Raw genomic sequence first — 246,095 nt, 5'->3', positions numbered from 1 at the left:
TCATTTCAGTAGAAATAAGTTAACATTCCTTAACTGCTTGCTAGGCACTATGCTAGGCTCTTTATGGACATTGTGCTTTTTAAAAATTAATTTTTATTAGAGTGTAGTTGCTTTTGGACATTGTGCTTTATTTTACATATTCCTTCAACAATCTATGAAGTAGGTACTGTTAGAATTCTCATTTTATGTTTAAGAACCTGGGGCTTAGAAAGAAGTTAAAAACTTGCTTAGGGTCACACAATGGGTGTGTGACTCAGTGAGTGACTGAGCAGGATTAAACCTAAGACTAACTGTGCTCTTAACTACTGCACATATTTAAAAGTTCACATTCTGTGGTACTTGTAAAAAATTTTTTAAAGGGTAAAAATGAGCATAAAACCTACTCTTCCTTTAAGCAAGTATTTTAAGGAAACACATAGAGTTTTGTTTATAATTTTTCTAACAGAAACCAATGCTGAAATTCTTTTGTATAACTAAACAAACAAGCAAAAAGAGAAAAAAACAGAAAAAAGAGCAAATGCTTTCAGAAACATTCCATCTGCAATATTTTAGCTGAGAACATGAATTGATACCTAGAGCAAAACATGAGGCATTAATGCTGAAAGATAGGACATTGGAAGTCAGTCTGAATGCTTTGACAGACCTATTTTTTTTCTATTTATGATAATCATTTTGCTCAGACAATTTAAAAGCTATGTTCTTTTGAAAGTAAGTTTGAATGCTTTGTGTTGTTTCTCAGCACATCAACATGGGTCAGTAATTTTTTTTACAAATTAAGGGTAGAAAAATAACAGTTGAAATATTTTCTCTTTGTAACAGTATCACAGAATATCTTAAATGCCAGTGTGCTAGGCTCTGGGGGATTCCACTCAGATTCTATTTTTGGGCAGTTTGGACATCTCAGAAAGCTGAAACCAGAGTTCACTGTTCTTATGCATGACCCGAATAATTGCGCTAACACTAGTTACCTGAAGGAAAGGAAATGGGAATGAACTTTTCATCCTGGTGTACTCTGACAGGAGCAGCCTTTATCTCTTATTCAACATTCACAGCAACCCTGAAAAGGTATTGTCATTTCCATGTTATAAGAAGGAAGTGTGTTGTTAGTCGAGCTCAGTCGTGCCCAACTCTGTGACCCCATGGACTATAGTCTGCCAGGCTCCTCAGTCCATGGAATTCTCCAGGCAGGAGTACTGGAGTGTGTAGCCATTCCCTTCTCCAGGGGAATCTTCCCGACCCAGGGATCTAATCCTCCCACATTGCAGGCAGATTCTTTACTGTCTGAGCCACCAGGGACGCCCACAAGGAGGAAACTAATACTTAAAGAAGTTTAGCTTTCCCAAAGTTACCCAACCGGTGAGCTACACAGCTGGTTGAATTCAAACGTAGGCCTCTTAGTTTTAAATGTATTCGTTTTTCATTGGCCTCCATTGCCTTCTAATGAAGAATAATTATACAGGCTAATTTAAAAATCAGAAATCACCCAAAGAAGGAAACTCACTATTATTTTCATATGTATTGATGGACAAAGGATTATTAAAATTATCACTTTGATTTTAGGGGCATGGTGTTTATTTAACAGAATCTAGAAGAGAACAGAAAAATAGCATATGACTAAGACTTGGACTGTTTTCACAAAGACGACTCAATAAAATTGGTTGACTAAAATAGCAAGGACTAATACACATTTCTGAGAAGTTATCTTATTACATGAAGTCTATCAAAATGAATTTGTATTTTATATCCCTATTCAAGTTCACATTTTTATTTGCATAAATGGACCTACTCATTTGGTGTGTCTTGTGTTAACAAACTTCCTATCAAATAAAGGCAGTGTACTTTAATAGAGAAAAATCTGGAAAACCTTTTTTATTTTGCCTGTTCACCCAATTGTTTTTCATTCCAAACTGAGAATGGATTAGTTAAAACCTAGTCTAATCAAGAGGTCTCCCATTACTATCCTTGAAATCCTCTTCTTTCATCTTCTAACCCAGACAATAAACTTTAATTAAAAATATGGGTGAGGGAAGTCCCTGGTGATCCAGTGGTTAGGACTTGGCCCTTTTATTGCCATGGGTCTGGACTTGATCCCTGGTCAAGTAACTAAGATCCTGCAAGCCACATGGTGCAGTAAAAAAAAAAAAAAAAAAGTGGGTGATAATGTCAATAAAAGGAATAAGCAAATATATAATGTCAAAGGGGAATTAAACACAAAGATTTACCACAGAGTAAACTGAGCTGGGGCTAAATCTTTTTGTAGTCAGCCCACTGGCCAGACAGTATTGTGCAAATTTCAACTTGGAATAAGAAAAATCTTAGTATAATCAGAAATGTGATCATCTTGATCCTATAAAATATTAATAGTCTTTCTGGTCTGATCTGCCACTCTTCTACACAAATCCTTGTCTCCAAAAATTTCAGGAATATTTCCTTGCTTTATCTTTCCTTCTTTCTTATCTTCCCTTCCAAATATTATGTAATTAAACAACTAGTGATCATAACATTTCTTACACTGCTGAATTAAATTGAGTTTGCATTTATGCATTTATGCTTTATTTATTTAACTAGACCAGCCCTTGAGAATTGAAGCCATAAAAAATTTTATGTAGGCCACACAATTTCAATCTCAAGGCACGGCACAAAATAGTCACTTAAACCTATTTGTCTATAGCATGCTATAAAAATAATGTATTAATTGTTGAGTTGTCCTAAATTATTCACACAATTCAATAAATATTTAATGAATGTTTATTATGTGCCGGGAAAGATTGAATGACCAAACTCTCAGCAATGTTAACTGATTTAGTTGTCATTAACAATTACATTAGTTTAACACAGAAATATGATTAAGCATCAATTCAAATGAGAAAAGGAGCTAAAAATATTTGATGCTCTTTGTGTACCAGTCATTGAGTAAGGAACTGTATGTGATTTGGCTTAGTGGTTGCTCACAATTCCTGAGCTAATTGATATGGGGGACTTTTGCTTCTGGAAAAGGATTGGGGCTGTTGACAACGCCCACCTTGCCCTACTGCTGCTAGAGTTCTTCTATAGGTGCGCCATAAGAGGCACTGTCACACTTTTGCATCCTCCTGAACTGGCTTACCACTATTTTTCCTGCCCACCTTGGAACAACCTTGTTTTACATCAGGTCTTTACTTTCTGTCCAATCCTTTAGAATCAAACTCTTTTCTGCTTCTATAGACTTCTCTTTTCTGTTTTGAACTTTAAAACCCTTCTACTCATAGCTAAAAGGCAATTTTGTCTGTTCTTATGCCCTGGTTTTTGAGATTCCAGCTCAAGTCACAGACTGAGTTGCCTGTGAAATAGAGTACAATATATTTAAAACACACATTTATTCTCTAACATAGATCAAGATTTCAATTATTTGTGACTGACTGCAAATTAGACTTATTAAAATGCAGATAAACCAGAATGAATTACTCAGCTCTCTAAGTGATCCTAGCTGACCCAGCCCAGTATCCACACCAACCAAGCTTTATCATTCATATTTAATACATAATTTAATGCAACAACCCAGGAAGTATGAATCATTATCTCCATTTTATGGAGAATGAAACTGAAAAAACTGTATGCTACTGTGGGTTTTGTAAATTCAAGGATCTGAAAAAGTCTCAAGAGGTATACTTTGAGATTGTCCAAGGTGTTCTATATCATCATCCTCTTTTTATAGAGGAGGAAACCGAAGATCAGAGTAAAAATTTGCTCAAGGCCCCGCAGAGCTGTGATTCACACCCAAGTCTGTGTGTGCTGTCGCTTCAGTCGTGTCCGACTCTTTGTGACCCTATGGATTGTAGCCTGCCAGGCTCCTCTGTCCATGGGATTCTCCAGGCAAGGATACTGGAGTGGGCTGCTATTTCCTTCTCCAGGGGATCTTCCCCAACTAAGGATCGAGCTAGTCCTGCATTGGCTGGCGGGTTTTTTACCACTAGTGCCACCCTGGTCAGAGAAATACATTGAGCACTTCCTTGACGGTACAGTGGATAAGAATCCACCTCCCATTGGAGACGACTTGGTTTTGATCCCTGGTCTAGGAAGATCCCACGTGCCCATGAGCCACAACTACTGAGCCCGAGTGCCTAGAGCCTGTGCTCTGCAACAAGAGAAGCCACCACAATGAGAAACCCTCACTCTCTGCAACTAGAGAAAGCCTGCACATAGCAACGAAGACCCAGCGCAGCCAAAATTTTTACAAAAAGAAAAGAAATCGAAGTAACCATAAATGAACAATTCTCTTGGTGCATCTCTATCTGCAGATTACTAGACATAGTGAAATTAGGCACAAGAGACTGTATCTTAAGGAGATATTTACCTACCATTTTATCTTTTTGAAGTTATTTACAATCATGCTTTGGTTATTATGTTCTAATAACAACATAAAGCAACACCCCTTTCCTTGAAGTTCATCTTTATTATGATTATTTTGCATATTAGAAAATGAAACACTAGAATGTGGAAAATGAAACACTAGAATGGCCATTTAAATATAAATCTGCAATAAAACCCAGATTGCTAAGTTTACATTATTAACTGAGTTTAACAAGAGCCTTTTTGGGGGGAAATACCCCAAAGTTTATCTTTTAAAAAAATTTTTTTAATTTTTTTACTTTACAATACTGTATTGGTTTGACATGAATCCACCACAGGTGTACATGAGTTCTCAACCCTGAACCCCCCTCCCACTACCCTCTCCATATCATCTCATTGGGTCATCCCAGTGTACCAGCCCCAAGCATCCTGTATAAAGTTTATCTTTTAGCAAAATTGGGAGCAATAAATATGTGTTAAATGAGTCTTCAAACATACTTTTAATGACTGAGTATGGATGGTGACTGAAAGAAGCATAAAAAGTGATTCTTTTCTATTTCTAGCTGGTGATTATGGCAAACAATATTTTACTGTCTTAAAACTTTCTGTGGAAAAAAAAAAAGCTTTCTGTGAGAACCAGATTAATTTCTTTCATTCATTAAAATAATCAAATTGCTCATTAACTTTATTTTTAAGTTCATTTATCTCAGTATAGTTAAATGTTCCTTCCTAGCTACTATGCGAAGTCTCATGAAATGGAGCCTCAGATTTGAAAAAAAATTCTTATCTGCTTTTTAATTTTGCATGAAGAGTAGGTGGAAGAAACTCAATTACTATGCTAACAAAAAGAGGCAGCTGGATTGCCTATTTGGTGATCACTCACTGTGTTTATATTGGGATGGAGTAGTAGACAGGCTTTTATTGAGCTTAATTCTCTCTTCTCTATTAATTTAGAAACGTTAAGGTCAGAGGATGTTTCCAAGTTCAGGTAATGTTTTGCTCAAACAACAACAAAAAATAGGTGAACATTTAACCATTGTAAAATCAAGGTCCTTTTTATTTTTTTCTTGGCTGCACCTCACAACATGTGGGATATATTAATTCCCCAACCAGGGATCCAGTCCGTGCCCCCTGCATTCTTAACCACTGGACTGCCAGGAAAGTCCAAATCAAGGTCTTCAAGTATCTTAACAGAATAAGGATGCATGTGAATCAAATTTAAGAGCGATCCATGGCCTCTTTTCAGAAACAAAGAATAAACATAACTAGCACAGAAAAGTGAGCAGTTTTTAAACTGAGACATTGATGTGTGCCCTGTTTGATTTGAACATAGACTGTTTAAACTTTATATCACTGGTATGGTAAGATATTAAAAGCAGTCAAATAAATGCTATAATTAGGCAGAGATTGTATTTAGAGCTAGATTCTACCTCCACTTATTATCTGAGAAGCCTTAGGCAAGTTATTTAAGTTCTTTGTGCCTCAGTTTCCTTATCTCTAAAAATGAGGGAAATAATAGTACCAATCTCATGGGATTGCTGTGAGAGTTAAGTAAATACTCTTAGAAGGATACCTGGCTCCTAGCAAGTGGCCAATATATGTCAGCTATCATTATTACCATTCTTATCAAAAAAAGATGTATTTTAAGTAAACATCTTTTAATCTGGCTTGTGAAGTCAAGCACAATTGCGCTGAGCTGTAAACTCTAAGGAAAGGCCAAAGGCTGAATGGGCCACCTAGACTGATGACTCAGACACAGCCGCAGTTCAGGTTTCCAGACGGATTCAGTCCTTGGCTTCTGTCCTGACGCTGACAACAAGAATGCCAATTAGTGCCAAGAGTGATGAGTTTTTTTTTTTTTTTAACATGGGTGTTATTCATTAGAGATTCAAATCAGATCACTTACATCTTGTATAGGACACCAATAGTGATCAACCAAGTTCAGCTTTAAACCAATGACATGAAGGTAAATGCTTCCCGTCTAGTTACTGTGCTCCTGAACCATCTGCTTCTGAATTCTAAATTCTCAACTCAGCTACTGCCAAGGGGCTAAACATAGCTAAAGGGTTTCAATTATAATTTGATCTGACAACCAGGTATCAAACAAGCCTTCTTTAGCCAAATAAGTAGAGTGGTGACAAATATCAGAGCAGTCTATCCACTCTGTGGTATGTGCTTTAGGACAGGAGATAATTGAGTTTATTGGTAAATATCTTATTTTTCATCTGATCTAGGAAAGGATATTAGCATAAGATTAGTACAAAACTTTAAGTTGACAAAACTATTGTTAAGGTCAAGTGATTTAGAGAGGAGAAATCTAGGGAAGTGAGGGACATTTTAGTATTCCCATGATCCTGAATTGTCTAATAGATTAATGTTGAATGTATATAAACACCACATGGAATAAAATAAAGAAGATTTAGATCTACTAAATAAATGCTGCTAATGATAACGATGATGAACTGGGGTAGATATCAAATACAAAGAGCAATGATGTTTTTAATACTTTTATTTAAATGATCTTTTGCACTAACACTACATTTGAAAAGTGTTTTATTATTTTTTATTAGCTATTTCTCATCAGAGTCCTATAAGTAGATCTGCTTTAATACTCACATTTTATATGTGAGGAAGCTAACATAAAGAATAATTAACTAGCTAGAGTTACATAGCATCTCAATACTAAAAAAAAAAAAAAAACCCAAACAACCTGAGTGTTGAGTTTTTATTTGGATAGATCACTATTTATTGCATTTATCTTTAAGTTTTAGTGAATTGTGTCCACATACATAGGATAATATGATTTAAGAATTATTAGAAATATTATTAGAAATATTAGAAATTATTAGAAATATCTTTTACCCATTTGTGGATCAACTTCATACCAATAAATGACTTGTCTTAGCATAATTCTATTCTATTTTGACATTGTGAGGAAAGGTCTTCATTAAAAATTTATTTTGAACTTTGATCTCCAGGTACCTATTCTTTTTCAAAAAATTATTTATTTTTAATTGCAATGACCATCCAGTTCTGTAGCATTAAGTTCATTCATATTGTGCAACCATCACCACCTTCCATCTCCAGAACTTTTTTCATTTTGTAAAACTGAAACTTTGCACTAATTAAATAATAACTCCCCATCGCACTTTACCTCCAGACCCTGGCAACCACCATTCTACTTCCTGTCCCTATGAAGTTGATTATTTAACAGTGCAATAGGGAAACTACTTAATAGGGAAACCTATTATGAACATTCAAACTTGTTTCGTGTTCTTAAAGGAAGGTTGAGGGGAAATTCCTTACATTGTCCATTTCTGATTGGACTTGGAAATAAGATTTGAGAAGGTTCCTGCCTTGAGGGTCTATGTTAAGCTTGTTCTAGGTACTCTGAGTTTGTAGAGTATGAAATGGCTGGTGTGTCAGAAGTGAGGCGGGGGCCTCCATTCTGCATTCTGACTTATGGTTGGTTCTCCAACCATGCCAGTGCCCAAGATACTTCTGCACACTATGGTAAGAAAGTTATTTGCATGTACTGCATTTCATGTCTCATGTCTTACATCTTTACACAGTTACAACCACCTTTTTTTATTTTTTTCATTTGTTTTCTTTGTAAGTTCTAATGAACAGGACTTAGTAAAATTATTTTAGGGCAGCATAATTCACATATCACAAGGGAAATTTTATTTGTGATAAAATACTGCTGGCTGTATTTCTATAGCATAGTTTTGTAAAGAGGTTTAAGTCATTTTATAATACTGAATATTCACTGGAAGGACTGATGCTGAAGCTGAAACTCCAATCCTTTGACCATATGATGTGAAGAGTCGACTCATTGGAAAAGACCCAGATGCTAGGAAAGATTGAGGGCAGGAGGAGAAGGGAGCAACAGAGGATGAGATGGTTGGGTGGCATCACCGACTTAATGGTCATGAGTTTGAGCCAACTGTGGGAGATAGTGAAGGACAGGAAGCCTGGCGTGCTATAGTCCATGGGGTTGCAAAGAGTTACACATGCTGCAGTGACTGAACAACAAAAATAATACTTAAGAGCAAATACAGTGAACCCTAGCAAAGATGAAAGCACTGGTGTCCAAGTCCTACTGTGACTCTTTTTCCTCTGAGGTTTTTAATTAAAGAGTAAAATTTTAACTAGTTAAAAAAAAATTAGTTCAATGAGAGAGAATTGGTTCAGTTCGCTGGTGGCTCAGAGGTTAAAGCGTCTGCCTCCATTGAGGGAGACCTGGGTTCAATCCCTGGGTGGGGAAGATCCCCTGGAGAAGGAAATGGCAATCCACGCCAGTATTCTTGCCTGGAGAATCCCATGGATGGAGAAGCCTAGTAGGTTACAGTCCACAGGGTCGCAAAGAGTCGGACACGACTGAGCGGCTTCACCTGAGACTTTGAAGCCCATACTTGTATATACCTCTTTAAACTTTAAAGTTACTCATTTTTAAAGAGCAATAATGTTTGTATAAGATTTTAAAAAACCCAAAATAGTCTTCAAAATAGTATTTGTAATATGACCCTGTTTTATTTTATTTTGATTCTGGAGTACAGTATTCTAAAATGTCAGTTGGTTATAACCAGGTGGTAGAACTGTGGAAGATTTTTTTCTCATATTTTTCTTAGCTGTACTTAAAAAAAAAAAACTTCTAATAAGGGTGTATGATATTTATAAAAAGAAAAAAAATTATAAAAATTGCCCCCAAGGTACACTCACAAAAAAAAGCATCAAGGCCGTCAGTAGAAAAAAGAAGTATAATTTGATTGTAGCCTAACTGATAGTATCTACCTACCTACCTATCTATCAAATATGTGTGTATATAAATATTTATATCTATATCTCAGAAGATACTCTGGAGGAGGGTATGGCAACCCACTCCAGTATTCTTGCCTGGAGAATCCCATGGACAGAGGAGCCTGGTGGGCTATGGTCCATAGGATCCCAGAGAGTTGGACACAGCTGAAAGGACTAGCACATATCTGCATCTATATCTGAAGAGATAATTGGAATGACAAGTAGGAAAGGGAAGTCAAAGAGGAAAGAATCAGCAATGTTCATCCAAGAGAGTCTTTTCTGCTCCTGATGGTGGTGTTGGCAACTCAAAACAATACTGCTAGGTGCCATGATTTACTTACCTTGGTGCAACAGCATTATCATGCAACAGCATTCTAATTTCAATTGAATTTTTTTAAAATAGACTTCTTTTAAATAAGAAGTTGATAGGAGACTATGACATTTAGTTTGCTCTGAAGTCATCTTCTCATTGTAAATTAACAAATTGGAATTTTGGATGCCACAGCATTCTAATTTCAATTGAGTTTTTTTTTTTTAATAGACTTCTTTTAAATAATAAGTTGATAGGAAAATATGACATTTAGTTTGCTCTCAAGCCATCTTTCTCACTGTAAATTTACAAATAGGAATTTTGGATGCTGCATGACTTGGGAGTTTGGTTAATGTAAATAACCTTGCAAAAGGACTGCATCACTATAAGAATTTCTGAAAAACAAATTAAGTTTCTGACCTTGGATACCTGAGGACCAGACAATGGAACCTGGTGATTTCATCAAGGTAATTATAAGCAGCAAGATCTAATGACAGTCAACCAACTGAACCTCCCTAAGAAGGAGTCCTATAATCCAGTGTGGGACCTTTAGTATGAAATATACAAAAAGTAGGTGTATCTTGGAGACCCTGCCATAAGATATTTCCACAATATGAACGATGGGGACAGCATTTTAGCTATGATCCAGCCTATTTTTCTCGGGCTGGAGTTTGTAGATAAATTGAGGACCAAAAAAGTAAGTCAGTTATTTAAGATTGCAGTTGATATCAGCTCAGACTTGGAATTATAATTGGTGCCTCCTAGTCCAGCAAATAAAGCTATTCTCCATAGCCTTTATAAAATAATATCAAAGCTGTAAAATGCACACATCCTTGACTATACCTGCCTTTCTTATTTTAAAAGGTATTTATTGAGTGACTAGTATGTTCAAAGTAGTCTGCTAAGTTTAAGATTTTCTTCAAATCTGCTCTATATGTTTTATAATATGAGTAAATGTTTAACACTGGGAGTAGGATAGAGGAAAACATATGATTGTTTACCAAGAATCTAATATCTGCCAGGCACTGTTCACCTGACATCTCATTTTCATTTATTATATGATTAAATTCTTTTCAGTAATGACAATTTTTATTTAATAATAATATTGGATATAGCCTGATGCAGTGAAGTATGTTCATTTAGGGATCGTTAGAGAACTAAAACAGAAGAGGTTCTTTTCTCTCTTGCTACACACCGAGCTCCCCGGCTGCCCCCAAAATAGCTCACAAAAGACCACTATGCCCAATCCCATTTTTATGAAATATCCAGAACAGGCAAATCTGCAGAAACAGTAAACTTGGGGTTGCCTAGGGTTGTGAGTCGGAGAAGGTGATGGCACCCCACTCCAGTACTCTTGTCTGGAAAATCCCATGGATGGAGGAGCCTGGTGGGCTGCAGTTCATGGGGTCGCTAAGAGTCGGGCACGACTGAGTGACTTCACTTTCACTTTCCACTTTCCTGCACTGGAGAAGGAAATGGCAACCCACTCCAGTGTTCTTGCCTGGAGAATCCCAGGGACAGGGGAGCGTGGTGGGCTGCCATCTATGGGGTCGCACAGAGTCGGACACGACTGAGGTGACTTAGCAGCAGCAGCAGCAAGGTTGTGGGTAAGGGGAGTGTTGGAAGAAAAGAGGAGGTGACAGCTGTTGAGTATGGGTTTTGTTGGAGAAGATGATAAAGTATCCTAAATTGATTGTGGAAATGGTTGTACAAGTCTGTAGATATGGTAAAAACCACTGAATTGTATACTTTAAATAGATGAATTGTATGGTATGTGAATTATATCTCAATATAGCTATAATTATTTTTAAAGTTCTGCATTTCTGCTGTCCCTTCAGATCAATCCTGAGATACCCTCTTAAGAGAATGGAGGGTTTTACAATTAATGAGTAGTAAGAGTCCCTTGGACTGCAAGGTGATCCAACCAGTCCATTCTAAAGGAGATCAGTCCTGGTTGTTCATTGGAAGGACTGATGTTGAAGCTGAAACACCAATACTTTGGCCACCTGATGCAAAGAGCTGACTCATTTGAAAAGACCCTGATGCTGGGAAAGACTGAGGGCAGGAGGAGAAGGAGACGACAGAGGATGAGATGGTTGGATGGCATCACCCACTCGATGGACATGGATTTGGGTGGACTCCGGGAGTTGGTGATGGACAGGGAGGGCTGGCGTCGTGCGGTTCATGGGGTCATAAAGAGTCAGACACGACTGAGCGACTGAACTGACTGAACTGAACTTCAGAAAAATAGGTAATGTAAAAATGAATTCCAGCACAGAAAATGGGAACTTACAGAAAATATGATGAGTGATAGATAAATACCATAATTGGGAATAATTCACATGCAACATAAAGCAAATCACTGATCTAGTTCTTTGTGAAACAACAACACAGAAAATCTTGGCCTCCTCCAGGATTCTGTTGTCTGTCTTTGACCAGTTCAACGACTCTACGTCACCTATGATCAAAGAATACTGTTGCCCACTGAGTCCTATTTTGGTATCTCTAATCTTTCTCTAATCTTTCCTTTTCGGCTCTGCTCTTATCCAGTGTTTAAATATCACTTGGAAATACTCTTTCCTTATTGTTCTTCCACTTGGTTTTACAGATTTCCTAGGACAGGCTCCTCCCTTTATTCCAACAAGGGAGGACGTAAGGAAAAAAAAAAACAGCAACAAGGCGAGAAAAAAACAGCACCTACATACCCCAGAAAGCCCTAATTTAACAAGGTAAAAATGGGTGGTTCAGATGAATAGTTTGGATGAGGATGGATAAAAGAATAGGTTTATCGCTCTCTTAATCATTAGATTCCTGGAGGTATCGCTTTACTAGGCAGTATTAAATCATTCGATTTCTGCACATTCCCTTAAGAAATCACTTGCTTTACCTCCCAAGGTGAGTTCTGAAGAAGCGCCTTACCTGGCACAAACTGTAGCAGATCTCCACAGGCTAAGGAGGGTTCCACCGGGGCTCCTGGTCCTTCACCTCACTTGGTGAGTGCGGGGAAATCTGCTGTGGCTTTCCCTCCGTGGGCTTGCCCATCCTGCTAATTTTAGGCTGCTTCCTCATGCGCTGCCTTGGGTATCAGAGCATGTTGCTCCCCTCAGAGGAGCTATTTTCTCCTCCAAGTCTCATTTGTTTGTTACAACTTCTCTCTCTGCTCCTCCCCAACCCATCTCTGTATAACTGAGCTATTTTTTAGTAGTCAGTAAAATATCTCCCAGATTTATGCTTACTCTAATCTGAATTTACCTGAATTCTAGGGACTAAGGAAAACTTTTTATGTTAGTGGTACTTCCTGGTAGCCAGATTTCCACATCATGTTTATCTAACAAACATTCATTAAGTTTCTACTGTGAATAAGGTGTTAAGTCATGGATACAGTGATGAGCAAAGCACGTCTGGATTTCATTTATGTAATTTTGATAACAGATCTATCAAACTTCCACTGTGTTCCATGATCTCTGTTAAGATGTGAGAATAAAAAATTAATAAAGCAGAGTCCCTGTCCTCAAGAGCTAATAAGATATTTCAATATATAGACAGATTCAAAGAGGAGGGCTTAGTTTTTATGTAATGAATAAAAATTATATCTTCATATATATTATAGGTATAATCAAACAAATTGTTCGTTAAGAATAAATATACAAATGCAGTGGACAAAATAGATATGCTAAACAGCATCTCAAGTTTCTCCTTTCTATATCCTGAGCATTTTCTATACCCCTCTGAGTAAGTTTCCTGGTGGCCGACGGTAAAGAATCTGCCTGCAGTGTGGGAGAACTCAGTTCAATCCCTGGGTTGGGAAGTTTTCCTGGAGAAGGGAATGGCAACCCACTCCAGTATTCTTGCCTGGAGAATTCCATGGACAGAGGAACCTGGTGGACTATAGCCCATGGGATTGGAAAGAGTCGGACACTGCTGAGCGACTAACAAGTCACAAGTCAAGTGGGAGCATTTTGCTACTTTGTGGAGCCAGAGAGATTGAAGAACCTGGAGAAATCATTTTAGGCAATCAAGGCACAGATGACGCTCATCAATATAATAAGACACACCTAAATACATGCAACTTAAGATTTGATTCTACTTGAACAGAGTAAGAATGAACATATCCATTATTTATTTATATATGTGGATAATTGGCCCTGTAGAAGTTCATGGTCTTTACATGTCACCTATATGAACATAACTAAGCTCCCCATATTTGGAAAGAGGTCCTTAGCATGTTGTTGAATAAAAATAGTTTATAAAGGTCCAAGATCCTTAAGTTAACATACCAATTTCTATGTCTGTGCAACATACTTAGGAGGATGAAAAAACATCACAGTGATGTTCAATAAATATTATCAGTGTCTATCTCCTGAGGTGGTATTTCTGATATTGTCTTCTTTTTATTTTACCAAATTGTTTAAATTATTAACAATAATCATTAATATTCAAAAATCTATTTTAATTTTTCTTATTTAAAAATTTTATTAATTGAATTTATTTTTAAAAATTTTATTTTAAAATTTTATCTTTAAATTGAAAGATAATTGCTTTATAGTATTGTGTTGGTGTCTGCCATACACCAACATGAATCAGCCATAGGTGTACATATGTCCCTTCCCTCTCAACCACCCTCCCACCTCCCACCCCATCCCATCCCTCAAGGTTGTCATGGAGGACCTGTTTGAGCTCTCTGAGTCACACAGTTAATTCCTACTGGCTATCTATTTTCCATATGGTAGTGTGTATGTTTCCATGCTACTCTCTCCATTCATCTCACCCTCTCCTTCCCCAACCCCTGTGTCCACAAGTCTGTTCTCTGTGTCTGCATCTCCACTGCTCCCTGCAAATAGGTTCATCAGTACCATATTTCTAGATTCCACATATATGTGTTAATATATGATATTTGTTTTTCTCTTTCTGACTTACTTCACTCTGTATAATAGACCCTAAGTTCATCCACCTCATTAGAACTGACTCAAATGTGTTTCTTTTTATGGCTGAGTAATACTCCATTGTATATGTGTACCACAACTTCTTTATCCATTTATCTGTTGATCAACCTCTGGGTTATTTCCATGTCCTAGCTATTGTAAATAGTGCTGCAAAGAACACTGGGGTACACGTGTCTTTTTCAGTTATGGTTTCCTCAAGGGTATATGCCCAGTAGTGGGACTGCTGGGTCAAATGGTAGATTTATTTCTAGTTTTTTAAGAAATCTCCATACTATTCTCCATAGTGACCATGTCAATTGACATTCTCAACAACAGTGCAAGAGGGTATCTATTTATCCACATCCTCTCCAGCGTTTATTGTTTGTAGATTTTTTTGATGATGGCCATTCTGACCAGAGTGAGGTGATATCTCATTGTAGTTTTGATTTGCATTTCTAAGGTCTTCCCTTGTAGTTCAGACAGTAAAGCATCTGCCTACAATGCGGGAGACCCAGGTTCGATCATTCCCTCTGGAGAGGGAAATGGCAACCCAGTCCACTGCTCTTGCCTGGAAAATCCCATGGATGGAAGAGCCTGGTAGGCTACAGTCCATGGGGTTGCAAAGAGTCTTACATGACTGAGTGACTTCACTTCACTTCAATTATGAGCAATGTCAAGCATCTTTTCATGTTCTTTTAGCCATCTATATGTCTTCTTTGGATAAATGTCTGTTTAGGTCTTCTGCTCACTTCTTGATTAGGTTGTTTTTCTGGTATTGATTTGCATGAACTGCTTGTATATTTTGAAAATTAATCCTTTGTCAGTTGTTTCATTTGCTATTGTTTTCTTCCATTCTGAGGTTTGTTGTTTCACCTTGCTTATAGTTTCCTTTGCTGTGCAAAAGCTTCTAACTTTAGCTAAGTCTCACTTGATTATTTTTGTTTTTATTTCCATTACTCTAGGAGGTGGGTCATAGAGGATCTTGCTGTGATAAAATCTATTACTTTTTTAAATGAGAATTTCCCATACAAAACACATTTAATTTTAAACAGAATAGTTTTATGTTAAATGAAAGAAACCATCTTATTCAGTCTCCCTATTTGTAACTAGGAAAAGGATGATAAGGTATTTCATCCTTACTGTAGATTCAGTGTATAATTTTATTCTCTGATGATGCAATACTTTAAAAAAATGCTTTCCAAACTAGGAATAAATTCTAACATTTACCAGCTCATACTATTTCTATTTTATGGTCAACACTCTGAGTGCTTGCAAATAGGAGCAGTTTGAAAGACGCTCTTTGGAAGTTGGCTTGCTGGGTAAAACTTCCTTTTAAAGATTGAACAGATGAAGTTTGTTGAAAGTGAGCAGCACAGAATCCTTCAGTTCACCTCTTAACATCCCTATGTTGACAAAGAGTAATTTTTCTTCTCTCTCTCTCTCTTTTAAAGTAAAATAGCAGCTTGAACTGCATGGCATTTTTCTTGGGCAGACATTTCTGTCATTTTAATGCGGTTAAACTGTATTCAGGCAATGTGGAGGTGGCAACTATAATTTGTCTTCTAGGAACACTCTGTCCTTCCTAGTCACTACTGCTCAACTGTTCCTTCAGGCTATCAGATCTTACACTGAGCATATAAAAATATATTTTCAAACCCTAATGAAAACCTGTCCATAAAAATGTCTCTGTGCTATCTATTTCTAAATGCCAGTTATTTTGGCAATGTATTTCATTTTTTCAAAACAAGCATGAGTAGCAGTATACATTAAAAAAAATTTGCAATCAATATGTATAAAAGTTATCTGTATGTTGGTACCAACAGTTGGTTCTAGAGCACAGGAGTTCCGGGAGGTAGGGGAAGAGGGAATGGAGTTTAAAAAGCTTTTCTATCTCCTTACTTTTGTGGCCAGGTGTTGTCGGGAATCCCCTGGCAGTCCAGTGGTTAGGACTCTGTGTTTCCATTGTAGGAGCTGCTGGTTGATTCCTGGACAGGGACCTAAGATCTTGCATGCCATGAGGCACCATCCCCCCCCCCCCCAAAAAAACCAAACACATTGTCAATTTCCCATGTAAAAAGTGATAATTGAATAAGATGCACAGCAAGTTTGTTTCCTTTATATCCTTAGTTCACAAGTTATTAATAAAGGATTCTATAGATGAGGATACTCATACTGCGGTTGATGTCTAAAAAAGAATTAGTACTATTAATTTGACTAAAACCTGTAGTTACCATTAGTTTTAGTCCTGATCCTATTTGAAGGCTGTAAAGCATTCCACTTAAAAATATACATATATATGTGTGTGTGCATACATTTATGTTCGTGTATGCAGAGTACATCATGAGAAATGCTGGGCTGGAAGAAGCACAAGCTTCTTGGAATCAAGATTGCCGGGAGAAATATCAATCACCTCAGATACGCAGATGACACCACCCTTATGGCAGAAAGTGAAGAGGAACTAAAAGCCTCTTGATGAAAGTGAAAGTGGAGAGTGAAAAAGTTGGCTTAAAGCTCAACATTCAGAAAAGGAATATCATGGCATCTGGTCCCATCACTTCATGGGGAAACAGTGGAAACAGTGTTAGACTTTATCTTTTTGGGCTCCAAAATCACTGCAGATGATGACTGCAGCCATGAAATTAAAAGACGCTTACTCCTTGGAAGAAAAGTTATGACCAACCTAGATAGCATGTTGAAAAGCAGAGACATTACTTTGCCAACAAAGATCCATCTAGTCAAGGCTATGGTTTTTCCAGTGGTCATGTATGGATGTGAGAGTTGGACTGTGAAGAAAGCTGAGCGCCGAAGAATTGATGCTTTTGAACTGTGGTGTTGGAGAAGATTCTTGAGAGTCCCTTGGACTGCAAGGAGATCCAATCAGTCCTTTCTGAAGGAGATCAGTCCTGGGATTTCTTTGGAAGGACTGATGCTAAAGCTGAAACCCCAGTACTTTGGCCACCTCATGCGAAGAGTTGACTCATTGGAAAAGACTCTGATGCTGGGAGGGATTGGGGGCAGGAGGAGAAGGGGACGACCGAGGATGAGATGGCTGGATGGCATCACTGACTCGATGGACATGAGTCTGAGTGAATTCCAGGAGTTGGTGATGGATGGGGAGGCCTGGCGTGCTGCAATTCATGGGTTTGCAAGGAATCGGACACGACTGAATGACTGAACTGAACTGAACTGATACAAAGATGAGGGTTATATTGCTGATTTACTTTGGTATGGAACCTGGCACAAGGAAGAAAATAAAGCAAATTTTCCAGATTTCGTATTTCTGACAGCTGAATTAGAACTTTTCAACCTCAAATATCTTTATAAGACCCTTTGAAATCAGTAGCAGCAAAATAGCTTGATTTGCAACCCAAAGTTCGACCATTAAGCTCTAGTAGTTGAGATTTCTTCTCTTTGTTGCTATTTTAATTGTTTCCTTTGAAAGAAAAACAGATAGACTTAAAAGATTCATATATGTATAGATTCTATACTTAATACCGTAATTCTTTTGTGATGCTCATTATTACAACTTACAGAATTCTCATCTTTTGATTGCTGTGGGATAAAATTAATTTAAAAGCATAGTTTATCATACAACAATAAAAAGTTTTTATTTTTTACTGCCCACACTGCAAAAAAGAAAAAAAAAAACAACCCCCAAATCAGTACAGTCATTTTGAGCACTCTCTGTTTAGAAAGTATAGTAACTGGAATAATCATGCTGTAATTTCAAAGGCATGGACACATCCCCACATACTGGTCAATAGCCACATTACATGTGATTTTTTTCAGGCTTATGCCTGTTTGAATGCCAGCTGAATTCTTGTAATAAGGGATAGAAAACAGAAATTATAGAGAATTATAAAAGAAAGCATTTAAAAAATGTTTCAGGTCATTATAATATGATCATTACTACTGTTTCACTCTGGGATACTGAGAAGGAAATTGGAGTCAGAATGTAAATTTAGAGCAGGAGATGAGATTAGTATAAATGTGAGAGTGAAAGTTGAGAAGGATTCTATAATAAATATCTAGAATTATTATTCTTCATGTTGTTGATTAAGTGGCATATAACATATAATATTATCAAGAAAACTGTTTTGCTTGCATCTATTAAAAAGAGAAAATTTCTCTGTGCTTTCTCACTTATGTGGCAGAAGAGAATTCTTTCTTTCATCTCACTCATTACAGGGCTAGGTCCATACCCAGTAAGACAACATTAAAAGGAATTTTAAAATGCAATTCAGAAGGAAGAAAAAAATTGATGGGCTGAATTCTGTCCCCCTTTTCCCCCTGATTCATATGTTGAAATCCTAATCTCCAGTAAGTCAGAATGTGACTGTATTTGGAGATAGGGCTTTAAAGAGGTAGTTAAGGTAAAACGAGTGGGTCCCAGCCCATTACACCTGGTGCTTCTGTAAGAAGAGTCTAGGACAGAGAGAATGCGCAGAGGGAGGAATGGCCTTGTGTACACCCAGGGAGAAGGTAGCCATCTGTAAGTCAAGAAGAGAGACCTCAGAAGAAACCTGCCAGGACCTTGATATCTAACTTCTAGCCTCAAGAATTGTGAGAAAATAAATTTTTGTTGTTTAAGCCACCCAGTCTGTGGGATTTTTGTTATGGCAGCCCTAGGAAACTAATATAGAAATACACTCTTGATTTTTCAGACTTAAGGCCAAAACAGACCACTTCATTTTTCCTAGTCAAAATTTGTTCTTCCCTCATCAGCCATCCTCTTTGTGGTAAATGTCCTCAAGTCAGAAAGCTCCTAGTGGCCCAGTACTCCTCCCATTCTCTGATCCCCTACAAACCATCCATCCCAACTCTGTTAATTCTATTCTTAAAGTATGTTTTAATTTATTAATTAATTTTTATTTTTGGTGGTGAGCTAAGGCTACTCCTTGTTGTGGTGCATGGGCCTCTTTTTGTGGTGGCTTCTCTTGTTACAGAGTACAGGCTATACATGACATATATAATAAATATAATATTATACATTTATGTATTATACACATAAATATCAGGTAGTGATAATAGACATAAATAAGGCAGGGTAAGTTATAGAAAGTGAGGGGCTGGTTTTTTGGGTAGGGTGATCAGGGAAGACTGAGGAGGTAACTTACTCCTTGGAAGGAAAGTTATGACCAACCTAGATAGCATATTCAAAAGCAGAAATATTACTTTGCCAACTAAGGTCCATCTAGTCAAGGCTATGGTTTTCCAGTGGTCATGTATGGATGTGAGAGTTGGACTGTGAAGAAAGCTGAGCACTGAAGAATTGATGCTTTTGAATTGTGGTGTTGGAGAAGACTCTTGAGAGTCCCTTGGACTGCAGGGAGATCCAACCAGTCCATTCTAAAGGAGATAAGCCCTGGGTGTTCTTTGGAAGGAATGATGCTAAAGCTGAAAGTCTAGTATTTTGGCCACCTCATGCGAAGAGTTGACTCCTTGGAAAAGACCCTGATGCTGGGAGGGATTGGGGGCAGAAGGAGAAGGGAACGACAGAGGACGAGATGGCTGGATGGCATCACTGACTTGATGGATGTGAGTCTGAGTGAATTCCAGGAGTTGGTGATGGACAGGGAGGCCTGGAATGCTGTGATTCATGGGGTCACAAAGAGTCGGACACTACTGAGAGACTGAACTGAACTGAACATGACTGCAGAATTGAATGAAGGAGGTCAGGTGGTATACAGCACAAGCAATATGGCTAGATGGAAGGCAGCAAGGGAAAGAGTGGGACAGAATGAACACCTATTTCTCAATAGTCTGAGCATTTTTTTAAGTGAAAAATAACACATGAGGTAAAACATATTTTACTTTTGTTCTATATTAAAATTATATCATTGTGATATGGAATGGTTTCCCAAATGTTCTCTTACTACTGGTAGTTCAGGAGAGGTAATGTTAGTAATAGTTAAGCTGACATTTACAAAACACTGGCCAAGTTCAAGGTATTGTACATGTTATCTTATTAAATTCCCACAACCTAGTAGTGAGGAGGATTATTAATTTCCCCCATTCATAGAAATGTGACCGAGAAGTAATTTTCTGTGAAACAGACCATTAGTAAATGTCTGTAGGTATCTTTGGGAGGATAGAAGAACGGAGGTCTGAGTAGCTTGTAGGTTCAGGCTCTGAATCCAGACAAACCAGCACCACAGGCCATACTTACTCATGATCAGTTACTCATGCTGCTTTTATACAACAAATTTATATTATCCTAATAACCTTCTGACCCTACGCTTATTTCACTTGAAAGGTAATCATAGCCTTTTTTCTGATATCTTACCTCACAGTTTCATAAACTTATAAGGTTAAAAGGGATATCTACAAAAGTCTATTCCACTTTCTACAAGCAAGATCTATATTGTAAAATATTGAAGAGATGCATCCACGTAGCAGAGATAGCTGTCCACCAATTCGTGCTCTCTTCTCTGGTATAAAGCAGTACCTGAAACTCAGCAGAGGTTATGTTTCCTAGTCCCCTTGCATCTAGGTGTGTAGTTCTTCCTAACATTATGTGTGCAGATGTGAAGTGGTATGTGGCACTTCCCCAGACAACAAAAAAAAATTTTCCCCTCCAGTTTGAACTTCTTATTTGGTGTTGGGGGTAGGTATAGCCAATTAACAATTTTGTGGTAGTTTCAGGTGAACAAGGAAGAAACTGGCCATACATACACACGTATCCCATACATATATCCATTCTCCCCCAAACCCCACTTCCATCCAAGCTGCCACATAACCTTGAGCAGAGTTCCATGTGGTATACAATAGGTCCTTGTTGGTTATCCATTTTAAATACAGCAGTGTGTACATGATCATCCCAAACTCCCTAACTATCCCTCCCCCCTCCATACGTTCCTTTTCTAATTTTGTGACCAGACAAAACTTTGAAGAAGCTCCTGGTGCCCTCATCTCCTGGAGCTCCTGGAAATTAGTTTTCACTCATTAGGAATACTCACTGAAATGTTTAAAAGGTAAAAAAACACTCTTATCACATTAACACTCATATTTAGTGTCTATTTGTTGCACCATCTGTTACATACCTTGAAGACTCAAATCCCACAACTTCCCCTTTAATGATACATTCCGAGACATAAAGTCCTGAAGGTTAAAAGACAACAAAAGCCCTACAAGGGCAATGAAGCTGTCAGAATAAGAATTAAGTATGTTTCATGAGCATCATCACCACTCCCAACATTGAAATTATGCTTTAAGTACCTTATAATTTTTACTCTTATTTCGCAGAAATAAGGTTGTGGGTTGAATTGGGTTGCCCAGAGACAGTTGAAGTTCTCACTTCCAGTACCTGAGGATGTGACCTTATTTGGAAATAGGGTCATTGCAGATGCAATGCACTTAAAAAAGAGGTCACAATCGATTAAGGTGGGAGTTAATCCAATGACTGATTTCCTTATAAGAGGGAAGGACACAGAGGCACAGAGAAGAAAATCATGTGGAGATGGAGGCAGGAATTAGTATTATCTCTACAAGCCAAAAAATGCCAAGAACTGTCAGCAACCATCTCTAGGAGATAAGTGTGGAGAGAATTCCCTGAGATCCCAGGAGACAGCCAGCCCTGCTGCCACTTTGATTTCAGACTTATGGCTTCCACAACTGTGAGACAATACATTTGTTTTTTTAAGCAAGCAGAAATCCAGTTTGTGGTATTGTGTTATGGCAGCCCTAAGGAACTAATAATAGACGTACGTGTCTAGCACAGACACTTTCCAATCTGTGATACATTTTTCAATGCGATAAAGAAATAATGGCTTACTGCGAAATTTTTTCTAGGTTCTCAACATTCTGAAGTCAAGGTACTACAGAAGCGTGACATAAAGTTTCAATAGAGCCTTGTTTTAAGTTTCCCCCCTTGAGTGGTCTAGGAAATGCAGTTTGCTTATGTGAGGCTGTAACTCCAGCCACACACATTGCTTAATTTTCTCTGAATGAAAGAGGCATAATATGTTTATCTCCAAGAAAGAGTGCAGAAAGTGATGGCAGCCAACATTTTATCGGGAGCATGAACTTGTGTTGATATTTTATGCCAATAGGCTCCATCATTGCTGTGAATACATCTGGTATGCTCAGATTAGCTCCATGTGAGGCTAAGGGATAAAATAAAAGACTTTATCAGCCTTTAATTACAAGTTTGCGATGTTTTTTCTGCGACTTCAAATTCTCCTTGGATAAAGGTGGAATTAAATAGACTGGAACCAATAGGGAAAAAGACAATCTAGCCAAAAATCGAAGAAATTTCTTCACTAAAAGGACCTTGTGCACGCTGAAACGCTGTTACAAGACACATCAAACGCCTCCGCTCGTCTGGCAAACCCCAACTATCTGCATTTGGCATTTTCCTCTAAAGGCAACGCAAAACAGCACACGACGCAGGCGCCTGGGTCGGTGTGCCCTGGGAGGATTCCGGCGCAGGCGCGCGGGCCGGGAAGTGGGCGGGCTCGCGCGCGTGCTCCGCGATTCACTTCCGGCCAGCCCCTCCCCCTCCCCCGCGTTACCACCTCCCCCCTCTCCCTTCTCCTCCCCAGTCTCTCCCCCAGGTCTCCCCACCCCTAGTGCTCTCCGCTTCTCTCTCCTCCCGTCCTTCCCCTCCCGCTCCATCCGGGTAGCTGACGGCTGGCTCTGGACTGGACAGCAGTGGCGGCTGCTTTTCTCTGAGGAGCCTGGTAAAGTTTCACAGGAGCCGAAGAGAGGAGCAGAGGAGCACCTTCACCGACGCCGGAGGAGCGCTGGTGTTCGCTGCCACTGGCTGAAGGAGGAGGGTCCAGGAGCTGGAGACCAGCCTCAGCTGCCTCGCTCTCGGGGGAGGCGCCGCCCCCCAGCCGCCCTGGGCTTCCCCTGCCTTGAGGGGTCCGGTGAGTCGTTGCCCCGGCGGGTTCGGGGGCGTGTGACGGCGTTAGGGAGGGGGCAGGCCGGGCTGGGCGGATACAGGCCAGCCTGGCGCTGGGTGCTTTCTCAGCGTTTCCTCGGGGTGGGGGGTGGGGTGGGGGACGAGGGCAGTGCCGGGCCCCTTGGCCCGGGGGCTGGAATGTCGCACCTCCCTGGGGAAGGGCTTCCTTGGGACTAGGGCCGCCGAGGTGCGGAGCCTCGTCCACTGGCCTCTGCTGCTGCTGCGAGCGAGCGGCTGCCGTAGTTGACTGGTCTGCCCGTGAGGTTGGGTGTGTGCATATGATTTCTCTCCCGCGGCTCCCCGGAGCTGTTCTGAGTGCACGTTCAGGGAATGCTGGGAATAAAGTGCTTCTCTTTCCCCTACCTGTTGCTGGCGAGAGGACGTCTTTCTCATTACCCCTCTGACTTTTTAAAGAAAAGGATGGATAAACCTCGTGCACTGAAATTAGGGTGTTTTCCTGTCCTCTCCTTGAAAAAACAGCAAAAACCGATCAGACAATGCATAACTCGCGGGAACTATCGGGTTCAGATGCCCCAAAAGAATGAAATGAAACTTTTCTTAATGGGTGGGTCATGGATGGAATGAGACAGCTTCAGCACTTGTGCTAGCCTGAACGTAGGAAAGTTGGGTTTGGAAACGTCTCAGGTTCTGTATAAGGAACGTGGGTGACTACAACGGGAATAAGACGGGCTTCCTGTAATTGTGTTATTTAGTACGCGATGTGTCTAAAAATCTGTATAGGTTTAGATGAAGTGAGCTCTTTGTTACCGTGTCTATGTAAGCGAAGAAATATTCAGTGTACTGGAAAGTTCTACAGATTTCGCCATCAGACTATCAGTGTCCCAGTCCCCATTTCTGTTCTTGAAAAATCGACAGTGCCAATGGTATTTGCAGTTTTTTTCCCCCCATCTTCAAATAATTGTGTCAGGGGTATAGATAGACATAGATTGCCTTGGGGAAATATTTTTCAGTCATGGTTACCACTCGTAATAGAAAATGCTGAGTTTTGGCGGAGAGTCTTGATCTTTAAGCTGCATACTTTTGTATTGTAATTAGGTACCCTGGTTTAGTTTTTAAATATAATTGTGAGGTCAGAGTGTTAATATTTTGATTTGTAAGGTATGATCTTTGGAGGTGTTTTTCTTAAGATAAGTGTTTAACTAGAGAACTATAATTTTCCTTGGGACCTCTAACTGAATAGTTGGAAGAGTCTTTTTAAATTGTGGGAAACTCAAAGTTTCCATTATTGTTTTTTTCCTAGTACAGATAAGAACTTCAGTTTTCTGTTAATGTGGAGGTAGGTATTATGAGAAAGTCTAATTATTCACTTATTCTGTGACTCGAGGGAGATTGCAAGTGTTTATGTTTCTGTAGTGTTATGTTTTTCACTGAGTATATATCTGATTTTGGGGGCAGTGGACGGATGTCTTATATCTTACTCCCACTGAAATTATCCAAAGCAAAAAGCAAAAAAAGATTAACTTCGTCAAGATACTTAATATTTCAGTTAGTCTATCAGAAGATAACAAAAAGTCAAAGCTAATTAATAATGAAGTCTTGTAGTCACGGGAAGTGATATATTTTTCCTGAACGTTTCTATGTAATAATTTTAAGAATATACCACTGATTGGTTTTGGAAACTGAATGATACTTACGTAGCACCTTATAGATTTCGTGTTTAATACAAAGTGAGTATTGTAGCCTAGCACTTGAAAGAGCAATTATACATTGTTTTCTTTGAAGTCATACTAACTCTTTTCTGTCTTCTCAGACATAGGGACACCACCAACTTGCCAGTGTTTCAGAAGGGAGTTTATTATTGAAGCTGGAAGACCAGAAGAATCACAAACATGTTGTGCTGGGGAAATGCTTCTTTTGGACAGCTAGGTTTGGGTGGAATTGATGAAGAAATTGTACTAGAGCCCAGAAAAAGTGACTTTTTTGTAAATAAAAAGGTTCGAGATGTAGGATGTGGACTCAGACATACTGTATTTGTTCTGGATGATGGAACAGTGTACACGTGTGGATGTAATGATCTAGGGCAGCTAGGTCATGAAAAATCCAGAAAGAAACCAGGTAAGTTGAAAATTTTTTTGTCTGCTCTTCTAATAGTTAATATTAAGTTGGAAATGTCAAACAATTTTGCTAAACTCAAGGTTTTTTTGACGAAGCTTTAAAAGCAAACTAGGCATTAAATATATCCTTTACAGTTTGCATGCTTCTAAGAACTTATTTTGTTTCTTTTTTTAACTGCTGCTATTATAATGTATGGAGCTGTGGTTTCAGAAATTAATTTTGGTGATATAAAACAATAGAAAACTACCTTGCAGTATATAGATCTTCTTTGATACTGAGTATATTGATAAAGAATATACAGTATGTAGGTCCTTTTTTATAAGTACTGTTCAGCCACACTGAGCAGGTTTTAAATGTATAATTTACTGTGTGCTTTCCGTATATCAGAAAGGGGGGAAATTTAAGATGAAACCTTTTTACTTGACTAAAACATAATCCTAGTTATTCTGTTGTTCTCTCTGTTGTATTTTAAATACATGGTTTTATTTAGTTTGACATGTTTTTTATTTCCCTAGTCTCCTGCTTTCAAGTAGTAACACTAGCTATTGAAAGTTTTGTGTCTGTGAGATGTCCTGATAATGTAGTAGCCATACAAACCAAATTTAAAATAATTTGTAGGATAATGAGAATTTTGAGGAATTTGGTCACATTTCATGTTCTTTTTTCTTTGTTATACGTATTTTAAAGTCAAATATTACCACACTTAGAAATTTGTGAATTTTTTTTTCAATTGTGTTAACTAAAAGTTAATTCTTAAGATGGTAAATTCAGATAAGATTACAGCTGTACTGATTGACAATTTATTTTAACTTTAACAATAATGGCATCTAAGTGTTTTCTATGGCAGTTATTTTTCTTTACCACATCATTATTTAAGTGGTTTTTTTCTTGTTAGTCTTTTAAGAGGTTAATGAAGGTATAAGATATTAAAGGTGTTAAAGCATGTTACTCATTTTTCATAATCATTTCACCACCATGCCCAACCTCATTCTTCTGACTTGTAAATTACTGTGTAGTTTTCATCTTTTTTTTGTTGATAGTTTTAATCTCTTTTCTTCTGCTTTAATTTGTAATTTAATTTTTTTTGGATGAATGGTAGTGATGCTTAATACAAGAGGTTTAATTATTGCAAAACAAGGTAAATGGTAGTTTTCTTCTACTCTGCCTTGTGAAGAATATTCTATGGAATCATCAGATTTTCATAATCTTAGACATTGAGATTGTCATGTTGTTAAACATGAGTGGTAATTTGTTGATACCTATTTGTAATCACTGCTTCAGAGGCAGATGAGTCCTTTACCTTTTTTATTTAGCTTGGAATACTGCCTCAGGTTGAGATTTTCGTGGTAATGGGGCTGTTACTATTCTTACACTTAACATGCCCCACAAATGTATCTGAACATATCTCTGTTTTGCTTTAGTAATTTCTGAGAGGCTACAGGGCAAGTAGAAAGTACAAAGCTAGCACATAGAAATTACCAATATTGTTACTAAAATTTACTAAGATTTAAATTCTTTAAATGTTATTTAACATCTCTTCTGTGTCCAAGACAAGGGTGGTAGACACCATGTGCTAAAGTATAATGACTTGGTACCTGAACAGCTTTTAACCCTATAGGTGAGGTTCTGAGAAACTTCACTCGCCAGAAGAGGCTTCTTTGTGGTCATGTTGACATTGTGATGATTGCATTGTGACCTTTATATCACTGTTGCTTCATCCTGGAACCATTATTTGGCAATATAAAGTTGGGAGGGTGGGTTTACCTAAGTTTTGATACCTCTTTAGGATTCCCTTCTTATTCAGAGTACGGCACAGTCTATGGGATAGAAAAATGAAAGGCATACATAAACTTTATCTTCGAAAAATTCAGAGCCTTGGTTGGGCATTAAGGTATACGTAAATGAAATAACTAGAGAGAATTGAAATTCTACGTGACGTGGCATGTATTTTGAGACTAGGAAGTTTAAATGATGAGAAATGTCATTGGATGGAATTGAAGATTTCTGGGAAAAATGAAGTCTTAAGTTTAATTCGATGATTGATCACATAAATAGCCAGAAAGTAAATCTGGAGCTAAAATAGCTAGCTTTATAGGAGAGAGTCTTTATCCTGAGAAAAACTTTTTATTACTAGAAGGTCAAATTAAATGATGTATTGAAGTGTACCGAGTTACATAGGTAGGAAAAGTAAAATGTCAAACGGAGGTAGTTGCTCCGATAGGGACTTAATCTTAAATCAGTTTTGATTAAAGGGGATTGGGTGGAAACTGTAATAATGCTTTTAACTAAAATTATTTCCCTTTGGAATAATTCCTTAATGATTTAAATGTGCTTCTTCCTAACCATTTTTAAAACAATTATGAGTTTGAGAAATGAATGAAAAGATTTGGAATTTATTTAATTTGTTTTAAAGTCTCCTGGGAAGAGAATGAGTCTGGTTGAATTTTAGGACCGTATAATAAACATCATTCACTTCGTCAGAGCCTTAAACTTGAGTCATGAAGAAAGCAAACAGAGCTAAGAATTGTTTTCTTACAGAAATTCACTTTATAAGCATACTAAATATTAAGGAGTAAAAGAGGAAGAGATGGCCTTATTCGTAGATAAGCTATTCTTGAGAGGCATGATAACCTCCTGGAGGACTCTACCCTTACAGTGTAGTAAATAGATTTGTCCTATGGCCTGTTGGGAGAAGTTTCCATTCTGGACATTCTAGTAACCACCTGGGGAGAGTTCACTGATTTCCTTTATTATACTAAGAATGCAGATTAAGTCCATGTTCATCTTCCTTCTCTTGTATACGCATATTCCTTGCTATCACTACTACTTCTTTCTGAACTATTTGCACAGAAGTGTGTGTATATCTATTTCACTTTCTTGTATATATTTTTCCTTCATAGGAATTTTTTTAAACCTTTTAAAATTTAGAACCTCTCAATTTCCTCCTTAATTCATAGCTAACAGGTAGATAGTATATTTAATCTTCAAAGTGTTAGGTCAGTCCACCTAAGTAAAATTGTTTTATTTTTGTACTTCTAAATTTGCTTCTGAAATTTTAAGATAACATTTAGGAAGTGTACTTTTCTTATTAAGATTATTTACTCACTATCTAGCCATAGATAAGATTTAGTGTCCATGGTCCTAAATACGTTTTACACATCTGTTTTTGTTTTCTGTGAGACATAGTGCTAAAGTTTTATATCCATAATTTGCAAATAATGTGATAGTTATGTTAAAATGACTGTTTTAATAACTTTTTATGATGTACAAAGTTATTTCAAATGGATTACGTATCTCTTTTAACCCTCACAGCAGTCTTGCATATCAGCTGACATGTGTTATGGTCCTCCTTTTTCAGATGAGGAAATTGATGTTAAAAGTTTAATCACTAGAGTAGCAAATACTAGACCACTCTAAATTCTGTGGTTTTTATCTTTATCCCACAAAGTTTTGCCCCTGCCATGTTACAATGTAGAGGAATATTTATTCATCTAGGAGGAAGCTAGTTTCCATCATTGTTTTAATGTAATTCTGAGAGCTTTAAAAAAATCTCTCAAAAATTACTATTTTATAACTAAGGTTATACAGTGAAGACATCATGTTTGATTATACCTCCCTGGTCCCTTCCCTGTGCGTAAATTCAAAGTGAAGCCATTTTAGGAACCCTGTAAGAAGGGTGAGAATTCTGTTTCAGATATAATACTCCTATCAACACAAACTAAAAATTCAAATATGTATATTTTATTCTTGAACCAAAGACTGACTTCATTGCAAAGCCACCAGTAGATAAAATTTTGAATAGTATGAGAAAATTTATTACAGCTTGTGCTCAACTCTTCTACAGAAGATAAAAAGATTATGAGCATTGATTCTGTTTTTTTGTGTCCCTAAATGGTAATTTCTGCTGTTGATCATTGCAGTGAAAACGCTTTGGGTCATATAGCAGTAATTTGCTTGCCTCTCTTGCTTCTTCATTTCCTGACTTGTTTTCTCTGTTCATAAAACATAAATCTATAAATGACTTCCTTTAAAAAAAAAGTTGAAATTTGAAAAATAATATAGGAAAATAGATATATAAACATGGGAAATACAATTATCCACATTATAGTAGATTAAAAATTCCAAATTATACCATATATTGCTTAAGGAATCAAGGCATATAATACCAAAGAAGCTGTTTTATAACTCCCAATTTTCACAATACCTTCTAAGGAAGAGAATGATGTGGATGATATGAAGACTTGAAAAAATGATTACTTGGGTCAGGAATGGAGGCTTGCTTTGGACGCTTTACTATGAGAAAGGTTAGTGTCCAAGAGTCACAGTGTCGAGAGTAGGGAAAAAATCATAATGCAAACAGTTGACTACTGTTAGAGAGATGTATAATAATACTTTACTTTGTGTAGGACCCTACATCTGAGGAATTTCAAGAGCATTACACAATAACTCATGGTTCCTTTCAAAATGCTTGTGACACAGTTTGCAAGAATTATCCTCATCTTAGGGGATAAATTTACGGAGAAATGGCAGCACAAGTTGGTAAGTAACTTGTCAAAACAGCAGGTGACTGGTGAAAAGCTATAAATGGAATCTGAAAATTTAAGTCTCCCAGTCTCCTACCTTATTCACTAAATTGTGCTTATGTTTAAAATTATTTACAATAGTATATTCTATTTGAGGCAGATCAAATTCTAATGCACATTTTTTTTTTTTTTTTTTTTTGCCATTCTGCTGATGGCTTATTGAAATGAATCATTATTTTACCGAGATGCTTGCATTGTGATACCACTTTGGTACTTCATTATAACCGTGTGTGGTATGAAGAATATTTAAACCAAGGAACAAAAACTTAACTGTGGTAACACCCAGTTCTTTCTCTTTATTCTGTTATATATCATATTCTGTATCCCTTTGTGCTAATGCTATGCTGTGCTACTATCCAAGGTCCATAGTAACTGCCTGGCACAACAGACTTGGTGGTTAACATTGGAACTTTGGGTTAATTATATTGTATCAAGTCTGCCATGGTATCTCTCTGTAGGATGCATTGGCTTGGAGAATGCTTTATAAATCCATTAACCAGAAGAGAAGCAGTAATAGTAGATGCCTAATCTGAGCAGTCTAACAAATAGAAGCTTTTTAAAATGATTTGGAACCAATGATTTTGTCTTTGTGTTTGATATGTTAGTGTTTTTATCTGGTTGGAAATGGAGCCACATATTTTTCTTGAAAGAACAGGAGTATGAAAGATTTCAGTTTCACAATTTGAGCAGTTACTAAGGATTCTTGTTACAGATGGCAGCCTAGGTGGTCTAGTTTCCATTGCCTTTGAATAAGTACAGTCTGTGTCTCAGTATCCGTGGAGGATTGGTTCCAGCACCCTTGCAGATAGCAAAATCCACGGATGCTCGAGTCCCTTATATAAAATGGCATGCTGGTGCTGCTGTTTGCATATAACCTTTGCATATATTTTAAATCATTTTTGGATTATAGTATCTAGTACAATGTAAATAGTTATAAATACAATGTAAATGATACGTAAATAACTGTTGGCATGGCAAATTCAAGTTTTGCTTTTTGGAAATTTCCCGAATTTCCCCCCCCCAAATGTAGTTGACCCTTGAACAACTTCAGTGTTAGGTATACTGATTTTCTATGCAGTTGAAAATCCCCATACTGTTAACTCTACCTTAAAAACAGAAACTGAATAGACTTACCCAAGGGCAAGAAGCAGAAACAATTTGGATAGAATTAGAACTCAAACCCTAGTTTTATGATTCCACATATTGTGATCTCTAATCGAACATAAACTTTTCCCTACACTTAAAGATCTGTAAAATGAAAATCCAAGTATTTATTGAAGTAAACTCATTTGTAAGTGGGTCTGTGCAGTTCAAACACATGTTGTTTAAGGGTCGGCTGTATTTTCCATCCACATGTTGGTTGAATGCTGAGATAAGGAACTCATGGAAAAGGAGGGCCAACTGTATTCTTTGGGTTCTGTGTCCCCAATATGTCTTATGAATGTAGCACTGTTGTAAAAGGTCATTTTTCACAAACCTCATGTATTTTTAAAATTGTTTTGAAGAAATAAAGTCTCACTTCATAGATACTAAATTTTCCTAGGCAAAAGGTGTATCAGATATGTGAGATACATATTAAAACAATGGAGGAAATGTATTCAGCCATTGTTATAGAGTTTCTTTGGACTAGGATTGTGTTAGTTAAGTAGAAAAGTGGAAATCATTAATAAATAAACCATATTAAAGTGCCCATGGTTTTCTCCTTTCAGTTTCTATGGATGTTTTTTCCATGCTGATGGAATTTAAAAGGCAATAATTATTTTTATATCTTGATGAATCGTTATGGTTACTTTACATGCAAGAAAAATCTATGCTGAATATAATTGTATTATTGGAGTTAATTTGGTTAAAAGGAAAATTTCTTGAATTTTATGGCATTCTTTAAGCCATAATATTTTGTTTACATAATTACTCATTTTTCTTCAGTTCTAGCACTGCAGAATTTTATTTCAGCTTTTCTAGGCCATGAAGAAAACATTCTGTAATCCTTTAGTAATGTGTTTTTCACTTTACTTTAAAATACCTTGCTGCTGCTGCTAAGTTGCTTCGGTCGTGTCTGACTCTGTGCGACTCCATAGACGGCAGCCCACCAGTCTCCTCTGTCCCTGGGATTCTCCAGGCAAGAACACTAGAGTGGATTGCCATTTCCTTCTGCAGGAAAGTGAAAAGTGAAAGTGAAGTAGCTCAGTTGTGTCTGACTGTTCGTGACCCCATGGACTGCAGCTTACCGGGCTCCTGTGTCCATGGGATTTTCCAGGCAAGAGTATTGGAGTGGGGTGCCATTGCCTTATTTCTTTAAAAATACCTTATTTCTTTATTAATATCTAAGTTTAGTCTCATTTTATTCTTTTGCTGGGTGTCACTGTTTTGAAATAACACATTTTTAGTTTTTGATGGTTTTATTACATATTCTTGGTAGTGAAATCAGAAAATATAGGGAAAATAAAAATCAACCATAATGCTGTCATGCACAGATAAATACTGCCGTCATTTGACAGTTTTTCTGTATTCATATATTAACATATTTCTGATTATGGACTGGGAATATGTTCTTGTTTCTCAACTACTTTTCAGTAATAATTGAGTAACAATTTAGTAATTATATCTCTATAGTTTTAAAATACCATTTTAAAATGATATTATGGTGGGGATGTTGTTAATGATTATTTAACATTTTATTATTTAAATATACCAAAATTTGTGTTCTTTTATTTTCTGGAATTTGTTTCCAGATTTTTGTTGTAAGTAATGCCACCACAAACATATACATCAGTTTATTCTTTATTTCCTCCCCGTTTATTTCTTAAGGAGAAAGAACATCTTTAATTTTAGCATATCTAAAAGGAACAATAACAATTTATTTTTAAAAATTAACACAGTTTTGTCTCACTTTACAAAGTTGATAAACTCACTAGAAAATACTTACGAGACTTTAAAAACATATATTATTTGATAAGCTTCTAAGTGTAGTGTGATCATTATCATTTGAAGATCTAGAAGGGAAGAAATATTTTAAGTACATAGATAGAAATGCGTATAAAATATGCTGTTATAAATGCATAAACAGAGTGCTGTGTTGAGATGAATAGTATAACCATTTGGGATGGAGTGGATTGTAGATGAGTTTCTAAAGGGATGATAGCATATGAACTGGAAGAATATATAGTATTTCAAGGAGGAAAGAATGAAGAAGAGTGCTTTATAGGTGAAGCACCTCAAATGGAAATAGGCAGATATGAGGCCTATTGAGAAAATAGTAGTTCAGTTAACTGAAATGTCTGCAAATAGTGAGCTAGAAGGTTAGAAAAGTAAAATTGAGGTCAGATTATAGAGTTAATGAAGTTAGGAAGCCTGAATTTAATTTGGTAGATGATCTTTTGATATCTGTAGTTTGCAATAGGTCATATCTGGCTTTTATAGAAGGGAGAGAATTTGGAGGTAGAGAAATTAATTAGACTATGAGAGTAGCTCTTTAAAACAAGAAGGAAGCATGAGATTAGGGAGACAAAGAATGGATGGGCTTTGGTAACCAGATGGAAGTGAATGGTCAGTAAAGGGAAGAGCCAGGTGGAAAGAGCCAGGTGTGATCCTTGGTTGAATCGTGAATAGAAATAGGGAATCCTGGAAGAGGAGGAATGTTAACTTTTATTTTAGGAGGAGAGAGAAAAGGTTTGGTGAGGTGAATTGTGTTTTGAACTTGGTAACAATATTTAATCAGTAAATTCAGTACTGTAAGTGAGGAGAAAGAATAGAACTCACGGCATGAAGTGTTTTATTTAAAATTTTTGTTTACTCTTCGGTTCATAGCAGTTTAACATTCTCCTTGGTTCCAGCCTTTGAAGAAATTAATAATCCACTAATGATACTTAATTTTGTGCTTTTGGAAGACTGTTTTAAAGTACCTAGCAATATAACACCTTTGTAAATTTGAAGTAATCTAAATGGTTGCCTACTCTGTTTCATCTGTTTTGTAAACTTGAATTTTTTTATATAGATAGAACATTTGAGGTACCATTTGATAGAATGCTTATTTGAGTTTTATTAATAGGTTCATTTGCTTCATCTAACTGACAAAAACCTATTAGTTAATTATGTCTGACTTTATGATTTCCAGGTTTTATTGGAAACAAAGGTTTTGAAGTCACAAGATGTCACATAGAAGTTGTGAAATAGTTGAAAGCTGAAATAGTTTTAACTATTAATTGTGTGTGCGCTGGCATGTAGAGCCCCTGAGAAATGTGCCTTCTGAAATAATGATCTTGCTTTTGTGAAAGGGAAATGAAAGTGAGAAAAGGAATAAAGTAAGGCTAAAAGAGACCCTAAGCAGAATTTGGTTGTTCCAGGTCTTAGTTGTGGCATGTAGGATCTAGTTCCCTGCCTAGAAATTGAACTCAGGCCCACTGCATTGGGAGCCCAGAGTATCAGCCACTGGACCACCAGGGAACTCGCTACCAGGTTTTAATTTCAGAAGGAGAGCTTCTGAAAACAGTGGGAGGAAATTTTTTTCTTTACCTATAAATTCTTTGAAGGAGTTTGTGATGGCTTCTCATAGTTGATCCCAAGTGTTTATGAATCAGCACATGTATACTTCCTGATTTTTGATCAAGGTATTCCTCAGCTATAGGTGACATAACTAGACTATCCAACAAGAATGAACTTTATGGACCTGCACTTATTTTTTGAAGAATAATTAGGTAAAATTCTGAAAGGTTGCTGTTACTTCTGCCTGAACCTAAGAGTATTTCTGCACTCAGCTGGGGAGCTGAGTAAGCCTCTGCTACTAGGAGTAAGGGGAGAAGGAAATACTTAGAAGTTAATATGACAGTGTAAGGGGGAGATGAAAGATACCCACCTTGTAGTTGGAGAAACTTACTAGTGAGAAATATTATTTAGAATATATTAGGTACTAGGATGCGGACATTTGAAAATAACAGTAACCACCATTATGTGCCAGGCACTGTGCTGAATCCTTTATACATTATCCAAAAGCATTAAATCCATCCTGCAGAGTACAGTTAGCTCAGTTTTCTAGGTGAGGGAAATAGAACTTCAGGAGGTTAAATAACTTGCCCAAAGTCAAAATTAAAACCATAGGGACTTCCCTGGTGGTCCAGTGGCTAAGACTGTGCTCCCAAGGCAGGGGGCCTGGGTTCAGTTACTAGTCAGGGAACTAGATCCCATATGCCACAACTAAGACCTCAAACAACCAAATAAAAAAAAAAAAATTCACCTGGTGAATACCGTAAAGGAAGTCTTTGACAAAATGGAGATAACCTACTGAACGGGAGAAAATATTTGCAAATGACATGGCCCATGAGGAATTAATACTCAAAATATATAAATAGCTCATACATTTCAATATCAAAAAGCAAACAACTTGATTTAAAAATGGGCAGAAGACCTGAATAGACATTTTCCAAAGAAAACATCCAGATGGCCATCAGGCCTGTCTGATGTAGAGAAAAGATTCTCTACATCACTAATCATCAGAGAAATGCAGATGAGAACCACAATGAGTTATCACCTCACACTTGTCAGAATGGCTACCATCAAAAACACCACAGATGATGTGTTGGCAAGTATGTGGAGAAAACGGAAGCTTTGTACATTGTTGATGGGAATGTAAATTGATGCAGTCATTGTGGAAAGCAGTATGGGGGTTCTTCAAAGAAAGAAAAAAGGACTACTGATTCTACTCCTGACCATATATTCAAAGAAAAGAAAACACTAGTTTGAAGAGGTATATGTAATCCACTGTTCACAGCAGCATGATTTATGGTCACCAATATATAGAAGCAATCTAAGTGTCTATCAACAGATGAATGGATAAAGATGTGTGTGTGTATACACAGACATGCAATGGAATACTACTCAGCCATGAAAAGAATGAAATTTTGTCATTTGCAATGACATGGATATACTTGGATGTTATGCTTAGTGAAATAAGTCAGATAGATAAAAAGTACAATATTACTTGTATGTGGAATGTAAAAAATAGTGAATAAGAAAGAAACAGACTTACAGATACAGAAAACAAACTAGTGACTACCAGTGGGGAGAGGGAAGAGGGGGAAGGCAAATAGGGTTAGAGGCACTACTATATATGACATAAGCTATAAGGCTGTATGTGCAGGATAGGGAATATAGCCAATAATATATTTACGTATATTTGTATGAATAGACATTAATATAATTTATAATAACCATAAATGGAATATAATCTTTAAAATTGTGAATCCTTATGTTGTAAAGTTGAAATGAAACATAATATTATAAATCAGCTATACCTCAATTAAAAAACAAAACCAAACCTAGTGGAAAGAAAGTCCAATTAGATGGCAGCAATCAAAAGTCGGTACTTAACAATAGCAAAAAAAGATACAATGACTTAGGAACTAAGAAATGTGCAACACCTTGAATATAAAGAAGACTTGAAAGCACTTATGAGGGATACAGAAAGCCTCAGTAAATGGTAACCACATTTGTGGACAGGCATGCCTAGCCTACATAAACCTATCAGTTTCTCTAAAATTAATGTCAGTTTAATGTGATCCTAATAAAAATACCAAATGATTTTTTTCCCCAGGAACCGGACAAATTATTCTCTAGTTCATATGGAAAAAATAAACCAGAGTAGTTAGGAAAATTGAAAAATATGAGCAGAAAAAAAGAAAAATATAGTTAATAGCATGTTTTAATTTTAAAACCTTGGTAGTTAAAACTGCCCTACATGTGGACATTTAAAACCAATAAAACAATATAGAGCCCAGACATAAGCATGGAGAAAAAAATTCAAGTGAGAGAGATTCAATAAATGACCTTGATATAAGTAGGAGTATCATCTAGGAATTTAAAAAGTTGGATTTACCTCATGCCATATATATATTGGATAAATTCCAGATGAATCAAATATTTAAATGTAAAAGCTATAATAAAAATGTGCTTGAAGAAAATGGACTGATTTTTAAAAAATTATTTTGGAAATTTGTGAGGAGGTCCTTTTGGCAAATTAAGCACTCATCTTGTGTACTGTCCCTCTCCTTGCCCTTCAGAAATTGCAGTTTTCCCTGTAGGCCACATGGGAGCCTTGATTGAAGACATTGTGTTCTGTCTGAAGAGTATTTAAGGTTTCCAATAAAATGTACATCCCTCAAAAAAAATTGTTTTGTTGGAGTCAGGAAATACATTCTGAATTGTGAATAGGCATAGAAAATATAAGTTGCATGGAAGTAAAGATAATTTTGTGCTAGGTGGAAGTCACTGTAAACAAAGGTAAAAGACAAACAGGAAAATATATAGAGTTTATTAAAATCAAAGTGTAAATCTCAGATACAAAGCACTTCTAAAAATTGATGAGATAAAAACAGCAGAATGGGCAAAGGATAGGAACAGGCACTTCACAGAAAAGGATGTACAAATGACTTTTAAACCATGAGTACTCTTCAGCCTCATTCATACTAAGAGAAGTGCAGAAGACCCGTGTTTGACTGGAGTACCATCTCTGCAGTGAGGCTGTCAGTAAATAAGGTTCATAGGTTTTTATAATGGCTATTTTGTTGTCATATATCAGAATTACAAATGTACATACCCTTTCTTCGAGAAATCCAAGAGTATAGCTGTTGATTTGATAGCTACATTTGTATATATACAAAGTGAGTGTTACTGCAGGATTGTTTATAACAGCAAAACATTAGAAACAACATTGTGGGGAAAAAAACAACAACATTGTGACAGTGTGTGTGTACTGAGTTGCTTCAGTCGTGGCTGGCTGTGCGGCCCTATGGACTGTAGCCTGCCTGACTCCTCTGTCCATGGGATTCTCTAGGCAAGAATACTTCAGTGAGTTTCTATGCCTGTCTCCAGGGGATCTTGCCAACCCAAGAATCAAACCCACATCTCTTAGGTCTCCTGCATTGGCAGGCGGGTTCTTTGCCACTAGCGCCACCTAGGAAGCCCCAACAGTGTTGTGTGTTAGTCACTCGTTCATGCCCAGCTCTGCATGGAATTCTTCAGGCAAGAATACTGGTGTGGGTTGCCATTCCCCTCTCCAAGGGGTCTTCCTGACTCAGGAATCGAACCCAGGTCTCCTGCATTACAGGCAGATTCTTTACCATCTGAGCTACCAGGGAAGCCCCCGTGACAGTCTGTTGGGAACTGGTAAAATAATTTAGTCAATGTAATGTAAATACTATGTAGTTAAGAGAATGAGGGAGGATTTTGCACATTATTATAAGATAAATTGAGTGAAAAGAACAAGGTGTAGAACATTGTGTATAAAGCTATATTTTGGATTAGAAAAAAGATACTTGTAATTGCTTATAGATACTCTTGCCTGCGTACTAGAGTGGGCTGCCATTTCCTTCTCCAGGGGATCTTCCCGACCCAGGGATTAAATCCAGGTCTCTTGCATTGCAGGCAGATTCTTTACCGTTTGAGCTACCAGGGAAACCCAAATAAAAGGATAGGCTCTGAAATTAGAATGCTTTGGTACAAACCCTGTACCCTTTTGGCTATGTTATCTTGGGCACTTATCTTTTATTTTTTAGCTGTTATCTTGGGCACATAGCTTAGTCTTTTTGTGTTAAGTATTCTCCTCTAAAATGAGGATAATCATGCCAAGGGTAGTTGTAGGGATTAAGTGAGCTATCACACTGAAGTGCAAAGAACGATGCCTGGCATGTGGACAATGCTCAGTAAATGTTTTCTTAAAAGAAAAGTAAGTGTTACACTGAAGTAGCTAATATGCTGTTTCTGTATTTGCTTTGAGATAGACAATATCTTTTTATTTATAACTAAAACTCAGGCATTTATTCAACAGATTATCTACTTTGTCCTAGACATTGTGCTCATCATAAAAGTATATACTTCTTTATGCTTAGTTCTCATTTACCTTGTTGAAACTCATATTAAAAAGTTATACTCAAATTTCCCCAAAATGTATGTTTATTTCAGTTAAAGGTAGTGTATTGGAGCAAGAAATAAATTCCTTTACTGTTAGAATTTAAAGATCCATAGTAATAACAGAAAAAAGAGATTATTTTTTGTTGTTCTTGTGAGAATTACATAAATGATAGAAGTTAGATTCATTGTTTATTTTCAGAAGTTTATTGAATACTTAATTTGAAGATTTCTTAGTCTATTCAGGCTGCTACAACATAAATAATGTAGTCTGGGTGACTTACACAACAAACACATTTCTCTTGGTGGTTGAGTCTGGGTAATCCAGGATCAGGGTGCTGAGATTTGTTATCTTTTGAGAGCTTGCTTCTTGGTTCAAAGGTGGCCATCTTTTCATTGTGTCCTCATATGGCAGAAGGGTGAGGGAGCTAACAAAGGACACTAATCTCGTCAATGAGGGCTTCACCCTTAGGATCTAATTACCTCCCAAAGGCCTACCTCCTAGTACTGTCACATGGGAAGATAGAGTTTCAATGTGCATTTGGGAAGTGGGGGCAGGACACAGGTACTCCGTCTATAACAGAAGGTATAGTTTGTGTACTGGTAGTTTGGGGAACAGACTCTTAAATCATTTTTTTTTTCCTTCCCTGCTTATCCACCCTTTCAAACCTGCCCTTCCCAAAGTGATAAGCAGTCTTTTAAATTGAAAATAAATGCATTTGGCTGCAGCTTTCTACTCTAACTTTTGCATACATAATTATTTTAATACAAGTATGCCTAAATTTATTTGCTTAGTATGTAAAAAGGCTGTTAATAAAAAAATGGGACATTTGCTTATATTGTGCTTGACTGTGGGAAAAATTTATACATTAAGAAAATCAAGAAAGATAAATAGGCATTTCTGAGATTATAAAATACGAAGATATAATGTGGAGTTTTAAAATGATAAGATAAAATGTGGAGAACAAAAAAGGAACAGTTTAAATGGAGACCACTGTACTGTGAGTTAGCTGTCTCCAGCTCTCTACAACAAACTGCTGAAATAGCCTCTCTTCCTTATTTATTGATGCTTCTTCAATTCACTTAGCTTTAAACCTTAGATTCACCTTAGAGTCAGCTTCCTAACCTGTAGCAAGTGTTGACTCAGTTGCCAAAATCTTACTCTCAGTAACTTTCTTGTGTCTTCATTGCATTTGCAAGTGGCTAAATATGTTATCTTGAGCTAATTATCTTACACCCTGGGGCCCGTAGTTCCTGCTATCTCAATTAAAATTCTTTGCTTTAGTTTAGATCATTACTAGTCTATGCAAGAATTGTGGCAGTAGCGTTCTACCTGATCTCCCCATTCCAATTTATCCATCTTTAATCTTTCTAAGGCATATTTCTGTTTCTGTCTTGAATATTGCCCAGATCAAGTGCCATCTCATGCATCTCTCTGGTGTGTCATAAGAGAACTTAAGTGATATATTTTGCACAGTATCTAGTACAGTTCTCTGTCATTCAGTAAATTAGTAGGTTGCATTGCTAACTTCGTGTTATGTAATTATTTGGGTAAAAGTCTTCTCTACCATGTCAGTTACTGCCGGTTAAACACCTTGTCTTACATATCTTTATCACAGAAGAAACACAAGGTGTTGATGAACACAATGACCATTTTGGTGGATGTGCCATAGAAAGGGAGGAAAGTTACAGTTAAGACTCTTTTGTTTGGGTAAGTTTGTGGTCATCAGCTACTTTATAATGAAAAGTGTAAAGTTTATACCTGTTCTAAGAATGTACATATTGGAAGTGGTAAGGTAAAATCATTGTGGCTGTAAGGGGTAATGAGAATGAAGCTTGGAGGAAGTTGGTTATGCTCACTGATTCTAGAGAGAGGAGGTCAGTGCATGCCACACGTAGCTGAGGAGGAAGATACCAAGGTAATGAGAAGGCAGAACTCAGGGGAGATCTTAAGACTGTAGCCTTTATTGAGGTTTTCCAGGGAGAGGCAAACTGGACAGAATAAACAGTTAAGAACTGACGAATTTGGTTAATTCTTCCAGGCTTTGTTCTATAGGATAGGTTTCTTATTTCCTGGTACCTGGTTCTGGGATGATTTAAGGTAAGGGAAATTCTGGTTTGGTGTGTGAGAATTAGATAAAGATATAGTTGGTCGAATAATCTCTGGTTTGGTCAGTTTTTGTATGAAAGGCATGTTGGTAGGCAAGTTATCTTTAGGGATTTGCCAGTTCTGAGAGGGTTTAACTCTTCTGGTGTCTGTAAACCCCTCCCCCCACCTTTCCTATGTCATCAACTAGAATAAAGTAAGTAAGAAAATACAGTTAATTGCCTCTGAAATGAATGAATTCCAAATATACAAGAAAGAATGTAAGAAAACACAGAACAAAAAAAAAAGTTTTCATGACGATGAGTTGTACCATTCCAAATTCCTATTGATAATTATTGGTAATGATTTTAGAGAATAAGCATTTTCATTAAATGTTTTATGTTTAGGCTTTATTTTACTCTTAATTTTTCATATTTTATGATCATTATATGATTATATTAGTGATCCTTTAAAAAGTGTCAGTAAACAGTTTACTTTAGGAGTAGGGAAATAACATGGGCGGAGGAGCCTGGTAGGCTGCAGTCCATGGGGTCATGAAGAGTCAGACACGACTGAGAGACTTCACTTTCACTTTTCACTTTCATGCATTGGAGAGGGAAATGGCAACCCACTCCAGTGTTCTTGCCTGGAGAATCCCAGGGATGGGGGAGCCTGGTGGGCTGCCGTCTATGGGGTTGCACAGAGTCGGACACGACTGAAGCGACTTAGCAGCAGCAGCAGGAAAATAACATGCCTCGAGTGAAGTAGCCATTTGGTAATTTGTTAGCTCTGTCACATAATTAGCAATATCTTTATTTATTAAAGTAAAAAAAGCATTCTGAATTATTGATTGGTGTTATTCACTAATCCCAAGTAGTTAACGTCTTCATGTTTTAAAAAAATCAGACTCATAAAATACATCAACTCACTTTTGCTTGTTCAGTTAAACAGTTGAAGAACCATGAAAGAAAGAAAACCACTGGTAGATAATCAGTGTTGACAATTTAGTATTTCTTTACGCAGTCTTTTTTATTTTAAATATTCTTGATTTATCTTGCTGTGCTAAGTGTTGATGCTTGGGCTTTTCTGTAGTTGAGGTGAGCAGGGGGCTACTCTCTAGTTTTGGTACACAGGCTTCTCATTGCGGTGGCTGCTCTTGTTGCAGAGCCTGGGCTCTAGAGTATTCTGGATTCAGTTGTTTTGACACGTGGGCTCAGTAGTTACAGCTCCTGGGCTTTGTAGCCACTTGCTCAGTTGCTGTGGCACACGGGCCCAGTTGTCCTCTGGCCCAAGTTGTCCTCTGAAATCTTCCGAGACCAGGGATTGAATCTTTGTCTCTTGCATTGGCAGGTGGATTCTTTACCACTGAGCCACCAGGGAAACCCTATTTTCACAGTCTTTTCTCTGCACATATACTGGGTTGTGTGTGACATATTTTTATACACGAATGGAATTATGCATTACCTTTTAAATTTCATAGTATAGCATTTTGTGAACATTAAATTTCTAGAGATAGATATTAAGTGTGCTTTGCATTGGTTTAGTTGGAGTTTTGTGTTATTCAGGAGGGAAGGGGAAAATCTATATAGTAACTAGTGAAGCATGGTAGGCGGAGGCTTTTGAAACTTAAGCTCTGACTGAATTAAACATTTACTGAGTAACTGAAATGGAGGTTCTTAAAATTAGCTTTTTACCAAGTATATCCTTCTGACCTCCAGTTTCGTAATTGCAATTAATGTGACTGTGCTTGTTGCTATTCATAACTATTGTTTTTTAGACCCTGATAACTTGAGCATTAAACATCAACCAAGATTTTTGTTCTGTGTATAAAACATTGACAGCTTTGCAAATTCAGTTGAATTCGTTTTTTTTTTCTTTTAAATTAAAAATATACATAGGACTTCATTCAATTTATATACCATATTAAGAGTTGAGATTAATTGTGGCCTTTGGTCATGCTTGGTAATTGTACTTTTTATACCAGATAGTTTCTGATTTATGAATGAATTGTTTTTAAAAGCTAAATTTTTCTTTACTCATTGAAGTACTGCTGCATGTCATAAATAGGTTTTCAAACCAGTCTTTAAAACACATTATACCTAAGTATAATATTCTGTCAATAATTATATTTAACCTTTGTAACATTTTCTATAGAAAAATTCATACATTTGTGTATTAGAATTTATTTCCACCCATCATCTATCCTGGGTTGTTTGGCTCTCTTGCTTTATTGGTTCCACAAAGCTTAGGATAAATTTTTGTGAGTAACATTTAACTTAACTGTATATCACATTTTAAATATAAATAATACTTGACTACTACTGTCTCTTAGGGAAGAAAATTTATCAGTCTGTGTTAGTTATTACCCTAGTATTTTGATTTTGGGAAACAGAGGACATTTGTTCCTATGGGATTTGGGTCATTTATAATTTGGGGACTTCAGATAACTTATGGAGAAGGCAATGGCACCCCACTCCAGTACTCTTGCCTGGAAAATCCCATGGATGGAGGAGCCTGGTAGGCTGCAGTCCATGGGGTCGCTAAGAGTTGGACAGGACTGAGCGACTTCAGTTTCACTTTTCACTTTCATGCATTGGAGAAGGAAATGGCAACCCACTCCAGTATTCTTGCCTGGAGAATCCCAGGGACAGGGGAGCCTGGCAGGCTGCTGTCTATGGGGTCGCACAGAGTCGGACACGACTGAAGCGACTTAGCAGCAGCAGCGGCAAATATCTTAAAAAATTCTTTTTTTCTAATTACTAACTACTTTTTTTCTAATATATTTCTATAAGTTTTTAGAAGTTACAGGAATGTTGTAAAAAGTAGAAGCCACTTTTCCCCCTACATCCTAAAACTGACTACTGCTGTTTTTTATATTTTCATAACTTTATACCTGTATTAAAATACATAGTCCTGTACACATTACATAAAATGCTGTGGTTTGCGTTTTCATTTACTATGTTTTTATCTTTTCATGTTGTATTATATAGACATTTATTTTAATAGAAGCACCAGTTTCTGTTACATGGGTATTCCATATTTATGTACCTGTTACTGGAAATCACATTATTTCCTGTTGTTTCCCAAAAGGAAAGTTTGGGGGTCAGAGGGCATGCGTGTTTAGAATTGTAATACATATTGCCAACTTGCTCTCTCAAAAGCTTTTTTCCCCCCCTTGCACTTGTATTTAAAGATTGCTTACAGAAGTATGTCTTTTGCCAACTTTGAGAAATTGTTTGGCATGAAAATAATGTAATTTGAACTATTAATAGAGACTTTAAATTTCAAAATCAAATTTTTCTGTGATTGAATTATTCAGAATAAGTTGTTTATTTCTGTGGACCACTTTTAAAATACAGATGGTCCTACTTGGCTAACTTGACAGGAATGTTTTGAACCCAAAAATATTTAGGTAAGTATATTTGTTTGTTTGGGCTGCGAAACAAAATATCACAACCTGGGTGGCTTAAGTAACAAATATATTAGCACAGTTCTGGAGGCTGGAAATCGAATATCAAGGTGTCAAGTAGGGTTGGTTCCTCTTTTGTTAGGACACAAGTCAGATTAGGGGCCTACCCTGCTGCCATCAGACCTCATCTTAACTGATTACAGCCTTGATGACCACTTTCCCAAGTAAGGTCACGTTCTTGGGTACTGTGGATTATGACTTTCAGCATATGAATTTTGGGGTAACCCAGTTTATCCCATGGCAAAATTTTGAAATCTGTAGATGAAAGAGGATACAGAGTAACATGATAATGTATTTTCCTTCAAATAGCTGTTTTAAAATTTTGAGTAAGATGCAGCTTTTAAGAGAAGTTTGTTGTGAATATGTTACTAATGGGTTTTCCATAGTATTACCTTTATAACCAAAACACAACTCATTTTTTGCTTACTGTTTGCACGGTTTCAAGGTTCTCAGAGCATGGTATTGGTGATTATATCTTGAAAGTGAAAGTCCCTCAGTGGTGTCTGACTCTGTCCAGGATTCTCCAGGCCAGAATCCTGGAGTGGGTAGGGTTTTCCTTCTCCACGGGATTTTACCAACCCAGGGATGGAACCCAGGTCTCCCTTGTTGCAGGCAGATTCTTTACCACCTGAGCCACAAGAGAAGCCCAAGAATACTGGAGTAGGTAGCCTATCCCTTCTCCAGCTGATCTTCCTGACCCAGGATTCTTTACCAGCTGAGCTATCGGGCGAGCTGCTATTATCAGGTTAAAACCCATTTAGCAAAAGACTCTTAATAGACCATCTTGTATATCTTGTGATTGGTTGTCTAGGAAGAAGTGTTTATGTATATTGTGTTTAAATCAGAATGGATCACGGTCAGTCAATACTCACGGAGCTTTTCATGGTGATTCCTGGACATGCACATGCAGAGCTGCAAAATAAAAGTAGCTTCCCAGCCGAGGTTCAACGAAGCAGTGCTTTGCCTTCCTGTTACAATATGTCCTTTTTGCAGTATATTTAGTGCCACATTTTTTGCATTTTTGTACCTTTTCTTGGGCAATTTTACTGTTTAAAATGGCCCCTGTGCATACTGCTGAGGTTTTGTCTAGTGTTCCTGGGCACAAGAAGCCTGGAAAAAATTCATTGAGGCATGAGTGTACGGTGTTTTGGCAGTGAATTCAGTGTTAATGAATTACAATGTATATTAATTAAGATGTCTTTAAATGGAAACACAAAAGGTTATGAATGATTGATAAAGTGTTGTGATAAGAGACTTGGAGACTTGTAACACAGTAATCTTATATTTTCCCTAGGGGCAGTGATTCAGTATTGACTAAATAAGGATTTGTGGTAACTTTATGAAACATAACTACTGTGAATAATGAGAATCTCTATTCCCAACTAGACTAAAGAAAATTACAAGCGGAATAGTGGTGGGGTTTCTTAAAAGGGTGGTGCAGTGGTGAAATAAACCATCATATTTAGCATTTTTTTTTGGATATTGTGCAGAGTTTTAAAATATCTTTGAAGAAAATGTGAAAGAAGTTTAGAGTCGTTTTTTGTCATTTTTATTTTTCTCTTTTTGTACCTTTCGTTAGCCACAGTTGAGAATGAAAAAAAAAAATTTTTTTTTTTTTCTGTCCATAATGGCAAAGAGAAGAAAACTGACAGAGGAACATGTACATAATTATAGGACAGATCAGAAGGTAAATGTAGATATGCCACTGTATGAATATGGTGAAGTCGATCCTTTAAATGAACTCTTAAAAGAGTGAATCCTGGAGATGAGATTCTACATGGATTTTCACAAACTCAGGGATTGAGGAACATGTTTGTTAGATCCCAAAGGAAATAGGTTGTTCTTAGTTACTTGCTCAAATGGAAGGATTTTGTCACGTAACGTTTTACAGTAAGAACCTGAACCTTTTGCTAAAAGGATGTGCAACCATATTCTTTCTTCTTTTATGACGTTTGTGCAGCAAAATGATGTACAAATGAAAACTGGCATTAGGTTAAACATTTTAATTAGTTTTTATAAATCTAAGAATGACAGTGTTTTGGATTTATGGGGCAAAGATGGCCTTTTTCTCCTTAGTGGAATGATGCACCATCAGTTTTCAGAAATACTGCATTTTAACAGTGCAAGTGTAAGAAGAACCAGAAGTAGCAATGAGCTAGGACTTGTTAGATTTGTATTTGGAGTATATCTGCCTGACAGTATTTACAGGATGGAAATGTTACTTCTCTCTAGTGCTTTATCTTTTTTGTTTTTGCTCCTGTCTCTGAAAATGTTTTTTTTCTGCTTTTCTCGAGACAGTCTCCTATTGTTTTAAGTTTTCTTTGCCTTTTTCTGCCTCCTCAAACTAAATGGTCATTTTTTTCTTTTCTTAAAGAGAAATATTGTGAACTCTAAATACTGATATGAGCAGTGTTACATTTCTCAAATTTTTCTGTGAACATTTTGAAACATAAAAGTTGAAGGAATAGCACAGTGGCAACAGTTAGCATTTTGCCATGTATTTTTATCTGTATGTATTTGTATTTTTTTAAAAAATGCCTTATTTCTGAATTATAGTCAATTGTAATAATCCTGTGCTACTTTAAACCTTTCCCAGCAAGTTTAGCATCATATGTTCATAATTCTAACATCTTCCTGTAGCTCCCATTTATCAAAGGAATAATAGTTTTTTTTTTAATGGGCTTGCTTGACAGGTTTTTCTTTTGTTTTCTGTCCTCTTATATTTCCTCCTTATATTTCCATACTCAGCCTAAATTAAAGTGAATTTAATTCTCACTTCTTCCTCCCTTTTCTGTTTCTTTGGCCTTGAAAGGCAAATGTATTCAATAGCTTGGTGATTAAAACTTGAATAGAGTTAGCATAGTACCTAGTATATAATAAACACAACAAAGGGTAACTGTTTAGGGTTCGTCTGAGTTGTTTTTCTCATACAAGACATCAAGCCAGATTTTCTAGTGAACTTTTTGGTTTGTTTTGCTGGATTTATTTATTCTCCCTTTATTTTTGCTTATCACTGATTCTCTTTGCAGGCCATCTTGTTTCAAGCGTTCAACCAGAATTTGTCCTGAATGTGAATGTCTCAATTTAACATTGATCTGACTTTTCTAGCATACAGGGGAAAAATGGTTGAGCCTTTTAATATTGATTGGCCATTTGGGGAAAAAAAATAATTTAAAAAAATTGTACAGAGAACTTATTAGTTTGTATATTTGTTGTCTGAAAAGCCTGTGTTAAGTACTTCTTCCAAGGTATATAATAGTTATTTATACTCCAAATAGGTATCTTAGTAATTTGATGGGGCTCAAATTCTAAGAGAACCAAAGTTATTTATCTTGAGTTTTTAGTATGTAGAGGAATCTTAAAGAGCTCAGTTAAGTTTTAGTGAAAACATTGGTCTTGATACATTGCTTTAATTATTTTCTTTAATGTTTAATTTTTAAAATTATTCAAATTTGAATAGAGAGTATATTCATGTGGTTCAGAAATCAAAATAAATACACATTGAGAAGCTTTGCTCTTATATTTGACCACCCTATTTCCCTCTGCATCCACATCCCTTGTAGCTATAATAAACATAGGTAACTGTGGCAGAAAATAACAAATCATGTATGTTATTTCACATCTTGATTTTTTCCCTCCTTTGATAATATACCCTTGAGATCTTTCCACACCAGCTTGCAGCATTTCCTCTTTATTTTTCAGAGCATAGAATCCCAATGTGTGAACAAAATCCTTTATTGATGGATCTCTAGACTATTCCCAGTCTTTCGTTATTTTATACAGTACTGCAGATATATGTAAAAACACACATTCACACACATGCATATTTGTATATTTGTATGCTTCCCAGGTGGCACTAGTGGTAAAAAAAACAAAAACCAAAAACCCGCCTGCCAATGTGGGAGACATGAGAGACTCATTTTCGATCCCTGGGTCAGGAAGATCCCCTGGAGGAGGACATGGTGATCCATTCCAGTTGAAGAATCTGTACCTTGCCTGGAGAATTCCATGGACAGAGGAGCCTGGCAGGCTACAGTCCATAGGGTCGCAAAGAATTGGACACAACTGAAGCGACGTAGCACATATGTACACCTAGATTCTCCAACTTTGCCTATGTAGACAAAGGACAAATCAACAGGGAGAAAAGCAGAATAAGTGTATTGCCTTGTGTTCACAGGCGTTAGCACTCAGTAATGAGTAACTCAAGGGGATGGTGGAACATGGGCTTATATAGCATCTTAAAAGGACAATAAATAGAGAAGTAACAAGATGAAAACGGCTTTTTGAGTTTCTGGCTTGGCAGTTTGGGGGGAGGTAAATGTGTGGGGAAACTTAAGAAAGATAAGGGCTATTGAGTAAAGTTTGTTACATAGTTTGTACTGGTGCTGTCTCTCAGCTGATAAGGGTCTAGAGTTGTCTCCAGTGATTAACTCCTATCCTTCCTGGTAGAGAGGAAAGAGGACACCTCTACAGATTCATGTCCTGCTTTTAGGCACATTGAAGGAGAGCAGAGAGCTTTTCTTCTTAGTGGCCTTTAGTTCAAAATAATCCTTATGCCAAAATGGCATATTTTGAGTTGGCAATTCTGCTGCCCTTTAGTACACAGATGTATCTGTAGGCTAGATCTGGAACCAAAAGGTAATTGTGTATGTTTTGTTAGGTCTTGACACATTTTTTTTCCATAAAGGTGTCTATTTTGTGCTTCCACTATAAATATACAAGAGTGCCTTTCTTCCCAACAGATTGTTAATCTGACTTTTGAATTTTATGAGATGAAAAATGTTATCTTGGTATATGTGTTTTTATACTTTATAAGAGCAGTTTTAAGTTCACAGCAAAACTGAGTAGTAAGTACAGAGAGTTCCCATGTACTCTATACTACACATATACAACCCCCCCCCCCCCACTATCCAGTCTGTACCACAGGGGTATATTTCTTACCATTAATGTACCTACATTGACACATCATATCATCCACACTCATAGTTCACTGTAACATTGTCTGTGTTGTACATTTGATGGGTTTGATGACTATATAATGAAATGAGCCCGCCAGGCTCCTCTGACCATGGAATTCTCCAAGCAAGAACACTGGGGTGGGTTGCCATGCCCTCTTCCAGGGGATCTTCCCGACCCAGGGATTGAACCTGGGTCTCCTGCATTGCAGCCGGATTCTTTACTGTCTAAACCATCAGGGAAGCTCACTTAGTATTATACAGAATAGTAATAGTACCATATGGTACTATTCTGTACCATACAGAATAGTTTCAGTACCCTAAAAATTCCCTCTGCTTTACCTGTTCATCCCTCCCTCCCTTTAAACCCAAGCAACCAGTAATGTTTTTACTGTCTCCAGTAAAAGCACTTTCCAGAATGTCATATGGTTGGAGCATACATTTTGTAGCCTTTTCAGATTGGCTTCTTTCACTTAGTAATATGCGTTTAAGTCTCCTCCATGTGTTTTTATGGCTTGATAACTCATTTCTTTAGCACTGAAAAATATTCCACTCTCTGGATATACCACAGTTTATTCATTCACTTACTGAAGGACATTTTGGTTACTTCCAAGTTTTGGAAAGAATAAAGATGCTATAAACATCCATGTGCAGAGTTTTGTGTGGACATAAGTTTTAAGCTCCTTTGGGTAAATGTGAAAGAACACAATTGCTGGATCATATAACGGTATGGTTTGTTTTATAAGAAACTGCCAAACTGTTTTCCAGAGTATCTGTACCATTTTATACGTCCATCATCAGTGATGGAGAGCTATTGTTGCTCTATATCCTCACCAGCATTTGGTATTGTCAGTGTTTTGGGTTTTGACCATTTTAATAGGCTTATAATGGTAGTTCATTTAAATTTGCAATTCTCTGTTGCTATATGACTTGCCATCTTTATGTCTTCTTGGTGTGGTGTTATTTCAGGTCATTTGCATTATTTTTAACTGGGTTGTTTATTTTCTTATTGTTGAGTTCTAAGAACGTTTACTGTATAGATCTGTTTTGGGGGAAGGAGTGATAGGTCTTTTATTAGGTGTGTGTTTTGCAGATAATTTCTCCAGTCAGTGGCTTGCCTTCTCATTCTTTTGATAAATGTAAACTTTTGTAATCAAATAGAGAAGTGTACAAATTAAAAGTTTATGGCTTTATGAATTTTCCAAGTTGAGTGTATTGTTGACTTCTCAGCGTAGTTTGAATTTTCATTTCTCTCATCAATGGATTTGATATTTTTTCATAGGATTAAGAGCCATTTCTGTTCCTTTTCTGAATGGACAGTCAGTTCACATCTTCTGCGTATTTTTTTCACTGAGCTTCTGCTCCCCCCTCCTCCTGTTTAGTCTTTAAATATTAGGGAGGTTATGTTTTTATTGACATATCAACTACTTTTTCCCTCTTTTTTTTTTTAAATCAGTTGCTTCAGTTTGCTTTTAGTTTGTTTTACTATATTTGAAGAAGTAATTTGAATTTTCTCTGACAGATACATGGCATCTCTTTCTCTTTCCTCACATACTTAACTTAGTGTTAGTGTCTTCCAAAATTCTTCCTAGTATCTTTTAAAAGTATTTCATGTTCCCGTGGTGCCTTTTGTATAGCTTTACCTTTGCCTTTAATAAGACTCCTTATCTCGCTTGTTTTTCTATAGACTGGAAACTCCTTGAGGAGTAGAACTCTGTTTTATTTATCTTTCTCTAGTACTTAGAGCACAAGAAGTATACAGTAAATATTAATATTTGGCATGAATGATTGTGTCTTCTTTCTTTCTTGGATTTTTGGTGTCTTTGATTTTATAGCAATTGATATCAAATTTAAGTGTTCTTCCTATATCATTGTTGAACCAACCAGTCTTACTCATCCTTCTCATCCTCTCATTTTTTGCTCTTTATTCCATCTCCTTTGAAGATTGTTCTGGAGAGACATTGATTCATTTAGGGGTCCTCTGTGAAAGATTAACAGATCTTTTGCATTTTGCTTCTTTCTTCATAATTAAGATTTATGGGAGTGTTTTGATGTAAATAAATGATACCATACTTTTAAGTCCTTTTATTTTTTTGGGAGGAGGGATAGTATGTTATATATGTTATGTTTTGTTTTCATATGTTTCTACAATATAATTTTATAAAAACATGTACATATATAAAATATACACAAAAAAGTGAGAGATTCACATAGTGAATTTCCATGTACTATTTATCAACGTCATGAATAATGAACTCATAGTATTTTAAGGTAAGTACTTTAAAAGACATATCATTAGAGTTATACAAATTCTTAAGGCTATCTGAGGGCTAACTTCCCACCCCAAGATGCAGAATAAGTAATTCAGATGCAATCTGTATTTTCTCTGTTACTTAGGGATTCAAACCTCTGTGACATAATCTGTCTTATTACTGAACAGCTGTATTTGTACACTGAGCTAGAATATGCTTCCGAGGAAACTCTTATTGGTTCAGTTTTAGCAGCTCTGCAATAAGACACTTTCAGTTTATAGAAGACATAGCTTTATTATGAGGCTAAAGAAGGTTAATTTTTTTTAGAGGTTAATTTTAAATGATGTCTTTTAAAAAAATGTGTGTACTAGTAAAAAACTGATAGTGCACATCTTAAAGAGACTAAGGAAGCAATTTCATTTTCTTTACTGATTTGTCAGTGGGTATTGACAGTCTTATGAGGGCCAATATTTTAAATTAATTTCTGATTTAAAACTTGAACGTATTTTAACCACATGTGGAGTTTTTATATCTTTCACATTAAAATAGCAGCCCATAAACTGAATCCGTTTGTTATAGTCACATTGCCTTTCAGTTCTCTCCTCAGCATAACTAGTACATACTTTATGAGATCTGTAAAGAATTTGTTTCCTATCAGAAATTGCTAATTCAGATTATTTCATTTGTTTCAGAATCACTCCATAGTAGTATCACATATGGTAATACATATGTTGGTTATGATGTTATTGTTAAAAAACAGCCTATTTGTTCAAATGATTCCTTTTCAGCTGGACTCCTTTTATTGGTAATGGTTTTGAATGAAGAGCAGTTCCCAAGAAAATTTTTATATACCTTTAATTTCTTCCCCCAAATATTCAAGTTACTTAATAATCTGAGTTGATTATGCCCTGTGACATATATCTGTATTTACTACAGTGAGAATTTTGTGTGGAATGTATTTGTTAGGTTTTGTAGAATAACTAAATTACAGTCTGTATTTCAGCATTTCCTTAGCTTTTTTGTACAAGATGAAGACTGTATTCTTACTAGGAGTTTAAAACTAGAACATAATGTCTCTGTTTCTGATTTCTGTAGAGCAGGTTGTTGCCCTGGATGCCCAAAATATTGTAGCTGTTTCATGTGGAGAAGCTCATACATTAGCACTAAATGACAAGGGCCAGGTGTATGCTTGGGGTCTCGATTCTGATGGACAACTTGGCCTGCTAGGATCAGAGGAATGTATCAGAGTACCCAGGTAACAAAGGTGACCGACAAAGGGGTCTTTAACAATCTTTTATACTAAATTTGTTATCTAAATCATTCTGCTTACTACTGGGCATTTAAGAGTTGATATACAATTACTCCTCCCCTTTAAGCCCTAAAGGCAAGTTATTGGGTAGGTGCTTGCCTTCAGTTTGGATTGAATGCTGTTTCTTGTATATTTCATATTTTCTCCCAGATTATGTATGTTTGTAAAGATAAGGGGTAGAGAATGCACACTTTTATTATAAATTTTCTCTCACTGAAATCTTTAAGTGGATTAAGACTAAACCATTAAATATTGGTTGATTGTATGTTTCTTTCTCTTTGTTTTTTAGTCTATTGTTTTTATTGAATTTCAAAGTCCCACATGCTTAGAGTAAAAAGAATAATTCACTTTCTACATTTTTACATAGCATTGACCACAGTTTAATTTATGCTAACCACTGATTGATCATAGAATTATTTCAGTTTAAAAATAAGCAATGCTTCATCAATATTGTAGTCAGTATTGTAGTTTTACAGAGTTTCATAGGGCATAACCATTGCTTTAATATTAAAAACTGTAATCCTGAACATAAAGGTTTAAAGAAGAATATCCAGTTCTTTTGGGTACATAATTAATACACTAACTTGTCCTTACTGTTTAAAATTATACAAATTCCTGTCTCCTTAAACTCTCTTTATTTATGTTTTTTCCCTTGGTAATAGTTAATAGGGATAAAGGAGAACTCTCTAGGGAACCAAGGTATTACACTAATTTTACATTTATTCCAGGTAGCATTTTTATAGTATACACATTTAGATATTTTGTTTTTAATTTACCAATATTAATGTTTGCCCTGGCTTAAGAAATAGATAACTACTAGGATAAGAAATTGGAGCACAAGAAATAATACATTTCAGAACAGGAGGGAATTCCAGTGAGGACTCCATGCTTTCATTGCTAAGGTCACAGGTTCAATCCCTGGTCAGGGAACTAAGATCCCATAAGTTGCATGGTGCAAAAAAACAAAAACAACCACAAAACAAAAAAAACAGAACAGAGCTCTTATCATTAGAAATGACTTTTTTTTATATAAGTAGGGATGGTAGCTAGTTCCTTCAGCAAGCCCATATCTTTTTATTAAATGTGTGTGTGTGTGTGTGTGTGTCTGTTGAAAAACTTAAAGTATACATTTAAAGTATTTGTTTTGTTTTAGCATATTCAAATATTTTTTCATCTTTAGTTTGATGCTTTATATTTGTTCTAATAATGAGCTGTCTGTTTTGGCATATGTCTCATTAATGTGTTTTCTTTAACCTGTAATCAAATTCTGCAAAACTCCCCAAATTTCTTCCCTTTTGTTTCTTCTGTAATAACAATTAAATAGCAAACACATTTCCCGTTATGCTTTTAGTGCCTCTTTAATGATGGTGCTGTTGGGAGAGAGAATTTTTTCCTTAAGCTAAGTAAATTGAATTTTTTTAGTCATTTCAATTTTGATTTCTTTTAGAAAATGTTAATTTGCAGCCAAATGGCTGTTGGCTACAAAATGCAAAGCATTCATAGGAACAGAGTGATCTCACATTTGTCACGTTCTCTCTGCCTTTATTTCCTTCCATAAGTAATAATTGTAGAATGGGATTTTTTTTATTTAAGATTTTTAAGAACTTTGTTTTTAGTATTGAAAAGAGAGTTAGATGTTAGATTTTCTAAGTCCTTATTTTCAAAACCATGATTCACAGCAAGGCTGTCTAGTTTCCCATATTTTTCACTCCACTGAATTTTCCTTTTTTTTTTTTTGTTCAGTTCTGGTCTAAGAGTAATCCATAGATGCTTAGTAAAGAGAGAAAGATGAGAAAATTTTATTATGTGACAGTTTATTTGAAGGTTGCCCAATAATCCTGTAACTTTGCTCTTTTAATGAACCTGAATGGGGACCTGTAAGAGATCTTAATTGAGTCCTTTGGCTTAAACTTCTCTGTTTATGTATTTACTGAACATCTTACTAGTTTTAATCTGTGTATAAGGGCGTCCTTCCTGTTGAACTTTCTCAGTTTTTCATTGGGCTAATCTGATTTGGATCTGTTCTGACACACACATATGTATACATATATATAAATTTTTACTGGTACTTCATATTTTAAAGGGCAATTTAGTATTTCAGTACAGTAGGAGTATGTTTTTATGAAAGACCACTAGTGATTTTTTTTTCCTTTTTAAGTCTCAACACCAAATCATTTTTTAGATCCAAACCTTTTTCTAGGTGCTTAGAAATGTCAGCCAGCTTTGTAACTTTCACATACGTTTTGAATAAAACATATGATAGGAGGCAACTTAGACATATGAATAGATTTTCTTGATTTAACTCAGTTTTGAAAGCATATTGTAGAGTGTTCCCAGGCGGTCCAGGGGTTAGGACTCTGCTTTCACCTGTCGGCCATGTTGGATCTCTGGTACGGGAACTAAGATCCTGCAAGCTGCATGGCATGGCCAAAAAGTATGTTACAGTTTCTGCCTAATATTAGTATCAGCATATGAAAGTACAGAGTATTTCAGATTAAAAAGAAAATTAAAGAATATTTAATGGTAGAGACTAGATCAGTTGTTAGCCTAAATTTTTCCAAATCAGCTGCGACTTTTCTCAGATGAATAAGGAAGTTGTGGCTTAATTGGGAAATGAAAAATTGTTGATTATGTTTTACTGGGAAATTTATTTTTAAAACCACTTTCTTTTGAGGTACATTTGGCATACAGAAAGCTTTATTTAGTGTATACACCTTGATGATTTTCGAATTGGCAGAATATTTAATGCTTTAGTTCTTCAAATTCTTGATTTCATACTAAGTTCTTGATTTCATACTAAGTTCTTGATTATATTCACACTTTTCGGTGTTTCTTGTTAATGGTTGGTAAAGCATTTTACCTTTGCAGACAAATTGGAAATGCTTGGTTTCTGCCCATATTGCCCCTGTACATTAAGTTGGAAAAATGTAAAATGTAACAATACAACAGTATGCATATTCAGCAATTTATGTTTTGATTTCAAGGCTTCTCAAGGGAGGGGTGTATAAATCTTATTTCCAGGTTTATGCACTGTTTTCTTAAAGTTTCAAACATCTTTCAAAATTCAGTGAAGAAATAATTATTTTCTTTACAATGAATAATTTTAGTGATGTCATAGCCATTTAAAAATGTTTGACAAGAACTCTAAACTTTATGGTTAAATTTATAAGTATTTATAGAATATTTACCCTAGACATCTGAAATTTTGATTTTCTTTTCATAGTTCTTATTAATTAGGAATCTTCATATACATGTGTAAATATATTTTTATTTACAAAATTTCTTTTGTTTTGACTTTCCTATTAACTTGATTTGAATCCTCTTAAAAATTGAAAACTGTAAAACATTTACATTATCTTTTTTACTCATTGGGGATTATTTTTGATGAATTCTGTAAAACTTCGTTTCATTAAGAATTTTCGGACTTGTCTCTTCAGGAAAAATGCACCAACACTATTCATATATAGAACAGTATTTTTGTTTCTTTTTTAAATTCCTGAAAGCTTAAAAAAAAAACAAAAACCCTCTTCTCTTTCCCACTTCCACTCCCTCATCTTCAGTGTATTACATCTCCATAGAGACAAAAACAGATTTCTTTCTTTTGAAACAGTAATGCCACAGAAGAACATCCTCACTTCTCTCGAGCAGACACAACTAAAAAATTCATTCTATATTCTAAGCTGCATGATAATATTTTGGTAATGAGAATCACTGAGTGTAAATTGCTGTGCAAATTTAGAAGTTTTGGGGTCAAACTTTATGAATAGTTTAATACTAAAGCCTCAAAGAAGTTACAGATTGACTTATTCTCAAACAGTGGACACTTGACATACTTTTTGTTTCCCTGTACATTTTGCCAGGCATTGTGGTAGGTGCTCGGGATTCCATGAGTATAAGATAATATTCCACTCTTAAAGAGCTATTGTTTAGCAGAGTATACTAGTAATAATTAAATGAATAAGTATTCCAGTAATTTATAGAGATAAATGCTGTGAAGGTAAAAACAGTGCTGTTAGAAAGTAGAATTTGAAAAGATTTTACTTAGTCTTGCAAATTGGGCTTGATACCAGGAACAGTTGTTTTTTTAAAATGATTTAATACCGTTCACTAGTCAATGTATGATATACCTAATATGCATAAGCAGTAACAGTAAATGTTTAATAACTTCACAGTTGTACATATCCATGTATTTTTTTATTCCTGTTTTTGCTTTGCCAGTGTATATATAGCCTTTTGCTATATTTGAAAATCTGAAAATATGTTGGACCCTGTTAACTTGTTGGATTCTGCTAAATGGTAGCAGTACAACTCTCAAGTTTTGTAGTTAACATAAATCCACTAAATAAATTATTTTTAATACAACAATATGGAATTAGAGTAACTCTCCTTTTTCCCGCTTAAAATTTGGTTTGCTGAAGCTGCCTCCCGAAAATCATGGGTATCGACACTCTGGTCAGAACTTGCTCCGGACTCTCAAATGGCATAATCAGGTCAGGTGGCAGTATCAGGTAAAGGGAAATAAGAAACATATTGTATTTTCCCACCCCCTTTTTTCCTTGAAAATGTTAATTCAGGAAAAGCAGAATGACCAGGTGAAGGTGAACTAGATACAACCTGGGATGCTTCATGCATGGTTGCTTGATTCTCATGATCTTTTAACACTTAGCCTTTAGAGTTACATTACAGTTAAGGGAAAATCAGAAATTGGGAAGGAAAGGAAGCTAAAAAAATGTAAGGCAGAAGCATGAGATGGCAGAAATATGACCTCACACATCAGTGATCATAATAGATATGAATTAAGTTTCTGTAGTAAAGAATTAAATACATTTAATATCACTGATTTAGATGCAAAGGAGAAGGTTAGTCCAAAAGGAATAGGTTTCATAATTTGTGAATTGGTAGCATCACATGATAGGAATCCCTGCTGGTTCTTAAGGAACCTGATGGAGGAGAACATGTACTAAACTGGGCCAAATACACCAATTTTCAACAAATTAGATCATGTACATTTGTCTTAGAAATATATTACCAAGTTTCGTACTTTAAAGTTTTTCAAATTTTGATAATAAAAACATAAGAAAGCGCTGAAGTGTGAGCATAGATTACTGTGCTTATTGTCCTTTCACAGTGTTTTCTCATCACACCTCTTAATTTTTCATACTTAGATTTTGTTTACTGATTTTAGTGTAAATTTTTTATAAATTGGGCTTGTGTGAAAAAAGCATAAACTGCTAAGTCATGCTAGTAAGGAACTGCTGGTAAGGAAACTCTTTGCACATAGTAGGTGGTCAATAAATAGCATTCAGGATCCATTTATTAAATGGAATTAACTAATCCTGATCTCTCTTCTTCTTTTCTAGAAATATTAAAAGTTTGTCGGATATCCAGATAGTACAGGTTGCTTGTGGTTACTATCATTCACTTGCACTTTCTAAAGGTAAGCATTACTTCTAGTTTCTTTTGCCTTTTCAGCTTTCTTATTTAAAGGTGAAATTCCTTCAACTTCATCCTTATTAAACATTGCCCTGGTTCTTCTTTATCCTTTTCATTTCTGTATACATTTTAGAATTAGTTTGGCAGTTTTCACAGACACTTATTAAACTATTGGGATTTTGTTTGGGGTTGTACATTGTCTCTAAATCAAATTGAGGAAAATCTTTGTGATACTGAGTTTTTCAATTCTTCAGCTGGTGATATCAGAGAAGGCAATGGCACCCCACTCCAGTACTCTTGCCTGGAAAATCCCATGGACGCAGGAGCCTGGTAGGCTGCAGTCCATGGGGTCGCTAAGACTTGGACATGACTGAGCAACTTCACTTTCACTTTTCACTTTGATGCACTGGAGAAGGAAATGGCAATCCACTCCAGTGTTCTTGCCTGGAGAATCCCAGGGACGGGGGAGCCTGGAAGGCTGCTGTCTATGGGGTCAAACAGAGTTAGACACGACTGAAGTGACTTAGCAGCAGCAACTGGTGATATGTTCCCATTCATTTTAATCTCCTTTTAATTTGTCTCAAGAATATTTTGTTCTTTTCTGTGGAGAGGTCTTACATACATTTTGTTAGATTTTCTCATAGATATTTGATGTTCTTTGTTATTCTGAATGGTGTCATTCTCCAATCATTTTTTGCAAGAATATAGACATGAAATTGATTTTTTGTATCTCATTGTTCTTTAGCTTGCTGAACATTATTCCTTCATAGCTGGGGAAGTTTATAACTTGCCCAATTTCATTTGATCTCACAGATAAATTTTTTGTGACTAGAAACAGAAAGTCGTCTAATCATCCTGTTACCTTCACTTATTTCTTTTGACTTCTTCCTATGCTCGCTAACGATTATGAGTTAGTAGAGAACCTGCCATATATATTTATTTTTTTATAGTTTTAAAATTTTGTTTATTTATTTTTGTCTTTGCTGGGACTTTGTTTCTCTGCACAGGCTTTCTCTAGTTGTGGCAAACAGGGGCTACTCTACAGGTGTGGTGTGCAGGCTTCCCATTGTGGTGTGGCTTCTCTTATTGCAGAGTGCAGGCTCTAGGGCAAGGGCTTCGGTAGTTGCAGCCCATGAGCTCATTAACTGTGGCTCCCGGGCTCTAAAGCACAGCTTAGTAGTTGTGGCGCACAGGCTTAGTTGCTCTGTGGCATGTGGGATCTTCCCAGATCAGGGATCGAACCCATGTCTCCTGTGTTGGCAGGCAGATTCTTTACCACTGAGCCAGCACACATGCACCAGGGAAGCCCCATGTGTTTGTTGTTATATCATTTATAAAAGTAAGTTTCAGTGGCTTTCTTCTTATTAGTTGAAATTTATTAAATGCCTTGTGAGGCCTACTGTGAATGAAACAGTAGACTAGAACTGTAGGGAAATACCGATAGAAATTAAGAGACAGTTTTAGGGACCATGTGATCTGATAGAAGAGGCAGATGTGCAAATATTATAATTGAGGCAGAAAAAATATATACTATTTTTGGTCAAGGTAAAAGTAAAATACTGTGGGAATAAGGGAGAAAGTGTAGTTTGTCAGTAGAATTGGTAACAGTAAAGAAGGGATTCATAGTTGCTGCATCTTGAAAGATGAATATAATTCAGAATTGGAGACCTGTTGAGAAGCAGCTAGGGGGAAATGTTAAGGATTGGATAAAGTAATAGTACTAGTGAGGGCATAGAAGGAAAGTATTTTGTGTATTTGTGTATCAGCATATAATTTTACGTGGGTATTTTCAGAGCATGGGAGACATTTTCATACTTCAGTAGTGGTTGAAGTAAAAACAAATCTGTTACAGAGGGCCTTACATGCCATGTTAAGGGATTTGGATTTATTCCATCTAAGAAATAAAATGAGGGGTGGGGCTGGCATCCCTGTATTTTTTTATATTACCTGTCAACTTCTTTTTTGATACTTTGGTAGATAAATTCAAGATAAATTTAAACCCAAAGGCTTTACTGATGAGGACAGTTTCTCTGTCTTGACCAGTATTCTTTTGCCTTATTCAGCTTCATGTTTTAGCAATGTCTTATTCATTTAGTGAAAAACAAATTTTGGGGGTGGGGAGCAGATCGCTCACTATGAACTAGGCACAGTGGTAAGCAATGTAGTACTAGCCTTTATGGTGGTGGTTTAGTTGCCGAGTCGTATCCGACTGTTTGTGACGCCATGAACTGTAGCCCGCCAAGCTCCTCTAACCATGGGATTTCCCAGGCAAGAAAACTGGAATGGGTAGTCATTTCCTTCCCCGGGGAATCTTCCTGACCCAGGGATCAAAGCCTTGTCTCCTGCATTGGCAGGCAGATTCTTTACCACTGAGTCACCCTTAGGGACTAGCCTAGCCCTTACGATTCAGTCATACAAATAACAGTATAGTCATATACTACAAAAGAAGACTGTGAAGAAAAAGGTTTGGGATACTCAGATCCTGTATATGGGGACTGAACTTAATCTTGGAGACTAAGGAAGGCTCCTTGCTGGGAGAGAATAGAAGTAAATTAGACAAGCATGAGGGGAAGGTTTAGGCAGAGTGTGTGAGACAGAAAGTGTGTAAGAAACTGCCTTTGGAAAATATGAAGGAAGGTGAGTATGGCCAAAGTATAGTAAGTGAGGGAAGAGATTGGTGTGAAATGAGCTCAGAAACATAGGTAGATTTTATAGAACCTTATAAGCCCTGTTAAAAGTATTTATCCCAAGAACAGTGAGAAGGCACTGATAAATTTTTCTCAGGTGAGCATCATTTCAAATCTACGTTTTAAAAAAAAATCAGCTCATTTGAGTTTCATTATGAAATAAACACATGAACATATATAGAACAATTAATTTGAAACTTATCCAGACCATTATTATGGTGTCTACCATGTATCAGTTCTACATTTTTATATCTCTGTATATACAAATGTCTGCTAGTTAATGTCCATAGAGTATTTCTGCAAATGCATATCAGCAATTGGTAAGAGTGCATGTCTTTTGGAAGAGGAACTGGTGATCTAGTTTGGAGAGAAACTTAGTAAGTATGTACTATTATGGTATGAATTTTTTAAAATCACTTATTAGTATGTTAATTATTGGTGTCATTTATTTTATAAAAATAAGTAAAAGATGTTTGAAGGTGAAGGTGAAGTTGCTCAGTCGTGTCCGACTCTTTGTGACCCCGTGGACTGTAACCTACCAGGCTTCTCCGTCCATAGGATTCTCCAGGCAAGAATACTGGAGTGGGTTGCCATTTCCTTCTCCAGGGGATCTTCCCGACCCAGGGATCAAACCCAGGTCTCCCGCATTAGAGGCAGACGCTTTAACCTCTGAGCCACCAGGGAAGCCAGTTGTAAAAAAAAATGTAGCAGTGGGTGAGCAAATGTGGCCAAGTAGAGAAAACTAGAGATCTCTTTAAGAAAATTAGACATACCAAGGGAACATTTCATGCAAAGATGGGCACAATAAAGGACAGAAATGATAGGGACCTAACAGAAGCAGAAGATATTAAGAAGAGGTAGCAAGAATACACAGAAGAACTGTACAAAAAAGATCTTCACGACCCAGATAACCACGATGGTGTGATCACTCATCTAGAGCTAGACATTCTGGAATGTGAAGTGAAGTGGGCCTTAGGAAGCATCACTACGAACAAAGCTAGTGGAGGTGATGGAATTCCAGCTGAGCTATTTCAAATCCTGAAAGATGACGCTGTGAAAGTGCTGCACTCAATATGCCAGCCAATTTGGAAAACTCAGCAGTGGCCAAAGGACTGGACAAGGTCAGTTTTCATTCCAATTCCAAAGAAAGGCAATGCCAAAGAATGCTCAAACTACCGCACAATTGCACTCATCTCACATGCTAGTAAAGTAATGCTTAAAATTCTCCAAGCCAGGCTTCAGCAATGCATGAACCGTGAACTTCCAGATGTTCAAGCTGGTTTTAGAAAAGGCAGAGGAACCAGAGATCAAATTGCCAACATCCTCTGGATCATCGAAAAAGGAAGAGATTTCCATAAAAACATCTATTTCTGCTTTTTTGACTATGCCAAAGCCTTTGACTGTGTGGATCACAGTAAACTGGCAATTTCTGAAAGAGATAGAAATACAAGACCACCTGACCTGCCTCTTGAGAAACCTATATGTAGGTCAGGAAGCAACAGTTAAAACTGGACATGGAACAACAGACTGGTTCCAAATAGGAAAAGGAGTACGTCAAGGCTGTATATTGTTAAACCCTGCTTATTTAACTTAACATGCAGAGTACATTATGAGAAATGCTGGGCTGGATGAAGCACAAGCTGGAATCAAGATTGCCGGGAGAAATATCAATAACCTCAGATATGCAGATGACACCACCTTTATGGCAGAAAGTGAAGAGGAACTAAAGAGCCTCTTGATGAAAGTGAAAGTGGAGAGTGAAAAAGTTGGCTTAAAGCTCAACATTCAGAAAACTAAGATCATGGCATCCAGTCCCATCACTTCATGGGAAATAGATGGGGGAACAGTGGGAACAGTGGCTGATTTTATTTTTCTGGGCTCCAAAATCACTGCAGATGGTGATTGCAGCCATGAAATTAAGAGACGCTTACTGCTTGGAAGGAAAGTTATGACTAACCTAGACAGCATATTAAAAGGCAGAGACATTTCTTTGCCAACAAAGGTCTGTCTAGTCAAGGTTATGGTTTTTCCAATAGTCATGTATGGATGTGAGAGTTGGACTATAAAGAAAGCTGAGTGCTGAAGAATTGATACTTTTGAACTTTGGTCTTGGAGAAGACTCTTTGAGAGTCCCCTTGGACTGCAAGGAGATCCAACCAGTCCATCCTAAAGGAGATCAACCCTGGGTGTTCATTGGAAGGACTGATGTTGAAGCTGAAACTCCATTACTTTGGCCACCTCATGCAAAGAGCTGACTCATTTGAAAAGACCCTGATGCTGGGAAAGATTGGGAATAGGAGGAGAAGGGGACGACAGATGATGAGATGGCTGGATGGCATCACCGACTCGATGGACATGGGTTTGGGTAGACTCTGGGAGTTGGTGATGGACAGTGAGGCCTGGTGTGCTGTGATTTATGGGGTTGCAAAGAGTCAGAGATGACTGAGCAACTGAACTGTACTGAACTGAGAGAGAACTAGTGTAAGAACCTGGTGAAACTGGTAGGTGTGGATCTATTAGCCATATTTTTCTTTAGAAAGAAAACTGTATATGACTTGATTGATAGGTGATAGATTAATTAATAAAAACCTGTATGTAAGGTAAGAGAAGAGGGGAATTTGAAGGATGACTCCCTGTGTTTATGACTTGTGCTGCTGAATCAGTTAAGATGATTATTTACTGAAAATGAGGAACATTAGGAAGAGATCCAGGTATGGGAGATAGGAAGGGGATCGTGAATTGAGTTTAGGGCATGCTGAACGGGAAGTACCTTTCAAATATCGAAGTATAGCTGTCAGGTAATCTATTGGATACATGGATTTATTGCTCAGAGGAGAGATATAGGGTAATGATAAATTTTGAAGATGTTCAAAAGGTAATTGGTAACTGAAGCCTTGAGCTTAAATGAGTCCCTATTGGGAGAAATCATAGAATAAAAATGAGGCCTGAGGTATATTAAAAAGAGATGGTACTTTCTTAAGGAACATCAGGAAATGAGATTACCCTCAGTTATGTGACTTACCCTATTCATTGATAAAGTGAGTCAAACTAAAACTCTACTAATATGGATTCTTCTAGGTAGTATCATATAAGAAATAATAGTAAGGAGGAATATGTATTTTCATCCAGTGTAAGGACGAATGTCCCAAAATAACTGATGATTTTAAAATGGAATTTTTGTGTGTGTGAGAAAAATAGTAATTTATGATTTTTGATTTACAGCAAGTGAAGTCTTCTGTTGGGGACAGAATAAATATGGCCAATTGGGTTTAGGCATTGACTGTAAAAAGCAAGCTTCACCACAGCTGATTAAGTCTTTACTTGGAATCCCTTTCATGCAAATTGCGGCCGGAGGAGCCCATAGTTTTGTACTCACCCTTTCTGGAGCTATCTTTGGATGGGGACGCAACAAATTTGGTCAACTAGGTCTTAATGATGAAAATGGTAGGTTTGCATTTTTTATAGATATACTCTATACTTTTATAGAGAGATGATTTTTTGATATGGATTAGTGATTCTTAGTGTCAGAGAGAAGTATACCCAAATCTTCCCTGGGATTGAGGTGGGGATGGAGAGATTAGTTTAAGAATTCCACCTTATAATATTTTTAGGAGATTGTGGGAAGGCCAAAAATAGTATTTTTATTTTAAAACAAAATGGAGAAAGTATATCTGGACAAAAATCTTCATTGTTGAATGGTTACTAAAAGAAAATTGAGAAAAACATTACTTCAGATTGGTAACTGCATTATCAGCTACCATCAGTTGAAAAAAGTTGTAAAATTATCTTGAAAAGTAACAAGAAGTGTTCATCTATTTGAGTATTTTAAAGAAATATTTATATCTGAGTCACTTAATTAATCTGTTAATGGTGATGCTAATGTCTTACAAATAAACTTTGAATTTTAAAAAATTATAACTACTTAAATTGGGATCTTGGGAACTCAGTTTTCATAGCTGCATTAGATTGAATGCCAGTATTTGAAATACAAAAACTGGTTTAATAAAGTTCAACATAATTATAATGAGTTAGACAAAAGTGAGTTGTTGATCTATAACAACTGGAAATGATAAATAATACTCTTAGAATTTAAAAATATTTTGTTCTGCATAAGAAAACTATGTCAGATTAGGATATTTATTATATCTTTCCTGCTAGAAAACATCAGAAAGTATAGTTTTAGAATTCAAAGTAGGATGCTTGAGCTTAATTATCATGAGGTAGATATAAAGAATGATGTATATGTATTAGAAGCAGTCAAAAAGCTTTGAAATTCCTTGATTTCTGAGTGTAGATTGGCATTGAGGCAGATTAGAATTTAAATTCCCCTTTTTAGACCTTTCTTTATCACTGTAGTAGGAATAGAAAGACTTGGCAACCCAACTTAGCCTTTTACTACAAGATTATTGAGTTGTTAAAATGGTTTAATTATCGCTGCCTTCCACCGTTGGGAAAGCTGTAGAGAAACACATTGTAGAAGAGTTTTAATTTTAAAAATACTGTTTGTTAATGTGTTTGTTAACTGTTCTCTTATTGAAATTTTCAGATAGGTATGTTCCTAATTTACTAAAGTCACTAAGAACTCAGAAAATAGTTTATATTTGTTGTGGAGAAGATCATACTGCTGCACTAACGAAGGTACTGTACTCCTGTAAAACTTTTTAATTAATATTTATGGTAGTTATTTCTGTAATTAGTGAATATCTTAATGATATGTATATTGAAACCTTGAGGGTTATTGATGTCTAAAAAATCATTTATCTTGAAAAAGGGACTTAGGTTATCATCTGTTCTCAAAAACAGTTTACCTTATATTTCAGCTTTTCTATGTTATGAAATGTGAATTGTGATCTGCTGTTTGTGTGGTGATGATACATATTGTTGCATTTTACAACTTAATATTAAGTACTGCTTGAATAATACTGTGAGTGAAATAATTTCTTTTTAGTTTGTCAAGCTTACTGTGGTTTGTGTATCAGTCTCATTTATATTGTGTAACTCTGCCCAATTTTAATTTAGCTTCTCTGTAGCTTATAAGTATAATAAGTAACAGAGGAGACTGAATTCCTCTATTATCCCTAGGCCAAGAATCAGTATTATGCAAGCAGTTATAATGAGCTTTCATCACCATCTTGCTAATGTTTTTTTTTAACTCTGACCTCTCACTTTCTTGAATATGTACCAGTTCAGTATCAATACTGTATAATTCTCTAGAAGTAAAATGAAAATAGGGTAACCTTTACCAGTAGTGTTATTTACTATAGTCATGTTAACATAAAGGAACTAGCAAATTATCATTGACTGAATTAGAGATTAACATTTTTGCACCTTTATCTTTGTTTATCCTGCGTAGTAGATAAAATTGTCAAGGAAAAATTACTTCTCATCAGATTTGTAAAAATTCTACATGTTTACCCCTGGGAAATTTTAAAATAAGAATTATTCTCAGTCCTTATCAAATACAGTGTAGTAAAGATACTTTCGGAGAAGGCGATGGCAACCCACTCCAGTACTCTTGCCTGGAAAATCGCATGGAGGAAGGGCCTGGTAGGCTGTAGTCCATGGGGTCACGAAGAGTTGGACACTTACTGAGCAACTTACTTTCACTTTTCACTTTCATGCATTGGAGAAGGAAATGGCAGCCCACTCCAGTGTTCTTGCCTGGAGAATCCCAGGGACGGTGGAGCAATACCCACAAAATTTAAAAACAGAATAAGTAGACATGCATGTTAATGGATATGAGGACACTACCATAAATATGTCAGTCTTTTTCAAGTTCTTTTATAAATTTATTATGCAGATTACATGTACATATACCTTTTGATTTATCAATCCCTTAGCAATTTTAAGAATCTATTCCAAAGATACAAAATTATGTATACACAAGGCCGTTTGCTGTGGTAATATTTTAATAACAAAAGAATAGAAGAAATCGAAATACCTAACGGTAGCAGACTAATTGAATAAACTAGTAATGCCACTGCGTGTAGTGTCACTCCCTGTAAAACAGAATGAGGAAGATCTCTATTTTGTTGTGAATGATTTTCAGGATATATTACCATTAAGGAAAAAGAAGATACATGTTATTTATATTTGAAAAGAATAGGTAGACCAAATGAGCCTTGCCTTGTGTTTTGACTTTGAAACCTAGAAACTCTTAAACATAATTAAAAAGCTAACTTATATTTGTATATTATAACAGTTCTACAAAATTACTAGTGGCACAACTACAGAAGATTTCTTTTAGGTGATTTTAAAGTATAGTATTTTGTGTACATCACTAGTGGGAAATAGCTTAAAGATAAATCGAATTCACAAAGAGCCTCTTAAATTGCATTCTGTTGTCTTATTGTTATTAGGAAAATTAGTACTGTTATTTTCACTATACTGCATATCAGTTCAGTTCAGTTGCTCAGTCGTGTCCGACTCTTTGCGACCCCATGAATCGCAGCACGCCAGGCCTCTCTGTCCATCACCATCTCCTGGAGTTCACTCAGACTCACGTCCATCGAGTCAGTGATGCCATCCAGCCATCTCATCCTCTGTCATCCCCTTCTCCTCCTGCCCCCAATCCCTCCCAGCATCAGAGTCTTTTTCCAATGAGTCAGCTCTTCAACATGAGGTAGCCAAAGTATTAACACCCAGGACTGATCTCCTTTAGGATGGACTGGTTGGATCTCCTTGCAGTCCTGGGTAGTCAGAAATAAATGCAGCAAATCATTGATAAGATGCTGAGAGCACACATCATCATTAATAAATGATACTGGGAAATCTGAACATCCACATGCAAAAGCTGGATCCCTAATTCACACCACTTACAAAATGTAGCTCAAAATGGAATAAAGACTTAAATGTAAGGCCTGAAACTGTAAACTCCTAGGAGAAAACCTGGGGAGAAAGTTTCTTGGCATGAGTCTTGGTAGTCATTTCCTGAATGTGACACCAAAAGCACACAGATAACAAAAGCAAAAATAAACTAAAAGCTTCTGCACAGCAAAGGAAACAGTCAACAAAATGAAAACTCATCCTGTGGAACGAGAGAAGATATTTGTAAATCATACATCTGGTTAGGGGTTAATATCTAAAATACATAAGGAACTCACATAACTCATGACTGAGAAACAGTCTAATTTAAACATGGGCAAAGGGTTTGAATAGACAGTTTCTGAAGGAGATACAGGAATGACCAAAAGATTATGAAGAAGGTACTCAGTATCGACATCACAATCTTCAGGAAATGCAAATCAAGACCACAAACTCACATCTGTTATGATCACTATAATTAAAAAACAAAAACAAAACAGGTATATGGAGAAAGGGGAACCCTATACACTGCTGTTGGAAGTACAACTTGGTGCAGCCATTACAGAAACCAGTATGAAGATTCCTCAAAGTATTAAAAATAGAACCACTATAAGATCCAGTGAGCCCACTTTTGGGTGTATTTCTGAAGGACATGAAAACAGTACCTCAAAGAAATAACTATGCTCATTTTACTGAAGCATTGTTCACAATAGCCAAGATATTTAAAAAGCCAAAGTGTCCACTGACAAATGAGTAGATAAAGGAAATGTGATGTGTACACGTGTGTGTGGGCATGCATACATATACTGGAATATTATTCAGTCATAAAAAGGGGAAATGCTTTCATTTGTAACTGCATAAATGAGCCTGGAGGCATTATGCTAAGTGAAATAAGGACAAGTACTTAATGGTATCACTTATACATGGAATTGTGTAAAAAAAAGTGAGAGGGAAGGCAATTAGGAATAGAAAGTCAAATTCACAGAAACAAGAAGTAGAATGGTAGTTCCCAGGGTGTGGAGCATGAGGAAAATGGGGATATGTGGTCAAAGGGTACAAACTTTCTGTTATAAGATTTTTAAATTCTGAGGATCTAATGTACAACATAGTGACTACTAACAATACAGTATTCTGTACTTAAAATTTGCTGAGAGGAGATCTGAGCTTTTTCCTCCCCCCAAAAAAGTATATGAGGTGATAGATGTGTTAATTAATTTGACTGTAGTAATAATTTCACAGAGTATATATATGTCATGTTGTATATTTTTAATATTCACGATCTTATGTCAAGTCATTAATGTCAGTAAGATGAAAAAACCTGAGAAATAAAACTTCAGTTCAGTCGCTCAGTCGTGTCTGACTCTTTGCGACCCCATGCTATTTCTGTCCAAAAAAGGAAATTATAATTTTTTTGTGTATAGTAGTAGTGTCGGATAAGGCAGTGGCACCCCACTCTAATACTCTTGCCTGGAAAATCCGATGGATGGAGGAGCCTAATAGGCTGCAGTCCATGGGGTCATGAAGAGTCGAACACGACTGAGCGACTTCACTTTTACTTTTCACTTTCATGCATTGGAGAAGGAAATGGCAACCCACTCCAGTGTTCTTGCCTGGAGAATCCCAGGGACGGGGGAGCCTGGCGGGCTGCCGTCTATGAGGTCGCATAGAGTCGGACACGACTGAAGTGACTTAGCAGCAGCAGCAGCATAGTAGTATTGTATTATATATTTTTATCTTTTAGAGTTACGTACCGTTGAGAATACATGCACATTTATAGGTGAAATGATTTATTGACCACAGTTTACTAGTTTAAAGTACCTCTAGCACAGTTTTCTGCTTTGAAATACCCCCCAAAAGGTGGTGGGAAGGGTATCAATGAACCAGGGTTGTCTAAGTTTTACCAGTTGAAAGTGATGATTATGTGATAATTCATATGTAGATACATACATATATATATATTTGTCTTTACTTTTGTGTCTTTGTTGAAATTTCCCATGATAAAAAGATTTTAAACAGAAAAATTAATTTCCTGACATAGCAGTCTGTATAAATACTTATTCTCCTTTCATTTAATAGCTAAATTTGTTTACATAGCTGCAACTATGAAGAAAAGCAATTGAACTGAAAAAATACTGTGCTTTTGTTAAACTGTCATCATGAAATACTTTTTTAAAAAGATTACCTTTAATCCAGTTATGTATTTTATGATAAATATTTTAAAGATTGTCTATAGTTCAGTAACACTATGCTAAGAGTAGGTATATTTGGGTGCTCTGTTTATACACACTTTTTTTTTTCTTTGCAGAGGTACTTTGGAAATTAAAAATGATACCATTTTTAGGTTTTATGAAAATTTCTGTGATTTGACAAGAATATGAGGATAGTAAAAGGCAGTGCAAAAAATAGTATTGGTTTAATGATGACTTTGTCATCATTGTCATCATTGGTTTGATGATGACCATAAATACTTCTAAAGTGAAAGTGAAGTCGCTCAGTTGTGTCCGACTCTTTGCGACCCCGTGAACTGTAGCCTACCAGGCTCCTCTGTTCTTGGGATTCTCCAGGCAAGAATACTGGAGTGGGTTGCCATTTCCTTCTCCAGGGGAACTTCCCGACCCAGGGATTGAACCCAGGTCTCCCGCATTGCGGGCAGACGCTTTAACCTCTCAGCCACCATGGAAGCAAATATACCTTGAAAAGGTAGCTATCTTATCATCCATTAAATTAAGAATACAATATAAAAGAAAATTGACTCCGTAGTTATATTAAAGATTAACTTACTTTCCTGAAGATTGTTTCCTTTTATCAGGCTTTCTAATCACAAAAGATTTTGTCTTTTTTTTAGGAAGGTGGAGTGTTTACTTTTGGAGCTGGAGGGTATGGTCAGTTGGGTCATAACTCTACCAGTCATGAAATAAACCCAAGGAAAGTTTTTGAACTTATGGGAAGCATTGTCACTCAGATTGCTTGTGGAAGGTAAGTGGTTATAGAAAAGAGTATTTTGATCTGTAACCCAATTATTAAGTTTTTATTTTTTTTTTTAACAATCCAGGGGTCTTTTAATTATTACTATTATTATACCACAAATTCACAGGGAATGACTTCCAGCAGCAGGCTCCTTTCCATTGGTTCTCACAGAGTATGCTGCTTTGGTAGCATTTCAGATGAACTTGAGTACCTTTCCGTTTGGCTTCCTTTTTTTCTCCCTGATCATTTTTATTCACATGTTTCAGGAAACTGTCTTGGCTCTTAGGATACTTTTTGCTCAATGTACACATTAATTCTCTTGGCAAGAAGGATTTTGCCCTTGACTTGTTTGTTTATAGTATGCCAGTAGCATGCAAGGTAACATTGTAGATTCTTCCACTTTTGCTGTGGTAACATTTGTGGGTCATTCCTTTTTGAACAGTGCCGTTCCATGTGACATTACACTCGAAGTTATAGTCTTTTTTTCTTTTGCCTGTCCACCTTTTTCTTTAAAGAGTGAACAAATTGACTAATTAATTACTTAAGACATAAGATTAATCAGTGGTGAAAGTTGAACTGGAATACTGATTTCCCCATCCCCAGTTCTTGGGAGTAAATAGGAGTCTGAGCTTTGTAATTGAGCTTTACCTTTAGTCCCCAGAGGCAAAATATCCTTTGCTTGACTAACTTGGTTTTGACCACTTAGCTTAATTTTTTTTCCAGCTAGTATATATCTCTATGTAATATAATTTAGTTTTCCAACAGATAATTCAGATACACAGAATTATGCTGCAGGTAGCCTTTGGTGACTTCCTTTTCTTTCTTTTTTTAACATCATGTGTGTGATTATCCATCTATGTATAGCCATGGTTCTCTATCGTTAGGTCTTACTGCTGTTTTACTCAACTGTATGCTTCTATAATTATTTGCTCATTCTATTACTGATGGACTCTTGGGTATTTCCATTTTGGGCAATTCCAAATAATTTTGCTTTGAACATTTATTATTTGATATACATAAACTTTAATGTTTCTAAAGTGTATAGTTAGAATGGAATTTCTGGGTTGGTTGGTGTTGTTTAATCCCATGGATGGAGAAGCCTGGTAGGCTGCAGTCCATGAGATTGCTAAGAGTCGAACACGACTGAGCGACTTCACTTTCACTTTTCACTTTCATGCATTGGAGAAGGAAATGGTAACCCACTCCAGTATTCTTGCCTGGAGAATCCCAGGGATGGGGAAGCCTGGTGGGCTGCCGTCTATGGGATCGCACAGAGTCGGACACGACTGAAGCGACTTAGCAGCAGTAGCAGCAGCAGCAGCAGTCACTAAGTCATGTCTGACTATTTGTAACCCCGTGGACTGTAACTTGCCAGGCTCCTCAGTCTGTGGAATTTCCCAGGCAGGAATATTGGAGTGACTTGCCATTTCCTTCTTCAGGGGATGTGTCTGACCCAGGGATTCAACCTGTGTCTCCTGCATTAGCAGCCAGATTCTTAACTGCTGAGCCACCAGGGCTTCCCAGGATCATAGAGTATACTTGAATTTTACAGGTTAATGTTATCCTTTTTACCAGAATGGTTACACCAGTTTAGTTCACCTTCCCATCACTATCAATTTGGTATTGTTACACCTTAAAATTTTTGCTAATTTCTTGGATATATAGTGGCCTTAATCATGATTTTAATTTGTATTTCCACAATTTGATAGGGATTGCATTGAGTCTGTAGATCACTTCAGAAGTATTGACATCTTAATAATATTAAGTCTTTTAATCCATGAATTTGGGATCTTTCCATTTATTTAATTTCTTTCAGCAATATTTTTTAGTTTTCATTGTATGTCTTTTTGCTGATTTTCCTACATTACTGTCTTTTGTGTTTATTTTTTGGGGTGAAATGTTTTACTTTCCTTATTTCCTTTTCTGTATATTCTGTAGCTATTTTTGTGTGTGTGTGTGGTTACCATGGGGATTACATTTAATATCCTAAAGTTACACACGAACTCAAATTTATACAAAGTCAGTTTCAATAACATACAAAAACTCTGTTCCTATATGACTCTGTCCCCACTCGGTTTCAGTTATTGGTGTCACAAGATAACTTTTACATACCTTGTGTGTCCAAAAAAATTAATAATTTTATGCATTAGTCTCTAAAATTCTGTAGAAAACAAAATTTGGAGGAAAAAGCCCAGAGTTAGAACAGTACTAGATTTTATAATCACCCATATATTTACTTGTGAAAGTTCCTCAGTCGTGTCTGTTTGTGACCATATGGATTATATAGTCCATGGACTTCTCTGTGCCAGAATGCTGGAGTGGATAGCCTTTCCCTTCTCCAGGGGATCTTCCCAACCCAGGGATTGAACCCAGGTCTCCTGCATTGCAGGTGGATTCTTCACCAGCTGAGCCACAAGGGAAGCCCAAGAATACTGGAGTGGGTAGCCTATCCCTTCTCCAGTGGATCTTCCCAACCCAGGAATCAACCAGGATCTCCTGCATTGCAGGTGGATTCTTTACCAGCTGGGCTCTCAGGGAAGCCCCATATTTGCCTTTACTGAGATCTTTATTTTTTTAATACAGCTTTGAGTAACTAGTGTCCTTTCATTTCAACTGTAGGATTTCTTTTAGTATTTCTTAAAGGACAAGTTTGGTGATAACAAAGTCCTTCAGCTTTTATCTATAAATGTCTTAATTTCTCTCTCATTTTTGAAGGAGAATTTTGGTGGTGGTTTAGTTGCTAAGTCGTGTCCGACTCTTGCAACTTCATGGACTGTAGTCTCCCAGGCTCCTCTTTCCATGAGATTTTCCAGGCAAGTATACTGTAGTAGTTTGCCATTTCTTTGTCCAGGGAACCTTCCCAACCCAGGAATCGAACCTGGGTCTCCTACATTGCAGGCAGATTCTTTACTGCTTGAGCTATGAGGATGTATCAAATTCATGGTTGGTAGGTTTTTCTTTCTGTAGTTTGAATATATAAGCCTACTGCTTTTGGATCTGCAAAGTCTCTGCTTAGAAATCTGCTGGTAATCCTATTGAGGATTCCTTGTATGTGACAAGTCACTTCTGTCTTGGTTCCTTCAAGTTTCTTTGTCTTTCAACGATTTGATTGTAATGTGTCTCAGTATGGGTCTCTTTCAGTTTATTCTACTTGGAGTTTCTTGGATATTTGTGTTTTTCATCAAATTTGGACACTTTTTGGTTATTACTTCTTCAGATGATCTCTCTTTATCTCTTTTTACCTTCTGGAACTCCTACAGTGCTTTTTTGGTGCAATTCATGATGTTCCATAGGTCCCTTACGTTCTGTTTCCTTTTCTCCATTTTTTCCCCCTTGAGACTTAGTAATTTCAGTTGTTTTATCTTCAAATTCCCTTATTCATTTTCTTTCTGCTCAAATCTGCCTTTGAATTCCTCTACTAAACTTTCAATTTTGGTTATTGTATTTCTCATCTCCATAATTTGCTTTTGGTTTGTTTTCAGGCTTTCTGTTTTTTTATTGGTATTTTTATTTTCTTCATATACTGTTTTCTTGACTGTTTTCATGTTTTTCTTTAGTTACTTGAGTATCTTTAGGAAATTGTTTTAGTCTATTAAGGTTCATCACCTGGTTGTTTCATTTTTCTAAAGTAGACTTTTTTACAGCATTTTTAGGTTCACAAAAAAATTAATTTGTAATTAAACAGTCCATAATAGGAAAAAAGAAAGGAGCTTTAAGATAGCTTCTCAGATAACTGAGGAACTGCTCCAGAAAAGCATACTTTTCAGCACAGTTTTATATTGTGTCAGAACAAAGACCCATCAAACAAGTCATGAATAGATTCCTTCAGGGTTTCTAAAAGAGATATGAGCATGAACACAGCAAGTCCCTGTGGCCTTGAACCTGGGAAGAGAGTCTTTTATCATCGAAGGAGTGCCAGGATTGGCATCCCAGGAAGGGAACAGGGATTTAATTTTTATTTTTACCATGGACATTGTTTATTTCTGGTCCTGTGTCCTTTTCTTTAATAATTAGAGCAGGTATAGGATGTTTGTTTGATAGGCCACAAACCAGCTGTTTAATTAGCGTTAAATTTGTATTATCTTAGGTGTGAGCCAGAATGACTTCCCATACGTCAATATGTGAAAATTTCTTTTCATCACTACATTGACAGATTATTGCAAGTATACGTATTGTACATTAGGGTTTATTCTATTTGAACAAATGTATATTGATGTGCATCCACCCTTGTGGTAATTATATAGAGTATTTTCACTTCCCTAAAAATACTTTGTGCTCCTCTTATTCATCCCCCCCCACACCCTAACTCTTAGCAGTCACTGACTTTTACTCTTACAGTTTTGCCTTTTCCAGAATATCATAGTTGGAATTACATACTTTGTAGCTTTCTCAGATTGTCTTCTTTTACTTAGTAATATGCATTTATGGTTCCTCTGTGTTTTTTCATAATTTGGTTGCTGATTATTTTTTAATGCTAAATAATGTTCCACTGTCTAGACATGTTTGTTTATCTGTTCACCTACTGAAGGAAATTTTGGTTGCTTCTAAGGTTTGGCAGTTGCAAATAAAGCTGTTACGAGCATCTATGTTTAAGTTTTTTGTAGACACAGGTTTTAACTACTTTGGATAAATAATGAGCTCTTTTACTGGATAATATTGTAGTACTGCCTTCCAAAGTAGCTGTATCATTTTGCATTCCCATGTTGGTTTATTTTTTTCTTTGATTGGGCCATGCTTTTGTAATTTTTAATGTTCTCTGAGATTTTTTTTTTTCTTTTTGAAAAGTGGACCTTTGAACCTAAAATGTGGTAGCTCTGGAAAAATTCTCCTTCTTCTCTAGGGTTTGCTTATTTTTGTTTTGTTTTGATTGTTACAGATTGTCTCTGTGCCAAGGATCAGACTGAACTGTAAGCCTAAGGTCTTCTCAGCTCTTTTCTGAGACTGTACCTTTTCCTGGGCATGCAGAATGACTTTGTAAATTCCCCTTTATATTCAGTTGCATTTCAGTGTCCTAGATCTTAAACAACTGACTTTTATTTTTTATTTTTTTATTTTTTTAAAAAACGAGAAAACACCTTTATTCTCTTGGGCTAGGATGGCTCTTTGAGGTGACCCTTGCCTTGTACACACCAAGCACACACACAGCAATGCACACACACACGTACATGCACACACACAAGGTTGACGCTTCACTTCACTACAATGTCTTGATGGCAATACTAACACTGACTTCTAAACATGCAAATAACATGATTCATTCACAAATACACCACGTGATGCTCTGTGACCTTCAGCAGACCTCTTCAATTATTTGGGGTTCCAGGCTCTCCACCAGGGACCTGGGGTTCTCATGAAACCTGCTGTGTGAGGCTGAAAAGCAGACGAACTACATCTATGAGAAATGGGAGGGGAGCTTGTAACTTTTGTAAAAAACGAAGTTCTAAAAGAAAAAAAATTATCTACATAGTAATATCCACTGTTCTCTGCAGTGTTAATATGATCCGGACTTGAATGAGTGGACTGTGGGAAACCACCGCAGGGTCTGGGCAGATAAAGGAAAGGCGCTTGACAGTGACTCTTGGCAGGAGAGCGAAGGAATAACATGGGCAGAACAGGACAGATGTATGGACAAATAGTCACAAGTCCCTTCGATTGTAATGTGCATGGATGGATGGGAGGGCGGGAGATAAGAAAAATGGAAAGCAGTGAGTGTAACTTCCCAGGGAAGAAGTACAGTGAATTTTGGTCTGGGTGACTAAAGAAATCGTCCTCTTGTTATGAGAAACACAGAAATCGGAAACAACGTTCAGCTGGAGATGATGACGGGTCATTTGATTTTGATTTAACCAACTTATTCCTGCAAAATTTTCTTGTGCCCAGATCATTCTTCAATGGCTTTTCATCAGAATTCTTGTCCTTTCCAGAGAACCCAAATAAGACCACAGTAAGCCATCTTCCTGTGTGGTGGGCTTCTAAGTTCTGTCCTTATCAGCCGTATCCTTTCTATTCAGGCTGAAGGGATGCTGATAACAGCTCATAGCATTTGGGCATGGACTGGAATTGTCCACCCCCTCGCTGTAGGGATGAATTTCCATCCCGCCATGGTGGCTTAATACACAACTGCTGTGGGAACTGAGCCTAAAACAGTGCCTAGGAGAACCTATGGGTTTCAGTCTTCTTCCCAAAAAGTGCATTAAGAAGGCTGAACTAGAGGATCTTCTGGGTCCTTCCAGCTCTAGAGACGGCCCCCTCTCTGGCCTCTTCTTCCCTGTGATGAGCAGCATGCATTTTTCAGTTAGCTCAGTGGCGAGAATACAGCTTTTGTGCATGGCACATAACAAAGCTAACTGGGTCACAGGAAGATAGACCCTCTGACCTTGGCCTGGTTAGCAGCACCCATACGGAGGCCAGCCCAGAGAGCAGAGCTAAGCGGCCACACAGTGAGAGAAGAGGGCAGTGGGGAGGGCTAGGGGAGTCCACCACCCAGGATCGCCCACCCCAAGAGACCTGGAGCACAGCCACGCCCACTGACTGCAACTTGCTTTGCATCAAGTGTGCAGGCCCTGGGCTCTGAAGACATGGAGATACAGAAGAAGCCCCCCCCCCCCCCCCACATCAACACCCTCCGCTGTGAAGCTTCTAAGCTGGGAGGCATTACTGAAGTCACAGGCGCCCTCATCACTAGAGGTCGAGCCTCACAAATGAATGTCATCTACACAGGCTCCACTGCCCACCCCCATCCCATCTGTAAAAATATGTGTTCTCCTCATATTGGCAGTTCTCAGGCTCAAAACAGTGAAATGAAACAAAATATTAGTAAACTGACGAAATCAACCAGCACCTTTCTTCCTTTTGAACATCTGCCTAGAACTGCAAACTAAGAAAGAGATAAATACTCAATTAAAAATATCAAACAAATGTTCACCCTCACCTGAGATAAAAGATATGCAAATTAAACCCAAAAGCCACTATTCCCTTCTCACATTACTGAAGTTTCTAGAAAGCAATAGCTTTTGTTAAGGGCATGGTGAATGAGCTGTCAGGGTTCTCCCATTTGTGAGTGTATGAGTGGGGTTGGTGGGGGTGTGTGTGGGGGGGATAGGTCTGTATGTAAACGGCTATTTCCTTTCTTAAAAATGATTAATGCTATAAAATCTTTAAAAATCTGAAACCCTATAGACTAATAATCTCACTTCTTGGGATCCATCCTAATGAAATAATCAGAGATACATACAAAGTTTTATATAAGGATACTTACCCAAGTTTTAATTATGATAATAATTTTTTAAAAAGCTAGACTAAACAGTCATTTAAGGGACAGCTAAAAAGTTCTAGTACCTCCATGTGGAAGATTATAATATGCACACATGTGTATAAAATGATGTTTTTAGATATTGAATGGTACAGGGAGAAAATGCTCATGGCACCATGTTAAATAATAAAGACAGGACACAAAAGCCTAGATTCAGTGTATATAATACCAATTCCATCTAAATACATACAAATACAGCCTGGGGAGAAACACCGAGAGGAAACACACCAAAACAGCAACAGTGGTACTGGAGTCTAAGTTTTTTAAAAATGCCCTTATTTATACTTTCCTGTGTTTATGATATTCAGTCATGAAATATATTAGATCGAACCACATGAAGCTGCCATTTTACAGGTAAAAAATGGTCAAATAGCGGCATTTTCTTATACTTACTGTTTCATCATCAGGGGAAAAAAGAACTTAACAAAAAGCTACATATAGGAAAGATTAAGAGAAAATATCTTCAAAAACATACTGCATATTTCAAGACTCAATGAGAATAAGAGAGACACAGAAGAGAAGAATAAATGAAAAGTAAATTACATAAGGTTTGAAGAGTTTAGGATATGGTATTTATGTGTTATCTGCTACCAAGAGATACTTAACCTGAATCTAGCAGGCTTAAAATCCCAATCTGCTGATAAAATTGAATACAAGATCCCAAGCAGCATTCTAAAGGTCCTGATGAGACGTTGGTACTACAAAACCTAAGGCTTCTCTCTTGTATTCATTGACATTCCACCCTTAAGATGTAATTAGTCCTTCAAATTGTTGGCGGTTGACTATAAATATTTCTTCAACCGACAATTTTTCAGTCTAATGTTGTGATTAACATACAACAAAGTACTTTCTTTAAACAAGAGGTAAATAGCCAAGATACAAAACAAACCAGACTGAGGCAGGCTGCTAATTGATGCACAGATTTTTAATACTCTCTACAGCTTTTTTTCTTTTCTTGGATGGCAGAGTCATGGATTTTATTATGAGCAATAGGATTGCCATTTCCCTTTCCAGTCTTAATAATTAAATAAAGAAACTGTTGTCACCACACCACAGAGGGATGACCACCTCTGCCAGGGCCCTCAAGTGGTCACAATCTCCTAAGATATAAAAAGCATATTGACTGTGAAGTTGTGGTTTTAGTGGGGCAGCCATCTCGGAGTTAAGTTTCTTTAAGGTGGCAAAAACAAAACAAACAAACAAAACAAAAAAAGAGATGGAAATCTTGGATCTAAGATCAAGAGTTTCCTGGAAGCTAACCTTGCTGGGTTGTGTTGGTATTAAGGCACTGATTCAAAAAGAGAAGAAAGTACAGTGCCAAACATTATGGAGTTCTTTTTTTTTTTTTTGGTAAATATTACCTTTTTAAACTTTGTCTCTTCCCCTACCACCTGTATGAACACACACACATACACATTCACATACACATTCACACACACTCACGCTCTGCTATCTTCTTTCACCTCTAAATTCTACCACACAATTACTGCTTTGGAGACCTCAACCATTTTTAAGAGACTCAAAATATCTCATTAACGTTCCTGAAAGATTAGCAGTCATTAAGAAAAGAGGACTGCAATTGGATAACATTTTCTAAATCTTCTGGAATTGTTGACTATCTGCAAAAACAACTGTAAAACTTATAATAGGTTAAAATTAAATTCCACTATCATCACAGATGTCAAATTCCACACATAAAGATTCCTAAAATAATCTCTTAAACTTACAACACACTAGTTTTGCTTTTAAATATCTTTAGAATGAAACAGTCAAGGTTTTATAAAAATGTCAAAGTTTAAATGAACTTGTATAATTCTTACATTATTCATTTTCTAATTATGAAAGTCATATAATATTATTCTAGAAGTAAACACTGAAAAATTCAGTGTTTAACTAGAAAGTAGAAGTTGCCTCAAACTCCAGTGTCAAGAGATAACCATCTGGTTTCTATTTCTCCAACTAGTCTTCCTATGTATAGTTGCTTTCACTCACTCCCTTTTCCCCCCCTTTCCTCTTTGAAATATTTATCTTGGTGTCTTCATAATAGTATCTAAGTTCTTATATTTCCATACAGAAAAAAAGCAAGCTGAATAGGCAACTCCAGAGAGAGAATCAGAAAGCAACAAACCATGAGGCTATTTAGTGGTCTGATACAAGGTTTTGTCATTTCGGCCAGGCTGTTCTCAACTATATTATCTATAGACAGTTTCTAGGAAATATATTTGGTCAAAGAAAGTTAAGGTAGAAAGTCAAATTTTAAACAAAATACCACAAATTCAAATCAAGGTAATTGAGGTTTTAGCATCTGGGTGGTTCCCATATTCAATGACATGAAAGGTTTAAGGGCTGTATCAAAGCACTGGCGACTGTTCTCAGCCTGCTGGCTTTAGCACCTGAGTGCCGCTCATCATTCCTGAAGTCGGCCGGCCCTCATAACAAAGACCAATAGCAAAGTTTCAGTGAATGAGATAACCCTTGCCATCCAAAAGGTGAAAAACAACATCTGCTGAAAAACCAAATGAATTGCAGTGACGGGTTCAGCAATCGGCCTGGAGGATTTCAGAGATATGGTCTTTGCCTCTGGAAAGAAAAAACACAACAGAACAGTTGTCTCAATCCCACGCTCTGAGTTCTAAACTCTCTTTAGATCAGTTAGCATGAAGTCCTGCCAAGCTCATTATTAGAGAAACTCTGGGCTCCTGCAGCCCCATGGTGTTAAACTGTCCTCCAAACTAGAGGGCTCTGCAGCAAGGACAATGAGGACTTGATGGGGGCGCAGACTCCTTGGGTTTCCTTTGCTGATAGCCATTTCTAGGATTTATTTTTAAACTGCATTAAAAAAAAAATTAGACTCCAAGCATCTTTTCAAAGATTTTTTTTTAATTGAAAAACTGGTCCTTATTTATTCTCCTGTGTACCTCCAATCTCCAGTTACCTTTTATAGCTAAAATTTTACAGCCAAATGTTTCTGGAATCTGTGACTTACTCAGATCCCTTATTAGATAACGGTGATTAGCTGTCAAGACCTCCAGAGCATGTGGACACCCCGGCATCTTAAGTTATGTTCTAAGGAGGTGGGAAGACAGAATTTTTTTTCTTTCTGGCACAGGCTTCCTCCACTCACCCAATCCCCCTAAATCTCTTGGGCCTGCCAAGGGCCTGACCTTCCGATCTCTGCAGAAGAGGGTGAAGTTTGGCGGGAGCAAGGCCCAGCAGATGAAGGCCGTCTGTTCAACAAATATTTGCTCACCCCTCCAGTGGGAGGGAAACCATTTTCTATAAGCTGCCTGCCTTGGGTAACACTTGGAGCCCTTCAGGAGGCTTGTTCAGCTGGTGGCCTAGAATTAGACACCTAATATCAAGGTAAACATAAAGTCCAAACCCACAGAACATTATGGAAAACCAAACGAATTTACCACACTTCCCAGGTCACATCAAAGCCAACACAGGTTCCGAGCGGCTCCCTCTGACTGACTTTTAAAAGGGGCAAAAGAAATAAAGGGAAGAAAATAGAAGAAGATAAAATTAAAAAACAACAACACACACACCAGCCCTTTCAGTCCTGGAAGTCTTCAGCTGGAGAATAGGCTTGTGACAATGCTCAGAAGGGTTACAGAAGAGACTTATCCTCCTTTTGTGTCTGTTCCTCTGTAATCAAAAGCTGCAATCAGTGATCAGAGGACTGATCTCATATATAAGGACAGAATCCGTATAGCCTGCTCTGGCTCCCACAAGCTGTGTCCAAGATACTCCTGGATCATTGGATAACTGCCTGTCACAGGGTTGAGGGTGAAGGGGTAGGTAGATAATACTGTGCAGAGTGTTGAAATTAATCAAAATTAATTGCAGTTTATCACCCAAGCCTTCCTTTGGAAATTGCAAAAGGCAGGAGGAGTAAAGGAAAGATATATCCGTCTGAATGCAGAGTTCCAAAGAGTAGCAAGGAGAGATAAGAAAGCCTTCCTAAGTGAATGCAAAGAAACAGAGGAAGAGAATAGCATGGGAAAAACTAGAGATCTTGTCAAGAAAATTAGAGATACCAAGGGAGCATTTCATGCAAAGATGGATACAATTAAGGACAGAAATGGTATGGACCTAACAGAAGCAGAATATTAAGAAGAGGTGGCAAGAGTACACAGAAGAACTATACAAAAAAGATCTTAACGACCCAGATAACCACAATGGTGTTATCCCCTTCACTCACCTCAAGCCAGATATCCTGGAGTGCAAAGTCAAGTGGGCCTTAGGAAGCATCACTATGAACAAAGCTAGTGGGGAATGATGGAATTCCAGCTGAGCTATTTCAAATCCTAAAAGATAATGCTGTGAAAGTGCCGCACTTAGTACGCCAACAAATCTGGAAAACTCAGCAGTGGCCACAGGACTGGAAAAGGTCATTCCAGTCCCAAAGAAAGACAGTGCTAAAGAATGTTCAAACTACTGCACAATTGCACTCATCTCACTCACTAGCAAGTAAAGCTCAAAATTCTCCAAGTTAGGCTTCAACAGTACATGAACCAAGAACTTCCAGATGTTCAGGATGAATTTAGGAAAGGTGGAGGAACCAGAGATCAAATTGCCAACATCTGCTGGATCATAGAAAAAGCAAGAGAGTTCCAGAAAAACATCTACTTCTGCTTTATTGACTATGCCAAAGCCTTTGTGTGGATCACAACAAACTGGAAAATTCTGAAAGAGATGGGAATACCAGACCACCTGACCTGCCTCCTGAGAAACCTGTGTGCAGGTCAGGAAGCAACGGTTAGAACTGGACATGGAATAATAGACTGGTTCAAAATTGGGAAAGGAGTACAACAAGGCTGTATATTCTCACGCTGCTTATTTAACTTCTATGCAGAGTACATCATGCAAAATGCTGGGCTGGATAAAGCACAAGCTGGAATCAAGATTGCCGGGAGAAATATCAATAATCTCAGATATGCAGATGACACCACCCTTATGGCAGAAAGTGAAGGAGAGCCTCTTTTCATGAAAGTGAAAGAGGAGTGAAAAAGCTGGCTTAAAACTCAACATTCAGAAAACTAAGATCAGGCATCTGATCCCATCACTTCATGGCAAATAGATAGGGAAGCAGTGGAAACAGTGAGAGACGTTATTTTCTTGGGCTCCAAAATCACTGCAGATGGTGACTGCAGCAATGAAATTAAAAGACACTTGTTCCTCGGAAGAAAAGCTATAACAAAGCTAGACAGCATATTAAAAAGCAGAGACATTACTTTACCGACAAATGTTCATCTAATCAAAGCTATGGTTTTTCCAGTAGTCATGTATGGATAAGAGAGTTGGACCATAAAAAAAGCACTGAAGAATTGATGCTTTTGAACTGTGGTGTTGGAGAAGACTCTTGAGAGTCCCTTGGACAGCGAGAAGATCAAACCAGTCAATTGTAAAGGAAATCAGTCCTGAATATTCATTGCACACATAAATATTCATTGGACTAATGCTAAAGCTGAAGCTGTAGTACTTGGCCATCTGATGCAAAAAACTGTCTCAGTGGAAAAGACCCTGATGCTGGGAAAGATTGAAGGCAGGAGGAGAAGGGGACAACAGAGGATGAGATGGTTGAATGGTGTTACAGACTCTTTGGACATGAGTTTGAGCAAGCTCCTGGAGTTGGTGATTGACGGCAAGCCTGGCTGGGGTCGCAGAGTCTGACACTCTTCAGCCACTGAACTTAACCATACCCATTTTGGAAATTTGGAAACTTTAAATTGTTGCTCTAGAAATAACATTAATCTTTAATTTATGTTAATACTTTCCCAGGAGTTGAAGACCTTCATTTACCTTTCCTAACTTTCATTCTATATATATTATTAAACCCCAGTCACATAATCAGTGCACAAATAAAAATGGCTGTACATGCATTTACTCCCTTCTTTTCTCTTTAATTTTTATAATAATTAGTATCGTTTTCCATTTAGCAACTACCCTCTGGTATTTTCTTTATGTAGATTTGCAGGTTGCTGTTTCTTTGCATATTTAAAAATGCCTGTATTGCACCTTCATTCATGGATGATTTTGCTGGTTATAGAATTCTAGCTTGGCGTTTGCTTTCAACGCTTTTAAGATAACATTCCACTGTCTTTTGGCTTCAGATTTGAGAATTCAGCTGTTGGTATGTTGCTCCTTTGAAGACAATTTGTCTCTTTTCTCTTTGTCTCTTCAGTGTTGCTTTCGTTTGTTAAAGAATGAATTTTCTCATTTTCTTACTGGGCTTCTTGAATCTGTGGAGTAATATCTTTGATCAGTTATGGGAAATTCTAATCTCTTTATCTCTTTCAATACAGCTTTTCCTTTCCTCGTAGGACCCTGGATGTATATTTGTAAAAATAATTTTATTTATTTACTTACGGCTGTACGGGGTCTGTGTTGCTGCATGAGCTTTTCTCTAGTTGTGGCAAATGGGGCCTACCCCCTAGTTGTCGTGTGTGGGCTTCTCATTGTGGTGGCTTCTCTCATTGCAGAGCGTGGGCTCTAGGGCTTGAGGGTTTCAGTATTTGCAGCTTGTGGGCTCAGTAGTTGTGGCTTCTGGGCTCTAGAGCACAGGCTTAATAGTTGTGGTGCATGGGTTTAGTTACTGTACCACATGTGGGATCTTCCCAGATCGGGGACTGAACCCATGTCTCCTGGATTGGCAGGCAGATTCTTTACCACTGAGCTGCCAGGGAAGCCCCTGATTGGATGTGTATTAAATCGTCTCACTCCACCTCGTAGTTTCTCTCTTAACTTTCCACATTTTTGCCTCTATTTGCTGCGTTCTTGATTATTTTTATGATTTATGCTTCAGTTCACTAATTCTCATACTATATGTATTTTTTGTTAAACCTTTAAGATCTCAATTGTGATTATTGTGATTTTTCAGTCTTAATGTTTCATACTTTTTTTAAAAATCTGAAAGTTTTTTTTTAAATATAATATTTCTAGCTATTGGTCAGTTTTCAGCCTTGGCCTTTATTTCTTTGGACTAAGCAACTATTAAACATAATTATTCTAGGTTCTTGTGTTTGAAAATTTCAACATCTGAAATCTTTAGCAGTCTGTTTCTATTGTTCTTTATGCTGGGATAAGTTCAGTGTACCCTGTTTCTTTGCTCAGTTTTGTTTGTTTGACCATGTATTTGAAAAATGGTCTATGGGAATAATTTGTCAAAGCCTTCATCAGGATCTGTTGTAAAAGGTAAATAAAAGCTCAACATGTAAGTGGGCAGAAATGTTTACTAGCATAATGTTTATTAGACTGTTGAAGTTATACATGAATATATATTCAGTAAAGTGTAGAGAGTTCAACTTTCCTTGTTCAACTTCATGCATAATTCATTAAAAGATTATAAATATTTTTAAGTAATTTTTTTCTGATGAAATATTTAATCAGTCTCCTGTGAGATATCACATTATTTACTGTTAATCCAGTTTTGTAATTCTTCATAGTTAAGATGAGCATGATTTGAACAGTTATTCTTAGCTCTGTAAACTTAGTTCTTTCTAATTTTATTTATTTAACTATTGGATTGGGGGAGGAATTTCAGTTATATATTGATAGAGATGTAAGAACTTATCTACAGAGGGAATGTCAGTTGATATCTTCACCAGTTTGATTTGCAGGTAGTTGGTATTACAAGAACTATGTATTATTTCCTTAACAAATAATTGTCAGGAACTTCTTGAAGGAAGCAGCCAAGGGATACCAGAAATATGAACTCATCAAGGAGATAATCTAAAAGGAAAGGGTTCAAATTCCAGTAGTATAGTATCATACTGTTTTTGAACTATTACATCAAATATGGGACTTCAGATAGTTATGTTTGTTCAGTGGCTCTAACTCTATGCAGTAACCCTTTGGAGAGTTTTTAGTAACATGTATTGTTGCCTAGGCTCACTCCTAGGTGATTCCAAAATGTGGCCAGGATTAAGAACCACACCTTTAGTAGACCAGTATGTGGAGGAATTTAATGAACTAGTATTGAGCGGTAATTTTCAAATTATTGATATGTTCCTTTAAAATATCACAGTACTACTTCCTGAAGGAGGTGAACTAGACAACGTTAAGCCCTTCTTCAGCCACAGCAGTTTGTTTTATATGCTTGTTGTTCTGTTGCTCAGTTGTGTCCGACTCTTTGCAACCCCATGGACTGCGGCATGCCAGGCAGGCTTCCCTGTCCTTCACTATCTCCCAGAGTTTGCTCAAACTCATGTCCATTGAGTCGATAAGCCAACCAGCCATCTCATCCTCTGTTGCCCCCATCTCCTCCTGCCATCAGTCTTTCCCAACATCAGGGTCTTGTCCAGTGAGTCGTCTCTTTGCATCAGTCCAGTTCAGTTGCTCAGTCATATCCGACTCTTTGTGACCTCATGGACTGCAGCACGCCAGGCTTCCCTGTCCATCACTAACTCCCAGAGCTTGCTCAAACTCGTGTCCATCTAGTCAGTAATGCCATCCAACCATCTCATCCTCTTTCGTCCCCTTCTCCTCCCGCCTTCAGTCTTTTCTAGCATCAGGATCTTTTCAAATGAGTCAATTCTTTGCATCACGTGGCTGAAGTATTGGAGTTTCAGCTTCAGCATCAGTCCTTCCAATGAATATTCAGGGTTGATTTCCTTTAGGGTTGACTGGTTTGATCTCCTTGCTGTCCAAGGGACTCCAAAGAGTCTTCTCCAGCACCACAGTTCAAAAGCATCAATTCTGCCATGTTCAGCCTTCTTTATGGTCCAAGTTTCACATGCGTACATGACTGCAGGAAAAACCATGGCTTTGACTGTGCAGACCTTTGTCAGCAAAGTGATGTTCTTTTCTTTTTAAGAAGCTGTCTGTGTTTGTCATAGCCTTTCTGCTAGTTCATTTGTGGTTTATTTTGTTAAATGTGTATCCTTGATTTAAAAATTTTTTATTAACTTTAGCTCATCTGGCTCTGAGATGAGATGGTTGTTAGAGTCTCCTTAGTTTTTCAGTTATATGACAGGCTAGATAACTTGAAAACTGTGGAATCAAAAGGTCCTTTTAAGTAAATAGCATAGATTAGTTTGCAAGGAAGTAAAGAGAATTCCACTGGGCGAAAACAAGGAAATCTGAAAATAATACCTGTTAGTTTGAACTGACTCTGGAGCTACTCTGAAAAAATTTGCCAATCTGGGTAATGTATTTATTAGCTTGTTTTGCTTGACAAACGACCCCCAAATTACTGACACAATTACCTATTTAGCTAGTAATTCTGTGGCTTAGTGATTTGAGCTGAGCTTTATTGGGCAGTTCTCATCTTAGCTGAACTCAGTTGATCAGTTGATGGTCTGGATGGGGGCTGGGTAGTCTGTGGGGTCTTTAGCTGGGTTGGCTTATCTCTGCTTCCGATTGTATATTATCCTTCAAGCTAACCTTAAGTTATGCTCATAATAGTATAGCAGGGTTCCAAAAGAGAGAGGTAAAGAATGCAAAACCACCTGTTAGGCTTAGGGTCACCTCATGCAGTCATTTCTGCTTCATTCTGTTCAAAGCAAGCCGTAGGCCAGAGACCAGTTTTAAGACATGGAGAAATAGATTCCTCATCTTGATGGGAACCCCTACAAAAGTCATGTTGTAAGGGTAATGGGTATAGGGAATGGAATAACTTTGGCAGTTTTTATAAGCAGTATACCACAGATGGCAAGGGAATTTGGAATAGGAGGTACGACTGAAGAAGTGGTAGAGGTGGTCGTGAAGCCTGTGAAACCATCTCCTCCCAGTAAAGCCACCTCATGGGAAGGGTCCACAGTGAAATATTCTCTTGCTAGTTTAAGGAGACTTTTCTGGCCTTGGCGTAGTTTCTCGTTTGGATCTTCCCTCAGAATTTGTAACCACAAGACTGTCCTAAAGTAGGCTTGGGACTTATCAAAATAGTCCTGAATTGATGTATATGTATTATGTTTCACAATGTATTAAGGGTTTTAAGTGAAGTAACTGTCTGGATGATTTGAAAAGAAGAACGAGAAATGGGAGAAAACATAGTCGTTAAATTTTTAAATTCAGTGGCTAATGGAAACAGCAGGTTGGACATACTGCTAAAGAGAAAAGTAATAATATGAAAAACAGATCTAGGGAAATTAGTCACAAGGGATACGGATATTTAGGAGAAGTTAAAAGACTGTTAGAGTGTTGGGAAGATAAAACGTTTGTCTAATATTATCAAGAAGAGCATTGACTACATGGGAGAGAGACAGTATTTACAGAAATAACATAAGAATTTGCCAGACTTGATTGAATCCATGAAACTTTGAGGAACACAACACCTGCGTTGGATGGTCACCTGTAGCCCATTCCTAAATATATACTGATGAAGCCTCAGAGGGAGTTGGACAGATTCAGGATTAGTGGGTTTTCGCTAGCTTCGGTTTTGTAATTTCTTAGGTTTGTAATTTGTTTGCTTCCACTCTGGTACCTCTAGAGAAATCTGAGTGTGTATACATAAGAATCATTTTCTTTTGAAGAAAGGAAACATTGTCTTACCATACATTTTTATATGTACCAGTCTTCTGCGTGGTTCTTGCCCTAAAGCTTTTGAGTGATACCCACATGGTGTAGGCCCTTACAGAACACAGCTTTAAGCTAGAACCTGAGCGAGAAGGTGGTGGGCTGATTTCCTTGGACAGCAGTTAGATGCTGCCTCTAGTGCTGAATCATATAGTGTAAGAGCAGTACAGAGCTGGGTCTTTTTAAATTCGGACATTTGTGGGAATTTTCTGGACCATGCTTAAGCAGTCTACCTGTGTGGTACAGAATTCATTCAGTATAGAATAAGGCTATTGATAAAATTTTGTACAGAAAACTTGAAAACTCTTATGGTCTTATTAACTTACTTTTGAAGAGAAAAATTATACCAGTAATGTTCACTGTGCTTTTCTAAATGTAGATTATTTTTATATTTACATGAAAGGTAACATTAAGTCTGAGGTTTTCTGTCATTTTACTCTAGGCAGCACACTTCTGCTTTTGTTCCTTCATCAGGACGAATTTATTCTTTTGGACTTGGTGGTAATGGACAGCTGGGAACTGGTTCAACAAGCAACAGGAAAAGTCCTTTCACTGTGAAAGGAAATTGGTTTCCTTATAATGGGCAGTGTCCGCCAGATTTTGGTAAGTTCTTTTATATTAAAGCTTTGCAGCACATGCTAAAACTGTTGTTAAAATGCTGCTCTTAAGAGGTAAACTTTTCTACATTTGAGATGAAAGAATTCCAAGATGCATTGTTTAGGGAAAATAGCAAGATACGGAATACTATATACTGTGGTTTAGTTTATTTATATTTGCTTGTTTATGCATAAGAGAAGGCAGTGGCACCCCACTCCAGTACTCTTGCCTGGAAAATCCCATGGATGGAGGAGCCTGGTAGGCTGCAGTCCATGGGGTCACTAAAAGTTGGACACGACTGAGCGACTTCACTTTCACTTTTCACTTTCATGCATTGGGGAAGGAAATGGCAACCCACTCCAGTGTTCTTGCCTGGAGAATCCCAGGGACAGAGGAGCCTGTTGGGCTGCCGTCTACGGGGTTGCACAGTGTCGGACACGACTGAAGCGACTTAGCAGCAGCAGCAGCAGCGTATGCATGAGAAAACACAAGATAAATAAAATAATGAAAGTGGTTTCAGAGGGTGGAAACCAAATGGTGATTAGAGACCAGTGGGAGGGAAATATTTTTGGTTTTTTATTTTTGATTATGGTAAAATACACTTAACAAAGTTTATGAACTTAACCATTTTTAAAGCGCTCAGTTCAGTAGTGTTAAGGACGTTTACATCGTTGTGCAGCTACCTTCAGAGCTCGTTGCATCTTGCAAAACTAAAACTTCCTGTTCATTAAACAACAATTCTCCATTCACTCTTCCCACTAGCTGGCAATCATTCTGCATTCTGTCTCTCAGAATTTGACTTGACTCAGTACCTCATAAGGTTTCCCAGGTAGCTCACATGTTAAAGAATCTGCTTACAATGCAGGAGACCTGGTTTGATTCCTGGGTTGGGAGGATTCCCTGGAGAAGGGAGTGGCAACCCACTCCAGTATTCTTGCCTGGAGAATCCTATGGACAGAGGAGCCTGGTGGCCTATAGTCCATGGGGTCACAAAGAGTTGGACATGACTAAGCAACTAACACTTTCAGTTTCACCTCATAAGTGGAATGATGCAGTATTTGCCTTTTTGTTATTGGCTTATTTTATCAACTTACGTTAATGTCCTTAAAGTTCATCCGTGTCACAGCAGGAGTGTTAATAGTAAGGCTATTAACAGCATGTGTGTACAGATTACATTTTGTTTATCTGCTAATTGCTGATGGACATTTAGATTGTTTCTACCTTTCAACAGCTGTGAATAGTGCTATAAACATAGGTGTATAAATATTTCTTTAAGATCCTTCTTTCAGTTCTTTTGGGTATATGCTATTACTTTAACAGTCTTGGGTATATATGAGACTTTAACAGATATAACCTTGTCTATTTCTCTGAAATTTGAACATATGTATATATTACTTATTCAAAATATTAAACTTTAAAATTTGCTTTTATATCCCACTGTTTTAGCCAAATGTATAATTTATTTTTTGTTACTCTTTCAATAGATCTGGTTATCTTTTCACTGATATTAATTTACTACTAAAAAATTTGAAGTACTCAAATGCTGCTTTCTCATTCACTTCTCTGATATGCTGCAACCAAAATGTACTTTTTAAAATACTTTCTTTACCATCCTGAACTACACCTCAGAATTGTTTTTTATGTTATCTATAATTGATTTTCTTTGGGATTTTTCTCTGAGCTATGGGACTTGAGACTATTTAGATCTTCACTGCCATGAAGATTGACATTTGAAAAGAGCCATAACTTTTTAATATGAATTACCTTTGAAGATTTTTTTTTTGTAGCTGAAAGGTTATCTCAGTTATATTCTTATTTAACAAGTGTCAGCATATGATACTGTTTTTTTCTTCTTTTTGTTTGATTTTGTGTTAGAATATGGCTTTACTTGCTTCCAGTCATTCATTGGTTTGTAACCTGCATTTATTTTAATAATATCGTTCTTTTTGTTATGTACTTAGGAACATGTTGGTATTTCATCATATCAGTTTTTTCCACAAGGCACTATTAATAACCTAAAAAAGAGATATTGTCATGGGTATTGTAAGGAATTTCATATTTCTGTTCATGAAGTTTAGTCACCTAGAGGTGCATTTTGTAGCCTTTAAAACTGCATACTTTGAGATTATTTGTATTAAAGTGGGAAAGGAAATAGAATTCTAAAGGTAGTCATTATTGCTGCTGTTTAGTCTCATTACACACAGTAGCCGCAAGGTATAAACAATTCATTTGTCCATCAACAGATGAATAGATAGATAAATATGGAATATGCATGTAATTGAGTTTAAGTCATATAGAGGAATAAGATTTTGGTACATGCCACAGCATGGAAGAACCTTTAAAACATTATTATGCTAAGTGAAATAATCCTGACACAAAAGGACAAATATTGTATGATCCCTCTTATATGAGGTACCTAGAACAAACTTATAGAGAATGAGAGAACAGTGGTTACCAGGTGCTTGAGAGAAGGGAGAATGAGGACTTCTTTAATGGGTACAAAGTTTCTGTTTGGGATGATAAAATATTCTGGAGATGAATAATGATAATGGTTGCATAACACTGTGAAGTTACTTAATGCCAGAAATTAACACTTTAAAGTGGTTAAAACAGTAAAATTTTCTATGTGTATTTTACCACAAGTTTATAGTGGTTAAAACAGTAAAATTTTCTACTATGTGTATTTTACCACGATTTTATGGCTGATAATTACTTTGTACTGTACTAAAGCTGTGTAGGATAGAAACTAATTAAATGTGAATTTTATTTACTTAGCCCCTCTAGAAGATAAGTCTGTGGCCTCTACCATAAATCACATTTTTAGCATAAACTATCTGATATGGTCTCAAGGCCACAGGTAAACAAAAACACACTTAATAGGATATTCCCAAGACTTTGAGACTCTCTCCTTGGAACTGGGCAAAGGGTAAACCTTTCTTTAGAATGTGTATGCTAGGGCGGCTATAATAAAATATCACAAACTTGTTTGCTTGAGCAGTACGAATTTATTGATTCACAGTCCTTATGGCTTGAAGTTCAAAATCAAGGTGTTGGCAGTGTTGCTTCCTTCTAAGGGCTGTAAGAGTCCCATGTGTCTCTTAGCTTTTGATGGTTTGCTGGCAGTCTGGTATTCCTTGGCTAGTAGTCTCTGCCTTCATTCTCCCTGTGTGCTTATGTGTGTCCAAATTTTGCCCTTATATAAGGACACCAGTCATTTTGTATTAGTGGACCATCCTACTCAAATATGACTTCAGTTTAAGTAATTACGTTTGCAGTGACCCTATTTCTGAATAAGGTCACTTTCTGAAGCCTCCGGGAATTAGGCCTTAAAACATAAGAATTTGGGGAGAACACAGTTCTTCCCATGACAATGTCCCAGACCTGACAAAGTAATCTTTTACTGGGCACGAAGCATCATAAACATTGACTCCATAAGTATAGCCAACTTTATTCCTTAAAATGACTTGTATCTGATTTAATAGCCATCATTCTCAAATATGACATTTCAGGTAAGCCGTTGGTTATATAATTGATTGTTCAACCAGTTATGAAAGAAGTACAAACTAGTGAAAAGGGGAACATACTCTTACTGAACCCATGCAGACAGCAACATTACAATCAAAAGAAGGGAAACCTAGTATGTTTGAATTCTCATTGAATTCTGGGGATCAGCAAGAATCAGATAACAATTTTTTAGTTGACTTACTATATTTTGTTACAGATATATATTACAGATGATCACCACAGTAAGTTTAGTTAAACATCTATCACCATAGTTACAATTTTTTTTTCTTGTTATGAAACTAAGATTTACTCTCTTACCAAGTTTAAAATATGACTGGAAATTTGTACCTTTTGAGCCCCAGCCAGAGGTGGCTGAGGGTAGGGGCAGACACAGTGGATAAAGGGGCTCAAAAGATACAAATTTCCAGTCATATTTGAAACTTGCTAAGAGAATAAGTCTTAACAGTTTCATAATGGTTTTGTAACTGTGGTGATAGATATTAACTAGACTTATTGTGGTGATCATTTGCAATATATACAACCACTAATGTGTTCTCTTTACCTATTAGCTTATTTTCATTTGGTGGTTGTTTGTTTTTTAGATGCCATGTGTAAGCAGGGTTGTATAGTGTTTATTTATCTGACTTATTTCACTTAGCATAATACCCTTTGGAATCATTTGTGTTGCCACAAATGGCAATATTTACTTTTTTATGGCTAATATTCCATTGCATGTATATGGCTGTGTATATATTATTTGTGTGTATGTATGAGATGTATACACATCTCATATTTTCTTTATCCATTCATCCATCACTGGAAACGTAGGTTGTTTCCATATTTTGGCTATTGTAAAATGAACATGGTGGTACATACATCTCTTCAAATTGATGTTTTGTTTTACCCAGAAGTAGAATTTCTGGATCATACGGTAGTTCTATTTTTAATCTCTTGAAGAACCTCCATACTGTTTCCATAATGGCTGTACAATTAACATTCCCAGTAGCAGTACATGAGGCTTTCCTTTTCTCCACATCTTCACTAATATTTGTTTCTTGTCTTTTGGATAATAGCCAATGTAACAGGTTGATACTTTGGTGTGATTTGCATTTCCCTGATGATTAATGATGTTGAGTATCTTTTCATTTGTCTATGGACCTTCTATATGCCTTCTTTGGAAGAATGTCGGTTCAGGTCTTCTGCCTATTTTTTTTTTTTAACCAGGCTGTTAGTTTTCTTAATGTTGAATAATGTGAACTGTTAATGTATTTTGGCTATTAACTCCTTATTGGCTACATCATTTGCAAATGTTTCTGCCATCTAGTAGGTCTTTTTGTTATGTCAGTGGTTTCCCTTGCTGTGCAAAAGCTTTTAAGTCTAATTAAGTCCTGTTTATTTTCACTTTTGTTTCCTTGCCTTAGGAGACAGATCCAAAAAGAGTTGCTGCGATTTATGTCTAAGAGTGATCTGCCTGTTCTCTTCTAGTTTTATGGTTTCTGATCTTAACGTTTTGGTCTTTAATCCATGATGATGATTTCCTTTGCTCTGTAGAAATTTTTTAGTTTCGTATGCAGTCCTGTTGCTTATTTTTGCTTTTGATACCTTTACTTTTTGGTCAAATTCAAACAGTCATCCTCAAGACTGATGTCAAGGAGCTTGCTGCCTATGTTTTCTTCTAAGAGTTTATGTTTAGGTCATACATTCAAATCTTCAGTGTTTTGAGGTAGTTTTTGTGTGTGGTATAAGAGAGTGGTTCAGTTTCATTCTTTTGCATGTGGCTGTCCAATTTTCCCAGCACTATTCATTGAAAAGACTGTCCTTCTCCATTCCCAGGTGGCACTAGCAGTAAAGAATCCACCTGGCAATGCAGGAGACATAAAGAGATGTGGGTTTGATCCCTGGGTAGGGAAGATCCCCTGGAGGTGGGCCTGGCAACCCACTCCAGTATTCTTGCCTGGAGAATTGCATGGACAGAGGATCCTGACATGCACAAATAGGGTGTCAGAAGAGTCATGCACGACTGAAGTGACTTAGCATGCCCCATTGTGTATTCTTGGCTCCTTTATCTTAAATAAACTGCTCATATGTGCTTTGGTTTATTTCTGGGCTGTCTATTCTGTTCCAGTGATCCATGTCTTATTTTAATGCCAGTACCATACCGTTTTGATTATTGTAGTGTTGTAATATAGTTCAACCCTGCCATCACTCTTGTTTGTCTCTCACACTTTTGTTACTGTCCAGGAAGTCTGTCTTATTTTTATTGGCTCCCAGTTAGTTGAGTATATGGTGAGACCTATCAGTTTCCCAAAGGGGAAAGTTTCAACAAGTACCTAGATTCAGGCTGATTGGATGCCAGACTCTCAGGCAGCAGCTTTTAAGTAAACAAATATATATCATCTTGTGGGACCGCAAGTGAAAGTCACAGTGACTGGCAGAACCAGGCAACCTAGAGACGTTTCTTGGGCAGCAGCTGTGTAAATCAGGGCCCCGTTAAAGGTACAGGCTCCTTTGCAGGAGTCTGGCAACTTAAAGCAAGATAGAGGGAGAGTGTAGAGATGGCATCCACTAGCTTCTATTCCCAGAGATCACTTCAGTAGGTTGCTAAAGCTCCAGGACAAGCTTGTAGGCCTTTTCACAGAAAACTGGGGTATATTCCACTTGCTATTCATGTTTTGCACTAAGGGTGGTAGCCAGCCAAGGACTGTTCTCTAGTTGTTAAAATCACATGGGATCCAGGATACAAACCCAGCTGTCCACCAGAACCAGGCAGTGAAGGGGAATCATTAAGTGATAGCCACAATGGGATTACCAGATGGGAATACAAGCTCCCCTGTGTAGTAGAGGGACAGTATACAGATAGGGCTCTCCTGAGATCTCTGAGAAAATTACAGTAGGCCTTTAGATATGGATTTAATTAGAATCCTTCCTCCTAGCCCAAAGCTCTTTTAGGTAAACTAAATACACCTTTTTTATGGAAATATTGGACACCTCCGTCTGTTGCTTCTTGCTGTGCCCTGGGGTGGTAGTCAGTTAAGTCTTTCTCCATTGATTATAGTCCTGTGGGACCCTCAAGCCATAAGCCCCATTAGACCTCCAGGGTTGGGTGATCTAGAGGTGTTCGCTAGATGGCTGCTGCAAAAATCAGGGCACTAGGTGAGGATATAAACTCCTTTCTGGGAAATACTGGCAAGCTGAAGTGAGAAGAGAAACTGTTTTTTAACATTTCATTTCAGCTTACTGAAGCAGAGTTTACAAAATTGATGTGAATTACTTTACTTTAGAAGAAGGAGAAATGACTCTCTGTAAGGGAGATCCAGAAAACAGAAAATTAAAACGAAGTTAAACATTATATATCTTGGATTGTCAGTTCCATAAAATGGCTTATCAGCTTAAAAAGAGTATATGAGAAATCCTACTGTAGTCCACTGGTGTCTTCTGAAAGTTCTCCAAGCCATGTCTCCTCAAAAACCTGTGCCCAAGTGTCTACTTGACATATAAATGATTTAAAATACCAGATGCAGTCCTTTTCACAGGACTCTGAGACTATCCTTATTTGTCGATAGTACAAACTCTGGCCTGTAACTTACAGAAAAGCTTTCAGACAAGCGTAAGAGTAAAAAAAAAAAACTATTCAGTAGTAGACAGTGGCTTAGAATAACTGTCGCTTATTTATTACTGGTAATTGTCAAGTGGAAGGATATGATGAGGGTCCATAATAAGAATAAATTTAACAAGGAAATTTGTATCTGTTGTATTTGTGACAAACAGAGTACATTACAGGCATATTTTGGAGATATTGCCATTTGATTCCAGAACACCTCTATTAAGTGAGTCAGATAAATATTTTGGTTTCTTGGTACATATAAAAGTTATGTTTACATTATCCTGTAGTCTGTTAAATGTACTGTAGCATTATTTCTTTAAAAAATATATGTATCTTAATCAAAATATTACTAAAAAATGCTAACCATTGTCTTATAATAAAAATCATCATTAATTTGTAAATGCCACAATATCTGTAAAACACAGTAAAGTGAGTTATGCCTGTATTCCAAAAAGGTTTTTAAACAAGAATGTTTCTAATGATGATGATTAAGCCTGTTTACAAAGAAGTGATTCTTACATCTGATTTATAAAGATGAATAAATATTACTTTTTATAGACGAAGAAAGCCTTGAGTTACAACGTGATAATCCTGAGACCTAATACCAGAAATAGCACCAAGAGAATCAAGAAAAGAGAGTCAGTAAATCAGGGGTCAAGTTTAGACATCTATATTTTTTTAGAACCCCGCTTGAAAATCACTGGCCTAGAAGATGATAGATGTAAATAAAAATGAAAGTTCAATAATAACTGAAATTAGAACTGATACCACTCACCACTGGAACTTTCATAAATACAGGAAAACTTTACAGAACTATTCATGAGTTTTGAATAATGTTTCCCCAAAGCAATGACATTACTGAATCTCCATGGACTTCTCATAACACTTTTTGAAATTTATTAATTTATGAAATTTTTATATTATGTTTACCATGTAAATTAGAAAAATTTATAATAATTGCATTTTGAAATATTTTCTATTTAGAGAAGTGAAAATTTTATATTTACATTTACCATATAAATGTAACCTTCTGATTTGACAGCTCTTCCCATGCAACTCTTAACAATAGTAACACTTCAAATCAGCGTAATTATTTCTAGCATCTCTTCTTATATGTTGAAATGTCAGATCTCTGTGAGTCTCCATAGCCTTTGGGAAATCTCAAAGGAATTTTCACTAACACATATAAAGTATCTGGAAGTTCTGTTTTTCTGTGTTTACGATATGATTTGGTGAAGTGTGTTAGGTTGCTAAGGCTGCCAAAATACCACAGACTGGGTGGCTTAAATAGCAGAAGTTGATTTTCTCAGAGTTTTGGAGGCTAGAAGTCTACGATTACCCTGTCAGCAGGTGTGGTTTCTTCTGAAGCCTATCTCCTTGGCTTGCAAATGGCTACCTTCTTACTGTGTGACCGTGTGTGTGTTGCTGGTGTCTCTTCCTGTTCTTACGAAGACAGCTTGCGAACAGCTGCCTTCTTACCGTATAATCGTGTGTTTGTGTGTATGTATTTTGCTGGCGTTTCTTCTTGTTCTTATAAAGGAAACAGGAATGTTGTATTAGGACACCTTCCTAACAGTCTCATTTTTCCTTAATCACCTTTCTAAAGGCCCTGTCTCCCAAATGCAGTCATATTCTGAGGTACTGGGGCTTACGGCTTCAGCATATAAACTTGACCAGGAGACACAGTTCAGCCCATACCAGGAAGACAGAAATCAAAAAAGTTGTGAGAGAAGATTGGAAACTTTATTAGAAGATGTAACCTGTGATGCTTGAGAAATAATACCTGGTTACCGATTTTACTGAAGTGAGATTAAAACATTTCAAAATAAATGTAAATGGTAATGTGATTGAAAAGAACTTTAGCTTATTCATAAGTGAGGAGTCGTGATTCTTTTTTTCCCCTTAAATAATGTAAGACAATAAAATTGACATGTATAGAAAGTTATTCTAGTAAGATGCAGAGTTTTTGCTCTTTGGCAGATTACACAAAAGTAAAGAACAACATATAGATGAAGGCACGGGAGTACACCCTTAAAACTGAAGTGGACTTTGCTAAGATTTTAACATACTGAAAACCTTTTTCACAGTCAAGTATAAACCAAGACAGATGAAATTCACGTAGCATGCTGTGTCTTCAGTTATGCTCTTCCATGTTCTGGACAAGCTGGTAGATTTTCAAGGGCAGTGGTATTGTGTCAGAGTCCTTGAGATTAAGGTGACTTTCATATTAGTACTAAAATGTTGTCTGTGTTAATATGCAATGCTTTTGTTCCTGTTCATTTTCAAATAAATCAATGAGTATTTTTAAAATCTCTTAATTTTAAATTACTGATATGGTATATATTAATGCTTTTAAGCCCTTTGGGATTCTGAATAAGTCCTAAGAGTGCAAAGGGATTCAGAGATCATCAGAAACTACTTTTCCTTGTAAATCAAAGGCACATAGTTGGTTGTATCTCTGTCAGTATTGCTCCTAAATAGTATGCTTTACAGAATTGTAAATAGCTCAGAGACACCTTTTAGGTAGCTATGTTTCTGAAGGGGGCCCTAAACAAGACTCAATAAATGGGGAAGGGAGTTCAGGAGAGCCTATTGTAAAGTCTTCTCATTTTTTCCTGACAGTGTAGTTTGTAGAGAGTAAGGAGAAGGTGAACTAGCCCTCCTAGATATAACAATGTGTATTGTAAATCTGTAACAGTTAAATCAGATTATTGGTAAAACAGACATTCAGATTATTACAGTTAAAGGGAAATTGTGGGGAGGGAGAGGAGGATCCATATATTGGCATTGTATATAGGTTTTGCTTCAGGTTCAAATTGCAGTTGATTGGCAGTTGCTCTTGGAGTTATAGGAAGGACCTTATGAAGTGGAAGTTATGAGAAGGGCTTTGAGAACACTTGGGGTGGAGAGGAGTGCCAAAGTTGTTGAGGGTTGTATGTTATAGGTAGAAGAGGTATAGTGTCTCTTCATAACTTTAAAACAGGGCATCACTAATAAATATGTGGAGAAGGGGTAAGAATTACTCAACACATGAGAATTGGTAGGAAAATATCAGTTTAGATCCTAAACTAACAATATATTCTAAAGGAAATTATAGATGGATTAAAGGTAAATATAAAAAAGTTCTTAAGATAATTCTGTAATTTGAGGTTGGGAAAAACCTTTCTTAGCATTATGGCGATGAAACATGTCATAAAGAATAAAACAAATACATTTGATTTAATGGAAAAAAGAAATCTGAGTTGAAATTAAATAATTTAGGAAAAATGTTTGTAACAGATAAAACCTGAGATAGTAGCCAAAGTACTCATACATATTGGTGTGAAAAATAGTAAGATACCTAGTAAATAGGACAAACATTTAGACATGTAGTAAAGGTAGTTAATGGAAATTCCCAGTGAGGAAATCGAGGTTACTAAGAAACATATAAAAGTTATAATCAAAGAGAAATGCAAATTCAAAAAGCCAAGCAATAGTAAATAAGTGGAAAAGAACAAGCATTAATCTTTCCTATTACAGGGCAATGTGGTGGATAAGGGGATGCTAATGGTCCAACCATAAGATGAGGAAGTAATTAATATTAGTGTATCATTTTTCAGCCCACAATGAATTAATGGTCTGTGGGTGTCAGTGGTTACTAACATCACAAAAAGGAACACAACCATACATTATGTGCTTCCTGATGAAGAATAGCCTTGTCTACTACCATGTAATAATTTTGTCAAAATAATTGAGTAATTAATCTAATGAAATCCTCTCTAGATCCAACTACTAATTTATAGAAATATACAGAAGACTGAGGAAAATACTAGTAGAATCTTCAAGGATATAATCACCAAAATCAATCTGCAGGAAGCTGTGTAGGACAAATGACTAGGTTCCACAGACATTTTTAGAGTTGTAATTAAAAGAAAATTAAGGAAAATAATTTTTGGTGCTATTCATAGCCCCCAGAAACCTATTAATGTACTGTAGTCTATCCATTTACTTGTTGATTATTTAAAGAGGGCAGAATCACCTTTTAGAAACAAATGAATAACATCCTGCTCAGTGTTTTGAAGAAAGTGCATGACTTCATGTGGACTTGTGAAGATGATGTAGAGAAAAGATTTTAAGTTGAGTGATTGGTTTATTTAATACTTTATTTTATTTATTTATTCTTTTTTTTATTTAATACTTTAAATTTACCCTTTTAATCTGTTCTTTAAAATGTTTGGCCTTGAACATTCTTGTTGTGGAAAATTTGGTCATTAATGTTCTGATCTCTGAAGCTCTTATTATTGGTATTTTCTAAGCTAGGTAATTTTTATATTATATATTAAACATTTACTCAGTGTTTTTACAAATAAAACATTGTGTTTAATAGTAGGGAATGATCCAAGGAAATTAAGATGTGATCCCTTCCTTAAGAATTTATAATTCTGTAGCAGTGATGGTCACAAATAATACAGGTGAAGAATTAGTCTAGTCAACTGAAGAGTGGAGGGTCAGGACTAGGAAAACAGAAATGGACTATGTTTGGAAATAACTAGACTTAAGTTGGGCTTCCCTGATGGTTCAATAGTAAAGAACCCACCTGCCATTGTAGGAGACTAGGAAACGCGGGTTCGATGCCTGGGATGGGGAGATTCCCCTGGGGGAGGAAATGGCAACCCACTCCAGTATTCTTGTCTGGGAAATCCTATGGAAAGAGGAGCCTGGTGGTCTGCAGTCCATGGGGTTGCATAAGAGTTGGACATGACTTAGAGACTTAACAACAAGAGCAACAAAGCCTTAAATTATATACGTTGTGGTGCTATAGTGTTTTGGTATGTGATACTTTTTTTTTTAATGATGAGTTAGTATATTTTATACATTTATTTTTATTGAAGTATAATTGATTTACAATGCTGTATTAATTTCTTATTTTTTTATATTTACTTTATTTTACTTTACAGTACTGTATTGGTTTTGCCGTACATGGTATGTGATACTTATAAATAGTAGTCTAGTGGTATTTTTGTTAATATTATAGATAGTTTTTCCATTTTGAGATAAAGAAGAGAAAGAGGAAGAGGCTTTGAATGTCTTTTTGAAAAGGGACTTCATTGTTTCTTCTTTTATTTCTACTAAATTTGTTTATTAATATATATATTTTTGGACCTGGTTTGGTGTTATTGATAGTTTCTAATAAAGAGCTCTGTGTGTCACTTTACTTTCGTATAGCTTTGTTGAGAGAGAGAAGAATTTTGCATTATTCAAGATTTAACATACACTGATGCTTGTTTCTTGTTTGTTGTCATTCTTTTTAAAATGAATGTTCCTTTTTTTTTGGCCATGTCCCACACAGCTTGCAGGATCTTAGTTACCCAACCAGGGATTGAACTCTGGGCCACAGCAATGAGAATGCTGAGTCTGACCACACCAGGGAATTCCCCAAAATGAATATTCTTACTTTTTATTTTCTTCTGAGCTATGTTTTATACCTTTGATTCAGTTTTTATATCATCATCAGTTTTAAATATATTGAGATAATAAAGATCTAGATTAAAAAATGTCAGTTTGATATGCAGATCAAAAAGAAGACTGTACAACAGAAACCAATACAACATGTAAAGCAATTTATCCTCCAACTGAAAAAAACAAACCAAAAGAAAGCTTAGAAGCAGGAAAAAAAAAGAGCAACCAAAAAGCTTAGCAAATGCTGGATGTGCTTGTGGGATCATTTAATGTTCCACTAACTTGGTCGGTCAACATTCTGAGTCATTTGTATCATTGAGCCCAGGATTGGAAGGTCTCATTAAGTTAGAGATTAAGAGGAAGTCCAGTAGCATATTTGATGCTCTAAAAATATATATATATATATAAATCTTGAATTTTTTAATGTTTTATTTTTATTACAGATTCTGAAGAATATTTCTGTGTGAAAAGAATTTTCTCAGGTGGAGATCAAAGCTTTTCACATTATTCTAATCCCCAGGTAATAAAAATCATATGAATAATTTAAATAAGCTCAGATAATTTCATATTAGTATTTTTTATATGTTACAAAGTAATGGCCTTAATGTTTTTCCTCAAGTCTACAAATATTTTCAGATCTATTTGACAAGTTTTTGTTTTCAGTTTGTTTTTCAAGGTTTGTTTTCAGGTGTTTAGCAGAGATTAACTTCCAGATGCAGAATGCTTTGTATATAATCCTCTTCCCTCAAACTCATCTACTTATTTTAAACTTTAGAACTGTGGGCCACCAGATGACTTTAGATATCCTGATCCTTCGAAGCAGATCTGGACTGTGAATGAAGCTCTAATTCAAAAATGGCTCAGCTACCCCTCTGGAAGATTTCCTGTAGAGATAGCCAAGTAAGAAATGTTTTATCTATGCAAAGACAAAATCTACACAAAGACAAAATCTCTCAACTCCATGGTAGAGGAACCTGTACTTAGAAGTTTTTATTTAAATAAATACTTCATTAAATATCATTTACTGAATGGTTTATATACAAAAGTTTAAATGTCTGGAATTTCTGTAATAGTGGATATTTTAGGAGATCTCATTTAAAATTGTTATATATTTTAAATATAAAAATATAAGAATATGCAGTTCTAAAAATACTAAATATAGCCACTTTAGAGATTGGGTTTGCAAAAAAGTTCCTTCTGGCTTTATACTGGTCACTTTCTTTTCACATCTGTATTCCTAGAAGAATTGAGTATTACTTCCTTCTTGAATATTTTGCTTGCAGATGGACTTGTTTAGTACTTTAAATTGTTGTTGTTGTTGTTGTTGTTGAAGGTGGTGTAGGTATTTGGGATGAGGGATTATAGCTGATCAGCTGTGGTTTAGTTCTAGATTATGTTCCCAAACTAAAGTTTTTCTTAACAGCGTGCAGAGTATTCCTCAGAAAAATAACTTTCCAGATTAGATTTACCACTGTGTGGAACTAAGAAAGTTAAATATGCTTGTTTTTACAAAAAAAAAATTTTTTTTAGGAACATCAGATTTATTTGGTGAATCTGAGGATGATAGTAATGTTCAAGAGAGTCTAGGTTGAACAGTAATACCTCTATCAAGATTTACTTAATCTGTAGTAATTTATAGAATTCCAATTTATTCTGAATGTTGATTGGAGGAATGCACTGTAGCATTAAATATTAGTTTAACTTTAATTTTTATTAAAAAAATGAAGGTAAGCAGATTTCTCATTTTGTGATTTGAAGATTTTTAAATTTCTTTTTAGTGAAATTGATGGAACATTTTCTTCATCTGGTTGTCTAAATGGAAGTTTTTTAGCTGTTAGGTAAGTGGCAAATCTTTGTTATACTGAATTTTTTGAATTTATTATATTAAATAATAATGTCATTAAATAAATGAATTTATAAAGTTTTTCTCTCTCTCTTTTTTTAACAATAGCAATGATGATCACTATAGAACAGGCACTAGATTTTCAGGGGTTGATATGAATGCTGCTAGACTTTTATTCCACAAACTTATACAACCTGATCATCCTCAGATATCTCAGCAGGTTTGTTTTTAAAGTATTTTGTATTTGTGTTATGTTCCCTGTTGAGTTTTTTATTCCCTGTTATTCTAAAGCTTTGTTGCCTAATTAACTCTATAATTTCATATACTTTATTATGATGTCTTTTTATAAACTAACGTAAGAATTTAAATCAGGTATTATTTTAAACTGTTTGTAATTTAGCTGTCAGACGTCTGTAAATCTTTCCAGATGTTCAGAGCAGACCCTTAATCACTTAACATTACCATGTTGGTTAAGTCTGCATAGCTGTTGATGCAGAGAGTTTAAATTGAGATTTGTACGTAAGATTTTTAAGATTCTTTTACAAATAGCACTGAAACATGTATATTACCATATGTGAAATAGACAACCAGTCCAAGTTCGATGCATGAAACAGGACTCTTAAAGCCAGTGCACTGGGACAACCAGAGGGATGGGAGGAGGGTTCAGGATGGGGGGACATACGTACCCCCGTGGCTGATTCATGTCAGTGTATGGTAAAAATCACCAAAATATTGTAAAGTAATTGGCCTCCAATTAAAATAAATTAATTAAAAAAAAGATTCTCTTATATTGGGTAGGCATTAATTTTCATTGTGCTTCAGAGTACATTCATTGATGCATCATAAGATGGTTTCTTTTTTTCTTTTCCCTTCACCATTTAATGTTTCCTGTGGTGTAAGATTTTCTTTTTCTGTTTTTTTTTTTTTGAATATGCATTCATTTTAAATGAAGTAGATTTTACTTTTTGTCAAAATGTAGGTGGCAGCTAGCTTGGAAAAGAATCTTATTCCTAAACTGACTAGCTCCTTACCTGATGTTGAAGCGTTGAGATTTTATCTTACTCTACCAGAATGTCCCCTGATGAGCGATTCCAACAATTTCACCACAATAGCAATTCCCTTTGGTACAGCTCTTGTGAACTTAGAAAAGGCGCCGCTGAAAGTACTTGGTAAGAATTTTAATACTTTTTTCTTTTGTAACCTTTTTTCTTTAAATGAAAATGCTAGTTAAGTTCTTACTTTTTTGCTGTTTGAAATTTTGCTGCCCTGAATTGTTTTGACATTGTCTCAGGGAAAGGTAAACCTGTTTTTCAATTCATTACTTTTTGCTAGTCATCTGATGCTAGTTGTTAGAGCTGTTGGAGGCAAAGCATGTTAAATATTAAAATTTTAATCAAACACAACAGTGGAGACAATATCAGGAAAGATAAAAACTGTTTTTCATATTTCTCTAAATGACACCCCACTCCAGTATTCTTGCCTGGAGAATCCCATGGATAGAGGAGCCTGGTGGGCTACAGTCCATGGGGTCGCAAAGAGTCAGACATGACTGGGCGACTGAACAGAAACTTCCTCATTCACTCCAGAGTGATCTTATTGTTAAACTGTAAAGGAAAGGGAACCGTTAAAACTGAACAAACCTGGGTATTAAATCCCCTTGAACTTTATTAGCCCTTTGCCTTGTTTGCCAATTTTCTGATGTCTCTCTGTGTGAGATTCCACTCTTCATTTGATCTTATTTCTCTGGGGTTTTGGCATAAACTTTTCACACTTTGATTTTTCTATTGATTTCATCTCTATTTGTTGACTGTTATAGTTTGCCTGCTACCTTTAGTAGCAGTGCTTTCCTTCCTTCCTAATAGTATTTGTTAGCTATGTCAGTCTGAGATACATACGAGTAATAAAATCAGTACAAGAAGTTTTAGGCTGAGAGTGAGCAGAGGAAGCAACAAGCAGTGGGTAGAGTCCTGGAATCTGAGGGAATGAGCCAGTGAGTGGTTAGAGGAGTGAAGCAGGGACTCACAAGTGTATTCTTGCCATGTTGTCAGCAGTTTTCCTATTCCTATTTGTCTCCTGCACAAGACTGTCACATTTGTAGTTAATAGCTATAAATAGTCAACATGGGGAAAGACAGACATGGTATACTCTACATTATTCAGTTTCTATATTTGATATTTAGGAGTACCTTGCATTCAGGTGGTGCTTCACATTTCAACTTTAAGTTGAAAGGTAAAAGTTGGAGAGACTTGTAAATATTGGAGCAATACAGTTTTTTAGTGTTCTTAAAAATTAAACTACTAATTTATAAAGCAATTTGAAACACCTGGTTTAATACAAGGGATAGTGGTTAAGTTTTTAATATAGCTGAGAAAACCAGGAATGTAAATTCAATAGACCTTTTTTACTTTATTTTTGCTTTTTAGAGCTTTTAGAACTGTATTCTTTAATTTGAATATGGAGTAGTGTCTATCAACCCTAGAAATGTTACATAAAATATCATATTACATGTATCTTCTTGAGATTTTCAAAGGGTTAAGAGCCACTGCTTTAGGAAAAATCAGTATGATTTTGAAAATTGTGACTTTTTAAATTTTATTTTATTTGTGTGTTCACCCTTTAATAACAGAAAACTGGTGGTCAGTACTTGAACCTCCGCTATTCCTCAAGATTGTAGAACTTTTTAAGGAGGTTGTGGTACATCTTTTGAAACTCTACAAGATCGGCATTCCCCCTTCTGAGAGAAGAATTTTCAACAGTTTTCTTCATACTGCATTAAAGGTTTTAGAAATATTGCATAGGGTATGTCCAGTAGTTCATTTATTTTCCTCTTCCCCCATTGCCACTAACAGATTGATGATGTTTATTTTAACATGACTATATTACAGAATTAGATTGGCATAAAAGATATTATAGGAATTTGGAGAAGTTATCTAAATTTTCCTTTAAAAGAAAGAATATATACTTTAGAGCTTTGGTCTTACTTGACTTTGTTAGGCGTTTATGAATAACTTGTCTATAGTTGGGCAGAACAATAGCATACTAATGAATTAGAGTCTCCTTATGTTTTTTCTGAAGAACATGATTTGTTATTTAAATAATACACTTGTTATTTATATGTGGACATAATACAAAAGAGATTTCACCCTACTTATGATTGTGAACGTTTAAAACTCATGTTCTTTCTGCTATTGGCTACTAATGACTTCAATCAAGTAGAACACTTGAAACAGATGACTCATTGAAATTGGAACCATATATAATTCATTAATTTGCCTATTGTTCTTTCCTGCCCTTCTTCCCAGTGGAAGAAATGTACCCTTTACACTTGTAGCAGTTCAAAGTTATATGAAGAAGTAGAGTCTCAGCTGTTACATTAAAGATGCTTTTGAGACATCCCTGACAGCTGGTAGGTATATCTCTGTTCTGCCATTTGATATTAAGATACTATATTGGAAGACATGACCTAAGGGAGGAACATATGTTTCTGGCCTCTAGAATGACTGAAAACCTCACGTGAACCTTTAGTTTCCTCCCCTTAACAGCTTCTTTAGTGTTTTCAGACCCTTCTTGCTTGCTGTTACGGTTAGTGATAAAGGGTAAAGGAAGCAAGCCTTGTGTTCTCTGTAAGAGTGAGCCCATACAGATGATTTTTTTTTTCCTTTTTATTCTTTTATGAAGTTCCTGGTTCATTTAATGAAGTTCCTTTCTCTACTGTTTCTTGAACTTTTCTTCTTTAGTATTTAGTATTTCCAAGCTCTTTAGAAAATAAGTCATTTCTCTTACTATAGCTGAGGCTATGATAGCCATTTTTTTCCTTAGAGGGAAATAAGTTATTCTTATGTTTGCCTTCCCCAGTCCAAGGCTTTCTTGCAGCACTTTAGGGTAAACTGGATTCTGCAGTAAACTGCTATTATCTGTCTTCATGATATGGGTCTCTGCTTTTCTGTATGTCTTTTGCCTAGCATTTAAGTGAATGATTAGATTCTTTCTTTCCTCTGGACTCTCTTTTCCTACTATTTCAGTGAACTATCCTTTGTCAGCAGGACCTTTTTCCCAAGTAAGTAATTGTTCACTTCCCTTCCTCCTTGTCTGCTTATCTTTATTACCTCTTAAAATTTTTTTTTCCTTAGCTGTCTTTTTCCACAAGTGAACGGAAGGGAAATTGGAATTTCCACAAGTGAAAAGGAAAGGAAATTATGAAATTGTCTTTCATAATTACAGACAGAACTTCAGCTAGTAACTTAACGTGCCTAGCTCAGAAGTCTCAATCTCTATTGAAGCGAACCCTATGAGGTTCCGTGTCCAGAGACCTTTCAGATGGAGCCATGCTGGAACTAGGATCCTAAATTATTGCTAGCTGAAAGGGAAAGGAAAATAAGTTCAAAAAGTTATATGAAGTTACATGAGGTAGCCAAGATTAAAAACCTCTCTTGTATATTAATTCATGTGAGCGCTTTACAGGAATCCCTCATTTAACTTTTTATAGTTATATCTTGCCCCTGAATCTGAGTATCAAAGGTCATAAACCAGTAAGTAGCAGAATTGAAATACAAATATACTTCTAAAGTCCCTGATATTTCTAATGTACTTCTATATCAGTAGCTATGATAATATAACTTGTTTAGAAGGGGATTTGGTTTTGTTTTATGCCTCAGTCTGGAGTCTTATACATCCATAATTGCAAATAGCATTGAATTGTTAAAAAGACTAATTCTAATTCCATCTATGCTGCTTCTTATCGATGTGATTTTGAACAAGTCTTCTTTCTCTTTATTGCATATGCAGATAGTTACCTATAAAATAAGGATTGAAATAATGGCCTGCTGGTTTCCCAGGATTGATGTGTTGTTTAGATTATGGAATATATATACAAATACTGTACATTCATAAGGCAGAGATTTTGTTACCACCACCATTTGAGTGGGAAACTGTGGTTTTTAACTCAATTTATTTAATCATGAGGAAATTGAGTACCTGTTTGTGGTTGTTACATACTCAAAAGTAGGGTAGTAACAGTATCAGTTTCTTAGGCATCTCTTAGTGAGAGTTCTTAGGACAGTCACTTACCTTTCTTTTACCTCTTAACTTTGAAGAAAATTTTACTTGGTTCTAACCTGTCAGATAATTGTCAGGGATGATTTATTTTCATCTATAGTGGAACCTAAATTGCTTATCAGAGATTTGTGTTTTAGAAGACACCTTATGTCTGACAGCTGTATATATTTCTTCTCTCTGCTCCATAGTTAAGAATTAGGAGAAGTTTCCTAAAGGGGTTTCCTTCCTGACCAAACCTGGAACAGGATTAAGAACTGTAGAACTGGTCTGTATTTCTCCTGATCTTTTCAGGATATATAAATGACTTGTTCCTCCCTTATGTCATGTCCTTTGGAAAGCTTTTGAATTAGAAATCACTCCGAGTGCTCCAAATGGCATCACAAGAAAGATAATTTTGGTACCTGCTGTCAGGAATGAATGTGTTACCAGGTAAATGAATTTGCTGGCAAGAAATTGGGTTGATTAGTAGTTTCTGAGTTTTCACGCAGTATATCATAGAGATACTAATATGCCAAAAGAAAAGACTTACTTGATCTGACTAGCTTAAGTGCTGCATATCATGCTAATCCTCTAAGTCAGTGATTATCAAAAATTTTTTTTCCAAGGAACCCTTAAACCCAAACAAACAAGGCATATGTTTACATACCATATACCACCTCTGAACTCAGGTTTATAAATGAGAGTACTAAACTGTGATTAATATATGAAGCATTATGGTCACACATATATAGTTTCTATTTTTTACATTTTAGACAGCAGTATTGAATGTGTACGTTGTTTTGAACTTCTATCATGTAATTTTAAAAATTGATTTTACGAACATTTACTGAGTGCCTACTGTGTGCTTATTATGGTGCAGTTATAAACATTAGTGATGCAGTTATAAGGAAAAGATGTGATTTCTTCCCTTGTTAAGATTATAAATGTAGAACAGTTGTATAATACAAATAAATAATTGTTTATAATATAGCATGGTAAGTGCTAGATTAAGCAAAAGGAAGGGTGCTGTGAGAACACATGGGAGGGCACATAACTCAAAAGAATTTAAGACTTCCTGAAGAAAATAATGTCTTGTCAATTTTACCTTCCATACAAATGTATTTTTATTTATATTTTTTTAAACTGTTAATTTTATATGTAAATCTGTATACAGGTCTTTTGGATTGGTCTTCTATTCAGTGCCTAAATATTTTTCTATTTTTGAAAGACTAACAACTGATTTTGTCTTCAGTTATTAAATCATTGTGACTGAATTAACTGTTAACCATCATTTCCCCCCAAGTCTTAAGTTTGACTGAAATTTGTTCCTGAATGAAACCTATTTCTAAATTGCTAGTTTTTATTCTAACTTGACGGTCTTCTCAGGCAGCTCAGTGGTATAGAATCCACCCGCCAAAGCAGGAGACACACGAGACATGGGTTCGATCCCTGGAGTAGGAAATGGCAACCCACAGCAGTATTTTTGCCTGGAAAATTCCATGGACAGAGGAGCCTGGCAGGCTACAGTCTAGTGAGTTGCAAAGAGTAAGACACAACTGAGGGGAAATATACACACACATTCTAACATAGCATTTCTTACAAAAAACATGTCATATCTGCATGATATAAAAGCTGTAAACAGTGGTTGCTACTGGTGAGGGAAATTGCAGTTTACCTTTTAAAATAAATATTTCAGATAAAGAAAAATACATCAGAGGTCAGTAGGATGTGGATGATTGTCAACAAGTATCATTAAATTTTTTAAGAGTCCAATGTAATAGTTAATGTATCTATTTAGTAGTTTCTGCAGATAAATATTGGGCTTCCTAGGTGGCTCAGTAGTAAAGATTTGCAGGAGACACTGGGTCTGGAAGATCCCCTGGAGAAGGAAATGGCAGCCCACTCTAGTATTCTTGTCTGGGAAATCCCATGGACAGAGGAGTCTGGCAGACTACAGTCCATGGGATCACAAAAGAATTGGACACAACTTAGTGATTAAACAACAACAACAACACATAAATATTGGAGAAGGAAAAGCCAATGAGTTTTTGTGTATAATTGCTGGGTTTACTTTCTCTTTTTTTAGCAGCAGAAAGAGTTAAGCTGTAAGGCAAGAGTTGTAAACTTTTTCTGTGAAAGTTTAGATAGTAATGTTTTGTACTTTGTGAACTGTGTGGTTTCTGTTACAACTGCTCAACTCTATTTTTAATGTTTTTTATGCTATTGTAAATTATAATTAAAGTTATTTTTGATTGTTAGTGGTATGGAGAAATTCAGTTTTGTTGCTCGTGTGGAGAAATTCAGTTGAATTTTCACCTTGTACTCTGTGACCTTGGTAAATTAGTAGTTCTCTCCTAGATTCATTTGCATTTTTTTATGTATACAGTCATGATATTTTCTTTCCATATTTAATTGGCTAAGACTTCCCAGTGCATTGTTGAAAATAAATGGTTGCAGTGGACAATTCTTGTCTAAGTCTTCATCTTAGAAAGAAAGTTTTTAATGTTTTACTCATAAGCATGATATTAGCTGTATAGTTTTTGTTTTGATTTTAAGGTGAGCTTTATCTGTGTGCAGATAAAGCTATTCCTATCTTTCTATTCCTGGTTTGCTGAGAGTTGTTATTATGAAGGGACATTGAACTTTGTTAGATGCTTTTTTTCCTGCATCTGTTGAGATGAACAAATTATTATTATTATATTTTTTCCTTGAAATGTAGTGAAATTCATTTGTGTTAATTTAATCATTCCTGGGATAAACTCCACTTAGACATTTTATATATATTGTTGGATTTAATTTGCTCATATTTTGTTGAGGGTTTTGTGTCAGTGTTCATTAGGGATGTTGATTGGATAAATTTTGTTTCTCATCAGCTTCTTAGCATCAAGGTTATCCTAGTGTCATAAAATGAATTAAGAAGTGATCCTTCTTTCTCTCTGTTCTGAGTTTAAGATTGGTATTATTAATTTTTGATAGAATTCAACAGTGAAGCCATCTTGGCCTGGACTTTTCTTTTGAAAAATGTAAATATTTATTAATAATATTAGATTTAAAAACTAAAATGTTTTGTATTTCTTATCTTTCTTTTCCTCTACTTGATTGTCCTTAATTTGATCATTTTCTAGGTTCTTAAAGCTGAGAATTTTTTTTTTGGCAATACCACACAGTTGGTGAGATTGAACCCAGTCTGTGGCAGTGAAAGCACCAAGTCCTAACCACTAGACCATCAGGGAATTCCTGAGCTGAAGCTTATTAGGCTATTGATTTTAGACCTTTTATTTTACCATGATTGTTAAATGCTATCAATTTCCTTCTATGCTCTGCTTTACTGGCATTCCACAAATTTTGATGTGTTTTGTTTTTATTTTCAGTAAGTTCAAAATACCTTCCTAAAGCACCTGTCTACTTACTGCAGCCTCTAGGTCATCTCTGAGTCTGGCTCTGTTGATTGTTTTTTCTCTTAGACTTTTTTTATGTGTCTTTTGTTTTATTTACTTATCTGATTTTGGATATGTCTCACAAATTTTGAATGTCTGTAAAATAGGAAAAGCTGAATTTATTCCTGTAAATTTGTATACATCTTTTGTGGTTGTTAGTTTCAGGATTCAAGCCAGTCTAATCTGTAATTACTCTGGAGTTGAGTTTTTATGATTATTAATTAATTATTTATTTTTGACCGACCTGAGTCTTTGTTGTTGCTTGTGGACTTTCTCTAGTTGCGGCAAGTGGGGGTGGGATGGGGGGGGTGGTGGTGGTTACTCTCTAGTTTTGTTGGGATGGCTTTTCTTGTTGTGGAACATCGGCTCTGGGTGCTTGGGCTTCAGTAGTTGCAGCTTGCAGGCTCTAGAGCACAGGATCAGCAGTTGTAGTCCACAGACTTAGTTGCTCCATCGCATGTGGGATCTTCCTGGATCAGGGATCAAACCCAGACCTCCTGCACTGGCATGCAAATTCTTTACCGCTGAGCTACCAGGGAAGCCCCGGGATTGTCATGACTTCTTGATAAATGAATTATTTTAGCATTATTAAATGGGCCATTTTTACTCTGGAAATGCTTGTCTTGAAATCTGCTCTGAGTAGTCTCAGAAAGTTGGTGCTTTCTATTGGAGTATCCCCCACCAAGTCTCATGTGTGCTTTCATGGTTTAAGAGTTAGCCAAAGATGAAGGGGGAGTTTACATTCAGATTTTGGGGCTTTAGCTATTCTTACTATTATTTAAGTTCTGTTCTCAATCAGAAGACTTTATAGTTTCTAGTTTGTATTGTATATATACATTTTAATGGGATAGCTCATGTGGTGTTACATAAATTTTTTTTAAGTTGATTTTGAGGTACTAAATACAGATATCACATCTTATAAATCTTTGTATTTCTCATAGCACTTAACTAGCATTTTACATATGGTAGGCACTCAGTAAATTATTTTTTATAGGAAGAGAAAATAGCTAAGAAATCTCAAACCTTTTTCTATTTAAATACTTTTCAGTCTCTTTCTTAGGTACTGGTTAAATTTAATGTTAATTACATTTTAATTTTTTTGTAGGTAAATGAGAAATCTGGACAGATTATTCAATATGATAAATTTTATATACATGAAGTACAAGAATTGATAGACATACGGAATGATTATATCATCTGGGTCCAACAGCAGGCCTATGGAATGGTATGTTACTTATTGCATTTTATGAGTTTTTTTTTTTTTTTTTATCATTTGTTCTAATACAAAGTGAACCATTGCATATTATTGAAATAGCAGAGCTTTTATCCAGAACTCATTTTTAAAATAAAAACATATTGCAAAATAGCAGCTATATATAAATTATTCAGTGTTTATAAGTAAGTGTTCAGCTTTTACATAAAGCCAAACCAAAGACATAGATTACACTTTTTTACAGAAAAATGCAAATATGACTTAGATTTTAAGTTTCATTTATTTTCTGTGAGGTTGTCTCTTAATTCTCTAATGCTAGAATACTGGAGTGCTAATACTTGAACTCTAAGGATATGTTAGAATTTTGATATCAGTGCCTCAGAACTACCAGAAGAGAGCTGTGCGACCATTAATTCTTAATTTTTCCCCCTATTTTATGTATTTAATTTGATTTCAGTTTTTTGGTGTACATCCACAAGTGTACATATTTCTTTCCATGTGGCTAAGTCTCTAATAACTAGACACTTAATGTTCTATTAAAATAATAGCATAGGGACTTCCCTGGTGATCCCATGGTTAAGACTTTCCATCCCAGGGTGTGTGAGTTCAGTTCCTGGTCAGGAAACTAAGATCTCCAAAGATCTGTGAGATCCAAAAAACATAAAAATAATAACATAGTCTTATAAAACTTTAATTACTCATGTGAATTGGATAAGCAGCTAGATATAAAACAGGTTTAATACTCTTATTTGCTAACCTTTGTAATATGCTTAAGGCCAGCTTTTTCATCTGTGAAGCAGATACTTTAGATAATATGCATGTAGCAGTTCTAGAAAGGAGAAAGGAGCAGTGACCCCACAAGAGACTGAGTCAGACTTGCCTGTGACTGTCCAGGAGTCCCGGTGGAGGTGTGGGTCAACAGTGGCCTGCCGTGGTGTGTAGGGCACTGAATACATCAGTCTTGGGAATTGTGGTATGCTGGTATAAGTCCTTTTGAAGGAAGTTACCACAGTTAACCCTACCATAATTTGGTCTGAGGGAGGGAACACAGCCCCACCCATCAACAGAAAATTGGATTAAAGATTTGCTGAGCTTGGCCCTGCCCATCAGTATTCTTACCCTGAGAACCCCATAAACAATATGGAAAGGCAAAAGGATATGACACTGAAAGATGGACTTCCCAGGTTGGTAGGTGCCCAGTATGCTACTGGAGAACAGTGGAGAGATAACTCCAGAAAGAATGAAGAGGCTGAGCCAAAGTGAAAACACCACTCAGCTGTGGATGTGACTGACGATGGAAGTAAAGTCTGATGCTATAAAGAGCAATATTGCATAGGAACCTGAAATGTTAGGTCCATGAGTCAAGGTAAATTGGAAGTGGTCAATCAGGAGATGGCCAGAATGAACATCAACGTTTTAAGAATCAGTGGACCAGAATGGGCAAATTTAATTTAGATGACTGTTATATCTACTACTGTGGGAGAGAATCCCTTAGAAGAAATGGAGTAGCACTCATATTCAACGAGAGTCCGAAATGCAGTACTTGGGGTGCAATCTCAAAAATGACGGAATGATCTTTGTTCATTTCCAAGGCAGACCATTGAAGATCAGAGTAACCCAAGTCTGTGCTCCAGCCACTAACGCTGAAGAAGCTGAAGTTGAACAGTTCTATGAAGACCTACAAGACCTTCTAGAAATAACACCAAAAAAAAAGATGTCCTTTTAATCATAGGGGACTGGAGTGCAAAAGTAGGAAGTCAAGAGATACCTGGAGTAACAGGCAAGTTTGGGCCTCAAGTGCAAAATGAAGCAGGGCAAAGGCTAATAGTGTTTTGCCAAGAAAACGCACTGGTCATAGCAAACACCCTCTTCCAACAACACAAAAGAATATACATGCACATCACCAGATGGTCAGTACCAAAATCAGGTTGATTATATTCTTTGCAGTCAAAGATGGAGAAGCTCTAAATACTCAGCAAAAACAAGACCAGGAGCTAACTGTGGCTCAGATCATGAACTCCTTATTACAGAATTCAGACTTACATAGGAGAAAGTAGGGAAAATCACTAGACCATTCAGGTATGACCTAAGTTAAACCCTTTATGATTATACAATGGAAGTGACAAATAGAGTCAAAGGATTAGATCTGATAGAATACCTGAAGAACTATGTACATAACGTATGTACAAGACGGATGTACATAACATTACACAGGAGGCAGTGATCAGAACCACCACCAAGAAGCAAGCAAAAAGGCAAAATGGTAGTCTGAGAAGGCCTTACAAATAGCTGAAAAAAGAAGAGACGCTAAAGGTAAAGGAGAAAAGAAAAGATGTCCACATCTGAATGCAGAGTTCCAAAGAATAGCAGGGAGAGATAAGAAAGCCTTCCTAAGTGATCCGTGCAGAGAAATAGAGGAAAACAATACAGTGGGAAAGGCTAGAGATCTCTTCAAGGGAACATTTCATACAAAGATGTTCACAATTAAGGACAGAAATGGTATGGACCTAACAGAAGCAGATGTTAAGAGGTGGCAAGAATACACAGAAGAATATACAATAAAGGTCATCTTCATGACCCAGATAACCACACTGGTGTGATCCCTCACCTAGAGCCAGACATCCTGAAGTACAAAGTCAAGTGGACCTTAGGAAGCATCACTACAAACAAAGCTAGAAGAGGTGATTGTTAATTCCAGTTGAGCTATTTCAAATCTTAAAAGATGGTTCTGTGAAAGTGCTGCATTCAGTATGCCAGCAAATTTGGAATACTCAGCAGTGGCCACAGGACTGGAAAAGGTCAGTTTTCATTCCAGTCCCAAAGAAAGACAATGCCAAAGAATGTTCAAACTACCGCACAACTGCACTCATCTCACACGCTAGCAAAGTAATGCTCAAAATTCTCCAAGCCAGGCTTCAATAGTAAGTGAACCGAGAACTTCCAGATGTTCAAGCTGGATTTGGAAAAGGCAGAGGAACCAGAGATCAAATTGCCAACATCCGTTGTAACATTGAAAAAGCAAGAAAATTCCAGAAAAACATCTACTTTTGGTTCATTGACTATGCTAAAGCCTTTTGACTGTGTGGATCACAACAAACTGGAAAATTCTCCAAGTGATGGGAATAGCAGACCACCTTACCTACCTCCTGCGAAACCTGTATGCAGGTCAAGAAGCTACAGTTAGACGTGGAACACTGGACTGGTTCCAGATTGAGAAAGGAGTACATCAAGGCTGTATGTTGTCACCCTGCCTATTTAGCTTACATGCAGAGAACATTATATGAAATGTGGGGCAGGATGAATCACAAGTTGGAATCAAGATTGCTGGGAGAAATATCAGTAACCTCGGATATGCAGATGACACCACCCGTATGGCAGAAAGCTAAGAGGAACTAAAGAGCCTTTTTAGTGTGGCTCATAACAAACTGTGGAAAATTCTTCAAGAGATGGGAATAGCAGACTACCTTATCTGCTTCCTGCAAAACCTGTATGCAGGTCAAGAAGCAAAGGTTTGACAAAGGTCCGTCTAGTCAAAGCTATGGTTTTTTTTTCAGCAGTCAGGTATGGATGTGAGATTTGGACCATAAAGAAGGCTGAGCACCAAAGAACTGATGCTTTTGAACTGTGGTGTTGGAGAAGACTGTTGAGAGACCTTTGGACTGCAAGAAAATCAAACCAGTCAATCCTAAAAGAAATTAGTCCTGCATATTTACTGAAAGGACTGATGCTAAAGCTCTAATACTTCGGCCACCTGATGTAAAAGTGAAAGAGGAGATTGAAAAAGCTGACTTAAAACTCAACATTACAAAAACTAAGATCATGGCATCCGGTCCCAAGACTTCATGGCAAGTAGATCTGGGAGGCGGGGACAGTGGCAGACTTTTCTTGGGCTCCAAAATCACTGCAGATGGTGACTGCAGCCATGAAACTAAAAAATGCATGCTCCTTGGGAGAAAAGCTATGACCAACCTAGAGAGCATATTAAAAAGCAGAGACATTACTTTGCTGACAAAGGTTTGTCTAGTCAAAGCTACGGTTTTTTCAGTAGTCATGTATGGATTTAAGAGTTGGACCATAGAGAAGGCTGAGCACCAAAGAGTTGATGCTTTTGAACTATGGTGTTGGAGAAAACTTTTTTTTTAATTTGGAGAAAACTCTCGAGAGTCCCTTGCACTACAAGGAGATCAAACCAGTCAATCCTAAATCTGTCTTGAATATTCATTGGAAGGACTGATGCTAAAGCTCCAATACTTTGGCCACTGGATTCAAAGAACTGACTCATCAGAAAAGACCCTGATGCTGGGAAAGATTGAAGGCAGGAGGAGAAGGGGACAGAGATGAGATGGTTGGATGGCATCACTGACTCAATGGACATGAATTTGAGTAAACTCCAGGAGTTGGTGATGAACAGGGAAGTCTGGCATACTGCAGTCCATGGGATCACAGAGGCAGACGTGACTGAGTGACTGAACTGAACTGAGTTCTAGCAAGGCCTTTGATTGGTTGCTAGGTACCAACTGCAAGCTCCTTGTGAATAGGCACTCTGTCAATTTATTCACCTGTACTTTTCATAGTGTCTCATATATGTTTTGTAGGCCCTTAGAAAGTACAGTAGTTTTTGAATAGCAGTGCAGTTTACTTATGCTCTTTTTAGGGTACTCTTCCCTATAGGAATAAGGTGACTTCCAGAACATCTTGAACACTTTCTAGAACATAGCAAAGACTTCCTTAGGTACTTAGATCTTCATTGGGACAGACTTGTTGATTATTTTCCCGAGTCACTAGGAGGCTCAGTCAAGTTTACAACCAGCTTACAGATTTATGTCTACCCATTTGCTCATTCAGCGAAAACTTAGTAAGAATCTTCTGTGTAACAGGCTTCCCAGGTGGTGCTAGTGTTAAAGAATCCATGTGCCAGTGCGGGAGGTGCAAGAGACGAGGGTTCAGTCCCTGAGTTGGGAAGATCCCCTGGCGTAAGAAATGGCACCCCCAATCCATGCTTCTTACCTGGAAAATTCCATGAACAGAGGAGTCTGACAGGCTGAGAAGAGTCAGATATGAGAGAGCAACTGAAGACACATGTAACAAGCACTTATTTAGGTATTAGAAATACAGTGCTGAGCCAGATGGATAAGGCCTGTTCTCATGAAACTTATAATCTAGTAGGCAAGATGAATAGTAATCAAGTAATGCACACCCTTCTTCCCCTGCCATAGAAAGCTAATAATGTACACTATATAGAAGATGAAAATACGAGAAGGTAATAAAGACTGGATGGTTTCTTGCAGTTGGGTAGTCAGAAGAGTCTTTTCTAATGAAGTATGATCTGTAATCTAAATGAGAAAAAGCAGCTATGTAAGATCAGTGCAAGGAAAACTTCAGGAAAAATGAGTATCTAGTAAAAAGACCTTTGGCGAGAACAAGTGTTTGAAGGATAGAAGAAGGCCAGTGTAAAATGGGCTTCCAAGGTGGCACAGTGGTAAGGAATCTGCCTACCAATGCAAGAGACAAAAGAGACACCGGTTTGATCTCTGGGTTGGGAAGATCCTCTGGAGTAAGAAATGATAACCCACTCCAGTGTTCTTGCCTGGGAAATCCCATGGACAGAGGAGCCTGGTGGGCTACAGTCCCTGGGGTTGCAAAATGTACATAACAGAGACTGAGCACACACATTGCTAACAATAAGGGAATGGGGAGAGTTCTGAGAAACAGTCAGAGAAATGAGCAGGTGCCAGATCATGCAAAGTTCAGTAGATTAAGGTCAGAAATACGGATTTTATCTGAAGTGTTATGATTATCTGTTGGATGCTGGTGAACCTAAGGTGGATATTGTACAGTGTAATTTATATTCTGAAATAACTACCCTATCAGCTGTGTGGAGGTTGGAATGAGGGGGATGGAACAAAAATTCAGAGGGAGACTAGTTAGAAGATAGTTTTAGTAGGTTAGGGGAGAGAAAATGATGAGTTTGGCCATGGTTGGTAGTTATATAATGGAAGGAGGAAATAAATGGTCTTGAGTACCTCTTGGAGGTAAAAGGGACAAGAATTATTGATGGATATGAAATGAGGAAAGGAGAGGAATCAACAAATGAGATGAAAGGTAGAAGGAAAACTAGAGTAGTGTTGTGGAAACTGAAAAAGGGAAGGAGAAATCTGTATTGAATGCTGTCGAGAAACAGGACAAAACCATGGAATTGAGCAGTGAGTTTGGTTTCATGAAGGTCACTGGTAACCTTGATAATGCCAGTCTAGGTAAGTTATGCTTAAGAGAAATCTAGGGGTGAGGATAGGGAACAGCATTCATAGGCAGTACTTTCACAGAGTTCTACACTTGAGAGGAGGGGGTAAGAAAAGTAGAGCTATAGCTGGAGTCAAGGGACAGCAGTTTTTTGAGAAGGAAAATCCTTGACTTCTGGAAAGCTATGAATAAATATTTCCTTTTTCCTTCCCTGTTTTAACTAAATCTCTCATCTAGATAAAGCTTTTCACACTTTTCTTCCAGAGAACTCCTAAGACAGGAGAAAAAACATATTTCTTGAGGTTATTAATTTTCCCTCTGCAAGACTTGTTTGAAGTCTCATATCTCATCTTTGAGTGAATGCAGATTTCAGGCTTAAAAATATTTATTGTAAAAGGAGTTAAAATTATTTACCATTGAGGGACACTGATGATTGAGACAGTGAACTTTTTTTATCCTAAGACTTTGCATGTAAACTCTGACATACCACCTCGGTAACCTGGGCCTTTGAGCAATGTTTTTGAGACTTCATTAATATATAGACTCCTTTTAAAATAAAACAATTCTTTTAAGAAGCTTAATGTTCACTTACCCTGTTTATGACCATCTTATTTAAATGTATACACATACTAAACTAGTTCTAAACTCCTGGTTCTTAGCTTTTAAAAGAATTCTAAAGCCATAACAAATTTGTAAATTAATTATAACACTACAAATTTTAAAATGAGGTTATTATTTAGTATGGAGGATGATTATGTTGTCTTGATCAGGAATCTCCGCTCTCAACCTGATTATGATAAGAAAGGAGTGTAACATAAGAGCACTCAGGTTCCTGTATCATCTCAACACTTTTTTTAGTGTTCATCTTTTTTATTAAATCCAGTTCCTTGTGGTATACAATAAATCCTTGTTGCTTATCTGTTTTATGTACAGTAGTTTATAGCTGTAATCCCCTACTCCTAATTTGTTCCTCCTACTCCCTCCCCTTTGGTAACTGTAAGTTTGTTTTCTATACGAGTCTGTTTCTGTTTTGTACATAGATTCCGTTGTACTATTTTTTAGATTGCACATGTAACTTATATAGTATTTGTATTTCTGTCTAACTTACTTCACTAAACATTTCACTCTCTCCTGGAGAGTTATATCCTCTTGGGTCACCGTGAATTAGATCTGATGTCCTTTGACATCTGAATTTTTACCTAGTATGTAGTATAAAACAATTCTGAACAGGTTAAGAGAAAATGCCAGTCTAATAGAACTTTTAAGGTAGCAATAATCTTGTGCTTTGTGGTAACCCTGTGGTTTGAATGTTTGCTTTTAAACTTAGAGGCTTATATCCAAACTTCTCTTTGTGTATAACTGTGATGATATCAAATTGAATTTCCTTAGGAACTCTTTCAATGCCACTGTTTTCTGGTAAGAGGGAGACAGTAGAGGGTCATCTTATTTCAATATTTTCCAAGTTGCTGTACTTGCTCTCCTCTTTCAACCACATGATTTTCCTTTTTCTCCATTTATAGACAGACTGGTATTGAATATGTGGTTGTGGCAGTAGAAACTTGTTCTTTAATTGGTACAGTGGATTTAATATCACATCTTAGAAATCAGAATCTAGAACCCATGATTTGGGTTCTTCTAGTCTTTTGGAAATAGAAGGTTGACAATTTACTTTGAAGGTCTTTGACTAACTCAAGTAGTTTATTAATTTATATTATAATATCTGAAGGAGCATTCTGTGGGAGAACTCAAACCACTTTCACATTTACATATAACACTAAAGGCTTTTTTTCCCTGAGACTGTTTAATAAAATTCATACTTGCATTACTAACGTTGACACTAGGTCAAACATCATATGGGCCTTGTAAATAAAGTTAGTAAAGTTTTAAAGAGTCTATCCTAAAGATCCAGGTTATTTTGTGATGATATAGATATGTATATGTGTATTTATATAACCAACAGATATATACACATACATATGTATAACATTATTGAACAAGAGTTATGATCTTGAAATAATTCCATTCCTTTGGTGTGAAAGTTTATAATATTCCTTGATAGAACATAGTTACTATGAATTATAAAAAATATGTCTATAAATTTTATTTATATATGCATGTGTTTTATATATGTAAATATATGCACTATGCTGTGCTGTGCTTAGTTGCTCAGTCATGTCTGACTCTTTGCAACCCTATGAACTGTAGCCCCCCATGCTCCTCTGTTCATGGGATTCTCCAGGCAAGAGTTGGTTGCCATGCCCTCCGCCAGGGGATATTCCCAACCCAGAGATTGAACCCAGGTCTCAGTTCGTTGCAAACAGATTCCTTATTGTCTGAGCCACGAGGGAGACAAAATATATACACATATGTATGTGAAACTTCACCTTGTTCTAAACACTGCAACAAGATTATTTCACCTTTATTATATTGCTTTTATTATATTTCTCTTTATGCTATAGTCTGTTGAGATTTTTTTTTCCTCAGATTTTCTTTTCAAGTATTTTAAGAATCCATCAGGTATATAAACCTTAAACTAACACAGAGCTATATGTCATTTATAATTCAATAGAACTAGAAGGAAAAAAAACCCATTTGGTGTAAACTTTTAAGAATGCATCAGGTATATGCTTTCCTTGTCTCTAAACATTAAAAACTAATTCTGAATTTTTTGCATCCCTTACAATGTCCTTTTGTATGGCTGAGACTAACTTTTCACCTAATCCTCTCCTATTTTCCCATCCTCTTTCATCTGTTTCCCTCTACACATTTCCGTGAAGTTTTTGCTTGATCCTCCTACTCCTGCCACTTACTGTTAATATATAAGCTTCTCTGTTTTGTTTTTCCAGACTCTGGTATTACGATATGAAACTTTTTTTCAGTTGGATTCCTTTTGCGTTTTATCTGTTTTTCTCCCCCTACAGTAAATAGTTTCTGGCAAAATAAGAGGGTATGTGAGTTTTCTCTTTATCTTCTTCTATTTGATGTTTTTTCCCCCACTTTCTAGATACTATTCTTAGTTTATTTGCTTACTTCTTTTAACTTTGCTCTAAAATTGTTTCTAAAAATACTTTAGTGGGAAATTCCCTAGTGGTCCAGTGGTTCAGGTTTTCACTGCCAAGGGCTGGGTTCGATCCCTGATCAGGGAACTAGGTTCCCACAAGCTGTGAGGCATAGTCAAAAGACAAAAATAATTCAGTGGTTACAACTAATCTTTTTGCTACTTTTTTCTTCCCTTTCTTATCCTTTTTGTTACTGTACAGTATCAATATATATCTAGTAAAAATTGATGAATGTAAAAAAAGTTCTATGCTGAGTCTTAGCCTGTTATAATTGAATCAAGTTAAGCATTTTTAAAAGTGTGTATTCATTTATTTCAAGAACTGTGTATGTCTATGTCAGATACAAGTAAGTACTAATTAAATATATTTGATAAACTGGTGAAATTTTTAGTCTTTGATATTACACTTTATATATTTTTGAGTCATAACTTTAATTTCAGTATTAATTTTGCCATGTTTATAAGTCATTACTGTATTTGTTCTCTGGAGTTAAGGTTTTATACTTTAACTATGGACAGTGCTGAGCTAATGACATGACATGCTCACCAGCAAACCGGGAAGATAGCCTGATGTAACACCTGGGAAGACCAGCTGGTACTTCCTGGGTTTGAGCTTCTTCCTCATTTAATGAAATGAAGAAATTAAAGTACATTTGCATACTTTAATATTTGTGATACATTTAATACTTGCATTATAAACCTTGTAGCTATATTTCCCAGAATGTTCTCATTTGCTTTCTAAGTCCCCTTGTAATCTTTAATGGCATTAATATTTTGTGGATTCTTGGACTGATTCCTTATGCCTTGAATTACCAAGTTATATTTGTATATTTTTCATTTTCTTCATGTTTTAGAAGTATCTTTAATATTTTTCTCTAGTCACCAACACTTCATATTTATTTGAATTACTTCAGTGACTTCAGCATCCTCTGTTTATACTTAGAGTAATTGTGTTACACCCTTAAATAATGATGCCACCAGCAATGATACAGTGTTTTGCTATGAGTAATATGTTGAAACTAAAACGTGCCAAGGAATTGCATTTTTTTTTTTGGTCTAAAACTAAGTAAATTATCATTCACTATTGATATTTAAAGCAGCCTTAGTGAAGTTTGCTTCAGACAGTGAGACCCTGACTTTGAACATTCCTTCATGCCTTTCTCACTCAGGTTTCTAGGACATTGGGTAACTAAAATTAGGCATATCTTGACCTAATTTCAGGGCCCCCGGTCTACAAACAGCCAACAGATAGTACTTAGGTATGTGGATTTGGAGCCAAGAGTAGACTGTGGGTTAAATGATACGGTGGGTTTTCAGCAGTGGACCTTCAGTTGACCGCACCTATTTCGCCAGTATCCTGTCCCCATACCGCCCCCGCCCCCGCCACCACCACCACTGTTTTTCTTTTAAATTTCCCTTGGAAATACTACGGTGGCTCAGTTAGACTCGAAACTAATATAGTGACTACCTTACAATCCTGATACTTCCCAGAGGAGTTTACCCTTGCTTTGTGCGTATTTACTTTGTTTTCAGGGTTTAAGCTTTTGTCTTAGGTTTCTTAACACTTAAATTGAAATTTCTAATAGTGATCTTAATCTGGTTTTTCCTTTGATGCTTCTTCCCTAGGTAAATCATTTTGCTTGGTATCTTATACTCTCTCTTCTTTTCGCAAGTTATCTACATCCCATTATTTTTTCATATTTCTTCTAGCTTACATCTCTCTCTACAATCAGACTTATGGTTTAGTTGCACTGTAAATTCTGACAGTCTTCCCAATGCAAAATGATATGCATAGCATCTTTCTCTATTTACATGTAGCAACAAAGTACATATAGGTTAGTGTTTCATTATTAATAGTAAAATCCATCTTTCATGATACCAGGTATGAAACAGTTATCAAATTGGCCATAGGTAGTCAGAAAAATGTTGAAAGGTGTTTCTTACTCAAACCTTCTTAGTTGTAGTAGGACTTTAAAAACATCCCACAAGATATATTTAGTACCATACAAGTATTTCAGGTGTTCCTGTTAAATTGCCTTTAATTAAACTGAGTGTAATCTAAATGGCTTTTTCTGCAGAACAGCTTCTATAATGTATCTGCTAGCACTGCCATTGGGATGCATATGTAGTGATAATTTGGTACTCTGAGTTTTTTTTTAATTAAGCGATTGTAAATATTTATCTTTCTCAGAATAGGAAGTTAAAGTCATATTTACTTATGCTTATACTGTCTTGGCTTTATTTTGCACAATATAGTAAATAAACCCTAAATGTTTGCTAATATAGTAAAGCTTCCAGTGATACCCCTTGAGGCATATGCAAGAATCCAGCCAACTGCAGAGTTAGAGGGAACAGTTCACAAAGACTGCCCTCACTTCTGATACTAGTTGCGAGGTTGGAAGATTCCTGGAACCATTGTCAGGTTCAATAATTTGCTACAAAACTTCGCAGAACTAATTGGAAACTATTACATTGACATTTACAGTTTATTATAAGGAGAGAGTTCAGATTAAAATCAGCCAAGGGGAAAAGTGCTTAGGGTAGAGTCTGGCAAAGGTACCAAAGACTGAACTTTTGTCTTCCCCTCCCTGAGGAGTCATGGACAAGTTGCTTTCCTAGCATCTGTTTGTGTCAATACTCACAGAGTATTGCCAACCAAGCAGCTCTCTAGAGCCTTGGTGCCCAGAGTTTTTGTTGAGGCTCCATCACATACTGCCTATTTGGATGGCCTTTACTTGCCAACCCTTCTGGAGTAAGAACTGATAACTACATATCCCAGAGTCTCCAGGAAAACAGTGATACTCCTGTTGAGGTATGAAATTCCAAAGTCCTATAGGTTGTCTTCCAGGGCAAAATCAGACTACTGGGAGAGGATCTCTTTGGGTAAGATTAACTCCTCACTATACAAGGTACCATCTGCAAATTTAGTAACATACTTTTGGAGATTTTAACCCTTTATTTGAGTCTTCACTCTAAACATACACGAAAGCTTTTTTCAAGAAAGTGTTGTACATTTCTGTTCAATGCAATGGTAAGCTTTCATTATAATTTTCATTATTATATCCTTTATGAATCTCTCTCTCTCTCTTCATTTCTTGTTTCTACTTAGCAACCCCTATGCCCTGTCTTGTACTTCCTATTTTAAGCTAATTTAATGTTAACGAATCCTTAGTTTTTAGATACCTGCATTTCACTGGTTATTTCTGATGAATAATAACTTATGGCTTATTTTCTCCATGTAGCTCTTTAATCTACTAAACACTTTACAAACATTTTGTCAAGGTTAACCAAGTCTTTGAGGAATATTTTCTCTCATTTTCCAAGTGGAGAAATTGGGCCATAAAATTATTTCTTCAAGACCAAATTAGTTGTAAGATTAGTTTTTCTGTTCTGCTTAAATTCTGCAAATGACGTACTTACTTGCTGAAACCAAATTTCATTATGTTCAAGCCTCAATGATTTTCTGATCACAAGATATCTGAAAGAAAGTTCTTACTACATTTTTAGATATATAAGATATATGTAGAAAGGGTAAGTTTTGTTGTAGATGTATCTTGGTCTACTTCATTAATTCATTATTCTACTGTAGCAGAATAAATGAAATGCTACTTTGAATAGAAATGGTTAAATTTGGACACTAACATTGCTCTTTCCTCATTACTGTTACATTCTGCACTGCCGTCTTAGGATGTCAACCATGGATTAACTGAGGTAAGTTTGGTGTAATAAAGTCTCCTGTTCAGAGTAAGATACACTCTGTGTTGTCTTAAGTGATTGGAGATCCCAAGCTTCCTCTTTTTTGTGACTGTAAAACATATATATTTATATTTATATATATATATGAATGAGTGTATAGAATTTGCCCTATATTAACATTTCAGGAATTTTCTGAAGAAAATTAGACCCTTTTTTCTTTAGTTAACATTACACCTATATGATGCCTTTCAACAATGTTTGTTTTAAAATATTTCCTATCCTCTTAAAGTCTTTCAGAATAAAATTTATAGTGTCCTCAGAATACAAAAAAAGCAAACTTGTAAAATTTATCAAAGGCCTACACAGAAGGCAGAAAATATTTTATGTTAGAGAAGTAGAATTAGCTTCAGTTTTTAAACTGATACTTGATATTCAACTTGGTCATAAAATTGAATAAACTTTCAAGGTTCTAGCATTTTGGCTTACATAATCAACAATCCCGAACCACCTTTTTTAAACACTTGGGAATTTTGTATTATACTTCTGTTATGGACGTTAGGTTTTGTTGTTTACTTTGCTTTTTTTCCCAGCACTTGAATCAGTGACATATTTAGAATTAGCTTTAAATTATAGGCCCAGCATTGTTTGCTTCCTCACCCTCAAGTAGAAGCAGCATATAAAATTATGAAATCAGAGAGTGCTGAGGCTGATGAGGACTTTAGAAACTGTCTCAGTCTTCTAGATTCAGAATAGTGAAAACTCTAGGAAAGTCATCAATAGCTGGTTAGTGACACAGACACAGGGTGGAGGGTCAAATGGTCACATGAAAAATAGCCAAGAATGATAACTTACTTAAGGATTAATATAACTCAGCATGTTGTCTTACATGTTGAGAACAGCGAATTGATAATCTTGGGTTCTGTGTAGATTAGGCACTATTGAATTACTTCATTGTTTTTGATGGCCATAGTTAAAAGAGGCCTGGACAAATTGAAATATATTTAAAAATGGCAGTTGGGATGTAGAAGAGTTGGAAACCATATTATTTTTCTGGATGGTTGGAAAAACTGGGCATATTTAGTGAGGACAAAAGACAACTTAGGGAGAACATGGGCGCATGAAGTCTCTAAACCATATAAACTTCCCTGTAGGGGCAGAATGAAGAGTGAAATATAAAACAAAGTGATATGTAGAAATGCAGATTCAGATTTAATATAAAAAGCTTTCTAAGAACTTAAAAAGAAGAGAGTTGCTTCACGGTGTATTGTCTTCACGGGAAGCCTTATAAGGAGAAGGGACTCGGTCAGAACTAGCACAGAAATTTTGCTTTGTTGGATACATGGTAGAAATACATCCTCTAGCTGATCTGTGACTGGCAGTTCATAGCTCTTTGTATTTTTCTGGCTTATATCAATTCGCTGTTATTTTTCTGGCTTATTGGCAGTCAATCACTATTTCATCTGCTAGGATAAGTAATCGATAAGGTGACTAATATCTGATAATGGTAAGATCAACTTATTGATCAGCTTTGTAGGTTGACAGAAAATAATGGTACTAATCATGCTTATTTTGTATGTTGAACGAACAAATTTTGGGGCTCACAAAATGTTGGCACCCTATGGCATGCAGTAAATATCTGTTGAATGAATAAGTAGATTGCTTATCATCGGCCTCAGTTGCTAGAGTAGCGCTAACATATCAGAACTGAGTACTGTATTTAACAGAGGAGCCCCAAATGTAGAATAAATTTCCAATCTAGTTCACTGAAACTTCGAGTTTAATACAGGTTAAGTAAACGATACCTGTAATTTATAATTTTATGGGTCCCTAAGTATACAATTCTCTCCCCAAATTGGGAATTAGGGTTCTTTATTCTAGTGCTTCATCTAATTATCAGTATAATTCCTGAATGACACAAAGCAAATAAACCAAGAATATGATCAACTTTACACAAGAAATGACAGTACCTACAAGAAATATGTCACAAACCAGTTTGTGCTAATAAGCTAATTTTTTATTTCCAGTTGGCAGATATCCCTGTTACAATCTGCACATATCCATTTGTATTTGACGCCCAAGCAAAAACTACTCTGTTACAAACAGATGCAGTCTTACAGATGCAGGTAAAATGTTGTATAGTACTGGTTTAACTTGAGAGTAGTTTTTTAATTGTCTGTGGTGTGTTCTTAAAGTAAATATTTGAAATGTCTTTGGGGATACTTTTTACCTTTGTAGTCTGTCTTTTGCAAAGGTACTTTCACCAAAGTATCTTTAGTACCTATAAGACTGTCGGATGTAAATTGTGCATTCTTATAAGGGATACTTAAATATATTTAAAAGGAAATAGAATAATATATATAGGATATAAGGAAATAGAATTTAGATTTTTATCATTTTATATTTTAAAATGGTATAATCTTTCATCACAGAAATATGTAGCTTTTATAAACAGTTTGATTTGTTTCCTTGATAAAATGTTGGTTTGTTTCAAATCGTGTATTATATATTATATTGTATTATATATTCCCTACTTATGTACTTAAGTACAAGTACTTAGTAGAAGATGAAAGTGAGTAGAGATGAGATGATGTTAAAGTAGGAGGCATTTGATCACATATTGGGAGTAGGGTATGAAATTTCTGTGAAGAATGTTTTAGTAATAATAAGGTGTTTTCTTGAGGTTGGTTGTCTCCTCTTTGCTCTTTTCCTCCCCCTACTTATATTGAGTATTTTTTCCTTTATAATGAGAATTTTAAAAACTAGTTTACATTGTGAATATGAAGGAATACAATAGTTTTACTTTACCTTTTGAACTTGTAAATTAAAAAGGTTTTGAGGTTTTTCCTCTGATACAGAATATCAGACTATAAAGGCTGAGGACTAAGGATGAGATGAGGCCTCGGGTACTTAATATTCTAAAAATGCTTTTAAAAATTACCCCTGTCCCAGTTTTGTTAGCAGTTTTTATTCCTTTAGAATAAATGCATTTGATATTCTAAATTCTTCCATAGTTTTAAACAATAAATAATATAAGGAGGAATTTTAGAGCTGCGCTTATTTCTGTTTTCATCAATGGAAAAAAATAAGTATTTTTGCAAGGTTTTATGCTAACAGTTGGATTGCTAGCTTTTTTTAGTAGTCTTTGTTAAAAGTTACTTGGTGCTTTCAATGTAGGATATTTCATTTTAGAACAAGAACACAAAGAAAATCACAGGAAAAAAAAGTAAAAGCTTTAAATTGGTAAAAGCCAAATGTTTGGAGTGTGAGCACAATAGGTGATCACTTTGAGCTTCCCTGGTGGCTCAGCAGTAAAGAATCTAAGGAAATGGCAACCCACTGCAGTATTCTTGCCTGGGGAATCCTATGCAGAAAGGAACCGGGTAGGCTGTAGTCCATGGGGTTGCAGAAGAGTCAGACAGAATTTAGTGACTAATAACAACAGCGTGGTGATCAATCTGATAGATGACTTTCTGTAAACCTTTTAGTTGACCAGCCTGTTTCTTATTCTATGGAAAGGTATATTTTAATTCTGTCTTCTTTTTCTCCACACTCTCCATCCTAGTTATTTTTTGAGAGACCACATTGTTCAGATTTATTATTATTATAGTTCCATGCTTATTTAATGGCATCATCAGTTATACATTACTACAAAAATTTCAAAAGGATACTTTTTTCCTCAGAATATAGTTTGTTAAGCTCTGATGCTGTGTTAAATACTGTGTTAGGTACTATGTGAATTTAGTAATACAGGAATTTGTTGTTTTTATTGTTCAGTTGCTTTGTCGTGTTCAACTCTTCACAATCCTATGGGCTGTGGATAGCTATAAATAAGTAGAGGTTAGCTTATCCAGTCATAGTAGCTTCTTCATAGCATTGTTGTTAAATTTTTAATTTTTGTTTTCTAGATGGCTATTGACCAGGCCCACAGACAGAATGTCTCCTCTCTTTTTCTCCCAGTGATTGAATCTGTGAACCCTTGCTTAATTCTAGTGGTACGTAGGGAAAATATTGTAGGAGATGCAATGGAAGTCCTTAGGAAAACAAAAAATATAGACTACAAAAAGCCACTCAAGGTAATTTAACATTTTCTGTTGTATAATTGGAACTTTCATTCAGAAAACATGTTTAAAGTTTTCCTGTTTATTTTTATAGTATCTTTGAATCTTAATAAAAATATACTTAAAATTATAGCTATTAATTGCTGAACATTTATTCATAATAAATAATGTGTTATAGAGTCTCCAGAATATACTTTTCGTTTCTTTACACTCAGTGTTTGCATTATTCTCTTTTAGGTTATATTTGTTGGAGAAGATGCTGTTGATGCAGGAGGGGTACGCAAGGAATTTTTCTTGCTTATCATGAGGGAATTATTGGATCCTAAATATGGCATGTTTAGGTATTACGAAGATTCCAGACTCATTTGGTTTTCTGATAAGGTAAAAAGTCCAGCCATCTAAATTACTTTTGTAAATAAATACACACACACCCCTATATATTTCAATTTAACTCAGTAATAAATAGGAGTTATTACTAGATTCCTAACATTCACAGATCTGTTTTATTAAAATTTTAAAAATCATAAACTTTTGGACTTAGTCATCGAAACAGATTATGCTTATCACACATTTCAAATTAGCAAAATAAATTAAGGAATGGTCAGCCTGAAAAATGATGTTGACTGTTCTGCTGAGTTAGATTTGAGCATTGATTAGCTACCAGATTAGCTTTCATTCTGGGGAGAATTAATTTATTGTTAGGGGTCATTGATTTGTATCATATAGGGCAGAGATAACTATGCAGCAAACGACATTTCATGATCTAAGTTCTTCCCATCACATAAAGTCAGTGCCTGCTCACTTACCTATTTTCCGTTGCTGTGCGTGCATGCTCAGTCACTAAGTCAGGTCCAACTCTGTGCAACCCAATGGACTGTAGCCCACCAGGCTCCTCTGTCCATGGGTTTTTCCAGGCAAGAATACCGGAGTGGATTACCATTTCCTTTTCTAGGGAATCTTCCCAACTCAGGTATCAAACCCACGTCTCCTGTATCTCCGGCACTGGCAGGTAGATTCTTTACCACTGAGCAGCCTTCCACTTCCTAGCTAAAACTGGCAGAGGCAGAGTTGGGTAGTTATGACAGAGCCCCTGTGGCCAACAAAACCTAAAATATTTTACAGAAGAAGTTTGCTGGCCCCTGATTTAGAAATTGTAAGTGAAATGGGTGGTTCAGTTTGTAGAACTATTGAGCTGAAAGAAATTTGAATTATGTACTATTTATTCTAAAAACCTTGATGTCTTGTTTAGTCATTTCTTCCAGGAGACTCTCCTTTGTGATGTTAGCAGTCATGATGATCAGTGCCTAGGCTAAATTTATTAGGGGTCACAAAATGATGCTACTCTTAATTCTGACATTTCTTTTTCATTTTTGTAGCTTAAATACTTACTTGTAAGGAAATTTCCTCATCTACTATTTGATCCTTAGTAATAGAGTTCATATGGGATGTTTTACATTCTCTCTCTGTAGTTACTTATTTTTCACAAGAATGAATCTGTTCATTAGCATACTCCAGGGGTGACAATTCATTTTTTGGTTTTGTTTTCAAATATTATTGTATATTCATGGATTAAACATATTTGATGTTTTTCAATCCGTTGCTGTATGCTGTGCTCAGTCGCTTGAGTTGTGTCCAACTCTTTGCAACTCCACAGACCATCGCCCAACAGGCTTCTCTGTCTGTGGGATTATTCCAGCAAGAATACTGGAGTGGGTTGCCATCCCCTACTCCAGGAGATCTTCCCAACCCAGGGATCGAACCTACATCTCTTGCATCTCCAGTGGATTGTTTCCTGCTGAGCCACCAGGGAAGCCCTTCAGTCCATTGCAGTTATTATCTTTATTGATATTATCCCATTTTTGTCAGGAGAGCTCTTCAACTTGGCACCTGAGTCCTTTGGATACAGTCTTAATACCTTGCTTCCCAGATAGTAATATTCAGGCTTCCCAGGTGGTACTAGGGGTAAAGAATTCTCGTGCCAGTGTAGGAGATGTAAGAGACATGGGTTCAGTCCCTAGGTTGGGAAGATCCCCTGGAGGAAGGATGACACTCCAGTGTCATCCCCTGGAGTGAATGACACTCCACTCTAGTATTCTTGCTGTAGTAATCCCATGGACAGAGAAGTCTGGTGGTCTGCTGCAGTCCATGAGGTCACAGAGAGTCGGACACTACTAAGTGTCTGAGCACTAATACTCTTTTAAGTAATTTCCTTGCTACCTGGTGTACTTGGTATGATAAAATGTTCCAGACTTGTACATTACTGCCTAGCAATATCAACCTTTCAACCAATATTATAACTGAAAATACAGTTGACCCTTAAACAATAGAGATTTGAACTGTGTATTTTCACTTAGATGCAAATTCTTTTCAACAAATATATATTGTGATTCTACACTATCCTCAGTTGGTTGAATCTGCAGATAGAAGACCAACTAGATTATACTCAAGTTTTCGGCTGCACAGGGGATCAGCGTTCCTAACCCCTGAGATGTTCAGGGGTCAACTATAGTTCTGTTTTAACTGTTTTGCAGGGTTTTTTGCCCTTTGAGTATACCCTAGGAGAGAAGCATGTTTGTTAGAAGGTTAGAGTAGGGGGAAGGGTATTGGAATCTTGAAGAAGAAAGAAGAGTGAAATAACAACTCAAGGGAGTGGATCTCTCTTACCTTTTCAGTTATATCTTGATTTGGACAATAGGAGCCCAATAGAGCTGGCTCCTACTTAGTGTACTTTTTGACATGTCCCCATTTTTCTTTCATTATTCTTTACATTTGGTATACAGTTTGGTACAGAAAATGTTCCATGCTGGTTTTGTGTTTTCCATACCCTAGTCCTGACACTAGCCATTTCTTCTAAGGGCCCTGGCTTCTTTAAGTATAAAATGGTATTTAGAATATCCAGTTGTGGATGCTGAGTGTACTCACCACCTCAGAGATGGTGTAGGAAGGAGGGAGGATGCAGAGGGCCATTTGTTCTTTTTAATTTAATAATATTTTTTAACGAGGTAAAATTGACATAACTAAGTTCTTCCCTTTAAGAATTTTTTACAGACACAGTTCAGGGGCCTTTAGTACACTCAAGAGTGTTGTGCAGCCCTCACCACTACCTGGTTCTGTTTCATCACCTCAAAATGAAACTGCAGACATAAGCAGTTTCTCCCTGTACCCTTTCAGCCTCAGACAGTCACTGCTTTACTATCCTTTTCCCATGGATTTGTCTGTTTTTGATATTTGCTGTTAATGGAAACCATATAGTTTAATGGCCTTTGGTATCTGACTTCTCTCATTTAGGATGTTTCCAAGGCTCATCCATTTGTATCATGTGTCAGTACTTTATTCCTTTTTGTAGCTGAATAATACTCTGTTGTATAGCTCTACCACATTCGTTTATTCGTTCGTTAGTTGATGGACATTTTGGGTTGTTTACCTCTTTTGGTGAAATACCATTGAATAGTACTAGTATGAAAACTTGTGTGCAAGTTATTGTTTGCAGTTATTTTGCATATATACTTATGAGTGGAATTGTTAGGTGTTGTGATAATTCTGTTTGACTTTTTGAGGAACCACCAAATTGTTTTCCACAATGGCTGAACCATTTTACATTTCCATTAGGAATATATGAGGATTCCAGTGTCAACATTTGGTACTTTCTTTTTTAAAAAAATAGATTTTAAAATGTATTTTATGCATGTATTTATTTCTTCTTACTATAGTGGTATGTTTGAAGTGGTATCTCATTGTGATTCAGTTTGCATTCCCTGCTGACAAATGATGCATATGGCCATTTGTATACCTTCTTTAGCAAAATGTCATTTTTATTGTTGTTGCTGTTTTAAGAGTACTTTTATGTATTCTGGATACTGGATCTTTGAGAAATATATGATTTGCAAATATTCTCTCCCACTATGTGAATTAACTTTTCACTTTCTTGATAATGTCCTTTGATATCAAAAGTTTTAAATATTGGTGAAGTCTTTTCTCGATGTGTTTCATATATTGTTGCTTGTGCTTTTTGGTGTTACAACTAAGAAACCATGGACAAATTCAAGATCATGAAGATTTACCCCTGAGTTTTCTTATAAGAGTTTTATAGTTTTTGCTGTTATATTTAAGTCTTTGATATATCATGAGTTCATTTGACTATGGTTTGAACTAAGAGTTCAACTTCATTCTCTGTATGTTAATACCTGGTTGTCTCACCATTGTTAAAGAAACTAATATTCTTTCCCCATTGAATAGTCTTGGCATCCTTGTTGAAAATTAATTGTCTATCATTATATGGATTTATTTCTGGGCTCTCAGTTTTATTCAGATGATGTGTATGTCTGTTGTTATGCCAGTACCACACAGTCTTGTTTACTATAGCTTTTGTAGATTCTGAAATTGCAATGTGTGAGTCCTCCTACTTTGTTCTTCCTAGTCAAGATTCTTTTGACTATTAGGAATCCTTTGCAATTCTGTATGAATTTTACAGTTAGTTTTCCGTTTCTGCAAAAAAAAAAAAAAAAAAAAGGCCATTGAGGTTTTGATAGAGAATACATTGAATCTGTACATCAGTTTGGGAAGTATCTTCTAGTCTATGGACATCGAATATCTTTCCAGTTTTTTAGGTCTTTTAATTTCTTTCAGCAACGTTTTGTAGTTTTCAGTGTACAAGCCTTACACTTCCATGGTTAAATTTATTTCTAATTATTTTGTTCTTTTTGATGCTGCTGTAACTGGAATTGTTTCCTTAATTTAAGTTTTAGTTCATGGCTAATGTGTAGAAATACAGCTGATTGTTTTCTGTGTTGATCATGTACTAAATTCATTTATTACATCTATCTAATAGTTTGTTTTATGGACTCTTTAGAATTTCTATTTACACGATCGTGTCATCTATAAAATTCAGTAGGTTTAATTTTACTGTTTCTTTCCTATTTGGATACTTCTATTTCTTTTTCTTATCTAATTGCCCTGCCTAGAACTTCCAATATGTTTTCAAATGCAAATAGTGAGAGTGGACATGCTTCTCAATTTTTCCTGATCTGCATGGTATGTCAGCTGTGGATTTTCATAAATTCCTTGAATCATATTAAGGAAAGTCACTTCTATGCTTAGTTTGTTGAGTTTATTTATCATGAAAGAGTGTTAGATTTTATTCAGATTTTTTTTTTTCTGTATTAGTTGAGGTGGTCATGTGGTTTCTTTCCTTTATTCCATTATGTGATTGATGTATTACATTGGTTGATTTCCTTATGTTCAACCACCCTGCATTCCTGGACCATTCACTTGGTCATGGTGTGTAATTCTTTTTATATGCTGCTGGATTCAGTTTGCTAGTATTCTGTTGGCAATTACTCTGTTATTATTAGGAATACTGCTTTATGGTTTTCTTTGTGTGTGTGTGAAAGATGTTTTTGGCTTTGTTATCATGGTATCCCTAACCTCATAGAATGAGTTAAGAACTGTCTCCTTCTCTTCCTTTTCTAAGAAGACTTTGAGATTGATGTTAATTCTTCTAAATGTTTGATAGAATCTGGTCTCAGGCTTTTGTTGGAAGGTGTTTGATTGATGGTTCAATCTCTTGCTAAAAGTTTCTTTAGGTTTTCTAATTCTTCTTATGTAAGTTTGTGTGTTTGTAGGAATTTATCCATTTCATCTATATTATCTGTTTTGGTGGCATTCAGTTATTCATAATTGTGGCCTAATTACTCATTATTGTCTTATAATCCTTTTTATTTTTATAAAGTTAGTAGTAATGTCCACACTTTCAGTCCTGAATCTAGTAAGTTTTCTCTTTTTTTCTTGGTCATTCTAGTATAGGTTTGTTAATTTTGTTGATCTCCACTTTAACCTTTATTATTTTCCTTGTCTGCCAGGTTTGAGTTTGGTTTACTCTTCCTTTTGTAGTTCCTTAGGATATAAAGTTAAGTTATTTATTTGAAGTATTGTTTCTTTTTAAATTTAGATGCTTACAACTATAAAAATTTCTTTTTGAACACTGCTTTCCCTGTCTTCTATAAGTTTTTGTATGATGTGTTTTTATTTTTAGGAGTCCAAGTATTTTCTGATTTCCCTTGTGGTGGTACCTTCTTTGACTAATCAGTTTTTTTATTTTAAGTGTGTTGTTTAATCTCCACATCCCTGTGAATTTCACATATTTCCTTCTGATGTTGATTTCTGGTTTTCATTCCATTATGTCCTATAAAGGTTTATGATTTTATTCTTTTAAAATGTAGCCATTTAAAATTAATCACTTATTGGTTTTGTTTCTTACTCATCCAGTTTTCTTGTGTTTGTTTCTTTTGTTTTTTCCTTGTAATTCTTGGCTGTTTATCATTTTAGAATGTGACACTGAGATGCTCCCTATATACTTTTGGGTACGGGCATATGCACATTGATGTTGACGGACCCCGCTTGTAAAGTGATTAGGTAGAGGTCTTTCAAGGATGAACCTGCACATGTCAGCATGTGTAAGTTTTTCACCCTTTGAGTTTACAGGGAAGGTTGTAGCCCTGGCTGTCAATGTTCTAGTAGTGTTCCAGACACTGGAAGGGGAAGCTAGGATTCCCATTGTTCACTGTATAGACTTCCATTTGATCCCTTTGTTTTTGAAGCAGGACCCTGAGCATCAGTTGTGTCAGATTCCAGAGCTTCTTCGATTCATCCTTTCTAGAAAGTCAAAGGCCTCTCCCGTCAAGCATCTTACTTTCAACCCCTCTCTGATAGTTGACTCTCAGAGTTGTTTTACTAACTGAGCTAGCTGGAGTACCTCTGACTTCACAGGGATAGATTGGCACTGTCAGTGCCTGAGCCTACAGCATAGATGAGCTTTTTTTCTTTTTACTGGCTTTTCTCTACAAGCTACTGTTTCCATTTTTTTCTGCTTTACCAAATCAAACCAGCCATTTATTTTTCATATTTTGAGATATTGAAATCTCTTTCATGCTGTTGAAACTCCTCCCTATTCTTTTTTCTTGTGAATTTATGCCATTTATTCCTGTTTTCTCATCTAGAGGGATTTCTGGAAGAAGAGATATTAACACATACTCAGTCTGCCCTATTTAAGAACTTTTTGAACTATTTAAGAGCACAATGTAGGGACATCACAGAAGAAAAAGATAAATCTGGCCAATGAAAAATATGAGATAACAAAACATAAAAGGCATATATGTATTGAATATGACACAGGGTAATAACCGTAACATATGATATATTCAAATATAAATATATAAGAAAACACTAACCCCTAAAAGATAAATGGGCCAAGTGCGCAAAAAGACTTATCAAACACACACACAAATCTATAATTTTTAGTATCACTAGTAGTCAAAAATGTATAGTGAAACACGTTGCCATTTTTTAACTGAAATATATTTTATGTGTGTACATAGATGAAAATGTGGAAAGATAGTCATTTTCCTGGAATACAATGGCAGTATAAACTAGAACAGTTGTGGAGGAAAAGAGTTTTTATGGTATGCTTAGCATTCCTTTGACTTTGAAATTTCTTCCTTGCAAAGCAGAATTTCTTCTATGGAAATATTCCAAACTATGGACCTGCATATATATATGTGTATGTATATGTATATGCAAAAAAGATACCCATCTTATTTTGAACATTACTAGCTAAATTAGAATATTTATTGAGCCTTTACTGTGTGCTGTAAGAACTATGCTAAAAGCATTTGACATACATTATTCCTCTTAATCCTCACAATAACCTTATGAGATTAATACTGCTTTTATCTTGAAAACACCAAGACTAGATAGTGAATGAACTGTCTGGAGCCCCAGATCTAATTTAAAAATTTCTTCTGTTAATTACATGCTCACAGAATTTCCTGTGACCATATATTAATTCTTTAATATATTAAATCTTTAATTCTTTAAAGATTACTGAAGGAAATAAGCACTGTTTTTAATAATCATCTAGATGTCCAACTATAGTTATTAATAGCTAATTTAGCAAGCCTTAATAGCTAATTTAGCAAGCCATGGTACTTTTATGTGATTAATATTCAGCCATTAAAAATCATGTTCTAGAAGAGTAATGACATAAGAAATACTTGTGTTGTAATTAGAAGAATGAGAAAACTTTTAATATGTTTTATATTATTTTTCTGAACTTATAGTAGATGGAAATACATTAAAATTTTTAAAATCATTGTCCCTGGTGTTTCTAAGTGATTGAGTTATAGGTGTTTAATTCATTTTCTTCCATAAGCTTTTTATTTTTCAAATTTTGAATGTGTATAATTTTTTAAATAAAAAAAAAGTTCTAGTAATCTTTTCATTTATTAATATAATGCTTAGTGATATGAAAATGATTATATTTCTGGGGGAAAATTAAATGTGAAATTATATGTATAGTATAATCTGAACTAGATTTTAATTTTGTCTCTCCTAGAAAATATGTTGAATGAAAATGTGCAAAAATACTAACAATAATATTACCCCAGGGAGATAGGAATGAGAATGAACTTTTTTCTTTTTATTCATTAATTTTTTTCTGTATTTTCAGACATTTGAAGACAGTGATTTATTCCACTTGATTGGTGTTATCTGTGGATTAGCAATTTATAATTTTACTATTGTGGACCTCCATTTTCCTTTGGCTTTATATAAGAAACTGCTAAAAAAGAAGCCATCCCTGGAAGATTTGAAAGAACTGGTCCCTGATGTTGGGAGGTTAGTTGTAAAAAGTGGCAAGAATGGGGTTTAGAAAATAGGAAATGGGGGATGTACAGAAGTTTTCTTTTTAGGAATAATTATGTTTCTGTTGTTCTTGTTGAATTTCCAAAATAAACCAACAGCCCTTCTAATAAAGGAAAAAGCCATTGTGAGAATTTTCTACTGAAAGAGTTATATGTATAAAGCCATGTGCTAAATTTTTAGTTTAACAATACTTTGTGAATATCAGATAATAAATTTAGGAAGGTAATGTTTCTTGAATGTAGTTAAATAATTGATTTGGACTTTTACTTCTAATCACCTTCATTCCTAGGTGGATTGTGTAGTTTCTTTATATTTATTACATTAAATGGAATAAAAAATTGCATATAAGAACAAGTATTAAAAATGGGTGCATACATGGCCTTTGTATTCAAAGGAAGAGGTAAAAACTTTAGTTTTTTTCTCTTCAACATTGTTTATAAATTCGCCAGTCACTCAGTTGTGTTCAACTCTTTGTAACCCCATGGACTGCAGCCCACCAGGCTCCTCTGTCCATGGGATTCTTCAGGCAAGAATCCTGGAATGGGTTGCCATTTTAGGGGCTCTTCCTGACCCAGGAATTGAACCCATGTCTCCTGCATTGCAGGCAGATTCTTCACCATCTGAGTCACCAGGGAAGCCCTAAAAATTATATATAAGAACAAGTATTGAAAATGTGTGGATACATGGCCTTTGTATTCAAAGGAAGAGATGAAAACCTTATTTTTTTTTCCTTCAACATTGTTTATATATTTGCTTGTACAACCACCATTCTGAAACAAACATAAAAGTACAAATTAGCAAAAGGATTTGACCAAGAATGAATGAGAAATAAATACCTAGTCATAGGCAAACTAGTCAAAATACACAATTATATTTTACTTCAAAGCAACATACATATTGTTTTTCAGAAGCATGCAACAGTTACTGGACTATCCCGAAGATGATGTTGAAGAGACATTTTGTCTTAATTTTACGGTAAGATGAAAAGACATAGAGTAGTAGAGCTTGATTGTTCATCATCCCTTTTATTTATCAGCTGTGCCTTATGGTTTTTATTTTGATGAATGGAATTCTTAAAGAATCCTTTAGCTAACATTTATTGAGCATTAACTATATGGTAGCCACATGCATTATTTCATTTAATCCTCATAATCCCAAGAGATCGGTATTATTATCCTTGTTTTACAGATGAGAAAACTGAAAACAGTTGTCACATTTCAGAGAAAGTATTTGTATCCAGCTCTTTGCCTGGATAAGCCTGTGTTGTTTAACATTATACTAAAGATCTTTACAGATACAAGGGGTCTTCTTTATTCAAGTGTTCATTTTTTGAGTCTACAATCACAAGACTATTTAGAGAAGCAAAGGTTATTGTAACATGAGAATATCCACTAATGAATTTGCCACCTAAAAGACTAATTCCCACTCAGACATCCCTTTTATGCTAACTTTCATCCTTGCTAATTTTGTATTACTCTTGGATGCAATGTAATATAAATAGAAATACATTGAAATATTATTTGGAAAATGAAATTACAAATCTTTAAAAAGATGTAGAATTTAATTCAGTGAGAGGGATGTTCAATAAATCATCTAGTCTTTATGCAGAACCATTGATAAGTGAGGATCTGGCAGAAGTAGAATAGTTGACAATTAAAGGAGAGAAAAATCAGCAAGGATTATGATAAGGCATTTCAGAAGTAACTATTTGAATACTATAAATTAGACTCTTGGGAAATGGTAAAAACCTTCAGTTTTTCTTTTTTCCTGTCTATTCTTTTCAAAAACTTTGTGTGCCGTTCCCCCCCCCCGCCCCCCGCCACATACCCTTAAACTGTCCTCTTTGTGCTTTTACAGTCAAAACTGACGAAAGATAGCATATTCTTGTGTCACATAGTTTGCCAAAAAAATTATGTGCCCCCTCAAAAATGTTTGTCCATTCTTTGGTCATTTTAAGAATTGGCACATAGTGCAGTTACAAGAAAATTTGATAGATTTAAAGGGAAAAAGGTTAATTTCTTTTAGTAATGTTTAACTTTTTACAAGACAATGTCCTGCTTGAATTCATATTTACTATGAAATTTTAGTTCTCCTTTTCAGTTGATGCACTTAATAACCCTGGCAGTTGGATCTTTACTGATCATCTCAATTGACTGAAGCATTGAATTCTAAGCTTTAACTTATCAGTCATCAAGTTTGTGAATATTTAGTAAGATCTATGCTAATTCAAACATTCCTTCCCACTGTTGTTTCTTTCCCAGACATACTCAGCGGCTCTTTGCTACTTATAGAATAATAGCGTTAGAATGGGCTTCAAATCATTTGTAATCTGGCTTTCTAACTTCCATTGTATCCTTCCACTCATACTAAGTTCTGTCATGTCTCACAGTATTCTTTTATATGCCTTACCTTCCCTGTTTTTTAGGGGCATGCATTTTTTTGATATGTGGTCTGTCTATCCTTTTGTTCAATCCCTGTCCTTAGTCAGAAATTCTATCCTCTCCTAATCTTACTCATCCTTTTAGATGCTTTTCAAATGACATTTCTTCCTCAAGGTTTTTTATACTTTCTCTGTTTAGAAGTAAGCTTTCTTTCTTCCATGGTCTGATAGTATTTTGTTCATGTCTCTATTATAGCATTTATTTTACTATAATAATGAGTTGTTTACATATCACATTTCACCTTCTTTATTGGGTAGCAACTTCCAGAGCAGGGATTTATTCATTTTTTATCACCCCACTCCTAGTGCAGTGTTTTGTAAACAGGTACTAAAAAAATTAATAGAAGAGAGGAATATTGCCAAAAAAAGAGGGAATAGGAAGAGAAAAGATGCAGAGGTGGGAATGATAACATATATAGGAAAATGAGCACACTAGTAAGGGAAATAAGAGATTTCAAAATAAATGACTCTTTATAAACCAAATTAATGGCAAACTGGAAGAACCACCTGTAGTTAAGAATGCAACAAGAAGGAATACCAGAGTGGCAGCTCTCATGAGGGAAGAATGCATAGCTGTTCTAAAGTTGAATGCATTCTGACTTGGAGTCTATCACTTGTCCAAGGAAAACATCTTTCCTAATATTTTACTCCTGTAGTGACCCTTCTGAAGTTTTACATGAGATGATTACTCAATTTCCTGTTATTAACAAACCAAAACCTTGTTAATTGGTAATTAGTCAAGGTAGGATTTCAAACTGCTAGAGAAGATGAAAATTTCTAGCTGTGGCTTCATGCAGAATTCACAAATAAGCTTATGCTACCAGAATTTTACTTCAAACATATTATTTCTTACATTAATGAGAGAAAGGTAGATTATAATAGGTTATTAAAATAATAAGTTTTGAGTCTGACATTGACTTTTTTTAAAAATTTAAATTAATAGATCACAGTTGAAAACTTTGGTGCAACAGAAGTGAAAGAACTGGTTCTAAATGGTGCAGACACAGCTGTTAACAAACAAAATCGGTAAGTGACTTATAGCAGCATCAGTGGTAGTAATAAGATTCAGTAGGCATTTTCTTCTGTATTTAGAAATATGTCACAGTCTTAAGTTTTTACTCAGATAAATTTACTCTTTGAATGGTGAGGACGTAATCAATCTTCCTTTTGCTCCTGTTAAGACATTAATAGAGGGACAAAAAGATGATTATCAATGAGAACCAAGAGAAGGAGGAGGAGACAGCAACAGACACATTTTTGGCGGCACCTAACTTCAGCCAACCGGAAGAAGCTGAAGCACAAGGTGGACTAGGAGCCCTGAAGGCAGACAGTTCATATTGCAGAACAATAGTTCAGGCATTGAGAATAAAAAATAGGTTACAAAGTGTATGGATTTTAAGGGGAAACTGGAAACAGAACGATTGGCTGTTATGAGAAGCAGTTAGAGACCCATTTCCCATAGTGCACATGTGGCCTAGCAACTTTCCCTCTCCAGCTGGGCAGACTGGAGATTTACTGATCAAACTAAAGGAACTATGGATTTGAGGACAGTTAGGCAAAGCACTGAAATGAAACATGAAGATTAAGTGGAAGTCTACAGCTCTCTCCTCCTCGACACTGTGTATTGGAAGATCCTTCTCTGGGAAAACTGCCTAACTTGTAAATGTAAATGAATAATGAAAGAATAGTAGACATTTCAGAAAAGACCAAAACAGTAAAACAGAATGCCAGAGAAACAGAAACCGTGCAGGATGAAGAAATGTCAATAAAAATTGAAGTCAGTATCCGCAAACTGGTAAGAGTAGCATCCATGAAGGTAATATTAAGAAGAAATGGAATGACTGAAATTTGTCAAATGGTACCGCCTAGAATTTCCAGAACTGAATGACATGCCTTTTAAGAATGACAGCATGGAAACTGAAATAAAAAACATAATTACAAGGCAAAATTACATGAAATTTCACAACCTGAAAAAAAACGAATTGTGAAACCTTTCGGGGCCGGGGGTGGGGGTGGAATAGCAGACCATACACAAAGAATTAAGAATCAAAATAATATCAGATTTATAAAGATTAACAGTGAAGTTAGGAGATCAACATTCTGGGAGAAAATTATTTTAAACATAGAGTTCTATATTGAAACTATCAAGTGTGTGGTTCAGTTCCGTTCAGTTGCACAGTCGTGTCTGACTCTTTGCAACCCCATGGCCTGCGGCATGCCAGGCTTCCCTGTCCATCACCAACTCCTGGAGTTTACTCAAACTCATGTCCATTGAGTCAGTGATACCATCCAACCATCTCATCCTCTGTTGTTCCCTTCTCCTCCTGCCTTCAATCTTTTCCAGCATCAGGGTCTTTTCCAATGAGTCAGCTCTTCACATCATATGGCCAAAGTATTGGAGTTTCAGCTTCAATATCAGTCCTTCCAATGAACATTCAGGACTGATTTCCTTTAGGATGGACTGGTTGGATCTCTTTGCAGCCGAAGGGACTCTAAAGAGTCTTCTCAAACACCACCACAGTTCAAACGCATCAATTCTTCGGCACTCAGCTTTTTTAATAGTCCAACTCTCACATCCATACATACAAATATGTAAAAATGTTTTTATACATGCAGAGTCTCAGAGAATTTACTTCCAATGCAATTTTCTCAAGAAGGTACTAGAGGATATGTCCTACCAAAACAAGGAATTGAACCAAGAATGAAGAAAAAAGGATCAAAAAAAGAGGAGAGGCAAAGAGAAACAGTGGTGTGTACAAGATTTAGAAATAACTATCAATTTGCATTAGATAAGGAAGATGGAGGGCTCCAGGAGGAATGTTTTCAGGAAAAAAATGCAACCTAGTATATTTGAGTGAATCTAAAGGAGATTGACATTTCTGTTGAAGTTGGGGATGAGGTAGCAACCTGAGGGACACAAAAATTCTTTTTCAGAAAAGTAATTGTAGAACACTCCCTAATTTAGTATTTATAGTCATAAACATGTTAACAATGAATATTGAACCAATAGTCAGTATTCAGTTCATCAGATAATGTTAATAATTGTAGCTCAAGGAATAACAGAACTCTGTTGTTGAAGTTTGAAGGTAGATACCAGAAGGAACGACAGAGTTAACAAATAGTTTTCTTCAAATTTCCAGAGACTTGATCCAGATGATTATAATCCTGATTCTGTTACTTAGAAGCTGTGTAACTTTAGGTTAATAAGTTGGTGTCTCCATGCCTCAGTCTTTTTTTCTGTAAGGTGAGATGATATATTATACCTACTTCATGGGGTTATTTTGAGGATTAAATGAGGCGATAATTTAAAAATGCTTAGAATAGTGCCTAGCACGTGTATGTGCTCAGTAAATGTTGGCTGTTAGGACTATACTATTTGACATTTTAAAATGTATGGTTTTTTTTTTTTGGTAAAAATAAAGCTGTTTTTAAAATAATGTGGAAAAATTTTAGGTCTTTCTACTTAAAAAAAAAATAATTGGTTTTGAAAAGCTTTGACTATGATATAGAAAGATTTTTTCAGCTTTTCAAGTTCCCGTTGTTGCACTAATTCTTTAAGTTTCTAACAAATATTATTTCACATAGATTATTTAGTTTAGAAGTAATTTAAATAATTTTGATCTTTTTACCACCGGTCCTAGTTGCATAATGAAAGTGTGGAATGCAAAAATGTTAGCACATAAAACACTTCAGCCTTTTGTACTTAGGAGACTTAACTATTAGTAGTATAAATTTGACTTTCTAATAGTTGAATTATAAAATTATGCCTTATGAAATTACTGTTTCTTCTTATAAGAACCTTACACTAATAAGCATATGCTATTGATTTTTCCTTAGGGCCACCAATTTTATTTTATAATGGCCCCCTTTAACCTTTTTTTTCTATTTGTAAAGTGAGTTTGTAATTATTTTAAAATTTGCTAAAGTGGTTATCTGTAGATGACTAAATTTACCAGTATTCCCATTTATAGAATCATCCTTTTTAATTTGGATAACAAGAGTGTAAAATATTGAAATCCTCTAGCACCCATTCTGATTATTGGTTTAACCAGATAGCTGCACAGAGTGTTTGTGGCCAGCAGAATAAATGGGAATAAAACTGTAGTTCTAATTACTGAGTAAAGGGTTTTCTTTTTTCATGACTGTTTCCTTTTATATCATAACAGGGAGAAAAGCATCAGCAGTGTTCATCTGTATGTGTATTTATATGTATGTAAACATACACTTTTAAAGAAAGTTCATTTGTAGTCTTTAATGGTTATCCTGAAAGAATACTTAATGCCCCTCTTGGGTTTTTAATTTTTTTAATAAATTGCTTCATCAGATTCCTTTGAAACCCAAGGAAAAGCAGACTACAATCTGTGAAACAGTCCAAATCCCAAAGTTCTCTCTCTTTTAAAAAAATCCCTTATTATTTTTTAACATTATACTTTTTAGGAATGTATTAGAGTGATACATATAAATTCTAAATAATTTGTGAATAATTTTAAAATATTTTTGATAGCCGTTAGCATCATCATTCTTCCATTAGGACATCTTTCACTTAGAAGTAAGCTAAGAATGGGTGTGAATGAGAAGTTGTCTACATGCCTCCTAAATGTACCAGATTTTTATATAGAAAGAATAATAGACTTCTTCACAAAGATTTTGTCCCTTGAATCCTACTCATGCTTTCTCGGTTTTGTACATAAATTGCAAAAAGTACAGTAACACTCAGAGGTTTAATGAGACTGTAATATGTATTCTCTTAAATTTTTTTAATATTTTGTGCATGTGTGCTTTTTCATTTCTAGACAAGAGTTTGTTGATGCTTATGTGGATTACATATTCAATAAATCAGTGGCTTCCTTATTTGATGCTTTTCATGCGGGCTTTCATAAGGTCTGTGGAGGAAAAGTCCTTCAGCTCTTTCAGCCTAATGAACTACAAGCAATGGTTATTGGAAACACAAATTACGATTGGAAGGAATTGGAAAAGGTAGGGGAAAACAAATCTGTGATATTGTTTAGATGGAAAAGCAAAAGGAAAACATAACTTATTGATGGTTGTATTTCTGGTATTGATGGTATGCATGTTCGTGTTATGTGTATTTGACTACAAGTTTTTTAAAACAATGCTATTGTGCATTAAAACTGAATGCACTCTTGATACGTTCACCACCTGAGAGGTCTCTGAGACCTTGTGCTGAGTGAAAGAAGTCAGTCTCAGAGAATTATATACCATACAATTCCATTTGTATGACATGGTTGAAAAGCCAAGCACTGTGTTGGACAGGGGCTAGGGATGAGGAGGGAGTGTGACAGCAGAGGGGCAACATGAGAGAGTTCTTCAGGGAGACAGAATTGTTGCCTGTCCTTTAGTGGTGGTTTATCTGTATATGTGGTTTAAAATCTGTAGAACTGTACACACATAAATGTCAATTTTACTGTGTAACAATTTAAGGAAAAAAAATTTTAATTTAAAAAAGAAAAAAGGACTTCCGAATAAGCATAGTGGAATAAACATTTTTCTCTGCTCCCTCCCAAAATCTCATTAGAATTAAAGTAAAGGAAACATAGGGCTAATCCCCTCCCCCAAAATACAGTGAGCAAGAGAAAATACAGTTTTAGAAGATGGAAAATAGGTGAATGAGTGACTTAGAACAAAGAAAATTGAATTCTGAGCCTCCAGAGGACTAGATTTGTCAAGAGGCAGCCTGTCACATTGTAGAATTTGTGAAAGTCACAGGAATTAGCACATCATGTTACCAGGGGTACAGGGTTGGGCTGAAAGCAATACAATTGTTTCAAAACTAATTTAAGGAATTACTAGACCTCTCACATCCCCTTGCCTGCCTGGCAAAATAGAACTCTGGAGAGAGGCTCTAGAATCTGGGAAAGCATGTAGAACTGAGGCTGGCACTCAGAAAGCTGGCAGCCAGGCTTGAATCCTCCAGGAAGGAGATTGAAGATCTCTTTCAGGAGGTAAATTAATTTGCTAAAGAGAAGAAAGATGACTTTAAGAATTGTCATGCCTCAGATCCTACACGGTTTATCCTTCTTGCCTCATCTTTCATTCCTCCTCTCACTCTGCTTCAGCCTCATTGGCTTCTTCGCTGGGCCTAGAACCCTCCAGAAACACTTTAGTCCTGTGGCCTTTTTGTTTTCTGTGCCTAGAATTCTCTTCACCTTGATAATTTCAAATATATCTTGTTCTCACTTTCTGTATGTCTTTATATCTTTTCAGAGATCTTCATTGGATAACCCACTGAACATTGCATATGTACACACACATACATACCCCCTATCTTCCTTCTCTTTTTTCTTCTCTAAATTTGACTAAATAAAATTTTACTTAATTGTCTTTACTGTCTGCTGCCCCTTACTCCCCACTCACTGTAAGCACTATAACGGCGGGATTTTTGTCTCTTAGTTCACTGCTGTCAGGATTGTTGTCTGTCTGTTCACTGCTGTGTTCGCAGAGCCTAGAAGGGCATTGAGCAAGTACTTAAAACCTTCTCTGAAGTTATAACTGATAGAAGTAATCATTCAGGAAGAGGAAATTTTTTAAAAGTATGTTTTAGTGTACATAGTATACTTAGTTTCTTCCACTGATCTGATTCATTATAATTTCACTAATTATGATTTGTGACTTTAAGTGTTCTTCATTAGGACTGCACATTTCCCCAGTACCATCTTGTGGTTTAAAACCATCTTGTGGTTTAAAAACAAAAAAACTAGCCAACCACCTTTCATTTCCCCACTAACATATTCATAGTCTTCAATTCAAACAGGTTAGTACTTTAGCTGATTGCTAGAATTCAAGCCATTATCTCCAAATCTGTTTGTAAATTAATAGCAGATATGTTGTGGATTTCTCAAGTTCAGTCATTGATACAATCATGGCTACAAATAGAGCTCCAAATTGAAGAACCTGAAAATAAATATTTACTGAGCCTCTACTAGATGCCTAATACTATGCAAAAGATTAGAAAGACAGCAGTAAATAAGCTTGAGACATGGTCTTTGTCCTCTGGTAAGGAGGCTGGACATTAAATAATTGAACTGTGATGAATATAAAGGAAGAGAGTTTAGTGAATGATATATAAGGCGGAACCTACACAAACAGGGAATGCCTCTCACTTGATGGTAATCTCTACCAGGTGAGAACTTTGTTCACTGCAGTTTCCCCAGGACTCCAGACTTTGACTGAATCTCATTATACATTTGTCTAATGAGCCAATGAATGAATTAGGTGACATTTAATCTGAACCTAAAGGATAAGTAGAATTTACTCCGATGAACAAGGAAAGGAGGAGTGTTTGAGAAATATACTTGCCATTTTGTTGCAAGTTACACCCAAGATGAACATTTGTTGTCTCACATAGTTTCTGTGGGTCAGGAAATCAGAAGTGGTTTAGTCCAGTGATTTTAAACTCGGAGATGTTTCATGAGGTTGCAGTTGAAATACCAGCTGGTATTTAGTCATCTGAACATGGCTGAAGGATAAGATTCCCCTTCCAAGATGGCTCACTCACATGTCTGTGAAAGGGCTCAGGATCTCAGCATGAGGACCTCTCCGTAGGGTTGTTTGAATGTCTCCATGAAACGGCAGCTAGCTCCCCCTGCGAGTGAGTGACCAAGAAGCTAAAGCTGCACAAGTTTTTATGATCTAGCCTCAGAAGTCATGTATTCTCACATCTGCACTATCCTAATGAGGTCAAGTCTGTTCAGTGTGGGAGGGAACATAACATGGCCATGAATAGCAGGAAGCAGAGGTCTTTGAGGGCCTCTTGGAAACTAACACAGAAAATTGGTTGTGTTGCTCTTAGAACCATTAATGTTTTAAAGAGAAGATGGAATAATACAAAATAATTTGTATGACTTAATTCACTGAAAGAAAACTTCATGATTATGAGAGATAATTAATTCCATGTTAAACTTTAATAGTCCATTAGCCTTTTAGTAATTTTGGTTTATCCTTTAGATATTTACTTTGGAAAATGATATTACTGTCACATTATGTTCTTTGAATTGGGAGTAGGGGAGATGTTTCTGCAGATTCATACATATTTTCTTTCCTTTCCTCTGGAACTAATAGTTCCAAGTTGCAAAATACCCAGGAAGTAATAATTAACTGAATTACATGAGTTTTAAACTCTTGGATAGTGTTAACTTTCTGTGCTAAGGAAGCCAGTTATCAGATTCAAGATAAAACTGATATCCCTTAATATTAATAGAAGGTTATGCTGTTTTTAGAACACAGAATACAAAGGAGAATATTGGGCAGAACATCCTACAATAAAAATGTTCTGGGAAGTATTTCACGAGTTACCATTGGAAAAGAAAAAACAATTTTTGTGTAAGTATTTCTGTTTTATGAGAATAAAAAAAGTTTCAATAATTACTGAACTTTTGAACTTAGACTAACTGATTAACTTTGGTGGGCTTTTCTGTATTATTCAAGGTCCTGTTTTTAATTTTCAGAGTAATTTTTTTTAATCCACAGTCTTTAGATTTTAAAAAGATCTCTGCAGTATAACTGTTTTCAGTCTTCTGAACTTAATGCCTAATCTGTGTCTGGTTTGCATATCATAGGATGACAGGTCATTAATTTTGGCTTCCAAGTATGAATTTGTTTGAAGATGACAAAACAAATAGGAAAGGAATGATAATCAAAACTGCATGTTTTTTAAATAAATAGTTCTAAATGGTTACTCTTTTCAAAAAAGAGGGGCTCTCAAAATGTTTTTATCAAGGACAGTAGTCATTCATGTATCAAACATATATTAAGCCTTTCTGTGTGCTGATGTTAAGATTACACTTTTAAAGAAAAAATACTGTTTGGATGTATCTCAGAATCATGCTTCCACAAATTCTGGGGATAGGCTTCCACCTTAGAGCAAATGTTACTGTAAAGCTTTGCTATGAGTGATTGTTTAAGTAACTTGATACTCCACATTGTTATTTAAAACTTTTATTGTTGATAAAAGTAGTTGGTTCACTCAATGATTCTTTTCTTGGCAGTATTTTTGACAGGTAGTGATCGCATTCCTATTCTTGGTATGAAGAGTCTAATACTAGTCATCCAGTCAACAGGAGGTGGTGAGGAGTATCTCCCAGTTTCCCATACCTGTTTTAATCTTCTGGATCTTCCAAAATACACAGACAAAGAAACTCTACGCTCTAAACTGATTCAAGCTATTGATCACAATGAAGGCTTCAGTTTAATATAACTTTGGAGTTACAACTATTCAGTTTACTGCAAAAGCATTAAACTAATTATTTGTGTTTTTCTTGTGGTGATGAATTCAGCAAGGTGATAGAGGTACTATTATAATTCTTACTTGCAGAATGTTCAATGCAATGAATATTCATGAAAGCCAAAAATATTAAAAGAAATGAACATACTGTGTTAATATTAAACACTGTACAGAACCATGGATTTTTTTTTGCCATCTTCTAATAAACATACAAGTATTGTGACTACATTGAGGTTTTACTAACATAAATTTTAAGAGTTCGCATATTTCACAAATGATCTGGTGTGTGAGTGCATGAAAATGTTGCTTAATTTTCCTCCAATCACGGATGAGAAGCCTTTAACTTTGGCCTGCAATAGTCATTCGATTATTTTTTCATTTTGTAAATAAAGTTTTGTAATAAAATAGTTATGATCTGATACCAGTGCAGTTTCTCTGGTTGTACTTGAACTGAGATTACTTTAAAGGGTTAAAAATTATCATTTAAATCTTATTCTGAGAATCTATGAAGGCAAAAAATTAGCATGGTGGAAAATAGAGTCTTTGCTTTTTTACTAGAATAATGTCCTTGTGCAAGTCTAAATTACAAATAGAATTTACCTGATTAACATATAGTTCTTTCTTTTTATGAGTCTTGAGATATAATTTGATAAATGGGAAGTTGTCAGAAAGCTTAGTATTTAGTACTGAAAGAACTCTGTCCAGTTGCTGAAAATACAATCGTTGACTACTATGAGAACCAATCATTGGGTTAAAGCTTTTAAAACTATTGATGCTGCAGGTTGGTATTTAAAGATAATTTTCAGTGCTTCAGAATCATTTACTTGAATTTTAAGAGACAAATCTTAACAGATAAATCTTTTAAGTTTTATGGTGCTGATGCTTAGTTATCTCCTGTCATTAAATTGTAACAGTAAGTGATGCAACACATGTGACTTTCTGCTATAATGCAAATATTTATTTTTTAAATTTATTTTTTAAATGCCATGAAACTGTTTAAATAATAAAGGTTTATTGGCTTAATATTTAAACTTTCACTGGTTCTCATATAAGAGTCAAAATTCTTCAAAAAAGTAATATCTAAGGGAAGGTCTCTTAAATTTTGGACCAATAGTTCCCATTCCCATACAAATTTATCTGTTTAATAGAAGCTCCCAAGTCGCCTTACCTATAATTCTAAAATCGAAAACATTGGCTGGGGTCGGGGGTTTGGGTGGAGTTACATCATTTTGTAGGAAAACCTGACCTCAGTTGTTGAGGCTGTTTATGATATTAAGTGGGACTATTTGCATATCTTACTGTGGCACTGTTGGTGTGTTTGTGTTCGATCTAGGTGCTGACCAGATATGTATGGGGTGCTACACCGTGTGCTTTAAAAATGCTTTTAACATTCATAATTCCAAAATGCAAATGAGTCCAAGGGTTTTGGAAAAGGGATTGTGGACATGTACTTTTCACTAGTTAAACTTCTGGTGTTTTCTAATAGGCTTTTAATAAAAGCCTTAATAACTGTCCTTAAAGTAACATTTTTCCCAGTAAAAGTCTTCCGGGTTTCTGGTATTATGCTGTTTCCATGCACATCCATTTCTTGAGGCTGTTGATTGTTCCCATTGGAAACATAGCTGTGTGTGTCAGGTGTTTTAGTGACCTCTATTTCCTATGAAGCTTATCTGTAAAATAGCAGCCATGTTGGATTAAGACAGGTAGAGTTCATTGAACAGGTGTTTTAACAAGGCCTGACCTGTTATCTGGGAACACAACAGTGCAAGGCATAATTTGGGTAACTCTAGTATTCTTTTCCTCCCTGTTACTGCAGGGCTACAGTAGAATTAACAGCAGGGAGATTCATGGGAAAAAATACCATTGAAGGTTTTTCAAATTGCTGTTTGCTGCTTTTTAAAAGTAACAAAAATACCAGGCTTTATAGATTAGAAATGGTTTGGACCTAACAGAAGCAAAGATACTAAGACGACGTAGCAAGAGTACACAGAACTATACAAAAAAGTATCTTCATGACCAGATAACCACAATGGTGTCATCACTCACCTAGAGCCAGACATCCTGGAATGTGAAGTCAAGTGGGCCTTAGGAAGCACCACTGTGAACAAAGCTAGTGGAGGTGAATGAGTTCCAGTCGAGCTAGTTCAAATCCTAAAAGATGATGCTGTGAAAGTGCTGTAAATCTGAAAAACTCAGCAGTGGCCACAGGACTGGAAAGGTCAGTTTTTATTTCAGTCCCAAAGAGAGGCAATGCCAAAGAATGCTCAAACTACCGCACAATTGCACTCATCTCACATGCTAGCAAAGTAATGCTCAAAATTCTCCAAGCCAGGCTTCAACAGTACATGAACTGTGAACTTCAGATGTTCAAGCTGGATTTAGAAAAGGCAGAGGAACCAGAGATCAAATGGCCAGAGCCTTTGGCTGTGTGGATCACAACAAACTGGAAAATTCTGAAAGAGCTGGGAATACCAGACCACCTGACCTGCCTCCTGAGAAATCTGTATGCAGGTCAAGAAAACAACAGTTAGAACTGGACATGGAAAAACGGAGTGGTTCCAAATCAGGAAAGAAGTACGTCAGGGATATTGTCACTCTGCTTATTTAATTTATATGCAGAGAACATCATGTGAAATGCTGGGCTGGTTGAAGCACAAGCTGGAATCAAGGTTTCACGGAGAATTATCAATAACCTCAGATTTGCAGATGACACCACACTTATGGCAGAAAATGAAGAGGAACTAAAAGCCTCTTGATGAAGGTGAAAGAGAAGAGTGAAAAATCTGTTGAAACTCAACATTCAAAAAATGAAGATCATTGCATCCAGTCCCATCACTTCATGTCAAACAGATGGGACAACAATGGAAACAGTGACAGACTTTATTTTTGGGGGGCTCCAAATCACTGCAGATGGTGACTGCAGCCATGAAATTAAAAGACGCTTGAAGAAAAGCTATGACCAACTTAGACAGCATATTAAAAAGCAGAGACATTATTTTGCCAACAAAGGTCCATCCAGTCAAAGCTATGGTTTTTCCAGTAGTCATGTGTGGATGTGAGAGTTGGGCCATACAGAAGGCTGAGCGCTGAAGAATTGATGGCTTTTGAACTGTGGCATTGCGGAAGACTCTTGAGAGTCCCTTGGACTGCAAGGAGATCCAACCAGTCCATCCTGAAGGAAATCAGTCCTGAATATTTATTGGAAGAACTGATGCTGAAGCTGAAACTCCCAATACTTTGGCCACCTGATGTGAAAAACTGACTCATTGGAAAAGACCCTGATGCTGGGGAAGATTGCACATAGGAGGAGAAGGGGACGACAGAGGATGAGATGGTTGGATGGCGTCACCAATTCAACATGAGTTTTGAGTAAGCTCTGGGAGTTGGTGATGGACAAGGAAGCCTGCCATGCTGCAGTCCATAGGGTCGCAGAGTCGGGACAGGACTGAGCTACTGAACTGAATTGATAGATTAGAAAGTAGGCAAAATACTGAGTTCACTAAATTGTAAATAATTGTCTTTAATGTCTTTAAGTCAGTCGTAATTTTAACCAATAGCCATTGTTCAGAGAAGGCAGTAGAACCAGTACAACAAGCCTTTAAATTGGCATGAAATAAAACCACAATATAGTTTACAAAACTGTGAACCCCAGCCTCTGCACAGGGATTGGCTTATAACATGTTTTTGCCTGCATTGTATAAGATTTTCACTGCATTTAGTTGAACAAGGTCTTCTGATGACGTGTAATATGCCTAAGGCAGTCTTCCCCTGCATATGGTGAGTTCTCTGAAAGCAGAGGTAAAATGGTCTTGCTCTCAACCTCTTCCTAGCCCCAGTCTCCTTTCTCAATAATTCAGTAGCTCCCTGCACTCACATTGGTAACATTACTAGGGATAAATTGGGAATTCGTCTGTTTTATGTATGTCTACCTTAGTTTCCCTGTTGGGCCAGCCACACTGAATGGAGGGTTAAATGCAGAAAGAACTCACCCTATTCCTTTCACTTCTCAACTCTTACTATAGTCTTACTATATTTACTTTGACTTAACTCATACTATATATCACCTGGGGCTACTGTTTACTATTATGTAAACTTCACCTTTGGCCAATTAGATGCCATCTCTAAGAGGTGACAGCTCAGGTTACTTTCCAAAATTCACCAGGTTACTTTTAATCCCAGTTGAGAGTAGCTTGGGGGTGGGAGGCGGCAGGGGTGTCATGAGACCATTTCTCCTAGCATCCTAAGGCTGACTGTTTACTTTTAAGGAGTGGCAAGAACCTTTGATTAGGAATTGAAACTTGTTTCAAATAAAATTTATCAGATAATGCTTTAGCAGGTAGGTGAAATACATCATTCTTTTGTGCCACTGAGGAAGATGCTGATTAAACAGTGTATCCCTGGAATATGATACACCCACCAACCAAAGTGGAAAGAGCATTGAATCCATGGCTTTAAGTCAGGTTTTGCTAGGTATTCAATTATTCGAAATGACACCCTCATTAAGAACTACTTTCCTATTTTGTGCATATATGGAATTTCACAGGTATTTTTTCTAGTGCAAACAAGATATACAGGGGCAGAGAGTTTTTTGGATTGTTTCATTCCCTTCAAAGAGACCCGAAGGCAGGAAATGGCCACATTTATTCATTACATCTCTGTAAAGGGGCACGTTTCTACCCTCCTGAATACTAGATTTCTGGGTAGCCTAAGAAAGGCCACACCAAATATGATCAAGTCATTTTTCGTCTGCTCCTTTTGGTCTTGAGTTCGCTACAGTCCCGCCATTACCTCATCTCCCTAATCCAAAGTCCTGGTCCTTTGTCAAGTGTTTCATGTCAAAAATTAGCTATTCTTTTAGTCGCTAGTTCAGTTCAGTCGCTCAGTCGTGTCCAACTCTTTGCGACCCCATGAATTGCAGCATGCCAGGCCTCCCTGTCCATCACCAACTCCCGAAGTTCACTCAGGCTCATGTCATATCCAACTCTGCAACCCCATGGACTTCAGCATGCCAGGCTCCTCTCTGTCCTCCAGTATCTCCCGGACCTTGCTCAGGTTCTGCTGCTTGCTCAGATCTCGTCCTTTGCTGCCTCCTCGTCCTCTTGCCTTCAACCTTTCCCAGTTATTCTTAGGCAGGGTTAGTGAGAGGGGGAAGGCTCCTGGTCTAGAACAGGACATTTTGGTGATGTACAGTTACTACAGGAGCTTCCCTGGTGGCTCAGATGGTAAAGCGTCTGCCTGCAATGCAGGAGACCCAGGTTTGATTCCTGGGTCAGGAAGATACCCTGGAGAAGGAAATGGCAATCCACTCCAGCACTCTTGCCTAGAAAATCCCATGGACGGAGGAGCCTGATAGGCTACAGTCCATGGGGTCGCAAACAGTTGGACACGACTGACTTCACTTTCACCAGTTACTACAACCAGCACTTTTAGTACTATTTTAGTACTAACTTGTATATAAACTGAAAAAAAAAATGTAGCATCTAATAGCCCTCAAAGCTGTACAAAAGCTGCACAATTTTTAAAGTTTTTACCTTAAACAGTGTAAGCTAACAGAAAAAAAGTCAAATGACAATTTTAATAGACTTAAAACAGTGTACAAGTATAAAACACTGGTTCTGTATTTCAAAAGATTGAGGAAGATATCCAGTCATTAAACAGTCTACAAAACATATGCCAGTAGATTACATAAAAGACTATGTACAATATAAAAAGAGCTGGAAACAGTCTTCACTGTAAAAATAATTTAAAACAAATTTTTCAATTTAAAATATCATCTATAGCACACACACAGATCATGCAAATGGAAAACTAAATATACTGCATTCTTTAGTGTAGTCAAATTCAGATTGAAACATCTTTTAGGTAGGGAAATGGCCATTCAATAAAATCTTTTTCTCTGGCAGTAATGGTCCTAGCTGGATATTTTAAGCTTAAGAACAGCTGTTTTTCAAACCTTTCTTGTTAAACTGTAATAAATACTAAAGCAACATAAAAATACTTTTTGAAAGCAATGTTGGGGAAAGGTCTGGAAAATTAATCATTACTGTGCAGTTTTATAAAGTATGAACTTTTGTTGAAAGGCTAGAAGCTTCTGCAGCTGAAAAAGTTGTTCTCTAGTTTTAAGGCAGGCTAAGCTTTTAAATAAAGACATTATAGGAACTAGTTTCATTAACTATTCTGCTATTACAAGTTACATCACGTTCATCTCCATAATACTAGGCTAGTATGTTTGGTGTTTCTTAACACCAAGTCCTCCCGACAGGAAACATGTACTTACTGGCTTTGGAACCGTAACCGGGGTCTGTTGCTCTCATTAATGGGCAAAAAAGGCAACAGCCCCAAATATTACACTCTCCCCAGCTGAAGTACCATTATTATTGATTCATAAAGGCTTTGCAGATTGACATTGGCAGTTTAATACTTGTGGAAAGGATCAATGCAAGCTCTACCACAGTGACAGGTGTTTAAACAACAATGGCAAATATTCTCAAAACTAAGGGGACCCAGGCAGGTACTATTGTTTCTAAAGCAACTGAAACATTTCCAAAGCATTTATTTTTTAAGTTAGTTTTATGAGCCAATATAGACATTACTACATGTCCACAGGAAGTACAAAAGCCATCTTCATTTGAACGATACATTTCTGAAACTGTTAGCACCAAGTTTCATTTTAAAAAGGCAAAGACAACTGAGTGCTCTCCCACATATGGTTGACTTCCTTCTCACATTGCATGTCATGAGATTTTTAAAAAGTTAGCTGCCACAAGTTTTGGAAAATGCCAGTGTTTAAAAATAGGTAATTGTGCTAATAAAGAATCAAACGTTTCGCAGAACAGATTTGAGGATTTCAAACCATTCAATGTTACAACAAAAAGTGTGAAAATACCATTCTTTGGTCTAGATAAGCTGTTCCCTTTACATTAATTTAACATTCCAATGGCTTTTTGAAGACTGAAATGTTGAAACTCACTAGGCAAAAACAAAATTATATATACATGTCGATGTATCATACAAATGAACCTTTAACAAAGTCTAGTCCAATAGCTGACTAAAGATACTTACGTACCTTAAAAAAAAAAGTTAGTGTTTGAGTGTATAAGCACAGAAATAAGAAGTTAAAAATTACCCATTGGGGGGAAATCTGTTTTACCAGTCTATAAATATTATACCTTTCTGGTTTCCTTGCTCTATTGAGTTCACAAGTAAACATTCAATTTGACATGCTAAAGATCCTAATGCTGGTGGAACAATTTCTGTACCTGGACAATTACTATATTATGATTTGTTTGATGGATAGTTAATGCATGTTGCTTCCTGTTTCACGGATATAGCTTCATTAACTGCCTCTTGATCACCTCCATCAGCTTCAAATACAGTTCCTCCGGCTCTCTCATTAATATCAGCATCATCTTCCAAACCATTGTAAAATTCTTCATTCTCACTTTCATCCTCCATGGGTTCTTCTAAACTTGGACTCTGGCATGTTCCACTATCAGTGTTACTGCCGCAAGAACTAGAGGATAAGACATCATCTTCAGAGTCGGAATACACCTCAGCGCCATGGAAAATGTAACGGTTTGGTGGTAAAAACAGATACTGATTATCTGAAATACAGTAATAGGAGAAAAATGGGTTATTTCCAGTTTCCTAAGACTTAGTATGATTGTGCTGTTTGGACAAGCGTAGGTTCTAACCTTTTACCTGAGTATCACTACTGCTGCTAAGTCGCTTCAGTCGTGTCTGACTCTGCAATCCCACAGACGGCAGCCCTCCAGGCTCCCCCATCCCTGGGATTCTCCAGGCAAGAACACTGGAGTGGGTTGCCATTTCCTTCTCCAATGCATGAAAGTGAAAAGTGAAAGTGAAGCTGCTCAGTCATGTCCGACTCTTAGTAACCCCATGGACTGCAGCCTACCAGGCTCCTCCATCCATGGGATTTTCCAGGCAAGAGTACTGGAGTGGGGTGCCACTGCCTTCTCCGAGTATCACTACTAGAGGCTATTATTATATATAGTTTCTCAACAACAAGCTATAGAAGCACTCAGTACTGGGTAGAAATCTTAGTTCTGCCACTCACAAACTTTGCAAATTGGGAGTGTTATCTCTATGCCTCAATTTCCTCATCTGGGTATGAAGTAATTTTCAAACCCTATGAGGTAAGTATGAAAAAAAAAATTGTAGAGAGCCATGTTCAATGAGGCTTACTTAACCAACTCCTTTGAGATTTGTTGAGATGAAATATCCAGCCACCACCCACCCTCTGAATCAGAAGCTATTTTTCTATGAGTCCTATCATGTTAAAGTGTTAAACAGTTAAAGTCCTAACAGTTAAAGCACTGTTAAGCTTTCTTTTGCAAAGCCCTCCCAAATTAGCATTCGCAGTGTAAGATTTGACCTCTCATGGTGAGGAGCCTTCCCCTCTCTCCTCTAAGCCAGAGTGACACTCTCCCAGGTCAAGGCTCTTAAGAGCCCAGACTGATTCACAAAAGCTGAGTACTGCATAGTTCATCTGGAGTAATTAAGTTTCTCTTCAAAATGACTTCCAAGCTTTTTAAAGACCCTATCTTGATCCAGTTCTCACTCTGGAATAACCCATGTTTTGCACCATGAAAACCACATGGTGTGTCAGTGATTGGAGAAGGGAGTTGAGTACCTGCATTCTAGCTGCTGGCAGACCACCACATCTTGTGATTTTTAACAGGACCATCTCCTCTAAATCACATCCTAGGAGCCAGTCTTCTAAGGGGTCCCAGCACATGGCTGTCCTGCCCTTTTACAGGTTTATTAAAAAACAGTTCATTCTGCCCTGGCCCCCTGAAGAACTGAACAATCTATTTCTCAGTTCAAGTACCCTGTACCTGTTTCTGTCCTACTGGCAATCTTACCTTTACGATATTCACATTTTACTTCTTATATGTTCCAACTTCCTCCTTTTCAGCCCTGACCTCACTACAAATGGTCGCAAACGAAAATGAGTAAACATCAGTTGTTTGGTTTAAGCAGTTAAAAGTGTTAAGTTTTACATTCATCAGTTATCTTTTCAAATGCTCACAATGCTATGAGAGGTAGATATGACAATGCAGTCAAATTCTGAAGCCTGTATCTTTAAAGGTCTAAATTAGCAGAATAAAACCAAGGTATACCAATTTTCTGGGGCAGAGTTTTATACATTTGACCCATCTGTCAAAGAGCCAAAGAATATTGTGAGTGCCGAAGCAGACTTTGGAGAAGGAAATGGCAACTCACTCCAGTATTCCTGCCTGGAGAATACAATGGGCAGAGGGGCCTGGCAGGCTATAGTCCATGGGGTCAAAAAACCAGTCAAGACACAAAGGACGAACACACGAGCAGACTGTATACAACAGAGACTTACCTGACTAAATCAACAGCAATTTTTCTACTTCTGACTTTTGCCACATTGATAAGCGTAAGTATTCTATGCTTTTTCTGGTTTTCCCCGTGGAAGACTTCACCAACTTACAGTTAAGCCTTCTATAACCTAGTGCCCACTAAGTATCATCTACCTTTTAAAATTCTCACCTTTTTTTTTCCCCCATTCACCCATTTTTGTAATTATACACAAATATCAGTTGCTTGGATGGGTGTTTCCCGAACTTGCTGCAGTCCTAGTTTGGAAATACCCAAAGGCTTATTCAACTGAACTAAAATTTATTTATGGCAAATGATTAGAACACACAATACATTTGTCTGAAATTTCTTGCCAGTTTTCACAATGTATGGTGAGTGAAGAGTGTTTTAAGCAGGACAAGATTGCTGCATCTAAGAGCACAATTTTCTGTCTTAAGGTTTTTCACCATAGGTTAATACTTGTGCACAATGGTCTTAAAAGGTAGAAAGTGATTTCATCCATATTAATACAAATTGGTAAGGACTTTTCATGAGTCAAAACAGAGCAGATGCTATTTCTGATAGTCAGTGGAGAAGAACCAGATGTTTCCTAGATCTGAAACAGCAACAGGTTAACAGAACCTGGAATCTACCTGGCTCTTCTTCACTCCAGTTGTTTCCTTGGACAGGACATTTAATCTCTGTGGTCCTTGTTTTCCCACCTGTACCTGAGAAGGAATAGTCTCGTCCCTAACTGAAATCAGATACTGAAACAGAAAATATGTCAAGTCACTGCCCCTCCGTAAGCACCCAAATCTTGTCATTTTCACCATCTAAAACTCTTAGCAGAGAACAGGGGAGCACTCAGTAGTCCCAGCTAAATGCTTAACTTCTCACTCCCTAGAGAAACTCAAGGTACAGGGCACAGTTAAGACACCATTTCTTCCCCGTATTATTGAAGATACTGTTTATCTTTTTCTAGCTTAAAATCTCAAATTTAGTTTCTCTAAACACAATCAACTATTAAAATTTACCTGCATGAAGTTAACACTAACTAGCTTGCCAAAATTGCTCACTTCCTGCAAATATTCCTTTGAAACTGAAGCGTATTGTACAGAGTGAAGTAAGTCAGAAAAACACCAATACAATATAATGCATATGTATGGAATTTAGAAAGATGGGAACAATGACCCTATATGCGAGACCACAAAAGAGATTCCTGTAAAGAACAGACTTTTGGACTCGGTGGGAGAAAGCGAGGGTTGGATGATGTGAGAGAACAGCACTGAAGCATGTATATTACCATATGTGAAACAGATCGCCAGCCCAGGTTCAGTGCACGAGGCAGGGTGCTCAGGGCTGGTGCACTGGGACAACCCTGAGGGATGGGATGGGGAGGGAGGTGGGAGGGGGGTTCAGGATACGGAACACATGAACATCCACAGCTGATTCATGTGAATGTATGGCAAAAAACACTACAATACTGGACAGTAATTAGCCTCCAATTACATAAATTTACAAAAAAAATAATAGTTATACCCTCAAAATGGCCCAACAGCCTTTCTTACCATCAAGGCGTTTACTAATCTGCTCCTTTGCAAGTCTAGCTGGCCAGCATTTTCTCACTGTTTCAGCAACTGAAGTTCTTTCATTTTTCTCCCCAGAATCGGAGACAGCATTCTGCAAATCTGGACTCTCCAACTGTTCGTCAGCACTCCCAATGCTTCTAGCAGAAGTCTGCACCTGCTGTGCCTTTTCTGTGCCATGGTCTTTTGATTCAGACACATCAGCATCATCGACATTACTCTTTGTTTCTTGGTCTAAAAGAGCGACAATCACTGAAGAATCTGGTGGTGAAGTTCTTTCTGGTGAACTTGAGCCTTCTGAAATATTGAGGGGTGTGGGTGGCAATTCTGACAAATGTGCCAACTCTTTTTGTATTCGAGGAGGTTTTTCAGTAATTTCTGAAAGCTTCACAGGGTTACAGCAAAGTTTGGCATATTCGCCACCTAACCTATGACACAGTTCATTAATAATTACGTCACAGTCTCCAAGAAGCTCTACATCAAAATGCAGATGAGGCAAAGGTTCCCTATTAATCAATATCTGAGGCACTTCATGGGGTATGGAACCTAAGATTAGGGTGAAAAAAATAAGAATTAAGAGAAAAGAAGGGAGGTGCACTTATAAAACCAAAACAAACACAGTATGTAAACTCGTAACGGAACTTCCTGGCCAGTTCCGTGGTTAGGACCCTCTGCTTTCACTGCCATGGCCAGGGTCCTATCCTTGGTCAGGGAAACAAGTCCCTGCAAGCCAGAAGAAACCTAATGCTTCCCAATACCAAAAGAAGACGCCACTCTAATCGAGCTATTATATACCATCACACTATTAAGTCAATAGATGAGCATCAAAATTTCTTCTAGCACTTGATTACCTCTTGCCTCAAACGTCTACATTCTGTGTTCAGTTTCCCTGTATCCCTGTCTGTATAATAGGGTGACTACTGCTCCACAAGATTGCAGTGAGGAGTAAGTGACTTAATATGCAAAGTTCTTGGCTCTTAGTAGGTGAGAGTTTTCTCTACTTAAATGGCTTCTGATATAAAGTATATACCAGTCTACTCTCCACTTTTGCCTAATATCACCAACATGTTATACTACCCCACAGAAAGCTTGTCAGAAGTTCTCTGCTCTATGTTTAAACAGAAAAAAACTAAGCTTAGACATTTTCTTTTTAGTTACAAATTATCCTATAATCTTCTTGAATAGTTTCTATTAAAGCAGCAGTTTAGCTGCCTATTGGCTGGTGTGAGGGTCTAATTCTCTCGTTAAGGGTTTGATATTCTCTTCTCTGCCCCTTCCCTCACTTTTATGGCACAAGTGATGCAACTGAATTAGCCCCTCTATCTTCCTCCCCCTTACTTGCTCACTAGAGGGAGAAAAAAATGTAGTATCGGGGCATGGGTTAAAGAAATATTCTTGAGAATAATAGGAAATTCAGTTGTATTCAAGCATTTTTATACACATGCACACCCTTTTTGTTAGAGCTGATCTACATATAATGCTTATGATTGTTATTCTTACTAAAACAATCATTTTGAGTCCCAAAATTCTCTTACATGAGTACTTACACAATATCAAGCTATTCATCTGAACTTACTAGAATGTGAAACATTAGCAACAGGCTCAAATTAAGATTAAAATAGATTTTTAATGTTTCCCATGTATATGTAAATTAGCTGATGCTAACGCCTACCGCATTAAAAACACATCCCACTGAAAAGTTCCGTTGAACTGTTTCCCTTTGTTATTCTGTTTTGAAAACCCTCTATTCCCATTGAAATTTCAGATTAATCAATCTTCATGAACAAGAATATGTCACCTTTAAAAACCAAAGTTTGGCTCTTTACTACTCTTAATGAAAAACAGATCACTGGAGTATGCTCTACATACCCACAACCCATGGAAAAATATATAGAAATGGTTCTCTAAAAATCATTACCAACTTACTTGGAATTAGTGCTACTGGTCTTACTTTCAGGGAAGATCCGATAACAATGAGAAGATCAACTTCATCTTTGTCATACTTCATGGCTCTATGAAACTGTTCTGGTAAATTTTCACCAAAAAAGACAATCTCTGGTTTCATGATAGCAAGCGGTTCATCAGCTGGGCATCTAGGACATCGAGGAACCACCTATGTGTTCCAGATTTTGGTTGAGGAGGGAAAGAGAATGCAAGTCCCAGTTAGAACTGTCAACATTTCCACACTTAGCAAGAAATCATTTCAAATTTATCAAAGAAAACAGAAAAACTGGATAAATAGAGAAAACTGGATAAAACCTAAACATCAACTATAAATGACACCCCCACTTATTTCACTAACATACAATGAAATATAATTGTGCTATTATCTGCTGCTAATATCTGTATAGACCCACATTTGACATTAAAGAGAATTAAGAGGAAAAAGCAACATGTGTATACATGTACATGAGTCTTAACCTTTAAAAGTTTGGGACTGCCTGGACGTCAGGTGGTAAAGAATCCACCTGCCAATGCAGAGGACGTGGGTTTGATTCCTGGTCCAGGAAGATCACATGCTGTGGGGCACCTAAGCACACGCACCACAACTACTGCACCTGCCACACAGAGCCGCCCAAGAAGAAAGAAGAGAACCTACCACAGTGAAGAGCCTGCACGCCACAACAAAAAGCAGCCCCACTCGCTGCAACTAGAGGACGTCTGCACGCAGCCAAAATCAAACTTTAAAAAGTAGGAAGTTTGTAAAATACAATTCCATTCTAATATGCTATCTTCTCATAATTATATGATTTTATATACAGCTATGCACATTGAGTTTTATTTCTGGATAGTTTTTATGCTCTGCCATCTTAAAATTTTTTTGGCAATAAGCATACATGAAATATTTTGTAATGTTTAGGAAGCCAATTTCATCATTCAAAAGAGATTATGGGGACTTCTTTGATGGTCCAGTGGCTAAGACTCTGCCCTTCCACCGCAGGGGCCCAGGTTCCGCCTCTGTCCAGGGAACTAAATCCCACATGCTGCAACAAAGATCCTGCACAAAGATCCACAACTAAGACCCAGCGCAGTCAAATAAATACTTTTTAAAAAAGAGCGCAGTTTTCAACTTCAGGTAATGAAAGGTTTTTGGGTACTTCGCTGTAATCCCCCATAGTCATGGATGTTTCTGTACCACATAAATACTTTCAGGGGGCAAAAAAAAGGATTGAGGCAAAAGAAACAGATCAGAGACAAGCACAAATCCTAAGATACGGGTGATAAATTACCTGATTAAAAATATCTCCTCGTACAGCTTCACAGTCAACTTTATATTTACAAATCAGGCAAGATGCTGTTGCAAAGGAACCTAAAAACAACCAACAAATACACGCTTTATTAAAGAAATTTTTCTATTTCTTAAATAAGTTATAATTAAATCTGATACTAGAAAAGCTAGTCTCCAAAGGAGACTTTGGAAATTTTAAGAGGTTCCACAAAAAAGGTATTGATATAATGACCCTTCCTAAAGCTACTCTTTTAATAAGATAATACTAACTCCTCCAGGACTACAACTGCAGATTTGGAAGGTTACGATTATATTAGCTTAACAGTTTTGTTTCAGAAACAGTTTAGATACAATAAAAGTCTATTCAAACTTGTTTTAAAGTCTTCAAATTTCTGAATTCTGTACATCTGACCTAATCAGCAGTTCCTTTGATTGCCTCAGGATGCCATGTTTTTTTCATCCATAGCTAATACCACTTTTGTAATAAAAAAAACATTATTTAAAAGAATGTAACAGGCTTCCCTCATGGCTCAGTGGGTCAAGAATCCACCTGCAATGCAGGAAATGTGGGTCTGATCTCTAGGTTAGGAAGATCCTCTGGAGGAGGAGATGACAACCCACTCCAGTATTCTTGCCTGAAAAATCCCATGGACAGAGGAGCCTGGTGGGCTACAATCCACGGGGTTGCAAAGGGTCACACATGACGAAGCACAGTATTTGAAACTTAAGTGTACACAACTGCTACATCTTTTGAAATCCAAATTAACATCTGACATTGGATACAATTAAGAGCTGAGGCCAGTATTTCAGGTTTTGTATTTTTGCAGTCTACTTTCCTTATCTACACCTGATCAGGTAACATGATTAAATAATAAGGCTTAATCTCCATTCCTAAATGGCAGCCTACTTACTAATCCTAATTTTTCCTACAAAACTAATATAATGGGAAAAGCAATTCTGAAGTTTACTAACCATGGCACTGAATTATCTTTTGGATTCCTGCAACCTGCTCCAGTGTATCTATGTTCTGAGTATAGTTGCGAAGTAGTTTTCCTTCCTTATCGGACAAGGCTATGAATTTGTGACAAAGAGATGGTTGGAATTGTCCAGGATATATTTCCTAGATAATGCAAAAAGCAGAACAAACATTTAAGTGTTAACAAATGTCACAGGTTTAGGTTTAACAACAACAAAAAAACTACCAATGATAATTAGAAAATAATACATGACAATCTTAAAGCATCTAGATGGATGCAACACACACAAAAGGATTGTTGCTATAATACAAATAAAACTCAGCAATTAATAAACACAGCCTCTCAAAAAGGATAAAATCGACCTGCAAACATCTCTTATGAATGATGCTATTTCAATAAAAGTCAGAAGAAATACATACCTTAATATAGGTCTAATTTTTGTTGGCTGCAAATTCAGATTTTTTTTTTTGTAAAGGAAAAGGGAAAAGTTTATATTGAAATAAAAAATACTAGAGATATGGTGACTTCTTTTTTAAAACTAAAAAAGGCACTGTCAACATAATATTTAAAGTTTTTGATTCACCATTCATTATAAATATCAACCTGTTGGAAGTTGAAAGCTAAAGGTTTAATTCCTTACCAAAACTGTTTTCCTTCCACTGCACAGGCACATACTGGTATAGTATAGAGCTGCTCATGAATGCTGAGTTGCTGGATTTTGTGTGTGTGTTTTTCCCCCCAAATAATGCTTCAATGCTGTTTCTTCTTTAAAAACAAAGAATTCAGATATACACATGGCAAAAAGATCAGAAAAAAAGTATCAATTTTGGTCCTCTCAACTTTTGACTGTTTTTATTAAATTTCATTTAGTAAGTGACTATGGCAAAGGAAGTTTCTTCTCTACTTTTTTCATCGAAGTAGTACTTCTACCTACTTCCTTACCATTCATTACAGCCTCTAACCTATTAAAGTGCTAGCAAAAAACTAGATACAACCATACGTCCACCAACAGAGGACCGGCTGTAGAAACACGGTGCATCCGAAACAGTGGGTGGTGCAGCCATTACAGTGAATGAGGGAGTGCCCTGCAAGACGGCCGTGACATGCGAAAAAAGTCAAGTCAGTCACCAGTGTGTGTAGTTTTGTTTTTGTTGTTGTGTAAAGAAGCAAAGATGGGAATTATATGCAAAGCATAGATACTTTCATTTAAACAAGTCAGGAAGGATAGAAACAAGCTATAAAACTGGGAAGGGGGTTGGAGTCTTCAATTCTGACATTATACAAAAACGTTTAATAGTAAAGATTCTACATGACTCTAACTTTTAATCTACTTAATATTTCAAGTTTAAAAAACTGCCTACCAAGATACCCTGTAGGTGAAAATAATAGGCATGTCTCATTATAAATCTCATTATAAGGTCTATTACATACATGACCATATGCTGCTGAAAATGTGACATACACAAAACCCAAGAATTCTGCCTCCCAAATTTTTATCATAAAGTTCATGAACAACTCTGCAATTCAAGGAAGACAATGCATATAGAAAGAAGTAACAAGTGAAGAGTTTATGAAAGCTAATGTTTATAAAAAACATTATGTCACATTATGTTTGGACAACTAGGTTGTGCTTTATTAACCACTGTTTTCTCATCAGATTGCTTTGTTCTAATACCAGCACCTTACAACTCTCCCCTCTGGAAATAGCTGTTAAAATTTTTTTTATCAAATATAATATTCTAGGCAACGGACAGAACAGTAGTCGGGATAACAGCATGGTGGCAGTACAAGAACAAATGGCTGCCTACCTTCAGAGCAAGGTTGAGCAGTATCAAGGGTGCCAGGACTCCACTCCCTAGAATGAAGTTTCATGTGCCTTACTGCCCATCCTTTTCAAAAGGGAAGGATTAAGAACAAAATCCTGTGAGACACTAGCTCTTCTCCCTGACTGCTTGAAGATGATGAACGACACAGAGTACTAAGTTTATGACAAACTGATTACCTCAGTGGAAACAAATGGTCATCGATGACCTTCACCATGGGTAGGAAATAGTACCCAAGACAGAAACTCAGGAAAGAAAAAAAAAAAAATCTAGCCAAAATGTACAAAACCATACCAGATGTCACCCTTGTATTTGGATTCAGAACCCATTTTGGTGGTGGCAAGACAAATGGCTTTGGCATGATTTTAAATTCCCAGGATTATGGGAATAAGAATAAGCCCAAACACAGGCTTGCAAGTCATGGCCTGGAGGAGGAGAAAAACAGGTCAAGACGACAGTGAAAGGAAGGTTGGAACAGACTGAAGAAAGTCAGGGAGGCTGCAGGGGCCAATACTGGTGCTGGCAAAAAGGAGTCAAGCTTCTGCAGTGATTATCTGTGGTGACTGTAAACTTCTGATGAAAGAATTTAATAAACTAGAACTGTTAAAAAAAATAACAACAAAAATTTGTGGGATACCAGATTCAGCTCTGTACTCCAGTTTCCCTTCATGTCCAACGCACTAACAATTCAGGGGTAATTTAGTACTTAGATTTACAAATCAATTCCTGTAGTTCGGAATAATTTATGAAGGGTTTGTTTTATTTTGTAGGCTTACGTTTAATGGTTATTTGAAACTTTGTCTATTTTCTTCCAAATATGCAGTGGACCATGTCTGAATCACTAGATTTAAGTACTGCATTCCAACTAAGGGATATAACCTGAAATAATGAGAAAAATTTACTCTGAAAGGACTGTTTTAACAGAACTACCCCTAAGTAAGGACTCACCAAAGTTTGAGATGCCACTATTTCAATAGAGAGTATGAAAAGTTGTTAAGAAACTAGAATTTAAATTTTCTAAGCTCCCAATCCCTTAACTAGGAAAATTTGTTAAAAATCCAATTGAGGGCTTCTCTGGTGGCTCAGTGGTAGAGAATCCACCTGCCAACGTAGAGGCATGGGTTCAATCCCTGGTCCAGGAAGATCCCAGATTTCCTGTGGCAACTAAGCCCGTGCACCGCAACTACTGAGCCAGCGCTCTAGGAGGATGAGAGCCGCAACTACTGAGCTCACATGCCACAACTACTGCGGCCCGCGTGCCCAAGAGTCTGTGCTCCTCAACAATAGCAGCCCCCAGTGAGAGGCACCATGCAGAGTAGCCTCCGCCTGCCCCAACTAGAGAAAGCCTACATGCAGCAATGAAGATCCAACACAGACCAAAAAAACAAATTAAAAAAAACCTAATTGGCTGGCAGGAGATACAATTTTCAGGTAAAATCCAGATTAATTCTTCCTGTTGGAATTGTGACATTCCAGATCTGTTCTAAGCAAGACAGGCCATCCTAAATCTGAATCTCCTTAAGTCCTATTAAGGAACCAGTCATGTGGGTTGGACCACTGTTATTGCCACAGGAATCCATTTACAATAGACTGGAAGCAGAACTGGGACCAAATGCTTGAAATGCTATTAAATGACAAGCTGCTTTTATAAGCTATGTCCAGAAATGTGCAAACAATCCAGTAATTGGCCACTAGCAACCAACTTTTTTGCCACAGTGAGTTTTCATGTAGGAATAATGGTTTTTCTCCAGAGATGCTCTTTGCTTGTTTGCTTCTCACAATTTCTACCAATATGAATGAGAATCCAGTCAAAGGCAGAGGTGTTAACTGCAGCCCCTCGAAACTAGAAGGACTCACCAAAGTTTGATATGCTGCTATTTCAATAGATAGTAGGAAGAGTTGTTAAGAAACTAGAATTTAAATTTTCCAAGGTCCCAAAAAGTAAGTGAAACCAACTGACCACAGTAATGAAAAGTCTTCATAATCCCTAGTCTTGTTTCACTCATTCCACAAAATCATAGACTACTCAGTATCTTTCCTAGTCAAAAACTTGTAAATCAGTCACCTGACAAATGTACTTTTTTCCCCATTAAAGAGCTGGCTTACTCAACTTTTTCCACACTGGGACACCAGATAGCAAGTATTTAAGGTTTTGCAGGCCACCTGGTCTCTTGTCTTTATGGTCCGTATTACAACCACTCAAGTCTTCCACTGTAGTACTTAAGCAGCCACAGGCAACATGTCAGTGAATGAGCATGGCTGTGTTCCAGTGAAACTATTTATAGTCACTGATATTAGAATTTCATATAATGTTCACGTGATGCAAAGTATAATTCTTTTTATTTTTTTTCATATCCATTTAAGTTTTAGCTCATAGTTGTAAATAAACAGGCAGTGGGCCACATCTGGACTAAGGCTGTAGTTTGCTGGCCCCTATACTAACATAAGAGAATTTCAATTAGTGAAGCTATTCACTAATACTTAATGTATGTCCCAGCTATAACAGGAGCGCTTTATAATAATGCTGCAGACTGGGCTGAGGACGGGATTTTTACATTTTCAAGGACTGTACAGGAAAAGAACACAGTATGACAGAGTTCCCATGCGGGCCACAAAGCAGGTTACATTTACTACCAGGGCCTGTACAGAAAAGATCTGTTGAACCTCCTTTCTAGACATATATACCCCCATCTTGCAGGTGAGAAAACCAGAGCACAGGAGTAACACCAAAAGTCACAAAAGCCAGTAAGTAGCAGAACTATCATTCAAACCCAGTTTTGATGCCAAAGTGCAGCTCTTAACCACTATGCAATTTCTGATCCCTCAACTTCATGTTCCCTGTTTTTCCTTCAGGTGAAGTACCATTTATATTAGGTATTGCAAATCAGTCTACTGAGACTTATCTAGTTAAGCATTTTTCACATTGCACATCCCACATGGGACTACTGGAGATGGGATTACTGGAGATGGGATTACTGGATTACTAATCACCCACCAACACGTCAAGAATATATGTTCTCAGGACTTTCCTGAGGGCACCATGGATAAGAATCCCCTTGCTAACGCAAAGCACATGGGTTCAATCCCTATAACAGGAAGATTTCAAATAGCACAGAGCAACTAAGCCCATGCACAACTACTGAGCCTGTGTGCTGCAAGTACTGAAGCCGACACACCTACAGCGCTCTGCCAGCAAGAGAAGCCACCGTAATGAGAAGCCAAGCACTGGAAGAGTCACCCCTACTTGCTACAACTACAGAAAGTCTGTAGAAAGCAACAAAGACCCAGTACAACCAAAAATAAATCATTAAAAAAAAAAATAACACGTTCTTGGGAATTTCCTGGCAGTCCAGTGTTCAGGCCTCCACGCAACTTTTACTGATACGGCCCAGGTTCAATCCCTGGTCAGGGAACTAAGATCCCACAAGCAGGGAACCAAGATCCCACAAGCTCTGCATTGCAAACAAAAAAAGTCCTCATGAATCAGTACGAAGAAAAGAATCTCAATTAAAAAAAAATACTAAGAACAACAGGCGATTCAAAGATATACACATGGCAAGTAGTAAGAAACAGTCATCTACGCTAGTATTAATAACAAAAAAAGAACAGTTAGTTTTAACTGCCTTGAAAACTCTAGATAGCCATTAACAGATGATTAGATAATACTGTGGTTCAACTATGAAACAATACTATGTAGCTTTTTCTTTAAAATGAGGTATATTTAAGACCAATTATGAAACTATTTCCAAGAATATTAGGTGGGGGGGAAAAAAGCAATATAGAGAGAAGAGTGTGATTTTGTTGGTAGTCATTTTTAAAGTATTATTAGAAACTTACAATAATATTTCTCCCCCCTACACACACACACAAACAGGCTTACTCTTTTTTTTTTCCTAGAAGGAAACCAGTGACACATTTGACTATGGTAACCTTTAAGAAAGATTAGATAGGAAAACTGAAGGGAGAGGCCAACTAACATGTTTTCTACAGTTTCAATCTTTTTCAAACCATACACACAACACAAGACATTCTAAAAAAAAAAAACCAACAATACTAATGTATCATGGGAGACTTTTTCTGTGGGGGAAAGAGTATGGGCATGCTAATTTAGCTTTCCAATACACTTCTGATGGGAGTACGTTTTATTCACCCACAACCATTAGCAATTTTGCTTTCAGGAAATTTAGAACAGTAGAAACATATGAAAAAGGACAATCAGAGCAATACGCTTTTAGCAACAGAAAGCAGGAAACGTCCAAAATGAACACTTGCCAGATGAGTTACAATAGATGGAACCTATGATGAACCACCTAACACTGGGATTGTTATCAAGTATTCAAGTATCTGACAGTTTACTGAACGGAAAATACTACAAATGAGCTGGTTTTAAGATTCCTTAACCTTGTAACTACTTAATCCGGTATGTTTTGTACCTATCAATAAAGTGACAATTTACTGAATAAATATACATTTTTGGAAGTTCGTATTTATCCCTCTCCTTTCCTTTAGGGGAAAGAACATTCACCGTATTCAATATGGGACAGCAACTATATCTTTGAACACAGTCCTTAAAAAAAAAAAAAAAGTTATTTTATACAACCTCAGTTTCACCTTCACTGACTCTTAATAAAAATCACTCATATTTATCAACACCAGATAAATGAATTAATCTTTATAACTGCCACTCATATAGAAGGATTGTTTTTCATGGACTCCTGAGAACCATGGCCACAATTCATTATCAATTTAAGCCCTTATGCAAGAAGACAATGGTTCAGAACAAGAATATATAGCTTTAATGTTGGCCTTAATTGTTCTCCTATAGAAGAATTCAAAGTGGTGCCATAGCTAGGCACACTGTTGATACACTAGTGGCTCAAACAGGGAGCAATTTTGCAGGAGACATCTGGCAACATCTGGACACATTTTTGATCATCAACACTGACGAGAGGGTGCTAATGGTATTTAATAGGAAAAGGCCACTGGTTGCTGCTAAATATCCTACAGTGCACAGTACTCACTGCAAAGACTTATCCATCCCAAATTGTCAGCAGGTTGAGAAACTGCTCTAATGAACCAGTAACCTCTTTTACACACCTTTCCCATTACTTGGAGGTCCCAGTCTAGAGGAAATCTGTTTCTTCTCCATTATATACAATCAACGGCTTGATACATCTAGAGAAACTTTCCTTCCAAAAAGGTCTAAATTCACAATATTTCCTGTTTTCATGGCTTTATTATTAAATTCATTTTCTTTCAAAAGGAACCCCCCTACACTGCTGGTGTAAATTGGTACAAACACTATGGAGGTTCCTTAAAAACCTAAAAGAGAGCTGAGGTATGATCCTAAAACCCACTCCTGGGCATATATCCAGAGAAAACTATAATTCAAACAGATACATGCAACCCCAATGTTCTGTAGCACTATTTACAACAACCAAGACATGGAAACAACCTAACTGTCCATCAGCAGGCGACTGATAAACATGTGGTAAATACACACCATGGAGTACTATTTAGCCATAAAAAGAATGAAATAATGCCGTCTGCAGCAAAATGGATGGACCCAGAGATTATCATGCTAAAGTGAAGTAAGCCAGACAGAGACAGATGTCAAACATCACTTCTTTTAAAAAATAAAAATAACAAATTAACTTACTAAACAGAAACCGATCCAAAGACACAGAAAACAAACTTATGGTTACCAAAGGGGAAACAGATTATAAATTAGGAGTTTAGGATTAACATATACTCACTCCTATATATAAAACAGATAACCGGGACTTCCCTGGCGGTCCACTGTTAACAATCTGCCTGCCAATGCAGAGGGCACAGGTTTGATTCCTGGTCTGGGAAGAGCCCACATGTTGTGGAACAGCGAAGCCCATGCGTGGCAACTACTGAGCCAGTGCTCCAGAGCCTGTGAGCCCCAGCTACTGAAGCCCGCGCGCTCTGAGAGCTGCGCTCTGCAACAGAAGCCGCAATGAGAAGCCCTTGTGCCAAAATGGAAGAGCAGCCCCTGCCTGCTCCAACTAGAGAAAGCCCTCGTGCAGCAACAAAGCCCAGGACAGCCAACAGCAAACAGACAAATAAAAATAGGTGGCCTATGAAGACCTACTGTAGAGCACAGGGAACTATGCTCAGTATTTTATAGCAACCTACAACGGAAATAATCTGGAAAAAAAAAAAAAAAAAAGATACACAACTGAATCACTGTGCTATACACCTGAAACCCAGTTTAAGTCAACTTACACATCAACTTAAATTCATTTTCTCTCACAACTAGCAAAGTAATCATCTTTTTAAACTTTCTGCCTAGTATAGAAGAAACTGGTATAAAATTTTAGATTCTGAGTATTTTACTCATGTATTCTTTTTGGAATCTAGTAAAATATTACAAGATTTGCATATCCTCCGCATTCTTAATTTCTGAACACTATCCTTCATTCTTTGTCCTTTCTTATTTGTCCTTCAGCTTTTTCCTATTCATTTTTAGACTCAAATTAACTCAGTCTCTCTTACCTATTACCATTTATTTTAAGCGGTACTTCAGCAACTAGATGCTTTCCTTTTGGTAGTTTTTAGTGTGAGAAGTGAACAACAATCTTGTATGACCAGCAATTATAAAGATTAATTCATTCGTTTAGCTCCAACTTTCATAGAGAAGTGAAACATGCTGCCTCTACCAACTTTTTCTTCTCCCAGCCACCATACAATCTGTACACTGTAATAAATTAACACTGCCATTTTTACTCTGGGCTTCCCAGGTGGCTCAGTGGTAAAGAATCTGCCAATGCAGGAGACACACGTTTGATTCCTGGATGGGGAAGATCCCCAGTTGTAGGAAATGGCAACCCACTCCAGTATTCTTGCCTGGGAAATCTCACGGAGCCTGGTGGGCTACAGTCCATGGGCTCACGGAGAGCTGGATATGACTCAGCCACTGAGCACAGCACAGCAGCATTCTTGCTCCAATTCAGATCTTATTTTCTCTTTTGCCCTGTCAGATTTCTATTATGTGCATTTTTATAACCTGTCTTTGTAAGAGTAATACTTAATTGCTTCTGTAGATTCTTATATATCAAAGCCAGTTTAAATTGCCTGGACTGCTCAGCTGGTAGAGCATCAGATTTTTAATCTGAAGTTCAAGTCCCTGTCAAAGTACCAAACAAGAATATTCTACTAAAACCAGTTTAGGCTAAAACTGAATACTCATTATGTACCTTAGACAACAAAGATTACAATCTTTCTCACCTTGCTATTTGTATTCTCAGTTATCATATTTTCCCCAAGTGTGAGATTACTACCTTTACTAGGCAATTTAATATACACTTAAGTGAGAGTTTTGAAAAAGCTGGAAAGTTAGTCTGGGCATGTTGTTTCCTCTCAGAACACAGAATTTACAGCAAAAATCTAGTGAGCATTAAATAAATGCACCAGTAAATCAAGCTCTTATACTCAGATACAAGATCAAACTGACTTCTGGTTACTTGATGGCTTTCTTCCAGTGTTGAGTCCTGTGCAATTCCCTTGGGGTCTGGCGGTTGAGACTCTGCACGCCCACAGCAGACTGCAGGAGGCGTGAGTTCCATCCCTCGCCAGGGAACTAAGGTCCCGAAGGCCACACACAGTGAGGCCAGAAAAAAGTGTTAATTTCTGATAGCCAGAGCCAGTGTCTTAAGTCCAATCCAAGAAACCGAGTAACTAATATTTCACTGGTCTTCAGAGTCTTGCAGCAGTACCCCTAGCACTAGTATATAAAAAACACTAATATCTTCACAAATTCACGTTCTTGTGACAAAGAAAAACAGAAACTAACTTTACATTATTTGCTCAGCTCACTGTGAACCAGTAGTCTATTCTAAAGGACAGACCATCATCACTGCTGATATATGAAATTCAAAAGTTTTCTAAGTTTCAAGTTGATTACTGGCAAGATTCAAATTTCTCTTAGTAGCCTGCAAAAAGTTTTCAAATTCAGTTTTCAGTTTTAGCAAGTAAATCATTTTCTAAAATATTCCAATGTAATATCCCCATTTTATTCTAATTCCTGTTTATAAGCACACTTGCACAAAACAAAATTATTTAAGATAGTCCATCAATTTAAGCTAACACATGTATTCTAAATCGGTGGAGGTTTTCCTATAGTTATATAAACAGACTACATGATTTGAAAGTAGTTGAGGTCATCCTTTAATTAAAATTCAGTTCTATTTCATTTCTATGCCCATTAAAAAATAATCAGTAATACAAAAGACCCTTTCAAGCATACTGAAGTTTAGCAATAACAATTTACCAAATTTTGAATTTACTGCACCAGCAACTATTAACATCATGCAAGCATACCTCAGAGACACCATGAGTTTGGTTCCAGACCACAGCAAAAAAGCAAATATCCCAATCAAGTCAGTTAAATGAATTTTTTTGGTTTCCCCACTCGTAGAACGTTATGTTTATACTATACTGTCATTCATTAAGTGTGCAATAGCATTATGTCTCCAAAAAATGTACATTCCTTCATTAAAAACATTTTATTGCTAAAAAGAATGCTAACCATCACTACATCCTTGGTATTAACAAAGATTACTGATCCCAGATCATAACAACAAATAATGAAAAAGTCTGAAATACTGTGAATTACCAAAGTGTGACACAGCCATAGGTGAGCAATGCAGCTGGAAAAATGGCACCTACAGATTTGCTTGATGTAGGGTTGCCATTATGCCTCAAATTTGTGAAAACAAAAAAGCTCACAGTGTCTGTGAAGATTAAGTATACAGGGACAGGGGCTTCCTTGGTGGGGCCCAGCGGCTAAGAGTCCCCCTGCCAATACAGGAGACATGATTCTATCCCCGGTCCAGGAAGATCCCACATGCCGCTGGGGCAACTAAACCCATGAGGTGCAACTATTGAAGCTAACACACCCTAGAGCCTGCGCTCTGCAACACGAGCAGCAGGGAGAAGCCTGCGCACCACGGAGGAGTCCCTGATCGGCACAAGGATAGAAAGCCCTTGGACAGCAATGACAACCCAGCGTAGCCCCACCCCCTCAAAAAGAGAGGTGAAATGCTTCAAGTATACAGCGAGAATGTGCATAGACTGTATGCAAATACCACTGTATACAGAGACTTAAGCATCCTCTGATTCTGCTATCTGAGTGAATCTTAAACCAATCTCCACCTCAGATACCAAGGGATGACTGTTATGTCAAACTTTAAACTCCAGAGTTATCAAATAAAAACATCTGAATCATATACACAATTCAGATTTTCTAGTAACCACATTAACAATGTGAACTTTTCACAATTTATAACCCAATTCCAAAGCATAATAATAATATAATCATTATATAGAATATATAATTTATATTTTGTATGTTTTTCATAGTAGGTGTCCTAAACCTGGTATGTCTTCCACACTTGTTAACATAACATCTCAGTACAGTACACTTAGGTACTCAATAGCCCCACATGGCAAATGGCTTCTGAACTGGACAGAGCACCCCTAAATACTCTAGAGCAGAATCAACCCTGACTAAAATGCAATCTAAGAACCTTCTCCACCTCGATCACAGGCATATCTCCTCATACTATAAAACATACTGAGCAGATGTTATAATCTTTGTGATCCATAAAAAATATTCAATATCAAAACAGTAATGCTACTTTTATATGATCTACTAACCGCTAAAAAGAACTGATGCTTTTTAACTGTGGTGTTGGAGAAGACTCTTGAGAGTCCCTTGGACTGCAAGGAGATCCAACCAGTCCATTCTAAAGGAGATCAGCCCTGGGTGTTCTTTTGGAAGGAATGATGCTAAAGCTGAAACTCCAGTACTTTGGCCACCTCATGTGAAGAGCTGACTCACTGGAAAAGACTCTGATGCTGGGAGGGATTGGGGGCAGGAGGAAAAAGGGGACGACAGAGGATGAGATGGCTGGATGGCATCACAGACTCTATGGACGTGAGTTTGAGTGAACTCCGGGAGTTGGTGATGGACAGGGAGGCCTGGCGTGCTGCAATTCATGGGGTCGCAAAGAGTCGGACACGACTGAGCGACTGAACTGAACTGAACCTCTAAAAAAGGTCTGGACAATGTAAAGTGAAGTGCAAACTTCTTCTTTGAAAATAAGCACCATCATAAAATGAAGAAAAGCAAATGATAGTCCCTATGGAGAAAAAGGGATTTCTGACTAAAATGATTTTATTTCAGTGATTTTACTCCACCACAGTACTAGTACTCAGTTTACTAGACAGCCATTCAAAATAATTTTTCATGACAGAAGGACAAAGAAACAGCTAGAAAAGTTTGTAGTACCTTTGCAAACTTGAAGAATGGTCTTGGATCTTTTCTGAAATATTCAATATCAAACATTGCTTGAGGATCTGGAAGGTCTGGAAAGTCTATTGCAAGGCGAGCATAAATACCGTCTCTTGACCTGAAGTCAGGTATTCCACAAGAAACAGAAACCTGAAATACGCATGGCATAATTTGTACAATTAAATCTTCTACTGCTACCTTAATAATTACTAGTCCTCTTATCACACAATTAGGCAAGAGCTGAAAAACATTTTTAGTTTGAAACTTTTGGAGAATAGAGATACTACCTTAGTTTAATTTCTAATAGAAATAAAATACTCAGAAAACCAGTGTAATTAAGTCCACCACATATTCCATTCATAAGGGGGTAAGGAATTTAAAAGTCAGGCTAACTTTAAACCTTTATAAGCATTTAACCAACAAATTAAAGCAATTCCAACTTGACTGGGAAACAAGGAAACCATTTCAAATTATTTGAAAGCGGGCAAGAGTTTCTATCAGTCAAGTATTTCCAAAAAAAACACCCTCCTCTAAATCAGGGTTCTATTACTTCAGGAACACTAAATTTCTTAATTTTCCTTAAAAAACTATGCTGTACAATATTGCAATTTTTAATTTTGAAGAACACATTTAGATTCTGTGCTTTTTCTACAAATAAACCTTGACAATTTCAAACTGCGATTTCAGAAGTTATCTATTCCACAATTTTTGTCTGCGTTTACTCCATTTTGGTCTCAGGGCAAAAACGAATGTTTGAGTCCCATCGGGGAAGCAAAACATACCTATTCGTCATGATCATCTAATGCTAAATAACACTCTCCCTGAACTCAACAGGTCAGAAAGCAGGACTCGACTTGACTCCAAAAACTGTTCTGTCACTACCATGTAACATATTCTGTATTCAACACACAATATGAAATAGCCTTAGTAACTAGTTAACTGAGACAGAAAGTGGGGCAAATGGAAAATGTCAAGCCACCACAATCGTATCATCTTAATTTAAAATGGAGGAGAGACGATGTATAATTTTTACAATGCTCCATACTCTATAACAGTGTGTGTTATCAACATTTAAAATTTAGTAAGCTGATGGGTAAAAAAGTGAAAACTCACTATTACTTAATTTGCATTCACTGAGTACTGATACTGAGCCTCTTTCATGATTATCTGCAAACCATCTTGTTTTTGTCTATAGTCTTTGCCTTTTTTCTATTGTATTTTTGTTATTTTCAATCAATTGAAGCTAAGTACATTAGAGTAATAATCCTTTGTAAGTCAATCATGGTGCTTTTTTTTTTTCAATCTGCTGTCTGTATTCCTCATCTGTTTATGGTGCCTTTAAAAAAAACTTCTATGTAACTGGGGAAAAAATGGAGGGGAGGTAGGACTCTGTTACCTCTCCAACACTAAGTTCTCGACTTGCCAATACATACGTATTAGGCTCCTGGTTTCTCCATGAAGGCTGAGCAAATGACCAATTTTTATCATTAGGCCCTGACACTGTAACACAAGCAGAATTCCCTGCATCTCCTTTAGGAGCTGTGGTATAATAAAGCAGGTAAAAATCTTACCTTAATCCCACTTACCTACTGTGTCAATAAATAGAAGGACATCTTTTTTAAGGTTACTAAGAAGTTTAAAAAATCCTGACCCAATTTAGTAACTGCTGCTGCACTCACTTTTTAGCAGTTTCCAAACACAAATGCCCATTATCATGTAAGAATAAATTCTATACCAGAAATGTGTTTGTGACTTGGACAAGGCTGAAAAAATACACCCTCCCCCTTTTACTAGTATTCTCATCCAGCTTACATACCCCAGCTCCAGTTAGAACTATTATTTTTTTGCACTCTTGCAGTAATTTCACAGCATCTTCAATTGTATTAATATCTTTTCTTTTTTTCCTTTTTGGTGGTTCTGAAAGGATATTAATAACAATCTGCCACAGTGTCATATCATCCAATTCAGGCGGAGGAATTGTTTCTGGTAGTAAATCTTTAAGAATCGTTCGAGGATCTGTGCCAATCATGAGATGTTGCTGAACAAAAGTATATGGACCTATATTAAAAGGAAAAAGAACTAGATCAATCCACTCCAAGTAGTTCAAAATCTCATTTATTTTCTGAAGTAGTAAATTAGCACTCCTTAAGGCTGTTTTGTAAAGTAAAAAAATGCACTGCAAAGGTGTTTCATTCAGAACATCTTCAGAGCTAAGGTTATATATCCCAATGAAATCAGGAGCTGAGACACAGAGCCACTACTATATATCCTGTCCCCTGAGCTATAAAATGCCAGGTATGTATTTCAAAGGGATTCCCTGGTGGCTCAGTGGTAAAGAGGCCATAGTTCAATCCCTAGGTAGACAAGACCCCTGGAAAAGGAAACGGCAACTCAATCCAGCATTATTGTCTGGGAAATCCCAGGGACAGAGGAGCCTGGCTGGTTACAGTTCATGGGGCGGAATCAGATGCAACTTCGTGACTAAACAACATGTGTAAGAGTCAAGTGAATTTACTACTAGAATTAGATTTCTCTGGTTAAAACCTAAAAAAATATAACTTAAATACAACAGATGTACAAAAGGGCTCTGCAAATCAATAAAGATCTTACCCATCCTGAAAGCCCACACTATTTATCATTAAAAACACAAAGAAAATGAAATCTATCCTTAACTACTATCTTTAAAATGTTCCCAGTAATAATCTTCAATTTAATCTTAACCTGTCTTTGCAATGATGCATATAATGCTAATGTTCTAAGCTTTAATAATTCTTTGCCCTAAATTTCTTAATCAGTTCCTAGCTTAAGAAAACCAAAAATACAGTCAATATAAACACTAAGAGAAACTAATCATCACGATCTTGAAATAGTCAAGGCATTTCTGGAAAAATGAGAGCACATTAAGAAAAAGAATATTTTGAGATGGTCATGTTACTACTTCGATATAAAAATCTCATAGTATTCTCTACTTCAAAATACTTTCCCATTCCATCAAAATACTTAGTATTTACTGAGGGCAAATTTTTCCAGGCACCGACTAAACAGTATACAAATCAGTCAGAAATCCCTGGCCCCCATGGGACTCTATATTCTAATGCAGGAAACCAGCAATAAAAGTTATACACAGAAATTGTCAAGCAGTAAGTGTTAAGAAGAAAAATTATAGAAGGATATGAAGGAGGAAGCAAGATACTTTGGAGGATGACCATTCCATATGGAGGGTACAAGTGGAAAGGACCGTTTAAGTGTGAGGACCTGGTTTTTGAGAAATTACACAGGCCAGCTTCCATGGGCCCATGCTGTTTAACAAACAAAAACAGAACAAAGTACTAGACTTCCCCTAAAAACCAAGCTGACATTAAATCTCAGTAAACGCCTAAGAACCTCATCACAAGACAATAAGGGAAGAAAGAAATATAGTTTTCCTCGACATAAAAAGAAAATATCAGAGAAAAGATAGCTCTTAACCTGTGAAACCATACCTATCCGAGGTCTTGGAGTCCAGTCACTAGAACTCGCATGCGAGGCTCTATCATCTTCGTCACTTTCGCACGAATGGAAACCGTTGGTGATGATTTCATCACCAAACAGAAGGTCATCTGCAAAAGAAACCAAAGGTAACTCAAGGTTGTGGAAACAATCTGCATCTAAAATTATAAAGCTCTGTAATTATTGTGATGCAACAATTTCCAATGAATAAAGCACTCATACTGCCCGCGTAAAAAATGTCTACTGGATCAACTCACACCGTTCACAGGAACAGTATATCCTCTTTAGGCATTCTGCTCAGAAGCTAAGTTTCATCAAAATCTAGAAATAAGTCTACTTAATCAAAACACAAAAAGTAGCAACCTTGACTGAATTTATCGATCACAAATAGTGGTTCATAAAACTTACCAAATAAAAAGTTACCCAAAAAGTCATGCAAACACAGCTATGGCAACTTGCACTCTCTTATATAACGCAAAATCTACAAAGGTACCTTTGCATTATTCGTTTCCCTTATTAAACTATGTTTCTTGAAAACAGTGTCGTTTTTCTAATCCAGTCCCTAATGCACACGTTATCTTTACATATAGTCAAATGGTCCACTGGTTGGATTTATTAGTACAAATAATGGAGAGGCATATCTATCTAGATAAAAACTATGAAAACACTGAAGGATGACGAGACACACAACTATCACATCTACTTTAGCATGTCAGAAAAATGTCAATTCGTGTTTCAGGGTTACATATACACACACGAAGACAGTTACTGTAAAAACCACTATAAGAACACGATTAGAGGAAAAACACTATTCACGGCAAAGTAGTCTAAAAAACTATTACTCTCCTATGCCCACTATTAATTGCACCACAGAAGGGTAATGTCTTTATAAACACCTATGCTCTTTAAAATTTAAAACAAGTTTGAAAATAGAGGCCCTCCTAAAAACCCCAACAAATTTCGCAGGCAATGGCAAAAGCTGGCGCAAGGGACAGTCAAAAAGTTGCAGGTTGAAGTGTGCGGGACGGGGAGAGGCGGAGAAGCGAACAGCATTTAACAAAAGCAATACACTAAAGGAGTAGGAGGGGAGAGAAACTTATTTTAAAACCGACAGCGAGGGTAGCCCGCCCCGCGGCTGCGCAAAACGCGAGGCCGCTGGGGCGGGCCGCGGGGAGGAAGGTGGGGGTGGCACAGAGCAAGGGAGGGAGCGAGTCCGCGGGCCGCTCCCGCAGCCCAGCCCTCAGCCCCGCAGGCGCGCGGCTGAAGGCCCAGGTCGGCAGGGGGAAGGCGCAGAGCCAGGCCCGAGCCCCCAACCCGCCCGAGACTCCACCACCCGACAGGAGGGGCCCCGGGAGGAGGAGGGGGGATGCGCAGTCCCGGCCGCCCGCGCCCTGCGCACCTCGGTACCCAATAGCCGCCGCCGCCGCCTCTTCCTCCTCCTCGCCCTCGTCGTCGTCGTCGTAGAAGTCGTCGGCCGGTGGCGCCTCCCGGGATAGGCCCTGTAAGCCCGGCCCATTGTCTCCTTCTCCGGCCGCCGCCGCCGCCGCCTGGGCCTCCAGCCACAGCGCCGCCGCCGCTGCCGGGCAGCCGCCGGCCGCCGCCGGCAGTTCCCGCTCGGGGGCCGTCCCGCCGGGCTCGCCCGGGCCCCGCCCGAGGCCGGGGCCGTCTCTTCGCGGCCTCTTGCGGAGCGGCTCCCCAGCAGGCGGCGACGGGGCCTCCCTCTCAGCCGCCACTACCGAGGGGGAGCCGCCGGGCTGAAGGGCGAGCGCCGCCTCGTCCGCCATCTTTCAACCGCCTCTCTGGCCCTCCTCCCTCGCCTCTTCTGCTCCCGCTCGACTCGCGGCACTGGCGCCCCCGCGGCTCCGGCTGCGGGAGATTTAAACCCCGTCACGTGACGCGCCGCTCCTCGCCCCCGCCCTCCCGCCGCTCCCGCCACCCACGCGGGCCGGACCACAACACCGCGGGTCACGTGGCAGGCGGAGGCGGCGTGGGCCTGGAGGAAACCCCGCCTTGGGTGCTGCGGCCCCACCCCTTGGAGGCCGGCGCGTCTCGCAGCCAAACTTGTCTTTCAGTCTTCAAATCAGTGCCCGCGGGTTGGTTCAAGTTTTGCTCTGCGCCGCGAGTTTCCACTTCTGCGTGAAGAGCACGCCTTGCTCGACTGCCTTTGTCTTTTCTTGACTTATGCTAAGGGTTAATACTAAGTTCCTGAGCGGCGTTAAGGCTAAGCTTCCCGAAATGTGCTAAGTAATCGGTCAGTTTGTTAACGGACAAGTGAAGTGAAGTTCGCTCAGCCCTGTCCACCTCTCTGTGACCCCGTGGACTATACGGTCCATGGAATTCTCTAGGCCAGAATACTGGAGTGAGTAGTCTTTCCCTTCTCCAGGTGATCTTCCCAACCCAGGGGTCGAACCTAGGTCTCCCGCACTGCAGGCGGATTATTTACCAGCTGAGTTACAAGAGAAATAGAGGCAAAAGCACGGTTCACTTGTCAACCTCCACACCCCATTCGCACAGCTTCTCTTTGGCTCCCTTTTTCTCTTTGCTTTTGTCTTTAGATTATTGCTATTTCTTCCTCTCTCCATCCCTTGTAGGGCGGTGTAGATTGTCCCTCAAAGGCATGTGTGCGTCCTGCAAAGACCTTTGAGGCGGAGGGATGATCAGCCTACCTGCTTCGTGGTCCCAGCTTGGCTCCAAATGTGTGATTTCCCTCGTATAGGTTTCATAAAATGAGTATATCGGCTCAAGTGGAGTGGTATGAAGATAACTGGGCTGAACATGACTTGGCCGCTACAAACATGTAGATTTGGGTAAGAATTTGAGATCCTTCTAGCGTGAGAAGTTTAGCTTTTCTGTAAAATGGTTAATAAGTATTTTGTAGGGTTTTGATGAGAATTAAAGATAGCCAGATGTAAAGTGAAGGGTGTACATAGTAGCCAAAAATATTAATTCCTTGCCTACTTGAAGTCCCTCTTCTGTTTTTTCCTGAAATTTTAGGACTCTCACTCCACATCTAGCCTTAACTGAGAACCCGTATGATACATGGCAGACCCAGAGCCTAACTTCGTAGGCATCTGTTTCTGAAACAAAGCACTTCTACCCCCTTAAGGGGTAGTGAGTTTATAGTTTATCAGTCCGTAAGCTTTAAGTGGGTCCTGTCTATACAGTGACAATTACTGTTTGAACTTAACGCAACTTAAGGTGTTTCATCCTTTTAAAAAAACAGTTCTAATTTTGAAAATGTAACTGGAAGGTCCCATCTAAACCCAAAAGTCTTTGTACCTCGAGTTAAACTGAGAATCTCTCCTTACAGCTGGTTGTTTCATTTCTGAAAGTGATGATCTCTTTCAGCCTATAAGGCTTGAAATCACTGAAGCGTTCCTTCAGATTGATGCCCGGTAATCAGTCTGTGAACAAATCCTGTGGTCTTTTCTTCCCGCCTACACTCCTAGTGCTTAATTAGGTAGACATCTCACCCTTCCTGGCTTTCATACTTGATCCTATTCTCTCCCCACTTTATCTTATCTCACAAGATATTTCAAATTGCTTCTCAACTATGTTGGTAGGATATATATAAAATGTTAAGAGTCAATATTCTATCAAAATAGGAACAGAACTTTCAGATTAAAAAAAAAGACATATGTAAGCTTATGAACATCTTATTGCTTCATTCATTTGTATATGTTGTACCTCAAAGACACTTGATGGTGTTCATGAAATACTGTGTGATCACTGTGATTACCTGTGCCCTGATGGCACAGACATGGCCAGTAGCATAAGCAGGAGACAGAAGTTGTATCACAAAACAAAACAAACTCTCATCTCTTCTGGCCTTACCAGTAGTTGAAAATTATTTGCATGAAATTCAGCTCATTCTTTGTTCCTAAAGCTGGAAATTCACATTCAGTTTTTCAGATCTCATATGACTCTAGTGTTGAGCTTCTTGTTAGCATTTTTGGCATTACTATTCTCTAAATAGTACTTTTCATATTACAAAGCTCCTTTTTTAAAAATGAGGAAAGCTCTTTACGTTCTCATATGGAATGATCTCCAAACTGCATTGGGCAAGATGTAAAACAGTGTGTGCAGGATAGTGCCATTTGTTTTTGTTTTTTAAAAAAAGGTTGTGGAAGTGAGACCAGATGTATGCATTAGCTTATATATATGTATAGAATAACCCTGGAATCACTTGAAATAAATACATACATGCTGCCGCGTATTTGTCATACTTTTTGCCCGTGCCTCCTTTCCGAGAACAAGTCCTCTCTACTCCTTATTCAGTATATTAGAGAGCACAGGCCCCAATTTTATTTGTTAACTTATTTTTCTTTATGTGTTTCATTGACTGTCTCCCCCGACTACAGCAGGGACTTTGTTTATCTGGCTCACCTCTGTACCAGTAGAGAGCTAGCACATATATTTCTTGAACAACAGACTAAATGAATCTAAAGGAAACCTACCACATAGGAAAAGAATTGTTGAATGAAGGTGATGGGCAGGGACTTCCCTTGTGGTCCAGTAGCTAAGATTCCAACCTCCCAATGTAGGGGGCCCAGGTGTGATCCCTAGTCTGGGAACCAGATCCCGCGTGTGCAAATAAGACCTAGTGCAGTCAAATAAATAAATATTTTTTAAAAATAAAAGGGGAAAAATAGGGATAGGTGGCAAGGGTGCTTTAAAAAAACAGGCAAGGAAATTCAGTCTGTAGCCAGCACAGTTCACATGAGAACGTTAGTAAAACATATGAGATTTCTGGTATCTTGTTCAAGAAGATGAGCGTGGTGTACTGGCCTACGTGGTGTTTCCCAACACCAACAACCAAATCTCTGATTCTTCAGACAATAACTGGAAATTCAGCAATGCAAATCATTTTTGACATTAAATACTGGGAGCTGGTGAAGGTCTCAGTCTCACAGGACTGTCCCCAGTTCAGATGCTAGTCACAAGTCCCAGTCCTCATAGATTTCTGACCAACGGACTTTGAATTTGGAGTTCCCGTGAAACTCTCCTAAAGTTCAATAATTTCCTCGGGTGGCTCACAGAACTCAATAAGACACATTACTTATATCTACAAAGAAAGCATTAACTTGTATCCTTACAAAGGAGACACATGAACAGCCAGATAAAGAGATACACAGGGCAAAGTCCACAAAGATCCTGAGCAAAAGTCCATGTGGAGTTGGGGTGCATCACCCACCCTGCACTTCACTGTGTTCATCAACTTGGAAGCCATCTGAAACTTCTTGTTCAAGAGTTTTTATAGAATTTAAAGTTTCCATCACACCCTGCCCCTCATTCTGGAGGTCAGGAGTAGAGCTGAAAAGTTCCCGCTCTCTAGTTACTTGGTCCTTCTGGTGACCAACCCCATCTCAAAGCTATCTTGGGGGTCCTGCCCTAAGACCTGCTTTATGTTACCTCATTAGCATAAACTCAGGAGTGCTGGAAGAGCCTTCTATGAATAATAAAAGACGCTCCTGTCACTCAGGAGACTACAAGTGTGTTAGGACTTCTGTGCTTAGAACAGGAGAGAAAAACAAAACATATCATACTAAAGGCCGTCATAGACTTCAGACACTAATTACTAAGAAGATTTTGAAGATTTTTAACTTGTTTTCTCACCCTAGTAGTCCTTAGCTTTTATTTATATATATTTTTGGTGTGAATATCTAAGGCTATGAATAAAAGAATATTTATTATGGCCTTCATGTTGTTGGGAAAAAAGTCCAGAAACACATCCAGATGTCTTCAATAGAAAACCTGTTGATCAAATTATGATGATACGTACTGCGGCATATTATGCAACCCTTAAAAAGATCTGTAATGGTTGTTCTTGAGGAATGTTTATCTGATACACTGGGAATAACAAAAGTAAATTGCACAAAAATGTGCATATTATGATCCACTTTTATTATTTAATAAGTATACCTTTTATTATTTAAAAAACCCCTATATAATACCTGGGCTTCCCTGGTGGCTTAGTGGTAAAGAATTTGCCTGCCAAGCAGGAGACATGGGTTTGATTCTTGGTCAGGAAGTTCCCAAGGACAAGGAAATGGCAACTCACTCCAGTATTCTTGCCTGGAAAATTCCACAGATGGAGGATCCTAGCAGGCTACAGTCCATGGGGTTGCAAAAGAGTTGGACATGACTTAGCAAATAACAACAAATATAACAACTATATAGAAACCTGTATATAAGTATCGCTGTAGAGATTTGGGAAAAGTATGGAAATGTACATATCAAAAATGCCAACATTTTAACATCCTTGATGGATTGGGGGTGGAAATTATTGGCAGGGTTGAGGACACCTTGATAAATATTTCTTGCCAAAATACTATGTTTTCAGAATGAACATTTTTTAAAAATATAATTTAAAAGCAAAAGAGTAACCATTTTTTGAAACTACAACCTGAGGGTTGTAGACTCTGGGTTCTGGTGGCTGCAAAAAGCCCATTCCACTCTAAGGCCTGACTTACAGTTGGCTGACTTTCTTGTCTTACATGACTTCTTTTTAAATTTCCTACCTATAACCAAAAGTTTAGCAGATGTTATTCTTTCACAGCATCTTCTTTTGTCTTTTGATTGAGTTATAACCTAGGTATTATACTTCCCTAAAGAATTTAGCACTGTGCACCTTATGAAACACCACTTGGGAAGCTGTGTTGGACTTCCAAACCAAATCAAATAAACAGTTTGGTAATGTAGCCTGGCTTCCAACAACAATATGATGATTTAGTATAAAGGTTCTGAAATGCTTTTGACCCCCTTTCCTCCAGGGGATATTTGACAACTGGAGACATTTTTGGTTGTCACAACTCTTCGGGAGAAGGTACTAGTGACATTCAGCAGATAGACGCCAGTGATACTTTTCAACATTCTACACAGCAGAGGACAATCCCTCACAACAAAGAATTATCCAGCCATAATGTCACTAGTGCACAGTTCTGGCCTATTGTCATGTGCCTGCACACAAGGAAGCCTGAGAAACTGTATCATTTGGGGTGACAGAATGGAATTGAGGGCAAAAAGGCAATGATCAGCATTGAAATGTAAAGTTCAGTTCAGTCGCTCTGTTGTGTCCGACTCTTTGCAACCCCATGGACTTCAGCACACCAGGCCTCCCTGTCCATCACCAACTCCTGGAGTTTACCCAAACCATGTGCATTGAGTTGGTGATGCCATCCAACCATCTCATTCTGTGTCATCCCATTCTCCTCCTGCCCTCAGTCTTTCCCAGCATCAGGGTCTTTTCAAATGAGTCAGCTCTTTGCATCAGGTGGCCAAAGTACTGGAGCTTCAGCTTCAACATCAATCCTTCCAGTGAACAGCTAGGACTAATCTCCTTTAGGATGGAGTGGTTGAATCTCCTTGCAATCCAAGGGACTCTCAAGAGTCTTATCCAATACCATAGTTCAAAAGCATCAATTCTTCGGCACTCAGCTTTCTTTATAGTCCAACTCTCACATGCATACATGACTACTGGAAAAATTGTAGCCATGACTAGATGGACCTTTGTTAGCAAAGTAATGTCTCTGCTTTTTAATATGCTGTCTAGGGTGGTCATAACTTTCTTTCCAAGGAGTAAGCGTCTTTTAATTTCATGGCTGCAGTCACCATCTGCAGTGATTTGGGAGCCCAAAAAAATAAAGTCTGACACTGTTTCCACTGTTTCCCCACCTATTTGCCATGAAGTGATGGGACCGGATGCCATGATCTTAGTTTTATGAATGTTGAGCTTGAAGCAAATTTTTCACTCTTCTGTTTCACTTTCATCAAGAGCCTCTTTATTTTTTCACTTTCTGCCATAAGGGTGGTGTCATCTGCATATCTGAGGTTATTGATATTTCTCCTGGCAATCTTGATTCCAGCTTGTGCTTCTTCCAGCCCAGTGTTTCTCATGATGTACTCTGCATAAAAGTTAAATAAGCAGGGTGACAATATACAGCCTTGACATACTCCTTTTCCTATTTGGAACCAATCTGTTGTTCCATGTCCAGTTTTAACTGTTGCTTACTGACCTGCATACAGATTTCTCAAGAGGCAGGTCAGGTGGTCTGGTATTCCCATCTCTTTCAGAATTTTCCACAGTTTATTGTGATCCACACAGTCAAAGGCATTGGCATAGTCAATAAATCAGAAATATTTTTTTTTCTGGAACTCTCTTGCTTTTTCGATGATCCAGTGATGTCGGCAATTTGATCTCTGGTTCCTCTGCCTTTTCTAAATCCAGCTTAAACATCTGGAAGTCACCGTTCACGTACTGCTGAAGCCTGCTTGGAAAATTTTGACCATTACTTTGCTAGCGTGTGAGATGAGTGCAATTGTGCGGTAGTTTGAGCATTCTTTGGCATTGCCTTTCTTTGGGATTGGAATGAAAATTGACCTTTTCCAGTCCTGTGGCCACTGCTGAGTTTTCCAAATTTGCTGGCGTATTGAGTGCAGCACTTTCACACCATCATCTTTTAAGATTTGAAACAGCTCAACTCGAATTCCATCACCTCCACTAGCTTTGTTCATAGTGATGCTTTCTAAGGCCCACTTGACTTCACACTCCAGGATGTCTGGCTCTAGGTGAGTGACCACAAGAGCCTCTTCATCGTGATTATCTGGGTCGTGAAGATCTTTTTTGTACAGTTCTTCTGTGTATACTTGCCACCTCTTCTTAATATCTTCTGCTTCTGTTAGGGCCATACCATTTCTGTCCTTTATCGAGTCCATCTTTGCATGAAATGTTCCCTTGGTATCTGTAATTTTCTTGAAGGGATCTCTAGTCTTTCCCATTCTATTATTTTCTTGTATTTCTTTGCACCGATTGCTGAGGAAGGCTTTCTTATCTCTCCTTGCCATTCTTTGGAACTCTGCATTCAGATGGGAACATCTCCTCTTTTCTCCTTTGCTTTTCGCTTCTCTTCTTTTCCCAGCTATTTGTAAGGCCTCCTCAGACAGCCATTTTGCTTTTTTGCATTTCTTTTTCCTGGGGATGGTCTTGATACCTGTCTCCTGTACAATGTCACAAACCTCCATCCATGGTTCATCAGGCACTCTGTCTATCAGATCTAGTCCCTTAAATCTATTTCTCACTTCCACTGCATAATCATAAGGGATTTGATTTAGGTCATACCTGAATGGTCTAGTGGTTTTCCCTATTTTCTTCAATTTAAGTCTGAATTTGGTAATAAGGAGTTCATGATCTGAGCCACAGTCAGCTCCCAGTCTTGTTTTTGCTGACTGTATAGAGCGTCTCCATCTTTGGCTGCAAAGAATATAATCCATCTGATTTCGGTATTGACCATCTGGTGATGTCCATGTGTAAAGTCTTCTCTTGTGTTGTCGGAAGAGGGTGTTTGCTATGACCAGTGCGTTCTCTTGGCAAAACTCTGTGAGCCTTTGCCCTGCTTCATTCTGTACTCCAAGGCCAAATTTGCCTGTTACTCCAGGTGTTTCTTGACTTCCTACTTTTGCATTCCAGTCCCCTATAATGAAAAGAACATCTTTTTGGGTGTTAGTTCTAAAAAGTCTTGTACGTCTTCATAGAACTGTTCAACTTCAGCTTCTTCAGCATTACTGGTCAGGAGATAGACTTGGATTACCATGATATTGAATGGTTTGCCTTGGAAACGAACAGAGATCATTCTGTCCTTTTGGAGACTGCATCCAAGTACTGCATTTCGGACTCTTTTGTTGACTATGATGGCTACTCCATTTTCTTCTAAGGGATTCCTGCCTACAGTAGTAGATATAATGTTTGTCTGAGTTAAATTCACCCATTCTAGTCCATTTTAGTTCGCTGAAATGTAAAGTAGGAGGAGACAAACATGAGAGTAGGAGGACGTGGAGTTTACTTCCCTCCATGAATACATAAAAGATATATCTGTATATGGAGCGATTCTCACTAAAAGCAAACTGGAGGCAGACAGAAAGACCCCTGTAAAACCAAAGCTGTAAGAAAGATCCATGCAGAATTGGATGAATGGGAGAAAAAAACAATCAGGTTGGGACCTGCACTCTTGGAGCAGACACGGAAGAGGAGGGGAATTATACAGAGTTCCTCCCTGGGAAGTAAGAAGTTTGAACCAAATACTGGGCACCCGACCCTGGGGTATGACACTTGTTGGATTGAATCTCCTTAGCTGGTTAAAAAGCAAATGGGACTACAATAGTGCTGTAAGAAACCTAGACTCTGCTCATGAAGAGTGTGCACACACTTGTTTACTCCTGAAATAAGACAGAGCAAACAGATTGGAACTGCCTGGGACACTGGCTTGTTTCCTGCAACTGATAGCACTTGACCTAGGCTGAGTCGAGTGGCAGCTCCAGCCCCATTGGTTCCACAATACAGCTCTACTCCAGGACAAAGACTGCCACAGACAAGAAGAGCATGCAGATGGAGGGCACAGAGCTGGCTCAGGCCTAAGGAGAACCTGAGCCAGGTGAGGGCAGACATCGCTAGCACTTGTGATGGCAGCAGTTCAGGAATGGTCTAGAACTCTGCCTGGTGCCAGGACTACTCTAGCTTTTTTCCAACCCAAGCCAAGCACCTACTCAGTCCCTCTTGCTCCAGCACTGCTTCCTTCTAGGGTAAGAGTATCAGTGTTGGGAGTGGGGAGAGCACACATTTAGAAGGGAAGAAACAAACATGTATCCAAGCCTTGGGGCTGTTACTCTACCACTTGAGCCTTACTCCCACCCCCCAGTAGGCTGGTGCTGGCCACTGCGCAGAGGAAGAATGCCAGCAAACACCTTGCCCTTGCTCTAGCCCCACCTACCATCTCTATTCCCACCTACCACCAAGATGATAGCTGCTAGGACACCATGGAGGAAGACATGACTCATGCTCATGTTGGATATACTCTCCCGACAAAGCTACTGGGCACAGGCACATTGTAGAGGTATGCTCTCACACAAGGACGCTCTTTCAAGACCAGGATAAGTACCTGCTTCACTTAATTTCACAGGAAAGTTAAGAGAAATGAGGAGGCAGGGGAATTTCTTTCAAATGGAAAATGAGAGAAAAACCCTGAAAAAACAACTAATGAAATAGAGATAAGTAATTTACCAGATAGGGAGTTCAAAGCATTAGCAATAATAGAGCTAACTCAATAGGGAAGAGTGGATAAACACAGTGAGAATTTTGAAAAGGAACTAGAAAATATAAAAAAGAACCAATGAAAACTGAAGAACACAATAAATGAAATAAAAAGGAATTAAGGGCAAAGTAGGTGATACAGAAGAATGCACTAGCGATCTGAAAGCACACTTATGAAGGAACTTACCCAATCAGAACAGCAAAATGAAAAATGAATTTTTAAAATGAGACTAGTTAAAGGGACCTCCAGAACAACATCAAACAGGGACTTCCAGGGTGGTCCATTGGTTAAGACCCTTCGCTTTCAATGCAGGGGCATGGGTTGGATCCCTGGTCTGGGAAAAAAGATCCCACATGCCATGTGCTGTGTGGTCAAAAAAAAAAGAACAACATTGAACATATCAATATTCACATGATAGGGGTCCCAGATGATATATTTGATGAAATTATAGTTAAAAGCTTCCAGAACTTAAAGAAGGAAACAGATATCCAGATGCAGGAGGCAGAGGGGCTCTCAAACAAGATGAACCCCAAACAGACCCATACCAAGGCATAGCATAATTTAAAATGGCAAAAGGTACAGAGAAGGAAAGAATTGTAAACACAGACAGAAAAGAACAAAGAACCATGTATAACAGAACCCCATTAGATTATCAGCTGATTCCTCTGCAGAAACTTTGCAGGCCAGAAGTGAGTGGCATGATTTTATTTAAAGTGCTGAAAGGGGAAAAAGCTACAACTCTACCATGCAAGAGTATCAGTTACAACTGAAGGAGAGATAAAAAACTTCTCTGAAAAGCAAAAACTAAGAGTTCACCAATACTAAAAGAACTCAAAAAGAAATGTTTAAAAGTGGAAAAGAAAAGGCTACAAGGACTAATAATCTATTGGAAAGGAAGAATCCCAATAGTAAAGGCAAATATATAGTAAAGGCTGAGGATTAACCACTTAAATAAGCTAGTACTAATATTAAAACAAAAAAAAATTTTTTTAATCAACTGTAACTACAGTAGTTAAGGGACAGACATGAAGATGTAAAATATGACATCAAAAACACAAAACCTAGAGGAGGGGAGTAAAAAAATATAGATCTTTTACAGTGTGTTTGAAATTAAGTTACTACTAGTTTAAAACAAGTAGATATATGGTTACAGGATAACATACATGAACCTCATGGTAACCACAAAGGAAAATCCTACAATAGAGGAAATTCCCTGGTAAGGACTCCATGCTTTCACTGTCAAGGGCCCATGTTCAATCCCTGGTTGGGGAACTAACTAAGCCACAAGCCACATGGTGTGGTTAAAAAAAAAAAAAAAAAAAAAAGACCTACAATAGATACACAAAAACTAGAATGAAAGGAACAAGGCTACTACTAACGAAAATCACCAAACCATAAGAACTGAAACCAAGAGAATAGGAAAAGAACAGAGAACTATAAAAAACAACCAGAAAACAAGTAACAAAATGATAATAAATATATAGCTGTCAATAGTTACTTTAGAATCCATTTCAGTAGTTCCAATTACCATCTGGAATAAGCTAATGAGTCAAAAAAAATCTCTCAGTGGTCCATTTGGAACACTACACTTACGTATCTGATATATACTGAACCACAGAATGGTGTCAAACACATGTGGGAAACTGAATCATCATCTACCAACTGAAAATCTATTACAGGTAAACTTTAAAAGGCTATAAAGGAGGGATTTCCCTGGTAACCCAGTGGTTAAGACTCCACACTCCCAATACAAGGGGCACAGGTTCAATACCTGGTCAGGGAACCAGAACCCACATGCCACAGCTAAGACTCAGAGCAGCCAATTTTTAAAAGAAAGGCTACAAGGGAAATGGAGAGAAGATGGCAGAGTGTGAGCTCACTTCTTTTCATGAAAACACCAAAATCACAACTAACTGCTTAACAACCATTGACAAAAAGAAGGCTGAAATCTGCCAAAAAGACACCTTACATCCAAGGACAAAGAAGAAGCCACAACATGATGGTAGGAGGGGTGCAGTCACAATAAAGTTAAAGCTCATACCTGCTGGGTGGGTAACCTACAAACTGGAAAATAATTATACCAGAGAAGTTTTCCCATAGAAGTCAAAGTTCTGAGCCCATGTCGGGATCCCCAGGCTAAGGGTCTGGAAAAGGGAAGAGGAGCCCCCAGAGAATCTGGTTTTGAAGTTCAACAGGGTTTGATCACAAGAATTCCACATGACTGGGGGAAACAGAATTTCTACTCTTGAGGGTACATGCAAGGTCTTGTGTACACCAGAACCCAGGGGAAAAAAAGCAGTGACTTTGTAAGAATTGAGTCAGACCTATTTGCTAGTAGTGGAGAGTCTCTGGTGGAGGTGAAGTTGGGGACAGCTGTGGCTCACTGTGGGGACAAAGACACTGGTGGTGGTAGTTCTGGGGAGTGCTCATTGGCATGAGATCTCCTGGAGGCTGCCATGCTGCCATTTTCTTGAAAGGATCTGGCCCCACTCAACAGTATATGGGCCCCAGTGCTGGGATTCCTCAGGTGAAAGACAGCCCTACCCATCAGCAGACGGACTGTTTAGAGTCTTCCTGGGCACACAGCTGTCCGCTAAACATACCCTCGACATGGCTCCACCCACTGGAGGGACAAGAGCTAGCTTTACCCAGCAGAGGTCAGGGAAAAGTCCCTCCCACCAGGAAGCCTGCACAAGCCTCACAGCCAGCCTCATCCACCAAGTGAAAGACAGCAGAAGCAAGAACTGCAGCCTATGGAACCCTGCAGCCTACGGAACAGAAACTACAATCACAGAAAATTAGACAAAATGAGATGGCAGAAGAATATGTCCTAGTTGAAGGAACACGTTAAAAGTCCAGAACAGCTAACAGAGGTGAAGATAGGCGAGTGACTGGAAAAAGAATTCAGAGTAATGACAGTAAAAATGATCTAAGTTCTGGGGAAAAGAATAGAGGTACAGATCAAGAAATAAAAAGAACTGTTTAACAAAGAACTAGAACTAAAGAATGACCAAACAGAAAAGAACAATGAAATAACTGAAAAGGAAAAATCTCCAAAATTTACAAACAGCTCATGCAGCTCAATATCAATAAAACAAATAACCCAATCAATAAATGGGCAGAAGATCTAAATAAGCATTTTTCCAAAGAAGACATCAGTTCAATTCAGTTCAGTCACTCAGTCGTGTCCGACTCTTTGCGACCCTATGAATCTCAGCATGCCAGGCCTCCCTGTCCATCACCAACTCCTGGAGTTCACTCAGACTCATGTCCATCGAGTCAGTGATGCCATCCTGCCATCTCAAAGAAGACATACAGAAGGCCAAAATGTATACAAAAAGATGCTCAACGTCACTAATTATCAGACAAATGCAAATCAAAACTATAGTGAAGTATCACCTTATACTGGTCAGAATGGCCATCATCAAGAAGTCTATACATGGAGAAGAGAATGGCAATCCATTCTAATATTCTTGCCTGGGAAATCCCATGGATAGAGGAGCCTGACCGACTACACTCTATAGGGTCACAAAAGAGTCAGACACAACTTAGCAACTAAACAACAATAACTTGAATTAGCAAATAATAAAAAGACTAAAGTTAAAAGAAAAAAAAGTTATTATAAAAAAAAAAAAGTCTATACAAACCAAAGAGGAGAGTGAAAAAGTTGGCTTAAAGCTCAACATTCAGAAAACTAAGATCATGGCATCTGGTCCCATCACTTCATGGCAGATAGATGGGGAAACAGTGGAAACAGTGTCAGACTTTATTCTTCTGGGAGCGACTTTCCTTTCACTTTTCACTTTCATGCATTGGAGAAGGAAATGGCAGCCCACTCCAGTGTTCTTGCCTGGAGAATCCCAGGGACGGGGGAGCCTGGTGGGCTGCTGTTTGTGGGGTCACACAGAGTTGGACATGACTGAAGTGACTTAGCAGCAGCAGCAAAATCACTGCAGATAGTAATTGCAGCCATGAAATTAAAAGATGCTTCCTCCTTGGAAGGAAAGTTATGACCAACTTAGATAGCATATTAAAAAGCAGAGACATTACTTTGCCAACAAATGTCCATCTAGTCAAGGCTATCGTCTTTCCAGTAGCCATGTATGGATGTGAGAGTTGGACTATAAAGAAAGCTGAGCACCGAAGAATTGATGCTTTTGAACTGTGGTATTGAATAAGACTCTTGAGAGTCCCCTGGACTACAAGAAATCCAACCAGTCCCTCCTAAAGGAGATCAGTCCTGGGTGTTCATTGGAAGGACTGATGTTGAGGCTGAAACTTCAATATTTTGGCCACCTGATGCAAAGAGCTGACTCATTTGAAAAGACCCTGATGCTGGGAAAGATTGAGGGCAGGCGGAGAAGGGGACGACAGAGGATAAGATGGTTGGATGGCATCACTGACTTGATGGACAGGGGTTTGGGTGGACTCCGGGAGCTGGTGATGGACAGGGAGGCCTGGCATGCTGCGGTTCATGGGTTTGCAAAGAGTCGGACACGACTGAGCAACTGAACAGAACTGAACTGAACTGATACAAACCATAAATGCTGGAAATGGTGTAGAGAAAAGGGAAGCCTCCGACACTGTTGGTGCAAATGTAAATTTTGTACAGCCACTATGGAGAACAATATGGAGGTTCCTTAAAAAACTAAAAATAGAGCTACTATATGATCTAGTAATCCCATTCCTGAGCATATATCTGGAGAAAATATGGCTTGAAAGGATATATGCACCCCAATGTTTATTGCAGTACAGTTTACAACAACCAAGACTTGGATGCAACCTAAATGTCCATGGACAGGTGGATAAAAAAGATATGGTACACATATATAAGGGAATATTACTTAGCCATTAGAAGAATGAAATAATGCCATTTGCAGCAATATGGATGGACCTGGAAATTATCATACTAAGTTGAAACAAGTCAGAAAGAGGAAGACAAATATCATATGATATCACTTACATGTGGAATCTTAAAAAAAAAAAAGATTACAAATGAACTTATGTACAAAACAGAAACAGGCTAACAGAGAACAAACTTACGGTTACCAGGGTGGTGACCGGAAGGAAGAGATTGGGAGTTTGGGGCTGACACATATACACTGCTATGCTTAAAACAGATAACTGGGAATTCCCTGGCAGTGCAGTAGTTAAGATTCCACACTTCCACTGCAGGGAGTATGGGTTCAATATCAGGTCGAGGAACTAAGATCCTGCATGGTTTGTAATGCAGCCAAAAGAAAACACAAGTATCTTACTTTAAAAATATTTACTGTCAAAAAATGCAAACCACCTTCTGAAAATGCAAGGTTGCCTCAAATCTTCAATGTGTAAAAAACACAAAATCTGTGAGGTGCAATAAAATGAGAGACCTGTATTGTCTTTTAGACATCTGTCTGTAGGGTCTGCAGTACCTCTTTCATTCCTGCTGTTGGTAATTTGTGTCTTCTGTTTCTCTTTTTTTGGTCATTCTGGCCAGAAGTTTATTACTTTTGCTGATCAGAAAGAGATTTCCTTCTCCAGCTCTCTCTTCTCCAGATTTTCCCCCCACACTCTCCAGCAACCAAGGTAACATTTTCTGTTTTTTTTTTTTTTTTCTTTTGGCACGTAGCATGAGGGACCTTAGTTTCCCAACCTAGGATCAACTAGGAATTGAATGTGTGCCCCCAATAGTGGAAATGCAGAGTCTTACGGAAGTCCACCTTTTCTGTTTTCTGGCTAGAAAGATGAGTTTTTAAAATTGGTTTTTTCTTGGAGCACCAGGCTACCACACAGTTCTACATGATTAGGGCTAACTTCGGGGCAAAGCAGTAAAAAAAAAAAAAAAAAAAGAAAGAAAAGGCATTTCCCTAACTCTGTTCAGATTCCTTTATCTCAGTTTTTCTGACTTCAAGGATAAGTTTCTTACTGGGATTTTAAATTTCTGTGCCATTGCCACCATGGTGTAGCTCTGTGACTGGGACTGTGCTTGTGGCAGGGCCAGGAGAAGAAGATAAAGGATGATAAGTCCTCCACTTCCTCCACATTCTCCTGCTTTTAGGAACACCCTTTCATGGTCTTCTAACCAGAACTATAGGATTTCTCTAGAAGTTAGTTAAGTGCTGTCATTGAGTCAAAGCCATTGAGTCAAAGTTTTGAATTAAAAACACGAGAAACTCTCCTTGATGTGTTCTGCTTCACCTTTCGGCTCTCTCCCCAATCTGCCTGCTACTATTTACATTTTAAAGAGTCCTCAAGAGTCTTCCTGGTGGTACAGTGGCTAAGACTCTGTGCTCCCAATGCAGGGGGCCTGGGTTCAATCCCTGGTCAGGGAACTAGATGCCACAACTAACAGTTTTCATGCTGCAACCAAAACGTGATGCAGCCAAAAAAATACATATTAAATAAAAAAAGAGTACTCAAGTAGTTGCTTTCTGTATTTTTGTCCAGAGATTTTACTTGTAATCACTGGGAAAGATAGGGTGGAGAGAGCTTACTCCATCTGAGTCAGTACCAGAAGTCTTGAAGTCTTTTATGGATCACATGTCATATTTCTGTATTATAAAAATATATATCTGCATTGAAATTTATTTTAAAAAATTCCTCTGATTGTTAAAAACCTTTCTTCTGGATTGAGTTACTGATACCATTATTAATATTATATAACATCAAAATAATAGTAATATTATTCTGATACATACTTATTAAGAAAAAAATTAAGAGTATATCTCAGTGACATGAATGAGAGCTTTAAATTAAGAAAGTTATTTTAATATCTGTGATTGAATATCAGTTATTACTAGAGTGGGACAGGTTCAGTTTCAGTCATCCCTGAAACACCTTCTCCATCTATCTGCTGCTGCTGCTGCCGCTAAGTCACTTCAGTTGTGTCCGACTCTGTGCGACCCCATAGACGGCAGCCCACCAGGCTCCCCCGTCCCTGGGATTCTCCAAGCAAGAACACTGGAGTGGGTTGCCATCTCCTTCTCCAATGCGTGAAAGTGAAGTTGCTCAGTCGTGTCCAACTCCTCGAGACCCCATGGACTGCAGCCCACCAGGTTCCTCCATCCATGGGGTTTTCCAGGCAAGCGTAGTGGAGTGGGGTGCCATCGCCTTCTCCATCTCCATCTATATAAGTAGATGTAAATGCAAGGAATTCTGTTATTGCTATGTAACCCAATCTTCGAACTTTTTTCTAGTTATATGCTAAAAATTACATAATTTTCTATTTTCAAAAATTATTTTTAATGATTTAATAGCTGTCAATTTGATTAGTTTTGTGCCAAAATCTTGGTTCTATGTGCACCAAGGCCAAACAGAAATATGGAGACAAAGTTATGGAGGAAAAGAAAAGAGTGGCTTTATTACTTTGCCAGTCTAAGGAGGAACACAGTAGTCTACTGCCTCAAGAGCTGTGTCCTGGTCCCTGATGAGTTGCTGTTGTTCAGTCACCCAGGCATGTCCGACTCTCTGTGACCCCATGAACTGCAGCACGCCAGCCCTCCCTGTCCCTCATCATCTCCCAAAGTTTACCCAAGTTCATGTCCATTGCATAGGTGATGCTATCCAGACATCTCATCCTCTGATGCCCTCTTCTCCTTCTGCCTTCAATCTTTCCCAGCATCAGGGACTTTCCCAATGAATCAGCCGTTTGCATCAGATGACCAAAATACTGGAGCTTCAGCTTCAGCATCAGTCCTTTCAATGACTATTCAGGGTTGATTTCCTTTAGGATTGAGTAGTTTGATCTCCTTGCTGACCAAGGGACTTTCAGGAGTCTTCTCCAACACCACAGTTCAAAGGCATCAATCTTAGGCATTCTGCCTTCTTTACAGTCCAGCTCTCACAACAGTACATGACCACTGGGAAGACCATAGCCTTGACCATACGGACCGTTGTCAGTAGAGTAATATCCCTGCTTTTCTGGGTGAGTAGGGAGAGGTTATATAGTCAGGCAGGGGTACTGATAAGGATCAAGGCAGTTACAGTCTTCATTCTTACTGCAAAGTTTCAAAAGGGTGTGGTTGCTGACAAGATTAGAGTGTGTGCAGGGTCTTAGGAGGTCCACTTTCTAATGTTGATGAACCTCTGTGTCCCCTTTAATCTTGCCTCAGGTGGTTTTCTCTGATTAGCAGCTGTTCTGCTCTTTGAAAGTCAGAGAAGGTCCTGGAGGCTGGAGTCTTGTCCCCAAGGAAAGGAAGACAAGAAAGGCCTCCATGCCCAAGAGCCCCAAAGCATTAGTTTCTCGGGTTTTTGGAAGGAAAGAGTTGGAAACTACCTGACTTTCTTAAGGTTTCCCTGGTAGCTCAGCTGGTAAAGAATCTGCCTGCAATGCCGGAGACCTTGGTTTGATTCCTGGGTTGGGAAGAGCCCCTGGAGAAGGGATAGGCCACCCACTGCAGTGTTCTGGCCTAGAGAATTCCATGGACTGTATAGTCCATGGGGTCACAAAGAGTCGGACATGACTGAGTGACTTTCACTTTCAATGACTTTCTAAAGGACTTGTTACTTAGTGATCATTCATTCATCTCCTCATTTTATGAGCAGGTTAGCAAGAATTATCAATGTCTGGGACCAACTGTACCCAGTTTTGTTCTATTAGAGGTGCCTTGTTTAATCTAATAAAAGCTAGAATATTAAATATTATTAAATTCAAAACAACAGTTTTTATCATAAAATTTACATTGCTTTAGATTTCACACTTAAAATTAAAAATTTAATTCCTCAGTTACCTTAGTCACATGGAAACAGCTCAATAGCCACATGTGGATAGTGGCTACTGTACTGGGAAGTGTGCGTGCTTGCTCAGTCACTTCAGTCATGTCTGACTCTGTGACCCTATGGACAATAGCTCACCAGGCTCCTCTGTCCATGGGTTCTCCAGGCGAGAACACTGGAGTGGGTTGTGGTGGCCCCCTCCAGGGGATCTTCCTGACCCAGGGTTGGAACCTGCATCTCTTACATCTCCTGCAGTGGCAGGTGGGTTCTTTATCACTAGCGCCACCTGGGAAGTGCAAATCTAAGCTAGTGTTCATTATCAACAAATCAGCAAAATTAGATTCACTTTCTGTTAGAAAAAGTCTTCATTTCTCAAGTAAAAATTATGTTAATATGTAATGTGACAACTATCATAACATTTTATAAGCTATATAAACTATGTAACACTTTATAAACTGCTATAAAAACATATAAAATAGATTGCTAAAAGCAGCCACAGAATCTTTTCAGTTCAGCTCAGTTGCTCAGTGTCTGACTCTTTTCGACCCCATGTACTGCAGCATGCCAGGCTTCCCTGTCCATCACCAACTCCTGGAGCTTGCTGAAACTCATGTCCATTGAGTCAGTGATGCCATCCAACCATCTCATCCTCTGTTGTCCCCTTCTCCTGCCTTCAATCTTTTTAACCTTTTAAAAGTGGTCAAAAGTTGCAAACTTCCAGTTTTAAAATAAATAAATTCTGGGGATATAATGTATAGCAATGGTGACTATAGTTAGTGTTGGGAGGAAGAATTTTCCTCTACCCTTCTAAGTTCTTCAGGCTGGTCTAACAATTAAATTGATACTAGACAGATTAACAGGAGAAAAATTAAAAGTTTAATAACAGAGATTCAGTATCAAACTCTCAAAAATTAATAGAATGAATATACAGAGAAGTAGAAGAATATGGTGGACCTGAAAAGCACTGTGAACCAATTCAGCATAATTAAGATTTTTACAATTTCATACAAGAGTAGGATACAAATTCAAATTCCCTTAGACTGTAAACTAGCGGAAACAGGAACATATCCAGAGACATAAAGCAAGGTGCAAAAATTTCCTGGCCTAAAGGTATTGAGATTACACAGAGTCTGCTCTCTTATCACTGTGAAATTATGTTAGAAATCAACATCAAAAGATATTTGAAAATAACCCACATATTTTCAAGTGCAGTGTGACATTTACCAAGAGAGATCTTCAACTTAGCCATCAAAAGTCTCAGTTAAGTTAAACTGAAAAAATCATAGAGGGTGATTGCAGAGAAGGAAGCATCTAAGTGAGAAATTAGTATCAATATGAGAAATAAATATTGAAGATAGTTTAAACAAAATCCCATGTATTTGGAAATAAAATGTTCAGTTTTAAATGATAGGTGTACCTAAGAAGCCAGAACAAGGAAAATTAGAAACTATTTGTAATAGAGTAAAAATGAAAAGAGAATTTATCAGAATTTGTTGCATGCAACTGAAGCTGCTCAATGCATTTAAATACAATGTGGAGTCTTGAATAAGGTATGAAAACAAATAATGGGTATTAGTGTAAAATTTTGTGAAATTTGAACAAAATTTGTACTTTAATCAATATTGTATCACTTCTTAATTTCCTGTATTTTTTCCCACAACATAGTATTTTCTATATTCTCATAATTGGATTAGAAGTTTCAGGACTCATTCAAAAAAAATTTTTTTAAATCACTAAAATAATAAATTTTCTAGACTTTTAGTAGTAATACTAGATGCCGAAATACATGGAACTGTATCAAACTTTTGAGTGACTATAAATTAGAAATCTAGCATACTATTCAAACTAAGTCAAACAAGCAGAATCAAAATGTCATAAATTTTTTTAGCTAGGCAAAAATGCATAAATTTTCTAAAATAAGTATTATACATTATATATATATATATATATATAAATCTTTCCTACAACTCGATAAAAGCTGAAGAAAGAACAGTAACAGCAATGAAAAGAGACAGAAATTGAAAAACATAAACTAAATGAAATGGAAGCACTGAATATGAAATAGAAAAAAATGAAACAAACTAGATAAAATTAAAAGATATAGTCCAGTTGTTTTTAAACATGGCTGCTCATTAAAATACATCTGGAGCTTTAGAGAAGAATAGCAACATCTGGGCATTTGTATTTTTCAAAAAATTCTGAGATAACTCTGATATGCATCTGGAATTTAAAAAGTGATTGTAGGTTTTTGTATTAAATGGTAATTTTGGTGATACAGAATTCTATTATTTTCTGTTGACCAATCATGAAACTAGGGCATTAATTGAATAATAATTACATAATCACAGCAGTAAAAGATGTTTATCAGTTTTTACAATCAATTGCCAGACTAAAAATTAAAATTAATTGCAACTGCAAGTCATAATGTAAACATGATTAACCTAACAATATAAAATAATTACATACAATTTGGGGGGTTAAGTAGAGAGATGTGGTAAATGAAAGTGCAAATATGCATGTGTTCTCATTCACCCAGCCAGTCTATATCTCATCCATCCAGCCAGTCTTTTGATTGGTGCATTTAATCCATTTAGAGTTAAGGTAATTATCGATATGTATGTATGAGGGCTTCCCTGGTAACTCAGATGGTAAAGAATCCGCTTGCAGTGTGGGAGACCTAACTGTGGTTCTTCTTGCTTCTTCTGTCTGCCCTCTGGTGGATGAGGCTAAGTGGCTTGTAAAAGTTTTCTGATGGGAGGGACTATGATGGTGGGAATATCTGGGTCTTGTTCTGGTAGGCAGGGCTCAATAAGACTTAAATCCAATTATATGCTCGTTGGTGGGGTTGCATTCCCTCCCTCCCTGACAGTTGTTTGTGTGTTCCGTGTGTTAGTCGCTCAGTCATGTCCCACTCTTTGCGACCCCATGGATGGTACAGCCACCAGGCTCTTCTGTCCACGGGATTTTCAAGGCAAGGATACTGGAGTGGGTTGCCATTTCCTTCTCCAGGGGAATCTTCCTGACCCAGGGATTGAACTTGGGTCTCCTTCATTGTAGGTAGATGCTTTACTATCTGAGCTACTAGGGAAGCCATAGTTGTTTGGCCTAAAGCAACTCAGCCCTGTTGTTCTTGCTGTTCAGTGGCTCAGTCTGACTCTTTGCCACCCCAAGAAAAGCAGCACGCAGGAGTCCCTGTCTTTCACCATCTCCTGGAGCTTGCTCAGACTCATGTCAGTTGAGTCGGTGATGCCATCCAACCATCTTTTCCTCTGTAGTGCCCTTCTCCTCCTGCCTCCAGTCTCTCCCAGCATCAGGGTCTTTTCTAATGAGTCTCCCCATCAGGGGGCCAAGGTATTGGCGCTTCAGCTTTAGCATCAGTCCTTCTAATGAATATTCAGCATTGATTTCTTTTAGGATTGACTGGTTTGATTTCCTTGCAGTCCAAGGGACTCTCAAGAGTATTCTCCAACCACAGTTTAAAAGCATCAATTCTTTGGTGTTCAGCCTTCTTTATGGTCCAGATCTCACATCCATACATCACTACTGGAAAAAAACATAGCTTTGATTATACAGACCTTTGTCAGCAAAGTAATGTCTCTGCTTTTTAATATTCTGTCTAGGTTGACATAGCTTTTCTTCCAAGAAGCAAGTGTCTTTTGATTTCATGGCTGCAGTCTTCATCTGCAGTGATTTTGGAGCCCAAGAAAATAAAGTCTGTCACTGTTTCCATTGTTTCCCCATCTATTTGCCATGAAGTGATGGGACTGGATGCAATGATCTTCGATTTTTGAATGTTGAGTTTTAAGCATGCTTTTTCACTCTCCTCTTTCACCTTCATCAAGAGGCTCTTTAGTTCCTCTTCACTTTCTGTAATAAGGGTAGTGTCATCTACCAATCTGAGGATATTGATATTTCTCCCTGCAATCTTGATTCCAGCTTGTGCTTCATCCAGCCAGGCATTTCATATGATGTACTCTGCATATAAATTAAATAAGGAGGGTGACAATATATAGCCTTGACAATATACTCCTTTCCCAATTTGGAACCAGTCCATTGTTCCATGTCTGGTTCTGTTTCTTCTTGACCTGCATACCAGTTTTGCAGAAGGCAGGTAAGGTTGTCTGGTATTCCCATCTCTTTAAGAATCTTCCACAGTTTGTTGTGATTCACACAGTCAAAGGTTTTAGCATAGTCAATGAAGCAGAAGTGGATATTTTTCTGAAATTCTTCTGCTTTTCCTATTATCCAACAGATGTTGGCAATTTGATCTCTGATTCCTCTGCCTTTTCTAAATAGAGCTTGAACATCTGGAAGTTCTTGGTTCATGTATTGTTGAAGCCTACCTTGGAGAATTTTGAGCATTACTTTGCTAGCATGTGAAATGAGTAGCAGTAGTTTGAAATTCTTTGGTCTTGCCCCTCTTTGGAATTGGAATGGAAACTGGTGAGGTTAATGGCACCTCCAAGAGGACTTACAGGCTTCTTCTAGGACTGCTACTATCAACGTACCCATCCTCATGGAAAGCCACTGCTGACCCACATCTCCACAGGATAGTGACCTCACAGAAGACCTCTCAGTCCTAGAAGTTAGGTCTGTTCAATTTCGTGTGGGGTCACTGCTCCTTTCCCCTGGGTCTTGGAGCACACAAGATTTTGTTTGTGAACTCCAAGAGTGGAGTCTCTGTTTTCCCCAGTCCTGTGGAAGCCCTGTAATCAAATCCCACTGGCCTTCAAAGTCATGTTTCCTGGGGGTTCTCAGTCCCTCTTCTAGATCCCCAGGTTGGGAAGTCTGATGTGGGGCCTAGAACCTTCTATTGTTATCCAGATTACAGGTTGCCTACTCAGTGGGTATGGAATTTGATTTTATCCTATTTGTGCCCCTCCTAACATCTCTTTGGGACTTCTTCGTCTTTGGATGTGGAATATCTTTTTTTTGTAGGTTCCAGCATCCTCCTGTTGATGGTTGTTCAACAGCTAGTTGTTTACTTTGGTGCTCTTGCAGAAGAGATGAGCACATATCCTTTTATTTCGCAATCTTGAACCAGAACTTCCTAACAGTGTCTTCTTTATTTAAAGGTTGCTAAGAAAGTAGAACTTAAAAATTCTCATCACAAGAAAAAAAAGCTGTAACTGTGTGTGGTAATGGAGGTTAACTAGACTTATTGCGGTGATGATTTTACAGTACAGTCAGCCCTTGAACAACGTGAGGGTTGGGGTACTGACCCCTATGGTTGAAAATCCACTTTGCAGTTGGCCCTTCCTTTCTGTAATTCAGCATCTGAAGGTTAAACCAACCTCAGATTGTATAGTATTGTAGTACATATTTACTGAAAAAAATCCATGCAGAAATGGATCCACACAGTTCAAACTTATGTTGTTCAAAGGTCAACTGTATATACATATATCAGATCATTACGTTGTATACTTGAAATTAATATAATTTTATGTGTCAACTACATCTCAATAGAAATAAATGAATAAACAAATATTTAGTCACATTTTTATAAGATCAACTCACATACTATTAAAACTCTCTGATGGTCCAGAGGCCCCACCAATGCAGGGGGCCCATGTTTAATTCCTAGCCAGGGAACTATATCCCACAAGCCACAGCTAAAGATCCTGCATGCTGCAACGAAGTCTGCCAATGAAGGAGACACAGAAGATGTGGGTTTGATCCCTGGATTGGGAAGATCCTCCGGAGAAGGAAAAGGCAATCCAGTCCAGTATTCTTGTCTGGAAAGTTCTATGAACAGAGGAGCCTGGTGGGCTATAATCTGTGGGGTAGCAAAGAGTTGGGCACGACTGAGTAGGGACACACACACACTTCTGAGGGGATACTGATATGGAAGATTTGCACTTATCTTGTGGGTTACAAGGGCACTGCTTCATCTTCAAAGACACAGTAAAGTCCCCTAACGTAACCAGAGTGTGCTATAATTATTGGGCCAGCTTCTAGAGAATTAAAAAATGGACAAGAAACCAGGTGATGTTTTCTTGGAAACACCTCTGACATTTAACATCACTTGTATGCTGCCTCTGATATTTCATTGAACTTTTTGATGTTTCTATCTATTTTTATCAGTTCAGATAACAATAAATATGTTTGAGTTAAAACTTTATTGAGGCTGGACTTTGCTGGTGGTCCAGTAGTTAAGAATCCTCCTGTCAATGTAGGGTACACAGGTTTTATCCCTGATCCAGAAAGATTCCACATGCTGTTTAGCAACTAAACTCTGCTGCGACTTCTGAAATCTGTGAGTCCTGAAGCCTGTGTTGTGCAACAAGAGAAACCACAGCAATAAGAAGCCCATGCTTTGAAATAAGAGTGGCCCTCGCTCCCTGAAACTGGAGAAAGCCTATATGCAACCAACAAGACCCAGCTCAGTGAAAACAACAAAAAAAAATCTTACAGAGGTCTATTTTTCAATCCACTTCACCATAAATATTACTTCTACTTGAAATCTTATTTTCATTTTTGAGTATATCTCTCTAGAACCCATTATGTGATATTTTCTATTTCATAAATCTATCACTATAGTAGTTATTTATACAGTTGTATTATTTCACCCATTTGGTATCAAGCTTTTTAAGGATATTGAGGTTATCTTTGTATTTAGTCTTCAACCAATCTTTCGATCAATACTATGAAGTATTTATTACATGTTGGGCAATGTGATACATAATGGGATATAAACATGGGCAAGAAATATATAGTTCCTAACTATAGAAATATATAGAATATATAGAAATATATAGTTCCATGTAGTTCCTGACCATATGGAACTTGGGGAGTATATTGCTTATCATTCAGATAGAAGACATTCAGTAAGTATTAATAGAATTTACATGAGAAAACTTTTTGTGTTAGGTGGGATTAAAAAATACAACATTTGTTGTAATTATAATTAAAATATTAGCAAAGTGGACTGCAACTCTTCCACATAATTAAATTAATAAACTATATAAATCTGTGATAATAGTGGTAAAATAAGGCTGGTAATTAAAGTCACAGTTAATTCATCATTTTCTTGTGTAAAGAAAATTACCATGAAGATTAAGTTATCACGAAGATTAATTACCTCCAGGCAACTGATAAAATTTCTGGGTAGTCAAAACTCTGCCCTAGAAGCACACTAGTTTCTGAGGCAGGAACCCTGACTTTGTGGGTTCAATCAGTTATTGAGTCACATATGATAAATTTGAAAAAGAAAAAAACTTATAAGGCTATGCCACATAAAATAGGTCACTAAAAATAGTCAAATAAGATTAAATCATCTTAGTTCTAATATAAAATAATCTTTTTAAATTATAAGTGATAAAACATGATCCTAAATTTAAGGCTTTTATAATTTAATTTGCAATAATGCAATATAATGTACAGCTACAATTATGCTATTTATAAAGTTAGAGGTATGATAAAACATGTGGCATTTCTAAGCAAATGTATGTCTGCATTTGTCTCTGGCATTTTTTAGGAATAATTAAATAAAATTATTTATTTATGATTAATTACTTAAGTAAAGATGAAACTGTTCCATTATTTAAAGATGAAATTGCCTTTAATTTCATCCATTAATTAAAGATGAAATTATTCCAATTTTTTTGGACACCATCATTGTCTTTTTCTTATATACTTAGCAAAAATAGAAAGCTATCTAATACTAAAAATTAATCAATCAGCTGCTCCAGCCACTAAAATATAATTTTGTTTTTGGTAATAGAAGGGAGAAAATTTAAACATTTTAAAAATAGAAATAAGTTAAAAATGGTGTGATAGGCAGAATTCTAAAATGTCCCCTAAGGGACTTTCCTGACGGTCCAGTGGCAAAGACGCCATACTCCCATTGCAGGGGACTTGTGTTCGATTCCTGGTCAGGGAACTAGATCCCTCTTGCCACAACTAAGGCCAAGCATAGTCAAATAAATAAACTTTTTTAAAAATAAAAGAGACTGAAGATGGAAATGGCAACCCACTCCAGTATTCTTCCCTGAAAAAAAAAAAGAGAGAGAGAGAGAATATCCCCTATGATTCCAGTCCTGGTGTACACACCTATCATCCCCTCCTCTGGCATTTGGGTGGGGCCTGGGAATATGGTAGGGTGGCTATTCCCTTGATTAGGTTACATTCTATAAGCCTGTTTTTGCTGACTAGCAAGATTCACTTTCTGGGTTTGAAGAAGTAAGGTCCCCATGTCTGTGGGAGTACTTATGAGAGGACCACCTGGCAAGGAGCTGCAGGGGCCCCTAGAAACAGAGAGTGGACCCCAGCTGGCAGCCAGCAAGAAAGCTGGGACCTCAGTCCTACTAAAACAAGAGGGAAGTGGGCAGACAAATTTGGAAAGAATGACTAGTCCGAGGACACAACATAAACCAATTAAAATTTAATGAGTCCAAGATGGCAGATAAGACCTTCAAATAGACCTTGATCCTCAAACAGCAAGCTAAATGATACACTCAGAGGCACCAAGACAATTTCAAGTCACCATCAAAAGACCGAAAAGTGAGTGGTGGCCCAATTCCTGGAAATCTTTACCCCTTCCCCAAAATAGTTGGAATAATACTCCCACTCATGAAGGTGAAAGTTTCTCAGTTGTGTCCAACTCTTTGTGAGTCCACAGCATTCTCTTAGCCAGAATACTGGAATGGGAAGCCTTTCCCTTCTCCAGGGGATCTTCCCAACCCAGGGATTGAATCCAATTCTCCCATATTGCAGACAGATTCTTTACCAGCTGAGTCAAAAGGGAAGCCCAAGAATACTAGAGTGGGTAGCCTATCCCTTTTCCAATGGATCTTCCCAACCCAGGAATTGAACCGGGGTCTCCTGCATTGCAGGTAGATTCTCTACCAACTGAGCTATCAGGGAAGCCCAATAATCCTCCCACTCATAAGTCTATGAAATGCCCCAGCCCATAAAAGCTAACCATGCTACATTTTGAGGCTGCAGCACTCACCCTCTGCAATGGTCCACACTCTGTGGAGTGTATTTCTCTCTGAATAAATCCACTTCTTACCTGTTACTTTGTCTCTCATTGAATTCTTTTTCCAATGAGACATCAAGAACCTAAGCTTCATGAGGTCCTGAAAACAGGTCTGTTTTCTCAGTTGGAAGACTGGGTTTTGGCCAGGTTCAAGTTCCAGCACATGGGTTCAAGTACCAGTCTGAGGTAAATAGTTTCACTACAACAAGCTAAATTCTGGCAACCACTAGCAATTTGGGAGAGGATTTCCTAGCCTCAGATGAGATCAGACCCCCAGATTATACCTTGATTGCAGCCTTTGAGTACCTGAGTAATAGTCAGTTAAACCCTGCCAGGACTCCATGGAAACTGCAATAATAAATGTATGTTCTTTGACCTTATAAGCTTACACCTATCTGGTATAAGCAGATAGGATAGGAGGTCCCCTAAGAAAGAGAACTAGGCACGGCTTTCTTGACATGAGAAGCCATTTTTTTGCCTAAGCCATTTTGTGGTCTAAGCCTGGCCACGCTGCTTGCCCTTTTACAGGTCTCAGTAATTCGTGATCTAAAGAGAGAGAAGAGAAGGAATGAAAGAACAAAGGACAAGCAGCCAAGAAATGACACATGAGCAATAGAATGCAGGTAGTTCCTCTTCCAGCCTGCATGCATGCTAAGGCGCTTCAGTCATGTCCGACTCCGTGTGACCTTATGGGATGCAGCCTGCCAGGCTCCTCTGTTCATGGGATTCTCCAGGCAAGAACACTTGAGGGGTGGCCGTGCCCTCCTCCAGGGGATCTTCCTGACTCAGGAATTGAACCTGCGTCTCTTACATCTCCTGTGTTAGCAGGCAAATTCTTTACCACTAGAGCCACCATACAGAACTTCAGGTTGTGCAGGAACTTTGGCCCCCACCCAGGCAGAGGATGCTGAGACCCCGAACTGGTCTAAATATAAGGAGTGATGAGGTTGATCTTTTCTGACCCTTGTGATTTCAATCAATTAAAGTCTGGACTCCAGCAACTCTTGCCTCAATTCTATGCTGAATTCTGCTCAAGCTCCTTCATAAATATGCACATACCAGCCCAAACCATTTCATGAATATGCATATACCCTTAGCTTAAAAATTCCCCAATTTTGCTGTTCAGGGAAATGCTGCTTTGGGAAAGACCCCAGATGTTCTTGCTTGCTGAAGTAAGAAATCCCTCCTTCTGTTCTTTGGCTTGATTGTGTCTTTTGACTTAACACTCACCAAGAGGCTAACACAGTTTTTACACAACAATGGTAACTTTTTATGCAACAAACAAAACAAACAAATGAGCTGTATTAAGATAATAAATATTTGGGGTGTGATTTATTAAGATGCTATAATTGTGGTATTTAATAATCCACACAGAATCTAAAAGAAATTACTAACAATGTTTATCTATGGGTTTTAGTCTAGTGTCAAAACTTTTGAAAAATTTGGCACTCTTAGGAAATTTTCTGGTTATATTTAGATACACCTATTTTGAATGCAGAATTCCAAAGAATGGCAAGGAGAGATAAGAAAGCCTTCCTCAGCGATCAATGTAAAGAAATAGAGGAAAACAACAGAATGGGAAAGACTAGAGATCTCTTCAAGAAAATTAGAGATACCAAGGGAACATTTCATGCAAAGATGGACTCGATAAAGGACAGAAATGGTACGGACCTAACAGAAGCAGAAGATATTAAGAAGAGGTGGCAAGTGTACACAGAAGAACTGTACAAAAAGATCTTCACAACCCAGATAACTCCCAATGGTGTGATCACTCACCTGCAGCCAGACATCCTGGAATGCGAAGTCAAGTGGGCCTTAGAAAGCATCACTAAAGCTAGTAGAGGTGATGAAATTCCAGTTGAGCTATTTCAACTCCTAAAAGATGATGCTGTGAAAGTGCTGCACTCAATATGCCAGCAAATTTGGAAAACTCAGCAGTGGCCACAGGACTGGAAAAAGTCAGTTTTCATTCCAATCCCAAAGAAAGGCAATGCCAAAGAATGCTTAAACTACCACACAATTGCACTCATCTCACACGCTAGCAAAGTAATGCTCAAAATTCTTCAAGCCAGGCTTCAACAGTAAGTACAGGAACCGTGAACTTTCAGATGTTCAAGCTGGATTTAGAAAGGGCAGAGGAACCAGAGATCAAATTGCCAACATCCTCTGGATCATCGAAAAAGCAAGAGCTCCAGAAAAACATCTATTTCTGCTTTATTGACTCTGCCAAAGCTTTTGACTGTGTGGATCACAACAAACTGTGGAAAATGCTTAAAGAGATGGGAATACCAGACCACCTGACCTGCCTCTTGAGAAATCTGTATGCAGGTCAAGAAGCAACAGTTAGAACTGGACGTGGAACAACAGACTGATTTCAAACTGGGACAGGAGTACGTTAAGGCTGTATATTGTCACCCTGGTTATTTAACTTATATGCAGAGTACATCATGTGAAATGCCAGGCTGGATGAAGCACAGTCTGGAATCAAGATTGCCAGGGAAATATCAATAACCTCAGATACGCAGATGACACCACCCTTATGGTAGAAAGCGAAGGATTAAAGAGGCTCTTGATGAAAGTGAAAGAGGAGAGTAAAAAAGTTGGCTTAAAACTCAACATTCAGAAAACTAAGTTCATGGCATCCGGTCCCATCACTTCATGGCAAACAGATGGGGAAACAATGGAAACAGTGACAGACTTTATTTTTGGGGGCTCCAAAATCACTGCAGATGGTGACTGCAGCCATGAAATTAAAAGACCCTTGCTCCTTGGAAGAAAAGCTATGATAACCTAGACAGAAAATTAAAAAGTAGAGACATTACTTTACCAACAAAGGTCCATCTAGTCAAAGCTATGGTTTTTCCAGTATCACATGTATGGATGTGAGAGTTGGACTATAAAGAAAGCTGAGTGCCAAAGAACTGATGCTTTTGAACTGTGGTGTTAGAGAAGACTCTTGAGAGTCCCTTGGACTGCAAGGGGATCCAACCAGTCCATCCCAAAGGAAATCAGTCCTGAATATTCATTGGAAGGACTGATGCTGAAGCTGAAGCTCCAATACTTTGGCCATCTGATGCGAAGAGCCGACTGATTGGAAAAGACCCTGATGCTGGGAAAGATTGAAGGCAAGAGGAGAAGGGGATGACAGAGGATGAGATGGTTGGATGGCATCACCGGCTCAAAACACATGAGTCTGGGTAAACTCCAGGAGTGGGTGATGGACAGGGAAGCCTGGTGTGCTGAGGTCCATGAGGTTGCAAAGAGTTGGACATGACCGGGTGACTGAACTTACTTAATTTATTAACCTGTACTGCTTCAGTTACTCAATTTTGTTTTCTTTCCACCTAATGACACATCCTGAGGATTAGTGCTGTTAAATAGATGAGAATTTTTAAGCTTAAATTCATAATAAAAGCTACTTTAAGCTTTTCACTATTTCTTACTGAAGCTTTCTTTGTTTTCCCAGACTTTCTGTTATGAACAGTGCATTCTTGGATAATAGTTGGGGGTTTAAAAAAAGAGGTTGTTAAACAAGAATCATCACCACTCCCATAGCCCACACTTATTTTAGAGCATTCCAAGACTGAAACACCTTATTTACAAACCAGTGATGTACATTAATAGAGATATGTTTAAGTCTGGGAAAAGGCTGAAAGCAAAGGAGGATATATGGCATCTTGATTAAACATCAGTGAGGCCATTTCCAATTGTCTATGTGTATGGCATCTTAGAAGTTGTGATATTTGGGATACTGTTACACTATAGTAATATTCAGGATGGATGTGAGGAGGCTTTTCTCTTCAAGTTATGAGAAATGCTGTTGTGAGGGGGGATGGGAAAGGATAGCTTGAGTCATGCCACGGAAAGAGTACAGTCGAAGGTCTGGGAATTGAATTTCTTAAAAATGCCACATAGCGACATACCCCTGGAAATTCTTCCAGTACTGCAGTCTGAAGACCTTGACCCTAAATATGGGCTCCTTCCTTTATTTCTTCCAGTCCTCCCGTCCCTTTACACTTACTGGGCTAGGCAGGTAGTGGAAACTTAGACAATGCTCTCCCAACGTGTCCAAGACAGGAGACTTCTGACCTCCCTGGGCAAGGCAGGATAACCACAGTCAGGTTCTTGCTTTCTAATTCTCCATTTTGACTGCACAGGCTCTTTTTTTTCGTGGTGAGCTGGCTTGGTTGCTCTGCACATGTGGTATCTTAGCTCCCCAACCAGGAATTGAACTCTTGTCCTCTGCATTAGAAAGAGAATTCTTAACCACTGGACCACCAAGGAAGTCCCTATTTTTAAATTTTGGCTGGAGGATATGGAAGTATGAAATTTTCCATATTTTAGCCTGCAAATTTGGGGCACAGAGTTTCTTGCCTGAAAGATGAACTTTTCCATATTTCAGCTCAGAAACTTGAGGCACAGAGTTTCTGGCCCCAAATGTGAAATTCTCCATATTTCAGGCTGGAAATTTGGGGCACAGATAAAAATATGGGAAATACATCTTCAGAGTTAACACCTTTTGAATCATTTTTGAAAAAATCATCCCAATTTTTATGTAACTTATAATGGTGCTCATTATCAGAACATAAGCCCGGTAAAACGTGACTTTTGCATGGCTTTCTTGTCCATATTTATCTTGTTGGTAGATTCATTGGCCTGTTTTAACTAATTAGTTATTTTTGCAGCAAAGATTAAACTGGTAAATCTAGTTTATGTGATTTTTAATAATCTCATCCAAAGTAACTTCTCAATTGATTGTTCTATTGCATAAAATTTCCTGTTTTCCTTTTGATCCTTTTTTCTTCTTGTTTTCTTTTGTGTTTGTAGCTATACATCAAATATTTTCCTGTAATTGAAGTACAGTTGATTAACATAACTATATTTGTGTTGCGATACAACATACCGATTCAATATTTTCACGGAATAAACTTTAAACATTACAAAATTGTGAGCTGTTTGTTGGTTTCAGAGATGAATTGTTTGTGGATATCTTGGTTTGCAAATATTTCTTTGCATTCTGGGCTGCCTTCTTCATTCCTTAAGGTTTCCTTTGCTGGGCACCTGCTTTGAAATTAAAGTAGGTTGCATTTTCCTAGTTTTGGTTTATTTCTCATTGCTTTGGGGATGGATTCTAAAAGACCTTGCAATGATGTCATCCAAACCCAAATAGACCTTGTAGTTTATATCATCACATTTCCTGCCTATATTTTCCTTAAGACTTTCATACAATCCCTCCTGACCTTTAGATGTTTATTATCTGGTGTTAATTTCACGTGTGGTGTTGGTGTTCTAACCTCACTCTCATTTTCTTTGTTTTAACAATCCTCGCATGCTCCTTCATAGTGTCTCTTACCAGTGTATATGCCCAGCATCAGAGGCGGAATATTTCCTTTTCTCCACACCTTTTCCATCAGTCAGTGTTTGTTAAGTTTTGGATAATGGCCATTCTGAGCACTGTGAGGCGATTCCTTCCTGTGGTTTCGATTTGCATTCCTAATATTTAGGGAGACTGACCTCTTTTCATGTGATTTCTTTTCAAGGGTGAGTTCAGGTTCCTTCTTGATTCAGCTTCTTGTTACTCGGCCCTGTTTTAAATTCTTTTCTGACGACCACCCCTAGGACGTTTGTTGAGATCAGCTGTTTTTGACATACAGACCCCTTTGGCCTTGAGAATACTCAATGCCCATCAGCACAGCTTTTCAAGCTATTGTTGCAGAAAATGGCCACAAGGCGGCAGCATTATTCAGCCTCACACATTCCCCGCCCTCCCCCGCGCCGCGCGCCCATTTTCGTGTGATTTTTTTCTTGGAATAGAGGTGATTTCTGATTTTATGTGTGAACTTGATTCATTAATGTATGAGCATTTATCTATTCTCTTTCAAGTTCTTGTTCCCATCTAGATGATTACAGTGTGTTCAGTAAAATTCAGTAGATTGTTTTCGATCATCTATTGGATACATATATGGGTGTCTTTTAATTTCATGGCTGCAGTCACCATCTGCAGTGATTTGGGAGCCCCAAAAAATAAAGTCTGACACTGTTTCCACTGTTTCCCCATCTATTCCCCATGAAGTGATGGGACCAGATGCCATGATCTTCGTTTTCTGAATGTTGAGCTTTAAGTCAACTTTTTCACTCTCCTCTTTCATCAAGAGGCTTTTAGTTCCTCTTCACTTTCTTCCATAAGGGTGGTGTCATCTGCATATCTGAGGTTATTGATATTTCTCCTGGCAATCTTGATTCCAGCTTGTGCTTCTTCCAGCCCAGCGTTTTTCATGATGTACTCTGCATATAAGTTAAATAAGCACAGTGACAATATACAGCCTTGACGTACTCCTTTTCCTATTTGGAACCAGTCTGTTGTTCCATGTTCAGTTGTAACTGTTGCTTCCTGACCTGCAAATAGGTTTCTCAAGGGGCAGATCAGGTGGTCTGGTATTCCCACCTCTTTCAGAATTTTCCACAGTTTATTGTGATCCACACAGTCGAAGGCATTGGCAGAGTCAATAAAGCAGAAATAGATGTTTTTCTGGAACTCTCTTGCTTTTCGATGATCCGGTGGATGTTGGCAATTTGATCTCTGGTTCCTCTGCCTTTTCTAAAACCAGCTTGAACATCTGGAAATTCATGGTTCACGTATTGCTGAAGCCCAAAAGACACTTACTCCGTGGACGGAAAGTATGAGCAACCTAGATAGCATATTGAAAAGCAGAGACATTACTTTGCCAACAAAGGTCTGTCTAATCAAAGCTACGGTTTTTCCAGTGGTCATGTATAGGTGTGAGATTTGGACTGTGAAGAAAGCTGAGCGCTGAAGAATTGATGCTTTTTTTTTTTTTTTCTCTTTTTAAAAATTGATGCTTTTGAACTGTGGTGTTGGAGAAGACTCTTGAGAGTCCCTTGGACTGCAAGGAGATCCAACCAGTCCATTCTGAAGGAGATCAGCCCTGGGTGTTCTTTGGAAGGAATGATGCTAAAGCTGAAACTCCAGTACTTTGGCCACCTCATGTGAAGAGTTGACTCACTGGAAAAGACTCTGATGCTGGGAGGGATTGGGGGCAGGAGGAAAAGGGGACGGCAGAGGATGAGATGGCTGGATGGCATCACCGACTCTACGTATGTGAGTTTGAGTGAACTCTGGGTGTTGGTGATGGACAGGGAGGCCTGGCGTGTTGTGATTCATGGGGTCGCAAAGAGTCGGACACGACTGAGTGACTGAACTGAACTGAACTGATGGGTGTCTACATTAATTCAAATATTTTAATTTACTTCACCTGTATCTAGAGATTGAGGGCTCCTGCAGAGGGCAAGAGGCACTCCAGGAACATCGTGGACCCTGAGCCCTACAATAATCCAGTCTTGGGACCCAAACCTGCACAGTCTCCAGAGATGTGACATCAGACAAGGTAACCATGGGATGAGGGGAATGGAGGCAGCGTATGTGTCTATATTTATTGTGTTTATCCAGTTAGTTGAACTTGAGTATATCGGTGAATTACAAGGCAGTGGGTTTTTTTTTTTTTTTAACTCATAGCCACTTAATTCACTCAGATACAGCTGTGTATATGTTGTATTTCAGGGACTGCTCCTTTATAGATTATTACAGAAAGTGGAGTATCATTCCCAGTGTTACCCAGTGGGTCCTGGTGGCTTATTTTCTAACATGTGCATGTTAGTCAAGTAGCTCATTTCTATGTGCCCAACACCTTTGTTCTCCACTAGCAGTAAGTGAGAAGAGTTTTTTTCTAAGCCTGTGAACTGTTTATCTTGGCTCAAAGAGCTCATATGTATCAATTTTTAGATTCCCACCTAGAAGTGTCATCAGATTCTAGTTGTCGCTCCCTGTCTCTCTTACTTCACGTGAAATGATCATCTCTACCTTCTTGCCTGTGCCCGAGCATGCCATTGTTTCATTCTTCCTTATGGCTAATTAATATACCATTGTGTGTATATAACCTGTTTTCTCTATTCATTCTTGTGTGGTACACTTAGGTTGTCACAGTGTCCTTGCTATGGGAACCAGTCTAGCAGGGATGGCATGGGTACCTTTGTTTTCAAAAACATTGCTTTTCCCTGACTGTATGTTCAGGCATATGATTGCTGCTTCCTAGGGCACTTCCATGTTTGGTTTTGAAAGATGCTTCATATTGTTCTTTCTAGCGGATGAACCAATGGCCATTTTTAGTAATCCCATCCAAATTAATTTCTTGATGGGCATTTCTATTCCTAAAATTTTCCCATTTTTATTTTGCTAACCTTCATTCTTGATTATTTATTGTGCTTGTAGCTATCCATTCACTCTTTTTCAATTGAGGTACAGTTGATTCATATTACTGTATTTGCTTTGAGATACAGCATAGTGATTCAGTGTTTTAATGGAGTATATGCCATTTAAAGATATTACAAAATCATGGCTATATTCCTCTCTGCTGAATACTATATCCTATTGTTTTTCTTGCATTATGCATGGTGATTTTTATCTCTTAATTTCTTCCCCAATCTGGCAACACCCACAACCAAATCCCCATATGCATCCACTAGTTTCTGGAATTGTGAATTTCTTTCTGCTTCATAGGTAAGTCCATTTGTGTCTTATTTTAGATGAAACAAATGTGATTTCCTGTGGAAGTTTTCTCTGTGTTTCTCACAACCTTGCCTTATATAGGAATATGTAAATACATTTTCCTGAAAAGAGTAAATTTTCAGGAATAGTGTAATTTCAATTGGAATTTTTTCCATATTTCATCCAGGAAAGCACAGAACCTTAACCACTGGACTGCAGGGAAGTCCCCCTGAGCATTCTTGTTTAAATTAACCTTTATTTCATATTGTAGTAACATCGATAAATAATGTTTTATTGGTGGCTATTGAACCGAATGTATTTCTACTTTGTTGTTCAGTCATCAAATCAGGTCTGATTCTCTTTGTAGGAGCGTTCCCATTTCTCCAGGCCCTGTTAAACTGGTAACACTTCTATTTGTTTATAATAAGTGTACAGGGATATAAATGTCTATGTACATAGAGATATAAATGTTTAGGTATATAAAATCTAAATTCTAGGTAGATATATAGATATATAAATGTCTAGATACATAGAGATATAAATGCCTGATTACATACAGACATAAATATCTACATAAAGAGAAATATAAGTATCTATATATCTAGTACATACAGATGTAAATATCTATTATAGATACACATAGATGCCGGGGACCAGCGTGAGGAACTCCGCCCATGGCAAAGGTCATGAGGAAGGAGGCTTGGCATACGCAAAGGCATGATCAAGCCTCAGGAAACCCCCTGTTCCCGAGCATCTACCCCAAAACTAGAGTCTGTTTTATGTTCTCCCCCATAACCGTTTCTCTCGGAGAAGGAGTTAACGTGCAGCTCCAAGGCAATAAAAATTCCTGGGCGTGACAAGAGTGTTTCAGCTTATGGACTCCTCTGAAGGTTATCTAGCCCACCTGTATAGGTTCGTCCGGCCACATGTGATTGTTTACAGCCTCCCAATCTGAGAGGCATGAGATGTTTTAGACTTACTAAAGGCAAATTCTTTTGGGGAGTTGGAAATTATTAGTATAGTGGGTTGGTTAGGAATTATATTGGTGAAGGGTTTTTCATTTGTTGTGTCAATAATTGCTGCTAATTCCCTGCTCTGGGTGTGACAAGGATGTCTCAGGTCAAACCTCTCTGCTGACAGACTAGCTTGTGTGACAGGATTATCCATACTCCTGCCACATGATTGTTTACTACCTCTTAACCATAAACAACACATAGAGTTTTGAAGTATTTTGAGAGTCTTAATTAGCATAGGGCTTTTTCTTCTTGTTGAGTCAATGATTGCTGCCAGGCCTCCATATCCTTAGGCACCTGGGAATATATTAATCAATGTATTTGGAATATAGAAAAGGAAATATAGTAGTTTTTAAGGTTAGCAATACTAGACTTTTTGAGTTAATGAATTTTCTCTTTTGTAATAGATCACTGTACTTTGTTATAAATCACTGTGTCCTTGCTATGTGAAAATATAACTTTATCACTATCTTAAGACTAAATAGATCTTAAGGGGAGCATTGGTGAAAGGATTTTTATTTGTTGGGCTGATGTTTGCTGCTAAATCTCCATATTCCCTGCCCTTATAATGAATATAACTAACATATAGGAGAAATAAGTATTAACCTTTAAGATTAATCCTGTTAACCTTGGGTTAAGTAAATTCCTTTCTTGATTGTAACTCACTACACCCTCATGCTATAGGAATGTAACTTTATTTGGAGGGTGGTGCCTGGTTTAAGAAAAAACACCCTTGGAAAAAATAAGTTTCTGGTTATCAGAAAGAAATGATCATAAAATCCCTAAGACCTTTTTATGTGAAGCACCTGATTTTGATAAAGGTCAGGACAGCTGACCCCCGCGTGACTCTGTATTCATCCCTATATGTAACAAAATGTATATAAGCAAACCCCAAAATAAAGAAATCGGATCAGTTTCCTGAAAGACTGATTCCCCCATGTCGTTCTTTCTTGCTCCTCGTTTTTCTGGCTGAATTCCCATCTGGAGCATGGATGCTGTTCCACGTAATCCAAGTTATTCAGCCTCTTTTCTCCACTAATCTTCCTACTACACTATCCGTTTCTAATCTCTCTATATATCTGTAATTAAATATATATTCCAAAGATGCCGACGCCGTCCCCCCTACTTCGAATCACCCTGGATCCACCGGGGCTGGACCCCGGCACATAGACATAGATATCTATATACATATATAAATATTTATGTACGTGAAGATGGTTACACAGTGGACATTGCAAGAGAGAACCTTATAAAGTAGACAAAATAAGTGATACAGATGGCGGCATTTAGAAGATACCACTACCAGAGAGAAACAGAAACAATTTCAAAGTAAAAAGAACAAATCTAACCAGGATTCGTATTGGTGTTGTTGCTGTTGGTGCTGTTCAGTCACTCAGTCGTGTCTGACACTTCGCGGCCCCATGGACTGCAGCACGCCAGGCTTCCCTGTCCTTAACCATCTCCTGGAGCTTGCTCAAACTCACGTCCACTGAGTCGGTGTTGCCATCCAACCATCTTGTCCTCTGTTGTCCCCTTACCTCCTGCCTTCAATTTTTCCCAGCATCAGGGACCTTTCTAATGAATCACTTCTTCGCATCAGTGGTGAAAGTACTGGAGCTTCAGCTTCAATATCAGTCCTTCCAATGAATATTCAGGACTGATTTCCTTTAGGATTGACTGGTTGGATCTCTTTGCAGTCCAAGGGACTCTCAAGAGTCTTCTCCAACACCACAAATTTTAAAGGCACCAATTCTTCGGCATTCAGCCTTCTTTACAGTCCAACTCTCACATCCATACATGACTATTGGAAAAACCATAGCTTTGACTATAGGAACCTTTCTTGGGAAAGTAATGCCTCTGCATTTTAATGTGCTGCCTAGGTTGGTCATAGCTTTTCTTCCAAGGAGCAAGCATCTTTTGATTTCATGGCTTCAGTTACCATCTGCAGTGATTGTGGAGCCCAAGAAGATGAAGTTTGTCACTGTTTCCATTGTTTCCCCATCTATTTGCCATGAAGTGATGGGACTGGATGCAATGATCTTCATTTTTTGAACGTTAAGTTTTAAACCATCTTTTTCACTCTCCTCTTTCACCTTCATCAAGAGGCTCTTTTAGTTCCTCTTCACTTTCTGCCATAAGGGTGGTGTCATCTGCATATCTGAGGTTATTGATAATTCTCCCTGAAATCTTGATTCCAGCTTGTGCTTCAACCAGCCCAGCATTTCACATGATGTTCTCTGCATATAAGTTAAATAAGCAGGGTGACAATATACAGCCTTGACGTACTCCTTTCCCAATTTGGAACCAGTCTGTTGTTCCATGTCTGATTCTAATTGTTGTTTCTTGACCTGCATACAGGTTTCCCAGGAGGCAGGTCAGGTAGCCTGGTAATCCCATCTCTTTAAGTATTTTCCACAGTTTGTTGTGATCCACACAGTCAAAGGCTTTAATTTAGTGTCGTCAATGAAGCAGAAGTAGATGTTTTTCTGGAATTCTCTTGCTTTTCCTATGATGCAACAGATGTTGGCCATTTGATGTCTGGTTCTTTTGCCTTTTATAAATCCGACTTGAAATCTGGGAGTTCTTGGTTCACATACTGTTGAAGCCTAAGTTGGAGAATTTTGAACATTACTTTGCTAGCTTGTGAAATGAGTGCAATTGGCATTGCCCTTGTTTGGGATTGGAATGAAAACTGACCTTTTCCAGTCCTGTGGCCACGGCTGAGTTTTCCAAATTTGTTGGCATATTGAGTGCAGCACTTTCACATCATCATCTTTTAGGATTTGAAATAGCTCAGCTGGAATTCCTTCACCTACACTAGCTTTATTCATAATGATGCTTCCTAAGGCCCACTTGACTTTGTGCTCCAGGATTTCTGGCTCTAGGTGACTGATCATACCATCATGGTTATCTGGGTCATTAAGATCTTTTTTGTACAGTTCTTCTGTGTATTCTTGCCACCTCTTCTTAATATCTTCTGCTTCTGTTAGGTGCATAGCGTTTCTGTCCATAATTGTACCCATCTTTGCATGAAACATTCCCTTGGTATCTCTAATTTTCTTGAAGAGATGTCTAGTCTTTCCCATTCTATTGTTTTCCTCTATTTCTTTACATTGATCACTGAGGAAGGCTTTCTTTTTATTTATTTATTTTTAGAATTTATTTTACTTTACAATATTGTATTGGTTTTGCCATACATTGACTTGAATCCGCCATGGGTGTACATGTGTTCCCAATCCTGAACCCCCCTCCCACCTCCCTCCTCATCCCATCCCTCTGGGTCATCCCAGTGCACCTGCCCCAAGCACCCTGTATCATGCATCGAACCTGGACTGGTGGTTCGTTTCACATATGATAATATACGTGTTTCAATGCCATTCTCCCAAATCACCCCACCCTCGCCCTCTCCCACAGAGTCCAAAAGACTGTTCTATACATCTGTGTCTCTTTTGCTGTCTCACATACAGGGTTATCATTACCATCTTTCTAAATTCCATGATGCTGAAGCTGAAACTCCGGTACTTTGGCCACCTCATGCAAAGAGTTGACTCATTGGAAAAGACTCTGATGCTGGGAGGGACTGGGGGCAGGAGGAGAAGGGGACAATAGAGGATGAGATGGCTGGATGGCATCACTGACTCGATGGACGTGAGTCTGAGTGAACTCCAGGAGTTGGTGATGGACAGGGAGGCCTGGCGTGCTGCGATTCATGGGGTCGCAAAGAGTCGGACACGACTGAGCAACTGAACTGAACTGAACTATACTGTATTGATGTTTTTCTTTCTGGCTTACTTCACTGTATAATAGGCTCCAGTTTCACCCACCTCATTAGAACTGATTCAAATGTATTCTTTTTAATGGCTGAGTAATACTCCATTGTGTATATGTACCACAGCTTTCTTATCCATTCATCTGCTGATGGACATCTAGGTTGCTTGCATGTCCTGGATATTATAAATAGTGCTGTGATGAACACTGGGGTACACGTGTCTGTTTCAATTCTGGTTTCCTCAATGTGTATGCCCAGCAGTGGGATTGCTGGGTCGTATGGCAGTTCTATTTCCAGTATTTTAAGGAATCTCCACACTGTTCTCCATAGTGGCTGTACTAGTTTGCATTCCCACTAACAGTGTAAGAGGGTTGCCTTTGCTCCACACCCTCTCCAGCATTTATTATTTGTAGACTTTTGGATAGCAGCCATTCTGACTGGCGTGAAATGGTACCTCACTGTGGTTTTGATTTGCATTTCTCTGATAATGAGTGATGTTGAGCATCTTTTCATGTGTTTGTTAGCCATCTGTATTGAATAATATTCAGATACATGTTTTATTATTTGAAATCTTGAGTGGATTATGTATAAGTTTAACAGACTGTTCAAAGTAACATTCTATTCATTCCTGGAATGAATACACCACCTTTTGATTTGTGCACTTGTGACACAATTAACCAGATTTAGAGATACTCTGCGGAGAAGGCAATGGCACGCCACTCCAATATTCTTGCCTGGCAAATTCCATGGATGGAGGAGCCTGGTAGGCTGCAGTCCATGGGGTCACTAAGAGTCGGACACGACTTCACTTTCACTTTCACTTTCACTTTTCACTTTCATGCATTGGAGAAGGAAATGGCAACCCACTCCAGTGTTCTTGCCTGGAGAATCCCAGGGACGGGGGAGTCTGGTGTGCTGCCGTCTATGGGGTCGCACAGAGTCGGCCACGACTGAAGTGACTTAGCAGCAGCAGCAGAGATACTCAACGTTGGGAAGTTTTCTAAACCAATTTGTGCATACCTGCTGCATGTCTGACAAGAAACATTTCCTCTCACGTTGTTGTTGTTCAGTTGTTAAGTTGTGTCCAACTATTTGCGACCCTATGGACTGCAGTGTGCCAGGATTCTCTGTCCTTCACTATTTCCCGGAGTTTGCTCAAACTCTTGTCCATTGAGTTGGTGATGCCATCTAACCATCTCTTTCTCTGTTGCACCCTTTTCCATTTGTCTTCAGTCTTTCCCAGCATCAGGGTCTTTTCCAATGAGTTGGCTCTTTGCATCAGGTGGCCAAAGCATTGGAGCTTCAGGTTCAACATCAGTCTTTCCAATGAATATTCAGGGTTGATTTCCTTTAGGAATCACTGGTTTGATCTCCTTGCAATCCAAGGGACTCTCACAAGTCTTCTTTAGCACCATAGTTCGAAAGCATCAATTCTTCAGTGCTCAGCCTCCTTTATGGTCTAGTTCTCACATCTGTACATGACTACAGGAAAACCTCACATATGGAGTATCAAATTTGTCTTTACATATTGCCTGTTATATTTAGACTCTTGGTTCATACTTCATATAACCATGTAGTGTCATAGTTAAATCTGATTTGAAACTAAACTTATTTTAAGGATATGGTTTGCTTACCAGTAGTGTGGGAGCGTTCTGTTTTAGCACTTGTTGCCCTGGTGTGACATCTCAAAACTCAGAAATTCTTACTTGATATGAATATCAATTTCATTTTAGCACAGTTTGAACAGAGAAGTGAAAAAATCATGGTACCAATTTTATCAGGTTTCTTCAGGGAGAAAATTGAAGCTGTTAGAAGGCAAAGTCCATGTAGCTTATGGGCTCTTTGACTTACTAATTTTTGCAGGAATTTTCTTACGTATTTTTTCAAAGTATGACCTTTCATTAATATAATAACAAATAACAGAAATAGAAGAAACTAACTTGAAATGATGACATTTCTACCCTGAAAACCTGAGCACAAAGGAACCAATGGAACTGCAAAGATAAGGGGGCCAGCTTTTAAGAATATTTCAGGTTGACAAATAATAACTAGTGTGCTTGCAATTTCAACAATACATATTTACTCTGACAATGGATATCCTTTTCTAGAAGGCTGTCTCTTGCTGGAACCCTGGGATGATGGAATCAGGGCACTTCCTCTCTGTCTTTACAGGACACTGGGCTGAACCTTAAGAAATCCCTGGCTTTCCCCTGGATCCTGACCACTGCATGGCCAGATGTTGGTAACAGTTTTGTTTTGCCTGTTGAAATGTTTAATTGCGAAGGTTCTTTCAGTTTCCTGATGTGGGTGAAGTGTGGAGCCTAGTGATGACTTCTTTAAGAACTGTACATCCTAGTTCCCACACACAGGTGAGCCCCCTGTGCAACGATGAGAGACTCTGCATGTGTGTGACCTGTGCCTCCTGGGAGAGCAGCTTTAAGCTAGTTTAAACCTGACCGACTTCTGTCTATCATACATGGTGGATTCAGACCACTCTAAGTCCTGTCTATGGGCTTCCCTTGTGGCTCAGATGGTAAAGAGTCTGCCTGCAGTGCAGGAGACCTGGGTTCAATCCCTGGGTCAGGAAGATCCCCTGGAGAAGGGAATGGCAAACCACCCCAGTGTTCTTGCCTGGGAAATCCCATGGACAGAGGACCCTAGAGGGCTATAGCCCATGGGGTCACAAACAGTTGGACATGACTGACCAACTAACACTTTCACTTTTCAAGTCCTGTCCACACTGATTATGTTTAGATGAGACTGCATGGTTTTAAGGTGAGAACACTTAGACCTGACCATGTTCTATGTGCTCTAGGACATGGAGACCTAGGTAGACGCCCGGCCTGGCCTCTGTGCTGGAAAACTCCGTGCCTGCGTCTGAATGTCAGCCCTCAGATGTCTGGGGTCTGGAGCTGAGGTGGGTTTCTCTGGGTAATTGTGTTCTCCACCGAGTGGGGTTCCATGGTTCTTTCAGGGGTCAGGACTGCGGTAGGGTTTGTAGTCTTTTCCCCTACGTCAGGTTCACCTTCCCTGGGGCTCATGGAGACTCCTCAGGTGGGCTACTTGGTAATTATTCCCATTTACCAGCCCCTTCGTTTGAGTAGGGAGACTGGTATACCTGGTGAACTCTTTCCAGGCTACAGGGATCAGGCATACAGTCAATGGGCAGCTGGTGTGTTTGTTGCTGTGATTTCCTTCCTGTCGACTCTCTCCTCCGAAAACACCCGAGCTGCCCCTTTCTTTCAGCCCAGCTCTCCCATGCTTTCTCAACATCTTGGTGGGACAAGAAAGACAGAGACTGTCACAACCAAGGTAGTGTGTTCAATTCTAGCATGAACTTTCAAACCAGCAAAAAATCACATGGAACCGAAGTGAAAACAGGAGAGGCCTGACTTCTCAGGGGCAATTGTAGGGAGAGGAGATGGACCCTACGCTTCTTTCTAGGGTCCCAGGAGGTCCCAGGGACCTGGTTTGTTTACACATCGGGGGCCTGCCGACCACAGCCATGGTGTCCTGGCTGAGGGGACATGTGACCTCAGGTGGGGAGGTCTGGGAACTGTGTGTGTCTCACCCCATCTGTGTGGGTCCCGATCATGTGTACTGGGAGACCCGCCCCCCCACCCCCACACATACAAAGGTAAAGAGAAAGGGATGAATACATGTGAGTTTCATTTGTGTTTAGGAATTAATACTTAATGGTATTCACTTTATACAGGCCTGTGCCTGTTTGCCTCTTTACCCCTTCAAGGTTCACCCTCCCTGGGGCTCCTGGAGACTCCTCAGGTGGGCTGCTGCTGCTAAGTCGCTTCAGTCGTGTCCGACTCTGTGTGACCCCATAGATGGCAGCCCACCAGGCTCCCCCGTCACTGGGATTCTCCAGGCAAGAACACTGGAGTGGGTTGCCATTTCCTTCTCCAATGCATGAGAGTGAAAAGTGAAAGTGAAGTCGCTCAGTCATGTCCGACTCTTAGTGACCCCATGGACTGCAGCCTACCAGGCTCCTCCATCCATGGGATTTTCCAGGCAAGAGCACTGGAGTGGGGTGCCATTGCCTTCTCCATTCAGGTGGGCTACCTGGTAATTATTCCATTTCACCAGCATGAGCATGGCAAGAATGGGGCAGGTGTACCTGGGTGGTTGATTGCAGGGCAAATGGATCAGGCAAAGAGGCAATGGGCATGAGGTAGGTTGCTGCTGTGATCTCCTTCAGGTTGACCGTCCCGACTCTGCAGAGACCAAACCTGGCCCTCGTCTTCCAGCCCTGTGCCTGGTGTGTTTTCTCAGCACCTCAGTGAGACAACAAAGAACCAAGCCTGCCAGAACCAAGGTAGTGTGTTTGACATTAACATGACAGCTGTAAAAACAGCTAATATCACATAGAACCAAAGCGAAAAGAGGAGGACTTCTCTGGGGCAAGTGTGGGGAGAGGAGACCAACTCTACACTTCTTTCTACCATCTCAGGAGGTTACAGGAACCCACTTGTTTCCACCTTAGGGGCCCAACCAGCAGAAACTTGTGTTTTAACCAAGGGTCTTGTGACTGCAGGTGGAGTCATGTTGGAGACTGTGGACATGTGTCCCCAGGACATGGTCTGGGGATTATGTGGGTCTCACCCCATCTGCAAGGGCCAGGTACCCAGAAACCCCATATCTACTCTTTAGCTCAGTGTGTCTTGTCCCCTCTGAGATTTCCAACATCTGAATGAGGGTGTTGCCCTGGTGAACCTCTGGTCCTCTTTCTTCTCTTCATCTTATCACGTTCACATGAGGTCTGGTGGGTTGCTGCTCTGTGTTCTGCTGAGTGAAAACCTTTGGTGGTGTCATATTAACGTCAAAGTGCATTCCTTCTCTAATCCACAGGGTCACCTCTGTTTGGGGTCCCCTACAACTGAGCGACTTCACTTTCACTTGCATGCATTGGAGAAGGAAATGGCAACCCACTCCAGTGTTCTTGCCTGGAGAATCCCAGGGACAGGGGAGCCTGGTGGGCTGCCGTCTATGGGGTCACACAGAGTTGGACACGACTGAAGCAGCAGCAGCAGACAGGTCTCAGGTACTTTAATTTGTAACTTAATTTTTGTTTTATGTTGGAGTCAAGTTTATTTCCATTGCTTTGTTAGTTTTAGTTGTACAGAACTTGATTCGATTTTACATAGAGCTATAACTATTCTTTTTCCATTTTTTTCCTCATATAGATTATTAGAGTTTGTTCAGTAGAGTTTGCTGTTCTATTTGATTATCAGTTTGAAAGGTACTAGGGTGTATATTTAAATTTATCTTAATTTATCCCTCCTTTCTTTCTTTTGATAATCATAATTTGATTTTCTCAGGCTATGAGTCTTTTTTGCACATTAGGCCTTTGGTATGAATTTATAGATTCCATCTGTATGTGACAACTCACGATATTTGTTTCTCCTCTCTGACTTACCTCACTTAGTATGATAATTCCTTAGTCCATCCATGCTGCTGACAGTATCCTTATCTTGTCCTGTTTTTTGGCTGAGTAGTGTTCCAATGTAAAAGTGTACCACCAATCCTCATTCTTCTGTCAGTGGACATTTTGGTGGATTCTATGTCTTATTATCTGCAGTACTCTTGCCTGGAAAATCCCATGGATGGAGGAGCCTGGTGGGCTGCAGTCCGTGGGGTTGCTAAGAGTCGGACACGACTGAGCGACTTCACTTTCATTTTTCATTTTCCTGCATTGGAGAAGGAAATGGCAAGCCACTCCAGTGTTCTTGCCTGGAGAATCCCAGGGACGGGGGAGCCTGGTGGGCTGCTGTCTATGGGGTCGCCCAGAGTTGGACATGGCTGAAGTGACTTAGCAGCAGCAGCATGTCTTGTAAGTAGTGCTGCCCTGAGAATCAAGGTGTACGCGTCATGTTGAATGGTGATTGTCTCTGGACCTGAGTCCATGAGAGGGATTGCAGGATCATATGTTACCTCTGTGTCTTGTGTTTCTTGGAAACTCCATGCTGTTTTCCACAGTGGCTTCACCATCTACATTCCCACCAAGATTGTAGGAGGATTTCATTTTCTGTACATTCGTTGCAGATCTTTTTATTTTGTCTTTATTCTTTGTAGCTCTTTCGATGATGGCCGTTGTGACCAGTGTGAAGTGATACCTTATTGTAGTTTTGATTGGCATTGATTTAATCATTGTTGATGTGGAGTTTCTTTCCATGTACTTTTATTATTTTATACCTTGTGAGTATAAGTTACCTCTTGAAACTGGCTTCTTGAAACTTGGCCCTGTTTGATATTCTTTTCTGATAATTTCCCCATGATGTTTCTTGAGGGCAGGTGTTATTTAAAGCTCTGTCAAACTTGTGACTATTAAGAGCCCTTCAGCACCTGTCTTATGGCTTTCCTGCTGGGCTCAGTGGTAAAGAACCCACCTGCAATGCAGGAGACTTTTCAAAAACACGGACTCAATCCCTGGGTTGGGAAGATCCCTTGGCAGAGGAAATGGCAACTCACTCCAGTATTCTTACCTGGAGGATCCCATGGACAGAGGAGCCTGGCAGACTACAGTCCATGGGGTCGCGAAGAGTCAGACACAACTGAGCAACTAAACAACAACCGCACTTATTGTAATTAAATATTGATCTGTGCTGTCTAATTACTCGCTGCCCCTCTCTCCGCACCTTTCCATTTTGGTAACCATAAGTTTCTAGGTCTGTGAATTTGTTTGTCTTTTGTAATGAAGTTTGTTTGCATCCATTTTTTGTAGATTTCACCAGGAGTGATATTCTGTATAATCTGCCTGTCCCTGTCTCACTTACTTCGCTTAGTATGGTCATTTCTAGTCTCCTCCTTCTAACTGGGAATGGCATTATTTCATCCTTCTTTATGTCTGAGCAATACTGTGTGTTGTGCATTACGTCTGTGGGTTGTGTTCATCTGTGGATCGTGTTTATGCGCCCATTTTCTATACCCATTCATCTGTCCTTGTACACTTAAGGTGCTTCCCTGTCTTGGCTATTGCACCTAGTGCTACATGAGCTTTAGGGGTGCAGGTGTCCTTTAAAATTTTGTTTTTTCTGTATCTACCCCTAGGTCATGAAGAAGGAAATGGAAACCCAGTCCAGTATTCTTGTCTGGAGAATCCCATGGACAGAGAAGGCTGGCAGTCTACAGTCCATGGGGTCGCGAGAGTTGGACACGACTTAGCAACTATGCAACCACCATCATGCCTAGGTATGGGGTTCCTGTGTCACTGGATTTTTCTGTGTTTAGTTTTTAAAGACCCTCCATAATGTTCTCCCTAGTGTGGGTACCGATTTACATTCTCACCAACAGTGTAGGAGGGTCCCTTTCTCTTCACAGCCTCTGCAGAATTTGTTGTTGTGAGTTTTTGATGTGGTCATTCTGATCAGTGAGGTGGTACTGCATTGTACATTTGAGTTGCCTTTTTCAAAGAACTGGTGATGCTGAGCATCTTTTCATGAGCTTTATGACCATCTTTATGTCATCTTTAGAGAAATATACATTTAGATCTTTGGCTTATTTTTATTGAGTTTTGTTTAAAAATTGAGCTGTAGTAGTGGTTTGTTGGGCTCCAAAATCACTGCAGATGGTGACTGAAGCCATGAAATTAAAAAACGCTTGCTTCTTGGAAAAAAAGTTATGACCAACCTAGACAATTGAAAAGCAGAGATATTACTTTGACATCAAAGGTCTGTCTAGTCAAAGCTATGGTTTTTCCAGTGGTCATGTATGGATGTGAGAGTTGGACTATAAAAAAAGCTGAGTGCTGAAGAATTGATGCTTTTGAACTGTGGTGTTGGAGAAGACTCTTGAGAGTCCCATGGACTGCAAGGAGATCCAACCAGTCCATCCTAAAGGAAATCAGTCCTGAATATTCATTGGAAGGACTGATGCTGAAGCTGAAACTCCAATACTTTGGCCACCTGATGCGAAGAACTGACTCAATGGAAAATACCCTGATGCTAGGAAAGATTGAAGGCGGGAGAAGGGGACGGCAGAGGATGAGATAGTTGGATGGCATCACTGATTCAATGGACATGAACTTGAGTAAGTTCCGGCAGTTGGTGATGGACAAGGAAGCCTGGCGTGCTGCAGTCTATGGGGTCGCAGAGAGTCGGACATGACTGAGCTACTGAACTGAACTGAAGTGGTTCATATGTGTCGGAGCCAAATTCCTTGTGGAATCAATCCTGAATATTCATTGGGAGGACTGATGCTGAAGCTGAAGCACCAATCATTTGGCCACCTGATGTGAAGAACTGACTAACTGCAAAAGACCTTGATTCTGGGAAAGACTGAAGGCGGGAGGGGAAGTGGGCAGAAGAGGAGGCAGTGGTCGGCTGGCATCACCCACTCAACGGACGTGAGTTTGAGCGAACTCTGGGAGATAGTGAAGGACAGGGATACCTGGCGTGCTGCATTCCATGGGGCCACAAAGAGTCAGGACTTAGACACTGAACGACTACGAAAAACTGGATCCTCCTGCATGTGAAACACCCCGCAGCTCAGCTTTTCATGGTGTTGTTACAGAAACTGCCACAAGGCGGCAGCACTTCTTCATGCCGCACTGCCTTCCCCCCCCCCTGCAATTTCCGTATTTTCTATTGGAATATAGTTGATTTCTGATGTTGTGTTTGTTTCAGGTTTACAGGAACCCAACTCAGTTATATTAATACATAGGTGTTTATCTATTCCCTTTTGGGTTCTTTTTTGCATACAGGTGATAACAGTATGTTAATAAACTTCCCTATGCTATTCAGTAGGTACTTTTTGATCATCTGTTTGATATATATTAATGCACATATGTTAATTCCAATCTCTTAATTTATTCCACCTGTATTTGGAGGTTCGGCACTCTGCTGAGGGCAACAGGCACTCCAGGCGCATTTTGGAGACACACTGCCTGCCCCACGCTCCCAGTTCCCTCAGCCCCAGGACTCTCCAGACTTGGGACCCAAGCCAAGCAGGCTCCAGGTATGTGACGCCAGCCTAGGTCATTGTTTCCTGAGGGATGTAGAGTCAGCATTTCTCTTTTGTCGTTTCTGTTTTTAATCCCATCATTTGTATTGAAGTCAGGTGGCACTAGTGGTAAAGAATCCATCTGCCAATGCAGGAGATGCAAAGAGATGTGGGTTCCATCCCTGGGTGAGGAAGATACCTTGGAGAAGGGAATCCCACTCCAATATTCTTGTCTGGAGAATTCCATGGACAGAAGAGGCTGGAGGGCTACAGTCCATAGGATCACAAAGAGTCGGACATGATTAAGCAGCTTAGCACGCGTATCAGTGAATTACAGTCTTGTGGGTTTTTTCCTTGTGCCTTCCACCACAACTTGTTTCACTTTTCTTAATACATGGATGTGTGTGTATATATATATGTATATTTGTGGTTGTTGTTTCCCATATAGGTTATTATATGGAGTAAGTTTCCCTGGGTCATACAGAGGGTCCTGGTCATTTATTTATTTTATAGTTGTGTGCATATATTACTCTGAAGCAGCTCATTTCTTCACACCACACATCTTTATATCTTAGTGACTGAAAGCTTATTTTCTAAGTCTGTGAGGCTGTCTCTCCAGGCGAGAAGTTCATTTTTATCCATCTTTAGGTTACACCTAGGAGTGATATCATATGATACTTGAATCTCCCTGTCTCTCTTACTTCACTCAGAATGATCATCTGCTTTCTTTCCTGTGGCCAGACTTGGCATTCTTTCCTACTGGTTTATGGTTGAGAAATATCGCATGGTGTATATGCCCCCTGTCGTCGATATTCATTCATCTGCGCTTCTACAATTAGCTTGATTACCTGTTGCTCATTGTATGTAGTGGGGCCGAAATTGCAGGGTTACCCACTTCTTTTAACATTTTGGTTGTCTTGATCCCACCCCAGTCCAGACATGAGGCACATGCCTGCTTAGGCTCCAGAAATGGAATACAGCCTAACTGGGAAGGCTTCAGGGAATAAACTAGGCATTGCTTTTCCCCTTGTCTTTAATCTCATGCCAGTGCTATGTTGGAATATAGTCGATTTGCAGTTTTGTGTTTGCCATTGGTGTACAATTGCCTGATTCAGTTTGACACTTACATACCGCATATCTGTTCTTTTTTGCTTTCTTTTGCCGTAGAGGTTATTGCAGAAGGTTGAGCAAATTCCACGTTGTGAACATCAAGTCCTTGAGCATCTGTTAGAGATACAGATTTCTGTGCATATATGGAAGGAAGGAAGGTAGGAGGTAATCCTTTTGGATTATCTATTACAGTCACAGACTTCTGTATATATATTGAAATATACTTGAAACCGACTTGAATGTTGGTTGTGTTTGGAATTTGTTTTTGCAATGCCCTTTCCTAAGGACAGCTGTCATTAACTGAACTTCAGGCCTTGTGAATTAGAGGTGCCGGTGGCAATGGCACCCCACTCCAGTACTCTTGCCTGGAGAACCCCATGGATGGAGGAGCCTGGTAGGCTGCAGTCCATGGGGTTGCTAGGAGTTGGACACGACTGAATGACTTAACTTTCACTTTTCACTTTCATGCATTGGAGAAGGAAATGGCAAGCCACTCCAGTGTTCTTGCCTGGAGAATCCCAGGGACGGGGGAGCCTGGTGGGCTGCCGTCTATGGGGTCGCACAGAGTCGGACACTACTGAAGTGACTTAGTAGCAGGTAGCAGCAGCAGGTAAGCCCTTGGTGGTCAAGTTGTAGTTACAGAAAATGTCCACAAGGTGGCAACACTTTTTCTTGCCCAACCCTGGTTCCTGGGGCAACGGTAGCATCAGGGAAAGTGGGCCTCCCTCGCTGTGAATTCAAGTGGAATGTGCCTGAGCAACACTTAAAGGGGCTTGTGTCTCACTGCTTCTTCCCCTAAAGCTTCACAGCTCCAACCCCAGACTAATCCCAACCAGGGCCGCAGCACCCAGCTGAGGATGCCTAAGGTGTCTAGGAGACTGCCCTCTCAGCAAGGAGGCACTCTCCTAGGCTTGAGCTGGGGACCCCAACACCAGGAGACCTGGAGGCTTGGTGACTTTTCCAAGGTCCTCAAAGCCAGAGGGTCAGGATACCATCCTCTGGGCACTAGGAACTGTGGTCCCAGCCAGATTAAATCAGACAGTAAAGGTAACAGGTCACTTAATTAAGGGCACTGCATCTGGTCGTTTCAACCCCATCAAAGTCCAGCCATTAAAACCATGACTGCCCAGGTTCCAGGGATGGAACAGAGGCCCAAGTTAGGTACATACTTCATATATGAAAATAGAATTTCCTATACTTCATGTATGATAATATAGGTGCATATTTCATATATGAAATATGGACTTTTTTGTATTTCATATATGAAAATATGGGGGCAAATTTCCATATATGGTAATAGAATTTTCTATTTTTCATATATGAAAATATGGTGGCACATTTCTTACACGAAAGAAAAATTTTCTGTATTTCATGTATGGCAATATGGGGACATATTTCATAATGAAAGTAGATTTCCTATATATCATGTATGAAAATATTGGGGCATATTTCATATATGAAAGTAGAATTTCCTATAATTCATGTATGAAAATATGGGCATATACATTTGCAGAGTGAACTCCTTTGTTATTGTTCTTTAAAGAAGAGAATCCACATTTTACTATAACTTATAGTGACGCTATTCTTACAACTTTCTATTGGTAAATCATGAGTTTCACCTGATTAGGGTGATTAGGGTGATTTAGGGCAATAGCTCCCAAACTTCAGTGTGCTTCAGAATCACCTGGACGGCTTTGTGAAATGAAAATATCTCCTGCCATATTAATAAGCAAGAAATTTCCCAGCCGTCAGTGACTTCTGGCCTCCAAATGTGAATGCGAGCCCCCCAAACTGTGATCCCGCAGTGTGTGTTGGATTCCAGCACCATTTTGCTGAGGAGCTGGGGGAAGGCAAGAAGCAAGAATGAGACAGAATAGCCGAGGTGCATAAGAAAGGAACGAGGGCCGCGTCTTCCAGTGCACAGGATGCTAAATTCCTTAGCTTGATATCTGATCTTTGCTGTTCAGACTGCCTGCTCCCTTTGTTGCAAACTTGTATATAGCCTGACTCCCCACCCCCCCCCCCAACCCTGCCTCCTTGGAGCAGTTTTCTCAGAGCTTCTAAGATGCTGTCTCTCATGCTCCGAGTCCTAAACATTCCAACCAGATAAAATAACTCTGTACTTTCAGATTGTGACTATATTTTTTAGTCGACAGCTTATTAACTCACAGTGTCAGACTGTAGGACCAGAGGTTCTTGTCGTGGTCCGGGCACGGGCTGGAAAAGAATTTCCAGACATGAGACAGAATGAGGGCAGTGAGTGGGAGACGCTGTTAGAACAGCGGGGCAGCTCAAGGGAGAACCGCCATTGAGCAGGGGTCCTTAGTCCACTTTTATAGCCAGGGTGCAAGGAGGGGATCAGGGGTCTTGCGGGTCATTTGCTGATTGGATGAGGCACATACACTCAGTGGGGGGAAGAGTAAGGCAAATACCTTCTCTCTATGGGATAGGAGGGGAGACAGATTATACTTCTCAGGAGGACCTGAAATCCATTGATAGTTATAACATGGGGGAGGGAAGGACAATAAGGGTCCGGTGTTTCTGTTCCTGCATTCCAAGATCCTCCTTGGTTTTATCTGCTCTTTCGTTGTTGGGTCACCACAGTTCTAATTTAGTAGATTTGCACATACCAGTCCAGGGACCATAATGAAAATCACTGCCATTATACTCTCTTAACATCTTCAGTTCAGTTCAGTCGCTCAGTCGTGTCTGACTCTTTGCGACCCCATGAATCGCAGCACGCCAGGCTTCCTTGTCCATCACCAACTCCCGGAGTTCACCCAAACTCACGTCCATCGAGTCTGTGATGCCATCCAGCCATCTCATCCTCGGTCGTCCCCTTCTCTTCCTGCCCCCAATCCCTCCCAGCATCAGAGTCTTTTCCAATGAGTCAACTCTTCGCATGAGGTGGCCAAAGTACTGGAGTTTCAGCTTTAGCATCATTCCTTCCAAAGAAAGCCCAGAGCTGATCTCCTTTAGAATGGACTGGTTGAATCTCCTTGCAGTCCAAGGGACTCTCAAGAGTCTTCTCCAACACCACAGTTCAAAAGCATCAATTCTTCGGTGCTCAGCTTTCTTCACAGTCCAACTCTCACATCCATACATGACCATTGGAAAAACCATAGCCTTGACTAGACGGACCTTGGTCGGCAAAGTAATGTCTCTGCTTTTCAATATGCTATCTAGGTTGGTCATAACTTTCCTTCCAAGGAGTAAGTGTCTTTTAATTTCATGGCTGTAGTCACCATCTGCAGTGATTTTGGAGCCCCCAAAAATAAAGTCTGACACTGTTTCCACTGTTTCCCCGTCTATTTCCCATGAAGTGATGGAACCAGATGCCATGATCTTCGTTTTCTAAATGTTGAGCTTTAAGCCAACTTTTTCACTCTCCACTTTCACTTTCATCTTAATGGGCATTAAAGTCTTGCATTTGAAAGAAGACTTCTAAGTGACTTCTTCATTAGGGCATTCTGAACTGAAATCAAAATATCAGCATCAAAAATATCATTAAGCAAAGTGTTTTTTCAGAGAACATAGACAAAAGCAAGCTAAAAAACCTATATCCTGTAGTTAGACTAATTGGCTTGATTTGACTAATTAGTTCTTTGTGAAGCAAAAATAAAGAGTAAATCTGCTTCATGTGATTTTTAAAAATCATGTAGTGATAAGTTTCTTGATTAAATCTTCTATTTTAAAAAATTTCCCATTTTAATTTTGCTTATTTTTTCCTAATGATTGTTTTTTTCTGTTTGTAGCTAGCCATCAACTGTTTTTCTTTTTTAATGAAGTACAGTTAATTGACGTTACTGTATTTGCCTTGAGTGTGCAACCTAGTGATTCACTGTCTTTAGGAGCCCTAGTCCATTGAAAGTCGTTACCAAAAAACGGGCATATTTCCCTCTGTTGCATACTATATCCTTGTAGCTTATTTATTTTCTACATAGAAAATATTTTCTACATGGTTTGTATCTCTTAATCCCCTACCCTGATCTTGCCTCTCCCACTTCTGCTTTCCCTATTAGTTCTCGGTATCTGTGAATCTGTTTCTCTTTCGTAGATGAAGTCATTTGTGTCATATTTTACTTTCCACATATAGGTGACATCACACGGTATTTGTCTGTGTTTCTGACTTACTTCCCTTTGATAACCTCCAGGATTACGTTGCTGAAACTGGCACTATTTCAACTTTTTCTATATTTCATCTATGAAGTGTGGGTGGACACTTCCATACATGAAAATAGAATTTTCTACATATCATGTAAGAACACATGGGTGCATATATCCATAGATGAAAATAAAATTTTCTATATGTCATATATGGAAATTGAGTGCATATTTCCATAAAAGAAAATAGAATTTTCTATATTTCCTATATGAAATTATGGGTGAATACTTCCATATAAGAAAATCAAAGTTTCTGTGTTTCCTCTATGAAAATTTGGGTGTATATTTCCATATAAGAAAATAAAATTTTTGTATTTTCTGTTTGAAATATGGGTGCGTATTTCCATATGTGAGAATCTTATTTTCTATACTTCCTTTATGAAAATATGAGTTCAGAGTCTAGGTGTAGCTCTCCTGATAGTTTTTTCTGGCGTGTGGAGACTCCCTTATAGAGGATATTGCCAATGTACATTCTCAGCGGCAGTGTGGGGTGTTCCCTTTCCTCCAGGCTCTCTCCTGCCTTTATTGTTTGTGAACTTGTGAGGATGCCCATTGTGAACGGTGGGATTTGATTTCTAGTTGTCATTTTGTTTGGCATTCCTGCAGTAATTAGAAATGCTGAGCATCTTGTCCCATGAGGCAGTGTGGTATTTTATTTAAATTTCTTTTTAAAGAGTGTGAGAAAAATTTACCAGTGGCAAGTGGCTTGTTTGTAAATCCCTGCCCCAGGACATTTCCTGAGGGCAGCTGTCATTAACAGTGCCCCAGGGCTTCTCTCATAGTTCAGTAAAGAATCTGCCTGCAATGCAGGAGACCTGGGTTCGATTCCTGGGTTGGGAAGATCCCTTGGAGAAGGAAATGGCAACCCACTCCACTATTCTTGCCTGGAGAACCCCATGGACAGAGGAGCCTGGAAGGCTACAGTCCATGGGGTCGCAAGAGCCCGACGCGACTTTGCGGCTAAACCAGCACCACCAGACCTTGTTAAGTTAGAGGTGCAAGCACCTGTGGTTAAGTTGCAGTTACAGAAAAGGTCCACAAGGCGGCAGCACTTTCCCAAGCACACTTTTGGTTCCTGCGGCGGCAAACAGAGCCTTAGGGAAAGTTGACTTCCTGGGCTATGAAGTAGAGTGGAATGTGCCTGCGCAAACACAAAAAGGCTTGTGTCCCAGTACTTCTTCTCTCTAAAACATCGCACCCTTAACCCCTAGATGAATCCCAGTGGGGGCCACAGCACCCAGCTGAGGGGACTAAGGTGCCCAGGAGGCTACACTGAGTAAGGAGACTTGAGCTGGGAACCCCAGCACCAGGAAAAATGGAAGCTAGGTGACTATTGCCTCCAAGATCCTCGAGGACTTGATCCAGCTCTGAGCTCTGATCCCAGCCAGAGCCAAGCAGACAGTAGAGGTTTAAAAAGTGCTCAATGAAGGGCACCCTATCAGGCCGTCTCCATCCCACCCCAGTCCAGCAGTGGAAACCAAGCCTGTTCAGGCTCCAGGGATGGGATAGTAGTTCCAGTCAGGGAGACTGGAGGGAATCAAGTAGGCATTGCTTTTCTTTTGTTTCGTTTAACATCATGCCAATGCTGTGTTGGAGTACTGTTGTTCTTGTCCTCAGTGTTCAGTTCAGTTCAGTCACTCAGTTGTGTCCGACTCTTTGCAACCCCATGGACTGCAGTACGCCAGGCTTCCCTGTCCATCATCATCTCCCGGGGTTTACTCAAACTCTTGTCCATTGAGTCGGTGATGCCATCCAACATCTCATCCTCTGTCATCCCCTTCTCCTCCTGCCTTCAATCTTCCCCAGCATCAGGGTCTTTTCAAATGAGTCAGTTTTTCCCATCAGGTGGCCAAAGTATTGGAGTTTCAACTGCAGCATCAGTCCGTCCAGTCAATAGTCAAGACTAATTTCCTTTAGGATGAACTGGTTGCATCTCCTTGCAGTCCCGTATACAACCACCCAACTCATGTGTTAAATATGTATGAAGTATCTCTGCTTTTTTTGGATTTTTTCCCCTAGAAGGTGTAGCCCAGTGCTGAGCATCAGGCCCTTGTGGATTATCTAATCTCAGATCCAGTTTTCTGTGTATATGAGGAAGTTAGGGAGGAAGGAAGGAGATAATCCTTGTGCATGATCTCTGAGAGAAAGATGTCTGTGTACATGGGGAAGACTGGCAGGCAGGGAGACAGGCAGGCTCTCAGGAAGGACCCGGGGGGTAATCCTTGTTGATGATCTATTAAAGATAAAGATTTCTGTGTCTATATTAGTCCTGATCTCTTAATTTATTCCCTGCCCTTCACTATGGATCCCTTTGTTTGACTTTGAATTCTCAGAGTCTCTTGTTGAGTTGCAAATTCATTCTTTTGCATCCTTTTTTCCCCCAGTATTTCCTAGAAAGGACATAATGCTATTGCCTTCCTCTGTCTGACTGATTTCCCTTAGCATATGATTCTCTAAGGCCCGTCCCTGTGGCTACCAGTGGCATCATTTCCTAATTTCAGTTTTGATTTTTCATGGCTGTGTAACTCTCCATTGCGTATATGTACCACATCTTGTTTCAGCTTTAATCTGTCGGTGGAGTTTATGCGGGTTCTTTGTCAAAGCTATTGTGAGTTAGTGCTACAGTGCCTGTTGGGTTCATGTACCTTTTAATTGCTAATTTTCTCAGAATATAGACTCAGCTGTGGGCATGTTGGATTCTAGATTTAGCCCCTTTTGATAGATGTTTTTTAGGCATTTGGAGACTGTCCATTATACTGGCTGCTGCCAAAGTGTATTCCCACCAATAGTTTAGGGGGATTCTTTTTCCTCCAGACTCTTTCCTGCGTATATTGCCTGGAGACTTCTGACATTGGCCATTGTGAGTGTTTTGAATTGACTTCCCATTGTCCTTTTGACTGGCATTCCAAGAACAATTAGGGATGGTGAGAATCTTGTTTTATGGAGGAGGTGTGGGTGTGTTTTTTAATTTCTTTTTTCTTTTCATTTTCTTAAACGGTGTCAGGACAGTTTACCTTTGGTAGTTGGCTTTCTAAAAGTCGGCTGTGTTTAGAATTTATTTCTCTGGTGCCAGCCACAGCATATTTCCTGAGGGCAGCTGTCATTAATGGAATCCCAGGCCTTGTGAATTGAGGTGCCTGTGAGCTAGAGTGACCAGGTTGTAGTTACAGAAAACCTCCACAAGACGGCAGCACTTTTCATGCCCACTTTTGGATCCCTGGGGGCAATCGGAGTCTTGGGGCAAGTTGGCTTCCTGGCCTGTGAAATAGAGTGGAATTTGCCAGAGCAAACAGGAAAGGGCTTGCGTCTCACGACTTTTCCCCCCTTAAAGCTGGGCTGGATGAAGCACAAGCTGGAATCAAGATTGCCAGGAGAAATATCAATAACCTCAGATATACAGATGACACCACCCTTATGGCAGAAAGTGAAGAGGAACTGAGGAGCCTCTTGATGAAGGTGAAAGAAGAGAGTGAAAAAGTGGGCTTAAAACTCAACATTCAAAAAGCAAAGATTATGGCATCTAATCCCATCACTTCATGGGAAATAGATGGGGAAACAATGGAAACAGTGACAGATTTTATTTTCTTGGGCTCCAAAATCACTGCTGATGGTGACTGCAGCCATGAAATTAAAAGATGCTTGTTCCTTGGAAGAATATCTATGACCAACCTAGACAACATGTTAAAAAGCAGAGACATTACTTTGCCAACAAAAGTCCATTTAGTCAAAGCTATGGTTTTTCCAGTAATCATGTATGGATGTGAGAGTTGGACCATAAAGAAAGCTGAGTGCTGAAGAATTGATGCTTTTGAACTGTGGTGTTGGAGAAGACTCTTGAGAGTCCCTTGGACTGCAAGGAGATCCAACCAGTCCATCCTAAAGGAGATCAGCTCTGGGATTTCTTTGGAAGGAATGATGCTAAAACTGAAAGTCCTGTACTTTGGCCACCTCATGTGAGGAGTTGACTCTTTGGAAAAGACTCTGATGCTGGGAGGGATTGGGGGCAGGAGGAGAAGGGAGCAACAGAGGATGAGATGGCTGGATGGCATCACTGACTCGATGGATGTGACTCTGAGTGAACTCTGGGAGTTGGTGATGGACAGGGAGGCCTGACGTGCTGCGATTCATGGGGTTGCAAAGAGTGGGGCACGACTGAACAACTGAACTGAAATGAACTGATATCAAATGTTCTGCCTATGTTTTCATTTAGGAATTTTGTAGTTTCTAAGATTAGGTCTTTAATCCATTTTGATTTTATTTTTGTACATGCTGTTATAGAATATCTTAATTTCATTCTTTTACATGTCTGTCCAGTTTTCCCTCCAGTTATTGAAGAGATGGTCTTTCCTCATTATATAGTCTTGCATCCTTTGTTGATTGTAACTACATGGGTTTCCATCTGGAATCTGTCCTGTTCCATTGGTCTGTGTGTCCTTTTTGGGCCAGTATTATGTGTTTCGATCAGCTTTGTAGTACTGTCTGAAGTCAAGGAAACGGAATATCTCCAGATTTAAAGTTGTTGTGGCTCCTCAAGTTCTCTTGTGTTTCCATAAAAACCTCAAAATTACTTGTTCTGGTCAGTGAAAATTGCCACTGATATTTCATAGGGATTTCACTGAATCTCAGGTGACATTGGGTAGTATGGTCAGCTTAACAATACTGAATATTCCAATCCAAGAACATGGTCTATCTTTGCATGTAGTTGTGTTTTTAATTTCTTTCACCAGTGTCTTTATAGTTTTCTCAGTACAGATGTTGAACCACCTTAGGTGAGCTTATTCCTAGTTACTTATTTTTTTTGAAGTGATTGTAAATAGGATTGCTTCCTTAATTTCTCTGATAGCTTGTTAGTGTACAGAAATGCAACAGATTTCTGTATGTTAATTTTGCATCCTGTTACCTTACCAAATTCATTGAGCTCTAGTAGTCGTGTAGTGGCACATTTGGGATTTTCTGTGGGTAGTATTTCACCTGGAAACAGTGACAATTTAATTTCCAATGTAGATTTCTTTTTATTGCTTTCTCTTTGCTTGCTGTCACTAAGACTTTCAAAACTATATTGAATAATAGTGGCAAGGGTGGACAGTCTTGTTTCTGATCTTAGAAGCAATGTTTCATCTTTTCACAGCTGTGTCTGATGTTAGCTGCATATTTATGAACATGGTTTTTATGCTGAGGTATGTTTCCTCTATACACTTTCAGGTTTTATCATAAATGGCTGTTGACTTTTATCAAAAGCTTTCTGTGCATCTGCCCCATCCAGCACAGTGGGTGAGAAAGAGCTGAAGCAGCGTCGAGTGCATAATAAAAAGACAGACACATATAATTTGGCAAGTGGGGAGTCAGAGGGCCCTCCTGCTCTCCATGGCAGAAAGACAAAAAGGCTCCTTTCAGCCCGCACTTTTATTGGCAGAAGTCACATGACATCATTAGGGACTAGCTGTACAGGGAAGTTTCGGAGAAGGCAATGGCAACCCACTCTTGCCTGGAAAATCCCATGGATGAAGGAGCCTGGTAGGCTGCAGTCCATCGGGTCACTAAGAGTTGGACAGGACTGAGCGACTTCACTTTCACTTTTCACTTTCATGCATTGGAGAAGGAAATGGCAACCCACTCCAATGTTCTTGCCTGGAGAATCCCAGGGATGGGGGAGCCTAGTGGGCTGCCATCTATGGGGTCGCACAGAGTCAGACACGACTGAAGCGCCTTAGCAGCAGCAGCAGCATACAGGGGAGTTTGATTAGCTCAGGCTCTGCTCTTGATCAGGAATACCTTGTTTTGTTTCCATGGGGATGGACGCAGGGGTAGGCAGTGAAGTGGAGCAGAGAGCACGTCCCACCCCAAGAATGTCCGTTAGGCATGCTTGCTAGGACAATCAGGAGGGTGCAGTTTGTTGCACCCTCGAGTCATGGGGCAGGTTCTGACTTCTGCTCCACCAGGCTGCAACATCTCCCACTTTTTGATTGCAGGGCTATCATGGTCATCCAGAATAATAATATAGGGCTCTATTTGTGTTAAATTTGGAAGTGCCCTGTTAGGATCAGGGAACCAGTGAGAATTGTTTGTCCAAACTGAAGAGGAAGGGTCATTCCAAGTTAAGGGTCTAGCTAATGGAGGATTTGGAACATAAGTCCAGTACAAATCAGCATCTGCCCCAGTTACCGTACAGGAGACCAATGACACCATAGCCAGCAGCATGGTCTCAGGAGTTTTAGGTGTCTGAGTGTGCAGGAGCTTCTGTTTGCTCTTCTGACTGAGGCTCTTCAGTTGTCCCCAGGTCACAGGAGGTGCCTGACGAGTGCGTGGTTGTGGTTCTCGTTTGGGGGGGGGGGGTCTGCCAGGCGCAGCCATTGGACTTTCTGTGTCACCATCACCATGCTCACTGTGGGATCCCACATCTCCTGTGGTGCAAATGGGGGGCTCATGATATGGCTTGATGTACCTGCTTGGTATCCAGCGAGGGCCATGACCTGTTGAGACACAGCCATATCCTCATGCCCATGTTAGAAGGGGGGTTGGTCCTTCCCATGCACCACCTTCTAGTGCCTTCCACCAGACCTGTGGGTGTTGCACTGAAGGAGTATGTGAATGGTGTTTCTCATATGGGGTTGAGTTTTGGTCATCTGTTGTGAAAAAATTTAAGCTTAGGAGAGCTAAATGCAGATGTACAGGTGGAGATTTCCCTGCTATCCCCCCCACCTTTTTTTTTGCTTTAAAAGCTGATTTTTAAGAGCATAATGTGCCTGTTCAGTGATAGCTTGGATTATATGGGATGCCTGTAGAGTGACGAATAAACCAGAGAGAGAAAAAAGCTTTAAAAGCTTTACTGGTGTAAGCGGGCTTAAAAGATCAGCCTGAGAATTGCCAAAGGTGAGAGGCCCTGGGAGGGGGAAGTGAGCTCGAATATGTGTAATTAAAAAAAGGAAAGAAATGGGAACGAAGAGTTTTTTGAAATTGGAGAAATAGGAGGAATAATTCCTCAGAATTAACATGTTTAATTTTTGCAGTCTCAATAGACTTGGTTATTCCAACAACATAGCCAGAGTCACTAACAATATTAATAGGGGCCTTATCTTTAGAAACAAGTACTGTAATTACTGCTACTAGTTCCACACATCGGAGAAGGCGATGGCACCCCACTCCGGTACTCTTGCTTGGAAAATCCCATGGACGGAGGAGCCTGGTAGGCTGCAGTCCATCAGGTCGTGAAGAGTCGGACACGACTGAGAGATTTCACTTTCACTTTTTACTTTCATGCATTGGAGAAGGAAATGGCAACCCACTCCAGTGTTCTTGCCTGGAGAATCCTAGGGACAAGGGAACCTGGTGGGCTGCCGTCTATGGGGTCGCACAGAGTTGGACACGACTGAAGCGACTTAGCAGCAGTAGCAGCAGCAGCAGTTCCACCCACTGAGCGGAGGTATAGGGAGTAACTAGAGTCTTTCCTTCCTCAGGACTGGTAATGCCTGCTTTGCCATTGTTAGAGCCATCTGTAAAATAAGTAGGAGCATCTGGGATAGGTGCGGCTTTGGTGACTCTGGGCCACACAATGGGAATTAGGGAAATAAACTGTAACAATTTATGTGCAGGAGGGTGATTGTCAAAAATGCCCACAAAATCAGCAAGGATAACGTGTTATGATAAGCAAGTTTGCCAAAGTTGCTATTGTTGAGTTTTGTCAGATGGAACATGAATAGCTTGAGGATCAAAGCCAGTCAACTGGTGAGTATGTTTTCTTCCCTGCATAATTAAATTAGACACAAGGGTAACGTATGTCATCAGGGTCTTGCCCTCCTGAGAATGTGAAACAACCATTCTATGATGCCAAATGTAGGCTGTTCCTGAAATAAAACTCCTGTAGGGGTTTCTGGAGAAGCTACAACAATGAGAATAGGATAATCATAATGAATACGATTAAGTTGAGCATTTTGAATGGCAATATTTACTATATCAAGTTCCTTTTTAGCTTGTGGAGTCAGAGTCTAGGGAGGAAAGGGCTGAGTCCCCTTTAAGAGTCTCAACGAGTTGTTTAAGTGAACTGATATGGATGCCCAAAGTAGGGTGCAACCAATTAATATCTCCTAAAAGCTTTAGAGAATCATTTAACGCTTTGAGATTATTGTATCTAATGGATACTTTTTGGGGTGTAATGGTGCGTTCTGAAACCCAGTAACCTAAATAGAAAAAGGGAGCTGTTTTTGAATTTTTTCAGGGGCTACATGTAGTCCCCATCATATAAGGTCATGCTGAACTTGGTGAAAAAGTGGGTTTAGGAGA

At 38.0% G+C, this 246,095-nt stretch overlaps 2 protein-coding genes across 15 annotated transcripts; one reads left to right on the top strand and one right to left on the bottom strand.

Annotated features, from left to right (window-relative positions):
* Positions 1-22,902: 22,902 nt before the first annotated feature.
* On the top strand, positions 22,903-151,135 carry HERC4 (HECT and RLD domain containing E3 ubiquitin protein ligase 4). 13 transcript variants are annotated; one of them, XM_042240931.1, is made up of 26 exons: positions 22,903-23,231; positions 24,533-24,563; positions 25,038-25,342; positions 52,681-52,840; positions 58,255-58,331; positions 64,237-64,458; positions 65,561-65,652; positions 70,664-70,794; positions 89,058-89,218; positions 102,203-102,279; positions 102,535-102,659; positions 103,538-103,597; positions 103,711-103,822; positions 104,582-104,771; positions 106,229-106,401; positions 113,179-113,298; positions 126,272-126,295; positions 128,305-128,403; positions 130,186-130,353; positions 130,576-130,719; positions 138,842-139,008; positions 139,944-140,010; positions 142,419-142,501; positions 146,269-146,452; positions 149,713-149,815; positions 150,481-151,135. In XM_042240931.1, the coding sequence occupies exons 3-26, from the start codon at positions 25,117-25,119 to the stop codon at positions 150,687-150,689; spliced, it is 3,174 nt and encodes a 1,057-aa protein (XP_042096865.1). In that variant the 5' UTR covers positions 22,903-23,231; positions 24,533-24,563; positions 25,038-25,116; the 3' UTR covers positions 150,690-151,135. The 13 variants fall into 13 exon arrangements, with proteins under 13 accessions (XP_042096865.1, XP_014959864.1, XP_060262815.1 ...); XM_015104378.3 differs by lacking the exon at positions 24,533-24,563; XM_060406832.1 differs by lacking the exon at positions 64,237-64,458.
* On the bottom strand, positions 150,481-183,339 carry SIRT1 (sirtuin 1). Of its 2 annotated transcripts, XM_015104377.4 has the most exons (9): positions 182,889-183,339; positions 181,483-181,599; positions 179,817-180,058; positions 177,998-178,150; positions 165,852-165,999; positions 164,881-164,960; positions 163,577-163,763; positions 161,633-162,196; positions 150,481-158,320 (listed from the first exon to the last, which is right to left on the bottom strand). In XM_015104377.4, the coding sequence occupies exons 1-9, from the start codon at positions 183,271-183,273 to the stop codon at positions 157,992-157,994; spliced, it is 2,205 nt and encodes a 734-aa protein (XP_014959863.2). In that variant the 5' UTR covers positions 183,274-183,339; the 3' UTR covers positions 150,481-157,991. The 2 variants fall into 2 exon arrangements, with proteins under 2 accessions (XP_014959863.2, XP_027818252.1); XM_027962451.3 differs by lacking the exons at positions 179,817-180,058; positions 181,483-181,599; positions 182,889-183,339 and adding an exon at positions 166,497-166,621 and having other exon boundaries at positions 177,998-178,111.
* Between the last annotated feature and the right edge of the window lie 62,756 nt (positions 183,340-246,095).

Source organism: Ovis aries, chromosome 25 (assembly GCF_016772045.2).
Source record: "Ovis aries strain OAR_USU_Benz2616 breed Rambouillet chromosome 25, ARS-UI_Ramb_v3.0, whole genome shotgun sequence".
In the NCBI taxonomy this organism is placed as follows: Eukaryota; Metazoa; Chordata; class Mammalia; order Artiodactyla; family Bovidae; genus Ovis; species Ovis aries.
Note: the sequence above shows the minus strand (reverse complement) of the source record. Positions and strands in the feature narration are given on the sequence as shown.

Bases quoted from the DNA above. Each gene is read 5' to 3' on its own strand.
- HERC4 (XM_015104378.3), top strand. From the start codon at position 25,117: ATGTTGTGCTGGGGAAATGCTTCTTTTGGACAGCTAGGTTTGGGTGGA. The intron at 103,598-103,710 runs GTAAGTGGCAAA...TTTTAACAATAG, and splicing joins GGAAGTTTTTTAGCTGTTAG to CAATGATGATCACTATAGAA. The intron at 130,720-138,841 runs GTAAAAAGTCCA...CTGTATTTTCAG, and splicing joins TCATTTGGTTTTCTGATAAG to ACATTTGAAGACAGTGATTT.
- SIRT1 (XM_015104377.4), bottom strand. From the start codon at position 183,273: ATGGCGGACGAGGCGGCGCTCGCCCTTCAGCCCGGCGGCTCCCCCTCG. The intron at 163,764-164,880 runs GTAATTTATCAC...TGGAACACATAG, and splicing joins GAGGAGATATTTTTAATCAG to GTGGTTCCTCGATGTCCTAG. The intron at 162,197-163,576 runs GTAAGTTGGTAA...CCCTAATCTTAG, and splicing joins ACCAGTAGCACTAATTCCAA to GTTCCATACCCCATGAAGTG.